Source organism: Lepidochelys kempii, chromosome 3 (genome assembly GCF_965140265.1).
Source record: "Lepidochelys kempii isolate rLepKem1 chromosome 3, rLepKem1.hap2, whole genome shotgun sequence".
NCBI lineage: Eukaryota > Metazoa > Chordata > Testudines > Cheloniidae > Lepidochelys > Lepidochelys kempii.
The window spans coordinates 190,830,214-191,118,571 of NC_133258.1; the positions used below are offsets into that span (position 1 = coordinate 190,830,214).

Here is a 288,358-nt window from a genome sequence, read left to right on the forward strand (position 1 = left end):
GCCATCACCCAAATGCAAAAAACCACTTTTGAGAACCCAGGAAGGTGAACTTGGGAATTCCTTCTTGTGGGGTACCCTCAAGCCATTCCCTCCCCCCTTCCCCCTCCCCGGGGAAGAGCTGAGAAAGAGAAAACAAAGGAAATCAGCTGTTGTCACCAGCTAATCAAATAACATATGCACAATCCTCATAGAGACACAAAATCCAATCCTGTTCTTTAAAAAAAGATAAATTTTATTAAAACAAAAAGAAACAAATACATCTGGAACTTAGGCTTTTTTCTAGGTTTAAAAAAACAATTACAAGGATTAAGCATCAAGATAGCTTCTTGAGGTCCAGCTTAAAGGTTACAAACAAAACAAAAGCACCTGGGGTTAGCACTGAGGAGCCCACAAGCCATAAAGAAATAAAAGAGAGAAACCTAATCACGTCTCCCTAGACATTTCCTGATACATATCTGGGATTTCTAATGAGTAGTTTCTAGGTATTATCTGATGATTTTCATACCTGGCCCAAGCTTTTACAGCATCGCTGCTCTATCCCCCCTCTCCGGAGAACCACAACAGAAAGACAAAGGGAAGGTTTTTTTCTCTCCCCAATTTTAAAAAGTTCTAGCCTTCCCATTGGTTCTTTTGGCCAGGTACCCACTACCTTCCTTTTACCTATGGCCTTTTTAACCCTTTACAGGTAAAGCAAGTAGAGAACAGCAACTAACAGGGATTTTGTAGCTAACTGGCTGGCTGGGTGTCCATAAAAGGGAGCTAACCCCCCTTCATTTCTTACATAAGTCCTCCTCGAAGCCTGATCTGTTTGGATATGAATCTGTTATAGTCTCAGTTAAAGGACTTCAGCTCACGCTCAGGCTTTTTATTGCTGAAGGTCCCTGGTTCAATCCCTGATGTTGGCCATCCGTCTAATGGCGGTTCAAGGAGTCAACAGAGGTCAGGGACGTTTAGAAGCAGGTATGCAACAGTGAGATATAATGGATAACCTATCATAAAGGGGAAAACTCATAGAATAATTGGAAGAGAAGATCTGGGGGCTATATTGTAACTTCACACCTTTTTCTGAAAAACCCAGAGCACAAAAAACAGTTCAGGGCCAAATTATTGCATTTAACCACTGGCTTGCATAGGGAATCATACAAAGCCACCTGCTCCATGGGAAGCTTTATGAGCAACCAAGAGGTGGCTCAAGCTTTTGGAACAGGGAGAGGATGAATCTCCTCTTTCCCTTCCCTTTATGGGTGTAGGGACAGATGATTTCTAGGCATGAGATCTTACTCTCCAACTCTAGAAACCCGTGACAGAAACCAACTGTCCCACTGCTTCACCACCTCAATATAGTCTGCTGCATTGAGCAATGATGGATAAGCAAATTGCTGTAAAGGGATGTTTCTAACAAAATGAAGTAGCAGTGAAATAGTAAATAATGTTGACATTAAAATTATCATTCGGTTTCAGAGTTTGTTGGATCATATTAAAGAAGTTCTGTATTAAAATCACAAATGAGTTTGATTCCCCATAGTTTAAATTCCAGGATATTACTAATTAAGAGGTCTCTTGGTTTTTGGTACTGTTTCTCTCCCTCTCTGTGTGAAACTTGCAAGCTGCTATTGTGTTAGTACATTCTAAGACAGAGTCTGTTCTCAAAGCAATTCTTTGTAACAACAACTACTCACACAGAGGGAGACTCAAAGCAATACTCTGTAACAACAGAAACAACACCCAGAGACTCCCCACCCTTTTGTTGTATTCATCTCGCTTTGTTAATAATTGTGATTAAAATAGAGATAGAGGATGTATGTGGATGGATGCTTGGTGTGGATAATAACTGAATGATCAGGGAGGTGCCAGCCTAAGAATCCAGTGTCCATCGGCTGAAGAAGGTGTCAAGTGGAAATAACCAGAGGGCCCCCGGAGGGCAGACTGTAATCCACCCGACAGCCTCAAGAATGGGAGAACCAAAGAACAAGATAACATCTGGCAGCACGGAGCCGTCAGGAATGTGCCATCTGCTGACTGATTCAGCAACAGCATGATGAAGCAATTCCCATAGACTGGCATAGGAAGAAATTCCTATAAAAATGGACTCTAGAAAGGGAGAACTTTGGGGTCTGATTCTGCAAACCAACTTCCAGGAGCATCAGATGAGCATCTGACAAGGCCCTGCTCCCTCCTCATGTCCAGGCCACCTGGCCAGTGGCTTGGCATGAGCAACTCTAAGGCTGGTACCTATGATAACAACCTTACAGAATATATGTGTGTGAGTGAGTGTGTGTGAATAAATATGAAATTGAATGGAATGTTATAGCTATAACTAACTGCTTACTATGATTCTTTCTGTATTCACAATAAATGTGGCATTTTGCCTTTTACCCTTTAATAAGATCCTGCTGGTTTTTATTTTATTGGTATAACAAGTTAACATTCCATTGTGATGAATGGGGCAATTTATATTGCTTTCAGAACTCTTGCTTCAGCCCATCTGCAGACTCAAAACAACTCTGCATTGGTTTATAGTCATCTCGTCTTTGGGATGGATTCTTTGCAAACAAAGGTGCTAGAAACATAATTTTAAAAAAAAATAGAAAACTTAGCTTTCAGACCATGGTTCTCTGGCAAGGGGCTGTGGCTGCGGAACCATGGAATACATGAGTCCGTACTACATGCATAATAAATTCAGATAAATTATTAATACACTGCATAGTGTGACTGGGAACTGTGTATCTGTATAGTGGCAGGGGCATTTTTGGTCTCCTTTTGTAGGTGCTTGTGCCCAAATCCTGAGTTGTGTCTAGGAGGACTTGGTGTAGCTCAAGAGAGGGCCTCACCTTTGCTGCCCCCTCACCCTGGGGCCATCCTGGTGCCTGGCTTGTCCTGGGTATGAAGTAGAGTAGCCTGAAAGTGGCTCTGTATTATGCTGGAGGCCTGTAGCCCCAGGGACCATTTTGGCAACTAGAGATCACGAGGACTGAGGGATGAATTGGCCATGCCCCGTTTCACCTAGCCATTACCCCCATGTTGGTGGCCAAGGAAGGAAGAAAGGTTGTGTAGGCTTTACACTTACGCAAAGGAAATCCTCCAGTGGCTGGCTACATTAGATTTAGGACAGTTTTGCTCTGCCTGAATGGTGCAAGGATGTCCCATAACACCAAAGGATTGAGGCCCTAGGGTATGACCTTTAATGGGAGTCTTGCTTGAAGAAAGAGTTTAGGATCTGAACCACAAAACACTATTGACACAAGTGGAGTGTGTGTGCCATTCGTTTCCCCTAAGGAAGATCCAATATTCTACATTTCTGAAAGAGCTGGGTTTAGAAAGAAGTGATTCATTATACTTCTTGTTCCTGTTCTGATATGATGGAGGAGCTGTTTTGGAACTGTCAAATATCACACCAGTAATCTACCACATACTGTGTTCAAGACATTTTCAGGCAAGATAACTAACTTGAGCAGATACTCAAGTGAAATCAATTGAATTCCAAGTGAACCTGTTACTTATTTCTAAGAAATTGTACTGACCTACTGAGAGTCACAGAACCTTTGCAGTTCAGTAATGGACTTGTGGCAGGTTCACCATGTATGACATTTAAATTTAAAGATGAAACTGATGCTGACACTATAAAACATCCTACTTCGCTGAACGCTTCACTCAGGGCTTGTCTACATTACCCGCTGGATCGATTGGCAGCGATCGATCCAGCAGGGGTCGATTTATCGCATCTAGTCTACACGCGATAAATCGACCGCCGAGCGCTCTCCCGTCAACTCTGGTACTCCACCAAGGTGAGAGGCGCAGGCGGAGTCGACGGGGGAGCATCAGCTGTCAGCTTACCACAGTGAAGACACCATGGTAAGTAGGTCTAAGTACATCGACTTCGGCTACGTTATTCACGTAGCTGAAGTTGCGTAACTTAGATCGATTTCCTCCCCTACTGTCGACTAGGCCTCAGCTAAGAAACAAACAAAAAGTTGGATCATATTTCACTGTTCTTTAGACGGACCTTGGCCAGGCTCTTCAAGCATTTGGAGGCAAACCCTCTGACCCTTTTTTTTTTACCAGCATAAAGGGTGCTGAGTGCCTTCAACCTTTAAGCAGTACGGAGAAGGAATGTTACCTTTCAAGCTTTAAACAGACTCTGTGCATGTTGCCAGAGATGATCCTTACGACCTTCATCACTACTGTGTTTCAACGGACTTTCAGTTGCCAATATTAGCTCAGGCTGCTCTTCAAGTACTTGGATACCATCTCTGCACACCAGTTTGTTGAGTGTGAGTCTAGCAGAAGTAGGTAATGACATGTGGGGGGTTGTTTGTTTAGCTTCCCTTGGGATGGCAGAAGGTCATAGAATCATAGAATATCAGGGTTGGAAGGGACCCCAGAAGGCCATCCAGTCCAACCCCCTGCTCAAAGCAGGACCAATTCCCAGTTAAATCATCCCAGCCAGAGCTTTGTCAAGCCTGACCTTAAAAACCTCTAAGGAAGGAGATTCTACCACCTCCCTAGGTAACGCATTCCAGTGTTTCACCACCCTCTTAGTGAAAAAGTTTTTCCTAATATCCAACCTAAACCTCCTCCACTGCAACTTGGGACCATTACTCCTCGTTCTGTCATCTGCTACCATTGAGAACAGTCTAGAGCCATCCTCTTTGGAACCCCCTTTTAGGTAGTTGAAAGCAGCTATCAAAATAAAGTTGCTCATTGTGGTAAATTTCATGACACTACATTTGGGCACAATTCCTTACCCAAATCCATTCTCATCCAATAGGTGGCTCACAGATAACTTACAAAAAGCATAGCAATGGTCAGGAGGATCAGGTTTTGCTATTACATTTTGCAGTCCTTGACCCAGAGGTCAGGTTGGAAGGAACAAAAAGGATCCATGATTAATTCCCTCCTGGAGACTGCAAAAATGGCTCCAAAGTGCACCAATTCCATGCGGAGGCCTGGGTCTCAGTGCTTGCTGAATCTGGCATGGGGTACAGGACTGGGTCTATAGTCACTAACGTGCTATGTTCAGGTGGAAGATTTCCAATTTTCTTTAAGATTTCCCATATTCCTCCTGGGCAGGAGTGTCTCCAACTCCAGATTTTGAATCTGCTGGTAACATTGTATGTGATGCTCTCAGGTTAAATCCAGGATGAATCTCCTGGTTTTACACTTTTAAAAGTTGGCCAGTATATACATACTTGGTAGCACTTTGGATTACATGAAGAATTAAAATGTGTCCATTTTCATAAGGCACAGTGATATGGGGACACATGGCTAAGGATGAGAGTGTGGTAGTGGATTTAGGTTATTACTCCTGATTCTGATTCCAGCCACGAGTGATAAATAGATGCCCATTGTGAACAGTGATGCTAAGTCAGTGGCAAATCTCCCTACGGATGTCTTTAGGAATTTGTCATGCCTTTGTCCTGTTTGTTCAGTGTTTCAGTTTTGTCAGGTGGATCTGAATGTTGCCATTGTGTCTTCTTTGCATATGGTTTTAAAGTATTCTTACAGATCTGATATGATTAATTTAATAATATTCCTATGTCTACACTGGACACATGGATAATATGCTTGTCTGTTGACAAAATATTCAACAAAGAACTAACTGGAATAAAAATAGATTGTTGTCAATAAACTTTAGAGCTGGGTGACTGGACCGCTCATCCTTAAAACTCTTTATTCTGTAGGGAGTTGTTTTAAAAGATACACCGTTACCAGTGATAGGTGGAGCCAGCATGTCCATATACCAATGCAAATACTTCCAAAGTTGGGGGTTATGATTTTACACATAAAGAAAAGGAGTACTTGTGGCACCTTAGAGACTAACCAATTTATTTGAGCATAAGCTTTTGTATGCATCCGATGAAGTGAGCTGTAGCTCACGAAAGCTCATGCTCAAATAAATTGGTTAGTCTCTAAGGTGCCACAAGTCCTCCTTTTCTTTTTGCGAATACAGACTAACACGGCTGCTACTCTGAAACATGATTTTAAACATGAATGCAGAGGCCAGTTGATGAGATTGGATATGTATCAACTCCAAATCTGAAGTTCATCATAGTTGGGGGAGTTCAGATCCCAGATTTAGGCTCATTTTTAAGTCAGATATTCTTCCAATGTTTTATCATGTCGATGTGAGGCATGATTGGTTCCAGCTATGAAATTCAAAGTTGGTTCACAGGGTTTGTGGTCTCTCTAAAAAGCTTAAATATACATAACATAACTACTATAGTCCCTCCTTTGCCCTCAGTACATTTTATCACTCACTTTCCTATGATGCCACAATCTCAGCGATGAGCTGTTCTTAGGGCAGCAGAGGGGAAAGAAGGAGTTCATATACTACAGTGAAGAGTGCAGGATAGGAACCTATACAGAACAGAACAACATATAGAACAGAATAGAATAAAGGAGAGAGGAGAGAATGATAATACAAGAGGTGGAGCAATGGCTCTAAAACACCTAATCTGGAAGTAGTGGAATAAAGGAATATTTTGTAAACTTTTCTTGTTAAAAAAAAACAACTTGGAGCTCTGTATTCCAAGCTCTATATTCTAAATTCTGCTTCACACTTTGGGCATCCCCAAAAAGCTGCAGCCAGGAGGGAAATCGTGGGGTGCAATTGTTGCACCCTGATCCATGGTCCTCCACAACTGTGGAGCTGAAACTCTGCAGCTCTTCCATGTGTCCTCCATGCATTGAGCAACACATGAATATTCTGGGGCAGATTTTTAAAATGAGGGAGATTGAGGGAATCAACAGAAAACTCTTCTTGCTAAATGCCACTTGGCATATCTGTGGCTTTGCTAAAACAACTCATGCTCACAAGCATTTCTTGAAGAAAACAGATTGCTTTCCCAATAAGAAAGCTACGTGATCTCTTTGTTATGCCACCGTGTGCTCATTGGTCTGATTTGAAAAAACAAAGACAAGGTTGGTGAAGTAATATTTTTATTGGACTAACTTCAGTTGGTGAGAGAGACAAGCTTTCATGTTTAGTTTGGAAAAGTGGAGATTAAGGGGGAATATGATAGCGGTCTTCAGATACTTGAAAGGCTGCCACAAAAAAGATGGAGAAAAGTTTTTCTCTTTTGCCACAGATGGCAGGACAAGAGGCAATGTGTTCAAACTACAGCACAGCAGATTTAGTTTAAATCTCACGAAAAATTTCCTAACTGTAAGAAGAGTAGGACCATGAAACAGACAGCCTCAAGAGGCTGTGGAAGCTTCTTCACTGGAGGTTTTCAAAAGGAGGCTGGATAGCCATCTGTCTTGGATGGTTTAGCCACAATAAACCCTGCATCTTGGCAGGGGGTTAGACTAGATGACCCTTGCGGTCCCTTCTAACCCTATGATTCTAAGCTTGCATAGTCAGTCACTCTCTGAATAGCTATTACTCATGCGCTTTCATTTGGTGTACTGTAGAGCATGTTCAGATTGGTTCAGTGGGACAAATATTTTTCAATAAACAACCAGAAAGAGAAGAGTTTTATTATTAGCAAGTTTCCTATGTGAAAATACTTGTGACATGACAAACAGTGATCGAATACATCATCATAATATCTTGAGAATTTCTGTCTTCAGTAACAAGTTAAAATAGCTTTTTTGCAGATTGTTTCATAATGGATATAATAAGATAATTCTTCATATAATGATATAGATTAAAAATCTTAATCTGCAAATTTTTAGAGGGCCATAGAACTTGCCTGCAAAATGATATGTTATGAAAAGCGATACAGGGATACTGATGCAATCTGATAGCTCCCTTTGGAGTCCTCAGAAGTAAATTTAGTCTGTTAGAGCTTGTGCCAACAGATTTCTAGCACAGAGGATGTAACAGATCTCTTCACTTGGCAGTTGCTCTTCATCTACTGCAGCAGTTTTCAAACTATGATCCAGGGAGGACTGGTGACCAGAAGAGCACTTGATGGTCTGTGGAGATCCAGATGGTCACATGGTGCTGGCTCTCCTCTTTGTTACCAGCACCTCACTTGTATTAAAGTCAGCTAAAAATACATTAATACTTCCCTAATATTGCTTTTTCACTGGAGGAATTGCTGTAAGTTGCCACAGGGGTGTTATAAAATCATAATTCTCTATTCAGAATTGGACCAGGCCATGCACTGAATCGCCTGAGGCCAGCTTTCAGTACACTCCAGTTTCCTTCACACTGATCTACTTCTCTGCTGACTTTTGAGCTTTCATTAACTCCTGGAATTAATACAAATCCACATATTTGTAATACTAGAAAGCAGACCTAAACCTGGAGGATCCTTGGGTAGTGCGGGGTTCCTATACCACCCTCCTCTTGAATGCCAGGAATACCTAGGTTGAAAAGTAAGCTTGAAAGTTTGTCTCTCTCCCCAACAGAAGTTGGTCCTATAAAAGATAGTACCTCACCCACCTTGTCTAAGTTTTAAAGGGGCATTTCTGAGGCTTCCCAGCAATCTCCGGCTGCTGTAATTGTCCCTTAGAGCTGTTGGCCACTGGTACAAGTCAGAGTATATTTCAGGAATCCAAGAATCAGAATGCAGAATGCAGAATGCAGAATGTCTAGTCACTGAAGAAAATGTACTGTTTGTTATGACTTTCTGCTCACAACCTATAGCTCTATTTTCTGTTTCTTCTCTGGGGTCCCTCTTTCCAGTCTGCATTACTGCCAGATGCAGTTTGCATTTGGAGCTATGAAAAGCCAAATGCAAGAATATATCTTTGTGGTGTTCAGGTGAATATATGGACTGCTCCCCAGTCCAGTGAAAAACATTTCAGATCTTCTGGCCCACATCAGGCTTCCTCTGTGAAAATTTCTTCTGCTAAACAAAGAGATCCTGAGCTATATTTGCTCACTTTCCTAGTCTTATTTTCTCCTTGGACATTCTCAAGTCTCCAACTCTGCATTTTCCTGCATTGGATATTTATGTATTTATTTCTCAGTTCAATATTGACTCCTTTTGAATCTGTGCTGGTCTGGGAATTGCATCACCCACTGCATCACCTTTCAAGCTTAATTTTCCCCTTGCTACAGTTTAATATCTTCAGCTGACAGGCGGTGAGTTGCAAATTTTTTCCTGTGATTGTTTTCTCATATGTTTTTACAAGGAAAAGACGCTTCTTTGAGCAAATTTTCATTTTCTGCATAAGTTCACGAGACTTCCAAATTAATCCATCTATTTAATCAAAGTGAAGGATAAAACCATACAAGATTTTATTTAACATGGAGCAATTCATCTACAATCCCCAGAAAATTTGTGTTTCTAGGATTGACAAGATTCTTAACTCAGCAACCTGAACTAAATCCTGGGATAATTCTAAAAGGGGAATAAGGGCTAAATTAGACAGTGTAATTTGAAATCCTGCTTTCCATATTATAATCAGATTAGAGCTAAAGTACTTTTTTTTCTCATTTTACTGGAAACACAGGATACACTTATACAAGGTTCATGGTTAGCGGCATTTTGATTCGGATTATTGTGCAGTGTCAGTAAGTAAAATTGAATGTAACCTAATGTGGGTATCTGGAGAGCCAGTTGATTCCCTGTTTCAGCATTATTACTACTTTACTAACAAGGAGCCTCCCTTCAGAAGATTCAGAGGTTACATTTTGTTTGGATAAGCACCCAAAAGTTTCCAAACTTTATCAAAATGAACAGAACTCCAAAAGCTGGGCTGGAAACCTCATGGGAATATATTTTCTTGTAAGATTTCTGGTCCTTCCTATTTATGAACAGGTAAGAATCAGGAAGTACAGAACTATGCCAAGTACATATGATCTTGATTCAGATCTCCCAATCTGAACCACAGATCTGTATCTAAATTCATAGCTTGAACATATCCCCATAATGGATTTAGTTCAAACACCAAATCTAAATTATACCCCTTCTGTCCCTTAATTTAAAAAGATTTGGAATCAGATCCAGATTTCAAATCACCAAATTTAGATAATTTAGATCAAGAGTCTTGTTTTGTATTATAGAAATAAGACATTCCAATCTTGGTTCAGTCTTCTCTGTAATGCAAAATCAAAAAATATTTGGGGGAACATTACAGTATACAAACTTTTCTGAACCTTAGAAAAGATTCAGTGGAGTGTAACTCATATTTTAGATGAAGGTTTGAATCCGTTCTGATTTTATCCAATGGTTCCCTAACTGGTACTAGCTGTTTACTTAATCTATTTTTCATCATCTTTTAATAACTTTGCCTCTAATGTAGTCTATAGTGAAGAAGCCCTAGTGGAACTATTCAGAGTGAAGAATCTGATTCATCATAACTGAAAACTGTGAGCAATTATCTGCTTTGCCAAGAAAATTAGTCATAACAGAGCTGGCCTCTCGTGCACTTGGAAGACAGTATCAGAATGAGAGGATGAGAATCCATCTACTTAGCTGGTTGGCTTTGACAGTGCATCACCCCATTATATGTGGAAGATCCTGGGGGGAATAGATTCACAAGATGTGGGTAGGTTGCTTATCTATGATTGCTTGCCAAAGCCAGCAATATAGGCACCTCTACTCTTTATCTGTTTGTCTTATAGATTGTTAATTCTTCAGGGATCATGTCTCCTTTTATGTTTGGAAAGTGTCTAGCAAGTTGTGTGAGCTACTGAAAATTCACAAATAGCCATTGTTATTATTTAACAGGATGGAATATTTTTTCAAATTGTGTTTGGGAATGTCAGAGTGCTGGTCAACTGAAATATGCTCAGGTTTGATCTCTGAACCAGGAACCATCACTTTGAATTAAGCACCTTACCAATTATCACCAGGTTTGAACCATCCCTTTAGGGAAAGGTAATTGAGAACTGGGTGGCTGAGTAACTTTGATAGAACCTGCATAATGTAGGATTTTCAACATCTTCCCATTAGATATCCCACCCCAAATGCTATGGTGATGTAATGAATTGTATAATGGACAATTTTTTTTGTTGAATGATGGATGTGATGCAGCTGCTTTCCATGCTGATAATATTAGATCTAACAACTATTTTCAGTTATGGATGGGCAATTGGGTGGAGTTTCAGATTTTGAGAACCTCTTGACCTGTCTAACTCACAGAGTTCAAAAAAATAAAAAAAGACGCTTTCTGTAGCAAGTGGGGAGAAGTGGAGGGCCACTGCGGGATAGCTTGCACAGTGTGTGAACCATCTATGATCTACGAGCATGTACACTGCAAGAACTATAGCTGTAGTGAAGCTCTTAGAGCATGCAAGATGTGTGGCCATACTTTTACCTCTTATAGCACGCATCCTTCTCCTCCACCTCCATTGCTTTTTGGTGGAGTGGACCCCTGGCGGCACCTCACTTCTACTCCCTGAGACACAAACTTAATAGCATCCAATTTCACCACCTCGTTTCAAAAGCCCAATGTCAGTGAGTTTGAAGCTAGGCAAAACTAGTCCACATTCCTACTTTTTATACTGAGGTGAGCTACTCTGGTGTGTAGGTTGGTGATGATCACTTTTGAGTAGTTCCATTCATTTGTTATGGGATGGGTATATCCGAGTCTCATAAGCCATCTGGGTCCTCCTGTTTGGTTTTGTTCAGTATGTACGTGGAACCTCACAAAGAGCTGATAAGGCAGGGGAGTTATCACTACTATCATGATCTGTGATATTACCATGATCTGTGATGCTGATGTTACCTAGCATCAAATATCATCACCCTTTCTGATCATAGAGATTCCAATCTACTGTTGTCTTGTTGCCTGATTCAGATTGTATCATGGTGTGAGACTGCTGTTTGTGGCTCAGCCTGGATAAGATGGAGGACTTTCAACAATCACCAAATAGTGAGATTTGCTATTCTCTCAATACAAGTCCAAATTTATCCTCCCGCCACGTTCACCACCAGCAGGGAATGAGGACAATTCTACTCACTGTTACTACCCTGTCATCTATTCTACACTCTGTATCACAGGAGGGACAAGGAGGAGGTGTTTGGCTCCAGAAATTGAGCGCTGGCAGAGAAGGAGATGATAACTGTAGGAGGAGGATGTCGGCACTGGGGAAAGGGGGAAGGCCAGAGGGAAAGGGAGGGACGTTGCTGCAAATGAGAACACAGGTATCTAAAATGGCCTCTGCTTGTGGCAGCAGCCATATTACGCACTTGACATTTGTACAGCTGTTGGGGATTTTTTTTGCATTTGTATGAATATAAATAAAAATGAAATGCCATGATTCGTATCTGAAAAGCTAAGTCACTTCTCAAAACACATTTCTACTGCTAAGTCCTTGTTAACCCACAAACTTGCAGAGAAGTAACTAAATCAATTTTAATCCACACCTTTTGTTATTTGGGTGCAAGTTTGTGTAGACAAGGACTTAGCCCTAAAGCTTTCTGTGTTAGTCCTCCAAAACACTGGAGATGTAATAAGAAGACCGGAGGTAAAATAACAAACCAAAATAGAAAAACACTGACAGCATGAAGCCTTGACCTTCTAGCTAAGAGGTATTTATTATGTATGTATATGATTGTGATGTGTGTTTAGATTTATGTTTGGACGGCACTGTTACTTCTAATGTTAGATTGCAAACTTGATGGGACATTTCTTTTTGCCTTTATTAAAGTGCCAAGCACAAATTTGTACTCTTAATAAATAACATTTAATAACCTGAAATGAAGGTTCATCCCATGCATCTGTATTCACATTATTTTTGCACTTTTTCAGTTTATCTAATTATGAACAACCAATATTTGATTAATCACTTCTGAGCTGAAAAAGGTAGAGCACCTGGAATTTTCTTTGGGGTTTTTTGGTCTTCAGACAGACAAAGACAAGCCACAACAAAAAGAACATAAGAAGTAACTCCCAGTATTTTACACCCATGTGTATTAACTACATAGAATTACTTCCCTGGGCAAGTTAAAACAGAAAATGCCCTGTTTTTTCAACACATTTATTTTTACAATTGTCTTAAACTGACCTTTCAACATATCTTCCATGTTCATCTTTTGAGAATAACTCCTTCCTTCCCCTAAAACTAGGCCCAAAGTCCTGCTCCTGCAAACTTTTACTCGCACAAGTAATTCCATTGATGTCACTGAGACTAGGGAGTAAGAACTGTTTGCCTGAGTAAGGGTTTATAGGGTAAGGCCCCAAATAAGCGCCTGGCTCTACAAGGTAGTGAGCTCCTCCCTGTGGGACTGAGTATCTTCATTTTCCAATGATATCTACAACCTTGCAGCATTGTGCTCTAAAACAGCTCCATTCTAATGCATGCTTGGCTGATGCAGACACCTCCCCACCCTTAAACATAGGGGACATACCTGGTAAGGACATGGCTGAGTATGCTATGTTCTGCTGATTGCTGTCAGGCAGAATAGTGCCTAGGGAGCCATTACAAGTGTGTGAACCTTAGAGAACCTCTGAGGTTTCTCTAAGTTGAGCCAGGGACTGACCTGTCCAGATATTTCAAGGGATCAGAATGGGAAAGATGTTAAAAACCTCCTTTTTCCATCCCCCAACCCCCCAGATACACGGATCTGCCTGACTAACTTCCACTAAGATACTCCTGAATGACATCAGAGTAACTGAGAAGGGAGTCAGGTCTGATTTCTGTTACAGAAGTGCAGTTCATTATGCAGTCAGAGATGATTTTTGCTCATTGATATGATGGATTTTTCTCTGGTTAAATTATAGTTTATATATTGTGTTAATAAAAGAGGGCAAGATACAACACTGCCTCTTTCCCCATCATCAAATTGCTAACATACTGGTGAGCTGCCTGAAAGGAGCATGGCAGATTTGGTTGCAGTCTGTATAATAAAAGCTTTAATGTTTAAGAGGACATTGTTAAGATAAAGAACATATATCTACAACAATTTCCCATGAAACCTGTGACACGTTGGGTCACAAAAACCCCCTTGGGGCTGCCACCTGATGTGCTGGGACTACCTCTGAGGCCGTTTTTCCTGGCAGCTTGGGACTTCAGTACCTTGCCTGGTTGTACCAGACATGATAGCCTGCTACAAACACAGACCCACGTCTGAACCATGTCCCCCAAAAGCTGCAGGCTTAACTGAAAACAGCTTAAGAAGTGCTCCTGACTCCAACACCCAGATACCCAGTTCCCAATGGGATCCAAACCGCAAATAAATCTGTTTTACTCTGTATAAAGCTTATACAGGGTAAACTCATAAATTGTTCATCCTCTGTAACACTGATGAAGAGATATGCACAGTTGTTTGCTCCCCCAAGAATTAATACTTGCTCTGGGTTAATTAATAAGTAAAAAGTGATTTTATTAAATATAAAAAGTAGGATTTAAGTGGTTCCAAGTAAGGACAGACAGAACAAAGCAAATTACCAAACAAAATTAAACAAAAACACGCAAGTCTAAGCCTACTACAGTAAGAAACTAAATGCAGGTAAGTCTCATCCTCAGAGATGTTCTAATAAGCTTCTTTTACAGACTAGACTTCCTCCTAGTTTGGGTCCAGCAATCACTTACACCCCTGTAGTTACTGTCCTTTGTTCCAGTTTCTTTCAGGCATCTCTTTGGGGTGGAGAGGCTATCTCTTGAGCCATCTGAAGACAAAATGGAGGGGTTTCCAGGGGCTTATATAATCTTTCTCTTGTGGGTGAAAACCCCTCTCTCCCCCTGTGTAGAATTACAGCTACAAGATGGAGTTTTGGAGTCACATGGGCAAGTCACATGTCCATGCATGACTCAGTTCTCTACAGGCTGATGCCATTACCCACATGTTAGTTTGAACGTTTCCAGGAAAGCTCAGATGTGGATTGGCGACTTTCAATGTTCATTGGGAGTACTCCTAATTACTTGAATAACCCCTTCACACTATGTTGACAAAATCTGTTTTATGTGCTTCCTACAGCAAACACTTGAAATACAAGCATAGAGCCAACACTCATAACTTCAGATATAAAAATGATACATGCATACGAATAGGATGAAAACATTCAGTAGAACATAACTTTTTCAAAGATATGTTACATGGCATATGTAGCATAAAACATTCCAGTTATGTCATATTTACATTTATAAGCATATTTCTATAAAGCATTAAGGGGTGTAACATCACATAGCCCATTCAACTTCTAGAAGTTAGAATAAGTTTAAAATGTATCTAACTTTATTTTAATTTCATTTCACGTACCGATTATGGTTGTAGGTCTGGAAATCTGGAGATTTTATGTTTATGAGCTAGTGCCCAAATATACATATTTGAGGAATATGCATTACACCATTGTGTGACAGTCTATACCATTATGTTCACCACTTTTACAAGACTATGATAAATTTTGTACAAAGTATGCCTTGTGAGGTAGTATCTGAAAACTCATAATCTGGTGAACATGATTGTCGTGGTAAAATATGTGTGGCAACATTGTATGCAAAGTTACAAGATTCTGCTGTATAACATTTCTGTAACATGTTCCAAAGTTAGAAAGACAGGCCCAAACCAGTTTTTCAGAGACAAAGACATACTGGTGCCCCAGACAGGTACAACAACGTCAAGTGGACTATCACTTAGTTAAGCGACCATTGTCTGGCAGGGGGAAGGCAAGAACAATAAATTTGCATTTCATCACATGGATAGTTCAAATCTCATGTCCACAAGAGACTATTTGTCACCATGACTCAGCAAGAATGTTTCTAGCACAAGAAATTGAATTATAAAGAGGGAAGAAAAATGCTTAACCTCACTCTCCTCCTTCATCTCTGCTCATGACATCAACGACTGTTAAATAACTGAACTGGGGGGAGGAGGGATGGAGGGGAGTCCTAGCTGAAAGAAAACTCAGCCAGCAGACTGCAAAGCATTTGGTGAGAAAGATATTTGCTTTTAAGTTCACTTAGGGTTCACCTATGGTTCCAAGGTATGACCTCTGCCCACGAGGGACACAACATCGCATCCTATCCCATAAGACCAAAGCCTATCACCAAAATCCCAGGTCTTTTACCTCTGGGAACTGTTCATTTTATCCTTTTAACTGCACTGGAAACTAGTTGTGATGAATTAACACAACCAAGTTCCTGAGTTAAGTACTAAGCACATTCCTTCTTAACCTACTGTGGCTTGAAGGTGCTGCGAGGAAGGTGAATAGCTCCCTGGTCCTCTGCCTATTGGCTTATGGGAGAAAAAAATCCCTTCTGAACCCCAAATGGGCGATCAGCTAGACCCACAGTGTTCATCAGGCCAGGTTCCCATTACTAGTTCAGGGTGGGTAGGGTGGGGCTGCTGGAATGGAGCTGAAAGAGGCTCCCCATAGCTCCTATTCCAGGTTAAATCCTTGGCCAGCTTCCCTCCCCACAGCTAGCAAATGGATGCCAAAGATTCCAAGGGGGTGGAAGAGCTATCTGGTGTCCCTCAGCCGGTGTCTCCCACCCTTGCTTCTGGGATTGTCCCCTTTCACCACTAGCCTCATCAAGTTCCCCACCTGTTGAGGCAGGTGGGTGCCATTTTGTCATATAACTGGACAAGAGCTGTGTAGCTGCATAGCAGCTTGAATGAATTTGAGAGTTGCTCATTATATCAATAAAGTGTTTTCTTGCCAGCCTTATTGAAAGGAATGTAAGTGGTACTCAAATTACAAAAATAATACATTTCTGCCTCTTGATTCTATTGGCTGGGGGAAGAAAATTATGAATTACAGTTGAAGTTGAGAGCAAATCAAATCAGGCATGTGCACTTCAATTGTGTCTGTTAAAGAATGTTAAACACTGGTGTAAGGCAATTGAGGCACCATCTGTTTTTTTCTCACACAAGGCATTGTTTCATGGGGCACGAGTGCAGACTTGTAACAGGAAAAATATTGTTTTCTAAATAATACAAGGTACTTTTGAAATCCCACTACCCCTCATCTACATCTTTAGGCATCTAAATGCATTTAAAAATCTGGCTCCTAATGAGAGCTGGTGTTAACAGTGTTTCAATGGGAGCTGGTGTTTCAATGGTGTTTCAATGGTGTTTCAATGGTGAAATGGTGTTTCAATGGGAGCTGGTGTTAACTCTTTTGGGCTCCTTTTCAAATCCCAGCTGTAAAAGTGAGAAAATAAAAAATAATAATTAAAAAAAATCTAGGTTTTCATAATACATTAACTCTGCAATGTTACACAGTGCTGGGTATTTAACTGTGTAACCTTAGTGATATGTTACTGTATGTTTTAAAATTGGGGGGAATAAGATTTGAGGAGTTTATGAACTTTACATGAACATAAATGTTTCAACAGAGGATTGGTTTCTGACTTGAAATGTGTCTACAGTGGCTGTTTTCTTACATTTAAAACATCCTAGTTATATATCTACTATCACATAAACGTAGGCCTTCCTGGTGCATGTTGTTGCTTATGGGTGGACCCATGCAGCCACTCGGATCCCCATGTAATTGGTGTCTGTGCAGCAGTCCCCATTATGCAACAACTTACAGCATCCGGGCCATAAGCCTCAATTGTGCTTTTAAGGCACAGCTCATGTTTGGGGCAGCGCAAAGCTGCACCCTGCATAGGGATTCCGTTAGATCCATTACACAAATAAATCTGAGTGACTGCAAAAGTTTCAGATAACAGTAAGTCTAAAGTTGGCAGGTGCCATGCTGGACATACGTTCAAATGTAAAACCTCTATTATAATTAGGAGAGTTTTACTTCAGGATCGGATTGAGCCAGTAATAGTGAATACATAGTAAAAGAAATTCTCTTGTGGCTCACTTGAGACTTTCAAAAGCTCCTAAGTGACTTAGAAGCACAAATTCCATTGAAATGAAAATCACTTCAGTGCTTTTGAAAATACTACCCCATCAATGCTTGCATGATTTAAGCTTTTTTTTTTTTTTTTAAAAGAGTTGTTTACTTGTAAAGAAAACCCTACCAATATGAATCAATGCAGTGCTGCCTTCTAGTGTCTGCAGGCAGAAAAAACTGAAGCAACAGCTCTCTCACAGCTGTGAACAACCCCCAATCATCTCAGATGAGTGTTGACTCTGGAGCCTAATGACAACGTAAAGTTTTAAATGTTGTTAATTATTTCACTGTTAATCATTTTAACAAACATCCAGCTGTTCTAAGAGTTTGAGAACAAAAACAGCATCATTTTTTTCCTAACCTGACCCACTGGTCTTACTACATGGTCATTATCTTCTACTGTTATTTTGGGGCAGTAGTTCTGGCAATATTTGAAGTATATGTTTTATTTTTGCAGTATTAAAATTACCTTTGCAATATTCTGCTTTGTATTTTTATTTCATTTATATTTAAGTTAGAAAAAATGAATAAACAGTTTAGAAAAATAGGCCAATTTTCACTGAACAAAATATGGTATTACAGATTTGAAGGTGCCAACAAAACTAAAATCAATTTCCTTTGCTGCTAGCTGAAAATGTGTGACCTTGCAAAAAAGACTGGTTATGTTAACGATGGCTCAGCATATTTTACAAGCTAAAATTTAACTTTCACATTCTTGGCAAAAAACAGAAGTGTCAGTAATTTATGTCTGTTAAATCTGCATGAAACATCACATTCAGTATGACCATTTGGAAAAGTATCCATTCTCTAAAATGGAATAGATCACGTACTCGAGAGTGTCTTGGCAGAAGATGTTGTACTAGGACTATATGTCCTAGTTCAGTGAAAAGGTCTCAATTCAGCAAGTTGTCTACAGAGCTATACAAACAAACTCAATTATCCTCCACCATTTACACCTACAAATGTTATTTTTGATGTTCTCTTTCTCTGGTGACCTTAACAACAATGGCATTTTTTTTTTAGTGATCTACAAACACACCAGCCTCAGCTTCGCCACTGCATAGTTTACAACTACAGCTACCTGAAATTTGGCTTTGCAGGAGTCAGAACAGGCATTTTCTCTGCTCAGACACAACTGTGGGCTTGCACTCCTGAGTTTCCATTTGAATCTAACTAAATAAAACCCAGTTTCACATCCAGTCATTGGCAACCATGACTATTGTATAAATTAGATGTAAAATCATAAATTTGGCCATATTCACTTAAAATTGGGCCCACTAGTTACCAAAAATTGAGCTCAGGTTAACTGGTAAATTTCTTTATCCTTAATTAATCTTTTTGATTAACATGGACTTAGTTTTTTATTTGTAACAGACCCCCAAAACAAAATATTTGACTTGATTTAGCATTCTCTAAAACATCTCAGTAAGCATTCTTCTTAATAGGCTGATTTATTTATATTTTAAATTATTAAAAAACCTATGTGACACTCCAAGTAGCGCCTTGGAATCCCCATATTCACCACTGACATATGATTATGAAATGTTTTGTACAATGCATGCCTTCTGAGGTATCATTTTAAAAGTCTTGATCTGCTGAATCTTAATATTTTGTTGAACTGTATGTATTATCATTAGTGAAGTTATGAAGTATTTCCATATGTATTACTGAAATATGTTCTGAGGTTGGGAATGCCCACAGCTAGCCTTTCAGTAGCAACAAAGAAGCAACTATCACTGGCCAGACAAGCATTGATGGCCCATCAAGAAGAATTCACTATTCCAAAGACTCCTCAGAGAAGGCACATATGTAATGAGAGCTGCCTACCTCCATGTCACAACAAGGATCTTTCTAGCAACTGGAAGAAAGTATAAAAGAGGGACAGTGACATCATCACTTGACCCCTCTCCTCTCCATCTCAACACTAGAAGATCACCTGGAAGACAAAGATTTTGAACTGGAGAGATTGGTGTCAGGCTGGGAAGGGAATCCAGATGCTGTGTTGAGAACTGTGAGCTGCCTGTAACGTCTATTAGGATGAGAGACTGCTTGATTCAAATCTTGCTTAGTCTCTACAATTTAGATTGAGAATTTATTTTTGTTTCTTATGTAATCAATCTCTTATAATCACAAAAAATCCTGTCTTTCCATAGTAAATAAATCTGTTTTTATATGTTACCTAAAAACAGGGTGTTTTTGGTTGAAGTGCTTGGGGAATCTCAGCTCAGATTACAAAGGCTGGTGTATGTCCACTTTTCTTTCACAAAGTGGCAAACTAATTAATGAGCTTGCACTGTCCAAAGGAGTCTTGAGCAATGTAAGACGGTATATTTCTGGGGTGCAAGGCTGGTGGTTGGGGTGATTGGCTGGTGCTTTTCTCTGTGTGATTCATGAGTGGCTCAGGGAGTATTCATGCAACATAGCTGGGTATGGGAATCTACATGCTGATGGCTGAATGATCACAATGCCTGGAAAGGTTTTGCTGCTTGTCACTGGCATAGCATTGTGTGAGTCAGCCCAAGCTGGAAAGTTAAGGGAGCACAGCAGTTCCACAGTTCCAAGTTGTACCCTGAGGAATCCCATCACAATCTATCCAAGATGCCCTAACACATAATTAATTACAATGAAATCATCACAGCAGCATTAAACTAATCATTTCAGCAGGAACTCAGCCAGCCAGCCACCTACAGAAATTCCTCATCCCTTCATCATTATAGGAAGCATACCTCTGACAGTTATATCCTGCAGACATTAAAGGCTATTAATTCTGTTCTGAACACATTACATCGCACATGTTATTTGTGGGTTGGCAGATGGAAAAATATATAAACAAAAATGGAACTCTGTATGATTTTTTGCTGACCTGATGAAGGCCAGTAACAAAATCAACCATAAATATGGTTCACATGATCTAGGAAAAAGGGTGGCATAAATAAAAAGCACAAATCTTTCATCAATCTGTTAATGAAAAAAAGGACAGATGTATGGGAGTTTTGCCTGGGTAAGAAGTACAGGATTAGACCCCAAGTATTGCCAATATCAATGAATATACACCAAAAGTAAAACATTCAGGAGGCTCATAGCCTACACCAACTTCACTGCCTTTTGCAGTCACTATCAATCATAAATGGAGCAGTAACAGTGTTAGTTTAACACTAGCATGGTAAAATAGGTAATTGTTGCAGATTAAAATGCCATGTGAAATGAAAGTGCCATCAAGATGCTTTCTAGTTGCTTGGCATGTGTCCCATATAATGACTGTATTTCTTTGATTACAAAATGTAACCGTTTACCACAAACTAAACAAAAAAACCCACAAAAAGACAATAACAACAGCCTGTGTGAGTGATAGTATCATTAACTGTTATTCCCTGCTGGAACTGGCAGGTGAAACCTAGAAACATGATTGCTTGTTCAAGTAAGATTTATATTTCTTTTACCCTTTTCCTTATTTAATTGTACTTTATTTTTAGCTATCTTAAAACTATCAGCCTTGTCATTTAAAATAATGATTTTTCTTTATTTAAAATAATTTGTTGACAATCGCTGTTATTCAATCCACATCAGTTAAGTATTCTTAGAATACAAACCGTTCTATTCTCAAATAGTTTACATGGTGTGTGAGAGTGATTTTCATATAAACTAAAAGAAAAATTGATGGCATGTATCTTTTTCATTAAACTTACACAAAAGGCAGCAACATTTCTAGATGTTTCCATTTGAGGCCCCATCCTGCAATGGGATTCATATGGGCAGACTCCTGCACTTGAGTGGATCCTCCACCCATACGGTTCCACTTTAGAACTGACTTCTTCACAATCACTTTTTTGCCTAACACAGGAATTCTTAATTTAAAGCACCATGGATGAAGCAGTTATGACTTGTAATACTGTAATTTACATTTCAATAAATTAGAGTGGCATTTTACACACTAACTGGCTTTTCTCTAATCAACGCATGTTGTGCCTAATTCTGCATCCTTAAGCACCCATCTGAACTTAATAGGTGTTTCTAGTACATAAGAAATGTAGGATCAAATCTTCTGTAATTTGTGTAACAAACTTAAGTTTCCCCCACACATACCCCAGTTCTCAAATAATAACAGAGCTGTAATGAGGTTTCGGTACTACATTTTCATTCTCTTTACTTCCGTGTATTTCAGCACATTTACTTGTATACTGTGATAACTGAAACTAAACTACAATTGCCAAAATAAAATAATAACTGTAACAATAAGTTAATGCAACAATGAAGTTTATATTTCATCAAATACAAGAAAGAACATGCAAAATAATGTTTCTCACATGCACTGGAGCTCCTCCTTGCAAATATTTAGTATTTTGTAATATTTGTTTGTACATGATGCTAATTATGTAAGTTATTCCATCTGTGCATTATAGGTGAGTTATGGGGTACTGAAGGAGGGCAGGAATCATAACTGAATTTCCTGACTTTGTGTTTGCAAAATCTCAAGGCTAAGATTGTTATTAACATTGTTTTTTGCCTTTGATTTACTTTAAAGAAAAGCAGAGGTTGGTGTATTATTTGGACTGTCAATAAAAACACAGTCAAATAAATACACGTTTGAATCCACTTTTGTATGCTGTTTTACCCACTATGTACAGCACTGTGCCCTGAACAGAAGGGAGGAGAATCCCCCCAACTGGAGGAGTACCATTTTCAGTCAGGGGGTGGAGGGTTTTGCTGGGTGTGGCTCTGTGAGGGATACAGGGAAGTTCCCCGCAGAGCTCGCCACAGCCTGAGGCAGCAGCAACCCCTGTTCCCCACAGGAGGCTGGAGGGAGAGGCGCGCAGGAGGAACCCGCCAACTCCGCTCCGCTCCGCTCCGCTCCGGCGCACGCCGCAAACGCTGCGCCCTGGTGGGTCGGAGGGCGCGTGCAGAGCCGCTCCCTGCTCCGCGCGCCGGCTGCCGGGGGATCGGAGTCCCGTCCCCGGCTCTCGTGTGGTTAGCAGGGGCCGCGCCCCCAGCTCAGTAGCCGGCGGCGGAGGTTCAGCCCGCGCACAAGCTGGGAGTCTCCGACGGCCGCAGGAAAAAGCCCAGGACACGGTAGAGGAGGGAGGCACAGAGCCAGGTCAGCGTAGGCGCTTCAAGGGCGTGTTCGTGTGGACGCGCGCCGTGTGTTGAAGTCCGGGCGTGGATTGGGTGTCCGCATGGCGGGGTACGTGCGCAGGTGTGTGCGCGTGCATCTGTGTGGGTGTGTGAACGTACCTGTGCTGGCCACACGTGCATTCATGTGTCTGTGGTGTGAACGCGTGTGGAGTGTGTGTCTGTGTGGTCCTGTATAAATATGCGTGGTTATTTTAAAAATTAGTAACTTTATGAAAGGTAGCTGTAATCACTTGTGTTTAAATTATGTATCTAACCAACCTTTGTTTAAAAATATTTCTATTGGGTCGATTTACCTGCAGACTAACCCAGGCTTGATGTTATCAGAGAATGAACTGTGTTCTGATAATTTTTGAGCAAAAGAGAAATTAAAGTATAACCTGCATGAATTTTTTTAAAAAATTAAACACATTTCATCTGTATCTTTTCCAAACATATAAGATAAAAAAAATCTAAATAATGCAGTTGTGACTAGAATTCTTGGATGAGAAACACATGCAAAATATTCTTCTTATTATAATATTTTGGATGTTCACAGATCATTTTCAGATACATCTTTCTTTCTATACCAATTGAGAGATTTTTTCTCCTCCCGCCTTTTGTGTGTGTAGTTCTTTCTGTGGCTACCATCGTGCCAAAAAATTGTTTACCAAGCCCGCAACTGAGACAGTTGTGTTTATTCTAGGAGTTTGCATAGATCTCTGGTATCCTTACACTACTGTGGAGGGGAGATGGGACAATCAGCAGCTGAATAGTTTAGTGGTAAGCATAGAGACTTCTGGATGTGAGGGTGCTGTGAATAACCACTCCAGCTGTGCTGTACAATTAGTCTTAATGACAGAGAATACACTATGACCGCTCTTTGTAGCAGGAGTAGCAATGTTGGTGAGAAGAATCCACAGTGTTTTTTCAGATTCCCATATAACAGTGTGTTAAAGAATGAGAATGCTTTTATCTTCTTGATGGCGGCTTTCCTCTTGCCAATCCTGGCTTGATCTTTGTATGTGCCTTATCATGAAGGTGACACCCACTAGGAGGAATAGGGGACAGAACTGCCTTCAGAATTCCCCACAAGCGCTGCTCCTACTCATCACTTGATTATTGGCATATGTAGGGTGAGTAGTGCCATAAGTGATACTGTGTCCATTTTTCTCCCCAGCAGCAATATCTCTAGTCTTAAATAACTCCTATGTTCAGTACTACTAAAATCTGTAAAGTCACTGCAGTCATATTAGCTGCCAAAACCGAAAGCAAATATGAATGCTGCTTTCAAAGTATATGTGATACTTTAGGGAGACACTACCAGCACTTCATTATTTTAGTTTAACCACAAATCTAGGAGCAACATTTTGTATTCTAAAACACAGCCCCACTAGTGTGCCTTACCTGTGACCTGAAGGGAATAACTCTAGAAATGAGGGTGTATTACAGTCTCCATAACCAGTCAAATGCTGGTGTCTTGGATGAAACTGTCAACAAGGGCCAGAATCTGGGCTCAATCCTGCAAAAGAAACTCCTTCCTGAAAATGTCTAGAAGACTCCTAAGCAGATAAAAGGATACTGAAACTAAATGAGTAGGGTTAATACAAAGAAAAGCAATAAGCAGTAATCTATAGCAATAAGATATTCCAAGGATACTTACAAAAAAGGGGGGGAAAGGTGGGAAAAAAGTTTGAAAGAAATATTGTTAAAAATACTGGCTCTGTTGTCCGAATTAAAATGATATGATAATGTTTTAAGATGGCAAAGGGGAGAGGGTTTTAAAAAATCCATATTTGAGGACCTGACCTTGAGTTCAGTAACTGTTTTGTCTGAGTAATGAGGGCAGCACTGGACACTGAAAGGGAGAGTAAAGAACTAAAATAAAGCAATCAAATTCTTTAAAGAATCTTTTGTCTTCTTAAAAGGTTATTGTTGTCAGGGGTGATAAATCCAACATGTAACCGGTCCTAAAACCTCAAGAATTCACTTATTTAAGCCTTTATATACCCTTTTATTTTTTTAACAACAATAAATAATGATATTTTAGATCATTGAAACAGCTTAATTTTAAAACAAAACAAAATATTTCTCCACCCTGGCTGGAGTGAGCATGCTTAGTTGTTGCATGGAGAATAATCACCTTATGTTCGTCTGTGCTGAACCCTCCATCCAATGAAAGAGGGTGCTGATGGCCAGTTGCTGTGATACATGGCAGAGAGTCAGAAAAGCGAAGAGAGGTAATATTTGGTTTACACATCCAATTCCTTCAATCATGGGCAACCCAAACATGACAGGAACTGTGCACTGCCATTTGGTTCTGAGTGTTGGCATCCCTGTGTAAGTATAACTTGCTTTGCTGCCCTGGAAGTCCTGAGAGAGAGGCAGGAACTATCTTTGCTTCTTGGTGCAGTCTGATATTAGTCCATCATTCTTCTGGCTGAGCAGAATTAGTCAGGACCATCGCTGGATCCTGTCAGCCTATTCTCCCATTGAGTAAGACAAGACTCCTTCCCCTTCCTCGCTCATCACTTCGACTAGGGAGAAAAGAAGTGGCTTCTGAGACTGAAGCGATTTCTCCTGCTCAGTGCAGAGCATACTGCTGCTGGACCATTATTTTACAATTTTCTTCCATGTTTATTATGAGCTGAGAGAGAACTCAATTATATTTTTACGTGTTTGCGAACATCCTTGGGAACAAACTGGGACATTTTCCACAAGCAGATCAAAAGGTAAATGGGTTTTTTGAGTGGTCTTCAGTCAAAACTCACCTATCTTTGTTTTCTGATATATTTCCTGTGCACCTTATCTTTTGAATGTTCAGATAGCTTAACTGACCTGACTAGTTTTCAATGCAAAACCTGCTCCCCTGAGAGCTTTATTTTTAATTTGTTCATATCAGGATAGCTGTAATTTAATTAAAAGTCTCCCTGAAATAAACTCACGCTTTCATTACAGAAATGTTGCACTCAAATTATTTTAAAATAAAACTGAGACGATCAGGAACATCTTTTAATACCGGTGCTATGCCTGTCAGTTATGAGATTGTGCAGAACTAACCCTCCTTATCCTTGGGATGGCTAATGGGAAAAATAAATCTAAACAGAGGGATGTTTCTAAATCCTGTACTTTGTCACTTCCTTATTGCTTTTGAATGTCTCAATACCTGTCTCACTTATGCCTTCGGAGTCAGGGACAGCAGAATCACTGGAGGATATGTGTGGATCCTTAGGACTAACGTTGAATTTAGGATGTGTGCCACTAATACTGAGCTCACGAAGCACCATCTAAGCCAGAGGTGGGCAAACTACAGCCCACGGGCCACATCCGGCCTGCGGGACCATCCTGCCTGGACCCTGAGCTCCTGGCTGAGGAGGCTAGCCCCCGGCCCATCCCCTGCTGTCCCCCTCCCCTGCAGCCACGCTGCCACGTGTGCAGCACTCTGGGTGGCGGGGCTGCGCGCTCCTGTGGGGCAGTGCGGCGGCATGGCTGGCTCCGGCCGGGTGGGTGGCTGCCAAACATGCTGCTCTGAGTGGCATGGTAAGGGGGTTGGGGGGGTTGGATAAGGGGCAGTGGGTCCCGGGAGGCAGTCAGGGGACAGGGGGCGGTTGGATGGGGCGGAGGTTCGGGGGGGGGCAGTCGGGGACGGGGAACGGTGGGGGGTTGGATAGGGGGTGGGGTCCTGGGGGGAAGTTAGGGATGGGGGTGTGGATAGGGGTCGGGACAGGGAGCAGGTAGGTTGGATGGGGGTGGGGTCCCTGGGGGGGTGGTTAGGGGCAGGGGGTCTTGGGAGGAGGAGGTCAGGGGACAAGGAGCCAGGGGGGTTGGATGGGTCAGTGGTTTTGAGGGGGGCAGTCAGGGGGCGGGAAGTAGGAGGGGCAGATAGGAGACAAGGGGCCAGGCTGTTTGGGGAGGTACAGCCCTCCCCACCCAGCCCTCCATACAGTTTTGCAACCCCCATGTGGCCCTCGGGCCAAAAAGTTTGCCCACCCCTGATTTATGCACGTTTGAGAGTAGAATTTGGCTTTACATCATGTGACGACTGACAGCTTATGTTTTATAAACTTCTTCATAGATAGACTGAGTGCTAAAGTTACTGACAAAGGGATCCCTTGTCTTGTAATCTTAGCTCTGGTCTACACTAGGACTTTAGGTCGAATTTAGCAGCGTTAAATCGATGTAAACCTGCACCCGTCCATACTATGAAGCCCTTTATTTCGACTTAAAGGGCTCTTAAAATCGATTTCCTTACTCCACCCCCTGACAAGTGGATTAGTGCTTAAATCGGCCTTGCCGGCTCGAATTTGGGGTACTGTGGACACAATTCGACGGTATTGGCCTCCGGGAGCTATCCCAGAGTGCTCCATTATGACCACTCTGGACAGCACTCTCAACTCAGATGCACTGACCAGGTAGACAGGAAAAGAACCGCGAACTTTTGAATCTCATTTCCTGTTTGGCCAGCGTGGCAAGCTGCAGGTGACCATGCAGAGCTCATCAGCAGAGGTGACCATGATGGAGTCCCAGAATCGCAAAAGAGCTCCAGCATGGACTGAACGGGAGGTACGGGATCTGATCGCTGTATGGGGAGAGGAATCCGTGCTATCAGAACTCCGTTCCAGTTTTCGAAATGCCAAAACCTTTGTCAAAATCTCCCAGGGCATGAAGGACAGAGGCCATAACAGGGACTCGAAGCAGTGCCGCGTGAAACTTAAGGAGCTGAGGCAAGCCTACCAGAAAACCAGAGGGGCGAACGGCCGCTCCGGGTCAGAGCCCCAAACATGCCGCTTCTATGATGAGCTGCAAGCCATTTTAGGGGGTTCAGCCACCACTACCCCAGCCGTGTTGTTTGACTCCTTCAAAGGAGATGGAGGCAACACAGAAGCAGGTTTTGGGGACGAAGAAGAAGATGATGATGATGAGATTGTAGATAGCTCACAGCAAGCAAGCGGAGAAACCGGTTTTCCCGACAGCCAGGAACTGTTTCTCACCCTGGACCTGGAGCCAGTACCCACTGAACCCACCCAAGGCTGCCTCCTGGACCCGGTTGGCGGAGAAGGGACCTCCGGTGAGTGTACCTTTTAAAATACTATACATGGTTTAAAAGCAAGCATGTGAAAGGATTACTTTGCCCTGGCATTCACGGCTCTTCTGGATGTACTCCCAAAGCCTTTGCAAAAGGTTTCTGGGGAGGGCAGCCTTATTTCGTCCTTCATGGTAGGACACTTTACCACTCCAGGCCAGTAACACGTCCTCGGGAATCATTGTACAACAAAGCATTGCAGTGTATGTTTGCTGGCGTTCAAACAACATCCGTTCTTTATCTCTCTGTGTTATCCTCAGGAGAGTGAGATATCATTCATGGTCACCTGGTTGAAATAGAGTGTTTTTCTTCAGGGGACACTCAGAGGAGCCCGTTACTGCTGGGCTGTTTGTCTGTGACTAAACAAAAATGTTCCCCGCTGTTAGCCACGGGGAGGGGGGACGGTTGAGGGGGTAGCCACGCGGTGGGGGGAGGCAAAATGCGACCTTGTAACGAAAGCACATGTGCTATGTATGTAATGTTAACAGCAAGGTTTACCCTGAAAGAGTGTAGCCACTGTTTTATAAAATGTGTCTTTTTAAATACCGCTGTCCCTTTTTTTTTCTCCACCAGCTGCATGTGTTTCAATGATCACAGGATCTTCTCCTTCCCAGAGGCTAGTGAAGATTAGAAAGAAAAAAAAATGCACTCGAGATGACATGTTCTCCGAGTTCATGCTGTCCTCCCGCACTGACAGAGCACAGACGAATGCGTGGAGGCAAATAATGTCAGAGTGCAGGAAAGCACAAAATGACCAGGAGGAGAGGTGGCGGGCTGAAGAGAGTAAGTGGCGGACTGAAGACAGGGCTGAAGCTCAAATGTGGCGGCAGCGTGATGAGAGGAGGCAGGATTCAATGCTGAGGCTGCTGGAGGACCAAACCAGAATGCTCCAGTGTATGGTTGAGCTGCAGCAAAGGCAGCTGGAGCACAGACTGCCACTACAGCCCCTGTGTAACCAACCGCCCTCCTCCCCAAGTTCCATAGCCTCCACACCCAGACGCCCAAGAACGCGGTGGGGGGGCCACCGGCCAACCAGCCACACCGCCACAGAGGATTGCCCAAAAAAAAGAAGGCTGGCATTCAATAAATTTTAAAGTTGTAAACTTTTAAAGTGCTGTGTGGCATTTTCCTTCCCTCCTCCACCACCCCTCCTGGCTTACCTTGGTAGTCATCCCCCTATTTGTGTGATGAATGAATAAAGAATGCATGAATGTGAAGCAACAATAACTTTATTGCCTCTGCAAGCGGTGAGCGAAGGGAGGAGGGGAGGGTGGCTAGCTTACAGGGAAGTAGGGTGAACCAAGGGGTGGGGGGTTTCATCAAGGAGAAACAAACAGAACTTTCACACCGTAGCCTGGCCAGTCATGAAACTGGTTTTCAAAGCTTCTCTGATGCGTACCGCGCCCTCCTGTGCTCTTCTAACCGCCCTGATGTCTGGCTGCACGTAAGCAGCAGCCAGGCGATTTGCCTCAACCTCCCACCCCACCATAAACGTCTCCCCCTTACTCTCACAGATATTGTGGAGCACACAGCAAGCAGTAATACCAGTGGGAATATTGGTTTCGCTGAGGTCTAAGCGAGTCTGTAAACTGCGCCAACGCGTCTTTAAACGTCCAAATGCACATTCTACCACCATTCTGCACTTGCTCAGCCTGTAGGGAATAGCTCCTGACTACTGTCCAAGCTGCCTGTGTACGGCTTCATGAGCCATGGCATTAAGGGGTAGGCTGGGTCCCCAAGGATACATATAGGCATTTCAACATCCCCAACAGTTATTTTCTGGTCTGGGAATAAAGTCCCTTCCTGCAGCTTTTGAAACAGACCAGAGTTCCTGAAGATGCGAGCATCATGTATCTTTCACAGCCATCCCACGTTGATGTTGGTGAAACGTCCCTTGTGATCCACCAGAGCTTGCAGCACTATTGAAAAGTACCCTTTGCGGTTTATGTACTCGGCGGCTTGGTGCTCCGGTGCCAAGATAGGGATATGGGTTCCGTCTATGGCCCCGCCACAGTTAGGGAATCCCATTGCAGCAAAGCCATCCACTATGACCTGCACATTTCCCAGGGTCACTACCTTTGATATCAGCAGATCTTTGATTGCGTGGGCTACTTGCATCACAGCAGCCCCAACAGTAGATTTGCCCACTCCAAATTGATTCCCAACTGACCGGTAGCTGTCTGGCGTTGCAAGCTTCCACAGGGCTATTGCCACTCACTTCTCAACTGTGAGGGCTGCTCTCATCTTGGTATTCATGCGCTTCAGGGCAGGGGAAAGCAAGTAACAAAGTTCCATGAAAGTGCCCTTACGCATGCGAAAGTTTCACGGCCACTGGGAATCGTCCCAGACCTGCAACACTATGCGGTCCCACCAGTCTGTGCTTGTTTCCCGAGCCCAGAATCGGCGTTCCATAGCATGAACTTGCCCCATTAGCACCATGATGCATGCATTGGCAGGGCCCATGCTTTCAGAGAAATCTGTGTCCATGTCCTGATCACTCACATGACCGTGCTGACGTCGCCTCCTCGCCCAGTATCGCTTTGCCAGGTTCTGGTGCTGCATATACTGCTGGATAATGCATGTGGTGTTTAATGTGCTCCTAATTGCCAAAGTGAGCTGAGCGGCCTCCATGCTTGCCTTGGTATGGCGTCCGCACAGAAAAAAGGCGCGGAACGATTGTCTGCCGTTGCTCTGATGGAGGGAGGGGCGACTGACGACACGGCTTACAGGGTTGGCGTCAGGGAGCTAAAATCAACAAAGGGGGTGGCTTTACATCAAGGAGTATTTCAGGCAGGACTTCACAGAGGGTTCCAATAAGAAATGGTGCACCTAAGTTATTGTTCTTATTGGAACAAGGAGGTTAGTCTGGCCTGTGATTGATACATGGCTAGATTTACCTCGCTGTACCTTCTCTGTGAGTGACTGCAATGTGACCTAGAGGAATGGGTCCCCTAGACGGGGAAGGGGGGAAGCAAATGAGTACAAAACAAATCTGGTCTATTTCTTGTTTTGATCCACTCCATCTATCTTTTACATCTTTGGCTGGCAGCAGACGGTGCAGAAGGACTGCATGCCATCCACATCACATGGCTGCTCGGCAGAAGATGGTACAGTACGACTGCTAGCCATCCTCATCTCTTGCCTGCCCAGCAGAAGATGGTACAATACGACTGCTAGCCATCCTCATCTCTTGCCTTTCCGGCAGAAGATGGTACAGTACGACTGCTAGCAATCCGTATCGCCTGCCTGCTCACCATAAGACGGTTCAATAGAACTGACTGCAGGACTAAAGAGAATGATCTGGTCAAGTCACTCCAAATTTAGTCCCTGCGCCCATGTCTGCCCAGGTGCTCCCAGCCGACGTGGCCAGGAGTAACTCGGACACGACGATGACGGCTATCAGTTGTATTGCACCGTCTGCTGCCAGAAGGCAATGGGTTGCTGCTACTGTGTAGCAATGCCGTACTGCATCTGCCAGCACCCAGGAGACATATGGTGACGGTTACCTGAGCGGGCTCCATGCTTGCTGTGATATGGCATCTGCACAGGTAACTCAGGAAAAAAGGCGCAAAACGATTGTCTGCCCTTGCTTTCACGGAGGGAGGGAGGGAGGGAAGGGGGGCCTGATGATATGTACCCAGAACCACCCGCGACAATGTTTTAGCCCCATCAGGCATTGGGATCTCAACCCAGAATTCCAATGGGTAGCGGAGACTGCGGGAACTGTAGGGTAGCTACCCACAGTGCAACGCTCCGGAAGTCAACCCTAGCCTCGGTACTGTGGAAGCACTCCTCCGAGTTAATGCACTTAATGCACTTAGAGCATTTTCTGTGGGGACACACACACTCGAATATATAAAACCAATTTCTAAAAAACTTGACTTCTATAAATTCGACTTTATTCCGTAGTGTAGACATACCCTTAGTGTCATCCAACTCTACAATGAAGTCAGTGACATTTTTGTGCTCCATATATTGAGAGGAGTACATGGAGAAGACACCTAAGTGGCAGGAGAACATGGGATGTGCTGGGAACTGGCAGGGCCGGATTAACTCTCCTGTAGGCATGGGGCAATTAGATTTTGTGGGGCCCCTGTATACAAGTCTTTTTCCTGGGAAGGAGTTTGGTGCAGGAGGGGGCAGGGGATTGGGGTACAGGAGGGGGTGCGGGGTCTGGGAGGGAGTTTGGGTGCAGGAGGGGGATCCAGGCTTGGGCAGGGAATTGGGGTTCAGGAGAGGTTGCGAGGTGCAGGCTCTGGCTGGGAGGCGCTTACCACAGGTGGCTCCTAGCCGGCGGCGCAGCCGGGCTCAGGCAGGCTGTCTGCCTGCCCTGGCCCCACGCCGCTCCTGGAAGCAACTGGTTGCTGGACATCTCTGCGTGCCCCTGCAGGGAGGGGGACAGTGTGTCTCCGTGCACTGCTTGCACTCGCTAGCGCCGCCCCTGCAGCTGCGGGGACGGTGCTGGGGGTGGGGGCAGCGCACGGAGCTGCCTCCCCCCCACCGGGGACTGCAGAGACATCAGGGACATGCCAGCAGCCAGTCACTTCTGGGAGCAGCGCGGGGCCAGGCCAGGCAGTCTGAGTGCCCCAGAGATTGCTGCCCGTGATTTATTTTTGCAGGGTCCCCCTTGAGCTGGGGCTCTAGGCTGCAGCCCCAAAATCCTCTGCCTTAATCCGGCCCTGGGAACTGGCTGTATTTTTAAAGATTGTATCAGTTAATTTATTGAGTGACTGACAGCTAGAGAATTTGGGGAACCAGCTAAGGCAGGGGTGAGCAAACTACAGCCTGCGGGCCAAATCCAGTCTGCGAGCTGTTTTAAGCCAGCCCACGAGCTCCCACTAGGGAGCAGGGTCTGGGGCTTGCCCCGCTCCAGCTGGGGCACTGGGTCAGGGGCCACACTATGCAGCTCGGCCCCGCCCTGGTGCTCCAGCCAGGGCGCAGGGTTAGCGACTGCACCACGCAGCTCCTGGAAGCCGCGGCATGGCCCCGCTCCAGCGCTCTTGCCACGGTGCAGGGTCTGTGGCCGCTGCATGTGGCTCCCGGAAGCTGCGGCATGACCCTGCTCTGGCACCTGCAAGCTCAAATGGCCCCCTCTGGTTCTCCAATGGGAGCTGCTGGGGTGGTGCCTGTGGATGGGGTAGGGTGCAGAGCCACCTGGCTGCGCCTCCACCTAAGAGCCGAAGGCACATGCCACTGCTCCTGGGAGCTGCTTGAGGTAAGCATCGCTCAGAGCCTGCGCCCCTGAGCCTCTCCCCACACCCCAATCTGCTGCCTCAGCCCTGATCCCCCTCCTGCTTTCCAAACCCCTCGATCCCAGCCCGGAGCACCATTCTGCACCTCAAGCCTCTCATCTCCAGTGTCACCCCAGAGCCCGCACCCCCAGCCGAACTTGCACCCCTTTCTGCACCTCTGCCCCCATATTGTGAGCATTCATGGCCCGCCATAGTTTCTATTCCCAGATGTGGCCCTCAGCCAAAAAGTTTGCCCACCCCTGAGCTAAGGGGTAAATCCTGGGGGAATCTGGTCAAAAAGTATGAAGCTTTCTGACTTGACCACATGTGATGAAAAATTGCTTCCACAGCTGTCAGATATCAGTTATAGGCCAGATTTCCAAAAGAGCTCAGCTTCCTTTTAGGCACTCAAATAAAGACAGATTTTAAAAACAGCTCAGCACCCAACATGCTGGTTCTTTTGAAAATCTGGCCAGTTGTTTTGTTGCCTGAATGGGACTTGAGGTTTTCTGAAAATATGGTCCCTATTATGGGTGCTGAGCCATTTGAAAAATTCTGACCGTGGTAACTGCGTGGGTGAGAAACAATGGGTGCTGTGACTAGAGACCAAATCCTCACTACTGCGAGGAAGTCCTAATAGCTGAGCTTTGATTCTTACTCCTGGGGGAAATCTATGCCACTGCGCACATGCAGAATTTTGTCCCCGCAGATTTTTTTTTTCTCAGCAGAAAATACATTCTGCCAGAGAGGCGCTGCAATTATGCCTTTCGCCCATCCGGGGATGCTATGGCACCAGAACAGAGGGCAGCTGGCTCAACCAGCCCCAGAGAGGGATGGGGAGAGGCTGTGTTCCTCACAGTGCCCTGCCCACAGGGCCAGGTGAGGAGCCACAGGATATGGGTGGTGCGGGGGAACAGACAGCAGGGCACATGGGGCTGCTGGGGGTCACAGACAGGGATTCAGAAGGGCTAGTGAGGGGCAGGCTAGTGCAGGGGCTGAATGGGAGTGGGGGTGCAGGGACATATGAGGACAAGGGGTAGGGGTGGCTGAGTGGGAGTGCAGGGTCACATGGGGATGGGGGAGGGGTGACTGGGGATGCAAGGGCACATGGGGACAAGAGATAGGGTGCAGGGACAAATGGGGATGGGGGAGAGGGAGTGCAGGAACACATGGGGCAGGAGCAGATGTGCCTGACTGAATGCGTGAGGCTAGGGGTCAGCCAGGGTCAGCATGAGGGAGGCTCCCCAATTCCCTAACAATCCCTTCTCCTGCCAAAAAACCCCCTGCTCCATACTTCCCACCCACACCCAACAACCCTCCAGGTTCACTTCCAGGATCCTGCCCAGCAATTACTTACCTCTCCCTCAGCTCCACCCTTACCCTTGATTCCCCCAAGCCTTTGCACTGCTTCTGAGTGGCACAGGAAATATGTTTCTGTATTGTAGTTTAATTGAATTATTACTCAAAGTTCTGTATTAATATGCTAGTAAGGAATCTATTTGTCAAAAAACATTTCCTGAATGTTTTATGTTGTCTATTGTTAGACATACTTGCCGACAGGTATTTTGAAATAAATTACCAAAATAATTGAAACTGGCGTGATTATATTATGCAGAATTTTGCAAAATTTTAAAATATTGTGCACAGAATTTTTAATTTTTTTGCACTGAATTCCTCCCAGGAGCATCAGATATAAGTGCAAAGTCCATGTATTTGCTCTAGTTCTTGCCTAAAAAAGGTGATTGTGGAAAATCACAGAACAGTACAGTATGGGCAGTTATGGGGCAAGCTTCCCTAAAATGCCTCAGTATTGCCCCGGAAAGACTGTGCATTCTATGCTGAGATGGTTAACAAGATTGTCAAAAATAAATCCAAACAGAAGGATGTTTTGTGAGGCTTTTTGTTCTAGAGCAGGGGTTCTCACAACAATTTTTTTTTTGGGTAGCCACACTCTGAGACCACCAACTCTAACTGGTGGCTGCTTGGCAATTTTTCCTAAAATACTTAATTAACTTTAAGAAAAAACAAATAAATATGCACATGAATCTGTCCAAATCATAGTACCATATATACTCATTCATAAGCTGAATTTTTTTAGTAAAAAAGGGAAGCATCAGGGAAGGGGGCAGCTTATGAATGGGTATAGAATGGGAGAGGTGGGACACAGCCCTCACCCCAAACAGAGGGGGCAAGGAGTGGCAGCACAGCCAGAAGGGAAGAGGCGGGGCCAGAGTCTCTCCGCTTCTGGCCAGGCTGCTCTCCCACCAGCCTCTGAAGTAGCTGCAGCTCCAGGGCTGGCAGGCTGCAGCCGTGCCGCTTGGTCCTGCCCCCCAGAGCAAGCTGTGGCCATGCTGCCCAGCCAGCCAGAGCACGCTATGGCTGAGCCAGCCCACCCAGCCCACTGGAAGACACGGCCGCACCGCCCGGTCTGGCCCGCTGGAGCAGCTCATCCTCCCCTGGCCCATTCCAGCTAAGGTGGGAAGGGATGGGATGGGGACGGTGTGGGGGTCACGGGCTAGGGGTGGGGTCATGTGCGGGGTGGTCACAGGGGTTGCTCCCTGACCCCCAGCTTCTCTCCCCCCCACCCCCCAAAAAAATTTCCCCACCAGTTGCTGTCCTGGCCCGTCAGGGTAAGCAGCTGGTGCACTGGGACACTTTGTTTACTTAGGTTTACCTCCGTGCCTGCGGACGCTTGAGGTAAACAAACCATCTCGGCCCTCCAGCGGCTTATCCTGGTCGCCCAGGAGACAAAGTTTGCTGACTCCTGAATTATAGGGTCGGCTTAAGAGTGGGTCATAAAATTTTTCCATTTTTACTTCTCCATCTTGGGGAGGGATGGGGGGGTCGGCTTATAAACAAACTGGCTTGTGATCGAGTATATACTGTAATTTATTTATGTAGGGTTTTTTCAGACTCAATAATAAAAATAATGTACAGATGTCTATTCTTTACCGGAGCTAAACAGAATAGAAAGACAAATAAGATGCTTTGCATGTTTTTGTCTTTTTTTATGGTTTCTTTTGATTTTTTGGCTGCATTTTTAGACTTGCTAGCTAGTAAATCTGCTTCTGTGAAAAGTGGATATTTGTATGTTTGTTAATATCACTTTTCACAGCAGTGGACCTGTTAGTTAGCTGAGAGGTAGTGAAAAGTGATATTAACAAATATACAAATATTACTTTTCACAGCAGACTCACTCAGCCCTGGCAAGCCGGGGAACAAATAAAGACTTGGCTGGGGAGGTGGATAGGGAGGCAGCAGGGGCGATGAGTGGGATGGAGTCCTGTGGTCGCGGGATGGAGCCCACTGCTGAGTAGTGAAAGCCCAGAACCCAAAGCCCCATGGTCAGAGCCTGTGGCAGGAGCCCACTGCCATGCAGCTGGAGCCTGCCATCCGCCACACCAGGGCTGAAGCCAGCAGCCCCAGGAAGGTGGGGAACTCACACTGGCTGTCTGCTCCTCAGGTGTTTGTGGCTCCAAAGTGGGGTAAGGCCCAACCCCTCCTGGCAGCCCCAGAGGAGGGGCCGCTGCTTTGTCCTCCCCCAATCACTACCCAGGAGGCTGTGGCTGCAAGAAAAGCTTTTGGTGGCCACTGTGGCTGCATTTGAGAAACACTGAGCAGTGGTGCTCAAACTTTTCCTCTCGTGCCCCCCCCCCCCCTTACCAGTAATGGAATGTGTCCGTGCTCCCCCGGGCTGGGAGCGGAGTCGCGGCTGGGGCTGAGAGCGGGGCTGGGAGTGGGGGCAGGGGGCCAAGAGTGGGGTCTGGGGTCTGGCGGCCAAGAGTAGGGGCTGGGAGTGGGGACTGGCAGCTGGGATGGGGCTGCAGGTGGGGCAGGAGCAGACCTGGGAGCAGGGCAGGGCTGGGTGTCCCTCCCTCCCTGCCCCCCCCATGGGTGCTGGCCTGGGCTGCACCGTGGGCCCCAGGATGTTCCTCCACGTCCCCCTAGGGGGGGCGTTCCCCACAGTTTGTGGACCACAGTTCCAGAGGTTAGAGCAGGGGATGGAGATCTGGGTTCTATTCCTGTTGTTGGTGAGATCCATTTGTGGTGGCCCTCTTTGCCACTTAAGCCAAAGTATGCATAGAGACTGTGGGAGACTGAGGGTGGCCCAGCCCCACAAAGTTTGCCTGTCTAGGCTCAGCACCCGATGGAAGGGGTCTCTAGTGGCCCTTGATAAGCCAGCATGCAAAGCCACAAAGAGGGTGAGCTAGGGAAGGGGTTGCAGGATCCAGTGACTCAACACTAGGGTGGAGTGCATTTCACCCTTAGTAACCTTGGGCAAGTCACTTTATATCTCTGTGCATCAGTTTACCCATTTTAAGAACAGGAGTTATAATTGCCTACCACTATACTTTGTCCTTTGAGTTCTTCCAGTGAAAGGCACTATATACTTGAATGCAAAATATTATTTATTATTAGTATAAATGTTGAAGAGTGTGTTGTCATCTGTTCTTTTATTACTTCACAAACATTATTTGGCTGTTTCCATCAGTGGAATATGGAATAAGAAAAAAAAATAACAAAATAATGACTTATTTCTGCATATTTAGAATTTCATGCTATCCTTTTCTTATAGTTCTTTGAAAAGAATTACAAAATTTATAAAAGAAATGAATGGTGGGCTAAAAGTTGAATAAAATGAATTTGGTACTGGTGTAGCCAAGATAGGTATTTGCCTACCTCTTGAGTTTGTCCAATTATTGCCTCTGAAAATATTCTATATATTTGGCGTGATTCTCCTCTGCCCTTCACCTTTGTACACCTGTGCAAAGCAAGTGGAACATGTGACCAAATCAGAATTCTCCAGGAACTTACACTAGTGGTAGAATTTTACCCCAGCTTTACACAGGTGTATATGACTATTTAAGGGGCAAGATAGCAGAGAATCAAGCTATTTATCTTTTGCCTTAACTTTCTGCTTACACAAGTCATTCCATTTCAGATTGTTTCTTTAAGATGTTCATAACTTCCTCTAACGTTTTCCTTTTGTATTAAGGCCCCCAATAAGCATGTGTGTTAGTGATTTGCCAAGTTGGGGCCTAAAATTTCTTATGTTTAGTCTCAGGTCATATACAAATGTTTAAGTTGCACATTATATAAACTTCCCACCTGCCTCATAGCAACTGTGTATCCTCCTCCCTATGTACTGCAGTTACCCCCTTCCGGATGTCCATCCTTGGCTAGATTCTGCAGTTACCCCTTTCCGGATGTCCAGCCTTGGCTAGATTCCTCCCTCAGTGCAGTCGTGCAGCTTCTCCTCCCAGCTTCCAAACCCTCTGGGATTTCTCCAGCAAGAGCCAGCTGAATCGTAGATGCACTGAGGAGTGCTGGTCCCAATGCTTCAAGAAAGTGCAAACTTCCCTGAGACACTATGGTATGTCTTAATGTGTGATGCTTACTTATTCCAAGAGGTTTAATAGTAATGTTGAATTGTGGGGCTTGAAATACCCATCTATTTAGATTTATTTTTCTCCATGAGCATGACTAACTTCAATCCTTTTAAAAAAACGTGGTGGACTCTGCTAACTTTACCTAAAGCTGTTATAAAATTAAATTGCCTTTTTATATTATAACAACGATAGCGCAGATTTTCAAAGATTTAGACACTGACAGATACAAATAGGCACCTAGTGGGATTTTCAAATGTGCCTAAGCAGGTCTGTGTCTCACTCCCATTGAAAACAGGCACTTAACTTGTTTAGGTGCTTTTGAAAATCCCACTAGGCACCTATCTGCATCTTTAAAATCTGGCCCGAGGTGCTATGTGGTTTGATGTTTTTAACAATTCAGTAAAAGCATGCAAACTTTTTAATTCATGAAAAGGAAAAATGACATAAGGATGAGGCAAAACTATATAAAATAGAATAGCAGAAGATTGAGAAGATAACACAAAATTCATATCCCTGGTACACTGTAAAATGTGTTTTCTTGGTACAGGTAGATATCACAGCAGAGTGGAGCAATGGATACAATACAGGACTGGTAGTTCATTAGAGCTGGGTTTTACTCTTAGCTGTGCTACTTACTTGCTGTGTCTTTGGGCAAGGTGTTTCATGGCTCTGTGCCTCAGTTTCCTCATCCACAAGATGGAATAATAATACCTACTCTCCTCTGCAAAGTGCTTTGAGATGTATGCATGAAAATGTGCCCATATAACTGCAAAAATTAGCATATCACACATGAATTACAGTTGTTGCACTTGCTTAGGTTGACTGAATTTTGTTGTTATAAACAAAACAAAGTGGCATGTCTCAGTGCGTATGTTGTAGTTAGATGGGTTCCATCCACAGACAATGAATTCCTGGTGATGCACTTAATAGATTCACCCTCTAAAAGCAAAGGACAGTATTGCTCTGGACATTGGTCAGGCCTCTGTATGCTCTTCTCAGGAGACCCATAGTGCTGGTAGGACATCCCCATAACAATGAAACATGGTAACATTTACCTGGCATTTGATTCAAAGTCTGTTTCCAGGACTCTCTAGTCATCCTAATTCTTATAAGGCCTGATTCAAAGCCCGTTGAAGTAAATAGGACTATTGACTTCAGTGGTTTTAGGATCAGGTTCCTAGTGAGTCTAGGGGTATGAATCTGCTTTCCAAACTTTTCACTCTTTCTAAACAATGATGACAATTTAACGACACTCACTTTTGGTTTTGTTTGGAAATTTTCATTGTGCAACTATGATATTTTCTTAGTCTTAGGCTACTTGGCAAGCAATATAATTTGTCCTATTTTAATGTGGGGTATTGCATCTTTTATAGAACTCTGACTGTTGCCTTCTGGAGAGCACCAACATTTCATAAGAAAAAAGGCACGGAAGCACACAAGGTAATTTTATATGTTATTGAACATCCTGCTGGGTTGTAGCTAAATGCCATCTGCTGAAAGGTTGCAGTCACTATAGAGGGACACTATTCTCTGATTATAAAATGGTGCCTTATTAAAAGCATTTTTCATTATAGTGAGTCACACAAAACTACATTTCAGGTGAATTAAAATAGTTGAAATAATAATGGGTATGTTGCTCCTCTGCGTGCTAATAGTGTAGTAGATTTACTTTTTATTTTAGCTTTTTGGAGTGGAGGCAGAATAGTCTAGTGTTTAGAGCACCCAACTGGGAGTGGAGAATTCTGAAGTCTCTTTCTCGCTCTGCCACTGACACACATTTTCAGAAGTGTCCTGTAATTTTGATTGTCCAACCTTGGACGCTCAGAGTTTATGTTTTAGAGATGCTGAGTACCTGCAGTGCCAATGGCTTAAACTGGGGCTGTATATTTTTTAGCACCTATAAAAATCAGACCTTGGATGTTGAAAGCTAGGCACCCCAAAAATGAGAGAGGCAAAATTCAAAATTGCTTTTGAAAATGTTGGCATTAACATTTTGATGCCTTATTATTATCTCCTTGTGAGGCTTCATTGATTAATGTTTGTAAATGCCTTGAAAACCTTGGCTATAAAATGCTGTATAAGTGAAACATTTTGTTATTTTAGTACTACTATTAATAATAAATAAAGACTACTGTATGTTTAACTTTCACGGGTAATTTTAAACTTCTGCTATCGGCAATTATGAAAGAAAAGATCATTTAAACTGCATGTATAGTCAAGTTAAACAGTTTTAATAATATGCACATCATATTCATATTTCATATTTATTTTTTATTTTGGACTCTTATATTTTCACAGAGTAGTTAATTCAGTTCTGTTGATAGTTCTTGTGTTACAGTGTTAATTCTATAAGCTTGTTGTTATGGCCATCAGAATTATCAATAGATTTCAGAGCACAATAATGTTAACCATGTGCTTCTGTGGTACCAATGTTGTACTCTACTGTAAACAATCTTTGATCAGTGAAGTTTTCACAGTGAACCAGAATTTTAGATCTCATTATAAAACAATGTAATTATGTGCTGAATAAGAATAAAACCTCCGGAAAAGCATCTTGAAAAAGATGAAAGGCCTGAAGTGCTGATCTCATTGATCACTCTTTTTAACTGAAATAAAAAGAGATTACTTTGATTACAGTTAATTCTGTTTATATTATAAGGGAACAAAGGCATATAGTGCCAGATCCTCAACTTGTGTAAATTGCTGTAGCATAGTTGAAGTCATTGGGCGGTGACAACTTATGCCTTCTGAGGGTCTGTCCCATAAATTTTCCTACATAGGGATGTTCACTTTGTCCTTTAAATGACTTTAAAAAATCATAGTGCCCTATTGCTTGTTCTTAGAGCTTTTGCTTAAACAGTGGATATAGCTTTCCATCCTCTCACAACTGATATTGAACCAGACGTTTATTTCACATGCAGTAATATTTTTCACTGTTAATATTGAGAAACAGATAAGATTGTATGGTCTTTGGGGGCAGGGACTCTGTCTTCCTGTGAGGTGCCTTGCAGGCTTTTGAGCTATATTAATGAGTGATAATAATTTTATAATGGCTGCTTCGCTGCCCAGAAGTTTACTTTAGATTGAGGACAACAGCAGGGGATGGCAACAAAGAGAGATGACTGGGAAGGGCAGGACAAGGATACAAGGACAATACGATTGTGTGCTCACTTGGGATGCTAGTGCATACATGTGTCTTGATAATTAAGATGTATGATAATGAATTCTCTTTCTAGAAAGAATTAACATGAATTAAATGTAAGAGTGCAGAAAATAGACATAGGAACAGCCATACTGAATCACACTTCTCGTCCAACTAATCTAGTGTCCTCTCTGTGATTGTGGCCAGCACTGCAGATCTGGGTCAGATCTTGAGCCTTGTTAAGACTGCTTTGTGCCCCCTAGCATTGTGCTAAACATCAAACTGCAGGTCCTGAGGATCAGGGCCTTTGTGTTTTGTTCATGTAAATGCCTCAAACAGAAACTGTGAATCTGATGTTTTTATTGCAGAAACAGACTATAAATTACGTGTGGAGTTTGGAAATTGATGTGTCAGGTCTAAGTTAAGTGAAATGTGATTAGTGAGAAATGCTGGATACTGTATGCACACTTGTTGCTAACGCTTAAACAGGGCTTGATCTTGCAAGGTGAGGAAGTACTCTGTCTCCAGTCCAGCAACGCATTTAGATGTGCTCAGCACATTGTGGGTTTGAGTGCTTGGTGATCAGGAATGCATTACAGCTGGATATTTTTGAAGAAGAGCCAGTGTGGAATCCTGGCCCCGATGAAGTCCATGCAAGTTTTGCCATTGACCTCAGTGAGGCTAGGATTTCACTCCAGATATTCTAAGTTTATGTTAAAAACTTTCTGGGCTAAATCCTGCCCTCAATTACACCTGTCGAACCCTACCAGAGGGGAGAATTTGTCCATATGGCTTTAATTCAGTACTAGTGTCATATAGGTCTGTTTTCATTTTTTTTTAATGAATTCTGGATGATTCAATGGAATATCTACATGCCATGGAGAAGGAATTGGAAAATCACTGAAATAGCTTAATATAAAACTATATTACAGTAACAGGAGAATGTAGGTTTTAAAAATATTTATTGACTGTGTCTGTAGTTTGAGATCACCTATAATAAGCAATTCATTTCAGTTTGGCTTGACACCTTACAGGGAAAACCTCATAGCACTGAGTATGGTCCAAGGAAAATTAACTTGATTCCTGGACTAAAACTAGAAAGGGTTAAATAACTGGAAAACAGGGGAAACCAAACTGCATAATTAGATTATATTTAGAATTTGTTACAAATATACACAGTATCAATCAAATAAATTGTCTGATTTATTAGAAATTGCAACAAAGAGTCTTGTCTTATATGGTGAAATAAACAGATCTAAGGATGTGTTGTCTAGCCTTTCAGTATGGTGTGATAAATGTGAGATCCCTTTTTGAAAGGCTGTAACATGTAACAAGAAGAGTTTTCAGTTGTTAAAGAAAAAATCATAAGGGAAAAACATTAATGAAAGCTTTTATATCTGATTCTTGAATCTGTAATGACTTGTTTTTAGTGCATTGCCAATGTCCCACCAATGTTGGAAAACCTGGTATTATTTTCCTTCCAAACTGTCTTCTATAGCATAAGTAGAAAATACTGCACTGTTATCTGAAGACCTGATTCAAATTGTTCTTCTTTAAATCTAGAGAACTCCCATATTTCTGTAGGTGGCCATTTTATTTTCCTTATGTTTTTTCTTCTTTTTAACCAGGAGATCTATTCTCGGCTTATTTGTTTTCTTCAAGCTCTTTGTTGCCAATTTTTTTATTCTTTTCAGTACATTCAGTATGAATGGCTTTTATTTTATATTTAATATTACAAGAATGACAATAAAACCACAAAGGTAAGATCAAGAAGAGTGCACAAAGTACTCCTGCGTAAGGCCTTGTTTTTGGAACTAGTGGGAAAACACTGATGTAACTACAGTGCCATGTCTCCAGTCAAGCCATGCTATTTGAAGTTCAGGTCAAGTACAGTTCTGCCCCATGACCACCCTGGTGCTGCATTATACTTTTGCAGTTGCACTGGCATTTGGGTCCCTCTCCCTAATTTCCCAAAATAGCTTCCTGAAGCTGTGGTTTTTGGGAGAGCTTGGAAAGCTTCAGGGAGACCTGGGGAATTGTAGGAAATGAGGTCATATTCCTGCAAATCTCCTGGTGCCAGTGCTGTTGCCTAGTCCTTTTCTCAGGATGGTGGCCAGGATGACCAGTTAGCTCTTGCCCATTGCACAGCAAGAAAGGTTTCTGATGGAGCTTCTATAAAGCAGTGAGCAGACCGCCGAGGCAGTGGAGGATGTTCTGGTACTTGCTGAGAGCCAGAGACAAGTTTGCTGATGCAATCATGATGCAATGGTTGTGCTTTCATCACAATCCTAGGAGATGGCTCTCCACTGTGCTGGCAGATCAACTTCATAGGGTGACATGTCACTTTTGTGCCTGGACTATGATCCCAGACAGGTGGGACAAAACTATTCTCAAGCAGCATTGGCCACATAACTTTGAGATGAAAAAAGAGGCTCTTCTGTGCTTCTTTGCTTTGGCAGTGCAGTGAGTGCCATGCCATGAGGATGAGGGCTCCTCTCACCATGGAAAAGAGAATGCCGGTCTCCCTGTGGAAGGTGGCTTGCTACCTTAGTTACCAGTCAGATGGGCCAATTTGAGGCTTGGAAGTCTATTGGGGATGTTGCTATGGTGGAGGTTTGCAGGTCAATAGATAATGTGCTGCAGGAATGTGCGATCAAGGTGGCCAGTGTGCCAGAGATCATTGAGGGACTTAAACAGCTGGGAGTTCCTCATCTGTGCAGCAGCCATTGATGGAACTCATGTGCCAATTAGCAGTTGGCTCCTAAACACAAAATGGCTGCTGCCTCTGTAGTTGGGGGGAAGTGGACGTCACTCCATTTAAAGATGCAGTACACAGAAAAGAAATTATAACTGGCACATGCTACCTATACCACAAAAATAATTAACCTTCATAGAAGGAATAGCCTCATTCCCATTGTTTATTTTTATGTTCTTAAGTAGGAGAAATGTCTGCACTCTTCTCTACTTTTTTTTGTCCTACTTAACAGAAAATATCTAGTTGCATATGTATAACCCTCTATAAAACACAAATCCTCAGTCTGGCTTTTTTGGGATTTGAAATAGGTTCAACAGGATCAACCAACTACCACATTAATGTGCTGAGTCTGTTCTCTGGCAGCTACAAATGAATTTGATAACATGAAAAATTCCTGTATGGAAAAATGGAAAGCTGATCTCCAAATAAAATCCTCTCTGGGATAAGAAATCCCCTTGCACTATGGAATATTATTCAACATCAGACAAGGGCAAAGGACCAAATAAAACACTCAGTAATACATTTCTCAACCTTAAAACTTGTTTCATGAGATTAAATTTTAGCACAAACACAAGCTGACTCCTGCAGTCTTCACGCAGTCAAAACTCCCAATAGGAATTGCATACATATAAAGGGTGCATGATTGTCCTATTTGTGGTACTAAATCTGTATTTTTAGATAACATTTTCCATTACAAATTCAATTATGATAATTTTTTCCAGGTGTGGGAATTTGTTTATAATGGGCCAAATCCTGTTGTCTATATGTAAAAATGATCCAATTTTAATGAGAATTTTGCTTGAGTAAGGACTGCAGGTGAAATTGACACTCTAAGGCTCGAGTGGGACTTAAGTGGGGCATACAGCTTTTACTGGCCCTCTCCAGAGAGCTGAGTTTCGCACTGTATAATTTGGACCAGTATAATCAGTCTTTTGAATATCTGAGATGAACCCAATACATTTTCTAACATTCCTGGGATAAAAGAATTCCTGTTGTGATGTACTGAAAACACTGGACTAGATTCACAGGCTGCTTATGCTAATGTAAATGGTGGTAGAATTCCCTTGGGATGGAAACTCCACCAGGGGACTGAATTTCATTGGTTTTGCTGTAATGCAACTCTTGGGGCAAGGCATAGTTGCAGGGACTGATACAACACAAAAAGCGGATGGCATTGCCAGGAAAGGCATACACAGCATGCCAGGAGAGTCAGCGAATGGAGCAGCTTTCTAGAGAAGATGTAAGCAGTAAAGTGTCTGAGGCACCAGTGCACAATGAAATTGTTACCCCGGCAGAAACCTGACAGAGGTAGAAACATTAATTTCCCTCTAAAGAAGGTTGAATATCATTCAGGCATAATGGGTTCAGCTGGCACAGGCAAGTGTAATTACATCTTCCTTTGCCAGCTTAGCCAAATTTGTCTATATTGGGTATTTACTGTAGTTCCAAGATGCAATAGGAATAACCCACTAGGGAAGTTTTCTTAAGCCAAATGTAAGTAAAGTTTAAGTTTTCTCTTTGTCATACGATCAGAAACACTGTGTAAGAGGATACTTGCACCATCTGTATCTTCTATAATTATCCTGAACCCAACACTAGATTTTGTGCCCCTATTTTTAAAAGACATACTGCTAAATAGATTTTAAGAATGTTGCCTTTAGAACAATAAGTGAGCAGCACCATAGTACTAGTGAAACACCAGGAGCTTGGCAGGTCTCTGTCAGCTGAGAGAAATAGCAAAAGCAGTAGGATAAGATCAGACTAATTTATTCTACTCTTTTATGTGCAGCATACTGACTTGCAAATCCCATGGTGTTGGGAGAAAGTATGTTGTAAAGTCTGTTTCATGTGCTATAAATTACCTGAGGGAGAGTCTGAATTTTTAAAGGGAATTTAGATAATTTCTCTTTTTAAAAAAAATGCAGTATAGTAAAAACCATATTTTCAAATGTTCATGCTAACTTTATATATAAAAATAGACATTAAGCTGTAGATATTATAACTAGACTTCTGCATTCTGATTGCCAGCCTTTTGGTCAGTTTATAGAACTTGGCAGTCTGCAGTCAAAGAGGAGCCAAACGTTTTGTTATGGCTTTGGAAAGGGTGAGAAAGTAAAGAAGAGAAGAAAAAGATTTTTGAAGTCTTTGTTGAGATGTATGATGATTAGACTGATCTTACAAACCTCAGGGCTAGATCCTGGGATCTGGCAGAGCTATGCTCAGAACTAACATAGGACTGGAGAGGGAGGATATGAAAAGTTGGCTCTCAGACACCTCTCTGCTCTTCCAGTCCTGGGACTGGCTCTGAGACTGTTTCAGTCTATGCTGTAATTTAGCAAAGCCTCGGGGCAGCCAATAGTAACCCCTGACAGGTGGCCAGAGGGCCAGATGGCACTGTCTATGCCAATTTTATGCTTGCTGGAGATTCCCCTACACCTGAAGAGTCTCCAGTTGCCACATTACGGCTACTTTGCACTGTCTGAGCAGTAGAGCAAAAAACATCTGGAAGAGGGCCTGAGGACCTGACCCAACTTGTTTGCACAGAGAAGGGAGTTGAAATTCCTGAATTTTTTCTTGGTTTTGTTTTGAAAGCTCCATCTTTAGGATGAGTATGCTTCAGACTTGTCTAAGCACAAACTTGCAGTGATTTAATTTATCAGTTTAGTTACACTGGTGCAAAACTGTGTGGATGCACAAATCTGTTTAAAACTAGTTATAGCGGTTTAGCTTGCACTTGTAAATTGTAATTTAGATTTAAATCGCTTAAAGTATTGACACACACAACTGCAACAATTAAACTAAATTTGTTTAAAATCCCACCAGTCAACTGTGTGTTTAGACCAGCAAAGTAGGGACCCAGGCACCTTTATTAATAACTGGGGCGTTTTTACTTAGATAAGTAACAATATACAGTGTGTTAATTCTTCTTCTTCGAGTGCTTGCTCATGTCCATTCCGTGATAGGTGTGTGCATGCCGCATGCACGGTTGCTGGAGATTTTTCCCTCAGTGGTATCTGTAGGACTGGCTCTAGCGCCCTCTGGAGCCCTGTGCATATGTGCCCGTATCAGGGCGGTCAACCGCCCCCACACCTTCTCAGTTCCTTCTTACTGCCTGACCGTGATGGTTGTGGGAACGTTGGTTCTTGCTGTGGCAAGGTTTCTTTCTCAGTGGTTGGACTTTCTCTGTTCATAATCAGTATAGTTTCTAGAGTTAGTGTATATAGTAGTGGTAATGATTGTCCCTGTCATTAAGGGACTTTTTGCCCCATGGGTTGGGCATGCCCTGGGCTTCAAGCCTTATGCCTGTTGGTGGCAAGCTGATGCCAGTTAGTGACCCGCACCCTAGCTGTCTAAAGTGTCTAGGAAGAGTCTCGTGTCAAAGAGAAATGCTAGATCTGCAGGGACTTCAAACCCCACACCAGAAAGGACAGGAATATTCTGGTCAACTCTGGTCAACTCTGGTCCCGGTTCAGAGAATAGAGTTCATCGGGGCAGTGCTCTATTAGATCCACGCCAACGCCTCCCTACCGGAAGCCCATTTCCAAGCTATGTCAGACCTGATTTCCAGGGTCACAATTCACCCACTAATAACTGCTTGGATCTGCCTCAAACTGTTGGGTCACATGATGGCACGTATCTACGTGGTGTAGTATGCAAGGCTACGTCTCAGACCTCTACACATGTGGCTGGCATCAGTCTAATTCCTGAGCAGACAGAAACTGGACTTGATACTTATGATTCTGCCTCTGGTCCTCACTTTGCTGACTTGGTGGAGAGACCTGGGATCTGTAATGAAAGGGGTAACCTTTGCTGCCTCTCATCCATTGGTAACCTTAGTCTCAGATGCATCAGACCAGAGTGGGGAGCCAACTCAGCAGTCTCAGGACTCAGGGCCTCTGGTCCTCCCTGCATATAAACATCATGGAACTGCGGGCAGTACGCTTGGCTTTCCATTGTTCCTTCCCCAGATCTCAGGCAAAGTAGCACATGTCTTGATGGACAACACTGCGTAAATGTTTTACATCAACAAGCATGGAGCAGCTCAATCTTCAGCCCTGTGCCAGGAGGCCCTCCAGCTGTGGGACTTTTGCGTGAAACACGCCGTTTACCTTGAGGCGTCACATCTCCCGGGAGCCCGAAATGCACTGGGGGATCACCTCAGTAGATCCTGTCCCTCTCACCACGAGTGGTCTCTTCACCTGGAGGTCATCAGTGTCATCTTCCAGAAGTGGGGGCCTCCCCAGACGTACCTGTTTGCCACTAGACAGAACAGGAAAAGGCATCAGTTCTGTTTGCTGCACGGGCACAGCATAGGCTCCCTCTTCGATGCCTTCCTCTTCTCGTGGGCAGACCACCTACTATATACCTTCCCACTGATCCCCTGGGTTCACAAGGTCCTCCTAAAAATCAAATGGGACAAGGCAAAGGTTATCCTGGTAGCTCCAGTGTGGCCATGCCAGCATTGGTTTGGTGTGCTTCTGGACCTCTCAGCGGCAGCTCCACTCGCACTCCACCCTGCCCAAACTTGAGTTCTTAAGACCACGGCCAGTAGCTTCACCCGAACCTTCCCTCTCTGCACCTGACAACATGGTTGTTGTGTGGCTGATCCCTGAAAAGCAGGCCTGCTCAGAGCAGGTTTGACAAATCTTGATAGGTTGCAGAAAGCCTTCCACCAGGGCTACCTACCTGCCAAGTGGAAATGTTTTACTTGTTGGGCCTCCGAGTGGAATCTCTCTCTATCCCGGTCTTCTCTGCAGTCTCTCTTGGACTATCTGCTCTACCTGGACTACCTAAAACATCAAGGTCTGGCTCTCTCTCTGTTAAGGTCCCCTTGGCAGCCATTTCAGCCTTTCACCCTCCAGTGAATGGCAGATCAGTGTTCTCCCATGAGATGATAGGTTTCTCAAGGGGCTGGAAAGATTCTACCCTCAGGTTCATGATCTGATCCCCTCATGGGACTTAAACCTGGGTCCTGTCGAGGCTCACGAGCTGTTAGCGTCATGCCTCATACTGCTTCTCTCTTGGAAGGTCGCCTTTCTGGTGGCAATCACCTCTCCCAGAAAGGTCCCTGTGATCAAAGCCCTGATATCAGAACTCCCTTATATGCTGTTCTTCAAGGACAAGGTCCAGCTGCGCCCTCATTCGGCCTTCCTAGCAAAGCAGGTGTTGCCGTTCCACAGAAACCAGGGCATTTTTCTTCCTGTTCTTTCCAAAACTTCACAAGACTGCTGAGGAACATTGGCTTCATATGTAAGGCAGGCTCTCACTTTCTATATTGAGAGAACTAAACCCTTCTGCAAGTCCACACAACTCTGTGTAGCAGTAGTGGAAAGGATGAGAGGGCTATTGGTGTCATCCCAAAGAATCTTATCTTGGATAACCGCCTGTACCCGAGCTTACTACGAGCAGGTGAAGGTTCTGGCTCCAGCCATCATGACCACTCATTCCATGAGAGCCCAGGCTTCGTCAGTAGCATTCCTTGCACAGATACCAATCCAGGATATCTACACAGCTGCAACATGGTTGTTGAGTCATAGCTTCATATCCAACTATGCCATCACCCAACAGGCCCATGATGATGCCAGTTTTGGGAGAGCAGTGCTGCAATCAGCATGTCCCCTCCAGGGGTTCTGCTTGTGAGTCACTTAGCACGGAATGGACACAAGCCAGCGCTCGAAGAAGAAAAAACATTACTAACCTTTCGAAACAGTTGTTCTTCTAGATGTGTTGCTCATGTCCATTCTATGATGCACCCTCCTACCCCTCTGTCAGACTTACTGTCAAGAAGGAACTGAGAGGGTCTGGGGCCAGCAGTGCCCCTTACACCGGCGCATACATCCAGGGCTCCAGAGGGCATTAGAGCCAGCTATATGAATATCAGTGAGGGAAAAATCTCTGGCAACTGTGCACACACACCTAGCATGGAATGAACATGAGCAACATATCTTAAAGAACAACAGATACGAAAGGTTAGTAACCATTTTCTCAAATAGTAATACCCAGTTGTACATATTCTGTAGTAATGTAGATCTATGCTTATTTAATATTTAAATTCTATAATCTGGTTTGAAATATTTAGTCATTCTTATATTAAAGAAAAGGAAACACTGTACTCTTCCATGTACTGAAGCCCCTGTGGGCTTGCCAACATGAGTTATTCCAGAATATATTCTGGAATAACTCCAAGCATAGTCACTCCTATTTGAGAATAGCTGTTCTTCTTTAAATTTACACCATAATTTATTCTGCAATAACTTTCATGAGTGGAGAAGCCCTTAGACACTGAAACACCAGAATTGATGCAAATTCATGTATTATGATACTGTGTTTTATGTGAAATACATGACCCAGGGCTGCACAATACTTAATGTATGTTTATAGTAAAAAGGACAGATTTCCCCCCCCCCCCTTTTGTAATTCTTTTGTCTGCTAACAAAAAGATAAGTAACATATAAGCTACCTGTGGTAAATACTTACATTTAAAATACTTGAATAGATTATTTAAGTAAGGCTTAGATGCTTCTTTGTAGAGCTTTTTATGGTTTTCCATAGAGCCATCTTCCACATGCATGCAAAACTATTACAGTTCTATTATTTACATCTTACACCTTTAAATTCCTAGGAGTCTGTCGTCTGTAGAGGCAGCTGCCATTTTGTGAAGCTAGAATGTAGCAGAGGAGAAACCCACTTTGCTCTCTCTTGCAGATTTTATTTTTCTTATTTCCTGTTTTATTGGTTTAGAAGAACATAAGAATGGCCATACTAAGTCAAACCAATGGTCCACCTGGCCCAGTAACCTGTCTTCTGACAGTGGCCAGGGCCAGATACTTCATAAGGAATGAACGGAACAGGGCAATTCTGAGTGATCCATTCCCTGTTGTCCAGTCCCAGCTCCTGGCAGTTGGAGGTTTAGGGACACCTGGAGCACAGGGTTGCATCCCTGACCATTTTGGCTAATATCCATTGATGGACCTATCCTCCATGAACTTATCAGTCTTTCTTTTTTGAACCCAGTTGTACTTTTGGCCTTTACAACATCCCGTGGCAATGAGTTACACAGGTTGACTGTGCACTGTGTGGAGAAGTATTTCCTTTTGTTTTTTTAAAATCTTTCTGCCTATTAATTTCATCGAGTGACACTTAGTTCTTGTGTTCTGTGAAGAGGTAAATAATAGGGCTGTCAATCACAGTTAACCCATGCAATTAACTCAAAAAAAGTAATCGCAATTAAAAAATTTATTGTGATTAATCACAGTTTTAATTGCACTGTTAAACAATAGAATACTAATTGAAATTTATTAAATATTTTGGATGTTTTTCTACATTTTCATATATATTGTATTCTGTGTTGTAATTGAAATCAAAGTGCATATTATTTTTATTAACAATATGTGCACTGTAAAAACAATAAACAAAAGAAATAGTATTTTTCAGTTTGCCTTGTACAAGTACTGTAGTGCAATCTCTTTGTCATGAAAGTGCAAATTACAAATTCAGATTTTTTTTTTACATAACTGCACTCAAAAACAAAACTGTAAAACTTCAGAGCCTACAATCCATTCAGTCCTACTTCTTGTTCAGCCAATCGCTAAGACAAACAAGTTTGTTTACATTTACAGGAGATAATACTGCCCTCTTCTTATTTACAGTGTCACCAGAAAGTGAGAACAGGCATTTTCATGGCACTTTTGTAGCCGGCATTGCAAGGTATTTACATGCCAGATATGCTAAACATTCGTATGCCTTTTCATGCTTTGGCCATCATTCCAGAGGACATGCTTCCATGCTGATGACGCTTGTTAAAAAATTAATGCGTTAATTAAATTTGTGACTGAACTCCTTGAGGGAGAATTGTATGTCTCCTGCTCTGTTTTACCCGCATTTTGCCATATATATCATGTTATAGTAGTCTCAGATAATGACCCAGCACATGTTGTTCATTTTAAGAACACTTTCACTGCAGATTTCACAAAACACAAGGAAGGTACTGTGGTGGGGCAGTGCCTACCCCCATGCCAGAGTGGCTGCCGCCTTGCGCAGCCGATCAGGGAGGGCCTGTTAGAGAGCCAATCAGGGCCAGTATTACAGCCAGCCAATCAGGGCTAGGCCAGCCCCTATATAGGTGCCCAGGAAGGGAGCAGGTAGTCTCTCCCAGGCCTTCAGAGGGTGAAGGTCTGTCCCCTGTGTGAGGAGACTAGCACCAGGGACAGCGCAGTGCTGGGCAGGCGGGGAGGAGCAGAAGGGAACTCCCGCTCAGTACCTGCCAGGCTGGGGGCCCTGAGAAAAAGGGGCCGAAGGGGAAACAGCCCAGGGAGAGAGACGGACAAAGGGAGAGAAGGAGGACAGGCAGGAAGGCTGCTGCCAAAGGGTCCCTGGGTCGGGACCCAGAGTAGAGGGCTGGCCTGGGTCCCCCCTTTCCCCTTTGCACTTCCATGTCGCCTTTTGGAGTAGCCATCACAGACTGCACCAGACCCCTGTCAAAAGGGGTTAGACTTTGGGGTGTGGTTGGCCATTGTGGCTGGGGCAAAGAGAAAGACTGCTGATAACACCAAACCCCCGGAAGGGGGTGAGACCAGAGCAGTGGGCACGGCCAGAGGGAAGTGCCCTGAAGAGGACGCCGCAAGCTGGGAGCAACGCGGGTCGAGACGCCAATCCAGGGTGAGAGACGGACAGGACACCACCGGCAGAGGGCGCTCTGCATGAACTGAGCTAATTCCCAGAGTGAACAGCAGGAAGCGCTGCGGTGGTGAGTCCCAACCCCATCATAGTACCAATGTGAGATTTCTAAAGATAGCTACAGCACTCGATTCAAGGCTTAAGAATCTGAAGTGCCTTCCAAAATCTGAGAGGGATGAGGTGTGCAGTATGCTTTCAGAATTCTTAAAAGAGCAACACTTCGATGCGGAAACTACAAAACCCAAACCACCAAAAAAGGAAATCAATCTTCTGCTGGTGGCATCTGACTTAGATAATGAAAATGAACATGTGTCAGTCTGTACTGCTTTGGATTGTTATTGAGCAGAACCTGTCATCAGCATGGATGCATGTCCCCTGGAATGGTAGTTGAAGCATGAAGGGACATCTGAATCTTTAGTGCATCTGGCACGTAAATATTTTGCAACGCCAGTTACAACAGTACCATGAGAATGCCTGTTCTCACTTTCACGTGACATTGTAAACAAGAAGCAGGCAGCATTATCTCCTGCAAAGGTAAAGAAACTTGTTTGTCTGAGCGATTGGCTGAACAAGAATTAGGACTGAGTGGACTTGCAGGCTCTAAAATTTTACATTGTTTTATTTTTGAATGCAGGTTATTTTGTACATAATTCTATATGATGGTGTCACTTGAATAAATATGTGGACACACATATTTATTCAAGTGACACCATCATAGGACCTAATCACATTAGCCACGCCATCAGGGGCTCGTTCACCTGCACATCTAGGTATGCGATCATGTGCCACCAATGCCCCTCTGCCATGTACATTGGCCAAACCGGACAGTCTCTACACAAAAGAATAAATGGACACAAATCTGACATCAGGAATCATAACATTCAAAAACCGGTAGGAGAGCACTTCAACCTCTCTGGCCACTCAGTAAAAGATTTAAGGGTGGCAATTTTGCAACAGAAAAGCTTCAAAAACAGACTCCAACGAGAAACTGCTGAGCTTGAATTAATATGCAAACTAGATACCATTAACTTGGGTTTGAATATAGCCTGGGAGTGGCTGGGTCATTACACATATTGAATCTATTTCCCCATGTTAAGTATCCTCACACCTTCTTGTCAATTGTCTAAATGGGCCATCTTGATTGTCACTACAAAAGTTTTTTTTCTCCTGATGATAATAGTTCATCTTAATTAATTAGCCTCTCACAGTTTGTATGGCAACTTCCACCTTCTCTGTATATGTGCGTGTGTGTGTGTGTGTGTATATATATATACACTTACTATATTTTCCATTCTGTGCATCCGATGAAGTGGGCTGTAGTCCATGAAAGCTTATGTTCTAGTAAAACTGTTAGTCTCTAAGGTGCCACAAGTACTCTTGTTCTTTTTGTGGATACAGACTAACACGGCTGCTGCTCTGAAACCTGTCATTATTGACTGGATCAACCTTGTCCACATGCTTGTTGACACCCTCAAAGAATTCTAATAGATTGCTTTTGCTAAGGGAAATCATGCCTCACCAGTGTTGACTCTCCCCCAACATATCACGTTTATCTATGTGTCTGGTAATTCTGTTCTTTACTATAATTTCAACCAGTTTGCCTGGTACTGAAGTTAGGTTTACTGGCCTGTAATTGTCAGGATCACCTCTGGAACCTTTTATAAAAATTGGATTTATGTTAGCGATCCTCCTGTCATCCGGTATCTACGCTGATTTAAGTGATAGGTTACATTCCGCAGTTAGTTCTTCAATTTCATATTTGAGTTCTTTCAGAACTTTTGGGTGATACCATCTGGTCCTAGTGACTTATTACAGTTTAATTTATCAATTTGGACCTAAACCATCTCTGACACCTCAATCTGGGACAGTTCCTCAGATTTGTCACAGAAAAAGAATGGCTTGGGTGTGGGGATCTCCCTCACATCTTCTGCAGTGAAAACTGATGCAAAGAATTCATTTAGCTTGTCTTCAATGACCTTGAGTGTTCCTTTAGCATCTTTATTGTCCAGAGGCTTTATTGTCCTTGTCAGGCTTCCTACTTCTGATGTATTTAAAAAAATGTTTTGGTGTTCATTTCTGTATCTTTTCCTAGATGCTTTTCTAATTCTTTTTTCGCCTGCCTAATTATACTTGATTTGCCAGAATTTATGCTCCTTTCTGTATTTTACTCATTAGTAATTGACTTCCAGTTTTTAAAGGATCTCTTCTTGCCTCTTAACAGTTTAGCCCTGATGGCACTTTTTTGTCGTCTTATGGTTGTTGTTTTTTAATTTGGGGTATACATTTAATTTGAGCCTCTATTATTGTATTTTTAAGTAATCTCCATGCAGTTTGCAGACATTTCACCCTTCCTTTTAATTTTTGTATAACTAGCTTCCTCATTTTTGTGTAGTTCCCCTTTTTGAAGTTAAATGTTACTGTGGTGGGTCTCTTCCCCCCTCCCCCTCCAGGATGTTACATTTAATTACATTATGGTCGCTATTACCTGGTCGTTCAGCTATATTCACCTCTTGGACAGATCCTATGCTCCACTTAGGACTAAATCAAGAATTGTCTCTCTTCTTGTAGATTTCAGGAAAAACTGTTCCAAAAGCTGTCATTAATTGGTTGAGAAATTTTATCTCTGCATCCCTTCCTGAAATGACATATAGCCAATCAATATGAGGGTAGTTGAAATTTCTCTTTATTACTGGGTTTTCTGCCTTTGTAGCCTCTCTAATCTATCTGAGCATTTCACAGTCACTGTCACCAGGCTGGTCAGATGGTCAGTAGTATATTCCTACTGCTATACTGTTATTGTTCAAGCATGGACTTTCTGTCCATAGAGATCCTATGGTACAGTTTGATTCATTTAAGATTTTTACTTTATTTGACCCTATTCTTTCTTTCACACATAGTGCCACTCCCCACCATGTGACCTACTCTGTCATTCCTATGTATTTTGTACCCTTTTATTACTGTGTCCCATTGATTATCCTCATTCCACCAAGTTTCCATGATGCCTGTTATATCAGTATCCTCAATTAAAGCCAGACAGTCAAGTTCACCCATCTTAGTATTTAGACTTCTAGTGTCCCTTAATATAAAACAAGTAATTCATGCGTGTGTGGTTGGTCCAGTGTGTGAAAAATACATCACAAACAGGGCCAAATTCTTTCCCGACATACGCAATGCAATCCCATTTCATTTCAGGACAGGATTTGGCCCACGGAATTTAATAACTTCTTGTTATAGCGGTCATCACTGACTGGCAGTATTACAAGTCTTCCAAGTTTTTTTCCTTAACATGTAGGTGAATGTTTAGACTTGGAAGACATGATGTATTATTGTTCGATTTGGGTTATGCAGGGTTCTATGTATAGACAGTGGTCCTTGGAGAGGGAGCTGTGTGAGCAGCACGAGAGTTTGTTCTCTTCTTTGGTCTCTGATTAGTCTATTCTTGAGTCAAAGTTGCTTCCCGGGAACTGGGCACTGATGTTGGATTAAGATTCCTGAAGGAAGGGATTGCCCTGCATGCTGTTTTACCACCTCTGTTCCAGGACTGGTGTATGTGTGTAAATAAAACAAGTTAAATTTAGAATCTATTGAGAATCTATGTCTCCTCCACTGAGAAGCTGAGCTGCAAAGCCCCTAATATTTGTTGGTTCTCAACATAGGGATGACTCTGGTATCAGGACAGAGGTTTCAGAATGGCAACTGTAAATGAAATTGCTTCAAAGAGAAATAAGTAACCATGAAACGAAATTGAAAATTTATATATACATCTCTTATACTTTCTCACAAAATGTTTGCTAATTTGTTTCCAACATGTAAAAATAGCCATGAAAGAACATTACAGTTAAGAAAATTTAAGTGTGCAGAAATTTGGAACTTCTCAGTTAAGATTGTTTCTGGATGTGAATCCTCGTTAGAGTAAATGTTTTAATGTACTAATAAAATCCTTTTAAAAATTAATATGATATTAGCTTTTTCATCTTTGAGAACAAATAAAGAGAAAATGAAAAAAGGTGAATATTGCAACGGCAGACCTAGTTTTCAGAATTTTTATAGATCTTCTTTACAGTGGAAATATTTTAAATGTTCATATGCAAACTATATTAATGTTTTAGACTTTCTTTAAAAGTACATTAATGTACATTTACATTAACATAGATATTGCATTTTAATAATAACCATGTACAGTGCTTTGCTTTTACAGTGTACTCCATCTAAGGACTTCAAAGCATGTGTTTGTTGCAGAATGACTATAGAAAGGTGTTCATTGCAGTGTTATACATTGGTAACTACACAAGCAGAAGTAATAGAAAATGTGTTTGCAGTAGCTTGGTGTATGGGTGATTAGAGCAGAATCCTATAGCATGCCTATCAGTATATACATGATGAGCTGGCATATTATCTGGATGAACTAGCTTTAGCTGGAGGCCTTTGCTTATTGTATGATTTGTTTAGTTTAATGTGTGTTTCAGGAAGGATATGGAGGGGAAAGCAGCTGTGGACTAGATGGTGAAAAGCTTCTTCTGTACTTTTTGTTTTTCAAAGCAAGCCAAGACAGGGTGTGAAACTCTGATCCTACCAAAGAGGCAACGGACCCTGTCCAAATGGGAAAAGGTCAGCATTAAAGCTGTGTTCATATAAAAGGTGTTTGTACAAGGTGAAAAAAAAATAACCCAACAATATCGCTGTTTGGGAAAGAGGCTACACATTTCAGCGCTTCACAAGGTAACTCTGTACACAGACTATTCAGGCACAAACGGGAGTTGGAGCAGTCCTGAGGCCATGACCTGGAGTGTAAAAACCAGCTGTTTTGACTATAAATAGATCAGTGCCTCTTCTCATGTGAAGCATTTTTTGTGGACTGTAGCGGGGTGGTCACCCCGCTCCAGCCCTGAAGGAGTTAAAGCAGCCCTGGAGGGGGCTGTGACTGGGAAAAGTGATTAAGAACAGCTAGGGGAAGCTGACTGTGTAGCTGACCACAGGTTTGGCTGTCTTAATCAGGACCCAGCTGGCCCTTATAAGAGGGCTGTGGGGCAGAAGCTGGGAAAAGTCTCTTTCTAGCCCTGGAGGGAGAAGGGCTAGCTGCCTGAGAGAAAGGTACCTGAACTGGAGCAGTGCTGGGGAGGGGCAAAGGGAGCTGGGAAGCGCCAGCCTGGTAAACCCCCAGGCTGCAGGCCTTGTTGAAGGCCTATCAAAGGTACTGGGGCTGCAGAGATACAGCCTGGGAATAGGCAAAGGCAGCAGGTCCTAACCCCCCTTGCTGATGTTGAGTGGTTTACAGGTTGCAGTCTGCCCCAGTGACCGGGGGCTAGCTGGTGACTGGCAGTAGCCACTGAGGCAAGGTGGGGATAGAGGGTTGGGGGTTCCCTGGGGAGGGGAGACCCAGAATGTGGGGCACTGCCAGGGGGCAGCACCTCAAGGTAAAAGGGCACTGGGGTCCAGGAGGGACAGGGGGACCCTAAGGCAGGTGAGACACCGGCCTGCAGAGGGTGCTCTGGGCTGGAAGAGCTAATTCCCAAGATGACCAGCAGGAGGTGCCGTGCTAGTGAGTGGTCACCTTGCTACATGGACCTTTCCGTAAAAATGAAGTGGAAATTGTCAGTTTGGCTGTTGGTGTTTTAAGTTAGATGTACATGATAGTAACAGTATTCTCATTCTAATGCATGAAAGTCACACTATTATCAAGTTTCAGTCTTATCATATTAGTATCATATTCTAGTGATGCCATTCGTTTGGCAGTAGTAATGTCTGTCAACCTTTCTGTTATAATCCCCAGAGTGCAGGGGTTTATAACTAGGGTGGAAAACAAAATAACTTTTGATTTATCTGAAAACATGTCCGTACAGGTGTGATCATATTTTACTCAGGAGGATTTTGACTTGCAAGCTTATCCAAAGTATATTTGAGGTGTTTTTAGAGTGACTTTTAGTGTTGTGAATGGTGCCAGTTTGATCCACACAACAGGTAGAACAGAGTTGCTGCAGTGTAAGTTTCACCATACGGCCTTGCCTATGTACCTCAGTCCTGACCCAGAATGAGTAGTCCGTGAGTGGACAGTTCAGCCTCCATGTTCATTCAGTCCTTTGCTTCTGCAGGCTAATTAGTATCACTGCAGTTGTTGTGGTTGTATTTTTTTGTAATGCAGACATTAGCCCCCTAGAAAAACATTTCATATAATAGGCCACCCTGTCAGTAGTCAGACAAACCATAGTGTGGTGTGGTACCAGCCCCACAACTTCCTAAACCCTACCTAACAGGTAAAATCAAGTATTTCACTACCCAGTCAAAGACAAACAAGAGACTTCCTGCAGCCAGAGGGCTAAATCCTAGCCAGTGATTTCATGAGAGTAGGGAGGCACATCAGCCTGGCAAAATTGTGATGAGATTTATCAGTGAAGGCAGAAGTCACCCAGCAAGTGTGAAAAATCAGTATGGGGTAGAGGGGTAATACACCTATAGAAGAAAAATCCCCAAATATCGGGACTGTCCCTATAACATAGGGACATCTGGTCACCCTACACCCAGCCACCCGTACCATGATGGTAGTGAAAAACTAACATTTCACTCACTCAGTAAAACAAAAATTATTCCATCTGGACAGGATGGGTAAGTAGAATTTTGTGAGGATTTACTACCATATAACCCAGCTCTACATTAGCTTCACTAATCCTGAACTGTTTGGGAGAGGTGTAGAGCAGCTGGAATCCCTCAGAGAAGAGTGTTGGCTCCTCCCAATACCAGTGTGGCCTGTCACTCACTCCCTCTTTTCCATACAATGCCCTTGGGGTTACTACAGCAACTCTGTTAAGCTGCCATGGCAGAGAAAGATAAGCAGCAGTCAGATCCCCACATGAGTGGTCCTTTCCCTAGATAGTCTTGTTTCCTTTTATGGGCCGGGGCCATAGTTTGCGTTTATGTCATCCATTCTCGTGATTCCTTTTAAACCCTGATAATTTCTGTCCCTTTCCTGGGTGACAGCTGGAGTAATTGGAGATTAAGGAGCACATGACTCCTTTAAAGGAGGCTGTTACCCAGCTTTGGAGATTAGCCACCACTCCCCAAATTAGGAGCACTGTCCACATACAGCCTCTTGCTGAGAGGTGGGGCAGAGTTAGAGCATTGTTAACCCCACCCTTCAAGGATCATGATGACATTGGCCTAAAAATCATAAATTTTTTTTAAAAAAAAAAAATACAATTTAGATTTTTTTTATATTGGCCTGCTGGTTTTGAGACTTTAGAGTTCATAGGGGTCAAGTTTTCAAGCTTTTTCCATGACTTCCCCCGCCCCCATCAGAGCTGATATCGTCACCTAATTACGTGACTCTGGAAGCTGGGGCTTCAAGAAAAACACCAAATATCATGAGACTTGTCAAGAGTTAACAGCGGAGTTACCGACTCCGCACCCCTCCTGCTCCAAAAGGGACAGATTGTGACAGCCACAGAGCAATGCCAGGGTGAGTGAGGCCTCTTCAGGGACTGCTAGACGCATTATAGTCACAGAGCAGGTCTGGGCCCCACACCAAGCAGGCAACAGGGCCAGGTTTTGGCAGTTTTAAATTAGGAACCCAAAAGGATTTTATCAGTGTGGCTTCTAAGTTAAATTAGCCAAAGAAATAACTGAGTAGCCCACCAGAAAGCTGTCTACATTTTAGAAACTCTGTTTAAGCGGAAACATGTCTATTTGCTAGCCAAATATTTAGCATTTTCCCCACTCAACCACCAACCCCCCCCCAAACCCGTCTTAATTGTCTCTCTGTTATCAGCAAAAACAACAAGGAGTCCTTGCGGCACCTTAGACTAACAAATTTATTTGGGCATAAGATTTTGTTGGCTATAACCCACTTCATCAGATGTTATCAGTGGCATTAACAAATGTCCTCATAAATATAGCTTTCCTGTAGTGGTATATTTGGGGGGAGGTGTCAACTAGCATAACCTGCTTCCTACACCAAGAGAGCAGCACAGGCCAAACTCTAAGCACACTTATAATGTTCTGGGGAATTTCCTAATTAGCCACAGCTAGACTTCCTTCCAGGTCAGGTTCCCCTACAGTCCTTGTGCTTAGGGCATGTAGCTATGGTCCTTTCTCCTATTCAGAGACAGGATATTGAATGCTCTCCCTGCTGTTCCCTGTATAGAATAAATATACCACCAAACAGCGAGGCTTGGATCCCCAAAGCGATTTAGGTGATACAGCACTGAACTTGTAGGTGTCTAGGAAATCACTGTAATAACAATGGAATCCACAAATTAGGTTCCCTGTACAATGAATGGGGAGAGAGAGGGGGGTTAGACTGTGAGCCACAAAACCAGCATGTTAGGAGGGGAGCTGCCTCAGCTAGCCAATGGGAGATGTCAGTGAGAGGTGTGTTTGTGCTTGCTAAGCCCACCCGTCTCGTGGAATTAGGTGCTGAAGTCCAGGCTACAGGGAGGTGCTTATCTCCGCTTGCGATTCACAGCTGGAACCCCTCTCCTAGGGTCAGGTGGCATAGACGCCTAAGCTGTTTCTTGGGAGATGGAGTTAGGTGCTTGCTTAACTCCACACATAATAGCTGGGAAGGAGTCCTCTCTACTAGCCTGTAGCTCAATGGTTAGGGCACTCACCCAGAAAATAGGCCAGTCCCCCAGTTCAATTCCTCCCTCTGCCTGCTCTGAATAGGGGCTTTACGCTGGAGTGTTAAGATTTAATTATTCAGTTAAAGTGAAAAAGCTTCAACAAAAGAGATTGAGAGCATCTCCCCCCCACCCCCAATTCAGGCTGTTCAGTAGTTGGAGCACTCACTTGAGAAGTAGAAAGCCCTAGCTGAACTCCCTTCTCCCCTGCCAGAGGTAGTAAAAGAACTGGGGTCTCCCACATTTGGGGCTGGTACCCTAGCCACTGGGCTATGAAGGAGCCCTTTCCCCCCATGTCTGTTTTGTGTGAAGTTGGGGGTACTCAGAGACTGCACACTGGACTGGGGCCCTTGGGAAAGATACGTGGAGGAACACCTATCTTCCCCAGGTTTGTGGATTGTAGTAGGGCTTAGGTGTGAGAGAGGCGTCTGGATGTCTAAAGTGAAGCAGCAGAGGAAGAAATATAGGTGCCTGGGAAACTTTTACAGCAGAAATATAGGTATGTCTACACTGAAATTAAGCACCTGTAGCTGGCCTGTGTTAGCTGACCCAGGCTTGGTGGGCTCGGGCTACAGGGCTGCAAAATTGCAGTGTAGACATTCAGGCTTGGGCTGGCGCTTGAGCTCTGGGACCCGCAAGGTGGGAGGGTCTCAAAACCTGAGCTTTGGCCTGAGCCCTAATGTCTATACCACAGTTTTACAGCCTGAGCCCTGTGAGCCCAAGTCAGCTGACCTGGGCCACCTGCAGGTGTTTAATTGCAGTGCAGATACCTACAGGATTAGGAGGTGGGTGAGAGATTTTTTTTTTTTATGGAGCACAGTGGTGCCTAAAAATGGAACTTAAACTCCAGATGTAGGCACCTAAGTACCTTTGCAGATCTGGGCCCTAGTAACATAGGATGGTAACTTAGAAGTGAAATGGGTCCTTGGCATAACCATACAGCTAAGGGAAGCCTAGAATTCCTCCTTACCTGTAAGGGGTTAAGAAGCTCAAATAACCTGGTTGGCACCTGACCAATGGGGAAAGAAGATACTTTCAAATCTGTGGGGGGGGGGAGAGGAAGGCTTTGTTTGTGTGTTCTCTTGGAAAGCAGAGAAGTACCAGGTCAGAAAACTCCTTCTCTTATAAACCATCTTAAAGTGAGTCTCAGTATTGCAAAAAGAGTAGGTAAATAAGGCAGAGCGCGTTAGATTACTTCTTGTTTTCAACTTGTGAATTTTCCCTGTGCTAAGAGGGAGGTTTGTCCCTGTTTTTTTTTTTATTTTAAAGTTTTGCCTAGAGGGGAATCCTCTGTGTTTTGAATCTGATTACCCTGTAAAGTTACCTTCCATCCTGATTTTTACAGAGGTGCTTCTTTTACTTTTTTTCCCTTTATAATAAAGTTCTGTTTTTTAAGAATCTGGTTTACCTATTTGGTTGGTAGATTATTCTCAAGCTTCCCCAGGAAAGGGGGTGAACTGTCTTGAGGGGCTATTTTAGGGAAACAGGAACTCCAAGCAGTCCTTTTCCTGAATCTTTGTCTAACTCACTTGTAGTGGCAGCAGTACCCATACAAGGACAAGGAAGGATTTGTGCCTTGGGAAAATTTTTTAACCTAAACTGGTAGAAATAAGCTTTGGGGTTCTTTCATGTGGGTCCCCACATCTGTACCCTAGAGTTCAGAGTGGGGAGGGAACCGTGATAGTCCTGTTACAGAGGGCAATAGGCATCTGCCCGCAGTTATGGAAATTTGCCCCGCACTTTCTAGAATCTGTAAGGGGTTATCTAGAAATCAGTGTAGAGGAGGTTTCTAAACACAAAAAAACAACCAAACAAAAAATCATCAAAGGAATGCAGATTCAGTAAATACTTAAATGAGAGCAATCATTGTAGGATTTAGTGTAATTATAAGGCAAATTAGATAGAGAGAAATTGTTCTAACAGAGTCCCTTAAACTGGCAATAGTGGCCATATATTTTTCTTATCATTGTAAAAATATCCTATCTTTTCCTTTAAACTATACTGACCCAAGTGAATAGCTGCCACATTCTTGGGTTTTGAGTCTATAAATATATATGTGCTGAAATTGATATATTACTCTCAGTGAGAGCACTCTAATAATGTCAGTGTTTTTGATCTCATTCACCCCGCAACAGTCTGCACCATGTGTCATCTCAACAATTTATAACATACAGAAACATTGGCTAAGTTCATTGAAATAAATGAGACTGCACCCACTTACTCCAGCAGTGAATTTGGCTCATCATTTTTGATCAATGTTCTTTCTGGCAGATGGTCTGTTGTGTTTGTTTTCAGCAGGGCTAGATGTTGAAGCAATCTATCCTTGTAGCATTTTAAAATGATATTTTAGATTGTCCTGTAAGTGTGTGGGTTTTTTGTTTTGTTTTTTTTTAATATATTCTCCCAGCAGTGGCAATGGATTTTGGCATTGAAATCTTGTCTGTTTCAGTTTGTGATATTGTACAGGCCAGAAAGGTCAAACATTTAAACAAAACATTTTAATAATCCATTTTTAATAAAGTCTGTGGAAAAGATACTGATGCTTCCAAAGGCATATCAAGTCTTTTCACTTCATTCCTAGAGGCAGCAGGGTCTATTATTTAGCTTATATTATGGTAGTGCCTAGAGGCCTCTGCTGGCTTGGGGCTTCATTTGTGTTGTGGTCTTGCCGGCCTTACTTCTGCGCTGCCTTCAGAGCTGGGCAGCCGGAGAATGGTGGTTGTTGGCCGGGTGCCCAGCTCTGAAGGCTGCGTTCCGCCAGCAGCAGTGCAGAAGTAAGGGTGACAATACCATACCATGCCATGCCACCCTTCCTTCTGCGCCGCTGCCATCAGAGCTGAGTGGCCGGAGAGTGGCGCCTGCTGACTCGAGGGTGGCAATACCATACCATGCCATCCTTACTTCTGCGCTGCTGCTGGCAGCGGCTCTGCCTTCAGAGATGGGACCCCAGCCAGCAGTCACCGCTCTCTACCTGCCCAGCTCTAAAGGGCGTGTGGCTGCCAGCAACAGCACAGAAGTCAGGGTAGCAGTACCACAAGCCCCCACCCCGTGAGCCCCCCACAACTCCTTTTTGGGTCAGGACCCCTACAATTACAGCACTGTGAAGTTTTAGATTTAAATAGCTGAAACCATGAAGTTTATTTTTTAAATCCTACAACTGTGAAATTGACCAAAATGGACAGTGAATTTGGTAGGGCCCTACTCATGAATACTACTGCTGTTATTTTTAATGGGGATATTGCATGTAATTCCTTGTGCATCAGAATTATTGGTGGGATTTGAAAAGTTCATAAGTGACTGAAAATCCCACTGAAGTATCGTAAAATATGTTTACCAACAACATCGAAGCTCACACAGTTCTTTGTTTTCAGCTCTCCTGGCTATTGCTCTTCATCATTTCCTATGGGCATGGAGTTTTGCTAGTAGAGTGGAATGTATGAAAAGTCAAGCTATGAAAACCACCTCAATGCAAGATAGCGCTTACCAGGTATAATTTTTTTTTCTTGGCAGTGATTTGCAGCAGATCTTAAAAATCCATGTGCTCATGGTGAAGCTTTCTGATCAATTTCTGTGGAAAGTAAATTTTCATTTACAAAAAATGTGGGTCTTCCTTCCCCCCATCCCCCCCCCCACTAGTCTGACACTGACTACCAATGACCTTATTTCTGATTTAAAATAGCATAAACAAGAGTTGAATCAGGCCTCAAATTTCTAACCATTATAAACATGAGCAGCAGGTAAACTGATGCAGTGCTGTCTTCCTAAGTCTGCAAATGGACAGTCCAAATGCAGTGTTTCTGCTGTTGCTCAAAGCTTTCCCAAGATGCAGCACCGAAAAAACTAAATAGTCTTGTCAGTTGTGTCTGTTGCTATTCAGAATCCTGTAGGCAGTTGTGAAAGTGGCAAGAATTAAGGTCCACTTCACCCTAATGTTGCTTGGGAACTCTGAGCCAAAGCAGGCAATGGGGCTATTCACTGAGAGGGATTACTCAAAAACAAAGATATATTAGAGTAGTGGAGACCCCACCTAATCAAGGACTTTCAGAGAGTTTTACATTTATCTGTCATCTAGTAGCTAGAGACTGATATGAAAGAGGGGGCCAGGGACAGCATCTTGGTAGAAATTCCAGCATCCTCCTCTTTCCTGGCAGCAGTGGGGAGATTGGTCTCTTACCTCAGTATTACCCCTGGCCAATTCCTACCCATTCATCTTTTGTACAGGCCAGTAACTAGCAAGTCTGACTAGTAGGTGTCTGGTAATATTTCCAAGCCCTTTAGGTGAGAATATGGGTGGATGCATGGAGATGTTTGAGGGTTTGCAAGAGTGGGGGGATGAGATGGGCTATGATAAGAGAGGTAAGGTATTTCAAGCATGGGGGCTGACTTTTTTTTATTTTTCCTGGTGAGTATTCCACCCCAAGGCCTCTGCCCCTGCTCCACCTCTTTCCCCAAGCCACCCCCGCTCTGCCTCTTTCCGCCTCCGAGGCCCTGCCCTTGCTGTGCTGCCTCCCACCCCTCCCCCGAGGCCCTGCCCTTGCTCTGCCTCTTTCCGTCCCTGCTCCGCCCTCTCGAGGCCCCTCTGTCACTCCATCTCTTCCCACCTCCTCCCTGATGCCCCCCACCCGCTCGCTGCTCTCCTCCCTCCCCCAAGTGCCTTCTGCCAGCTGATTGGTGCTGAGAACCCCCTGTGTTTTCCCCATGGGTGCTTAAGCCCCGAAGCACCCGTGGAATCAGTGCCTATGATTTAGATGGTGTCTGGAGAAATGGGAGGGAAAAGGGAGAGAGAGGCAGAGAACACAGTGTAGAGACCGCAAGAGAGGAATAAGGAAAGAGAAGGAAAAAAAGAAGCAGACACTGAAAACAACTACTTTGGGGAAAAAGACATCAGAACCTAATAGGGAGGGGAAAGAAAAAGTGGAGGGAAGCCAGCTAAGGGTATGTCTACACTATGAAATTAGGTCGAATTTATAGAAGTCGGTTTTTTTGAAATCGGTTTTATATATTCGAGTGTGTGTGTCCCCACAGAAAATGCTCTAAGTGTATTAAGTGCATTAACTCGGCGGAGCGCTTCCACAGTACCGAGGCAAGCGTCGACTTCCGGAGCGTTGCACTGTGGGTAGCTATCCCACAGTTCCCGCAGTCTCCGCTGCCCATTGGAATTCTGGGTTGATATCCCAATGCCTGATGGGGCTAAAACATTGTCGCGGGTGGTTCTGGGTACATATCGTCAGGACCCCGTTCCCACCCTCCCTCCCCCCGTGAAAGCAAGGGCAGACAATCATTTCGCGCCTTTTTTCCTGAGTTACCTGTGCAGACGCCATACCACGGCAAGCATGGAGCCCGTTCAGGTAACCGTCACCCTATGTCTCCTGGGTGCTGGCAGACGTGGTACGGCTTTGCTGCACAGTAGCAGCAACCCATTGCCTTCTGGCAGCAGACGGTGCAATACGACTGGTAGTCGTCCTCGTCGTGTCCGAGGTGCTCCTGGCCACGTCGGCTGGGAGCGCCTGGGCAGACATGGGCGCAGGGACTAAATTTGGAGTGACTTGACCAGGTCATTCTCTTTAGTCCTGCAGTCCTATTGAACCGTCTTATGGTGAGCGGCAGGCGATACGGACTGCTAGCAGTCGTACTGTACCATCTTCTGCCAGGCAGGCAAGAGATGAAGATGGCTAGCAGTCGTACTGTACCATCTTCTGCCAAGCAGCCATGAGATGTGGATGGCATGCAGTCCTTCTGCACCGTCTGCTGCCAGCCAAAGATGTAAAGGATAGATGGAGTGGGTCAGAACAAGAAATAGACCAGATTTGTTTTGTACTCATTTTCCTCCTCCCCTGTCTAGATCACACTGCAGTCAGTCACAGAGAAGGCGCAGCGAGGTTAATCTAGCCATGTATCAATCAGAGGCCAGGCTAACCTCCTTGTTCCAATAACAACGATAACTTTGGTGCACCATTTCTTATTGGAACCCTCCATGCAGTCCTGCCTGAAATACTCCTTGATGTACAGGCACACCCTTTGTTGATTTTAGCTCCCTGAAGCCAACCCTGTAAGCCGTGTCGTCAGTCGCCCCTCCCTCCGTCAGAGCAACGGCAGACAATCGTTCCGCGCCTTTTTTCTGTGCGGACGCCATACCAAGGCAAGCATGGAGGCCGCTGAGCTCATTTTGGCAATTAGGAGCACATCAACCACCACACGCATTATCCAGCAGTATATGCAGCACCAGAACATGGCAACGCGATACCGGGCGAGGAGGCGACGTCAGCGCGGTCCCGTGAGTGATCAGGACATGGACACAGATTTCTCTGAAAGCATGGGCCCTGCCAATGCATGCATCATGGTGCTAATGGGGCAGGTTCATGCTGTGGAACGCCGATTCTGGGCTCGGGAAACAAGCACAGACTGGTGGGACCGCATAGTGTTGCAGGTCTGGGACGATTCCCAGTGGCTGCGAAACTTTCGCATGCGTAAGGGCACTTTCATGGAACTTTGTGACTTGCTTTCCCCTGCCCTGAAGCGCATGAATACCAGGATGAGAGCAGCCCTCACAGTTGAGAAGTGAGTGGCGATAGCCCTGTGGAAGCTTACAACGCCAGACAGCTACCGGTCAGTTGGGAATCAATTTGGAGTGGGCAAATCTACTGTGGGGGCTGCTGTGATGCAAGTAGCTCACGCAATCAAAGATCTGCTGATATCAAGGGTAGTGACCCTGGGAAATGTGCAGGTCATAGTGGATGGCTTTGCTGCAATGGGATTCCCTAACTGTGGCAGGGCCATAGACGGAACCCATATCCCTATCTTGGCACCGGAGCACCAAGCCGGCGAGTACATAAACCGCAAGGGGTACTTTTCGATAGTGCTGCAAGCTCTGGTGGATCACAAGGGACGTTTCACCAACATCAACGTGGGATGGCCGGGAAAGGTGCATGACGCTCGCATCTTCAGGAACTCTGGTCTGTTTCAAAAGCTGCAGGAAGGGACTTTATTCCCAGACCAGAAAATAACTGTTGGGGATGTTGAAATGCCTATATGTATCCTTGGGGACCCAGCCTACCCCTTAATGCCATGGCTCATGAAGCCGTACACAGGCAGCTTGGACAGTAGTCAGGAGCTATTCCCTACAGGCTGAGCAAGTGCAGAATGGTGGTAGAATGTGCATTTGGACGTTTAAAGGCACGCTGGCGCAGTTTACTGACTCGCTTAGACCTCAGCGAAACCAATATTCCCACTGGTATTACTGCTTGCTGTGTGCTCCACAATATCTGTGAGAGTAAGGGGGAGACGTTTATGGCGGGGTGGGAGGCTGAGGCAAATCGCCTAGCTGCTGGTTACGCGCAGCCAGACACCAGGGCGGTTAAAAGAGCACAGGAGGGCGCGGTACGCATCAGAGAAGCTTTGAAAACCAGTTTCATGACTGGCCAGGCTACAGTGTGAAAGTTCTGTTTGTTTCTCCTTGATGAAACCCCCCGCCCCTTGGTTCACTCTACTTCCCTGTAAGCTAACCACCCTCCCCTCCTCCCTTTAATCACCGCTTGCAGAGGCAATAAAGTCATTGCTGCTTCACAGTCATGCATTCGTTATTCATTCATCACACAGATAGGGAGATGACTACCAAGGTATCCCAGGAGGGGTGGTGGAGGAGGGAAGGAAAATGCCACACAGCACTTTAAAAGTTTACAACTTTAAAATTTATTGAATGACAGCCTTCTTTTTTTTGGGCAATCCTCTGTGGTGGAGTGGCTGGTTGGCCGGAGGCCCCCCCACCGCGTTCTTGGGCGTCTGGGTGTGGAGGCTATGGAACTTGGGGAGGAGGGCGGTTGGTTACAGAGGGGCAGCAGTGGCAGTCTGTGCTCCAGCTGCCTTTGCTGCAGCTCAACCATACACTGGAGCATTCTGGTTTGGTCCTGCAGCAGCCTCAGCATTGAATCCTGCCTCCTCTCATCACGCTGCCGCCACATTTGAGCTTCAGCCCTGTCTTCAGCCCGCCACTTACTCTCTTCAGCCGTCCACCTCTCCTCCCGGTCATTTTGTGCTTTCCTGCACTCTGACATTATTTGCCTCCACGCATTCGTCTGTGCTCTGTCAGTGTGGGAGGACAGCATGAGCTCGGAGAACATTTCATCGCGAGTGCGTTTTTTTTTTTTCTTTCTAAGCTTCACTAGCCTCTGGGAAGGAGAAGATCCTGTGATCATTGAAACACATGCAGCTGGTGGAGAAAAAAAAAGGGACAGCGGTATTTAAAAAGACACATTTTATAAAACAGTCGCTACACTCTTTCTGGGTAAACCTTGCTGTTAACATTACATACATAGCACATGTGCTTTCGTTACAAGGTCGCATTTTGCCTCCTCCCACCGCGTGACTACCCCCTCAACCTTCCCCCCTCCCTGTGGCTAACAGCGGCGAACATTTCTGTTCAGCCACAGGCAAACAGCCCAGCAGGAATGGGCTATACTGAGTGTCCCTGAAGAAAAGCACTCTATTTCAACCAGGTGACCATGAATGATATCTCACTCTCCTGAGGATAACACAGAGAGATAAAGAACGGATTTTGGTTGAATGCCAGCAAACATACACTGCAATGCTTTGTTCTACAGTGATTCCCGAGTACGTGTTACTGGCCTGGAGTGGTAAAGTGTCCTACCATGAAGGACGAAATAAGGCTGCCCTCCCCAGAAACCTTTTGGAAAGGCTTTAGGACTACATCTAGGAGAACCGCAAATGCCAGGGCAAAGTAATCCTTTCACATGCTTGCTTTTAAACCATGTATAGCATTTTAAAAGGTACACTCACCAGAGGTCCCTTCTCCGCCTGCTGGGTCCAGGAGGCAGCCTTGGGTGGGTTCGGGGGGTACTGGCTCCAGGTCTAGGGTGAGAAACAGTTCCTGGCTGTCGGGAAAACCGGTTTCTCCGCTTGCTTGCTGTGAGCTATCTACAACCACCTCCTCCTCATCATCTTCTTCGTCCCCAAAACCTGCTTCCGTATTGCCTCCATCTCCATTGAAGGAGTCAAACAACACGGCTGGGGTAGTGGTGGCTGAACCCCCTAAAATGGCATGCAGCTCATCATAGAAGCGGCATGTTTGGGGCTCTGACCCAGAGCGGCTGTTCGCCTCTCTGGTTTTCTGGTAGGCTTGCCTCGGCTCCTTCAGTTTCACATGGCACTGCTTCGGGTCCCTGTTATGGCCTCTGTCCTTCATGCCCTGGGAGATTTTCACAAAGGTTTTGGCATTTCGAAAACTGGAACGGAGTTCTGATAGCACGGATTCCTCTCCCCAAACAGCGATCAGATCCCGTACCTCCCGTTCGGTCCATGCTGGAGCTCTTTTGCGATTCTGGGACTCCATCATGGTCACCTGTGCTGATGAGCTCTGCATGGTCACCTGCAGCTTGCCACGCTGGCCAAACAGGAAATGAGATTCAAAAGTTTGCGGTTCTTTTCCTGTCTACCTGGCCAGTGCATCTGAGTTGAGAGTGCTGTCCAGAGCGGTCAGAATGGAGCACTCTGGGATAGCTCCCGGAGGCCAATACCATCGAATTGTGTCCACAGTACCCCAAATTCGAGCTGGGAACGTCGATTTAAGCGCTAATCCACTTGTCAGGGGTGGAGTAAGGAAATCGATTTTAAGAGCCCTTTAAGTCGAAATAAAGGGCTTCACTGTGTGGACGGGTGCAGGTTTAAATCGATTTAACGTTGCTAAATTCGACCTAAAGTCCTAGTGTAGACCAGGGCTAAATGTGACAAAAGCAAGAGCTGCTAGTGAACCAAGCTAATTGAACAGCCTTCACACATATTTCACTTCATCATTTTCACCACTATCCATCAACTAATTTATTCAACAAATAGCTTTTTCTGGTATGCAATCAGCCATACCCATAAGTCACATTTAATTTTTTTCATTGCATTATCTTGCTTGACAATATATTACAATTAAATATAATGCACACTAAACAGTGCACAAATACCCCTTTAAATTGCAGGAAGTGTGTTGTGGTTGAGGGAAGGATGGTATATCAGTGGTATATTTTTTTACCCAGGGTTAAAAGCTTAGACCTTGGGTGTCAATTAAATTTCTCAAACTCAGATTTATAATAATTGAAAACCATTGATGCAATGCAGTCCTATTGTATTAATTTAATTATGTTGATAAGAGTGACAGTAACAACATGTACAAAAATAAAAGCTGTACATGTAATTGATTTAGCTGAACCTCATTTCAAAACTGTGGTGAAGGGATATGTGTGAAGCTTTCTGAACCTACCTTCCTGGTGAATTAGAACACTTTTCAAATGTCAGTCAGTCTCTGCAATGTGGCCTGTATGAAAGGGTTACTCTTTACATAAAGTGGATCAGACTTTTGTATTTCAGTTCAGAACTCAAAGTGCTTTATGAAATGTCTTTTACCAATTTTACTCGTAGAGGATCTTATCTATGGAAAAAAACATATAAACTGGTACAATAAAACAGGTTTGTTTGTATTAGTCTGGTGAAAAGCTTTGTTGATCTTCTGCTATTTCTGTTTTAATTGAAGACACTCTGTGCACTTTCTGCTCAGAAGAATCCCAGGAAAAAAAGTGGATTATTTGAGACTACAAATGCAAGAAAGGTAAAAGCCAAAGCGTTTGTGTACTAGACAAGTTACAACTGCATTCAAGTTGAACATGTTTTCTGTACTCCCTGGTGCTTAAAACTTTGGGCCTGGTTTTTACCTGTTACTTGCACAGGATTTACTTGAGTGTAATGCTGTTGACTTCAGTGAAATTATTCCTGAATTATATTAGTGCAAATGATAGCAGAATCAGCCCTGTAAGGTTAAGACCAAGTTGAAGGTGGTGGAAAACTACACAGGTTAAGTAAGCGTGTGTAAAAATTCTTTTGACACTTCTATTTGTCTCTCTTATGTGGCTCTTCTTCTTTCATCTTGGAACACTAGTATTTCCGTAATTATCTGCACTTTAAAAAAATTAGTTTTTTTCCCCCATACTCCTTTTATTCCTTTGATCTATTAATCTGGAAAGGGCTACAAGGCTTACTGTTTCTGCCGTTTTTATGTTTTGGTGTGCTATTTTGGCTGAGGTTGGAATCTTTGTCAGCCAGTTATTTCACTCCCTTTTCCCAGTCCTATTTATACCTCTTAGAGGGACACTATCTGCTTGAAAAAAATCTCACTTCTGTCTGAAAACTTTTTACCTGCTATTATTTTAGTTAGCACCAAAGATTATTATAGCAAAATATGAGATCTTTCTTCCAGCTTGATTACTTTGTGCATTTGACAGCACTTGATGTACAGTCTTTCACTATTTCCTTGTATAGCTAGTCAGGTTCTGCTTTTTGTGGGTGGTTTTCATATAGCATCAGGGGAAAGAAAAAAGATGATAAAATGTGATTTTAAAAATCACAGAATTGTCAAGGGGATTCCGGGGCAGGTGTAGTCCAGTAACTGAAATGACTGTACATTGAATTAATTTGTTCTAAATGGACTAGATTTCAGGCAGACAGTGTTACTTTAAAATTACTAGGAAGGTCTGATTTCTCCAGAGCTCTGCACTGTGGATAGCCATTTACACCTGTGTAAAATGACTATAAAACAATATCAAATCAGAATGGTAGCATTTTACACCCACTTTGCACTCACAGAGGGAGTTCATCCCTGCCCTGTGGCCCCTTTTTTTCTGCCATGATGGCACAAAGGGGAAATAAAGCAGCTATAGGGACTTCCACAAGGAATATCCAGGAGCCTTTGGTGCCTGAAGCAAGTTGGGTGCAGATTGAGGTGAGGTGGTCATGACTCCAGCTGTTCTTGGGTGGCACAGCTCCTGTGTGGGCCACTGCAGTTGGGTTGCCCTAACTTGCAACGCATAAGGCTGCTGTAAACTGTGTTTGACTTGATCTAACCCTCAAGAACCCCAGAATAGGGAAGGTGCATTGGCTTCCCCCTGACTGAGCACTAGCACGGGGATGAATTGGCTCTAATGCTTTGAGATCTGTGGATGAAAAGCACTGTATAAGAGTTATGTGCCATTATTACGGCTATGGATGGGTGTGAATGATTACACAAGGTGCAAAGTAATTGAGAATGAGGCCATAATTTTTAAAACTTGGAATACAACTGTAAGTAGAGAGTCTGCAAATGAGAATTTTAACCTGGTAAGTAGATTATTTATATAGTACTGGCACTGAATTCCACAATACATTGAGAGATAATCTAGGGAAGAATTCTGTACCTGACAAATCCTGCATTTCTTAGTCATTCCTTACTACAGCTAAATTCCCGTTTAACTTCATGGTAGGCAGAGTGGTTCAGTGGTTGGTGTCCTACTTGGAGAACCAGGAGAGCTGGAGTGGTATTTTCAAAAGCGCTTAAATGATTTATGATTGCAAGTCACTTAGGAGTTTCTGAAATTTCTATAACTTGGTTTTATTCTTGATCCAGATACTAACTTGATATGTAAATTTGAGCAAGTCACTCAGCTTCCCTGTGTATCAGTATCCTTATTTGTAAAACGAGAATAATAATGCTTACTTTACTTAATAAAATACTTTGAGATTTATGAATGCTAAAGGCTTAACCCCATGGTAGTAACCTCCTTAGGAATATCTCCCTAATTCAATACTTAGAGATCTTATTTATTGTTCTGTGCTTACAAATGGAGATTGGAGAATGCAACAACAAAAATTACTACGAGTTAACTATGCTTTGATAAAAAATCATGCTGTTTTGTTTCTTAACTATTATTTTTTGAGAAAGTAATACAATTAAAAATGGGTCCCACAGCTGCAGACTTCCTTTCCTCCTATTCACTTCAGTCTCAGTACCCCCTCCAGATCTATGTACAAAAGCTGCAAGGATCATGTATCAAACCTAGATGTTTCCAGAGACATCCGGGGGCAGAAAATCAACCTGCCTCAGGTGGAGAAGCCATCGGAGAAGATTTCAGCACCCATCCAGTCTGTTACTGCTGTAGATAAAAGTAAAGTAACAACAGACCACAGTCGATACCTCAAGGCTCGCTCAAACACTTTAGTGGTGCCTTTTCATAGTACTAGAGAGATTAAACTGGAAAACAAATCCAGGTTAGATTTGCCATCTTCAAAGGTAGCATCAGAAGGACTATCAGCCGAGACACACCAAGTTCCAGAGTGTCCAAATTGCAAAAAGGAAAGGAGGATCCAGAATGAGTACGACAAGTTCATTTGGCAGTCAAAGAAGGACAAGGAGGCCTTGCAGAAGACAATTGTGGAGCTAGAAGCTGAGCTGAAAAGATATGAAGAGCATAATAAACCAGCTCAAGGGCAAGAGAGTGAAGTAACCTGCTCTGTGGTAAGTCAAAGATACCTGCCTTTTAATATGACTTCAGAGGAGTGTGCTCCTGTTATTCCCTATGCTGCATATCAGTGTGCGTATGTGGATCAGAGGGCATTGCAAAAAAGGAGGGAATTTTAAACAGAACCAACACTATTCAGTTCCAGATGGAATCATTCATCTTTTCTAATTCTGTTTGGTTGCTATCTACTTTTTTGCTGTAATGAGACATGAGGTGAGGTGGCTGAAACCTAAATAATGGAAAGGTGTGGATTTTTTGTTTTAAAAGAGAGAGAATATAACCACACACCCACCCACAATTTTCCAGTATTTTCACTTTTGGTGGCATTAGTGTTAGTGACATGTTAGAGGTAATGACATGACATGGTATGGCATGTTTATTATACAGCATTTTAAGTGCCCCAAAATAATAATGAATATTTTGCTGAGGCCTTTGGATACTCATTGGAGGGAGCCCTGTTGTAATGAAACAATGACTGAAGAATAAATGTTCATGTTTGGTCTTTAGACAGTAAAGAACTCTGCAAGCCAACCTGATCCTTGGTGTAATTCCATCATGTCTATATTGTACTGCAAAATCCACTTTAAAATAAAGCAGACTTGCCTCTAGAATAAGGTGCTATGCAGTATGGTGGTGAAATCTGGCTCTAAATGTTTGAAGTAGAAGAGAACTTCCGGTATGGTATATTGAAAATTATGGTGTCCCATAGCACAACTTTAGTCTTCTGTAATCCTGTTTTTTAAGAAGTTTTTTTTCACTTCCTCGTCCCTTTAGAACTTCAGCAATAAACAGAACTCTCCTTTTCTGAACACCTATGGATTTACCCTTACAGAAAGTTCCTGGAAATCTTAGAGAATAGAGCCTCAGTTCAGTGAGGTCCTAAACCTAAACCTAAGTATTTGAGTAGTCCCATTGAAGTCACATGATTAAAAGTTAGATATGTGCTTAAGTACTTTGAGGAACTGGGATCTAAACCGACAGGCCACTTTAGAAATGTCATAGGGTTATTTTAAGATCTATAGAATGAATAGAGAATTCTGTCCTTTCTTAGGTTTTTTTTGAACCACCCTATAGACTTCTGCAGCAGGGATAGAATTCTTTATTGAACTCTACAGTATATTTCAAAGTTTCCATAGGAAGGTTATCATTTTCTGTTTAAAAATCAATAGGATAAAGAACTGTTCCATAAGGGGGTTTTCTTATAGTGGGTTTTCCCCTAAAACTTTTTTTGGGGGCATATTTTTAATGCCTAGGTTCTTATCTTGCTAACAGCTATTCACATGCTTGACATTCAACAAGTTGTCCTGTTGAAGTCAGTGAAACTACTCCTATGTGTAAAGTCAAGCATGTAACTGTAAGATCAGGATCTAAGTGTCTCCTCCTAAATAAATGGCTGGTTAGCAACTCTTTGCCTTTATATTTTGTCTCTAAATTGCCTTGTTTGTCCTGGGTGTGACCAATTACTGCACAAGTTATGCTGGTGTGCAACAGCCAGAATCCATGAAAACAATAGCAACTTGGAATTATAAGTATTAACAAGAGCCTCTTTTTTTGTCATATGAAAACAAGAAACATAATGTGCACTGCCACTATAAAATGTGCAATGACTCTTGCACTGACTTAATTTTTCCTTTTATTAAATCAGGAAGAACAGCAGCACCTGAGAGGGGAAGCTTCCTTTCTTGATGGTTTGGTAGGAATGTGTAAAAATGAACAAGCATATATAAGAAGCAGATCAGACCTGAACAAACCAGAAGAGGAGAGCGAAGGGAAGCAGCAACAAATGGTAAAAGTCTTTCACTTTTTGTTTTTGTTGTTTTTCCTGCAAAGTACTACTGAGGTCTCAAGAATTGGAGTATCTTTATAAAGCACTTTTTAAAAAGATCACACTGAATAACAGAACTGCTTGAGAGATAAAAACACAAAGACATCCCAATGTGTCACGTTTTAAATATAAACTAGAAACTGATTCAGTAGAGAAAGAACTTAATGAAGCCTGCAGAATCCAGTTTCATCAAGCATATTACCTATACCAGGCTGTCTCCAAGAACAAGACTTGTTTTAGTCTAGGAAGGATAAACATTCTTATAAATCAGACTTTTTTTTCCATATGTGTCTTCTCCTTCCCCGCATTGAAGAAAGCTGGAAATATGGTTGAATCTATTGAATTAGAAAAAAGTTGCAAAGTTGTACTGACCTGCTGCCGTACACCTGAAATTTCATGAATTAACTTGTCTTGCTGGTTTGTCAACATACAGTGTGACAATTTTTCATCCATGATTGCAACTGCAGTCTGGAAATAGTCTGATTTACTATTAGTTTTAGTGCAGAAGAGATCCATTTAAATCTGACAGGAAACACAGCTAGACTTGTACAAATGAAGGACTTGACCTGAAATATCAGAAATATAACATGGAAAATGTTCCATTAGATAATGTTGCTTTTCCTTTGGATAGAAAATGATGGGTATTGAGAGTACTAATTTTATTTACTTTTAATTTATAAATGTTGTTTACAAATTTAAATATTCCCTGAAACATTACGCTTACTTAGCTTTTCACAAACACACAAAGTGTAAATACGGGATCCAACTTGAATTGATTTTGTTAGGAATATAAAGCACTGTGCACAGCTCAGCAGTGGCTGGCATGACACGGGAAAGGGGAATCAAAGGAGCTTTGCACACCTGTGCAAATAACCCCAACATCCTGATCCTGCAAAGACTCATACATGTGCATAATCTTACACTATACATTGTACTGTTAAAGCAATGGAACTACTTGCAGTGCATGAAGGTGTAAGTCTTTTCAGGATTGGGGCTCAAATTGGCACACCAAAAAAACAAACAAAAAAATCAATTAAATTTAACAATTGTAGAACCAGTCTTCTGTAAGCATTATATAACTTGTTCTTTTCGCAGAAATAAATAACTGCAGAGTAAAATAGAGTTGTTGTAACTCTCAGATTCTACTATAGTTACAAACACCAGAGTTATGAACTGACCAGTCAACCACAAACCTCATTTGGAACCTGAAGTACACAATCAGGCAGCAGCAGAGACAAAAAAAGCAAATGCAGTACAGTACTGTTTTAAATGTAAAGTACTAAAAAAAAAAAAAGGGGGGGGGGATTTAAAAAAAAGACTTGATAAAGTAAGGAAACTGTTTCTGTGCTTGTTTCATTTAAATTAAGATGGTTAAAAGCAGCATTTTTCTTCTGCATAGTAAAGTTTCAAAGCTGTATTAAGTCAATGCTCAATTATAAACTATTGAAAGAACAACCATAATGTTTTGTTCAGTTATGAACACCTCAGGAAAGGAGGTTGTTTGGAACTCTGAAATGTTCATAACTCTGAGGTTCTACTGTAACAGTCCTTTCATATCCTTCTGCTTTCAGACTGTCTTCTTTCTAATAGTAGGGGAATAGTTCTTAAAAGATCTAACACTTTCATTAGAAACCACGGTTAATCATGCAGGAAACAGTTTTTACTCTCTCATTCAGGAAGCTTTGTTTTGCATCCCTGAATATCTGCATCAAACAGTCAAGATCTGGGAAGATAAAATTCCTCATCTAGGATGAAGTTTTCCTTGAATGGGGTTGGTTCCAGAATTTGGTCCTGTTCTCATTTTCTTTTCTTATTTGCTTTGAATTGTTCAATATTAATGATTTACGTTACTCATTGGTCAAAGAATTCCTGGAGTACTCTGTTTAGTTGTATTTTTAAAATCTGTTAGGGAGCAAACGATAGGTACTCTCTTTCATGGAATGGGTGTGTAAATTGAAAGTATTTTCAAAATAAATGTTTTAATAGTTATATGGTTTATTCGTTACCTTATTATATAAGGCCTTCTTGCCATCCAGTGCCTTTTTCAAATTCACTCATTTAAAAAACTATTTTTTAAAAACACAAAATTAAAATATGTTATGACTGTCAGCTTCTTTCCTCTCAACACACTCATTGTTGGGCACATATTAGGAGTCAGGAGATTCTGTTTGCTGTTTTTCTATGTGGTGCTGTAAGTAGATTGCCATCTGCTGGATACAGTGAACAATATATACTGGCTCTATTGTGCTTGTTGTCTGTGATTTGTTTCTATTCCTTGATACACTTTCAAAATTTGAAGGTGAACTTACTGTTCCTGAAACATACCTGAGAGGTCTCTGGAGAGGGAAGTCCACATGTGGGTGACTAGTGGTCTTACACACGAAACAGATATAGCACAGACAGTGACAGGAGAGTCTGTCTTATGCTGCTCTGCCAGTCTGTTCCAGCCCTGCTCTAGAGGGCCCAGCTCTGGGGCTGACAGGGTAGTTTAAACTCCATGCCTATTCAGAACTTGTGTACTTTGCTTATACTGTCGGCAAGGTGTGATGTGGAACCTACCTGCTGGCTAACTTCATATAAGCCACCATTAGTGACAGAAATGTAAATGTTGGTTCATTCTTGTCCTGCGAGGAAGCTACAGTCCTGAGTTTTCTGGACAATTGAGGGAAATTACAATGTTTTTAGCTATTTGAACAATAATTCCAATAACAATGTTTTTGCATGTGTAGAACGCTTTCCATACAAGGATCTCAAAGTATATTAGAGAAGTGGGTAAATTTTGTTTCCATTTTAAAGAAGGAGAAACAAAGACAGAGGTGATCACTTACCTGAAGTCTCACAGTGGGTCAAGAAGAGAAGCCAGAGCTCCTAATTCCTAGTCAAATGTGCTAAGGACTGATCCAAAGCCCCTACAAGTCAGATCCACAAAGGGACTTGATGTTGCAATGCTCAGTGTTGCAGTTCCTAAATTTTAGGTGCCTTGAAAATCACAGGATCTGCAAAGCCTAAGTTAAATAATGAATGGAGAGAAATGGATGCCTAAGAGCAGGATCCACAAAAGCTAGCATCCTGAGGAGCTGCTTCAGCTAGCCAGGCAAGAAGGCTGTAACCATATTGGGGTTCATTAACTAACAAACCAGTGAATGAGAAAGGAATAAAACTTTAATAAAACAAACTGAAAAGCATCTCTGATGAACTGCTGTACGTAGTCATGCACTGTTCCCAACCCCTACTTCCAGGGCACATCTCCACACTGTAACACTCACAACACAGTCCCTTAGGAGGAAGCATCTCCAAATCACAGTAGTTCATAAACATATCTCTACTGGGGGTGTGCCTAAGCCCCATCCCTCTCACAACGTTAGGCAGGGAGGTGCTTATCACTGCTTGTGATCTGCAGCCAGGAACTCCTTTTCTGGAATTAGGTGGTGCAGGGTTTAGGTACCTAAATCTGGGGTTTAAGCATCTAAGTCCCTTTGGATCTGGGCCTGGTACTTGGCATTGACTTCAACGGGCTCTGGATTTTGAGACCCTAATGACTATTCAGTGCTAAACTGCTTTCAGGAATAAACTGACGTATCAGAGAAGGGGGGGGGGGAGAAACAAAAATTAATCTTTACTTAAAGGAGAGCAGTATGTCCTGTTCTGCAGTTTTTAGAACCAACACAAAGCCAGGGGTAAATTGTGCCAACTCACCAAGCCCAAGTACTTTTTTGTGATGGGTGACATCTAATGCTCCAGAATCTAAGCTTTCATTTGAAAATTAGTGGGTTAATTCTCCACTGTGTCCAAGCAGAGGACTTCCTGATGTTGAGCTGCAGAGGATCAGCTCTAACGTATGCCTGTGGAGAATCAAGAAAAGCAAAGCTCATGTTGCCATGCCTCCTTCTCGCCCCCTCTGTCGGGACCCTGAGAAGGGCATTCTGAGTCAAGGGTCAGGGCAGGGCCAGACCTGAGGCTGGGAGTAGCAGAGGAGTTCACATAGTCAGGTTCCAGACCAGGGTCAATACCAAGGGTCAGAGTCAGAGTTAGGATTCAGGTTCCAGGTCAGGAGGCAAAGTCCAGATCAAGCCATGGTCAAAACCAGGAATTCAAGAACCAGAATGGTTGTAGCAGCTACATGAGATCTACACTATTGCCTGGACTTCCCTTTGGGTTTTATGTATTGTGAGGAGCCAATTAGAAGCCATGAGGTTGCTGGCTCAGACCCCTTGAGGTGGGACTTTCCATGGTCTGTGTCCACAGAGTGTCATGGGTAATGAAGCAACAACTGGTTACAGCTTCTACTGGATGGTACCATGGAGCTGTCTACTACCTGGCAACTCTTCAGGTCTGGATTCTAGACTTGCTGCACTAAACTCTCATACCAGGAGTTGGGGGACAGAAGGTAGAAGAACTGCCTCTGCCAGTAGTAATTCCCTCATACACAGGGGAAACGCTCCACTGAGTATCTCCAGCTGCTTTAAGTGCACATTATACTGTTTATTCAGCATACAGTGGCCTTAGCAGACCAGAAAATCTAGCCCTCGTTGTTTCAGAGAACCTGTTGACACAGAGCCTCCAGGCAGCCTGATACAATAGTTCAGAGAAATGTGAATAACTGCTGTTCATCTCTGTGAGGTGTTGACTCTGAAGCCTAATTATAAATATAAACATTAATTATTTCCAGTGCTTAATTTATAATGAAAGAGGTGCTGGGGCTCAAGCAATTTTTTTATATTCATAACTGATGCAGCAAGCTCAGAGATGCCAGGTGGCAAGCCCAGACACAAATTAAGCACTGATTATTTCACAGCTGATCAAGCTGATGGACAATCATAGTATGTAGATCTGAACAATCTATTGTGAATGGCATCTCATTGCTGTACCGTGGGAGGATAGAGTTTAGTTTGTGGGTAGAGTTTGGAAGAGCACGTCTACTATTTTTGTCTTATTTGATTCCTACTCAAAACTGTACCTAACGAAAGAAAAAGATAAGGCATTTAAAATATTCAAGTAAACATTCAGGAACAATCCCACACCCCCACGCAACACAAACAGTGCATGTTACTGAGTGTTTTAAACCTCAGATAGGATTTCCATTTTTGCTCACCATTTTAGGAGAACCTCTTACTCTGTAAATAGCTTTTTCCAATGGTAAATAAGCATCCAGGGCATTAATCCGTTTGCCTACTGACTGAATTAAGGCTTTCCTCCAGAAATGAAAAATACAACTCCTGGTTCCTGATAAGGTGGCTTTATATGACCAGTACATCTGATTTTATATATGATTAAGCCAAGTCCCGAGACATCATTAAATATGTAAACCCGAGGATGAAGAAAACCCTGCCCATCCACAGTGCGATCAGTGTACAGCCATTGCAATCGAGAGCTCTGGAACAGCAGAGACAAAATGGCTAAATGCTTACAATAGAAAGAAAAAATTAAAGTGCAGCTGCACTCAAGTTTTTACTGACCCTCACATCTCATGAAAAGGATGGTCTGGGTGAGTGTGTGGCTAGTCTTGGTCTTTTGGAACATACATACATTTTTATGTTTACAAAGAAAAGGAGGTGGAAGATGGAAGCAGATTTGCAGGTGGAAGCCCCACTGCCTGCTCAGGTAGCCTCTTACCTCATTGCAGGGCATGAAGCTGCAGTGGCTGCCCATAGAGCAGTGGTCCACAGGCCACACGCAGCCCATTAGGGTATGAATGTTCCAAAAGACCAAGACCCTGTCATGAGATAATTGTCTTAAGACCCTGTCTTAAATTCAGGACTGGGAAAGATCACATTTCACATTTTTCATTCTCCAAGGAGACAGCTAACAAAAGCAAGGAACTTGAAACTTTATATTCCTGATTTTTCCAAGAAGAAAAAAAAAATGTACTCATTTTTCAGGCTGTTGGTGGTACACCATAAATAAACAAAATATAAATCAATAAAAATAAGAGTGTAAAACACCGTTTTCCCCTCCCCCCCATTAGAAGACATTTTTAAGAGCATTATTGTGTGTTATTTGATTTTGAAACAATTATCTCATGACACCGGTCATCCCTCAAGAAATCTTTATACCCTCACAAGATTAATGTTATATAGAGGCACTTCTCATAGCAACACATCAGCAATCACTGCTAGCACTAGAAACAGACTACTCATTGCACTTTAAAACGGGACAGTATCTTGTAGACCAGTGGTTTTCAAACTGCAGGTCGCAACCCAGTAGTTGGTTGCGGAATGTAAGGCACTGGGTCACGGCGGCTCTGGTCAGCACGGCCAACTGGGCTGTTAAAAGTCCCATCGGCAGTGCTGCCCGGCTAAGGCAGGCTAGTCGCTACCTGTTCTGACACTGCACTGCGCCCCAGAAGCGGCCAGCAGCAGGTCTGGCTCCTAGGAGGGCAGGCCATGGGGCTCCGCACGCTGCCCCCACCCCGAGCACCAGCTCCTGGGGTCAGTGACTAGGACTGTGGGTTGGAGGGCACGGATGGGGGTCAGTGCCTGGGGCCAGCAGCTGCTGGTGGGATTGGGGGTTGGGGCCACGCAGCGAGAGCCAGGGATCGGAGCCCACCACCTCATGGCCAGGGGTTGGAGTCTGAAGCCCCATGATGGCTAGAGGCCTAGTCTGCTCTGTGCAGATGCAGGCAGGTAATACTGCATTTGTTATGCTGATGTCACATTTTCAAGGTTTCCAGGTTTACTCTGCAACCATAAGGATTAGAGACTTGAGATGCAATCCCGGCCCCGTTGAAATCAGTGGCAAAACTCTCATTGGCTTCAATGAGACTAGGATTTCATCTTTACTTTTTAAAATAACTGCTCTGTTTCTAGAGAACAAGGTGGCAGCCTTTAAAAAAAAAAAAAAAGGCAAAGTCATCTAAAACAATGTGTCCCAGCCCAGTTTGACCCCCTGAATCTACAGAACTGTTAATGTCACCCCAAGCCTACTCCATGCATGGAACTCTTGAGTCTGTAACTAGAGCTGTGATACTCCTTTATGGTCGGGGCAGATCTACAGGCATGATCTTGTCCCAGGATGTATAAATGCATATTTATTACACAGAATCAGGGTGTGTTAAACATTTATTTAGAATGGATACAAAATAATAATAAGTGTGCTTTATGTTTTTTTTTTCTTTTTCCCCAGGATAGTTTGTTAGTTGAAATGGAGGAGTTAAAAGCCCAGCTGCAAAGAATTCAGAATAATGAGAAAACACAAGACCAGATGACCAAGATGAAGCAAAGCAAGTTGGTTCTTGAAATGGAAGAGTTAAAGTCCCAACTTGAAAAAACAAAGGAGCAGGAAAGGCAAAAAGTATCAGTTTTAGAAAATGAGAAGGTGCTTATGAAAGGATGTGTGTTTGCACTGAATTTGTAAAGGCCGCACTGCATGTTAACACACGAGTTTACTTAATGTCTTTGATAATAGTCAGAGAGTGGCAATATTGGATCTGTAAACAAAAAGTGGCTTGTTGCTTCTTTTTTAGTGGAATACATAAGCAAGGGGTAGGGTTGCCAGGCTTTTGGTTTTCAACTGGAACACTGGGTCGAGAAAGGACCCTGGTGGCTCCGTCCGCACCGCCGACCGGGCCATTAAAAGATCGGTCAGCGGTGCTGCAGGTCTCAGGCAGACTAGTCCCTACCTGTCCTGGCACCATGCTACGCCACAGAAGCGGCCAGCAGGTCTGGCTCCTAGGCAGGGCGGTCACAGGGCTCTGTGTGCTGCCCCTGCCCTGAGCACTGGCTCTGCACTCCCATTGGCCGGGAATCATGGCCAATGGGAGCAGGGTGGGTGGCTCCTGTGGGCGAGAGCAGCACACGGAGCCTCCGCCCCCCCCGCCCCGCCTAGGAGCCAGACCTGCTGCTGGCCACTTCCAGAGCACAGCGCGGTGCCAGAACAGGCAGGGACTCTGCCTTAACCCTGCTGCGCTGCTGACTGGGAGCCGCCCAAGGTAAACCTGTGCCCCAACCCAGAGCCCCCCCCCCCAACCTGGAGCCGCCTCCTGCACTCCAAACCCCCTCATCCCTGGCCCCAACCCACAGTCTGCACCCCCAGCCCAGGACCCATACCCCCTCCCCCACTTCAATCCCCTGCCTCAACCCACAGCCCCCTTCCACCTTCTGAATCCCTTGGACCCACCCCAGAGCCCACGCCACCAGCTGGAATCCTCACCCCCTTCCACAGCCCAACTCCCTGCCCCAGCCCGGAGCCCCCTCCCACACCCTGAACCCCTCATTTCTGGCCCCACCCCAGAGCCCACACTCCCTTCCACACCCTAACCCCTGCCTCAGCCCAGTAAAAGTGAGTGAGGGGGAGAGCGAGCCACCGAGGGAGGGGGAATGTAGTGTGCAGTGGGTGGGGCTTCGGGGAAGGGGCGGGTCCAGGGTGTTCAGTTTTGTGCAATTAGAAAGTTGGCAACCCTAGCAAGGGGCCAATCTTGTGTCACTGAAATCTGTTAGTTTTGCCACTGACTTCCGTGATTCAGGATAAGACCCAGACAGGGAGTTAGCTTGCAATATTGCACAGTAGCTTTCAGGAAGATGGCTATTTACTATTTTTTCAGCTAAGACCAGCTTTGAGGGTTCCTGTTATGGTGGAAGTACATAGTCCGGGTACAGTCTTTTGTATTTGCAACATAGTTAACATGATCATTGGGTTGTTTTCAGTAACTGAGGTTGCATTTGCTCTAAAACTCTGACATGATATACACAAATTAGTGCCTTGCTACTGTGCACCATCCAAAATACTTACAGATTGTACTCAAAGTGAAGTATAAACTCCCAGTGTAAACATTTGAAGAGGCAGTTAAGTTATTGATACATCTTAACACCTTTATTAATTATTATTATTAGCAGCAGCAGCAGCACAGTGCCTAGGAATCCTCGTCATGGACCAGGACCCCAGTGTGCTAGGAGCTGTACAAACACAGAATAAAAAGATGGTCTCTGTCCCCAAAAGCTTGTAATCTAAATATAAGACAAGATACAACAGATGGATACAGACAGCTGTGGGAGGGAAAGTAAACAATGAGACAGTACTGGTTGGCAATAATCTTAGCACACCAGCAGCCTAACCCCTGTAAAGTTTTTTGTTGGTATTATGGCAAAGAGAGTTTTTAGGAGGATTTTGAAAGAGTATAATGTATTAGTTCTGTGGATGTTTATGGGGAGTAAGCGTAAGGAGCAGCATGGGAGAAAGCACAAAGGAGTCTGAAAATTTTACAAGGGAGTGATGGAGGGTCAATCATGGGCCAATTGGAGGCAGGAGTCAACATTTCAGTACTGAATGGGAGTTGACAGGGTAAGGTAGGGATTGGCTCTGAAGGGCCTTGAAAGTGAAGACAGCTAGTTTGTTTGATTCTATACAGAAGAGAGAGCCAATGAAGGCATGCAAAGGGATGACATGGTAAAGCAATGCACTAGGAAGGTGATCTTTGCAGCAGCATTCTGAATGTACATGAGTGGGGCAAGACTATCAGAGAAAAGGATGTTGCAGTAATTAAGATACAATGTGATGAGAGGCTGGATGAGAGTTTCAGCTGTGTGGATGGACAGGAAAAGTCATATTTTAGAGATGTTATTCAGAAAGAGTCTGCAAGACTAAGACAGCCTGAATGTGAGGAGCTAGAGAGAGGTCTGAGACAAAGATGACACCCAGGTTGCAGGCTGGAGTGACAGACAGGATGATGGTATTGTCCACAGTAATCAAGAAAGGTGGTATCAGGGAGAGCTTTGGAAGGGGCGATGAGGAGCTCTGTTTTAGCCATGTTGAGCTTGAGCTGATATTTAGACATCCACAAGGAGACGTCAGATGGATAGGCAGAGATTTTAGTTCGGACACAAGGAGATGGGTCTGGAGTAGAGAGGTAGATCTGGGAGTAGTCGTGGTAGTTGAACTTGTGTTTACATATGAGATTACCCAGAGATAAGGTGTAGTGCAGTGCTACTAAGGCCTCAGTGGTTCAGGAGCCAAATTAGCTATCAACATTACCCAAAATAGCCACAGTTGTGTGAATTCCTTGTTTTATTTACTATAGTACTATATATTCAATAGCTCAGGCAAGGAAATATGTGATCATAGTAAAAGCATCCTGACTGGTTAATACTTTAATTGGTTAATAACATAGTAAAAGCATCCTGCTTGGTTAACAACTTAGATTGGTTAATAGTTAAATCACATTGTGTTTTAATATCATGTGCTGCAGAGAGCTGCAGGAGACACATTAAAGAGCCGTTTGCAGCTCGCAATCCTCAGTCTGAGGGCCATTGATGTTGACAGGGAAGAGAATGCAGCAAAGAACAGAGCCCTGTGGAACCACCACTGCAGGGCGGATGAGGATACTCTGAAGGAGCAGTTAGAGAGGTAAGGGGAGGCCCAGGAGAGGACAAAGTCATTAAAGCCAAGGGAGGACAAGATTTCAAGAGCATTTGAGGTCAAAGGCAGCTGACAGGTCAAGGCAGATGAGCATGGCGTTCTGGTTCTGAGATATAACTAAGAGGAGGTCATTACAGACTTTGGCAAGAGCGGTTTCAGTGGAACACAGGGGTGGAAGCCAGATAGGGGAGTGTCCAGGACAGAACTGGAAGAGAGGAACTTCAGACAGTTCTTGTAAATAGCATGTTCAGGTTGCTTAGAGGTGTAAGAGAGATGGGGCAGTAGTTCGAGAGGCAAGTGGGGTGTATTGGGGTTTTTTTTTAGCATGGGAGAGAGTAAAGTATGTTTGTTTTTTGAGGGGAAGGAGCCAGAGAAGAGCGAGAGTTTAAGGAGAAAGGCAAGGGAGGGGAGTGGGCACCGGGGAGATCAGGAGATGGGATAGGGTCACTGGGGCAAATGGAGTTGTGAGAGCAGAAGAGAAATTTCTGTGTATCTGACCTGACTCTCCCTGACTATTCCCCCTGACTCTGAGATCCCAGATCACAACACCACTCCTTGTGATCAAGGTGAGTTGATGCTTAATCCCACTGATCCTATCAAAACCATTTGTTATATTAGGCTCACATCCTGAGAATTGCTGAGCACTTGCAACTTCCCTGGAAGTCAACAGTAGGGCTTTAATTGAGCTCAGTGGGAGTATGCTCAAGGAGTACAATCAAGCTCTCAATAAGTTGCTGCACTCAAGGAGCTGACCATCCATCTGCAGCACACCCTGCTTTTGTCAACCTGGGAATGAAGAAAGACATATAGTAGGCCTGAACTATGTTGGGCCCATACATTTGTTAAGCATTTTAATATTTTTTCTACATTTAATTTGTAACATGAGAAACATTATAAAATGTTGTTGGAAGATTGAATGAAGTGACCTTCAATTGTGAGGACTCCATTTATTTGTACTAAATGTATTTAAATGCTAAGGATCTCAGAGAATTCTTCTGTAGTTAGGTGGCTCAGAATCTATATGTAGTGACCCAAACTGCAGTTATTCTTGTGAAATCAGTGGAGTTATGCCAGACTTACAAGGGAAAAAAAGCACAATTGGCCCTGGTATGTTTACATGAGATTTTCCTGACCTCTAATGCACATTGAAGTGTGGCCAAAGTGAACCATTGTTGCAGTAATGAAAAAATGTCTGGATAAAAATCACTTATTTCCTTTGGGAAGAAAAAAAGGAAGAGCTATTCTTAATTCTTACTGTATTTTCCTTATTTTACTCTTTCTATTCCATTCTGCTGGAGTTTAGCGTTTTCTGTATATTGCCAGTTTCATTTAGAATGTTCTCTGTGAGATCACAAAATAATGGGGACTTTCTACAACACAATACAAAGGATAAAATCCACATGAGTAATCTGAAAGGAAGTTCTAAAGAAAATGACTATGCCATTGTTCCAATCATGCAGAGTGATTGTTTCCTTGCATACAAATTCTGACTTGTAGACTGTACTGTTGAAAGGAATAAATGTAGACAATCACCTCTCTCGCTGAAAATTTTGTACCTGTTATAGTTACCAGAAACCCCTCTGATTATTATAGTTAAAATAAGTCAGTGAAAGTATATTTTTCTCTGTTTTGTCTTTTTATTACCTGTACCTGACACCACTTTGTGTATAGTCTGGTACCATGTATAGTCAGGTAGCCCCCTGTCAGACTCACATGGACAGACCCTTGCACCTGCAGAAAACCCTGTTGACGTCAACCTGCATGGATCTCATTGCAGGATCAGGTCCTTAGTCAATATTTTTTCCTTGCTAAAAAGATCTTTATAAAGATAACAGTGGAGCAGAACCACCCTCCTCTTCCTCTTTTTTAGAAGGTTGGTCTTTTAAAAATGTTGCCTTAAGACACTGCGGAAACTGGATATTTCCAATTTAAAAAAAAATCCTAGGGGACAGTGTTTCTTTAAATGTAGTATTCAAAGACAAAAACAAACAAATCCACTTTAGAGTGAATGATCCTGTAAAGGCCTACAGTTTCTTTCTTAGGTATTTCACAAGAACCTATGGCCAGGTCTATGCTAAAAAGTTAGGTCAACCTAGCTACATTGCTCAGGGGTCTGAGAAATACACACTTCTGAGCGATGCAGTTAAGCCAGCCTAACCCCCGCTGTAGACAGCACTAGGCTTACGGAAGAGTTCTTCTGTCCGCCTAGCTACTGCTGCTTGGGGATGTGGATTAACTCCCGCGATGGGAGAACCCCTCCCATTGTTGCAGTGAGTGTCTACACTGAAGCGCTGCAGCAGCATTGCTCTGGCTGTGCCGCTGTAGCGGTTTAAGTGTAGGCATCGCCTATTGCAGTATGTGAATTCCCTGTCCTGCAAAATGTAGACCTTCTGCCATGAGGTGCTAAGGACCCTCCATTCCCTTTGACGTCCATGTGACTTAAGGTTGGTCAGCTCCTTGCAGAGACCTCCCAGGCTAAGGCCTTAGGTCCCCTCTTCAAATCTAACCTACACAGGTGGTGACCAAGGGCGGTTAGTATCTGATGGCTGTTGATTGGCTCATATGAAATGAGTTTGGTGATCTCAGTCTAGTTCCCAGTGGACAAATGGCCCCTAAATGGCCCATTCCTTGGCTGTCTATGAGAAGTAGAGGATTGATGGGAAGGCAGGGAGTAGACTTGCTGAAAAATGGAAAATAAAATTTTGTGGAATTTTTTGTTGTTGAAATTTCAAAATGTTCTAGCAGGGAGGCTGAACTACTTTCTCACTCTTGCAGTTGGTCCCTCCTCATCAAGGTTGAGGTGTCTTGGCAGGCCAGTGTGGGGAAGCTTATTCTCCTGTTGTCTGTGCTGTACCTGTTTTGGGAATGGAGATTTCAGGGCTCCCAGGGATGTCAATACAACCTCTTTCATGGACTCTAAGGGTGGGATTTTCAAACTCACCTAAGAGAGTTAGGCACCAAACTTCCAATGAGAGTCCATGGGAACTGGGTACACAACTTCCTTAGGTGTGTTTGAAAAATCCCTCCCTAAATTTAATAAGAAAGCAATGTATGATTAATAGCAGACAGCTTTGTTTGTTTCATACAAACTATATCCCCCAAACATATAAGTATATATGAACAACAAACTCTTTACCACAAAGTTGTGATTATACTTTGAATTATTTTACAGGATGCCTGTCTGAGAGAAATAGCAGAAATGAAAACTTGCATTGAGAAGGTAAAGTATGAAAATGAATCTCTTCTAAATGAGAAGATTAGAAATATAACATTACTAGTGAAAATGTAAAGGAAATTCATTATTTTTTCTGTGCAACCCATGTATGCCTCTTAACATGTAAATATTCCTTTGATTATATATTAGGGTTTTTTAGAAATTTGGTGTAAAAGAGAAAAATAATAATCAAATCAGGAGAATTGAAAAATACTTGCTTCTTCCAAGGGAAGTTAAGAATTCAGGCTAAAACACTTACAAAATGAAGTCTACTTTTGGACTCAGTGCAGCACCTTTCAAAAGCCACTGGAAATCTTTCCATTGACTTCAAGAGGAGTTAGATTGGGCCCTTAGTGTGTTTTGGAAAACTGAGTCCTGTATCTTCATTGAATGAAATGGAAGGATTCTCCATTTGAGATTAATTACTGTGTAGTGTCACTTTGTTTATTTATGGTGATGCTCTTCATTTCTATAGCTCCTTTCATCTGAATTTCTGGAAGCACTTTGTAAACAGCTGAAACTTTTATCGGGCTTGCGGCCTGGCCCTGAGTTAGGCCCTGGTGTGGAGAGGCTGTGCCAGAGCAGGAGCCTGCCGCTGCTCCACTATCTTGAAGTGGGTACAGCATCCACCCAGCTTTGCTGAGTGCTGTCGTGTGGGAGGGATGAGGCCAAGGTCCACCCCCTCAATCCTGTTTGTTGAGGCTAATCCAAGCCTTAGCACTAGCATCTCACAGTCCTTGTGTTCTCTGAAAGCAAGAATGCCATAGTGCCCAGCCTATGGACTGGGGCAGCAAGTGGGAGGCCCCTTTCACTCTCTCCCCTTTGTTCCCCCTTTGTTCACTTTGTTCTCCCTTGCAGGGGCTGGCCACAATCTTTCTCTAATTAATCTAGTGTGACAACAGAGGGGTAAAGTATCACTTCATCCATCAGTGAAATGCAGCCACCTCTAAGGTGGAACATAGTAGCTGTCTAATAGGTCACAGCAACACTGCACGGCAGCTTGGAAGAGAACATGAATTCTTCTGTCCTGAGTTGAAACCGCAAGGGGGAGTTTCGGCAGGACATTGGCCTTTAACACTCCTGTTCTTAGAAAAAATGTTGTGGGATCTTGTATGACCACAGTGATTTAGTATCTCCAGCTGCAGAATAGACCCCTAAACCGTCTTTGGGCATTGATTCAGAGGGAACAGTAGCACCTACTGACTCACCAGCATCAGGGTTTTCTTTAGTATTGTCCCATCCAAGTATTGAATGGCTAGAGGGAAAGTATTGGAAGGTAGTTATATTTAGCATGGATTTAGTGCTTGACACTCTTTTTCAAGTACAAACGTTAACCTACCTCTCAGCCGTGTTGTGAGAATAAGTATTAACCTCCCTGCCTCCGTTTTGTCATCTGTATAGTTGCGCTAAGTGACTTTCTAAGGATACACAACAGGTCAGAGCTGAGATTAGAACTTTGGAGTTCCTGGCTTTCAGCTCAGAGTCTAAATGGGCCCACTCTGTCTTGCTGTAAAGTGGAAGTGTTGGCTAAAACTCAGCTGTCTTTTGGGGGAAGGGATTTTTGTGGTGTCCTTATCAGGTCCTGAAAGGTATCCCTGTTTTTCCTTTTATGGGGCAGTCCTGAGTGGGACAGAGCACCCTTTGTCTTGAGAAGGGCTGCAGTTCTACTGACATGAATGGGAATTGAGGGCTCTCAGCACCTTGCTGCGTTGGGCATTAAATGCACATTAGCTCAAGCTTACTGCACCATCTTAACCTCTCTAGGTGAGAAGGATTGGATGAGAATTCCTTTAAAGCTTATCACTTCTGTTCCTTAATTGGGCAGAGGAGTCACTGAATGATCCAACACACACCAGTCACTTTCTCAGCCACAAGGGCCTGAGCGCAAAGCCTTTATAAGCACCCAAGCTCAGAGGTGATTGGCTCAAACCAGCAATCAACCCCTACTCTTATAAATAGCAATGAAGAGTCCCGCACACAGATACCACACTGATGCATGCAGTATAAATACCTAGACAGAATGGACAGAACTGACCCAGGCTCATGGTCCTTCTCTCATTCTTTTTCAATTAGAAAGGTTGGTGAAATCATTGTTGGTTTCCACAGTAACCCAGCCTGAGAGCTAGGTATAGAGTGGCCACAGCATTATCTTCTTCAGACATCTGGTTCCAGCTTCCAAAAAAGTTTAGTGCATCTTTTGTTCTAGTAGACAAAGAGGAAAGGTCTTTGTATTTTATGCATATCTATTCTGAGAATGAGCTGGTATAACTTCATCATCAGTGCACAAAACCCTTGTTTGATATAAACAACTCTTTTCAAAAATCCTCAGCTGAAATGTGTGAATAAAGTAATTTTGCAGGATTATAATACAGTTCTCATTTCTCTCTGGGCAAGTAAGAACTAGATGACAATCTTGTATAGTGAAATGACTCTGTGTGATACACATAGTCTTGTCAGGTCCCCTGACGATGCTTTAATCTTGGACGTTGGATCTTCTCATGATTAAAGTTAACAGATGAGTTAATAGATTTTTGTAAAATGTTTCCATCCCTTTCCTTCTGGAAGTGCACTAGCTTTACCTTATTTCTCTGGGATTGGTGTGTTTTAAGAGCCAGCTATTGATTTATTGCAGTTTATATTAATCATCATATAAGTTTCCCCTCACATTTCTTAGCTTCTTTGACCCTTAAAATTTCCTTAGGGTTATTGTTTGCTTCTGATAAAGTATTCTCTCCTTCTGTTAGACTTGTTCCACATAGGGCTGTTGTATGGTATTGTCCAGAATATTAAGATGCCTGGTATGAATAAATTGCACTGAAAACTCTGTGTAGTTCATTAGGTTCTTGCTTAGTGTAATTTGGCCTGTGCTCATGTCAGTGACACTTCTGCTAACTCATCCACATTGTGTAGCTTGACGGCCACCTCTTCTTTCTTGGGTATAACAGCAGATGATCAACCACTAGTGCTCTCACCATTCAAGTCAGCATTGGAGAAGCATTGTAAGGACAACAATGCTTCTAAAATTGTTTAAAACAGGTTACCCATCCTCTCGTCTTTGGAATGATGAGAGGGGGAAGTCTTTCTGGATTGGAACTGGCAGAAGAGTTCATTTTCGAGTGCTTGCTTATGTATGTTCCACGTAAGCCACGTGCACTCTTGCCAGAGATTTTTCCCTCAGTGGGATCAGTTGGGCCCGCTGTAGCTCCCTCTGGTGCTGTGCGCTTATGCACCAGTACAAGGGCACCACCAGTCCCACACCCTCTTGGTTCCTTATCTGCTGTAACAGTTGCTGGAATGTCTCCTCTTGCTTTGGCAAGGCGATTATCAGTGGTTTCTGTTTCATAGTTTAGTCTATAGTTTAGTTTTAGTGTATATATTGTAAATACTTTTAGTGTAGATAGTTAGTACCCTCTCCCCTTATTGTCAAGGGGTTCCCTTCGCCCCTGGGCTCCAAGCCTTGTGCCTCCTGTGGCAAGCCTGTGCTCGTGAGTGACCCACAGCCCAGTTGTCTGAAGTGTCAGGGAGAATCTCACGTGAAAGACTGCTGCCAAATTTGTTGGGACTTTAAACCTCGCACAAAGAAGGATAGAGAGATCAGACTTAAGGCTCTCCTAATGGAAGCTGCTCTTCGATACCAAGCCTCTCGGATTCAGCACTGAGCACTTTGGCCTCGGTGCAAAGCACTCCTCCAGCATTGCACGCATCCCAGCACCTCTCTCCATCCCCGGTGCCGAGGAAGATGCACAAAAAGCAGCGCACTGACAGCGCGCGCTCGCTAATGCCAAAGAAAGGCAAGCCAGGGGAAGACAGTGGAGTGTGACCCATATTGGGCCATTCCTCCACCCCCGGTCCCATGGTGGCACCATCGACTCAGCTGAGATCATTGAGTCTGGTGTGGGACAATCCACCGATGCTGGGAAGTCATTGTGGTGCCAGCGGAATTGCAGTGCGTTCAACCCTAGAAGCCTTTGCAGCAGCCAGAGACTTTTTGTCGCTACTGGTCCTGCCAAACCCATTAGGTCAGCCGTCAGCTTTGTCATCCTGGAGCAGGAATGAGACCGGTGCTCTGAGCTCCTTCCCAGCACAGGGCCCACCAGCTCCTTCTAGAGACAAGCTGATTCTTCTGTCCTCTGTGAAGTCGTCCCCAGCCCACCACCAATCACCGGATGCTTGACACCGATCAAAGGTATTGAGAGGTACTGCTTCCCCGTGGAAGCCTAGGGAGGATTCTTCATCTGAGTCCAACACGGAGCCCTGCATTCACCCTAAGGGCCACCGTTACTTGTCCTACATACCGCCGGACCTTGGTGCGGGTCCCCCTGTGGGTACCTGGCCAGGAGAGTGGCCTATGCAGTGGCTATTCTGGAACCCTTGGGGTTTTCTCCCAATACCAGGTCTACCCTCCCACCGTTCATACTTGTTTGCTTCTGAGAGGTGGGCTCCCGCACTGCACCCTGACTCCAGTACTGACCCTGGTACTGATTTACAGGACATGGCCCCTATGGAGATTATTGAGGCTGAAGAAGAGGAAGAAGCCCCTCCTCAAGTACAGGCCTCTTCCTCCTCCTCCCCTGACATGGCCATCTCAAGGCCAAGCATCTTGCTTCCCCAAGATGACTTTAGAGCTCATCAAGAGCTTCTAAAGCAGAAAGGTGTTTTCAAACTGGGGGCTTGAGATTGAGGAGCTCAAGGAATCCTCTCACAGCCTCGCTGACATTCTGGCTGCAGCAGCTCCATGTAAAGTGTCCTTACCCATTAATGAGGTGGTAATAGGTCCGGTCAGAGCCCTGTAGCAGACCCCATCTTCTCTACCTCCCACTTTGAAGAGGACAGAGAAGAAATATTGTGTGCCAGCCAGTGGGTATGAGTATCTGTACTCTCACCCCTCTCCAGAGTCCCTCATTATATTGACGGCTAATGAAAGGGACAGACAGGGCCAGTCGAGCACTACCCCCAAACAGAAGGACGCAAAGAAACTTGATTTGTTTGGGAAGAAAGTTTATTTGACAGGTGGTCTGCAACTGTGTATCTCAAACCAGCAAGAATTACTGGGGAGATACAACTACAATTGGTGGGACTCCTTGTCTAAATTTAAGGACTCCGGGCCCCAAGACTTAAGGCAGGAATTCTCAGCCCTCTTAGAAGAGGGAAAGAATGTTGCCAGAGCCTCTCTCCAGGAGGCACTGGACGCAGCAGATGCAGCAGCCAGGACAATGGCCTCTGCTTCCACCATGAGATGATGCACTTGGCTGCAGTCCTTGGGACTCCCTCAGGAGGTCCAACAGTCTATTCAGGACCTCCCTTTCAAAGACTGTTCACTTTTTTCCAAGCAGATGGACATGAGACTACATGGCCTGAAGGACTCAAGGGCTACCCTCTGGTCCCTAGGCCTCTATGCTTCCATCTGCTTCTAGAAAGCATGTCAGGGCCCAACAGCTGCCATGCTTCTCAGCTCTGCCTCCGAGACAGGACCCCTCCTAGCCGGGGTCACATAGGTACTCTGGTGGGCTAAAGCAGGTCTTTTGAAGGTGAGCCTGAGAGCACTATACTAGTTCCCGCTTCAGATCCTGCCTCCCCTTTATTTTTGGACTGACTGTCCCACTTCAGCCCGGCATGGTCCTGCATAACATTGAACTGCTAGGTGCTAAATACTGTGGCAATCAGTTATACCTTGCTTTTTTCATCCACTCCTCCCTCCCACACCATCCCCATTCCTCTTCAGGGACCTTCTCATGAGCAACTCCTTGCCCAGGAGGTGCAGACCCTCCTACAGATGGGGGCCAAGGAGGAGGTGTGACGGGTTTGGTCACAGAGACTCCCTTCAAGACTGTCACTCAATGAGCTGGGATGCCACTGAGAACAACCCTCCTGCCAGAACAGGTGCCCCTCCACTCCTGTCCTGCTGAGTTAGACACTCCAGTCAGCTCCAGCACAGACCCAGAGGTTGGGCCATGCCTCTCTGAAGTTCACTGAAACTGAGATTCACTCAGCCCAGGGGCTTCTCAGTTAACAGGGACTTCCCAAGCACCCAGTGTTCAGCCTTTCTGGGAACCTGAACCCCAAATAAATCTGTTTTACTCTGTATAAAACTTATACGGGGTAAATTCATGAATTGTTTGCCCTCTGTATCACTGATAGAGAGATATGCACAGCTGTTTGCTCCCCCAGGTACTAATCACTTACTCTGGGTTTATTAATAAACAAAAGTGATTTTATTAAGTATAAAAAGTAGCATTTAAGTGGTTTCAAGTATAACAGCCTGAACAAAGTAAGTCACCAAGCAAAATAAAGCAAAAGCACACAAGTCTAAGTCTAATACATTAAGAAACTGAATACAGGTAAATCTCACCCTCAGAGATGTTCCAGTAAGCTTCTTTCACAGACTAGATGCCTTCCTAGTCTGGGCCCAATCCTTTCCCCTGGTACAGTTCTTGTTAGTTCCAGCAGACATCTCAGGTGGTAAGCAGGGGTTTTCTCATGACTGGCCGCCCCTTTTGTCGTGCTCCGCCCCTTTTGTCGTGCTCCACCCCTTTTATAGCTTTGGCACAAGGCGGAAATCTTTTCTGTGTGCTTGTCCTGGCTCTGCCTCATCAATGGAAAAGTACAAGGATTAAGATGGATACCAGCCTCATGTGACATGGTCACATGTCACTGTAACACCCCTAGTCTCCATTCTTCCTGGGTTGGCCCACAGGAAGGTTTGCAGGTAAATAAGCCATTTACAACCAATTGTCTGGGCCACACTTACATTTACAACCATTAATGGCCCACACTTGGCATAATTACAATAGGACCTCAGAGTTATACTTCATATTTCTAGCTTCAGATACAAGAATGATATGTGCATACAAATAGGAGGAATATATTCAGTAGGTTGTAACCTTTGTTATGATACCTTACAAGAGACCTTTTCCATAAAGCATATTCCAGTTACATCATATTCACACTCATACCATATTTCCATAAAACATATGGAATGCCATGTCACAGGAGGTACCTTGAAACTTCAGAGAGAAGGGGTTTTACTCCCATTATTTCCTAATCCCAAAGGCCAAAAGGGGCGTTCGTCCCATCCTGGACCCGTGTCGCTTTAACAGATATCTCAAGAAACCAAGGTTCCGCATGGTCTCCCTGGCCTTCATCATTCCCTCTCTGGATTCAAGGGACTGGTACGCCACCCTCGGCTTGAAAGACACTTACTTTCACATTCTGTTTTTCATGGCCACAGAAGATTTCTCAGGTTTATTGTAAACCAGACTCATTACCAATTCACCGCTCTTCCCTTCTGCCTGTTTGCAGTCCCCTGGGTTTTCATGAAGTGCATGGCGGTGGTAGCTGCCTTCCTCAAACATCTCTACTCATACCTCAAGGACTGGCTGATCATAGAATCATAGAATATTAGGGTTGGAAGAGACCTCAGTAGGTCATCTAGTCCAATCCCCTACTCAAAGCAGGACCAACACCAACTAAATCATCCCAGCCAGGGCTTTGTCAAGCCGGGCCTTATAAAACCTCTAAGGATAGAGATTCCACCACTTCCCTAGGTAACCCATTCCAGTGCTTCACCACCCTCCTAGTGAGATAGTGTTTCCTAATATCCAAACTAGACCTGATGAAGTGTTGTTCAGAAGCTCAAGTAAAGAACAGCATCAGCTTGGTCCAACCCACTTTCCGAGCACTGGGCCTGTTGATAAATGAGCAAAAGTCAACACTTATTACAGTTCAGAGAATAGGTTTATCAGGGCTGTGCTCGACTCGACCCACGCCAGAGCCTTCCTTCCAGAGGCCCAATTACAGACCACTGTTGGACCTGATATCCAAGGTCATGGTTCACCCAATCATGACAGCCTGGGTTTGCTTCAAGCTACTGGGGCACATTGCCACGTGCACGTAAATGGTCCGGTACTCAGGGCTGTGCCTTAGGCCCCTGCAGACATGGCTAGCATCTGTTTACACCCCGAACAGACACCGCTTGGACTTGGTGCTTATTGTTCCAACCCCAGTCCTCACCTCCCTAGACTGGTGAAAGGACCCATTGTCGGTGATGATGGAAGTCCCCTTTGTTGCGCCCCAGTTATTAGTGTCCCTAGTCTTGGACATGTCAGACCTAGGTTGGGGAGCCCACCTTGACAGCCTCAGGACTCAAGGCCTGTGGTCCCAGAAAAAACTCTGCCTGCACATAAACATCAGAGAGCTCAGAGCAGTCTGCTTAGCTTGCCAAGTGTTCCTTCCCCGGATCACAGGCAAGGTCTTGCAAGTTCTAACGGACAACACTGTGGCCATGTTCTATATCAACAAGCAGGGAGGAGCTCGTTCCTCCGCCCTGTGTCAGGAGGCCATCCATGTATGGGACTTCTGCGTGAAGCACTCCATCCACCTGATTCACACCTTCGGGGAGCCCAGAATGCACAAGCAGATCACCTCAGCAGATCCTTCTCCTCTCACCATGAGCGGTCCCTTCACCCAGATGTCACCAGGTTTATCTTCCAAAGGTGAGTGTCTCCCAGTGGACCTGTTCACAACTAAGCAGAACAGGAAATGCCAGCAGTTTTGCTTACTGAGCGGGCACAGCCCAGGCTCCCTCTCCAACGGCTTCCTGCTTCGTTGGACAGAACTCCTATTCTACGCATTTCCCCCAGACAGATCTGTCTGGTTCACAGGTCCTCCTGAATATCAAACGGGACAAGGCAAGAGTTATTCTTATAGGCTGGTGTTGCTATGCCAACACTGATTCGTCATGCTGCTAGATCTATCAGTAGCAACCTCACTTCTGCTTCTGCTCCACCTGAGTCTGATCTCTCAAGACCACTGTCGGTTACTCCAACCGAACCTCGGCTCCCTTCAGCTAACTACTGTTACATAACTGAACCCGGAGAAGCAGGCCTGTTTGGAACAAGTTTGACAGGTCTTGGTGGGTAGTAGGAAGCTGTCCACTAGGGTTATCTACCTTGCCAAATGGAAGTGTTTTTCGATATGGGCATCCCAAAGAGACCTCTCTCCGACTCAGTCTTCCCTTCAGTCGATCCTGGACTACTTGCTCCATCTTAAGCAACAAGGTCAGCTCTCGCATCTATGAAGGTGCATTTTTGGCCTTCCACCCACAGGTGAACAGCAGGTCAGTGTTCTCTCACAAAATGACAGTCCGCTTTCTTAAAGGCCTTGAGAGACTTTATCCTCAGGCCTGTGAGCTGATCCCCCCCTGTGGGACTTAAATCTGGTTCTGTTGAGGCTCACATGACCTCCCTGTGAGCTCCTGGTGTTGTGCCCTCTACTGCTTCTCTCTGCGAAGGTTGCCTTCCTGGTAGTAATCACCTCAGCAAGAAGAGTCTCTGAAATCAAGGTCCTTACGTCAGAACCACCATACATGGTGTTCTTCAAGGACAGGGTCCAACTGTGCCCGACCTGGCCTTCCTGCCAAAGGTAGTTTTGCAGTTCCATAGCAACCAGGCCATTTTCCTGCCAGTCCTCTTTCTGAAGTCTCACAAGAATTCAGACGAGCGGCAGCTTTGCTTATTGGATGTTAGGCATGCCCTCACCTTCTGCATCAAGAGGACTAAACCCTTTCACAGATCTATGCAACTCTTTGTAGCAGTAGTAGAAAGGATGAAAGGGCTACCAGCATCGGCCTAGAGGCTCTCATGCTGAATAGCTTCCTGTATGCTACAAGCAAGCAGATGTCCCACCTCCAGCCATAGTGACTGCTCACTCCACAAGAGCTCAGGCCTCTTCAGCAGCATTCCTCATGCAGGTTCCAATCCAGGACCTCTGCAGGATCACAACCTGGTTGTCGGTGCATACCTTCTCATCCTACTACGTCATCACCCAACAGGCTTGAGACATGCCAGGTTTATGAGAGCTGTGTTGTAGTCTGCATGTCCATGAGCTCTGAGCCCACCTCCTTGGATACTGCTTGTGAGTCACTGAACATGGAATGGACATGAGCAAGCACTTGAAGAAGAAAAATCTGTTACTAACCTTTCTGTAACTGTTGTTCTTTGAGGTGTGTTGCTCATGTCCATTCCATGACCCACCCTCCTACCTGTCTGTTGGAGTTGGCTGGCAAGAAGGCACCGAGAGGGTGCGGGGTCGGCACCTCCCCCTTATACTGGTGCATAAATCTCACCCTCAGAGATGTTCCAATAAGCTTCTTTCACAGACTAGACACCTTTCTAGTCTGGGCCGAATCCTTTTCAGACCAATGTTGTGGTTTATGGCCTGGGTCCAGCAATCACTCACCCACCCGTAGTTACAGTCCTTTGTCCCAGTTTCTTTCAGGCATCAATTTGGGGTGGAGAGGCCATCTCTTGAGCCAGCTGAGGACAAAAAGGAGAGGCTTCCAGGGCCTTTTATATTCTCTCTCTTGTGGGCGGAAACCCCTTTGTTTTCCTGTGCAAAATCACAGCAACAAGATGGAGTTTGTAGCTACCTGGACAAGTCACATGTCCATGAATGATTTAGCTTTTTGCAGGCCAACGTCATTGTTTACATGTTAGTTTGAACGTGCCCAGGAAAGCTCAGATGTGGATTGTCGTCTCCCAAAGTCCATTGTCAGTTAAGTGTTTCTTGATTGGGCACTTACGCAGAATAGTCCTTTCTCAAGAAGCTGACCAAATGCTTCACTGATGCTACTTATAATCAAACACATTGAGATACAAGTACATAGCCAATATTCATAACTTCAGATGCAAAAATGATACATACAGCCAACATAATCATAACTAGCAAATTACAACCTTTCTATAGACACTTTACTTGACTGCCTTTGTATAAGATTTGGTGTGACTATAGGATCTTGGTTGCAACAATGATCTATACGGTCACAGTTCATGTCAATAACATCACTCTTGAAACAAAGTCCTATTTATTTCAGTGGTGTTACTTCAGATTGAGACTAGTGTTAACATGAAAGCACAATTTGGCTACGTTGCTTTCATTTGTGTACAGAGTTCATGGGCATGACGCACAGTACATGTAACATCTTGTTTTGTTTTCATCTCTTCTCCCTTCCCTTTACCTTCTCTTCTCTGCCTGGATGTAAGATCAATTTCTTCTCCTTCCTGTATTTGTTGATGTAGCAGGATTGACTCATCTAGATTGTTTTTCTCTCAAACATTGGTTGCTAGGTATCTGAAACAATGGAAAAAAAAGGAAAAACAATGAAGTCAGCTCAGGCTGATCACATCACAGAACGAAGTGCTAGAATGAAGAGATGTCTGTCAGTCAAATATCAAGAAGAAAACAATAATTTAGTACCGCTATGGACAGTGTAATGGATGGCAAATAATATTTACTCAAGTAGCTTATTGCTCACTCATGTGCAAGGGCATGAGAAAAAAGTTCCAGGTTTTCACTGTACCTACATGCGTCTACAAGTGCTCAGAAGTGAATATGATCTCCGTAAACCACCCCAGAGTATCAGAACCAACTGGTACTCACCGGCTAACATAGGCCTGAAGGAATAGCCGTCATCATTCAAATACTGTTACTTGCATAGTGCTGTTGATGAATACTGTTCTTTACAGTAATAAAAAAGTATCCATAAAACAATATCACCACCCTGAAGCTCTTGCCACCTAGAGGCAAACAAGTACATTACAATGAACACAAGTAGTACAGAGTGGATTTCTGCTGAGGGGGAGATGTGGTCAGAGCCATGGGAAGGAAGATGAATTAATACGATTGTATATTATCCTGCCTGGCAGGACTACTTGCTGTCTCTTTAAAGTGTGTTTTGACTTTGAAAAGGGGGCTGTAAAAATGGCCCTGTGGGGCTCCAGGTTTATTGTCACTCAGTGTGCAGTATCATGTTTGCTAAGTTTACATGGGAAAAGATGTTTATTCTAACTGCCAGCCCTGCAAACTCAAACTGGGTCAGAAAGCCAAGCTGGGTTCTTTCTGGCCCATCCATCACCAATAAAGAATCTGCAGTCAGAATTTAGTTAACAGTTCTTCTGTTCATCATTAGCATTTATTACTTGTACCATGCCCTAAGATGCACTGGGAGCCTCAGAAAACAAACATTCCTTTACCAAAGAGAACACAACCTAGAATTTAGTTGTGATACAAGTGCATTTACACTTCTTGGGGAGCAGGTTTTTCGTTAATTTTATTTGTCTCAAGTCAGTTTTTAAGGTGAATTTGAATGAGATGACCAGAAGAGTCCAGCTCACACTGCTAGACCTGTGCTTACTCTACAGTGAGAACAGGCGTAAAAGGTAGTTGACATTTGTGTCAGTGAAGTCGTAGAATACACATGGGTAGCAGAGCTGATGAGAGAGCAGGCACAATTTTGACAGTCGCTTTTCATGGAGAACTGCACTATACACACTATTTATTGCCCCACCAATGCTAGCATGTGTTACTGTCTGTACACATTTTACAACTAGCCCTAGCTCTGTTGGTGGGTGCTGGTGTTTGCAGATAGTGTAACATTATATAATACAACATCTGATGGGGTTTTTGATGTTTCATTTTCACATTATTCTCCATGTTATTTGTGAAGCGTGGTAGACAGCACCCTGTTGTCTTCAGAGTTAACTGAGCTCATTACATTTTTGCTTTTGATGGGTTTTTCTGTCTTGCATTAATACATTAACACCTATATTTCTATAGATGAGCACAGAGAACAGTTCACTTATGGAGAAAATGAAAGCCTTGGAGAATAGGTCTTCCTGCTGCTGTTTGGCTTCAGTGGTTCATGGCAATGCAGAAATACTAACAATTTCTCACCAAAGCACATTTGGTATTGATGCAGGTATGTCAAATCTTTGAAAATATCCTGTTTTCAGAAAGAAGTACAGGTGTTGGGCTAAATCTGCTCTATTTGCTTGACTCTGAGAAATTTCTTTGGTAACACATGATTTGTGATGTGACATTAAATTGCCAGCTTCTCAAACAAGGGGCATGAACTTTTTGCTGAGTTAGAAGCTAACTGTTGTTAAAACTGTTGTTTTAACATTTGGTTAAAGTAAGATGAGTATAGTATAAATAAAGATTAGGGTTACAGACTACCTATGGTTATTGCTATTACTGAATTTAAAGGGAAACTAGAAGTAGCTTTGAGTCAGTAAGAGTTTGACCCAACTTCATTGAAGTTAATGGGAGTCTTTCCATTCAGCTGAGTGGGAGTTGGATCAGATCATGAGTGCTTATTTGGGTTAAGGGTGCGCACAAGGTAGGCACAAGGCTTAGCTATTAAGTAAGTCCTATTAGGAAAGTCCAAGTAATCTCAGAAATCATTCCGGTTCCATGAGTGAAAAAAGGTACAAGGCAGAAAATACTGGAGTTGAACCGTTGGCCACAGGACTGGTGTGAAGCTGAAGGGTTTCATTTTGTGGAACTGTGGGCTGCATTCCAGGGGGGAAAGGGGCTGTGCAAATGGGACAGCCGGCATATCACAGGTAGGGAGGGCTAATCATCTCAGTTGAAGCCTGGTGAAAGGGGAAGGTGCTAAGGAGGCAAACGCAGGAGAAAGGCAAATTTAGTATGTTGTGAACAAATTGAACCAAGGGGACACAGAATGTAGAGAGAAGAATTTCTTCAATTCTTTATATACCAGTGCTAAGAGTCTAGGTAATAAGTAAGAGGAAATGGAACTCCTCATATGATGAGGAGAAATTTGATATCACTAGCATTACTAAAACAAGACAATTTGCATGATTGCAGTGTTATAATCACTGGTTACAATCTGTTTGGAAAGAATAGCGTGGATAAAAGATGGGTGGGGAGTGGCACTCTTCATTAAAGATGCCAATACCTGTTTTAGAGTTAACAATAACTCAGAATCACAGGCTCTTGAGTGCACATAAATCAATATGCTAACTAACCAAGCCCAGAACAGGGTCTGCTAGAGGTCTGTTATAGACCATTAAAATAATCAAGAGAACAGGACGAGTTACTCCTTAAGCACCTGTCTGCAATGCATGTAAAGAAATTGTTTTCTTCTTCAAGTGATTGCACATGTGCATTCCACTCTAGGTATGTACATGCCCCAAGTACAGTTGCCGGAAATTTTTCCTTCTGTGGTACCCGTCAGGACAGTTTGAGCGCCCTCTGGTGCTGTGTGCTCATAGCCCTGGTATAAACTCCCCTAACCTTCTTACTGCCCGTGACAATCACTGGAACAGCTATCCTTGCTTTGGCGAGCTCTCTGTGATCTTCTCTTTTGTATATTTTGGACATAGTTAGATAGTTGTAAATAGTTTTAGTGTAAGTTTTTAACTTACTGAGTTAGCTGAGTTTTTGTCCATTCCCTGGTACCGAGGCATGCTTCAGTCACCGGGCTTCAGGCCCTGTGCCTTCTGCAACAAGGCTGTGCCCCTGAGTGACCTGCGTTCAAGCTGTCTGAAGTGCCTGGGAAAAGTTCACGTTGGAGACCGCTGCCAGATCTGCAGAGACTTTAAGCCTTGGATGAAGAAGGACCAGGAGGCCAGGCTGAAGTTTTTGTTAATGGAGGCGGCACTGAACCAGGTCAGTCTGACTCAGCGCAGAGTGCCTCGGCTTTGATAAGGCATGCTCCTCCTATCATACTGGAGTTCCGGCACCGTTCACCATCCCCAGTGCCTAGGAAAAGGCACAAGAAGCAGTCGGCCGAGAGGGGACGGTCCTCGGCACCAAAGATGGCCCGCTGTGGGTATCAGAGTAGAGTGCGACCTAGGTCAGGGCACTCCTCTGCCTCGGTACGGCAGAAGTCGGCACTGTTGACTCCGGCACCTATGCAACTACCATCAAGTCCAGTACCGGATGAGTCTACATCTGCATTATAATATTGGTACCAACGCTATCTCAGTGCCGACCAGGCTGGAGGCGTTTGCTGCAGCTAGAGACCTTCTTTCACTTTTGGTACCAGTATGACTGGCAGTACAAGGGTAAGTGGTATCGGTGCTGATGGTCAGGAGGGAGCCTGTTGTTTCTGGTCATGGTTCAATGCCAGGCCCTTTGGTACTGTCAAAAGGGAAACTGGCTATGCTGGCCTGGGTGTAGGTATCTTGTCTTCGGCACTGGTGGGAACTGCACCTCCATGGTCACTGGATAGACTTGTCTTCTGAGTCAGAGTTCAAATCTTACTCCTCTCGTTTGAGGAGTCGTCCCTGCTACTCCCCCAGATGCTCCTACCCATCCATGGCCCAGGCACAGGGGTGCCATCAAGTGCATGGTCAGGTCTTCACTGGGGACCTATGCTGGTCCAGTGGCCCTTTGGGAATCCATGAGGTTTCCCCCCAGTTTCTGGAACTAACTCTAGGTGCTCTTATTTGGTGGCCTTGAAACAAAGGTCACTGCTGTCTCATGGGGCTGCAACTGGTCCAGACTCTGGTACTAAACCTGGCACAGAACTACAGGAGCCAGCTCAACGGGATCCTGCCAAGGCATAAAGAGAGGAAGAGTGTCCATAAGCTGTGCTGGCCTCCTCCTCCTCCTCCCCTGGTGAGGCTGTTTCAGAAGCAGGCATGTCCTCTCCCCAGGATGATTTTAAGGCTCACACAGAGTTGTTGAAAAGGGTGGCTTTAAATCTAGGCATACAGGTGTAGGTAGTGAAAGAATCCTCCCACAGCCTAGTTGACATTTTAGCCACTGCAGGCCCTTCAGGAGTGGTTCTGCCTCTCAATGAGGCCATTATGGACCCTGTTAAAGCCATATGGCAGGCTGCTGCACCCCCACCCCCCCAATCAAAAAGGTCTTAACAAAAGTACTTTGTTCATGCACAGGTTTATGAGTTCTTGTACACCCCTCCCTCCCTGTCCTCAGCATCCTGGTGGTATCTGCTGCCAATGAAAGAGAAAGGCAGGGCCATCAGGATGCAACCCCAAAAGCAAAGGACTCCAATAAACTGGATTTGTTTGGTAGAAAATTTATCTTATGGGTGGCGGGGGAGGATTGCAGCTCAGGATTGCAAACCAGCAGGCGCTGCTGACCAGATATGATTTCAACATGTGGGACTCCAGACAGAAGTTCAAGGACTTGCTCGCACAAGAGGCCAGGCAAGAATTCTCCTCGCTGGTGGACGAGGGAAAATCAGTATCAAGGGCGTCATCGCAAGCTGCTTTGAATGTGGCTGACTCAGCAGCCAGGTCCATGGCTTTGGCAGTGGCCATGTGCAGGAGTTCATGGCTTCCGACCTCGGGTCTCCTGCAGAAAGTCCAGCAAACCCTTCAGGACCTGCCTTTCGAGGGAGCTTTGTTCTTTTCAGAACAAACTCATGCAACCTTAAGTCACTTGGTTTGTACACACCAGCAACTTCAATGAAGCACTACAGGCCCCAACAGCCTGATCAGTACTCTGCCCTGCCTGTCCATCAGGATCTGCAGAGTAAAAGAAGCAGGGGTTTTAGATGTAGGGCACCCCTCCTTTCTACTGTGATGTTGATACCTGCCCCACCCAGATATCCAGGGGTTCTAAGCAGGTGTTTTGATATGACACTTGAGGACGCCATACCAGTTTCCATGATGTCAGACCCTGTTTCTCCTTTGTTTACAAACCGCCTTTCCCACTTCCTAAGTCCATGGTCTGATATCACCACAGACCACTGGGTGTTGAGCATGGTGGAAGTGGATTACGTTTTACAGGTTATTTCCCCTTCTTCTCACCCTCCCTCTCCATACCTATTCAGGAACCCCTGTCACGAAAAACTTCTGGTCCAAAAGGTTCAATCTTTTCTTTGGGTTGGAGCCGTGGAAGAGCTTATGCAGAATTTAAGAGGGAAGGAGTTCTACTCCCGTTATTTCTTAATCCCAAAAGCCAAGGGAGGTCTCAGACCAATTCTACATCTGCGCCACCTCAACAGCTATCTCAAGAAAATAAATTTCCACATGGTCACCAGTTATGGAAGGCTGGTAACCATTTTTTATGGAGGACTTCAAGTTGGGAGACGTGCCGGAGATCCCATGTAGCCGGTAGTAAAACATCATTAGAGTGTCGAAAAATTATAGATTATAATTTTCTAATACCAAAGGTATTGCATCCAACTCAAGGGTAACTATTTTAGACTTAATTATGATTAATTCATATTTATCACTAGACTAGAAGTTAGTTGAACAGTAAAAAAATATAATAAGGTTATATCTGTGATAAAATTTTGATTTTTAATATTGTTATTAATTCATCAATGTTTAAATGGATTCCTGTTAAATTCATTCATTTAAACTTTGCAAGTAGTCATAACAACTTGGTTTTACTTTCTATAATTTCTCATCTTTACATTCCATATTAATAAAACAGATAAACATATATTATTTTTGAGCCTGCAATTTAGTTAAGCAACTAAATTCAGTTAATCCCTGAGAAATCTGCTGTGGGTACTTAATTAGTTAAAACTCCTTATGTAATGTGTGTATTATACTGTATCTATGCTAATGTCTAAAGCCTGTTAGATAGGTCCTCTGTGAGGGATGTGTGACGGGTTGGACCCCTTGGAAAGCCACCTGATGTGCTAAGATACTGCTGGGTCTATCTGTTCTGCCTGCATGGGGTCCCTTTAACCTGTCTTGCTGAGCCAGGCTCTTAAAACCTCCTCTAACACACACACAGGCAGGGCCACACCCAGCTTCAGGTCAGCTCTGGGAAGCCTCAGTTTAAGGGTCTTGCTCCAGCACTCAGATGTCCACCTCCCTTGGAGTACAGACCCAAAGATATATTATGAAATTCGGCCCCTCCCTCAATGTGGAGAGAGATGTGCACATTTCTTGCCCTCCCCCCAGTTAGAAATTACAGAAACTGGGTTTAATAATAAACAAAACACATTTTATTAACTATAAAAGGCAGATTTTAAGTGGTAAAATAGGTAACAAACAGAACAAAGCAGATTCCTAAGCAAATGAAATCAAACACGCAAACTAAGCTAGTTTCATTACAGAAATTGGTTATGAATAGTATTTCTCACCCTAGATATTGTTGCAGGCAGTTTGCAAAGTTTCTGTGGTTCAGAATTCCAGTTATATTCTTTTTCAGACTGGACCCCTATTTCAGTCTGGACTCCCCCTGGCCTTCCCTTTTGCAGTCTTTCTTAGGCAGACAGGCCAAGGAAAGGAGGAGTCCTGTTTGCCTTCCTCCCCACCCTTAAATAGGATTTACATAAGGCGGGAATCCTTTGTTTCCCAACTTTGACCCAGCCTCCCCCCTTCCTTTACAGTGGAAAGTTACAAGAAGTCCCAGGTAATGTTTTAGTATCAGGTGACAAGACCACCTGACCCTGTAGTATCACAGCGTCCATGAGTCAGTGCCAGTCTGGAGCGTCCACAGGAAGGCCAAGCTTTTCACAGTTCGTTGTCCTCGCTGATGGGCCATCCACCCTGTCTGGCTTTTCCATTGTTGTACCTGAAGTGTTAGCAGTGGCCGTCACCCAAAGTAGCACAGTTGAAATACAGATACAGAGTCAATATTCCTAACTTCAGATACAGAAATGACACAGGCATACAAATTGGATAATCGCGTTCCGTAAATTATAACCTTTCCAGTGATATCTCACATGAGCCATTTTGTGTAAAGTATATCTCAGTTATGTCATATTCGTATCATAAACATAGTTTCATAAAGAATATAGAATGACATGTCCCAGGATGTATTAACAATTCTGCAGTTAGGTATTTACACAGCCCATTAACTTCCATATCTAAGTGCCTCTCAAGTATTAGTTCTTAGAATGGCAAGATTAGTGATAAGTTCCAGGGTCCAGGGCTATCTTCCATATACTCAGACCTTCCTCAACTAGTTGACAATTTCTTTGTGTGTAATGGAGTGTAATTACTGTGAAGGGAGAGGCAATTTCTTTGATAGTTAGATCTAGTTTGGGCTGAAAAATCATGACACTGAATATTTAGAACATGTCACATTGTATTATTAGCATATACGCATCTTTAGTCCTGCACTATCCAAATTCCCAGAAAACAAATTAATCTCATACCATAATGTGACCCACCAAGTGTGAAAACAAATCGGTTATTCCTCTCACAGGTTAGAAGTGGCAAAAAATAATGCTTCTGTAAAAGTCTAGATTCAGTTTTAACTGTAAAATCATAACCATTACACCTGTAATAATGAGCTTATCAAGATTAAGATTTAAAGATCTGATGATAGAACATGACAGTTAACATGTTCTAACGTGTCTGAAAAGTTTAGCGTAGACTAGGCAGTATGTATTTTTTTAATACAGTCTAAGCCGATCGAGATAAAGCTTAGACTTCTCTCTGTACCTTAGCCAATTTAACGTGTATGAAAGGCCTTGTTTATATTATATGCTGTGTAGTTGTAGCTGTATTGGTTGTAGGATATTAGACCGACAAGGTGGGTGAGGTAAAATATCTTTTATTGGACCAATTTCTGTTGGTGACAGAGAGAAGCTTTCAAGGCACACACAGCTCTTCTTCAGGGTGACATATTTTAAGTATTCAGTGTCGTGATTTTTCAGCCCAAACTGGATATGGCAACCTAAGAAATTGCCTCTCTCTTCAGTGATTACACTCCAATAGACGCAAAGAAAGTGTCAACCAATAGAGGGAGGTCTGAGTGTACAGAAGATAGCTTTGTGTGGCTCGAAACCTTGTCTCTCTCTCCAACAGAATTTGGTCCAATAAAAGATATTATCTCACCCACCTTGTTTATGTTCTACTTTCAAACATGGTAGTTAGACCGTGTTAACTAAAATATTTGGATACCATACCTTTCACTCTAGTCTAGACAGGCCATGTGGCTGGCAGCTAGACCAATACTGTTGCTACTAAGCTCCAACAAGCTCTTAAAGGGCACCTAGTCATAAATAATCCTTTCGATGTTACTCTAGTAGAATGTAGCTAAACTGTAGCCTGCATAGTACAGTGTGGATGATTTCAGTATCAAACCTCACATTAAAACCCTGTGGTTAGGTGTCCCAGAATTAGACAGCAAATATCTATTTTTCAGATGCTTAGTGGAATTGTGCCTTTGTTCTGTGAGGCTAGAACTGAGTGTATGTTTGTGGATTTTTTGCAGTGGGGAAAAATATTTTCATAATCTGAAATAAATTCTGGAATTGTGTGTGAAAGTTTGAAGAATTATAGCCAGACTGCTTTGATGAAACACATTTCCCTCCCTCCCCCCCCGCCGATTGGAGCACATTAACAATGAAATGCTAGACCATGTGATACTTGGTAGTCGCTTACCACATCCACTAAGTTATCTCCACTTGCAGTGTAACAGAAAGATGTTTCCAAGATTTATTTTAGCCCTCCCCCCCCCAATCATGTTAAAGCAGGACATCAGGACCATTTTTAGCCTTGCTGTCTGTTACTTGATCATTGCAAAGAGGATATTTTCTTTAAGAATAAAGGGAAAAGAACACATTCATTCAATTAAAACTGACCCAGAATAACAACAAGGGAATGTCTGTCTGTCTCTTTCAGAAAGCCCTCATTGCTTCAATAGTTGTGGTGATGCAACTTGCAATTCTGGGACACAAAGGGGTAAATGTGTTGCTGGGACAAGCTCAGTGGAGGATGATGAAATCGGAATGAAAGAGATGTATAAACAGCTGTAAGAACTGATTTTTGTTATTTCTTACTACAAATGTAAAAGGGGGTTGGATACCATTTTCCCTTCTGGAAAGTTTATAATGAGTGTGAAACATATTATAAGGAATTCAAATAGCATGTAACTAGAACAGTGACAACTTGGCACAACCACCTGCACCTATACAAATAGGGGGAGATACATAAAAAACAGAGTAAATAATCTAAATGGAGTGTCAGGATGGTTTTGTAACAAACCTACAATCCTGGCATAGATTTCCCAACTTTGTTGTACTTCATGTACCTGCTTTGTCAGGAAATCCTGAATATGGGCAACAAGTTGTGGATCGTGCAAATACTTATGAACATGGTATTTCTCACATGTATAAAGTGAAGCATGTTCACGTTTGCAGGACTGGGCCCTACAATGGAAGGAATGCAGTTGTGGAAAAATTACAAAACTGGTAGAAAAAGTCTCTTTACAAAGAGGGCACATAATATTAAATACACAAATGTAGTCCCTGTTTCTGCAGCCACTTAAGCGTGTGTGTAATTTTTCTCAGGTGACCAATACTAATGGAACTATTCATATGAATAGAAGTGGCCCACATGCTTTGAGGTTTGCAGGAATGGGTCCTAAAGTTACTGAAAGTGTCTTCATGTGTGTTTGCACTGCACTTGGCACAATGGGGTCTTGATCCTCATGGGGGCCTCTTGGCGCTATTGTGATATAATTCAAAATCGAAGTCTACAAGTCAGCCAACTCTGAAGCACTGTTTCTATTTCAGTGACAGAACTTGTCTGACCCACCTTGTCCCTGCTTTCCCTGCTGAACACAGGCGAAATTATAGGGTATAAGGCATTTCTACTGTTGTGGCAAATCATAGGTCTGATCCCACATTCCTTGAGCATCTGATCTTCCCTGAAAACAACGACACTTTTGAGTTCTTGTGGAATTCAGAATAGGGCTGTCTGCAAGCACAAATTTTTGTGTGTGAATAAAATTGTAGGTACAAATTGAGAAACCATTTTTGATCATTTGACCTTTAAAAGATCTGAAGCCGTTAGACTCACATTGAGTATCAGTTTTCATTTCCTGCCATTCTGTAGTCTAAACATCAGCATGAGACACAAAAATTAAATTACTCCAATGTAGGCAGCCCTTTAATACATATTCTTTTAAAAATCAAGTTTTCTTTTAAAATTCTCTCTGTGTAAGTAGCAATTGTTAACCTGGTTTAATTCAGATATACAAAAAGATGGTGATGTAATCATCTTATTCTTAAAGGAAGAGAGAACGTAACCTTCTACTTGATGTCATGCTACTTATGTACACAAGACGATGGTTTCTGGAAGAAGCAATACCATATGTAAGAAGAACTCTTAAGAAATGCGGAGTAAATTCAGAAGACAGAAACTGAAACTCAGATCTATTATCCAGCCAAAACACAGGATTTAATGTAACAGCTCACAACAGGGTTTGCTCTTGCTTCAAAGGGTATGTCTACACTGCAAGTAGACAAGCGCGGCTAGTCCATGCCAGCTGACTCGGGCTCGTGGAGCTCGGGCTTTAATTGTGGTGTAGACATTAGGGCTCTGGCTACAGCCTGAGCTCTGGGATCCTCCCACCTCGCAGGGTCCTAGAGCCTGGGCCCCAGCCGAGTGTCTATGCCGGAATTAAACAACCTCTTAGACCAAGCCAGCTGTGCATGTCTAATTGCAGCGTAAACATACTCCTAGAGATCAGTGGGAGCATAATTAAATCCAATACTGTAGAAGCCTGATTTTTAAACTTATGTGCCTGAAATGGGTATTTAAGTGGGTGCTTCTATCTAGAACACCCACAGCTCACACTTACATCAACATCTCTGAAAAATCACACCCAAGGTGTCAAGTTAGTGTTTAAAAATTGAGGTACCCAAAGATCAGTGACCACGTTTGAAAATTTGGCTGGAGGGTATCAGGTGCCTAAGTGCAGATCTCATTGCTTCATTTTAGGCATCAGGTTACAAAGTTGGGCTCTTCAGTATGATCTGCCAGTGTTCTTCCCTTTTAGGACCATACCACCTCAATAGGTTCACAAAACTTCTACTGATGTCAGTGGGCATGGGCATACAAGGCACCAGCACAAGGGTTCTTAGCAAGTGAAATTATCTTCATTTATACTCACGTGGACCCTGCACCTCAGGGGTTTATGTTGTGCAACTTTTTTCCTGTGGAGTTTGCTGATGATGAAAAACACGTCCATTAAGATTACCCTGCACACCAATAAAAGATAGTTAGCTTGATAATTATCTAAATAAATTACCTGATCCTGACTTCAGTCAGAAATGAATGCTTCGGCAGAACATCTAATATGTTTCTTCCTTATTGTTATACAGTGCTGCATTGTACTGCTGCAGCCATCAAAATGACTGTGTATATGAGACAAATAGGTCATTAGCTATTTAAATACTTCCTATATTAATGAGCACATTAACATGGTGTTAACACACCTTGCCACCTTTCTATGGTAGCACTGTAGATCCCCTTCATTTGTTTTATGCATTTATTTTGGTGAAAATGCTGAACGGTTGAAACAACTTGTGGAGCTTATATTGTATAACAGCAGTAAAGGAAACTTGCATCACATCCTGTCTCAGCAGCTCATGTGTACTATGATTTTGGAGTTATGCTGGGGAAGGTCTATGACCTGTGTTACACAGGAAGTCAGACTAGATGATTACAATGGGTCCCTTCTGGCCTTAGAATCTGTTAATATTCTCCAGCTAGGTATTTACACAGACCATTAACTGCCATATCTAAGTGCCTTTCAAGTATTAGTTCTTAGAAGGGCAAGTTTAGTGATAAATTCCAGGGTCCAATGCTATCTTCCATACACTCAGACCTCCCTCTACTAGTTGACAATTTCTTTGCGTCTAATGGAGTGTAATTACTGCAAAGGGAGAGGCAATTCCCATACCTATTGCAGAAATTTGGGTTTCAAACCTTTGTTACCTGTCAGCTCTGTGTTCTTGGGGAACCAGGGTGCAATACCCAGCCTGTCTGACTCATGAAAGACCACCCCCCCACCCTCTGCTTGAACCAAAGCCAATCAGACAAAAGACTTACAAAAAGCAATGAAAAGGCAGTGGAAGACACACCTAACCCCCTCCGGACAAGGGTGACAGGATTAAGGAAACTCCCCTAGCCTCATTTGCATCAAAGATAGGACAGGGAGACATCCCTATTAGCACACAGAATGGACAACAGAAATTCCAAGGCAAGAACCGCATGGAACTCTGGGACCAGAAAAGCAGGAAAGCACTCTGGACCCTTGGCTACCACCACCACCTGGGAACCCTGATCAATTCAAGCTTCATGGAGTGGTGAGAACCCATCTCTCTCTCTCTCTAGGTATAGCCTTCTGACCCTGACTTGTGTGATCAGTTACAGTTTTCTAAACCTGACTTTTATAATCAAATTTAAGTTAGATTTAATATTATAACTGTTTTGTTTGTTTGGCTCCCCTATGGTTATTACCTGACAATAAATAACATTCATGGTTAAGCTGGTTGCTTCTCTCTCTCTCTCCCCCCCCGCCCCCGTGTTTGTTTTTTTGGCTTCCTCATTCACTCTGCAGCAACGCTCCTCGTACCTAAGCTAACAATCCCTGTAGCGCCCAAAAATCCTGTGAGGTTTGCTCATCAAGTGGGTTACTACCAGAACAATTGTAACGTGAAAATGGGGATAGGGACATGCTGAATCTGGGGCATATGAGGGCGGTAGATTGAAAGTGCTGCTCGACCCAGTTTGCGCAGGCGTGCTCTATTCCGGGGCGGTGCCCAGGGCATATTGAGGGTGACAGCTGGGAAATGCTGCTCGACCCAGCCTGCTGACTCCAGGGGCATATAAGGGGTCAGCTTGGGAGTGCTGATTAACCCGGTCCTCTCAGATGCGCTCTGTTAATGTGTCTGTGTATGTGTGTGCACTCATCTGATTCTGGACAGCTCTATTGGTAGGTGGAAAAGGCATAGAACTATAGGATTAGAAAGGACCACAAGGGTCATCTAGTCTAAACCACTGCCAAGATGCAGGATTTGTTGTATCTAAACCATCCAAGACAGATGGCTCTCCAGCTGCTTTTTGAAAACCTCCAGTGAAGAAACTTCCACAATCTCCCCTAGGCAGGCTGTTCCATTGTTCCACTGTTCTTACAGTTAGGAAGTTTTTCCTGAGATTTAATCTAAATCTGCTATGTTGTAGTTTGAACCCATTACTTCTTGTCCGCTGTAGCAAAAGACAGCAACTTTTCTTCATCTTTTTTGTGCAGCCTTTCAAGTATCTGAAGGCTGGAAGGAGGTTACTAGTGGAGTTCCTCAGGGATTGGTTTTGGGACCAATCTTATTTAATCTTTTTATTACTGACCTTGGCACAAAAAGTGGGAGTGTGCTAATAAAGTCTGCACAAAGCTGGGAGGTATTGCCAGTACAGAGAAGGACTGGGATATCGTACAGGAATGACCTTGTAAGCTGGAATAATAGTAATAGGATGAAATTTAATAGTGAAAAGTGCAAGGTTATGCATTTAGGGATTAATAACAAGAATTTTTGTTATAAGCTGGGTGCACATCACTTGGAAGTAACAGAGGAGGAGAAGGACCTTGGGGTACTGGTTGGTCACAGGATGACTATGAGCCGCCAACGTGATATGGCCGTGAAAAAAGCTAATGTGGTCTTGGGGTGCATCAGGCGAGGTATTTCCAGTAGAGCTAAGGAGGTGTTAGTACCGTTATACAAGGCACTGGTGAGACCTCACCTGGAATACTGTGTGCAGTTCTGGTCTCCCATGTTTAAGAAGGATGAATTCAAACTGGAACAGGTACAGAGAAGGGCTACTAGGATGATCCGAGGAATGGAAAACCTGTCTTATGACAGGAGACTCAAGGAGCTTGGCTTGTTTAGCCTAACTAAAAGAAGGTTGAGGGGAGATATGATTGCTCTCTCTAAATATAACAGAGGAATAAATACCAGGGATGGAGAGGAATTATTTAAACTCGGTACCAATGTGGACACAAGAACAAATGGATATAAACTGGCCATCAGGAAGTTTAGACTTGAAATTAGACAAAGGGTTCTAACCCTCAGATGAGTGAAGTTCTGGAACAGCCTTCCAAGGGAAGCAGTGGGGGCAAAAGACCTATCTGGCTTCAAGATTAAACTTGATAAGTTTATGGAGGAGATGGTATGATGGGATAACATGATTTTGGCAATTAATTGATCTTTGACTATTAGCACTAAATATGTCCAAGGGTCTGTGATGGGATGTTAGATCGGGTGGGATCTGAGTTACTAAAGAAAATTCTTTCCTGGGTGTCTGGCTGGTGAGTCTTGCCCACATGCTCAGGGTTCAGGTGATCACCATAGTTTGGGTTGGGAAGGAATTTTCCTGAAGGGTAGATTGGCAGAGGCCCTGGGGGGTTTTCGCTTGTGCAGAAGGGGGCACGGGTCACTTGCTGGAAGATTCTCTGCACCTTGAAGTCTTTAAACCATGGTCTGAGGACTTCAATAGCTCAGACATAGGTTAGGGGTTTGTTACAGGAGTGGGTGGGTGAGATACTGTGGTTTGCAGTCTGCAGGGCAGACTAGACAATCATAATAGTCCCTTCTGACCTTAAAGTCTATGATTCTATCACATATCCCCCCTTAATCTCCTTTTTTCTAAACTACACATACCCGTTCCTTCAGCCTTTGCTCATATGGCTTGCATTCCATCCCTTTGATTATCTTTATTGCTTGCCTCTGGCTCCTTTCCAGTTTCTCTATACATTGGTGAAATTGGACACGGTACTCCAGCTGAGGTCTAACCAGGGCCCAGTAATATCACTTCCTGTGACTTGCATGCTATGTCTCTGTTAATGCAACCTAAAATTGCGTTTGTTTTTGTTTTTTGCAACAGCATTGCATTGCTGACTCATGTTGAGGTTGTGATCCACCAAACGCCCAGATCCTTCTTAGCAGTGCTGCTGCCAAGCCCCTTTCCCCCATTCTGTATTTGTGCATTTGTTTTTTCTTCCCTAAAAAGTGTGGAACCTGACATTTGTCTGTGTTGAATTTAATTTTGTTGTCTAGAGCCCAGTTCTCCAGTGTTCAAGATCCCTCTGAATTTTAGCTCTGTCCTCCAAAGTATTGGCAACCTCCCGCTAGCTTTGTGGCCTCTGCAGACTTGACCAGCATGCTCTCTATTCCTACATCCTGGTCATTAATAAAGATGTTAAACAACAGTAGACCCACAGCAGCTCCCTGTGGAACCTCACTTGAGCCCTCTCTCCACTCGGACATCCTTCCATTAATAGTTATAGCGTCGTGGTAGCAAGAAGGTGAATGGCTTCCAAGCAGCAGGGAGAGGGGACAGGGTGGAGCAGTTGGTGTAACAGATCCTGCCCTGCCTATTCCAAGCAGCTGAAACCCTCCCTCGTATCGTATCCCTTAACAGCCTCCTGCAACTCTAGAAATTAATGAGTTCTCAGCAGTCATCCACCAGCTAGTTACTTATTTCTCTGTGAAGACTAAGCCTGTGTGTCTCCCATTACATGGCTATTAAAGATAGTAAGTTGCTAAAGAGAGTAATATAATCACAGAAAAAGATACAGAACTACAAAAATAAGAGGGCAGGTCTAGTTATTATTGGAATCTTTATTTGTACTTAAAGCATTTTCAAAAAATATTGTAGCAACTTTCATTTCAGCAGGGAAGGGGATAATGTGAAATTGTATTTTTTTTTTTTTTTACAGTTGAGGATTGGATTTAGATCTAACTAGTAAACTCTGTTCAATTTAAATGAATCTGATGACCAATTTTCCTCATCTTGTGTGGAAAATTTAGGACAGGGTGATAAAAAAACCTTAATTTTCAACTATGTCCAGCATTCAGCATAAAGACCTAGAAACAGATATAAAAGTGAGCTAAAAAATGTTAGTATTGATGGAATCCCAAACAACAGATTACATTTTAAATACATCTATTTAACATATGCTATGTAAGTGAAGTCATACCTGATTTACTAAGCCAAGGGTATTTTAATTGTAGTCCTTCAGTTCTCTCCTAAAACAGTGGTTGATGTCACTGAGAGTTCACTATTGTAGCCTAGCATATCAGAACTAAAGTGACAAGAAATACTACCTTTAAAAAAAGAAACTTAAGTGAGTGGAAACAGGCAAGTGAGACAGGAACTGACTGTCCATGAATCAAAAAAAAAAAAAACCACCCCAAAAACAGTGATACAGGTTTTTACTGCTATAATATTTCTGCTGTTCCAGTCTTTTCATCAAAAGTAGACACAGCTGGATAATGTTTTTGTGAAAACCAAGAGTCCATCACTGATAAAACAAACATTTCTGTGAACAAAGCTAGATTTGAATCAGTCTCCAACAGGGAAATGTCAGTATATTAACCCAACATACTTTTGATTCACCCAGTCCAGAAATCCACCATTTCAATAGACACAGTCCTAAGACTGAAACTATTAGTACAAATATTTCTCTAAAAATATTTTTTTGGATGTTAGAAGAACTGAAAAGGATGATAAAGGCTGAGAAGCCCAAATTTTGATGCTTAAAATTTGCTTTCAAAATAACTCCTTAAAATGTGGTTAGATAGTTTGAATGACATTAAAAATAGCATTGTGAGGGTAAACCCCATTACCCAGAACAACCCCATTGCCTTCACTAGAGTTAGTACAGATTAGAAACTTGTGGACAGTGGTGATGCACAAGAAAACTGAATGCAGCTCACTCTCCCAGAGCTATTTTGGCAAAGAGACATCAATCACTAGTCAGATGCGACTCTGAACACAGGAACTGCAGTTGCTGAGTAAGAAGAAATTACTAATCTTGCGTAACTTTTGTTCTTTGAGATGTGTTGCTCAGGTCCACTCCATGCTAGGTGTGTGCACACCGCATGCACAGTTGCCAGAGATTTTCCCCTCAATGGTATCCATTGGGCTGGCTCTAGCGCCCCCTAGAGTCATGTGCATAAGCACCGGTATAAGGGGCGCCACAGACCCACACCCTCTCAGTTCTTTTTTGCCAATACCTCTGACAGAGGGGTAGGAGGGTGGGTCATTGAAAAGACATGAACAACACATCTCGAAGAACAACAGTTACGAAAGGTTAGTAACCATTTTTTCTTCAAGTGCTTGCTCATGTCTATTCCATGCTAGGTGACTCACAAGCAGTACCCTTGGAGGTGGGCTCAAAGTTCATGGATGTGCTGTCTGCAACACTGCTCTCCTGAAACTGGCATTGTCATGGGCCTGTTGGGTGATGGCGTAGTGGGACATGAAGGTATGAACCGACAACCAGGTTGCGGCTCTGCAGATGTATTGTATAGTGGATGTATTGTTTCTTGACTTTAGCAAAGCTTTTGACACGGTCTCCCACAGTATTCTTGTCAGCAAGTTAAGGAGGTATGGGCTGGATGAATGCACTACAAGGTGGGTAGAAAGCTGGCTAGATTGTTGGGCTCAACAGGTAGTGATCAATGGCTCCATGTCTAGTTGGCAGCCGGTATCAAGTGGAGTACCCCAAGGGTCGGTCCTGGGGCCAGTTTTGTTCAATATCTTTATAAATGATCTGGAGGATGGTGTGGATTGCACTCTCAGCAAATTTGCGGATGATACTAAACTGGGAGGAGTGGTAGATACGCTGGAGGGGAGGGATAGGATACAGAAGGACCTAGACAAATTGGAGGATTGGGCCAAAAGAAATCTGATGAGGTTCAATAAGGATAAGTGCAGGGTCCTGCACTTAGGACGGAAGAACCCAATGCACAGCTACAGACTAGGGACCGAATGGCTAGGCAGCAGTTCTGCGGAAAAGGACCTAGGGGTGACAGTGGATGAGAAGCTGGATATGAGTCAGCAGTGTGCCCTTGTTGCCAAGAAGGCCAATGGCATTTTGGGATGTATAAGAAGGGGCATAGCGAGCAGATCGAGGGATGTGATCGTTCCCCTCTATTCGACATTGGTGAGGCCTCATCTGGAGTACTGTGTCCAGTTTTGGGCCCCACACTTCAAGAAGGATGTGGATAAATTGGAGAGAGTCCAGCGAAGGGCAACAAAAATGATTAGGGGACTGGAACACATGAGTTATGAGGAGAGGCTGAGGGAGCTGGGCTTGTTTAGCCTGCAGAAGAGAAGAATGAGGGGGGATTTGATAGCTGCTTTCAACTACCTGAAAGGGGGTTCCAAAGAGGATGGCTCTAGACTGTTCTCAATGGTAGCAGGTGACAGAACGAGGAGTAATGGTCTCAAGTTGCAGTGGGGGAGGTTTAGATTGGATATTAGGAAAAACTTTTTCACTAAGAGGGTGGTGAAACACTGGAATGCGTTACCTAGGGAGGTGGTAGAATCTCCTTCCTTAGAGGTTTTTAAGGTCAGGCTTGACAAAGCCCTGGCTGGGATGATTTAACTGGGAATTGGTCCTGCTTTGAGCAGGGGGTTGGACTAGATGACCTTCTGGGGTCCCTTCCAACCCTGATATTCTATGATTCTATGATTCTACGTCCTGGATTGGTACCTGTGCGAGGAATACTACTGACAAAGCATGGGCGCTTGTGGAATGAGCAGTCATGATGGCTGGAGGCAGAATGTTCACCTGCTCGTAGCAAGCTCAGATACAGACGATTATCCAGGATGAAATTTTTTTGGTTGACACGGGTAGCCTTCTCATCTTTTCTGCTACTGCTACAAAGAGTTGCATGGACTTGCAGAAAGGCTTAGTTCTCTCACTATAAAAAGGCAAGGACCCCCACCTAATATTCACCATATGAAGCTGACATTCCTGTGAAGTCTTGTGAGGTTTTGGGAAGAAGACAGGTAGAAAAATGACCTGGTTGCTGTGGAATTGCAACACCATCTTTGGTAGGAAGGCCGCTGTGGAATTGCAACACCATCTTTGGTAGGAAGGCCGGATGGGGGCACAGTAGGACCTTGTCCTTGAAGAACACTGTGTAGGGTGGTTCTGACATAAGGGCTTTGATCTTAGAGACCCTGCTGTCTGAGGTGATTGCCACCAGAAAGGCAACCTTCCAAGAGAGAAGCTGTAGGGAGCAAGATGCTAATGGCTCGAAGAGGGATGCATGAGCCTCAACAGGATCAGGTTTATGTCCCATGCGGGGCTTGGTTTGCGAACCTGAGGATACAGTCTTTCCTTGAGAAATCGGACTGTCATCTCATGGGAGAACGCTGTTCTGCCACTCACTGGAGAGTGAAAGGCTGATATGGGCACTAAATGAACTTTATAGATGTGTGTGCCAGACCTTGCTGCTTTAAGTGGAGCAGATAGTCCAAGATAGACTGAAGAGAAGATAGAGATGGAGAGAGATCCCATTCAGAGGCCCAACAAGTGAAATGTTTCCACTTGGCCAAGTAGGTAGCCCTCATGGAAGGCTTTTTACTACCTAGCAATACCTGTCAAGCCTGTTCCGAGCATGCCTGTTCTTCAGGGTTCAGCCACGTGGCATCCATTCAGTCAGGTGCAGGACAGCGAGGCTCAGGTGAAGCAGCTGGCCATGGTCTTGAGAAATCAGGTCTGGGTGGAGTGGAAGCAAAAGCAGAGGTGCCACAGCATTCCAGGAGAGTGCTGAACCAATGTTTGCATGGCCACACTGGGACTACCAGAGTAACTGTCACCTTATCCCACTTGATTTTTAGGAGGACCTTTTGAACCAAGGAATTGGGGGAAAGGCATAGAGGAGCTTTTCTGCCCATGGCAGCAGGAAAGCGGTTTGTGCAGACACAGTCCAGGCTCTCTCTCAATGAACAAAACTGGTGGCATTTCCTGTTCTGCTTGGTAGCGAACAGGTCCATCTGGGGAGAACCCCACCTCTGGAAGATGGATCCAGTAAGCTCCAGGTGAAGGGACCACTCGTGGTGAGAGGAAAAGATTGAGATGATCTGGCAGCATGTTACAGGCTTCTGGGAGATGTGTTGCCTCAAGGTGAAGGCGTGTTTCACACAGAAGTCCTACAGCCAGAGGGCCTCCTGGCCCCTCTCTACTTGTTGATGTAAAAAATGGATGCGGTGTTCTTTGTTAGGACATGTACCAATTTGCCTGAGATCTGGGGAAGGAACATTTGGCAAGCTAAGTGCACTGCCCTGAGTTCCCTGACATTTATATGTAGGGAAAGTTCTTCTTCCTGAAATTGTTGAGATGGGCTCCACACCGTAGGTCTCACGTGCCAAGACTAAGGCTACTGACGGTTGATGGGCAACAAAAGGTACCCCCTGCATTACCAATCCTAGGTCTTTCCACCAACCCCTGGGGAAACGAGGACCGAAGGCGGGACCATGCATGTTGAGTCTAAGTGGAGTCTGCTCAGGGAGTAGACTGATGCCAGCAACATCTGGAAAGGCCTGAGGCACAGCCTTGCAAACTGTATGCTGCCATGTGTCCCAATAGTTTGGGGCAGACCTGAGCAGTCTTTATTGGGTGGACTGTGACCTCAGATATTAGATCCGGCAGGCGTGCTCTGGCTTGTGTCGAGTCAAGCACTGCCCCGATGAACTCTATTCTTTGAACTGGGACCAGAGTTGACTTTTTCTTGTTTATCAGCAGGCCCAGCACCTGGAAGGTAGCCAAGATTGTACTGATACTGTGCTGTACATGAGCCTGTGACCAACCTTTGGTCAGCCAGTCATTGAGGTACGGGTAGCTTGCATGCCTCTGCGCCTGAGGAGGGTTGCTACCATCATATACTTTGTGAAGACCCATGTGGCTGCCAATAGGCTGAAGGGGAGAGTAGTGAATTGGCAGTGGCGTTGACCCACTACAAATCTGAGGAATCTCCTATGACCATGGAAATCAGCATTCTTTAAGTCGAGGGTGGCGTACCAGTCTCCTGGATCCAGGGAGGGAATGATGGAGGCCAAGGAGACAGTGCAAAACCTCAGTTTCTTGAGATATCTGTTGAGGTGATGCAGGTCCAGGATGGGCCATAGGCCCCCTTTGGCATTAGGAAATACCTGGAGTAAAACCCTTCCCTCTTAAGTCTCAGGGAACTTCCTCTTCGGCCCCCACATATAGGAGGGATTGCACCTTCTGGGCAACGAGTTGCTCATGAGATCGGTCCCTGAAGATGGATGGGGGTGGGAGAGTGATGGATGAAAACTGAAAGCTGTAATCGGACTATTACTATACTCAGGACCCAATGGTCCGACGTTATATATGACCACGCTGGGCTGAAAAACAAAGGAGGGAGCAAATCTGGACTGGAGCCTGGTGTAAAGCCCTCGGGTGCATCTTCAAAAGACCTGTTTGGCTCCACAGGAGTATTTGTGAGAGCCCGATTGGGAGGCTTAGGTGGAAGGGAGGGGTTTGCATCATTTGTAACCCTTCCCAATTCTTTTGTAGGGCTCCTGCCTGGAAGGCTCCACAAAAGGTTGCTGGGGCCTAAAGTGCTTCCTGGAAGCTGGTGACGTGTAAAGGAAGGAAGGGCAGCCCTTGAGTCATTGAAGTTTCAAGTCAGTCTGCTCTGAAAACAGGGAGTAGCCTTCAAAAGGGGAGGTCCTGGATGGACTGCTGAACTTCGTGAGATAGGCCAGAGGACTGGAGCCATGAACAAAACCTCATGGTGATTGCAGATGCCCTAGTCCTGGCTGCCGAGTCAGTCACATCAAGAACTGCCTGTAGAGAGGTTTTGGCCACACTCTTGCCCTCCTCCAGGATGGCTATGAATTTCTGCCTCAACTCCTGCAGGAGGAAGACCTTAAATTTGGACAATGAGTCCCATAGATTAAAATTGTACCTCCCCAACAAAGCCTGCTGGTTGGAGATATGTAACTGGAGATTGCCTGTCAAATAAATCTTTCATCTGAAAAGGTGTAGTCTCTTAGCATCTTTATTCTTGGGGGTAGCACTTGATTGCCCCTGTCCGTCCCGTTCATTATCTGCCAACACTATCAAGGACCCTGGGGGCGGAGGGGGCAAATAAAGGTATCTGAACCCACTTGCCAGTACATAGTATTTCTTCTCTGTCGTCTTTGAGGTGGGGGGGCAGAGAAGGAGGAGTCTGCCACAGCATTTTGATGGGTCCCATCACTGCTTTGTTGATGAAGGCCACTCTGGAGAAAGCAGCTGCAGCCAGAATATCGATCAAGTTGTATGCTGACTCCTTAAACTCCTCAACCTCCAGACCCAGCTTCACGGCAACTCTTTTCAGGAGGTCCCAGTGGGCCCTGAAATAGTCTTGAGGGAGCAGGCTACTAGGTCCTGCAACCCCTCATCTGGATCGATGAGGAGGAGGCTTACCCTGGAGGAGGGGCTCCCTCCTCTTCCTCTGCTTCTACCACATCCATTGGGGCCAGCTTCTGGACGTCAGCAGCGAGGTCAGTACCAGAGTCAGGGTCCAGTGCCGAGTCGGAAGGGCCGGTAGCCTGTCTTTCTGAAGCCACTGAGTATGAGTGGTGGGAAGGCAGACCCAGTACCAGGGGAAACTCCCAAGGGTTCCAGTACAGCCACTGCATCAGTATCAAAGTCTGGTGGAGTGTAGGTTTTAGGTCAACAGAAAGATTAGTCTTCGGACTGCGAAGAGTAGCAGTACCTGCTTCTGCTGCCAGGTGGTGTTGGGGATTTGGGGACCAGCAGCAGATTGATTATCACTGTGTCAGGATCATGGAGGGCTTACCCCTAGCAGGTGCCTAGGTGGCTGGTGCCAGGAAGGAGCTCTATGCTCCTTTCTCTCTCCTATCTTTTGACGCCTTGGTTGATGGGGGTCCTTGCAGAGTTGGCGGGACTGTAGGAGACGGTGTGTCCTTCGCTGCTTGGAAAGCCTCCGGGGTCAAAGGAACCAGAAAGTGTCTGGCCTCACGGCTGCTTGCAGGAGTTGGTGGTGGATAATGAACTGGATTAGGCACTCTAGGCAGAGTTGGTGGTGCCATCACTGGGTTGTGCAAGGATGAGTGGCCCAACACGACTCCAGGGAGTGCTAGAGCTGGCCCAGTGGATACTGCTGAGGGAAAAAAAATCTCAGGCACCAGTGCCCGTGACATGCACACACCTAGCATGGAATGGAAGCATTCGAAGAAGAAAGTGCCATTTTACAGTCACTTTCTGAGTAGCACCACATTGTAAAAGTCCATCAGCATTCCATACTAAGTATACAGCAACACAAATATCCCAGCTCGTGATGTGCAAACAACTCTGCATTAACAATGTGCATCAGCAAAATCTACCTTCACTACTGCCTCCAATATTAGCAAAGAAAGAACTGAAGCTGAAAAATCTTGTTCTGATCGTGGAAGGATGAACAAGTGAATTTAAAACCCAAACAAATCAGTTTGAGTTTGTAGTGTAACATTTTTCAGCCTAATTAGAGATTTTAAACCGTCTGCAACTTCATTGTCCGGTATTAACATACGCTTATTTTATATTACTATATTTACACTTCTACACTTCACCAAAGGAATATTTTATTTAAAAAAATCGAAGTATTAAAGTTAACCTTTTCAAAATTTTACACGTTTGTGCTAAAATTTCAGAGTTGTTAGAAACATGACAATTATATATACTTCATCTGAATTCAAATTTTAGTGAGTCTCCTGATGCAGATCTAACCAAATAAGAAATAATCTAACAGTATTGCAAAACCTGTCAGAAAAAAGGAAAATAAAACCCTACTACTTGATTACAAAAGTGTGTGAAACCACTGTACATTCAGTATTCAGACAAAAATGCAACTTACTAATATTTGCTGGTTACCCAAGATGTTTTGGGTGTAGATGCTGTGAAGATATTTTGCATCATCCTTTATTTAGCTTGCAAACTATTATTTGAAGCTCTTCAGCAGCTGCTTATTATGCAGATATATTTCTCTTTTCCGTCCCTACATTGGCAATGATTGAGAACAGTAGGAAAGCCAGGCACAGAATAGGAGAGGGAACCAGAAGGTGCTCTCCATATGAAGCATTTATGTCTTCACTTGGGTTCTTATTTCAGGAGTAGCCTAAGAGGAAAGCTGATGGGCTGAGTAGCAAATACAGGGAGAAGGACTACTTAAGTTTACTAAACCCCTTTTTTTCTACTGACTCAAAAAAAATTTTAAACACAGTTGCAAGTGTTGTATTTTTAACACATAATAATTTCTTGATTTACAGTATCTGTTAACTATGTCAATAAAGAAACTATCTTGCAGATTAAAATTAATGTTCATTATTACATTATAATGAATTATTTCATGTGATCTTGGAATGGTTCTTAAAACAAAAGCAATTAAAGATATTATACAGAGAACACAATTTTGGAGCTTTGATTAGACATTTGTTCTAATACATAATCCACAGTATAACAAAAATACAAATTCTGCTTCTGAAGTTCATGCTACAAATTCATTCCCCCTCCCCTCTTTTAGCATTACAAAGTCCTATAGACATATGTGTTTATTGTATATTAGTGATGGTTTTGTTATCCTGTTCAGTGTCCCAAGAGCCCTAGTATGTGGGGTGCTATTAATAAATTATATTAAAATGAGCATTCATTAAGCAGTCGCAAGGATAGTCCAGCTGCATAGTAAGTTGGTATTTTGATGTCCCTGGCTACCACTCCGCCAATGATGGCCAGAGGATTTACACAAGAAACTCCCATCATCATTCTTAATGGGAGTTACACCCAAATTTCCACTGCCATAATGGGAGAATATATTCAGGGCTAGTTAAAACTGAGCAGATCCTAGAAGTGCTGAAATGAGAGGTAATGCTGCTCTAAAATCTTTGCTTATGGAGTAACACCACTGTTTCTCCTTCCTGATGACTCATTCCCACCCTGTTTTGTCAGCATGAAGGCAAAGAGCTGGAAATGTAAAAGCCTACGTATTAGCCAAAAGGAATGAAAGAAGTGAGTTTTAAACCGTGGCTAGTATTTCTGAACACAGAAATGTGTTCATGCAATGAAAGTTTAGGATAAAGCATACATTAACAAGTGTAACTGCTAATGGAAATGAGTAATGATAATTTTTTCTTACTGGAAAAAAAGCAAATTCAGCATTAGAAGTTATATTATGCTAACAAATGGAAATTCACACAAGACCTACATGTATGCAGTTCAAAATGCCTGTAGCACCAAGAGTCAGGTTTTTCTTTAGCATATACCCATTGCCAGCAATGAAATGTGTGTTGAGCACCAAGGCAATAAGAGAAGTAAGTCTGTCTTCCTTCCTTTCAGTTAGCTTCAGCCTTACTAGGTTTTTCTTCTAAACCATCTTCATATTTATCCTCACATTCCACAACATCCTCATCATCATGATCAGACTGTGAGCTTGCCTCCTCCTTCTCTTCCTCACAGGATTGGTCAGACTGAGAGCTTGCCTTCTCCTCTTCCTCATGGGATTGGTCAGACTGAGAGCTTGCCTTCTCCTCTTCCGCCTCCCCACAAGATTGGTCAGATTGCGAATTTACCTTCTCCCCATCACAGGATTCTCCTTCTTGAACTTTATCTTCATTAAGACTAAAAAAATGAAGATTTGCATTTATTGATCTTGGGGATTTTTAAAAATTGGTTTTAGAGGAATAAAACTCTCGAGTACTCCGGCCCAAATCCTGCCAATAAGAGTCAATCTCTATGTGGGTGGGGGGCAGGTATTTACTATGGGTAGAGCCCCCTGTTTTTCACAAATGCAAGACACCATGGAATAAAAGCAAACTCACTCTGCAGCAGCAGCTCCTGTCCCATGAGGTTAAGCCCAGCTGCCTGCTCTGGAAGTTGCAACCTGTACCCGGGGTTGCAGCACCACTCTCACAAATTTGGCCACACCTCCTGACAAAGAGGCAGCCAGGCCAAACCTGAGCAGTGCTGCGACCTTGTGCACCAGGTTGTAATGCCTGGAGGGGGTGCTGGGCCCAGCTTCACAGGACAGGAGCCTGTGGGGGAGAATGTGGGTGGGCTCACATTCTGCTGTTCCCTTCCTGGAGGCAGAACCCAGCCCCCCGGGATTTCCACCCCTTCCCTCCCTGTCCCCCCGGTGTGGATAAAAAGAAACTACATGAAACTCTTGAAAAATAAAACAAAAAATTATAGAAAATAAGAATTTCAGGGGCTCTAACTATGGGGAAGAAGGCCTCCTCTCTCTACACTGCAGAGCAGCTGCAGTAGCCCCCCCATGCTGCCTGTGTCCCCATTCTGCAGGAAGCAACGGTCCCTGGATCTCGGTAGTGGCAATGTAGGACACACTATAGACCTGGCTGCCTTGCACAGGCCCCCAAATTCCAGCAACAGCTATGCAGGGTTGGCATACAAATATATTTTATCCAAGTATTTAATGAACAAACATTTTAAAAATATTTATTTTTATAAAAAACACCCCAACAACATTCTATACACACACACACAAAAAAATCTCTCCCTAGCAACCTGCCCGGATTTCTGGTAAAAGTTCAGAAATAAAACTTAGGGAGAAAAAGTAATGTATTTTTTTAAAAATGTGCATTAAGTTATATACCCCCTGTTAAAATATTTAAGAGGATATTGGATTACAAATTTACTGTGTGAGCATATAATTTTCATTGTCTTTTGTGAATTAAACTTTTTATAGAAACACTGACACTATTAAAATGAGAACTATATGCAGCCAAATAGTTACCTCCAAAATACAACTAATTTTGTCTTCTAAAACTAAAAAACAACTTAACTTGCTATCACTAGGTGTGTAACTGACACAACAAACCACTGGTAACTATTACCTTTCTCTGTCTTCAGTGCAGCTTCCAAAGCCTTTAGCATTGGAGTGGTCCAGCAATTTAGCAGTTTGACTTTTTTTTGAAAGGAAGTCCTCACAAATCCCCAGTTCTCTCAGTATATCAGAGTAATGCTTTTCTGCTGCTATTCTGGCATTTTTCTATTAAAAAAAAAATTACAGCATTCTAAACATTAATGTATTATTAAGGGCCAGATTCTAATACCCTAAATTAGGTTGCATAGTACCTTATGCCAGTGGCTCTCAACCTTTCCAGATTACTGTACGCCTTTCAGGAGTCTGATTTGTCTTGTGTACTCCAAGTTTCACCTCACTTAAAACTACACTTAAGAACTACTTGCTTTCAAAATCAGATGTAAAATACAAGTGTCACAGTACACTATTACTGTAATATTGTTTACTTTCTCATTTTTACCATATAATTACAAAATAAATTAATTTGAATATAAATATTGTACTTAATTTCAGTGTATACTAAGTATATAGAGCAGTATAAATAAGTCATTGTCTGTATGAAATTTTAGTTTGTACTGACTTCACTAGTGCTTTTTATGTAGCCTGTTGTAAAACTAGGCAAATATCTAGATGAGGTGATGTACCCCCTGGAAGATCTCTGAGTACCCCCAGTGGTTCGCATACCCCTGGTTGAGAACATTGCCCTATGCCATCGGAATCCCATCAAATTCAGCGTGATACTCAGTGTGAATATGAAATGGCAGAATTTCTTTTAGAATGCTATTGAAAAGTACACAGACCTGCAAGTAAAGCCTGTGTAAGAGGGCTTTGCCCAGGGGAAGGGCACAGAGGTTGGGTGGGATGCAAACCCACATTCATAGATAGTCCCAGGCAATGGCCCAGACAGGCCTGACTGAGAGATATCACCTGTTGCACTCTCTGTGGGTTTGTGACCCTGTTGAAGTGTGCTGTGCATGGACCCACACCCTCAACATGCTCACATACGACTTTCTCCTGTGTTATAACACAGAGCTCTGCTCCATAGCAGGGAGAAATAGTGCAGAATCCTCCCGGGAGAAGCCTCTTCTGCCTAACCCTGTTTGCAGCAGAAGCATGCTGTTTCTGCTGTATTTGGAGTTTTTCATACCATCATAAAGGGGGCAGAGATGTAAGGTTTGCTCCTCAGTGCCAAGGATACATAGAGAATATTCTGTAATGTACTCCAGGGTTATGGGCTAACATTACAAACAGGATTAAATTATCAGCACCATTATATTCTGACCTTGTTTGGCAGTATTACTCATACACTCCTCAAAGGACAGAGCAACCCCACTAGCCAATGACAATTCCATTTGGGACAACAGAGGCTTGAGTGTGGTACATATAAGTAAGTCAAATCTCATGCCATTTAGGCTGGACTATAATCTATTAGGATGGATTTTATTTGTATGGTGAGATAGGAGTGAGGAAGATAAGCTTTAGTTCATACAAGCAGAAAAAGCCCCCACAGTCGTTGCTTCTTCATGCCTCCAGAGATTATTTTAAGTCACAATCGATCATTTAATTGCTGCATATTTGTATTACTAGTTTTAACAGTAGTAGTTTCCCTTCAAACAAACCTTATGAAACATCTGATCAGTACTGTTGGCTAGCTCTTACTGTGATGCCTCCAGGGTAATACACTTATCTGTTCTAATGACGGTCAGGTCTGTTTCCTAAGTTGTTCATGGCACAGGAAAGCTACTAAGCAGTAAATAGACCTCATTTAGACATGAATTAGTTCTGGGAGAGGACCCTTAATCAACAACCCCTTAATCAACTTAGAGATAAAGTTGTTCATGTGCATTTCCTATAAACGTGATCATTAAAAATCCAGGAAGACAGTTAAGCTCAGATACACCTCCACATCAACCTCAACTTACTTGCCTCACAATGCATCACAATGTTCAAAGACACACAAAGAGCTTTCACTCCACAGACACACACCTCTCAACTCCAGTCCAGGGGTAAACACTTTTTCCTTTTAAACAAAGTATTGGTAGTGAGACATCTTCCCGAGACACAAACCCTTAAAAGAAGGAAATGCCTATTTACAAGGTACATCTTAACTGTGACCTAATGGCCACACAGCCCATTTTCACTGACAGTAACAAAGTCTGCACTGCCACAGAGAACATCCTTCTGCCTCCAAGATAAGGAAATTATATACATCACATTAATAATGCAAAACCTTAATTACAACCTCAGTCACATTACCAAATATTCAGCATTCATGTGCAGGGTAAGTGCACGGCATGTTGTGTGTTTATGGGGAAAATAATTAAGTCATAATTACGGTTTTATTACACAGTATCCCTTCTTCACCTCACACACAAGCCAGAACGGAGGAAAAAAATGCATGTTTGGAAGATGGCTCACACCCCTCTAAACAGGCAGGCAGCAGCGAGTGCTGGGCCGGAATACATGGTAATATAATTTTATTTGCATAGGGACAGGTACCAGGCAGAGTTTTATAGTCAGAGGGGAATTGACATGCTTGCCTACAAAAGTTTTCAGATACCCTCTAAAAACTATTCAACACTGACACTTGTATTGACTTAGGCAATATTCGGAGATGAGTTTAATTGAGGAGTGAGAGCAAGGTAGGAAGACAACCTGAGTGGCTCTTTCCAAAAGCAATGGCCTCTGGTTTACTCTTTCTTCCATTTCTTCCCGCTCCTGCAGATACTCTTGCATTCTCTGCTTCTCATGTTTCCTATTATAAATATAGCATGACACAGAAATTAAATTGATTGTCTTTAGTTATTATTTATAGAACTGGTAGCAGAAAGACCAGGCTATGCTACAAGATGCAACTTCCTAGAGTAACTGCAAATTACATTGCTTGTGACAAACAGAACATTGTGCAGTTGTTTTTAAAGTCAAAATTTATGTATTTTATATTGGTTATGCACTAGGTTAACTGCCTCAAGTTCTTTTACCACAGCAACAACGTACCTTTGACAGTGGGAAAATTAAAGAAAATTTTATGTTTTTTGATGTAATCCATTTGGAAAAAACAGGTAGATGTCCTTACAAATGAGTTTAAATGCATAACTTCAGGGCTCTAACTTGTGCACACTTTATACATTTTAGGATTTTCAATTTATATTGAACTTCCTTTAATTGCTGCATTCTCATCTTGATAGCCATTCCATATAATTGTTTTTCTACAAAAAGTTAAGAAACTGGAGGCTTTTGGAAGAGCTGGTGAAGTTAGAATATACCATGGAAGATTGGTACTTTAAGAAGTGTTAATATCTCTTCTCAAATGTTTCAACTAATGAGAGTTCCACATCTTTCTTTTTTGTTTTGGGCTTAACATTTTAATTTATCTTTCAAAAACAGAAAAAGTCCAGGTGCCTTCCATTTTTAGTTGCAGAGCAGACATCTTTAGAGTTCCTGTGTCATTTTTAAAGCATCCTGCATATCTACAGAACTGTATAAACAACCACCTGTTAATGCTGCTATCATCTCCTCCATGTAATAGTAATAATTAATAATAATAATAAATACTTAGGATAGATGACTAAATATGTGAAACAATCTCAAAGTACACTGCAAATATTAATGAATATTCATTCATTTACTCTGCAAGAAAAAACTGTTCAGCATTTTACAGAAGGGGAAACCAAAACCTAGAATTAAAAGTCACATGCCCAAGGTCACGAAGCAGCTTTGGACTAGAATCCACCTCCCCTGAGTCCCAGTCCTGTCCTAGTCTAACTGCTAAGTTATAGCACCTTTCATAAGGACCCTCCCCCACAGCAGTACTCTGATTCACAGTCCATTAGAAAAAGGTCTCTGGCCTTGTTGCTGCCCAGAGTCATGTAATAGCTCTGCCCCACTTCCTGCTCTCATTAGATTTGACTCCCAAATCAGAGTAAAAAAAAGATATTTGCTCAGCAATCAGGAAGCAGAAGACACCTAAAATAAAAACATAAATATGAAGTTTATTTTTTAAAATTTAAGAGAAAACATGGTTGTATTTTTCCTTGGCAATTTGAAAGTTGTAAGAGTGGAGTTAAAGCTGGAACTGTACTAGCTAGATGTTAATTTAATAGTGTTTATTAGTGTGAACTCCTATTTCCCTCTTCAGATTATATGCAGGTTTAAAAACAAGCCTGCCTTGTTATTTGTGGTATAATAATTTAAGGAACAGCATATAAACCTGAATTCATCAAAATGGACACCAGTTCTCAATTCCTGATTGATCAAAATATTGTATTTGTTCATACCCTTTTCTACCCAGAATTTTTGACAATGTCTAATTTATGACATACATGAATAGTTACATTAACATGGTTTATACTGTTACTGGATTGTATGTTAAACATACAACTTGCATCTAGAGGTTCAGGATTTTGGGGATGTAGCAGAATACCTGATTATTTTTAATTTGGATTTAGACATCTGAGCTAGGCTCTGATGTGGGTCATTGGCCTCAGCCCGGGTTGTTATAAGTGTTTGCAGTTTTTTCACTCTTTGTTTCTGCTTTGCTCTGATCCTTTTTTGCTCTTCTTCCAGCTTTCTCTTTTCCTCAAGTGATTTCCTGAGTGGAAAAATAAACTAAGACTGAATTAATTTTATTCTGGAGAGAACATAAGGAAGGATCTGTGAAAGGTAATTCAACAGAGAAGAGCAGGGAGGAAACAAGGGTGGGACAAGACAATGGAATATTTATGTTTCATTTGAGAAGTGGGGGCTTCAGGTATGTATTGGGAACCAATAGGCTGTTATAGTCCTTTTCCTCAAATGTCTGTGGGGGAAAAGAAAGTGTATTACAGCAGCTAGAAAACATCATCAAAAGACGAAAATAACCACTGTAGCAGTAATGAAAAAAATATGGAATTAAATATTTGGTGGCATAAACTAACAGTGGCATAAACTAACAGTCAAGGATTTATAAAGTAACTTGTACTATATGTAACATACTACTGAGCTATTCACCTTATAGCTTGTATTCGTCTTTTCGTAGACTCTGTGATTCTTGGAGATTTAGATTCCTCACGTCCCAAGGGAGATGAATTTGCACTTGAACACCTCATTCGAGGTTTGCATCTTGGAGAGGCGTATGGCCAGCGTGTTTCTTTTAATTTTTCTTCATCTGCTTGAATGTCCTGCAGAATCTTCCCTTTGTTGGATGGGATACGTGGAGTACGAAGATTGAAGGGTTCACAAACTGTGATGTGTTTCACATGTTTCTGTTTCAGAAGCCTATTTTGGAATTTTTGGTGTAGTGTTTCAAAGTCTGGAACCCTAGATTTGATCCTTGGTTTATGCTCCAGTTCTTTCTGTTGATTGCACTTTTGTTTCCTCTGTTTATATATAGTTCTACGAGCCAATCTGCTGTTGGGAAGAGATGAATTATGTAGCAACTCTTCAGCTCTCATTTGGATCCTAATTTCTCTATAGAGCTCTTCTTCTTTTAACTTATCATTAATGGCTGGACTGTAAACAGATTTAGGGACAGGTTTTGCTTGGAATAATTTTGTTTTCTTTTCAGGCAATGAAAGGTCTTTTAATTGCATTTTCCTAATTTCTTTCCTTTGCTCCTCCCTCTTGATAAACTGAAATGGTCTCTGAGTGGCCAAAAGAATATCTTTGCTTCTCTCTTTCACAAACTTCCTGCGTTCTTCATTTCTTTCCATTATTTCATGATAGAGTGGAAGGAAGACAGAAGCAGGCACGGGATTGGCTCTGAATTTCTTTTGACACTCTGCTTCTTCCTCTAGTTGTTTCTTCAGTAAATTATTTTCCATTTCTATCTGTGACTTTGATTTGACATTCTGTTGTTTTTTCTTAGCTTCTCGAATAGTCATCTGGAAAGGCTTAGGCACAGTGACCTTTGGTGACCACTCTTTCTGCTTCTTCCCCATCATTTTGAATGTTGGTGAATTTGGTAAACTATGTTTAGTGTGATAGACATAGTCCTCCACAGAAAACCCATCCCACATTTTCTCGATCTGCTCCTTAGCAAATGTCAGTGACCGAGTTGCACTACCATTTTCTTCTTCCAACTCTAATTCTGCATCAGACCCATCACATAAACTTGAATAAGACAGATTATTTAAGTCAGGCTCAGAAAAAGATTTATGCAAATTCAGAGGCTGAAATGAGCTCTTATCCCATATTGATCTAAAAAAGGAAAAAAGAAGTTTTGGGTGTAACAAGTTTAATCTTGAGACGAAAGCCAGCAATAAATCATTCCACTCTTTTTCCCCATCTGTAAATCGCAAGGCACTTTACCAAAGATGGTAAAGCAGCATTACTCCACTTTTTGCAAGAGTGTGGCGGTTGGGAAGCATGGGATAGGCAGAAACTCATATTTACTCTGTGTGTGTACAGCACCGAGCACAAGAGGTGCCCGACCTAGTTGAGGCATTAAGACACTACTACAATAAGCATTTAAAAAAAAAATTCCATTTTAAGATCAACAACCACCACCAGATGCATCATCTCTGGCTGGGACTGGTAGTTCAAATACAGTAAAAGCTTTGTTATCTGGCACGTTGGGGGAATGGGGGGTGCCGGTAAGTCAAAAATTCCAATTAACTAAGAGGGAGAGAGTTTGGATGCAGGAGGGGGCTCAGGGCTGGGGCACAGGAGGGGGTGCAGGGCGCAGGTTCTGGGAGAGAGTTTGGGTGCGGAAGGGGACTCATGGCCGGGGGTTGGGGTGTGGAGGGGCAGCACTCACCTTGAGCAGCTCCCCACGAGCGGTGACATTTCCCTGCGGCTCCTAGGCGGAGGCGCAGCTAGGCAGCTCTGTGTGCTGCCTCCACGGTTCCCAGCCAGTGGGAGCTGCAGAGCCAACGCTTGGGGCGGGGGCAGCACATGGAGTTCCCGTGGCCATTCCTCCCCCTAGGAGCAGCAGGAACATGTTGCCGCTTCCGGGAGCCACATGAAGCCAGGTAGCACGGGGCTGGCAGGCTTCCTAACCGGACTATAAACTGGACTTTCAATGAAGATCAGAAATGCTGGTTTACAGAGGTTTCTGGTTGGTAAAGTGCTGGATAACACAGCTTTTACTATATATTGAAAATAGCTTAGAACTAGGCCCATTAAGATATTTAGGAGTGATGTACAATAACCAGAAAATAATTTTATGACAAGGTTTAGGGTTCAACTACTCTACAAGAAGCCCAAATAAGGGGTATCCATTTTAGTCACTTTTTGCTGGGGCAAAAGACATGGTTCTAGAGAAGAGTGTTTTAACCAAGCACTAGAAGTCTATATTGAACTGTTTTAGCAATGTAGCAAGTTTCTTTTCCGTTGTTTATCGGGTCACAGACAATATTTCATTCCGAAATGTATTATAGAAGAGATGCTGTAAATAGCATTGTTAATAGCAAAGAACCTTACTGTAAAACAGAGGTCCCCAAACTGTGGGGCACGACCCCCTAAGGGGGGAAGGGGGAGAACGTTCAGGGGGGCCTGGTGGGCCCGGGCCAGCCCCCATGAAGGGTGGGGAGTGAGTGCCACCCAGCCCCGCCCCCAACTCTGCTCTGGGGCCATCCCCAGCCTTGGCCTCCGTCCCCACGCCTGGCCCCATCCCCAGCCTCGGCACCTAGCTGTGGGCCCTACAGCTGGCTCCCACTGCAGCCCAGCTGTGGTTCTATTTCCGGTCCCGGCCACAGGCCCACCCCCAGCCCTGTCCACGACCCTTCCCACCATCGCCCCAGGAGTCACAGTTCCGCTCCCAGCCGGGGAGTGGGATGTGGGGCTGGGCAGGGTTAGGAAGGTCATTACCCTGAAAAATTTGGGTACCACTGCTGTAAAACAAACAAGTCCTCCATCCAGAGTCTGCATGTGGTTTAAATATTCAAGATTAATATAATATATGGTTGTGCTTGCAAATAGAGAAGGGATATTGCTTGAAAGGCAAGAATAATATTTGATAGGATTTGGTTCTTGTTTCGTGAGAGAAACATGATGGCTAGACAGAGGAATGGGAGTCAGTATTCACTGTGTGCCCTTAGACAAGTCACTTTAACCTCAGTTCCTCATCTGTAGGATAGGGATAATGTCTACCCTTCCAAAGGAAGTTGTGAGGCTTACTTAATACTTGCAAAGTGTTTTAGATCTTTGGACAAATGATGATCTGCCATTCTTACTGTGTGGCCTTCAGAGAGTCGCTTATATCTTGATTTTCAGATGTAAATTCAATGGAAGCTAAGGGTATTCAGCACCTTTGAAAATTAGGTCATTAGATTTTCTGTGCCTCAGAATCCACGTGTGGAATGAGCATAGTAATACTTCCCTGCTTCAAAAGAGTGCAGTGTTCATTAATATTTGCAACGTGCATTGAGATCATCTGGGTGTGTGTCTCACTTCATCAGATCCCTGCCATTACAGGGACCTGGGGCACTGGTGCACCTTGGTCCCTCCTGTTCTTTGCCTGTCGCTCACAATACTTTAATCTCCTGAGGATTGTAATACTTTGGTCTAATTCTGGTTGTTGCTCGTAGTGTGAAGGTGTCTGGGTGGTATTAGTGGCCTGGCATATACAGGAGATCAGACTAAATGAGCTGGTAGTCCCTTCTGGCTGTGTACTCTATGACACAGATGAAAAGCAATACAGAAGCGGAGATAATTATTAAACTTACCTATAACACAAATTAGGAGCAGCATCCTTATTGTCCAGGGGCTGTACTCCTTTCAAATGCAGCTTATTCCGATACATGTTTTCCAGTTTTGCCATCGTCTCCAGGTGGGCATTCTTCAGCTCTTCCAGCTTCAAGTAGTATTCCTGGTTTGAGTGGCACATTTTGGGAAAGTCTATCCAGTCCTCACAATCCCCACTTACAGTGGGGCTTTGCTGTCTCTCAGCATAACAGTCCAAGTCAAAATCATCCTAAAAAATAAAGGAATTGTATTATTTTCCTTCTAACCATAAGAGTTAGTGACCAGTGTGATGGATTCAATCACTGAAACCCCCTTGGGACTGTCACCTGATGTGCTGAGACTACCTCTGAGCCCGTTTGCTCTGCCAGTTTGGGCCTTCAGAACCCTGCCTTATCGAGCCAGACACGCCAGTCTGCTCCACCACACACCCAGGGTCTGAACCACATGCCCCAAAGCTGCAGACTTAACTGAAAACAGCTTAAGAAGTGCTCCCCTGTCTCTAGCACCCAGACACCCAGTTCCCAGTGGGATCCAAACCCCAAATAAATCCATTTTACTCTGTATAAAGCTTATACAGGGTAAACTCTTAAATTGTCCGCCCTCTATAACACGGATAGAGAGATAGTCACAGCTGTTTGCTCCCCGTGTATTAATTACTTCCTCTGGATCAATTAATAAACAAAAGTGATTTAATTAAGTATAAGAAGTAGGATTTAAGTAGTTCCAAGTAACAACAGACAGAACAAAGTAAGTTACCAAGCAAAATAAAACAAAACACGCAAGTCTAAGCCTAATACATTAAGAAACTGATTACAGATAAAACCCTCAGAGATGTTCCAATAAACTTCTTTCACAGACTGGACTCCTTCCTAGTCTGGGCCCAATCCTTTCCCCTGGTACAGTTCTTATTAGCTTCAGCTCAAGTGGTAACTAGGGGATTTCTCATGACTGGAACCTCCTTTGTTCTGTTCCACCCCCTTATATAGCTTTGGCACAAGACAGGAATCTTTTGTGTCTCTGGGTCCCCATCCCTCCTTCTAAATGGAAAAGCATCAGGTTGAAGATGGATTCCAGTGCCAGGTGACATGGTCACATGTCCTGTGAGACCCCAAGCCTTCATTCTTCCTGGCCTGACTCACAGGAAGGCTTGCAAGTAAACAGAGCCATCTATAGTCAATTGTCCTAGTTGATGGGAGCCATCAAGATTCCAAACCACCATTAATGGCCCACACTTTGCATAATTACAATAGGACCTCAGAATTATATTTCCATATTTCTAGTTTCAGATACAAGAATGATACATTTATACAAATAGGATGACCACACTCGGTAGATTATAAGCTTTGTAATGATACCTTATAAGAGACCTTTTGCATGAAGAATGTGAATATAATGTAACTAGAATATACATTAGCATATTTTCATAAAATCATACGGAGCGCAACCTCACAACCTGCAAGCACTTTGCTTAGATAACAGGTGCTGCATTACTCAGACATACATTCCTTCCCCGAAAGTGAGGAACAGCTCCAAACTTTTGTGCCTAAATAGCCTCTTATCACTACATCTCCAGAATCATATGGTGAGCACTGTGAAGTGTTGTCCTGAGACAGTTATGCACTGTCAGTAGTTTTTGTATAGCTTCCTCATCATTCCTCCCCCTTGAAAATATTTTGAACCTTAATCTATATCACATTTTATTAAAACAGGATGTTACATGGTTAAATCTTGTCTGCACTAGCCAAGGAAACAATTCTGGCTCTTTTCTGGTCAGAAAATGTGATGGAACATAGTTCTGAGATAAAGATGCCAGCACCATTTCTCTAGTTAGCATACACAGGCGTGTTTCAGACAGATGGGCAAAAGCAGGCCTAACATAAAATGAAGAAGCCTGGAAGAACTGTAGTCACCATTAAAGTCTTTACAATCGCTGTTGGCAGATAGTACTGAAAATACTGTATTAATATTAGCTATCTGTTAAGTGGCATTGATCAGGGAAAAGGTAAAAATGTACATATTTTGATGCCACCCACCATATGGCATCATTGCCAAGGCTGCTGTACTTGTAATAGTCTACTTGCAGAATAATAAAGTATACTTTGTAAGGCAAATTCCAGGCCCAGTGAAGTCAACAGCAGTCAAACTCTATACTCTGTGTGTATATATTTCAGAAAAGTCAAAATTACACTTAATTTTCTCACCTATTGGATACTACTGTATAAACACAAAAGGGGTTTTTTTTTTTGTTTGTTTTAAACAAGAATTTCTCTGATATAAAAATAAATGCAAAAAGACTAAACAATGCATGAGGAGCCTTATTTTCAAAATGCTTGTGGTAATAGAAAGTAAGTAGCCATCTGACATGAAAAGATTTAAACCCCCATTTTAACAACTTATTATGGAGATCAAATTTTGGAATGGTGGGGCCTACACTAGACTATCAGTTTACATGTTCTTTTACCAACAACTACTTAGGTCCAGATAAGCACATTATTCATAACACTTTTAAGGTTGTAGGAAGTTGGAAAAAGATGTATAGTAAAAACAGCATAGTGTATATATTTTAAAAATGTTTTCTGCAATTATTTTCAATGATCCATTTTTAAGTTACAGGACTCATTTGTTTCTTCATCTATGAAATGGGAATCATATTTACTCTGCTTTGTAAAAGCACTTTAGAGTTCTATCCACAAGTTTGGGTGGGTTTTTTTTTTTTTAATAGAATCTTAAATTCTATCTGAAAATTCTTGTTTGACTATATTTTTAGTTAAGTTTTCATCCCAAGATCCTATTTCAAGTTTCATACAGTCCAGATGACTTGACATAGACTAATTATACAGTCACAAGGAAATAAAGCTGTAAAGTGTCCAGATAGAGATTGCCTATGAAAGACCAAGCATAAATACTGCATAATATTCTACTACTTGCTGGTATCTTTGTTTCTATTGACCTTGTGTATACAAATGATGGTGATCTCAGCTTTGGATCCATGGAAAGATACTAAATTCTTTTCCACTGAGTTGCACATCAACTCCTAAATCCTCTCTTCAGATACTTCTATGTTAAAAAAAAGCTCATTAAGAGATTTGTGTGGGCACAAGTGATGCAGTACTGCCATCTGGCAACTGTTATTCTAAGTTAGGAGATACCACATTGTGTGCTTACTATGCTGTCAATAACAGATTTTTAGAAACACTTGCTTCAAAGTCTGTATTTATTGTAAATATAAAGGACAAGTTAATCAGCCACTATGGCAATGCACACAACTTGGCTATTAAAATTAACTCTGCATGAATCTATCCTTTTGCAAGGGAACTCTGGGTGATTTTTGGTATTTGGCTTGCCTGATTTTAATCAATCAGTGATGAATGAACCATTGTATAACACTGCTGCCTCAATAAAGCATCTTTTGGAGCTTCGGGTACAAGGCTGCCACTTGATGGGCCTACCACTGAGGTGTTTTGTTTGTTCAAGACAGCTGGACACAGTAGACAAGGTTTGCTAAGCTGCCTGCTATGGAAACAGCTGAGGCATTTGGGGGAGGGGGGGGCGGGGAGGGCAGGAAGGAGGACTGTGAGTGGCACAAAATGTTTGTCCAAGGTTCCCTGCTGAACTAGGTCTTTTAATTTTTTTTATTTTCACTTCATTTTTCCCCTCTCAATAGTTCACATGGTTGCCTTTTTTTGTGATTCAGTGAACGTGTGCTGTTAGGGAGAGTCACAGGCACAATACACTGCTTGACCAGAAGAGTGAGCTATAATGATTTCTTAAGAAGAAACCACCAAATGCAAATTCTAAGATTTCATAATTTGCATCAATACAAAAAAGGACAAAATATTTTTCATTGAGTGAACAGAGAAATTGCTTTCACCCTGGAAACAGCTTAGCTGTGCTCTCTTAATGCCTCCCATAAATCAACAACAACAACTCGTCCGACTTCCTAGCAACTTGTCCTAGAAATCTCTGTCCGAATTCCCTGTTTCTGACCACTCCAATACCATATATTCAGACTCCTCCTTGTTTTATCTTTCATGCTTTCTCTGATCTTCAGGAAACTTGTCTGATTTCTCTGCTACTCTTGGCCCTCTACCGTCTTCCTCCTTCACACTCCCTGCAGTTCCATTATCTCCTCTATTCTTGATTCCTTTGATCTTCTTTCACCATAGTCGTCATCTCTCTCATTCTCAAACTTGGCTGTCTATCTGCATGTACTATTTCCACACTTGCTCTTGTAATGCCTAATGCCACTAGGAAAAAATTTGAGGGGTTGGACTACACCAACATCCTCCACTAAGTTGATTCTCTTCCTTCTTTCTAAAGCTTTTCTCCTCCCCCATGGTCAACTCTTGTCAATTCCTTTCTATCTTGTGTCCTTGAATTTATTTCCCATTTTCCGTCCTCTTCTGCATTCTTCTCTACTTAGGAACTTGCGTTCTTCCTCTTTTAATCTATCCAGAACGTTTCAGCTGAAGTCACTCAGTTCATCAGTCACAGAAGCATAGAAATGCAGGGCTGGAAGAGGTCCTCAAGAGGCCGTGTGGTCCAGTCCCCTGCGCTGAGGCAGAACCAAGTCAACCTAGACCATCCCTCACAAGAGTTTGTCCAACCTATTCATAAAACCTCCAATGACAAGGGCTCTACAATCTCCCGTGGAAGCATATTCCAGGGCCTAACTATCCTTGTAGTTAAAAGTTTTTCTTAATATCTAACCTTAATCTCCCTTGCTGCAGATTAAGCCCTTTAATTCTTGTCCCACTTACAGCATGGAAAACAATTGAACACAGTCCTCTTTATAACAGCCATTAACATATCTGAAGATTTATCAGGTCCCCTCTCAGTCTTCTTGCCTGGTGGTTTTTAATCTTTCCTGACAGGTCAGGTTTTCTAAACATTTTGTCATTTTTGTGGCTCTCCCCTAGACTCGCTCCAATTTATCCACATCTTTCCTAAGGGTGGCACCCAGAACTGGACACAATACTCCAGATGAGGCCTCACCAGTGCTAAGAAGAGCAGGACAATGATCTATTCTCCTGGGTCTTACATATGACATTCCTGTTAACACACCCGAGAATGATAGTAGCCTTCTTTGCAACTGTATCACATTGTTGACTCGTATTCAATTTGTGATCCACTATATCCCCAGATCCTTTTCAGCACTACTACTGCCTTGCCAGTTACGCCCCATTACGTATTTGTGCATTTGATTTTTCCTTCCTAAGTGTAGTACTTTGCACTTGTCTTCATTGAACTTTATGATGTTGCTTTCACACTACATCTCTAATTATCAAGATCATTTTGAATTCTAATCCTGTCCTCCAAAGTGCTTGCAAGCCCTCCCAGTTTGGTGTCATTCTCAGATTTTATAAACATACACTCCATTCCATTAGGCAAGTCATTAATGAAAATATTGAACAATACAGGACACACCCCTAGATACACTCTCCCAGTTTGACAGCGAACCACTGATAACTACTCTTTGAGCATGGTCTTTCAACCAGTTATACACTCACCCTTATAGTAATTTAAACATATTTCCCTAATCTGCCTGTAAGAATATCATGTTGGACAGTATCAAAACCCTTACTAAAATCAAGATGTCACATTTACAGCTTCCCCCCTTCCAGTAACCCTGTCAAAGGAAAAAATTAGGTTGGTTTGGCATGATTTGCTTGACAAATCCATGTTTATCCATGCTATTATTGATTACCCAGTTATCCTCTAGATGCTGACAAATTAATTGTTTAATAATTTGTACCAGTATCTTTCCAGGTATCAAAGTTAGGCTGACTATAATTCCTCCTTGTTCCCCTTTTAAAAAGATCTGGGACTCACCTGTCCTCCATGAGTTCTCAAAGATAATCATTAACGTTTTTCGAGTCTGCTTCAGCTAGTTCCTTAAGTACCCTAAGATGAATTTAATCAGGCCATGCTGACTTGAATACATTTAACTTATCCAAATATTCTTTAACCTGTTCTTTCCCTATTTTTGCTTGTGTTCCTTTCCCCTTGTTAATATTAATAAATTGTGTTATATACTTGGTTCATTAAGCCTTTTTAGTGAAGACTGAAGCAAAATAGGCATTAAACATCTCAGCCTTCTTGATATCATCCATTACGAGCTCTCTTTCCCCCCTAAGTTGCAAACCTATGCTTTCCATTGTCTTTCTCTTGGTCCTAACATATTTATAGAACCTCTTTTATGTCAATGGCTAGGTGTACCTCATTTTGTGCCTTAGCCTTTCTGATTTTGTGCCTACCTATTCGTACTATTCTTTTGTACTCATCCTTAGTAATTTTTCTCCTTTTTACTCCATGTCAAACCCCTTCCATTAGTGTCTAGTGTGTTAGTGCATCACATTCAAGATCTTTGTTCTGACTCTCATGATGCTACATAATCTTACTCTCATCTACTTCTATTTCTACCTCTCAATATGCTAAACTTCACATCCCCTCTTGCTTCCTTTAGCTTTCCCTCCGTTCTTGCCTTCACACCTTTCTACATCCTTTCCCTAAACTTAGAACCATATCTCACTTCCTGCCCATCTTTAAAATCCATTTCTTACAAGAGGAATCCTTCCTTTCTTCTTCTCATCAATAATCTCCTTATCATCTCTTACAGTTCTCATAGCATTTTGTTTTAAAAAAGTAGATTGGGAATGTAGCTGTCATTATATAGAAGAAATTATTTCTCATACCAGATAGGTTTAAAGCATTTTCCTAAGAGACAAAACTTACATTAATCTTGGTTTTAAAACCTCACTTGAAGACAGCATTAAAAATACACTATTAATCCAGAGGCTAATCTTCAGAAGATCATCTTGCCCTATTTTAAAAGTAAATCCTTTCCCCTCCAGTGTTTTGTTCCTTAGTATTATTAGTTACCATGAGAGAATGTTATAGCAACATATTGGGGGTCAAGTGATCAGATTGGCAAGGACCTTGGGGAATTTTCACCTTCCTCTGCAGTTTGGGATGCAAGTTTCCTGACAGGTTCATCTGTGTACAGCTCTCAATCAATTTCCTGCCATTCCAGAGGCCTCAGGCACTGATGCACCTTGGTTCCTCCTATTCTCTGCCTTGCCTGAAAGCTGAAATACCTTAGCCTAATTTTGGTTGTGGGGTTTAGCATACAGGGTGGCATTGGTGGCCTGTGATACACTGGTGATCAGATGATCTGGTGACCCTTTATGGCCTTAAATTCTATGACAAAGAGCAGCCATCTCTACACTAAATTCTGATCTTCCTAGCAGGCCTGCATGCCTCCACGGGAGTTGATGGAACACCATAAAGCACAGCATCAGAGCCATGAAAAGGTTAGTAACTGCTAGGTCTGAATGCCAGCACTTCCTCATTTTCTAATGCATCGCCTCCCTTACACAACAGATACACGAAGATACACGTTAGTAGTTAGTGTTAGTAGTGGCCAGATGCTCACAGACAGGCTGTGCAGCTTTGAACCCCTAGGTTAGCTACTGAGCCCTAGTGATGTGCTCGGCGCTGTACAGAACCCATCCTACAGCGGACCTCTGCCCTGGCGCGCCTCGCCCAGGGGCGCAGTCACTCGGGGCCCTTGTCATGCGAGAGCCCCCTGCGGCCGGGAGCCCGCCAGCCCAGGCAGACCCCGCACACGAGGCGAGCGGGATCTCCCAGCGCTGCCGAGCCGGCCCTCGGGCGGAGAGGGGCCCCGCGGGCTCCCAGCACACAGCCGAGCACCCCACTACCTGCTGCTCCGCGGCGGTCGGCGGGCGCCTCTCCCGCTCGTACAGAGCCAGCGGCGCCCTGGTGCGCGGGTTCACGGGGGTCCTGAGGCAGGAGGCGGCGAGGAGCGCAGCCCGGTGCGCCGCGTCCATGGCCTCACGGCAGGCGCAGGCGCAGGCGCGGTCTCCTTCCCCCGGCGCCGGCCTTAGTTACCAGCCACACCGGTTGCCGGGGACGCTACGGCGCCTCCATTGGGACAAACCTGCCCGGGCCGTGGCTCGGGAGGCTTAAACTGCAACTCCTCCCCCTCCCCAGAGCGCCTGCGGGGCACGGCGGGAAGCCCCCCCAGACCCCTAGAGCCGGCGGAGGGGGAGCCGCGGAGGCGCCTGACCTGCCCTGGTGTTGCCGGGGGCGGCTGTCGAGTCCTCTCCCCTCTGCGAGTTGGGCATGCCTAGTAACCGCTGCTCCCCCATGCCCAGGCTGCTCCCAGGAAGGCTGTCGGGTGGTCTCCCACCCACGTGCTAGCATTCAGGGCGGTAGGGCTATGGGCTGGCCCCACAGCCGAGGGGGCAAACGCTCTTTGCCGTAAGTGCGAAAACCTGCTTTAATGAAAGCTTAGATTCTGCGAAATCTGCACGTCATGCAGGCTGCAAACCCATCAGGCAGAGTGCACCTGGCCCATGGGCCACATGTTTGTCTTAAGAGGCCTAGTCGTACCTACTTGTGGAAACTTTCAAACCTTTCACTCCAAGGAGCACATCTTTCTGCTTAGAACCCGATTCCCAAGCTCAGGTGTGTCTACATGTAATATTTTTGGAACCATAGATAACTGACCATTAAATAAAAGGAGTGATGTCAACCTGTTACTGTCAAAATAGTCATCCTAACAAAATAATAGGTGACTCACACCCGTTATTTAAAGTTGTACAAGGCCATGGAGAAATACAGTGAATGGAAAAACCCTGCATTGTACAGGGAGTGGATTAGAGCAGGTTCTGATTCTCACAAGGTGGGGATGATAGAAGGGTCCAGGCGAGGCCATAGGAGGTTGTGCAAAATAAATAAAGTACACAAAAAATAGTACATTTTAAATTATTTTAACTCTTACATAAGAATGGCCATACTGGGTCAGACCAATGGTTCATCTAGCCCGGTATCCTGTCTTCCAACAGTGGCCACTGCCAGATGCTTCAAAGGCAATAAACAGAACAGGGCAGTCATCAAATGATCCATCTCCTGTCATCCAGTCCCAGCATCGGGCAGTCAGAGGCTCAGGGCTACTCAGAGCATGGTGTTGCATCTCTGACCATCTTGGCTAATAGCCATTGATGGACCTATCCTCCATGAACTTATCTAATTCTTTTTTTGAATCCAATTAGTTTTGGCTTTTTAAAAAAACTTATTCCAAACAAGCCATGGAATCATAGAGTATCAGGGTTGGAAGGGACCCCAGAAGGTCATCTAGTCCAACCCCCTGCTCAAAGCAGGACCAATTCCCAGTTAAATCATCCCAGCCAGGGCTTTGTCAAGCCTGACCTTAAAAACCTCTAAGGAAGGAGATTCTACCACCTCCCTAGGTAACGCATTCCAGTGTTTCACCACCCTCTTAGTGAAAAAGTTTTTCCTAATATCCAATCTAAACCTCCCCCACTGCAACTTGAGACCATTACTCCTCGTTCTGTCATCTGCTACCATTGAGAACAGTCTAGAGCCATCCTCTTTGGAACCCCTTTCAGGTAGTTGAAAGCAGCTATCAAATCCCCCCTCATTCTTCTCTTCTGCAGGCTAAACAATCCCAGCTCCCTCAGCCTCTCCTCATAAGTCATGTGTTCTAGACCCCTAATCATTTTTGTTGCCCTTCGCTGGAGTCTCTCCAATTTATCCACATCCTTCTTGTAGTGTGGGGCCCAAAACTGGACACAGTACTCCAGATGAGGCCTCACCAATGTCGAATAGAGGGGAACGATCACGTCCCTCGATCTGCTGGCAATGCCCCTACTTATACATCCCAAAATGCCATTGGCCTTCTTGGCAACAAGGGCACACTGCTGACTTATTGAACCTCATCAGATTTCTTTTGGCCCAATCCTCCAATTTGTCTAGGTCCTTCTGTATCCTATTCCTCCCCTCCTATTCCTACCACTCCTCCCAGTTTAGTATCATCCGCAAATTTGCTGAGAGTGCAATCCACACCATCCTCCAGATCATTTATGAAGATATTGAACAAAACCGGCCCCAGGACCGACCCTTGGGGCACTCCACTTGATACCGGCTGCCAACTAGACATGGAGCCACTGATCACTACCCATTGAGCCCGACAATCTAGCCAGCTTTCTACCCACCTTATAGTGCATTCATCCAGCCCATACTTCCTTAACTTGCTGACAAGATAGATAAAATATAAAATAGCTGCCTCCACCACTCTCTGGCTGCTCCCAGCCTGACTTGATCACACTCCCACATTCTGACTGGATGATGTGAAGAGTTGCTAATGACAAAAGAGTCAGGCAGTTGGTTCAGCATGAATTAGGAAGCTGTTGTGGCTCCAGCTTCTGCAATGCTAGGATCACAGAGTATACACTGCAACTTGTCACTGTGGTAAAAAACTTACACAGACGAGAAGAGAATCCACCTTGCATGAGGTGCAAGAGTCCAAGGATGGCATTAAAATATGAACTATATAAAAGCATACAGTGGGCCCTGCTGCATCAGAGTTGCCATTGGATCTTCAGCTGCTTTTGAACACCTAGACAGCACGGGGGGGCAAAAGTGCACACTCTCATCTAATGGTATGGCCTTTTAAGGCTACCAGTGTTGTAACCTGCAAAACCCATCTAGTGCTTTAGTGCTACCTGGTGTAGGATATCATAGAATCATAGAATCATAGAATATCAGGGTTGGAAGGGACCCCAGAAGGTCATCTAGTCCAACCCCCTGCTCAAAGCAGGACCAATTCCCAGTTAAATCATCCCAGCCAGGGCTTTGTCAAGCCTGACCTTAAAAACCTCTAAGGAAGGAGATTCTACCACCTCCCTAGGTAACGCATTCCAGTGTTTCACCACCCTCTTAGTGAAAAAGTTTTTCCTAATATCCAATCTAAACCTCCCCCACTGCAACTTGAGACCATTACTCCTCGTTCTGTCATCTGCTACCATTGAGAACAGTCTAGAGCCATCCTCTTTGGAACCCCCTTTCAGGTAGTTGAAAGCAGCTATCGAATCCCCCCTCATTCTTCTCTTCTGCAGGCTAAACAATCCCAGCTCCCTCAGCCTCTCCTCATAACTCATGTGTTCCAGTCCCCTAATCATTTTTGTTGCCCTTCGCTGGACTCTCTCCAATTTATCCACATCCTTCTTGAAGTGTGGGGCCCAAAACTGGACACAGTACTCCAGATGAGGCCTCACCAATGTCGAATAGAGGGGAACGATCACGTCCCTCGATCTGCTCGCTATGCCCCTACTTATACATCCCAAAATGCCATTGGCCTTCTTGGCAACAAGGGCACACTGCTGACTCATATCCAGCTTCTCGTCCACTGTCACCCCTAGGTCCTTTTCTGCAGAACTGCTGCCTAGCCATTCGGTCCCTAGTCTGTAGCTGTGCATTGGGTTCTTCCGTCCTAAGTGCAGGACCCTGCACTTATCCTTATTGAACCTCATCAGATTCCTTTTGGCCCAATCTTCCAATTGGTCTAGGTCCTTCTGTATCCTATCCCTCCCCTCCAGCGTATCTACCACTCCTCCCAGTTTAGTATCATCCGATATAAGGATGTGCAGCAGGCTGCTAATGCCTCTACTAAGAAAATTATTAAATATGTACCTGTATGTAGATGGATTTACCCTATAAAAAGTGTATAAGGCTCCTTCTGAAATTTTTATAGATGCCAATGAAGTGGAAGTATGCATGCACACAGACTGTAACAAAATGTTACTGAAGCACTAGATATCTTGAATGGTAATTATTAAGGACCAAGGCAAAAGCACTGCTGAGTCTTAAAGAATGGCATGGTGGTGCAGTCCCCACTACATATGCTTGCAATGTGATTGTGTCAATGCTGGCAATCAAGTTGGATCAGTTAAGGAATGGGCAGAGAGGGTGCTATCCTCTCCATTCCCATAGCTCCCTTGGTTAGAGAGCTAGTAAGAAAGTTTATTTCTGGCATCCTGCTGCCAGCTTTCATTTAATGGGAATGTCACTCCAGAGGAAGAGCTTGGCCCTGCCCAGCTGGGGACAGTTAATTGGCCAAAGGCCACCTGAGTAGCTCTTAAAACTTCTTCTTGCTATATGGGCTACTATAAGCACATTTGAGGAAGGGGAAATCTGTTTTAATGCTCATCCATAATAGTAACAGGGCAAGAATATGCTGTGGAGGGTTCCAGTTGCACCCTTACCAGCCCCTTACTGCTGAGTTGGAATACCTCATTCTATTCCAAAAGTAGCAGCATCTGGAGCAGTGATACTGTGAAGATTATTTAAAGTAAACTTTTGAAATCCTTTCATGCCTCAAGTATAAACTTATCTCTGGAAGTAGAAGTAGTATACTAAAACTCCCTGCTCCTTTAAGTCCCCAGTGAACACTCACAAGGAAAATCCTAATTAAGAATGCTCTAAAAAGAACAAAAGTAGTGAATGAATTTGAATATTGTTTAAAACTAATTGTTGGCGATACATACTCCTGTGAAAAAAGAAAAGGAGTACTTGTGGCACCTTAGAGACTAACAAATTTATTTGAGCATAAGCTTTCGTGAGCTACAGCTCACTTCATCGGATGCATTGGATACTCCTATGGGAATTCTGCACCACTGCACAATGCAGAATTTGTGCAGAATTCCATGTTTCACCTGCAGAATTGGGGCTGCAGAGCTTCTGGCCACCACTAGGGGCTGCTGGACTCTGCAGAGCCCAGCTCACATTGAGCAGAGTGCCCCGTGCACCAGGGACAGAGGCTGCACGCTCTGGCTACCAGACTTGATTTTCATTCTCCCGGAAATGGGAGAGGGCGCAGGTGACATCTCTAGCAAAGGGGGAGGATGGGCAGGGCCGCAGCACACCACATCCCCTGATCGACAGTAAAGCTGGGGGCTGAGGGGGAAGTAAAAGGCTCTGCGGATAAAGAGGGTTGTGGGTGTCTGGGCTCTGGGGGGCCCCACGCAGCCCCCTGCACCTGGAACTGGGTTGTCATAGGGGTTTCTTTAACTCTATGCCTAGGGGAATCTTTTTGTTGTTGTGTGTATTGTTGACAGGTATTTTGAAATAAATGATCAAAATAATTGAAACTGGAGTGATTATATTGTTATTTTGACAAATTAAATACACAGAATTTTAAAATAGCATGTGCAGAATTTTTAATTTTTTGGCACAGAATTCCCCCAGGAGTAAACACAGCACTAGCTGTACATGAAAAATTTTAGTCCATTTAGAGTGTGTCCAACAAGAGGACATTCTCTAAGGGTATATCTACACTATGAAATTAGGTTGATTTTATATGTCAATTTTTAAAAACTGATTTTATAGTCGATTGCATATCTCCACACTAAGCACATTAAGTCGGCGGAGTGCATCCTCACTACCATCGACTTAAAGAGCAGTGCACTGTGGGCAGCTATCCCACAGTTCCTGCAGTCCCCGCTGCCCACTGGAATTCTGAGTTAAGCTCCCAATGCCTGATGGGGCAAAAACATTGTCGTGGATGGTTTTGGGTACACGTCATCAGGGCCCCCTCCCTCTGTGAAAGCAACAACAGACAATCATTTTGCACCTTTTTTCCTAGATTACCCGTGCAGATGCCACACCACGGCAAGCATGGAGCCCACTCAGCTCACCAACACCGTACGTCTCCTGGGTACTGCTGGCAGACGCAGTACTGCATTGCTATACTGCAGCAGCTCCTTGCCTTCGTGGCAGATGGTGGAGTAGGACTGATAGCTGTCGTATGTCTCCTGGGTGCTCCTGGCAGACCTCGGTGAGATCGATCAGGGGCGCCTAGACAGACATGACTATTCTCCTCTTAGAGCACCGAATGGGAGCCAGAGACTCCAGGTCATTCTCTTCTTTAAGTTTTGTCTCATGGAGATTCAGTCCTGCTTGGAATATCATGCAAGCTGGAGGCTTCTGCCTCAGGCTGCTCTCCCACCCAGCAGCACTGCACGGTTGCACCTACCCCAGCCTACTGCTTACTCCCATGGCTCATGAAGCCTGGACAGTAGTAAGGAGCAGTTCAACTATAGGCTGAGCAAGTGCAGAATGGTGGTAGAATGTGCCTTTGGACATTTAAAAGCTCGCTGGCGCTGTTTGCTGACTAGGTCAGACCTCAGCGCAACCAACATTCCCATTGTTAGTGCTGTTTGCTATGTGCTCCATAATATCTGTAAGAATAAGGGGGAGACGTTTATGGCAGGGTGGGAGGTTGAGGCAAATTGCCTGGCATCTGATTTTGAGCAGCCAGACACCAGGGCGATTAGAAGAACACAGCAAGGCGTGCTGCGCATCAGAGAGGCTTTGAAAACCAGTTTCATGACTGCCCAAGCTTCAGTGTGACAGTTGTGTGCGTTTCTCCTTGATGCAAACCCACCCCCTTTGTTGATTTTAATTCCCTGTAAGCCAACCACCCTCCCCCCTTTGAAATAAAGTAACTATTGTTTTGAAACCATGCATTCTTTATTAATTTAAAAAAGAAAAGATGACAGACAAGGTAGCCAAGCTGGGGTGGGGAAAGAGGGAAGGACAAGGCCCGATAGCTTATTATACCCACACTAAAAATCAAACTGTTTGAATGACAGCCTTCTGTTGCTTGGGCCATCCTCTGGAGTGGAGTGGCTGGGTGCCCAGAGCCTCCCCCTCCACATTCTTGGGCGTCTGGGTGAGGAGGATATGGAACTTGGGGAGGAGGGCAGGCAGTTATACAGTGGATGCATCGTGGGTCTGTGCTCGTTAGCTTTCCTGCAGCTCCAACAGATGCTTCATGTCCCTTTGCTCCCCCATTAGCCTCAGCATCACATCCTGCCTCTGCTCTTCACACTCAATTATTTCCTGGCCTCTGTCGCTGAATACCAACATGCATTAGGCTGTGCCCTATCAGTGTGGGAGGACTGCATAAGCTCGGAAAACACGTCATTGCGAGTGCGTTTTTTTTGCTTTCTAATCTGCGATAACCTCAGGGACAGAAATAAGGGGAGCGTAGAAACATTCTATGCTCTACGATTCTGGGGGGACTGCATTGGCACCTGTGTTGCTGAGTTAGCCACGCTGACCGAACAGGAAATGAAATTCAGAAGTTCCTGGGACTTTTCCTGTGTACCTGGCTAGTGCATCGGAGTTCGAAGTGCTGTCCAGAGCGGTCACAATGGAGCACTCTGGGATAGCTCCTGGAGGCCAATACTGTCAATTTGCATCCACACTACCCCAAATTCGACCCAGCAAGGTAGATTTTAACGCTACTCCCCTCATCGGGGAGGAGTACAGAAGTTAATTTTAAGAGCCCTTTAGGCCAACGGAATGGGGTTGGTTGTGTGGACGCTGTCATTTTTAAATCGACCTACCACGGCTAAGCCCGTGGTGTAGACCAGGCCTAAGATGCTCATGCTTTTAATATCCTCCACAGTTAGGACCAGGGCTGTCCCTAGGGGGGATGCTGGGCCCAGGACACACATGCTGAGTTTCTAATCTGCCAGGGGGTCTTCCCCCTGGCTCTTCCTCCACTCCACCCCTTCCCCCAAGGCCCCGCTTCTTCCCACCCCTGCTCCGCCCCCTCCCCTGAGCATGCTGTGCCCTTGCTCCCCTCCCCTCCAGATGCTGCAAAACATCTGATCAATGGCATGCAGGAGGCGCTGATTGGCAGGGCCCGTGAGGACTGAAGTCCTGATACATTATCGTTTTCTTAGAAAAGATTGTACTCCAGTTAATACTCCACAGGAGTCAGAAGCATTTTCCTACATCATGCTGCACTATGATAATGTGGGTAATAGTCCATTTTTGTGTAACTAATTACTACTCCCGTCATTTAATAATTATCAAATATGGAAGCTGGCTTATTGATTTACATTATTTGCTGAATGGGGATATCAGAAGCCAAGAATTGATGCTTGGTATATTTATCAACTGTTGAGCATCTACACCAAAAGGTGTTTAATATTAAGAAGTCTTAGGTTGCGCAAAGTCCTGTATAGTCAGTGTGGGATTGGTTTTGGCAGCATATTACCATGAAGTCCAAACATGAAAAATTAGACAGAAAATACCTAAATTGGTATTTACAAGATTAGATCAGCTTTTCAATCCTGTATTAGGCTGTGTTTGGCAGGTTTATTACCAAGCTAGCATGGCAACTAGTGACCAAACACTAGAATGTGGCCCTGAAATTTATTGTTAAAGAATCTCAACTAGTAAATATTTCTATTTACAGTTAATGAAGGAAACTTCAGCTACCTAGAACAATGTCTTCTAGCTTTTAATTGCTGAAGTACAATGAAGTTTATTGAAGGGCTGTGGGCTGAGAGGAAACACACTTGCATATAGGCATGAATGGATGAAGAGACATTTGCAGAAAGAAATGTACATTTGAAATGATAGGGCACAGTACAATCCTATACTTGCCATGCACCCTAATGGCTGTAGCAACTCCCTGGGTAAGAGAGGATGGATGTTAGTCAGGTTTTCTAGATAGGAAATATTACTGTTTTGGACAACTTTTGAAGGGAAACAGATCTGAGGTAGTGCAGCTACTGCTAAGATTCCTTAGTAAGACAATTATTTTAAACTAGAGATTACAGAAGCTAACAACTTGCACTGAAGATTTCTTACTTATACAAAACAGGATTAGTGTGAAAGAATGTGCATGATTATTACAGAGCAAAACTGGTAAAATTTTAAATTTGTTTTAGTACTACTCTGGCCAGAGTTTTTAATGCAAAGTTTCAGTTATAGAATATTGCCCCTTCATTTACAAACAAACAAAGTTTGCCTCTTGAAACCAGAGATTTTATTAAATTAAGTTGATAAAAGTACATAAACTTAAGTGAGTTTTAGCAGAATGCTTGACATAGGGATTCTGTGAAGAAACCATACTCCAAAACTACGCCATGGTACTCTTGCCTGTACTGCCATTTCCTTTAGTCACCTTATCGAGTGTTCACCTGCAAAGATGAGTTAACATCATCAGGCATGTGGATGGGAAACAATTATCAACATCCCTCACTTTAAAGATACCACTCCACATATAATCCTTTTGTAATCTGTACATTAAACTGGCTGCTGTATTTACCAATACTTGGTTTTGGTTACTGTTTTCCCACAAGGATTGTTTCAGTTATCAGAAGACTTCTGAATTACATGTAAATGGCATACAACTCCTAGGAATATAAGGGTATGAAATACAATAATGGTAAAATATTTACTTTAAATACTAATCCTTAACATAAGGGATATATCTTATTTGCAGCACTGTCATATAATATAAAACAGAACATGAAAATAATAATCAAAAATATTACTTACCACATCATCAATCTTAAGGATACTGCGGACAGTTTCTGTAGCTAGTGTCAGCGCACTGAGAGACACCAACAGAGGCTGGACCACCAACTCCTCCAGGATATTGGAAATTCCACCCTACAGAACCAGAATTGTATCCTCATTTTGTATAAAGCAAATGCCACAAAGATGATTAAAACATACTTGTAAATTATCCCCAGTAGCCCCCCTGCCCACCACTGTTTAAAGAGAAAAGGTACTTTATTAGTAGATGGCCATATACAGTTCATTTGAACCCATTCAGTTCCCAACAGGAATGCTGTGGTACAAAATTTATGTTGCAATACTCAGGAAATCCACTCAACACCAGATACTTGTGAAGCTATGCCCACCCAATGCTACTGTCTGGTCCAATGCCCAGGCAAGAAGCTAGACACTCCAAGCTACAGAGGAAGCAAATGGGAGGGCGTCAAAAAATAGGCCAGCTCACAGCCACAGACTGAGCAGATATTTTCCCTGGTGGCTACATCCTGTGCTCACACATCTAAAAATGTTAATTTTCAAAAAAAGTGATACCGCTCGTTCTTATGGCTTAAAGAAAAAAAAACCAACGAACTACTGAGAGTAACATTTCACTGGATGCCATGGCAGAGTCTGTTAACTCATCCTCTCCCCCTCTCCCCCCACACTCACTACAGGATTTTTTGAGTGCACCTGAGATTTTTAGCAGAGAAATACATTACTAACTAGCAAAGATGGCTGGAAAATACAATTTCCAGCCCATGGAAAATTAATGCTTTTGGAACCAAACATTGTCCCATTTAAGACAAAGTAAAAACCTTGACATTTCTCGTTGGACAGAAATTCTGAAAAATTCCATTTCAGGAGAACCAACACAGAATTTTTTGGCATGTTGGCTGCTCATCTGGAAGATGACAAGAAGAGAGGCACCCAGGCTGCAGGGGAGCTGGAGAGCTGGGTTGCTCTGCCTCCCAGCAGATCCCAGGCAGCCTGCTTAGAAGTCATCATTTTAATTTTCCCCAACAAAACTGAAGTTCTCAGCTGGAATATTTAATTTTTTGCAAAAAGGGCATTTCCCGTCAAAAAAAATTTCTGATAAGATTCCTAACCAGTTCTTCTAATTAGTCAGTTTTTAAAAACACTGGTTATCTGGTATCTTAGACCATGAAAATGCTCAATTGTTATGTTGCAATGATCTGGGAGGTTGACGAAGGACAGTTTTGGGCTACAACACGGGCAACCTTTGTCTGTCTTTATTCTCAAGTATTTTTTCCTCAAAAAAACGACCGAACATTTTAATTTACCATCATGGATGTATAATCCTTTTGTATATTACCTTTCTGATGTTAATGCCTGCTGTTTTCTCTCCTTGTGCATGTCTGTTTCGCAGCTCTGTTACAGTAGAAATAGGATTAAGGCCTGCATTTTCAGCCAGTGTAGATGGGATGACTTCCATTGCATCTCCATATGCACGGACACAGTATGAGTCCATACCACTCAAAGTGCGAGCATACTCATTCAAGCGCAGTGCTAATTCTATCTCTGGTGCTCCACCTCCCGCAATTAGAGCTCTGGGGGAGGAAAAAAAGTAAAATTCTATTAAAAAAATACAAGCTGTGGCCTTCGACAAATGTTTAAGTGGTTACAGTTTACTGTATAACTGGTATATGAAGCCACTACGTAATAGAAAGCATTACCTTTTTTTTACTAAACAACGTATGACACACAGAGCATCGTGAATTGAACGCTCAGCTTCTTCCATAACTAGTTTGTTGGATCCACGTACCACAATTGTAACAGTTTTTCCAGGGCTTGTACAGCCTGTAATCTGTAACATAAAAACATAGTTGGACCAAAAAAACCTTAGGGAAATTTAAAATCTGGGACATTACCTATTAGCAGGGAATGGAAGTTATACTGGATTAAGGCCTGAGACTTGACATATTCAGTTACCTAATGGAGATTGAGCTCTGGTAAACCACACCAAGTTTTCGAAGTCAATACAATCAAGTAAGCCTATTGGGACAGGGACTGTCTTTGTTGTGCATTTGCGCAGCATCTAGCATAAAGAGGGGTCCATGACTAGGGGTCCTCGGTGCTACAGTACTACCAATGATAATAGAAGTAAATACTGTTGCATACTACAGAAAAATCTAAAAAGTTACAGCTCTCATTCATTTCTACAAAAGGCAAGTTGTGAGGTATCTCTCCTTAAAATTATATTATCTTATAATGAGCAAGGAAAGATGTTCATTTCTGTTCCTTACCTTTATTAGCTTCCCGGAACCATTTAGGTTGACCTCCTCTGCCAATTCAGCAGATCCCAATGTATCAGCAATGAACTGATCAATGTGAGCAACTGGCTTGGTTCCAATTGTCTACAGGAACAAGTTAAACCACAAATAAAACAAGCAAAACATACAGTTTAGCGTACTTTCTATACATTATAGTTGGCTCATAACTGCTTTAATTCAGGTTTCAGACTGGTAGCCGTGTTAGTCTGTATCAGCAAAAAGATGGGCTTTAGCCCACGAAAGCTTATGATCAAATAAATTTTAGTCTCTAAGGTGCCACAAGTACTCCTCAGTCTTTTGATGCCCTACTTTTCTCCCCCCACTAGAGTCTGACCATTTGCTATTTTTCTTGGAGATAAAAGGGAATAAGAGAATAGTTAAGTCTTTTGGAGATATTTATCCTTTTTATTCGTACTGTGTGTATATATACACACACACACACAGGGAGGGAGGGAGAGACGATGTGTGTGTGTGGGGGGGCATCACAAAGTCCACTCCAATAAAACAAGGTGTTATGTCCATTTAAGTTATATAGTAGTGATAGGGTATAGATATCCTTCAGCACAGCTATTTAAATAAAACACTTCCTTACCTTACAGATAAATTCAATGTCTTCTCTTTCAATATCTTTAATCACCATGATCTTCATTTTGTTCAAGAAATGTAGCGCTAGATCACTAAGAGCGTCCCTAAAATCAAGGACAATGCAAACAATGAAAACACAACACTATAAAACCAATATTGCTAGCATGTGATTATCAGTTATAATTAGGATTTGTGTCAGAGTTAGTAATAAAAACCCACTGAAGAATTTCAGTACTGGCTTATTAAAAAAACTACATAAAAATTGTGAAGTGGGAGGTATGTTAATTGTTCAGAGGGCGTGTGACAGAACCTCCATGCTCACTGAAAGTACAGGGGTTTCGTAAGCAACCAGTGTTTGAAATTGCCCCCCTTGATGTTAGTGTTACAATTCAGCTTATGAAGAGTACCGATGCTTTACTCCAATCTAATAGTTACTTAGTAAACAGAAGTGTTGTTTTTTCAGGTAGTTAGCATACCGTAGAATAGACTTCTGAATGAGCAGCACATTGCATCCAGCCTTTTTAATTTGTTTAACTAAGTTTAGAATGTAGGCTCTCTCTTCGCGCAATACTCTATCCATTTGAGCATAGTCAGAAACAACAATCTGGTTGTCCATCTATTAAAAGAGAAAAATATTTAACGTCTTCAAAAATTACTGAATTTAAGTTCAAATTTAAGTACATTTCTAGGTATACCATGCTGTTTCTATAGTTCAGTGCAGTTGCGATCCAAGGCAAACAAGACTGAATACACCATTGCATCCACGTACATTTTAATGTGCCAATGCAAGGACTTGTGGTTTTAAGTTACAACCTTTTACTACTACATGATAAGTTTAAAACTAATGGGCTTCTGATATAGTTTATGGAACAGGAAAGTTATGTATTACTGATAACAGACTTAGGCTTGGTCTACACTAGAGTTAGGTTGACATAAGGCAGCTTACATGGACCTAATCATCTCAATGTCTACACTAGAATGCTGCTTCCGCCGAACTAAGGGGCCTGCTAACTGACATCATATAACTCCACCTCCACAAGAGACATAGCACTTATGTTCCTGTAGTTAGGGCAAGGCAACTTTGGCTGTTGGCTGTCATTTTTGTCAGTTTCATGGCTGCTGGGCTCACCTGAAACTGACAAGCATGTTAATTTCACTGCTGGGAGGCTCACTGCTGGGCTAAGCTGGCCCTCCCGCAGCTGTCAGCTGGGTGCCAGGCTCACAGCTGGAGCCCCCACCCCAGGGTGACAGCCTGAGCTGTGAGCCCAGTGCAGGACTCAAATTCACAGCATTGAGCTCCAGTGGTGAGCCCTGACCTGCTGCTCTGAGCGAAAGACAGCCGTGAAACTGATGCCAGGCTCACAGCTCAGACTGTCACCCCACCGCTGGGTGGGGGGGCTCTTGCTGTGTGCCCCACATGGCTGTCCATGCCCCACTTCAGTCAGTGCAAGCGCTCCTAGTAAGGATGCGCACCATCAGCAGGAGGAGGGTAGTGTGGACACCAAGAGCCGACTGAATTACTGCGAAGGCTTCTGTAGTGTAGACAAGCCCTTAAGGGGTATATTTTTTCTTCACTGTATGATTACATGTAAATCCCCATGCACGAAGATAATATTACATTTGGCAGGCCAAGCTAACTCACATCAGTCTTTGGAGCAGACAGGCAAAACTGAATGAGACCAATCTTGGCTTTTTCCACTCTAGTTACACCAGTATTCGCCAGCTTCTGAGTGAGGACTAGTCCTTCAACCAGTTCACAATCATCAATTGTTCCACTGGAAACAAGAGTAGTAAAACATGAAATTAATGTTTTAGGGAAGCAATTTTTAAAAGTTGGACAAGTTACTTTAATTAACAGAATTGCTAGATACGGATTGCTACTTACCCAAGCTTTTTAACAATTTTGACATCTCTAAGATCTACACCGCTAGCTGTAGTTGGATCAATCACCTTCATCACTGCATCCACACTCATTGGAGAAAGGAGACTAGAGTACTGAGACACAACCTAAAGGGATTTAATTAAAATAAACAAACTTAGTGTGAGGAAGAACACTTACAAAATTTTACCCAACTGAAAAATAATGCAATTTAGTGGCATAATCAAAATTAAGATACCAATTTCAAAATTACACTCGCAAGGCATTCATAATCTCATTGTTTTTCTTTTTTGTGTTTATAACCTATATAGTTTGAAAATGAAATCTGATTTCTTAATTTTTTCCCTGCCAATAACTAATTTATTACTGTAGTTTTACTCGTACATGCTGGGTTACCAACAAAAGGTAGGACAATTGCTTCTGTGGTAAAAACTATGCTAAGGCCTAGCACAATCGTTCTCAATTGGGGGGGTGGGGGGGGAATAGGCACATCAAACTTTATGGAGGGTACAGCAAGCCTTCCCACTTACTCATGGGGTTGTACCACCACTTGAATTTGGCCTGGCCCCCCAGTCATGACAGGGTTGGCCGGACCAAATCTGAGTGAATTGTATTGCGACCTGGCATACAGGTAGAACACTGAAGGAAACCTAAGAGCTCTACCCCACATATTTCTGTTGGAAAGACCACTCTTTGTCTTCAGTCATCCCCAGGAGATGCCTTTAAAATGAATTCCCTAATGCACGGTGACTTGTAGAGAAATGAAAGTACAGCCTGGGTCTGTATTATTCTTTTTTGCATAGACTCCACAGGACCCATGGGGGAAGTGACCCATTTATACATCTCCTCTGCTGCCCAATGTGGACCTTCCCAAACCCCTTCCCCCTGTACAGATTCTGGCTTTGGAAAGCTCTCAGCAGGGTCCCAGGAAGGAGACAGATTGTGCCACAAAGGCAACCAACATCATTTCCACAATAGAAGGGTGAGATCTCTGCATGCAGGCCCCTCCTCTGTGCTGATCAGGGGGTCGCATGATCTCTGGCCCCTCCTCCCCCATTAAAAAAAGCAAATAAGAAAACATTTAACTTGACATAAAAGAATGGCATGGATTTTGCAAACAGGGTCAGAAAACATATGGTTGTAATCAACTGCAATATTATTCAAATATGGAGGAAACATTTTTAAAGTAAACACTTGATTCAAAAATGTAATAGAACTACATGAAAATGGTCTTCCTAGTCTTTGCATTTAAAGGCATAGTAAACTTGAAATCTCATCTTTTTAGGGAATAGAAGTAAGTTGCTTCTGGGAGCTTTCCCTGACAATTTGGGGAGTTCAGCTTAAAATTACTGTTTTAAAAAAGTTTCTCCCTTAGTGCAGTGTGAAAAACCCACACGAACAGAGAAAATAGTGTCATGGACTACGCACAAGACAACGGTAAATGCTTGAAGTAAGCCAACTGAAAGAGAGGACAATTTTTTTCACTGTTCTTTCAGCTTTAGTGATCTTAGGTGTTACCTAAATATAGTAGATAAAAATTTAAAACTGAAACGTGACTAGGATTAAATTCAGTTCAACTTTTAGGTTGCAAGTTAATGTCAATCAATTGCAGCATCATGAAAAGTCAGCTCGCTCTAGTAGACCAGGAACAGTTATGAAATTATCTATTCTCCCAATTAATCTGGCACATATGAAACAATATAAACCACACACAAAAAAGTCAGTACAAAGAAAACAGTCTATTTCAAAGAAGATCTGAATTCAGCTAATAAATGGATGAATTACTGGACTTAAAGATCAGTATTTATTATTTGTATTATGGTAGCATCTAGAGAATTCATTTTGCTAAATACTATAGAAATATAGAACAAAGGGACAAATGACATGCAGAGTGAGAAAATGTATAAAATACCCACGAACACATACATTTAATTTACACAGAAGTTAGGCTGAATAACCCCCCATCCACCCCGACTAACTGGATAATTACTACCTTTGAATTCAGTGAAGTAGTCGCACTATTTAGCAAGGTTTCTCTGTCGCTTAGTTCAACTGGCTGTCCCATGTCGGTCAAGACTTCAATACTCTTATCCAAAGCTTTCTGGAATGACTCCGAAATGATGGTGGGATGAATTCCTATTAGAAGTTTAAATTCAAGTTTTCAGACTAATTGTTCACTTAACTTAATCATCTGATTTTCTTAAAATTTTAGAAGCTGGTTCATTCCACTTACAATACCCTTTGATTTTTGGACCGATAGTGACAAATTATCTAAAACTAACATTTCAACAGAAACAGTTTTATTATTTGTAGTTTTCTCTACTTGAATAATGAAAGTGAACTTGCCTCAATTTTACTTATTAGTCCTCATGAACCAGTACAACACATTATCTCCCTGAAGTGTTTGAAGCCCAAATACTTATATCGCACAAAACTGTATTCATTAGCTTTAAGAGGGTCATAAAAACAAAGATATTCATTCTAGGTTTGTAAAACCTTTATTGTACAAAACAGAGTTTAGACCTAAGTAACCTTAACAGTAGTTCCTTTATGGTGTACCATCACCCCCAAAGGGGTTTTTCCAGACAACTTTAGGATGCACCCAATATCCCTTTGCCTTGTCACAAGGAGCTGCTTGGCCGCCAATACCAGCTGCACATCCCCTACTTCTGCTCTTGGTGGTACACACACGCTTTCTGTAAACCATACTTCTTGTTTCTATAGCAAGAGACGAGCTTGCAGACAGTATTGCTGGCTAACACCAGCAGCTGGAGAAGGTTTAGAGAGAATGGCCAGCTGGCAGCAGTAAAGGGGGAAGAAAAGAGAGCAGAACCTTTGGGAGGTGGGACAAGAAACGAGGCAGGACGAACAAAAATGAGAATGGCAAAATATGAAGAAAAGAAGGGAAAAAAAAGGACAGAAACTGGCAAGATGAGGCAATAACCACAGGGGATGGTGTAAGGGTACATAGGTAATAAGTCAAGATGTCAAGCACCTGGGAGTGGGGGGGGGGGGGGGGGGGGGAGTGAGTGAAGGTGCCTAGTAAGACAAGGTTGGAAATCACGGCTATAATTGCCCACTAACATGCAAACTCAATAATATTGAGCTTGAAAACAGACTTTAATTGGGATCTTTTTTTACTGTTATGGTAATTTCTCCTGAGTTTCAAAGGTTTCAAGGTGATAACTGAATAACTATTTGAAACATGATATTGCCATATATTTATTCTGAATTTCTCAAACAGCAAGTGAGGACAAAGGGATATTCAGCACATTACTGCAAGCTTACCTTTCAAAAAGGCCATGTATGTGCTGAATAACCCAGTTCCTAGCTATCTGGATACTACCCACAAATTTATGTCAGCATTTTACAAAGAGAGAGAGCCAAGTGTTACCTAGAGATACTACATTAATAAGGACCATTCTAGGCTAGGTTATATTTAATAAATTTATACACACAGTCATGTACTTTTGGTATATTTGATCTATTCAGATATTTATATGGCCTTCTCATCAACACAGTATCCCTGTGCTTCACAGTCATTAATGAATTTACCACTGAGATAAGGAAGTACCATAATTCCCCAATTTATACATGTAGAACTGAGGCACAAAGAGATTCTAGTGATTTGCCCATGGTCACACAAAGTCATGACAAAAATTGGGAACCGAATCCAGATCTCTCCAGTCCCAGTCCACTGTTTTAACTACATCCTTCCTCTCAGATGGTAATGCAGTTCACTTCAGGTCCGACATGTTAGTTCTGCCTTAATATAGGAGACTACTTACAAGCGTCCCCCTTTGATAATTCCAATGTGCTTATTTAATGAAGTGACAAGCCTTGCAGACCATTCCACTGTTCAGCATCAGTATCATTGGACTACTGCTTATATGCTTACTGTACTTTTGTGATAGTAGGGTTAAAAGCTGACAGGGCTCACCTGCCACCCTATGAGTTGACCTGCATGAGCACTGTTGGGGCAGAGAAGCATTGCATGACTGCTTTGTAAAACAGAGGAAAAGATCAATTCCTATTTGAGGCAAGCTTTTTTCGATTTAAGGTTTTTTGTTTGAAAAGCAATCCTTTAAAAAAAAAATAGAGAAATTTAAAATAAAAACCATTTGTTGAAGCAAGGAATATAAACTGTTCTGTTCAGCCCCTACTGGATTCTTCACACAGCATCTGGTTGCTGCTGGCATGCTGTTCGCCTCACTGAATTGGTACAACAGAACTGCTAGTGCTCACAAGAATTTATACTGCTTTACACATTCAAAGTCTTTTACAAACATCAATCCTCTCAACAATCCTGTGAAATAAATATCTCTATTTTACAAACACCAGGTGATTTGCTCAAAGCCCAGCAAGAGTTCCTAGCTCCCAATTTTGGGTTAATTTCTTCATACCAGACTATTTCACCCATCATGAACTACTATCTATTAAAAATTTCATAAGGTATCTCAGCATTTTAATAGTTATACTTGATCCGTAACACTGGAAGCAGATTCAACCTCAAAAAATATGAAGCTAAATGATTTGAGACTGCCACCAGAAATAAGACATTAACAAGTACAGAAACAAAACTCTTTTGAGTTACTTTTCAAATAAGTGTTTTACCACTAAAAAGTTATAGTTAATGGACTTTCATTAACCAAAAACAAATCTTATTAAAATTCAGTTATATATAATTAACTCTTCCAGGCATCTTGCCTTTTCGATTTATTAAAGCCAACCAGTAAAACATACCCTTCTGAAGAAGTCTGGAACATGCATCCAAGAGAGCACCAGCAATGATAACAACAGATGTGGTGCCATCACCAGCTTCAATATCTTGTGCCTTGGACAGCTCTACCAACTAAATGAAGACAGTTTGAGAACTTGTGACATGATTTATTGGAACCAATTAATTAAGTACCAGTGGTGCATAAAAGTAATAAGAAAAAATATTTAATATTCCATTGGGGATTGCTTAAAGAGTGGTTTTACTTATTAACTTTAAATATACAGACTGGTTCCTCCTTAATTTTGTGCGTGTATATATTTTTCCAAGGTTACAAAAGTTACACATACATATTTTATCCCACTTATACCTGTGTATAAGCAAAATAGAACATAACATGTTCTATGAGGTCCTTGCTTCTTGACTGACCAGCAACACTGCTCATTTATACAGGCATTGTCCCAAAGTATAACTTTAACCCATGACATTATGACAGGGATTAGAGTAAGGATTCCTAGTTTACTGTCAGTTAATCAGAATCTAAGAATCCTCCCATAAACCATGTTGCACAGAATACATAAAGCTTAATTATTGCATTACACTCAAACCATCATTTGAAGTTTGGATTTTTAGGCTGTCCCCACCCCCAAGATCCATGTAAAGAGCATCAAGGTGAGAACTTCAGTGCATTACAGACTTGCTGTGCTGCAACACCAGTGTACTTGAGTGCCCTGCAGCTTTCTAGAACCACACTTATCCTCTCCTCAGCTCCATGAACTCCCTGAATTAATCTGGTGCCTCCTTAGATTTTTCTGCCAACCAGGTTGGGATATACTGGTTTACAGGTTGAAATTAAAAGTTATTTACCATTTTGGCTGCAGGATGTAGAACCTGCATTTGTTTCAGAATAGTTGCACCATCATTTGTAATCATCACATCTCCTTTACCATCTTGAATCTGGAAAAAGAAAACCCACAACATACTTATCACTAAGGCTGAGAGTTTATCAAGGTCGTCACGCATTCCGTGACGTCTGCAGTGGCCGGTGTGCCTGGATAAGGGACCGACTAGCAGCTCAAGCAGCCCCTGGGCCAGTTGCACCGGCCGCTGCTGGGGCAGTATCCGGCCACCCCGCCCCCACCAGAAGCAGTTTAGGTGTGGAAGGGGGCAGGGGGCTGGGGCACGGGATGGGGTGAGGCAGGCTCTAGGTAGCGCTTACCTCGGGGGGCTCCCCGGAAGCTGCAACATTCCCCTCCCTCAGCTCCTAGGTGGAAAGCATGGCCAGACAGCTCTGTGCACTGCCTCCACCTGCTGGTACCGCCCCCCCACTGGCTGCGGTTCCTGGCCAATGGGAACTGCGGAGCCGTCGCTCAGGGCATAGTACAGAGCTGCCTGGCCACACCTCCGCCTAGGAGCTGACTGAGGGGGCTGTTGTTGCTTCTGGGGAGGCGTGAAGCTGGGTAGGTAGCCTGCCCCAGCCTTCTTGGGCCACCCCCCTCCCCCAAGATTTAGTCAGGGAATATAGTACAAGTCATGGACAGGTCACGGGCCGTGAATTTTTGTTTACTGCCTGTGACCTGTCCATGAGTTTTACTAAAAATACCTGTGACTACTTATGACCTTAGATGCAGAAGACATTTTTTAATATTAAGATCTATAAAACATTTGATGTTCCCTTTAAACCAAAGGGCTTCTTACTACGATTAAAGTTTCAATATAGTACCTTTTCCAACAATAATCATCAATATATGTTTATGTAACTAGAAGTTATCTTGATGATTAACAAATATATAAAAAAGGGAAACTATTCTTGTAAAAAACTCTTGACATTTCCTTAAATATTTATAATTGGTTTTAAAAATAATTAGACATGTGAATCAAAGCTTACCATTTTATCCATTCCTTTTGGTCCAAGGCTTGTTCTAATAGCATCAGCAACCGCTGAAGAGGGAGTGAAAATGAGATGCTTTTACGCAACAGTCACTGACATTCAGCTTTAAATTAAAACTGGTAAATGCTAAGGAAATTTACAAAAACTATAACAGTCTGAACATAAATCAGTTCTTCTGAACAGAAATGGACAGAAAACTCTGATAAACTCTCACATGGAGCCATTTAGTTCCACTTTATTAAAAGTCTTACTGGTTTATTAAAAGTCTGAAAAACTTACTGATATGGCATAAATACACTTAGGAAAAAATAAAGTGTATGGCTTTCATGGTTGATTCCAACACCTGGGCCTTGTCTACACTACAAAGTTTTGTCACCAAAAGCTGCCTTTTGCCTATAAAACAGGGGTGTACACATTACAAAGCTACCTTTGGCGGCAAAACTCTGCTCTCTTGCCGCCAAATTAAAACCACCTCCATGAGAGGCAAAGCTTTTTGCCGCAAAGTTAAAACGACAAAGCAAAGCATCAGTGTAGACGCTGCTGTTTGTTTTGACCACATAACTGGCTTCCACCAGTATCACACAATGCCTGCACTGCTCACTGTTTTGATCTCTGCTGCCCTGCAGGCATGTGCCCCTCCCCTTTCAAAGCACTGGGAAGTATCTGACAGCTGAGCACGCTGCTGCATTTGGGAAACGAAGAGCAAATCATTAGCATGGAATGCTCCTGTTCTGCCCTGCACTAGGAACACAGGGGTAGGCAGACTGCTGCTGCAGGGAGCAAGGGGGGGAAAGAGAGGGAAGACTGCTGTGCTGCTTTGACATTCCTCAGCACAGAGAGCCAGAAGCTGAGGAGGCTGTGAGAGAGCCAGAGGGAATCTCAGAGCCACAGGCAGGCAGAACGAGCTGTCTGGGACAGGTGTGCAGAGCAGAAGTGGGGCTGACGTGAGGGGTTGCCCTCCCCAGCGTAGGTCGGCCAGGCTGCGGTCTCCCCTGTCCCAGACATACTCTCCTCTCCCACATACTTAAATTGAAAAAGCAGCTGACAATCTACTAGGATGCCCCTGGAACGATGGGATTGAGAATCGGGGATCACGTGAAGCTGTACCTGCCCCAAGAGGCACTGCAAACCCTTCCCAAAGCACCCTGCGGCCAGTTGCACAGTGGGATAGCTACTACAGTGCAGCTTTCTGTGTTGATGCCACAGCTGTTAGTGTGGTGCTCTGCTGACACAAGCAGCGACTGTGGACATGCAACAGTGCTTTTAATTAAAGTGGCATAACTTTTACCGACAAAACTTTGTGGTGTAGACAAGGCCCTGGAACATGGTAAAAACAAACAGCAGCTGATTATTTAAGGTGGATAGAAAGCTGGCTGGATTGTCAAGCTCAACAGGTAGTGATCAACGGCTCGATGTCTGGCTGTCAACCGGTATCAAGCGCTGGCCCCAGTGGTTGGTTCTGGGGCTAGTTTTGTTCAACATCTTTATTAATGATCTGGATGATGGGATGGACCCTCAGCAAGTTCATAGTTGATACGAAGCTGGGGGGAGAGGTAGATACGCTGGAGGGTAGAGATAGGGTCTAGAGTGACCTAGACATATTGGAGGATCGGGCCAAAAGAAATCTGCTGGGGTTCAACAAGGACAAGTGCAGAGTCCTGCACTTAGTACGGAAGAATCCCATGCACCGCTACAGGCTGGGGACTGACTGGCTAAGGAGCAGTTCTGCAGAAAAGGACCTGGGGATTAGAGTGGATGAGAAGCTGGATATGAGTCAGCAGTGTGCCCTTGTTGCCAAGAAGGCCAACGGCATATTGGGCTGCATTAGTAGGAGCATTGCCAGCAGATCGAGGGACGTCATTATTCCCCTCTATTCAGCACTGGTGAGGCAACATCTGGGGTACCACGTCCAGTTTTGGGACCCCCAATACAGAAAGGATGTGAACAAATTGGAGAGAGTGTCCAGCAGAGGGCAACGAAAATGATCCGGGCTGGGGCACATGACTTACAAGGACATGCTGAGGAAACTGGGCTTGTTTAGTCTGCAGAAAAGAAGAGTGATGGGAGATTTGATAGCAACTACCTGAAAGGGGGGGGGGGGGGTCCCAAAGAGGATGGAACTTGGCTGTTCTCAGTGGTGGCATATGACAGAACAAGGAGCAATGGTGTCAAGTTGCAGTGGGGGAGGACTAGGTTGGATATTAGGAAATACTATTTCACTAGGAGGGTGGTGAAGCACTAGAATGGGTTACCTAGGGTGGTGGTGGAATTTCCATCCTTAGAGGGTTTTTTAGCCCAGCTTGACAAAGCCCTGGCTAGGATGATTTAGTCAGGGTTTGTCCTGCTTTGAGCAGGGGGTTGGACTAGATGACCTCCGGAGGTTTCTTCCAACCCTAATCCTCTATGCTTAAATGAAGTATTTTAAAATCTAATGGGGGTCCCAACAATATTATGTGCCACACAGGCTTAAAAACGCTGAATAGTTTCACTGGTCTGATAGTGGGTTACAATGCATGTATTTTGACCAAGGCTTGCGTCAATTACCAACTATAGCATTATTTTCCACCAGCTTCTGGTCCTGGCACCATAACAATTACTACATTTAAAAAAAGAAAGAAAAACCCACTAGCATACCGGGGAGGGCGGGGTGGCGAGAAGACTCTCTTCCCAACAGAAAAGGCCCATGCTGTGTTCACTTAAGGGAAGAAACGGCCCAGAGGCTGTGCCTGAAGCGGTCAGGCCCACATGAACAGGAAAACCGTACACAATGATAGAGCAGAACCAGAGCAGCCTGGAGGGCGCTGAGCCAGCCTGACAGCGGAGGGCCCCGACTGCTCCAAAACCCGCTCAAGATGAAGGCATCTGGCCCCGCCGGCGGGGGAGGGGCACAGTCCGTGTGATGGAGTCTCTTCCCCTCCCCATGACGATGGGGCTGAGGGGGGTCAGCGACTATAGGAAGAAGCCGCCGCCGCCTCCTATTCCGCGCACAGAAGCGGGAAGAATGGGACAGCGAGCGAGTCTGAGTCCCCCCGCCCCCCTCCCGCTGGGAGCTGGGGGAGAAAGATTTCCTCAGTCCCCTTCCTTCGCCAGGCCAGGCCAGGCCGCTCCCTCCCCAGGCCGAGCCGCGCCCCCGCCCCGCTCCAGCCTCTCCCGGGCCAGGCCGCTCTTCCCCCGCTCCAGCCTCCGCCGGGCGGGCCGCACCTTTGCCTGCGGAGATGTTGCTGAAGCGGATCTGCGCGGGCTTGTCCCGGTCCTGGTAGGCGCCTCTTTTGCGGCCCCCGTTGCCGCCCGGGAAAGCTCTGGACCCCGCGTTCTCCGGCATGGCGACTCCTCCGCGCCCCGCTGCTTCTGAGCTCCGGATGGAGACGGATCACCCAGGCCCACCCGCACTAACGATCCCCGCCGCGAAGCTTCCAGAACGCGCCGCCTCAGCCTCGCCGCTCTTCAGAGCCGGCAGGAGAGAGGGGGGGAGGGGCCAGGTTGGCGCTGCGCGTGACGTCATCGGGGACGCGCCTCGCCCGCGCGTGCTCGCCGGCCGGGGCCGCAGGCATTGTCTGCGCGAGGCGAGGGGTGGGGCCGGCGCCGCCATCTTGCGAGGCAGGGTTTCCAAGCCCGCGATGTTACAGCGAGCGGAGCACTGGTCTCAGAAGGAGCGGCTCGTGCGGGGTGGGCGGGGCTAGAGGGGGATCTCTTAGGAGCGGCCCGAGACTGGGCGGTCGAGGGGCAGATCGGAGCCGTCTGTTCCTAGGCCATCCTGGGGGGCGGGGCTTGGACCCCCGGGCTTGGAGCAGCAGCTGGGGGTCCTCCTGCCCGCTCGGGCCGCTGAGGGGAATGGTGCGCTCGCGCTTGCAATCTTGAGCCCCCCCACCCTTCCCTGGCAGTGGCAGCCGCGCTCGGCCTGCAGAGCTGGCGGTGACCCTCAGTGCTGGAGACCCTCCGCAGACCCCTCCCTCGAGGTTACAGTCTTAGGCCCCAGTGCTGCGAACTCTTACCCACCGCTAAAAGAAAAGGAGGACTTGTGGCACCTTAGAGACTAACCAATTTATTTGAGCATAGTGAGCTTGCTACGAATTACACCTGGTAGGACACGCACACAAGTGCTACGAATTACACCTGATAGGACACGCACACCAGTGCTGCGAATTATACCTGATAGGTCACGCACAGTTCGAATCTAGGCTGAGGCACAGAAACAAAGTCCACAACTGCAGAGTTCCCAAAAGACACTAAGTTTATTACACTCGAGCGTGGTGCCCCCCTGCTAGCCAGGAGGGGACCCTGAATGCAGATTATACAAAGGTTATATACTTTTTAGCAAAGCATGTTGCCCTCGTGCATTGGAAATCTTAGCCAATAAACAAACCCTTGTCTTATCTACCACCTATCCCTGCTTGGTGCATTCCTTGTGCTATACCAGTATGTTAATTACACAGCATGGTCCTAAAGCCATGCATCAGTAACTTTTATTATCAGGATGGGAGGCCTCACATCAAGGCCAAGAGACAGGGAGTTAGAGACTGACAAAAACCAGATACTGGGAGTCAAGGCAGGCTGGAGACAAGGAGGAGGATTTTCACAGGGATTCAATATCTAAGGATTACTCCTCCTGGTGTATGATGTGCTGGCATTTAAACAATGGTGGGCCCCAAACCAAAATGGAGTCACATGTGCTAACTTTTCCTTAACAAGCTGTAGCTCACGAAAGCTTATGCTCAAATAAATTGGTTAGTCTCTAAGGTGCCACAAGTCCTCCTTTTCTTTTAGCGAATACAGACTAACACGGCTGCTACTCTGAAACCTGTCACTATCCACCGCAGTGAGTTTTCACAAAGCCCACTGAATTCCCATTTGCAGTAGGTGGAGTGCAGCAAGTGAGATTTATTTTTGTAGCACATCTACAGCAAGAGACTACGTCATGGATTCTCAGACTCTTGGTACCCTAGATGCCCTGTTTAAAATATACATTTAAAAATGAATCCTCGATTATTTACACAGCACAATATCTCACTGTACACTGGGAAGCCAATCCACCAGCCAGGGAGGTGGAATCCCCCTCCATACAACAACACAGCTCCACTCAGGACTTCCATTAATGAAGATGCAAAGCAACCCATAACGGTAAACAGTATCACTATCCCATGGAGGCTTCATATCTCTTCCCAGCTGAGGTTTCCCCCACAACCAGCTCCTGGTCCCTGCAGATATCTTTCTCAGATTTTTCCACAGCCCCGTCACTACCAATTAAGGGTGCCCAACGCAGCCTGAGCACCTGCTTCCCCCCACCCCCTGTGGAGGGTCTGGGCTGCGCTCAAGGCCTGTGGGGCCACAGAGGCAGCAGCTTTGGGGGGCCCCACAGGCCCAGAGCGACCTGGGGGATTAGCGGAGGGCCTGGTGCCGGCATCAGGAAGCAGAACGACCCAGCCTGCTCTGCTCCCCCTGCCCCAGCTGTGTGACTCAGGGGAGGGGGCTTGGGGGAAGGGGTCCTCCACCCTGCGCACTCACCGGCGCCGGGAGCCAGCGGAATGCGGTGGGCTGGGTTGCTCCGCTTCCCGCCACCGCCGGTGAGTGCCGGGGTAGGCCTGACCCCTACTACCAGCGCCAGGCAGGGGTGGAGGGAGTTGTCCCAGGCCCTGCACCCCCCTAGGAACATCCCTGCCCCTTGCAGTGGGCGCACCCCACAGAGGGGCCAGCTGGGGGATGGGGCTGGCTGCCGCATGCGAAGCACACAGCTGCGTAGGGCCCCAAATTTTGTGGTGCCCAAGGCAGCTGCATATTCTGTGTATGCCTAAGGACAGCCCTGCTTTTCCACCTGACAAGTGCAGAAAGCCAAATCCTTTCTTGATCCTGGTGCTGCCGTCTGTTGCCATGAAGCCATATGTGCAATTTGTGGTAGGACACATGACTAGGAGCAGGTATGTGACCTAAAACTAAAGATCTGAATTTTAAAGGGCTGAGCGGGGACACTAGGCACACTGGGCCTATTTGAAACTCCATTAAGCTGTTGGAGCACCTAAAGGGGCTCCACAAGAAGCAAGGACTAAACATGTCCACAAAAAGAAAAGGAGTACTTGTGGCTCCTTAGAGACTAACAAATTTATTTGAGCATAAGCTTTCGTGAGCTACAGTTCACTTCATTGGATACATGCAGTGGAAAATACAGTGGGGAGATTTTATATACACAGAGAACATGAAACAATGGTTGTTACCATATACACTGTAAGGAGAGTGATCAGGTAAGGTGAGCTATTACCAGCAGGAGAGAAAAAAACCCTATTGTAGTGATAATCAATGTGGGCCATTTCCAGCAGTTGACAAGAACGAGTGAGGAACAGTGCGGGAGGGGACGGGGACAGGAGGGGGGAAAATAAACATGGGGAAATAGTTTTACTTTGTGTAATGACCCATCCACTCCCAGTCTCTATTCAAGCCTAATGTAATGGTGTCCAGTTTGCAAATTAATTCCAATTCAGCAGTCTCTTGTTGGAGTCTGTTTTTGAAGTTTTTTTGTTGAAGAATTGCAACCTTTAGGTTTGTAAGCAAGTGACCAGAGAGATTGAAGTGGTCTCCAACTGGTTTTTGAATGTAATAATTCCTGTCGTCTGATTTGTGTCCATTTATTCTTTTACGTAGAGACTGTCCGGTTGGCCAATGTACATGGGAGAGGGGCATTGCTGGCACATGAAGGCATGTATCACATTGGTAGATGTGCAGGTGAATGAGCCTTTGATAGTGTGGCTGATGTGATTAGGCCCTATTATGGTGTCCCCTGAATAGATATGTGGACACAGTTGGCAACGGGCTTTGTTGCAAGGATAGGTTCCTGGGTTACATTACATACATTACATTACATTACATCCATTACAATCTACATACCACACAGACTATGCTGACAGCTTGTGCTCCACGTTCTCAGAGAAACTGCGGAACCACCTGATCAACATCCTCTACAGCAAACAGGGAAAGATAAAGAATGAGCTCTCAAAAATGGATACTCTCATAAAAAAGCAACCTTCCACACAAACTTCCTCGTGGCTGGACTTTACTAAAACTAGACAAGCCATTTATAACACACACTTTGCTTCTCTACAAAAGAAAACACACTTTGCTTCTCTACAAAAGAAAAAGGACACTAAACTTTCTAAACTACTACATGCCACAAGGGGCCACAGCAGTGATTCCCTCAACCCACCCAGCAATATTGTTGACCTATCCAACTATACTCTTAGCCCAGCAGAAGCAGCTGTCCTATCTCAGGGCCTCTCCTTCTGCCCCTCCACCCCCACGAACATGATACAGTTCTGTGGTGATCTAGAATCCTATTTTCGGCGTCTCCGTCTCAAGGAATATTTCCAACACTACCTCTGAACAACATACTAATCCACAGAGACCTCCCTACCAACACTACAAAAAGAAGGATTCTAGGTGGACTCCTCCTGAAGGTCGAGACAGCAGACTGGACTTCTACATAGAGTGCTTCCGCCGACGTGCACGGGCTGAAATTGTGGAAAAGCAGCATCACTTGCCCCACAACCTCAGTCGTGCAGAACACAATGCCATCCACAGCCTCAGAAACAACTCTGACATCATAATCAAAAAGGCTGACAAAGGAGGTGCTGTCATCATCATGAATAGGTCAGAATATGAACAAGAGACTGCTCAGCAGCTCTCCAAGACCACTTTCTACAAGCCATTACCCTCTGATCGCACTGAGAGTTACCAAAAGAAACTACAGCATTTGCTCAAGAAACTCCCTGAAAAAGCACGAGATCAAATCCGCACAGACACACCCCTGGAACCCCGACCTGGGATATTCTATCTACTACCCAAGATCCATAAACCTGGAAATCCTGGGCGCCCCATCATCTCAGGCATTGGCACCCTGACAGCAAGATTGTCTGGCTCTGTAGACTCCCTCCTCAGGCCCTACGCTAAAGCACTCCCAGCTACCTTTGAGACACCACTGACTTCCTGAGGAAACTACAATCCATCGGTGATCTTCCTGATAACACCATCCTGGCCACTATGGATGTAGAAGCCCTCTACACCAACATTGCACACAAAGATGGACTACAAGCCATCAAGAACACTATCCCCGGCTAACCTGGGGATAGTGTCACGGCTAACCTGGTGGCTGAACTTTGTGACTTTGTCCTTACCCATAACTATTTTACATTTGGGGACAATGTATACCTTCAAATCAGTGGCACTGCTATGGGTACCCATATGGCCCCACAGTATGCCAACATTTTTATGGCTGACTTAGAACAACGCTTTCTCAGCTCTCGTCCCCTAACGCCCCTACTCTACTTGCGCTATATTGATGACATCTTCATCATCTGGACCCATGGAAAAGAAGCCCTTGAGGAATTCCACCATGATTTCAACAATTTCCATCCCACCATCAACCTCAGCCTGGTCCAGTCCACACAAGAGATCCACTTCCTGGACACTACAGTGCTAATAAACGATGGTCACATAAACACCACCCTATACCGGAAACCTACTGACCGCTATTCCTACTTACATGCCTCCAGCTTTCACCCTGACCACACCACACGATCCATTGTCTACTGCCAAGCTCTGTGATACAACCACATTTGCTCCAACCCCTCAGACAGAGACAAACACCTACAAGAGCTCTATCAAGCATTCTTACAACTACAATACCCACCTGCGGAAGTGAAGAAACAGATTGATAGAGCCAGAAGAGTTCCCAGAAGTCACCTACTACAGGACAGGCCAAACAAAGAAAATAACAGAATGCCACTAGCCGTCACCTTCAGCCCCCAACTAAAACCTCTCCAGCGCACCATCAAGGATCTACAACCTATCCTGAAGGACGACCCAATACTCTCACAAATCTTGGGAAACAGGCCAGTCCTTGCCTACAGACAGCCGCCCAACCTGAAGCGAATACTCACCAGCAATCACATACCACACAACAGAACCACTAACCCAGGAACCTATCCTTGCAACAAAGCCCGTTGCCAACTGTGCCCACATATCTATTCAGGGGACACCATCACAGGGCCTAATAACATCAGCCACACTCTCAGAGGCTCGTTCACCTGCACATCTACCAATGTGATATATGCCATCATGTGCCAGCAATGCCCCTCTGCCATGTACATTGGTCAAACTGGACAGTCTCTATGTAAAAGAATAAATGGACACAAATCAGATGTCAAGAATTATAACATTCATAAACCAGTTGGAGAACACTTCAATCTCTCTGGTCACTTGATTTCTGATCTCAAAGTGACTATCCTTGAACAAAAAAACTTCGAAAACAGACTCCAACAAGAGACTGCTGAATTGGAATTAATTTGCAAATTGGATACAATTAACTTAGGCTTGAACAGAGACTGCGAATGGTTGATTCATTATAAAAAGTAACCTATTTCCCCTTGGGCGGGAGAAAACCTGGATTTGTGTTGGAAATGGCCCACCTTGATTATCATACACATTGTAAGGAGAGTGATCACTTTAGATAAGCTATTACCAGCAGGAGAGTGGGGTGGGGGGAGAGAAAACCTTTTGTAGTGATAAACACCCATTTTTTCATGGTCTGTGTGTATAAAAACATCATCTGCATTTTCCACAGTATGCATCCGATGAAGTGAGCTGTAGCTCACAAAAGCTTATGCTCAAATAAATTGGTTAGTCTCTAAGGTGCTACAAGTACTCCATTTCTTTGTTTCTGGGTTAGTGTTTTTGTTGTAAGAAGTGTTTTTGTTGTGTGGTGTGTGGTTGCTGGTGAGTATTTGCTTCAGGTTGGGGGGCTGTCTGTAAGCAAGGACTGGCCTGCCTCCCAAGATCTGTAAGAGTGATGGGTCTTCCTTCAGGCTAGGTTGTAGATCCTTGATGGTGCGCTGGAGAGGTTTTAGTTGGGGACTGAAGGTGATGGCTAGTGGCGTTCAGTTATTTTCTTTGTTGGGCCTATCCTGTAGTAGGTAACTTCTGGGTACTCTTCTGGTCCTGTCAATCTGTTTCTTCACTTCAGCAGGTGGGTATTGTTGTTGTAAGAAAGCTTGATAGAGATCTTGTAGATGTTTGTCTCTGTCTGAGGGGTTGGAGCAAACATGTCCAGTTTTTTAACCTTTTCTCATAGGTCAGGTAGGTTTTCTAAACCTTTTATCATTTTTGTTGCTCTCCTCTGGACTCTCCAATTCATTCACATCTGTCCTATGAAGTGAGCTGTAGCTCACGAAAGCTTATGCTCAAATAAATTGGTTAGTCTCTAAGGTGCCACAAGTACTCCTTTTCTTTTTGCGAATATAGACTAACACGGCTGTTACTCTGAAACCTGTCCTACAGTGTGGCACCCAGAATCAGACACAGTACTGCAGCTGGGGCCGCCCTAGTGCCCATAGAGCAGGACAATGATCTCCCATGTCCTACATTCAACACTCCTGCTAAATCACCTCAGAATGATATCAGACTTTTCACAGCAGCATCACGTGGCTGGCTCCTGTTCACCCTGGCCTGTTCCAGCAGCGCTACCGCAGCCTGTTCTTCCACACCTGGCGGCTGTGCATGTCCAAATCGGCTTCTCTAGGGAACTGCCCCACCAACCTGCGTGACAGCCCTGGCAGTGAGGCTGTTCCCCGCTGGGGCTGAAGGGCAGGGGATGGGCATAAGAACATAAGAATGGCCATACTGGGTCAGACCAAAGGTCCATCCAGCCCAGTATCCTGTCTACCACCAGTGGCCAATGCCAGGTGCCCCAGTGGAAGTGAACATAACAGGTAATGATCAAGTGATCTCTCTCCTGCCATCCATCTCCACCCTCTGACAAAGAGAGGCTAGGGACACCTGGCTAATAGCCATTAATAGACTTAACCTCCATGAATTTATTCAGTTCTCTTTTAAACCCTGTTATAGTCCTAGCCTTCACAACCTCCTTAGGCAAGGAATTCCACAGGTTGACTGTGCGCTGAGTGAAGAACTTCCTTTTATTTGTTTTAAACCTGCTACCCATTAATTTCATTTGGTGGCTCCTAGTTCTTATATTATGGGAACAAGTAAATAACTTTTCCTTATTCACTTTCTCCAGACCACTCATGATTTTATATACCTCTATCATATCCCCTCCAGTTTCCTCTTTTCCAAGCCTAAAAGTCCTAGTCTCTTTAATCTCCCCTCATATGAGACCCGTTCCAAACCCCTAATCATTTTAGTTGCCCTTTTCTGAACCTTTTCTAATGCCAGTATATCTTTTTTGAGATGAGGGGACCACATCTGTATGCAGTATTCAAGATGTGGGCATACCATGGATTTATAAAAGGGCAATAAAATATTCTCCGTTTTATTCTCTATCCCTTTTTAAATGATTCCTAACATCCTGTTCTTTATTTTGATTGCCGCTGTACGCTGCATGGATGTCTTCAGAGAACTATCCACGATGACTCCAAGATCTTTCTCCTGATTAGTTGTAGCTAAAGTAGCAACTATCATATTGTATGTAGAGTTGGGGTTATTTTTTCCAACATGCATTTATCCACATTAAATTTCATTTGCCATTTTGTGGCCTAATCACTTAGTTTTGTGAGATCTTTTTGAAGTTCTTCACCGTCTGCTTTGGTCTTAACTATCTTGAGCAGTTTATTATCATCTGCAAACTTTGCCACCTCACTGTTTACCCCTTTCTCCAGATGATTTAGGAATAAGTTGAATAGGATTGGTCCTAGGACTGACCCTTGGGGAACACCACTAGTTACCCCTCTCCATCTGAAAATTTACCATTTATTCCTACCCTTTGTTCCCTGTCTTTTAACCAGTTCTCAATCCATGAAAGGATCTTCCGTCTTATCCCATGACAACCTAATTTACGTAAGAGCCTTTGGTGAGGGACCTTGTCGAAGGCTTTCTGGAAATCTAAGTACACTATGTCCACTGGATCCCCCTTGTCCACATGTTTGTTCTCCCCTTCAAAGAACTCTAATAGATTAGTAAGACAGGATCTCTCTTTACAGAAACTATGTTGACTTTTGCATAACACTTTATGTTCAAGACACAACAGGGTCTGGGCACGGACCAAAGCCACCCGTAGGACACACCCGGAGGCAGAGCCTGGGCTGGCAGCACACCCCCTATTGGCCTTGACGGGGTTCGGGGCCTTGCTGCACCCAAGCCTTGCTTGCATGAACCCCACTTGCTACGCGGTGAGTGATCCCTACGGGCACTTGTAGGGAGGCGGGAACCGCCCCCGAGCTCAGGCCTCCGCTTCCCGCCCCGCCCCTGTTCGGGCTCGCGCGCGCGACAGGGGGAGGAAGGAAGGGGGAGACGAGCGCATCGATGATTGGGTGCGCGATATATCGATTGTGCGCGACATCGACTCTTCTGCCTGTTTACGTGAGGTCACGCGCCAGGGTGAGGTGTGCTGGGAACGGCGGGGCGGGGCCGGGCGGCGAGTGGAGCCGGGTGAGGGAAGGGTTTGTTCCCCGTTTGCTCCGCTACTGGGAGCTGCGGCGCGGGGCCCCCGGTGCCTGTGCCCGGGGAGGTATCCGGCACCGGAGCGCTGAGCCCGCCTGGGCGGGCGGGATCACCCAGCCCCGGTTGGGATTGGCGCGAAATGGCCACGAGCTCTGAATTCCCCCAGAACGGGCCGTGGGGCAGTTGGGGCGAAGGCGGCGGGGCGCGTGCGGGAGGGGAGAGGCTGGGGGATGGGGCGGGCAGGGCTGGACGTGTGGGCGGGCTGGGTGCGTGAAGGAGGCCGCGTTTGCGGGGCGGGGCTGGCTGCGTGGGGGGGGGCTGCGGTTGGAGGGGCTGGCTGTGTGGTGCAGTGGGGGGTGCGTGCGTGGTGTGGGGGGGCACCGGTGTGTATATAGGAAGGCGATAGGTATCCTATAAACACTTCAGCGGGTTATCGATGAAAAGGGCAGTGAAAGAGCTGTGTGGGGATGATCGTGGTATGACTCCTCCTCGCACGCCGCTTGGTGCTTTCTCAGTGACTTGGGCCCCTATAGTTGGCTGTATTTTTCCCTACCTTCAGAGGTGATGAATCTTTGTTAGAACGTCAAAAATATATAGTTTTATAACCTTTTCACTGTTGAGTGAGGCAGTTCTGATCCTGTTTTATATAGCCTGATGCTGGCAGCACCTGTTTGACCTAAACAAACAAAAACTCAATTATTATTATGAATTCATCTTCATAAATGTAAGTATTTTTAACACATTGTACTTGTTTTTCTTTTTCTAGGCTGTTGTATAAGCAAGTTAGAAGATGGATATCCGACCAAACCATACTATTTATATCAATAATATAAATGACAGCATTAAAAAAGATGGTATGAATAATTTAAAGTTAATTTTTTTCATCAGTGTGTTGGGAAAACTATCTCAGTAAAAATATGCTATTCTATTTTCTGGAAATATAATCTTGACATAAAATGTTACTAGCAGTCTTCTAATGTCAACACGTTTGTGCTATGCCTAGCCCAATGGAATCCCAATCTGTTTTGATCTCTAGGCACTACTGTAATACAAATAAATAATTACAATGAAAGCAGTCAGGAAATCTAAATTAAGATCTCTATGCTTAACTACTGCCAGTGGGGAAGGAGTTAAAATTGGTAACTTCATTCTGAAATTACCAAGTCTTAATGCACATTTGAGTGGTTTAGTTTGGTTTTTGAAACTTTCTGGCTTTCTTCTTTTTATCATCTTAGGGTCCAATTCTACAAACTCTTGTGAATGTGAGTAATTTAGTTGTGTGGGTAGTCCCACTGAATCTTACGTTTATCTTCAGATTGAGATTCAAGGCTCCAGTCTTGCAAACCCATATTCACATGAATAGTCCTTTATAATGCAAGTAATTTTACTGACTTTATTGATACTACTTGTTGTGAGTAGTGGGTTATCGGATCAGGCTCTAGTGGTGTTCTGGATGTGATTTTCCCAAAGTGGTGGTAATTTTTTCACATGGACACTGTCCCACATCCCAGCAGGGAATGTGGCATTATTGTGTAGCCAAACCTGGTGAAATAACAATGGTAATTGGATACTATCTGGGTTTCTATCTAATGGAACCTGGCAGCCAGGTGATGTGTTTTGGGATCCTCCATATGGAGATGTTTATTGGTATAAAAATGTAAATGAAACTAAAAGTATTTTAGAGTTGATAGCAACCATTGTAACTGGTTACCAGTATACATTCAAATTTAATACCGCTGTAAAGTGGTGCTGTAAATGTCTGTGAAAATTGAGTCCCAAAGGTTGCCCCATAGTAATGCAAGGATCAGAGAGTAAATTTAAAAAAAAGCGCTCAGAAACAAACATAGTCCACTAGGTAGTAAGGTACATTGGTTCCAAGTCTCCATGATTCTTAAATCTCCCAATGGGATGTTGCACATATTGATGTATGTCAGGAAAGCCAAGTGGGGAAAACTAGAGGAAACAGGACAATGGGGACACACAATGTGTTGCCAAAAGCCGTTAGAGAAATACCTTCCTTAATATCAAGTAAAGGGTAAAAGTGGTCTGGTCAAGAATGCAGGATCAGCAGAGATCTTAGAAATCTGCTTGCCATGGAAAACCACATAATTTGTGTTTTTTACAGAGAATTTTTACATTTTTACAAAAATAAACATATTCAGTGGAACTCTGATTATCCGATCTTGTCCCAGTACCAATTAGATCAGACAATAGGTAGGGCTCTGGCTATCAGCTTAAAAATTGCAAATATATCAATAACACATTGTGTTCAGCTGATCTCTCTATAGGTAATATATTATGGCTAGCAAAACTAAAGTCTAGTGTTTCATTTTAATTGTGGAAAAACAGATGATTATATATATTAAATCAGAGAATTGTTTTTATCACTGGAAAACCAGGATCCCTGATCATCAGTGTTTGAGAAGTAGTAATTAACCAATTAGAAAAGAGAAATGACAAGAAAGTAGCAAGGACAGCAGAAGTTATGCCAGTTTACACATGCATATTGTATGAGTTGCATAAGATATATGTGATAGTCATATAACACTTTGATGGTTGGAAGAGAACTAATTAACTAATTAACAAATCGGACATCAAGAACTGTAACATTCAAAAACCCGTAGGAGAGCACTTCAGGCTCCCTGGACACTCAATAACAGACTTAAAAGTGGCCATTCTTCAACCAAAAAAACCTTCAAAAACAGACTTCAATGAGAAACTGCAGAACTGGAATTAATTTGCAAACTTGACACCATCAAATTAGGCCTGAATAAAGACTGGGAGTGGCTGGGTCACTACAAAAGATAATTTTCCCTCTAATACTTGCACCTTCTTGTCAACTGCTGGGAATGGGTCACATCCACCCTAATTGAATTGGCCTCGTTGGCACTGACCCCCCACTTGGTAAGGCAACTCCTGTCTTTTCATGTGCTGTATATTTATTCCTGCTTACTGTATTTTCCACTCCATGCATCTGATGAAGTGGGTTACATCCCACGAAAGCTTATGCCCAAATAAACTTGTTAGTCTCTAAGGTGCCACAAGGACTCCTTGTTGTTTTTACTGATCCAGACTAACACGGCTACCGCTCTGAAACTTATAAAAGCACGCTGATGTTTCTAACCTATATGCGGTAATGGCTTTTCTATATTCTGAACAGAACTGAAGAGATCCTTGTATGCACTATTCTCACAGTTTGGTCATGTAGTAGATATTGTGGCTTTAAAGACAATGAAAATGAGAGGACAGGCCTTTGTCATATTTAAAGAACTTGGATCATCCACCAATGCTTTGAGACAGTTACAAGGTTTTCCATTTTACGGCAAACCAATGGTAAGTCTTTTATTTATTTACGTTCTTTTTAGTGGACTAGGACAGTACGCTATTTTGCAACTGGGAATCAGATTTTTGTTTTTCTATCTAGGGTGTGTCTGCTATTTATTTTTCATTGATGTCCTCTTTTTCTCCATGTGAACATATACCTGCATATTTGAGAGGCAGTGTGCTTAGCTTTCAGATAAAACTGCTTTACTCCAACATCATACTGCCTTACTTTTTTAAATTAGAAGTCTAAATTTTGTATGTCTTCTAAATGAAGGCTTTCAATCAACTTTTCTGTGGTGGAGTAAAATTGCATGCCTCCAGTTTGCTTTTTTTTTTTTTTTTGGTCTTGTATAAGTCCAAGTTTGTGTAGTGATGCCATAACTTTGCCTGCATTCACTTATGTTGAAGTTAAGCATTCTTAATTGTTCAGTGTTATGTCATATTTCTACTTTATAATAATTATTGCTGTTACTGAAAGTGTTGATTCAAAAACAAATCCTCCTCACTGAGTCATTTAACCGTCCTCCATCAACCTCTTCTATCTTTTTGCATGTTTTAAACAAAAGGCGCTTTTGTAGTAAGTGCTCAGAATTAATTGGTGAATTCAGCATATTCTGTGGGTAGTGTGTAATTAAAGTTTTTAATGTAAGAAATTCTTGTTGGAATTCCAGTGTTCTGCTAGATATTTGGGGCCTTAATGAGGCTAGTGCAAGCTGTTCAGCATAGTGAAGCATAAAATGTTCTGCTTTGTTGTTTAAACAGCGTATTCAGTATGCAAAAACAGATTCTGATATGATTTCCAAAATGCGCGGTACATTTGCTGATAAGGAAAAGAGGAAAGAAAAGAAAAAGGCTAAATCACTGGAGCAGTCAGCTAATGCAGCAAATAAAAAGCTTGGTCAGGTAAGTGGACTGTGTAAACCAAAACAAGATTCCAGACTTCTAGAACAAGTCTGAAGGGTTGTTTCTGCATGGAACAAATTCCTTTAATATAATATTTACCTATAATTTTAACAAGGAGGATTTGTATTTTGGAGGAATGTATGTAAGAGACTAATATGCTTCCTGTAAACTGTGCCAAACTTGTTTCAAGGTAAAAGTTTAATGGACTCATCTTTATCATTAGACAAAGTTGCATCTGAATTGCAAGGAATCTTGAGTGCAAAGGCCCCCAGATTGTCTGTCTGTTAAGAATCAGGTTCAGTTTAGTTACTAAAATGACAAACTTTTGAAGTCTGTTCATTCTGCCCATCCACATAGTGGATGAAGTCTCAATTATCATTGTCTGTCATTCTTTCTTCAGCAAAGAATATTAGCTGTTGTTGTGTGTTTTGTTCTTTCCATCCTAACAAAATGTTAAGGTATTCAAACTGAAAACTTTAATCAACTTCTATTTTTGGAAAATATCAACTCCCTCTGTTTTGGTGAATATCCATTGGTTATGCACTATAAACCCTGGAGAGAATCTTAAATTGCAAATATTTTTACAAAAATATTAAAACTAGAAAACTGATCAGTCTCACTTTTAAACAATTTAAGGGTAACCATTCATAATTTTCATGGTCTTGTTTTTGGTGAGCAGCCTAGACATTTTGTGCCAACGCAAATTCTAGAGAGTCCTCTCTAACACAGGGTTCTTCTTTGAGTGCTTGCTTATGTCCATTCCATGTTAGGTGTGCATCCAGTCACTACAGATTTTCCCCTCGATGGTATCCGTCAGGCCAGCTCTAGCACCCTCTGGGGCCGCACACTCATGTGTTGGTATAAGGGGCCTAGCCATCCCCACATCCTCTCAGTTCCTTTATACCACCCGTGACGGTTGCTTGAACATCTCCTCTTGCCTCGGCAAAGCGTTCGTCTAGTGGTGCTGTTATACCCTCCTTTCTTCGCAAGTTTAGTTACCTTCAGTTTATTTCTTTTAGTAGTGGTATATAAAGTTAGGCCCCACAGCTGTTTACAGGGGCATCTTCTTTCCCCTGGGACTGGGCATGCCCATCTCTCTGGGCTTTAAACCCTGTGCCTCCTGTGGCAAGCACATGCCGGTGACTGACCTGCACTTCAGATGTCTGAAGTGTCTGTGGGAGGCTCATGTGCGAGAGCATTGCCATGTCTGCTGCCAGGTCAAGTCTCATACAAAAAGGGACAGGGAGGCCAGGCTAAGGTCTGTCCTGATGGAAGTCACACTTAGACCAGGGTAGGAGTGGAGCCAGTTGGACTGGGCACCGAGTACCTCTGCATCGGTGTGGAATGCTCTTCTGACAGCCTGTTTCTCAGCACCATTCCCCTTCACTGGTGTTGAGGAAGCACAAGAAACAGCAGTCCATGAGGGGATGCTCCTTGGAGCTGAGGAAGCACAAAGGTGGAGTGTGACCTACATTGGACCACTCTTCTGTCCCTGCTGTGCAAGTGGCACCATCGACTCCACCCTACTAGCAGGTTCTGTTGAGTCCAATGCAGTGCAATCCACCAACACCCGGGAAGTGGGGGGGAACGTCGTGGCACCAGCATGATTGTGGTGGTGTCCAACCTGAAGGTCTTTCCAGCGGCTAGGGACCCGATGACTCCCATGGCACCGCCAACCCCAGCGGGGCAAGTTCCGACACTGGCAAGATCATCTTGCAGAAAGGAGCATGTTGCCCTAAGCTCTTACCTGGCAGCTGGTCCTCCGGCACTGACTAGAGGGAAACCATCCCCTCTCTGGCACTGATTCCCCCGGACCTTTGGCCCTGGCTGGTGGAAGCAAGGGGTACCACCCCCATATGGTCTCCCTAAGCTGACTCGTAGTCATGCACCCAACCAAGGAACCATTACTAGTATTTGACCTACATCCTGTTGGATCTCAGTGTGCGTGCCCCCTGTAGCCACCTGGCTCAGAAGTCAGTGGTGTATGTGGGTCCAATAGAATCCATGGGTTTCCCCCAGGTACTGGGATTGCCTTTCAGCTGTTTGTACTCGGTGGTGTCTGAGAGAAGGGTCCCTTTGCTGCACACTCTGGTGCTTAGCCTAATACCAATGCTCGGGACTTAAGCCTGCATAGGCGGTGCAGAAGAAGAGGAAGGCCAAGGGACTCAAAGAAGCTGGACCCACTTGGTAGAAAGATGTATTCTAGTGGTGGGTTACAGCTCCACATCTCCAACCAGCAGGCCTTGCTTGGCAGGTATAACTAGAACATCTAGGATTGTAAGTCAGAATTCAAGGAAGGCACGAGTTCCCCACTCTGGTGGAGGAAGGGAAGACTAAAGCCAGGGCCTCCCTCCAGGCTGCCCTAGATGCAGCTGACATGGCAGCCAAAACAATGGCATCAGTGGTGGTCATGAGAAGATGCTCTTGGCTCCAATCTTTGGGAGCTACCACCGGAGGTTCAGCGTTCCATTCAGGACCTTCTATTTGAGGGAACTTCCCTCTTCTCCAAAGAGATGCAAAATTCCATGGCCTAAAAGATTCCAGGGCTACCCTCAGATTCCTGGGCCTCTACTCACCACACCTTCAGTGACACATTTCAGACCTCAGCAACTGGTCTGCTTCTTGGCTCTGCTGCCTCACCAAGACCCATTTAAGAAACAGAAGGGGTTATAAGCGTAGGCAAGTGCTCCCTTTCACCTCTGCTTCATTGCACAGATATCTGAGGCCCCAAGCAGAACTTTTGAAGGGGTTCCCAAGTGCATTATAGCTGTTTCCATAGTGGATCCTGTTCCCCTCTCCCCCCCCCACCTTTGTTTTCAGACAGACTCTCCTATTTCAGTCCAGCCTGGTCCCTCATCTTGGACTGTTTGGTGCCGAGTAGAATGGAGGAAGTTTTCTTCCACCGTACTCATCTCTCTTCAGGGACATTTCTCACAAGCAACTTCTAGTCCAGGAGGTGCAAGCCCTCCTGTGGGTAGGGGCTGTAGAGGAGTGCCTCAGAATTTGAGAGGGAAAGGGTTTTACTCCTGCTATTTCCTAATTCCTTCACCTCAACAGTTATCGCAAGAAGCTGAGGTTCCGCATGGTTTCCCTGGCCTCTGTTATTCCCTCTCTGGATCCAGGGCACTGGTATGTTGCCCTCGATTTGAAAAACACTTATTTCCACATGTTCATTTTCCAGGGCCACAGAAGGTTCCTCAGATTCATTGTAAACCAGACCCACTACCAATTCACTGTCCTTCCCTTTGGCCTGTTGGCAGCCCCTTGGGCTTTTAGAAAATGCATGGTGGTGATGGCAGCCTTCCTCAGAAGTCAAGGTGTTCAAGTCTACCCTTACCTCGACGACTGGCTGATCAAAGGCTGGTCTGAAACCCAGATCAAAGCCAGCATCAATTTGGTTCAACCAACTTTCCAAGCTCTGGGCCTTTTGATAAATAAGCAAAAGTCAACTCCTCATCCCTGTCCAGAGGATAGAGTTTTTTGGTGCAGTGCTCGATTCTACCTGGGCCAGAGGCTAGCTTCCGGACAATGTTGGCTCTGATATGGAAGGTCAAGGCCAACCCTGTCATGACAGCCCGTTTTTGCCTCAAACTTTTAGGTCACATGCCATGTTCATTTACGTGGTACAGCACACAAGACTTCATGTCAGACCTCTCCAAGTTTGGTTGACCTCAGTGTACTTGGCTGGACTCTGTGCTTACAGTTCCTGCCCCAGTCCTTGCCTCCTTCGACTGGTGGAGGGATCCCTGATCAGGCGGTGTGGGCATTCCCTTTGTCACTCTCCAATCAGCAGTATCCCTAATCTTGGACATGTCCAATCTAGGTTAGGGGGCTTATTCAAGCACCTCAGGACTTAGGGCCTGTGATCCCAGGAGGAGCTCTCCTTGCATATAAATGTCAGAGTGGCTCGCCTAGCATGCCTGGTGGTTTTTTTACCCTAGATCACAGGCAGAGTTATGAGTGCTCATAGACAACATGGCAACCACGTTTTACATCAGCAGAGAGGAGTGCATTGGGCCACCCTGTGTCAAGAGGCCATTTGTCTATGGGACTTCTGCATGAAACACTCCTACCACCTTGAAGCTTCCTACCTTCCAGGAGCCTGGAACACTCTGGGAGATCATCGCAGCAGCTCTTTCTCTTCTTACCATGAGTGGTCTCTTACCCTGACGTAACCAGATCCATCTTCCAGCTGGGGGGGTTTCCCCAGGTAGACCTGTTTGCAACCAAGCAAAACAGGAAATGTCAGCAGTTTTGCTCTCTGCATGGTCACAGCTCAGATGCCTTCCTACTCCTGTGGACAAAGCTTCTGTTCTATGCATTTTCTCCCCCCCCCCCCCCCAAATTCCTCTGGTACACAAGGTCCTTCTAAAAGTCAAGCAAGATAAAGCAAGGGTTATTGTTATTAGGCTCTGCATGGCCACACCAACACTGGTTTGGCACACGACTGGATCTGTCAGTAGCAACCATATTGCTGCTCCTGCCCCTCCCAGACCTGATCTTGCAAGATTTCAGCTGTTGGCTCCACTTGAACCTCAAGGCCTTCCACCTGACTGCATAGATGATCAATGGTTGAATCCGACAGCGTTGGCCTGTTCAGAACAAGTCCGCCAAGTCTTGCTAGGTAGTTGAAAACAGTATACTACAGTGACTTATCTAGCCAAGTGGAATCGTTTCTCGTTGTTGGCTTCCCAATGAGGCTTCTCACTAACTTGGTCACTCCTCCCAGTCAGTGCTAGAATACCTGCTTCATCTGAAACAGACCTAGCTATTTCATCGGTCAAGGTGCATCTAGTAGCAATCTCAGCCTTCCGTCCTCTTGTGGACGGTAGTTTGGTCTTCTCACAGGAGATGCCCATTCACTTCTTCCAGGGATTAGGGAGACTTTACCCTCAAATTCACGAATGTATCCCACCCTAAACCTGGTCCTGTCAAGACTCCTGGGCCCTCCCTTTGAGCAGCTGGCATCATGCCCTCTGTCATATTTTTCCTGGAAGGTCACCTTCCTGGCAGCAGTTACTTCAGCCAGGAGGATCTCCGAAATCAGGACCCTTATGTCAGAACCCCTGTATACAGTGTTCTTTAAAGACAAGGTTCAACTGTGCCCCCACCCAGCGTTCCTCCCAAAGGTGGTCTTGCAGTTTCATCGTAAGCAGGCTATTTTCCTGGCTGTTTTCATCCAAAAGCTGCACAAGAATATGGAGGAACAGCCTTCTACATTGAGAGAACCAAACTGTTCCATAAATCTACATTGGCTAAACAACAACTTTTGTTGGCAGTAGCAGATAGGATGAAAGGCCTAATGGTTTCAGTCCAGACAGTTTCATCCTGCAACACTTCTGCATTCATATGTGCTATGAGCAGGCAGGTGTCCTACCTCCTGCCATCTTGACAGCCCATTCACGAGAACTCGGGCTTCGTGAGTGGTGTTTTTGGCTCAGGTCCCAATCCCAGACTTCTGCACAACAATGACCTGGTCGTCGGTACATACTTTCTCCTCCCACTATACCATCCCCGAGCAGGCTAGGGATGACGCCAAGTTTAGTAGAGCAATGTTGCAATCCACATGTCCATGAATGCTGAGCCCACCTCTGTAGGTAACGCTTGGGAGTCACCTAATGTGGAATGGAAATGAGCAAACACTTGAGAGGAGGAAAAAAAAGTTACTAACCTTTCTGTAACTTTTTTTCTTTAAGATGTGTTGCTCAGTCCATTCCATGACCCACCCTTTTGCCTCTCTGTTGGAGTTAGCCGGCAAGAAGGAACTGAGAAGGTGCAGGGCAAGCCGGACCCCTCATACGAGTGCATAGTCAGATCAACTATTCAGCAATCAAAATTCTTTTCTCAGTCTGATACAGAAAGCAAATAACAAGTAATTTCTCCCCAACTATTCCAAAATTGGATCCAACTCAGATTACATGAACATGTCTAGATGATCATGATGGTCCCTTCTGGTCGTAGAGTCTGAGTTTATAAGGAGCAGTAGTAGCTAGGTAGCTAGTACTAGCAGTACTCAAAACATAGTCTGTGGACTGCTAGTGATCCCTAGACCACTTCCTAGTGGTCTGTGGAGAAGTGGCTGGTCACATGGTGGTGTCTTACTTTCTAGCTGAGAGAAACAGAAGATGTGTGAGAGAAGACAAAATTGAAAAAAAAGTAGAAAGTGTGATTAACTTTTTTCAGAGATTACTTGTTGATCTTTAATGTTGGGTAAAAATACACAAATACTTTCACAATATTACTGTGCATTGTGTAATTGCTGTAGTTACACCTAAGCATTATGCAATAGCAAATGAGAGGGGAACTGGTCCATGCAATCGCAAATGGGAATGGAGTTGGCCCATAAGACAGTATCTCCATTAAGAGATGGTCTGCACTGGAGAAGTTTACTAATGCCTGTATAATAGAAAACACCAAAATTAAGAATAAACGTTAAATCCTGTATATAGGAGTTTTGGTAGGTTTTGTAGAGCTGTTGTTGCATTAACTTCGCCACCATTTTGAAATCCATTTAAAGAACTCAAATATTGATTTTGAATTTGTGCAGGAGGAGTCTGTGGATTTATCTGTACCTCAGTCAGAAAGCATGCAGTGCTGCCTTCAACAGAGAGAGCCATGTTTAGAAACACCTCTAAAAATGCCTTTCCCTGTCTGTGGAATCCACCTTTTCAAGAGGCAGATGGAATACAATAATTGGCCATATCTACTGATTCACCTTTAGAATTCATTCCGACCTAATGGCTATGTCTTCTCCAGCAGTCTGGTGTTGGGGGTTTAAAACCCAATGGCTTCATGTTTCCCACCAGCAACTGTTTTGCAAACCATGAACGGTCCATGGACCACAGTTTAGGAAACAGTGCCTTAAGATTGAAGGGTTGGTTAGGATTAAGATGCTCTCTGAGGTTCCTTGAAAACCAAACTGGTGTGAATATATGCTTTCAAATTGAAAATTATACAAAACTTTTCATTGCTGATTTTTGGTAAAATCATGTTTTTTCTATGTTGAACCTCACAGGGAACAACACAGAATTCTTTGAATGTCCAAGGGACTTCATCACAGAATCAACAGGTAATTCTTATTAGTTTATTTATTCCTGCCATTACTTTCTCTGTTTGAGAATTAGCAGGGAGAGAAAGTACTAAACAAACACCATTTAATATTTGTGTTATACAATACAACTCCAGTATTTAAAAAAGCACATTTGACTAGTTTCAAGTTGTTTTAAATTTGACTTTGGGGATTTTCTGTAGTACATAGAATGAGATTTTTGTACATGCTCTGAATTTTTTGTTATATCAGTTTCCTCCAGCAACTTACAGGACCCCCCCGAACTGGCATATATGGAGAGACAGCTGCTACTACAAACTTCGGGCCTGATTTTTTTTTTTTTTTTTTTCCTCCAGCTCCTTTATTTCACAATTCCAGTGGCATAAAGGGGGCAGAAACAGCCTTTGGAGAATACCCCCATTATATGGGGTTTTATTGGACGCCATAGAACTGGCAAACACCTATGTGTTGCCCTCTGAATAGTCCCCTAACATAGAGGGTCTATTAGAGAATAGAGGAGGTGTGGCCAGAGCACTCCTAGATGAGAGCAGCCTTGAGACAGCTCAAACACATACAGCTGCCTGAGGTCATTTAGATTGGGAGTTGAGTAGGCCCTTTAACATGGCCAAAAATTCAAAGAGGCCAAAAAATTGTGGAAAGCTATTTTTGTACTCTCGTGCCAGTTGCAAGGATTGAGAATTGGACCCAGTGTCTTTGTGGGAACAAACACAGACTGAGTTCATCTAAGGGTGATCTGACAGCTGAGAATAGTGGGAGCACAGCATGCTCTGGATCCAGTGTCTTTGTTGTCACCTCTCTGGTATTGAGGAATTTAATGTCACTTTTCTGGCCATGCTTCTTATGAAGATACAATGCTGAATGTCTAGGTCTCTGTACAGCCTTCTCCCTTCAAAGTTGATGACTTTGTAACTAGTTACTAGTTGTAACACCTGGCTTATTCTTCTCAACTGAAGAGAATTACCTAATAATACTAAAGCCAAATAAAGTAGAGAATAACTATGCTGATCCCTGCCATTGAGACATCTCCCTGTTCGCTTGAGAAGGTACTGAACTGCTATATGCAAAGTGTCAGCAAATCTGTCTGTAGCACTGTATATTCAGTGGGCCACTGTGAAGCAACATTAGCAAGTGTACATATCTGTTACAGATCTTCAAATAGAATGGTTACTCCCTCAACTTTACTACAGCACGCCGTTCAAAGCTGGTAATTCTATGGACATGACAACTGACATGGTCAATTATCTTTTTAGATATTTGTGCCTTTTTAAAATTAGCAGTTCTACATGCTTACAGTGAATGACTTTGAAATACCTAAGTCCCCCAACTTACCATCTCTCGATATTATACTAATAACATACAAACACTGATAGCAGAAAAAATGGATCAATTGGAAAAATACAGTTTAGTCAATAAGTGGCTGAAGTCTAAACCAGTCTTACGAAGAACATTAACAGTATGTTAACTTAGTTTTAGTAGTTTCAGTGGAAGTATAAAGAAAGTAGATGAGCACTACTTATATTTTGCATGACTTACTGAATTATGTTCTTCTGTTATTGTAGGTGCCTGATAATCCACCAAACTATATACTCTTCCTTAATAACTTGCCAGAAGAGACAAATGAGATGATGCTGTCTATGCTATTTAATCAGTAAGTCGGATGTTTATAACAACATTTTTCTCCTTTCACTCCCCATTATATGCACGTGCACACAAATTTTCTTCAGCCCTGACCTTTAAGGGATACTTAAAAGTATCCGTTCAGTCTCAGGCCCATTTAATCCTTGGCCTTACTGCTGAAAATACAGCCATGTAAATTGTGGTGGCTCTTCAATATGGACACCTGCCCATTAGGAACTAGAGACACAAGGTGGGTGAGGTAATATCTTTTATTGGACCAGCTTCTATTGGTGAGAGAGACAAGTTTCAGGTCAGACCTGAAGAGCTCTGTGTAAACTCGAAAGCTTGTCTCTCACCAGTATTATTGGTCCAATAATAGATATTACCTCACCTACCTTGTCTCTCTCATATCCTGGGACCCCCACAGCTACAACAACACTGCATACAACATTTGGAATTAGCTCAATTCATATAGACCTTTGAATTTCAGTGGAGCCATTCTTGGTCTCATCCAATGCAGCATAGGGATTGAAGAGAATGGAAGTACCACCTTCCCTCAGGTGAAGCAGGAAAGGGTGGAGAGTGGGAAGGAGATGGAAAACATCCCTCCTAGGATCCCTGTGTCCTGGGGAGAAGGACATCAAATGGCGCTATCAAATAGCGTGACATCCTGACTTTGCTTGCTTGATGTTTTTGCCCTAATGCCCCACATGTAATGGAGCAATGACCATGTAACCTCATGCTGCTGCAGATATGACAACTGCAGTGTGGAGAATGCCTTGCTGTGTTTGAGGCTCTCTGCAACTTCATTCACTAGTCAAGTAGCTTCTCATTTCCTTATAGATGAGAACTACTGCACTACTTTTAAATGTGTTGTTAGTAGTGACTGAATGTTATAGTACTGGGTGCTTATGATAAGGCTTAACGGTTGCTTGAGAGATTTACCATCAGATATAATCCATGTAATCTTATCTGACTTCTTTGTTTTAAAGGTTCCCTGGCTTCAAAGAAGTACGTTTAGTGCCTGGGAGACATGACATTGCTTTTGTGGAGTTTGAAAATGAGGGACAGGCAGGAGCTGCTCGTGATGCTCTCCAAGGGTTCAAGATTACTCCGTCCCATGCAATGAAAATCACTTATGCTAAGAAATAACCATGGATATGATCTTAAAAGGACTGTTTTTTGTATAACATGATACCACCTTTCTGGCCAACTAAAATTGTTTTTATTCTTTTGAAGAAGAGTAAGGAGACATTTGTGTAAAACTGTAAGGGTTACTCAAGTAGGACAGCTGTAGGATTTCCACATCTGGCAGATAGTAACTTGCTGTGCTGAAATCCTAACATTGTAAAAATAAATGCTATTTTTATTTTGTTCAAGCTATGATTTTGCATCATCTGTTTTACTGGGCTAACTACTTTCTACTGATGTTTTACTGTCTCAGAAGAGACTTTTTTTTAAAACAATAGCATAACTTTGGAACAAGAATGATGGAGACACTAGACCTGCTGAATCGATCACAGTAGCGTTGATCTCCCTGATAGTGAAGACAAAGCCCCTATACAGCATCACAGTAAGGTCCTAAATGAATTGCATGTTAAAGTGCCAGTCTGGGACTTGGGAGACCCAGGTTCATTAAGTTGATTTGTCACGGACGTTGAGACCCTGGGGCAAGTCACTTAGCCTCTTTATGCCTCAGTTCCGCATCTGTAAATTGGGGATAATAGCACTTCTGTACCTCACTGGAATGTTGTGAGGGTAAATACATGAGACTGTGAGGTGTTTAGATAGTATAATTGGGAATCATACAGGGGTAAAGCATTCATTTTGTACAAGAAAAGCTAAAGCATTTTTCTAGATCAAGTGAATAAAGAAATACAATTAAAATACACATTTTTATATTCTTGATGAAACCTGCACTGGAACTGTTGGGAATTTGTACTGCAGACTTTCCTGGACATTCAGACCCTAGTCAATGTAGATCTGGACAAACAGGTGTCAGATTTGCCTTCAGCTCTCCCCAGACCTTTAAGTTCTGAACTTGTTAGGCCACTAAAACCCTTTGGATAAGGGTGAGGTGTGGTTGAGTGAGTCTGGTGTGGATTTTTTTGGGGGGATAGGGTGAAGAGGAAGGGGCAGCCCAGGTCTGTGCTATTGTTTCTGATCCAGGCACGAGCTACTCTGAGGACTACGCTCGTAACAACCAAAATTAACATGGTACCTTTAGTGAATAGACTGAACCTATCTACTCTCAAAGCAAATCTGCACCATAATTCCCCCCCCGGAATTGATTCGGTACTGACTCTCACAAGAGTGCCACATAATCACTTGCCAAACTGCCATCAGGTGTACCTTGGTCAGTGATCTCCCCTGCAAGTCCTGAGCTGGCCTAGCCTTCCATTACTTGTGAGAACGGCAGGGATCATAAAAGTAGACTGAAGGCCACTGTTCTCTTTATTATCACCTTTTTCTTGCGTTGTAACATATGCTGACCTTTAAAATGCTGTCTTGAAGGAGTAGAGATGGGTACAAATCCGCCTGTTACAGCATACGCAGTTTAGTGCTTTGCATGCACAACTTCTCCAGTGAGAATCCAGGTACGCAACAGTGGCTGTGAGACTTTCAGAAAGGAATGTGATTCTACACTCCCATGCAAGACGTGACTTCACACATACGGTGGGTGCAAGGCCATGCTGTGGTGAGGATACTGCAGTTATGTAAACTATGATGGAATGGAGGGTGGTTCTGGCATAAGCTGTTAAATGTTTGCTTTTTAACTGGAGCACTCAATGAAGTTAAAGCTTTGTCCACACTACGAATGTGCAGTGCCTAAATTTCAAGTGTAATTTGCTGATGCACAGAGCCTTTCACTGAGATTCAACTACCTGTGCCACCGACTAGGTTTATTTATATTTGCAGTAGTGCCTAAGGGCCCTATAGAAACATGTCACAGAGACAGTCTGCTCCAGAAAGCTCTGACTTTATTGTCTTCGTACATTTCATGAGAATCAAGGATTTATGGACTTTAAGGGATGTTATTTCATTTGCTGCTTAACCGGGACTGATTTATTTTTTTCATCTTCAGACAAATTTTGCCTGAGGTGATAAGAACATTATACTTAATGAAAGCTGACAGGAAAATACAGAATGTCTCTGTAATACAGCAGTTTATTGAAGCAGTGGTACAAAAAGGCTTTGGAAAGGGATTTTATTTGGTAAATAAAACCTGAGGGTCCCCTGGGGCCCTGTGGTTCCTCTTAAAGTAGTGGAATGTTAACTTAATCTCTTCCCATTGGTCAGGGATGTTTGTCCAGATGTCTAGCTTTTCTATAAAAGATAAGTATTACCAGACTTGGCATGCATTTGAGAGCGAAGTTCTAGCAAAGAACACCACCGATCAAAAAATGACACTATCTATCGATTTGGTTATATTATTTTTATGCATTGGAGTTACATACCCTGGCGTGACTGGAATTTTTATGGACAAACTTGCCAGCAAAAAGCTCTGTGCTGATGAGGAGTGTGTTTGTAAGTATTTTTTGTTTAAACTTAAGTGGAGCATATGATCAAAACTAAATGTGTGTGTTTGTACAAAGCAGTGTCTGGTTTTGAAATGTAAGAACGAGCTGCTTGTTAGCCTTGCTGTATTAAATCGGTCTGTTTGTACATTTAAAAATACTTTTAATGTGGCAAAACCACATGTGAAATTAATTTATATTCCACAGGCTGCTTTTTAAAGGATTTTGTTTCAAAATCCGTTATCAAAGGTAGGTGTAGTTAAAAACATTTTTTCTGAGAACACTATTGCAGCTAATGTTTTGATAAAGTGACAGTCTCTGGTTTTATTTTACTTTGCTTAGTACAGACTGAAAATTGTGTAAGATGAAATCTGGCAGGCTCTTCTCTGATTACTTTCTTCATTGCCTGATTGCATCTGCAGAGAGAGTCTAACATATACTCTTTATCCACCTCCTTTTTTTTCTTTGCAGACACCATTTCCCTTGCCAGAGCAGAAGATGATTACAATGCACCAGACTGCAGGTTCATTAATATTAAAAAAGGGCAATTGATTTATGTTTATTCAAAACTAGTGAAAGAGAGAGAAGCTGGAGAGTTCTGGGCTGGAAGTGTAAGATGACATTCTTCTTTATAGAAGCATTAATCTATCTCTAGTTGGCTAGTAGTGTTTCTTTGTCAACATCCACTTTTTAAAACAGATTTTAGCAGCGAAAATATATCCTGTGGCTTTTTTAAAGATTACATCTGAGATTTTTAAAAAGTGAAAACATACAAAACTCTCAAATCCAAACTTCACAAGCATTGATAAGAATCTCTCTCATATTGAGAGAGTACATAACCTATTAAAATATAAATAATATAATGGAACTAAATGCACTGAAGCAATCATAATAAAATCCAATGCTTTTCTTTTGCTGCCATTTATTCAAAGAATCGGGTGCAAACATTTTACAGCAACCTAAATCTGAGAAGAGACACTTTGGTGACAATGGATCATGAAATCTTAACTCCAACCTTTCATTTAAAGGAAAATAAAACTGCCACTCCACTTTTATCTGGATCTTATAAATAATGTATCCTAAATATAACTTATTGGAGTCATATGGATCTGTGTTCTGGCTTATATTCATGCCTCCTTTTGAAAAAAATCTTGTTCTAGTTAAGTAGTATGAAAACCAAAAGTCCACAAGACCAGTGAGCGAGTATGATTGCTGCTTTTGACAGAAACTTGAACTAGTTTAAACTGGATGTGGGCTGCTTTATTGCATCTAATTATAGCTTTTCTTGCTTTAAGGTGTATGGTGAGGAGTATGAAGACCAGATGGGAACTGTTGGCTACTTCCCCAGCAGTTTAGTCTCAGAGCAGCATGTTTATCAAGAAGCTAATAAGACAATCCCTACAACGGTAAGGAATCTGCAAAAGGCCAGGGGGTTACATTAATATACTCAACTGTGTAATGCTAATTTGCTATAAAAACAAATCATCGCTATGCACTACACCATCCCACTGTTGACTGTAATAGTGCTGAGCCCCACACAATGCCTGGGGCCCGATCCTGTCTTCCCATACTTTGTCGAGGAACCACACTGAACTCATAATTTAGGCTCTGTTCTTGCTACCATTTAAGCACTGTTGAGAGCTTCATGTAAGGTTTGATCCTGCTCCCATTTGAGTGCATTGAAAATCTCCTATTGACTTGAATGGTGTAGATTTAAGCCCATCATGCACTGCACTCAAGATTCCATCTGCAGTGTACAGTAAGTTTTATGGGTCCTACAGAGCCGAAGAATCATGCTGCATATTCGTGAGCACCCTATACTGTCACAGTCTCCGTTAATTATTTACACAAATAGAGATGTCTCTTTTATAGAGAATTCGTATAATGAGCACATGCTTCACTTTCCTTATGTGACAGGAGCCTGAGTTCTGCTGTCTGCTCCAGTGGGACCAGGAAGAGGCTACAACTACATGTGAAAATTCACTCATTCACAATTCAGTTCAATATGAGACAAAGCATTCCAGGCTATTTTTAAACATCAAAAGGTCTTTTTTTCTAAAACCACCCAGTATTTTTTTGTTTTAAAATATAAGTGCTCCTCAATTTACTAAAAACTAGACCAAAGCAACGAAAAGGAAAGTTTTAGCAAATTTTAAAGGCACTTCGTATAATCCATGTGCCTCCACCCTGTGTGTGTGAAAAGCTTGCTTACGCATCTAAGCAGAAAGCGTTAATACACTAAATTAAAGTGATTAGAAACATATTCAAATGTTTATTTTGAAACAACCAGGCTGCTTTATTTCTGTTGCACTGTATCAGACTACTGTAGTTTCTCAAGCTTTCCACTGCCCCATGGAATTCTTAACTTTACTGAAGACTTGTAATACATTCAATTTAAAAAAACCCCTCAGTTACACTGTGAAGCAGATGTTTGGTTTCTCAGAAGCTAGTGTGTTGGCACAGAGACTCAGATTGCTTGGTAGCTTGTCTCTTTAAAACCACTTTCATGAAAACCTTAAAACATCTTTCATTGAACAAGTTTCCGGTAATTACCTTCATTAATATTGAATATTAAGCTATGTTCTGTTCAAATGTATAACTCCATTCAAATAGGAAAGCATTTGAAAAATCCTCTTCAAGCTATATATGTGTTTCATCATTGTTTTTATGTTCAGAAGTATTTTCTTACCAGGTGTGGTTCAGGGGAAATTCACAGAACATATTTCTATGGATAAATTCATTGAACAGTTACTTGGTAGGACTTGTACTTTATCAAGCAAGTTTTATTTACAGGAATTTAAAGGACCAGATTTAGTTCTACTATGAAGTGGCCACATCTCCACTGAAGTCCATGGCAGACCACAATGTGACACCAGGACTGCATGTGGCTCAGTGTGTAGCAATCATTGATTAGCCATAATAAATGAAAGAACAAAAGAGAAACAAAACTAGAAAGGCTTAGTATAAAGCATTAACTAGTCAATATGGAACTCTTCTCTAGTATTCTGAGACGAGTTCCATGATTTATGAAGTAGAATTTTAAAGTGGTAATTTATTTAACATTTGCTTCTCCTTGCTTACCTTTTCAAAATGGATTTTGCACCTTGATTCAATTTGTACCCAGTTCTTATTTGGTATAACAATGCCTAAGAGCCTCTGCTCATTTTTCTAATGACTGTCTTTCAGGCCATTGACTTCTTCTGTGAATAGTACTGGTATATGGCTGGGTCATCACCAGGTGGATACCAGGAGAATCTGATGGATATAAACCTGAACATCCATGGCTGACTACTCTGAATTCTTCCTTTATTTCTTGTTTGTAAAATAATACGTTTATTTCTAAATAAGAATTTGTTGAAAGGGAGTGATTGCTGGGGAAAAAAGTTGAAAACCTTAGATATAAACCACATGGCATATGCTTTGAAAGTCTTTCTACCTGAAATCACTTTGTTATAATCATTGGTAAGTTAGCACCTTTTAAACTACTGCATTGTCGTATTCAAAATTATCTAATATTTGAAGTAAGACTTCCAATGTCTTGTGTTGCATTTATTTTCTCACTATACAAGCATGTTTTATGCTATTAAATAAAATTACATTAAAAGTGCACAAGGCTGTGTTTGAGACCCAAAAGCAAGGAAATTTATGGTGTATGGGGAAACCATGTGTACGCCAGTACTAAGTGTTAAAGAGCATCACCTTAACTGCTTGCTGAGGGCTGCTAGTATGTCTAGCTTTACACAGGGGGTAAAGAGATGGGTACATAGACCCTTACACACACTTCTGCACAAGGGCTCCCTGAATTTCTGTGCTTGTGCTCCTGGGGCCTGATTCAGCACTGCACAACCTGAGTTTTATGATGGTATAAACTGAGATTAGCTTTGGCATTTATATTCCCAAACTTCAGGGATGAAGGCAGTACCTTCCTGTCCTCTATTCCAGTCCCTATTCACCACTTTGCCTGTGCATGGGGCTATAGAGGAACAACAACCATCTGGGGGAGAATTCTTGCTGTGCAGCAGCTAGATAGGGCCAGTGGATATGGCCTTACGTTGTCTCTCTTTGCCGCCTCCACTGGGGGCAGGACAGTGAGTGTTCATACAGCGGGGAGCTGAAAAGTAACCCACCAAAAATGTAGGGAGTCTAGAGGAATCTGGGCAACCTGGCTCCCCCATCCCAGAGGTATGCCATCAATGGTGTGCCTTTCAGCACAGAATCTAGCCAGGAGCCTCAGAGACTGACTCTGTTACTAGAAAATCTAATTCCGAAGAAAAATAAAGTTGGGAATTCTCCCTGTAGTTATATTTGGTATTTCCATAGAACATCTGGTTGCGTGGAACAATGACTACATTAGGCAGTGGAGAAGCAGTATTTGTCTGCTGGAGCTGAATTCAGTGTCTGTTCACCAGCTGTGCCATTTGTTGAATGGCTCTCGCCCAACCCATCTTTAGAAAAGTAACTAAAAAATTCCAGATGTCTGTTAGATGCTGGCACTGCAAGCACTCTTGATCTCACTGTCACTAGTGACCTATGTAGGATCTGAATTAAGGTGAGACAGGCTGGGTGCATTTATAGCTGCTTCCTTTCCCTAATCTATATAATCTTTTAAGTGGTCCATAGGGGAACTGTAACTGCATTATCTACTATATATTCAGCTGAATGTTAACTAAGAGACAGAGCAAGCGGAGGCAAAAGATGCAATTGATGCAGTGATTCTTGATCTTGATGGCCAGGCTTTCTTGAAAGCATGCCTTTACTGCTCAAATACAGTGCTGTAAAAACTTAATGGGGCAGATCAACTTTGCCTTGGATAGGGAGGGACAGTTTCTGTATCACTGAAGGCCTGGGCACTGAAGTGGGGGCTCACACCAGAGGAAATGCATGCAGTATTTCTGTCACCATCATGGTGGGGCAGGTGGTTAACTGAATCAGTTGAACACTCAGCCCTAATTCACTGTTGCCAACTCTCACAATTGAATCATGAATCTTGTGATAATTGGTCTTTTTCTTCATGTTCCAGCTGCTGGAGTCAGGTTAGTCCTAGAGAATCTCCTCTTTCATTAAAAAAGAGAGTTTCTAGCCCTCCTGGTTGCAGAGAAAAGCAAATCCTAAATGTGCCATCACAAAAGACAAATAAAAAGAACCTAGTTTTCAAATCTCATGATATTCTGATTCATCGTTCTTGAACACTTGAGGTTGGCAGTACTGCTAATTTAATAGTCAGTTGAAAGTATAGCAATAGTTTTGACATTAAACATAGCCCAACCAAATGTGTAGAAACTGTCTCATTCATGTTCTGGGTGCAACTGATTTCATAACCACACAGCCTGGCCTTCAGACTCCTGAGCCTGTAGGGGCAACACATAGAGAACTGGTTGAATAAAACAAGAAAGGACCCACAACACAGCGAGAGAAGAATTGACAACATCCCACTGGTAGACTATAGCCCCTCCTCACATTCACCACAGACAGTCCTACAGCCAGACTGGTGGAAAAGCTATGTGCAAATCCAAGTCTCCCACTGTACACAGATGTTTTCAGTCACCCTGCTTACGTTGATGCATCCGTTGATACGGAGTTATATCTGTCAGTGCCTTTCTTACTATAATGAAAAGGAGGACTTGTGGCACCTTAGAGACTAACCAATTTATTTGAGCATAAGCTTTTGTGAGCTATAGCTCATTTCATCGGATGCACACTGTGGAAAGTGTAGAAGATCTTTTTATATACATACAAAGCATGAAAAAATACCTCCTCCCACCCCACTCTCCTGCTGGTAATAGCTTATCTAAAGTGACCACTCTCCTTACAATGTGTATGATAATCAAGGGGGGCCATTTCCAGCACTAGTCCAGGTTTTCTCACCCACCCCCCACACAAACCAACTCTCCTGCTGGTTATCTAAAGTGACCACTCTCCTTACAATGTGTATGATAATCAAGGTGGGCCATTTCTAGCACAAATCCAGGGTTTAACAAGAACGTCTGAGGGGGGGGGAGGAAAAAACAAGGGGAAATAGGTTACCTTGCATAATGACTTAGCCACTCCCAGTCTCTATTCAAGCCTAAGTTAATTGTATCAAATTTGCAAATGAATTCCAATTCAACAGTTTCTCGGTGGATGTGCAGGTGAAGGAGCCTCTGATAGTGTGGCTGATGTTATTAGGCCCTGTGATGGTGTCCCCTGAATAGATATGTGGGCACAGTTGGCAACGGGCTTTGTTGCAAGGATAGGTTCCTGGGTTAGTGGTTCTGTTGTGTGGTATGTGGTTGCTGGTGAGTATTTGCTTCAGATTGCGGGGCTGTCTGTAGGCAAGGACTGGCCTGTCTCCCAAGATTTGTGAGAGTATTGGGTCATCCTTCAGGATAGGTTGTAGATCCTTAATAATGCGTTGGAGGTTCCATCCGATGAAGTGAGCTATAGCCCACAAAAGCTTATGCTCAAATAAATTGGTTAGTCGCTAAGGTGCCACAAGTACTCCTTTTCTTTTTGCGAATACAGACCAACACGGCTGTTACTCTGAAATCTTACTATAATATACAGTCAGTACAGTTTTGCACGTATGGCATTATGGACATGCAGTGTATGCCTGTTTAATTCACAGGGTATATCTGCAGCTGGGAGGTGTAATTTCTAGCAGGCTAAAATAGCAGCATGACTGTGGCAGCTTGGGCTAGCCGCCTGTGTATGTAACTAGGATCTCGAATGGGGTTGTGCTCAGATGGCGAGTCCAAGCTGCGGTCCTTGCTACCCCAGCCATGTTGCTATTTTTAGCACTCTAGCTTGCACAGAGCTACCACCTCTATGTTTACCTGAGCTGGTTTCAGAACTAAGACTCTAGGGGGAAGGCATAGCCAGAATCCCAGGCAGAACAATTTGCATTTAAGCTTTGTTATAAAAAAAAATTTCTCTGTCCACCAAGACCATATGGCTCTCTCTACTAGGTCCTCCAACTAGATTCTGATTTTGAAACGATGGCACCTCTCTGAACTAACTGAGCACTCTTCATTACCTCTCTCCCTGTCCCCAAAAACTCGTGATGAAGGGAAGCCTTCATTACTTCCTACTGGGTGTCTGTCTTTGCTGATCATACACTGTTGTGCAGTGGGGTTGTGGTGCCCTCCAGTGGTTGTTTCATGCTCCAGGTTTGAAATGATAATTGATTACACAGAAGTGTTCCAGTTCCTGAGCATAGTTGTTAACACTATGGATGATTGGTTTTATAAAAGCTTGACAACTGCTTACCTAATTTTACCCCATACTCCCAAGCAAATACTTTATGAAAGAAGCATTTCTTATTAGCAGTGCATGATGCTGCATGTGGTTTTTTTATTCTATGTGAGATAAACAATTAGGGTGACCAGATGTCCTGATAAAATCGGGACTGTCTCAATATTGAGCAGTTTGTCCTGTGTCCCGACTGAAGTACTAAAGATGGCTTGGGCTTCACTGTTAGGCTTCTGCTTTTAGTGCATTTACAAATGCAGTCTTGTCTAGTTTGTAAATTGCTTGCCTTAGTTTCTCCAAAGGATTAAGACCATATATCTGCTGTAGTGAAGGGCCGTGACCTCCCTTAAAGATTGATGGGGAGAAACCCCCACCCATCCCCTGGTGGGCGGAACCAAGACACCCGTGCCCGCCCTGCCAGAAGCAGAGGGGTGGGACAGAAAGTATAAAAGGGGGCCCTGCAGCTCAATTGGGCTGGAGCTGCCAGAGGAGTCAGACGCTTAGATTAAAAACTCTGAGTGCTCCAGGAAACGGTGTTGGCAATTCAATATGTGAACTTTTGATGCAGAATCAAGTTCTTAACTGTTTGTGATCATTAAAGATCCCATGGTGCTTCTAATCCCAGTCTGGATGGTGGTACCAAGCGTGTTAACCCAATTAATATAGTAAATCTGCCTACCTAGAATTTCTCCTGCAGTTTGAACTGCAGCCAGTTCTGTTCTCCCTTTCTTTCTGGCCTAAACTCCTGTGCAGTGTTGCTGTGCTCTGTTAGCTAGCAGCGTGATGGGGTGTTTGTGCCCCTTCCTAGGCTGAATGGAGGAAGTTGACTTTTATAAGCTGCTTGAGTTGTCAGCTGTGGTTTGTGTGGTTGCTGTGGGGAGGAATTGGCAGCTGAGCCATATGGGTGGAGGAGCTAGCAGAAGAATAATGATCTGCTTTCTTCTACTCTCTTCCTAGCCTAGGGAGCTCCTGGTATAGAGTCAGGCTTGGAAAAGAGTAACTGGGGGAAGCTTACTGCCTGCACTAAGGGGGATTATGCTTCTTCCAGAGATAGCCAGAAGTCTCACTGTGAATGCCGATTTTTTATTATTAGTTCTAAAGAACCTGCCTGCCTTATTTTGTTTCCTTGGGACCTGTGGCCAAGCAGAGTTGTTGTGTTGCCTTCCAGTGGCTGAAATTGAAATGTTCAGGGGGCTTTAAGGGGTCTCCCCCTCTTGTTTCCATTTTGTTTTTTTCTATTTAGTTTTTTGCTGTGACCCCCAAATCCCATGGCTGATTGGTGGACCGGTTTGTAAGCTGCTTCAGAAATGGCTGCATTTCTGTGGTGGGTAAAATGACTTCTTGAAGTGCTTTGGGATGAGCAGCGCTCTGTAAATGCAGGTTATTGTGAGCTAGTGTGATGCTTGTTGCTCCTCTGCTCAGATGGAGGTTGTGTTGCTATTCTGTTAAAATGGGGGAACTAAAACTTACGGCATTGAGTAACATTACATGGGCCTCTCTTTTAAAGAGGTGCCAAATCCAAGTAATACAGAAATCCCCACCACAGCTATAACGAGAATGTTTTGTTCCTCCCCTGCCTCTGGGAATCTCCAATTTGTCATAACTCTGGAACTGGAAAAATATAGGCTCCGATCCTCGAGGTTGCCTGAGCAGTGATCTCCACAAGAGCGGGGGGAACTAAACAGGGATTCAGTACAATGTGTCCAGTTCCCAGCTCTCTCACAGTAAATCTGTGGGGATGTTTTCACTGTAGAGTTAATTCAGGCTGTTACTTGGATGTTATCCTCTTATCCCTCCTCCCACACAACCCTCCCTTCAGAATTTAATCCTTCAAATCCTGGGGCCATGGGTTAGAGCAGTGGTGGGCAAATGTTTTGGCCCAAGGGCCACATCTGGGTATGGAAATTGTATGGCGGGCCATGGATGCTCACAAAATTGTGGTTTGGGGTGCGGGAGGGGGTGAGGGCTCTGGCTGGGGGTGCGGGCTCTGGGCTGGGTATAAGGGGTTGGGGGTACAAGAGGGTGCTCCAGGCTGGTACCAAGGGGTTTGGCGGGCAGGAGCGGGATCAGGGATGGGGCAGGGGGCCAGGGCGCAGGAGGGGGTCAGCAGTGCAGACTCTGGGCAGTGTTTACCTCAAGCAGCTCCCAGAGCCAGCAGCATGTCCCCTCTCCGGCTCTTACATGGAGGCCCTGCCAGGCAATGCGTGCTGCCCCTTCGCTTGGGGTGGGGGCAGTGTGTGGAGCCCCCTGGCTGTCCCTACGCATAGGAGCCGGAGAAGGGACATGCCATTGCTTCCAGGAGTTGCGTGGAGCAGGGCAAGCCCCACTCCCTGATGAGAGCTCGAGGACTGGATTAAAATGTCTGGAGGGGCGGATGCAGCCCCTGGGCCATAGTTTGCCCACCCCTGGGTTAGTCTGGTTCTGCTTTCGGTGACTCGGGCTGGTAACCCACCCATTTTTCAGTGAGGACACACGCTTAAACTACTGAAGGGCTGGTAGTCCACTGGTGCCTTCCCACAATTCCCCCTGTGTGCCCAGAAGAACAGAGAGGTTATCCTACCAGGAAAGAATCGGAGAGAAACTTAATGTGCGGCAGCCCAAAGAACCATGGGATGTGCACCAGCAGTTTTAGGCTACGTCTATGATACAAACCAATATGGGTGGCAGGAAGTGTACATGTAGCATACCTCCTTTTCACTGCGGGCTGCGTCCACGCTGCAGTGTGTAGCTACACGTGTCCGTGAAAGGCTCTGGCAGAGGGGAGGCAGTGGGGAAAAGGCTCTGGCTCAGCCTTACCCTGCTGCTGGTGTCTGTCATCATGGCCCGGAGGTGCTCCAGCAACGGGGAGCTGGAAAGCGTCTTTTCTCACTGCTTCTCCTGCTAGCCAGGGCCTTTCCCTGCAGTGGGGAAAGGGTCCACAAGGGGAAGCTGCCCAAAGCTTTCCCTGCTGCCTCCCCGCTGCCAGAGCCTGTCCGTGCTGGGGGAGTCTTTTCCTGTGGTGGGGAAAGGCTCCAGCAGCAGGGAGGCAGCTTGACACTAACTGCTAAAAATAGCAGTGTAGACAGGGAGGCAAGGCTTGGGCAAGCATAGAACATGTAGTGTACTCGCCTACATATCCACACCCATCAGGCCTGGCTTTACTCTCCTTGCCTAAGCTGTGCCGCACCAGCCACACGCTGTGGGAGGGACTATGTGGGTATGTATTCTGCACACTGCTGAAAGAAGCATGCAGCGTAGACATACACTTAGAGAGACACATGGGTAAGTGCAGCACCAGTGAGGCACAGTAACTTGGGTATGGCTTTGTAATATGGCTGCTCATATCGGTATCACCCACCTGGGTGTCAATCCACCTGAGTTAACCCCAGCATAAGTGGTGGGGCTGGAGGGAACTGTCTGTCTGTCAGGTCTCCCTTTTCCACGGTAGTCATATATAGCCTTCTCTGTGTGTAGAGTTATGCCTGTCTAATGAAAGTGACAAGGTGGGTGAGGTAATATCTTTTATTGGACCGACTTCTGTTGGTGGAAGAGACAAGCTTTCGAGCTCCACAGAGGAGTTCTTTATGTCTGGGAATAACTTGTGACTTTTAAAACTGATTTAATTAAATTGGTGCAATTCTGTCTGTGTAAACCTGTACATTTACAGAGGATAGCTAAACCAATATAGATTACGTGTGTTCAAACTTTGATGCAGTCAAATTGGTGCAAGTTCTTTTACTCTCTGTCTGCAGGTAGGGACTGAGTTAAAAGGGGATAATACCATCCTATGGCAGGGAGGGTGGAGAAGATAAATTATATATTTGTGAGGTGCTCAGATTCTATGGTGATAATTAATATCTTATTGAATACCTGCTAAATTCTCCAAATCTGCACTGAGCATGCTGCACTCCAGGTCTGCAGCTGAACCACTTTTGCTGAAACGTTCAACTTAGGGCAGACACCTAAGTAGCTGGGCAGTAGAAGCTATTGAATTTTAAAAACTTTGAAGTATAACTTTCACAAAAAACATGAAGTGTTTTTTGGGGGGAATATTGTCACAATTTTGGATGCACTCCGGTAAGCAGCATTTTCATAGATCAATGATCTGAGGCAGCAGAAACACAGAGCGGAAAACACAGGTTCCCCAAGCATGACAGAATGGCAAATAGGGGGTTTTTTGTAGGGAGGAGTCTGCCATTAGAACTTTTAAAAGGGAAAAATCCTGCTATAGCCAGCATAGTTGAGTGGGAACAGGTGAGAAGTAAGCAGTATAAGGAAGAGGCCTAGTATAGTTTATTTTCCTCTTTGAGCTAAGGGATACTCATGGTCCCATACTCGGGCAGGATTCCAAAGTGGGATTGGACCTCAGAGTGCTAGTCTAATGAGTGATAGAGAGGTTCTCCGACTCACCCCTACATGTGGGAAAGGGAGAAGAGTATAAACTTTTTGTTTATTGCGTTAGCTCTAACAGACAAAGGTTACATAAAGCCATTACAGATGAACGGTCTCTCAGAATAACAGCTCTGCATATTCAGATAGTGCTTTTTATGGATTTGGATCTCTCCATCACCAGCCACGAAAATTATTACAAGGCATGTTTCTCCTCCAGTTACTTTAAAACATTTTTACCTTCCAGATACTAAATATTTCTCCCTAAAAACGTAAACTTTGTTGGAAGAGTGTGCAGGTTGACCGTGAAAGGAAGACTTATTCTTTCAGTTCCAGCAATAACTTGTGGATAATGCATGGTAAGTTCCACATTTTCAAATATTTGTGCCTAATTATTCCAGACCTAAATAATTGGTCTAATTTTCAGAGTTTAACACCCACGATACCCATTTGTTTCAAAATTTTGTTATACCAATAACATAAAAACCAGCAGGATCTTATTAAAGGGGAAAAGGCAAAATGCCACATTTATTGTGAATACAGAAAGAATCATAGTAAGCAGTTAGTTATAGCTATAACATTCCATTCAATTTCATATTTATTCACTCATTCATCCACACACACACACACAAACGTTCTGCAAGGTTGTTATCATAGTTACCAGCCTTAGAGTTGCTCATGCCAAACCACTGGCCAGGTGGCCTGGACATGAGGAGGGAGCAGGGCCTTGTCAGATGCTCATCTGATGCTCCTGGAAGTTGGTTTGCAGAATCAGATCCCAAAGTTCTCCCTTTCTAGAGTCCATTTTTATAGGAATTCCTTCCTATGCCAGTCTATGGGAATTGCTTCATCATGCTGTTGCTGAATCAATCAGCAGATGGCACATTCCTGATGGCTCCGTGCTGCCAGATGTTATCTTGTTCTTTGGTTCTCCCATTCTTGAGGCTGTTGGGTGGATTCTAGTCTGCCCTCTAGGGGTCCTCTGGTTATTTCCACTTGACGCCTTCTTCAGCCGATGGACACTGGATTCTTAGGCTGGCACCTCCCTGATCATTCAGTTACTATCCACACCAAGCATCCATCCACATACATCCTCTATCTCTATTTTAATCACAATTGTTAACAAAGCGAGGTGAATACAACAAAAGGGCGGGGAGTCTCTGGGTGCTGTTTCTGTTGTTACAGAATATTGCTTTGAGTCTCTCTCTGTGTGAGTAGTTGTTACAAAGAATTGCTTTGAGAATAGACTCTGTCTTAGAATGTACTAACACAATAGCAGCTTGCAAGTTTCACACAGAGAGGGAGAGAAAACAGTACCAAAACCCAAGAGACCTCTTAATTAGTAATACCCTGGAATTTAAACTATGGGGAATCAAACTCATTTGTGATTTAAATACAGAACTTCTTTAATATGATCCAACAATTTGGCATACCAGTTGAAAATGTTCCTGTGTGTTCCTTCTTTCAGTTAATCTCTTTTCATCTTTCTTGCCTGAGATGTGTGCAAAAGGAATCTCCCTGTAAGTATATATTGTGGAATTAGCTTTAAACAGTCATTTAACAGCCTCTAATTTGCACAAGCACATCATGTGTTTGTGCACAGAGAGCCTGATTTTCCCCATGCTCGAGTGACAAGATTATTATCAATAAAACTAGAAAATAAGCAGACTGGGCAGGAGGCACTTTTAAGACAAATACATATTGTCCTAATTTTTTAATCCTGATTCCAAAAGTTTTTACCATGCCAGTCTATGGATTTCAGCCTCTAGTTGCTGTTGTGGCAGATGGCTGCAAACTCTGCTCCAGTTTAAAAAAAAAATCACTCGTTTTTAGGTTTATATGGAAGTCTCAGGGAGTGAATTGTTTAAGCAGCAAGGATGACAAATTTGGGACTCTTGCCAGCCTTTGCCGAACAGTAAAAATAAGAGATAAACATGGGAATGTCCTGGGATTTTCAGTGACTTATTTAATGTCTTGAGATGACAATTACAGTGATGATAGCACGTTCTAGGGAGAGGCCCATGGCAAACTGCCTGCAAGTTACTCCCTGCAATGTGCACTTATGCAGAATGATGGTATCCATTTTGGATATGAAAACTCACCAGGATCAGATTTATGTAGTACTTTCATACACCTCTAGATGTCCTCCTTGTTTAAGCTAGGAGGCTACCCAAATAAACACTGCAGTTCTCATTGATACTAGAGGGGGATGAACCTCAGAGGAGAGTTCCTGGGGTCTGTTTGGATAAAAACTCAGTAATTCGGTTGTGTTGGGAATCTTCCAACATTTTCCAATCTTATCTTGGTAGATCCAAGAGGAGGCTTTTGGTACTCTCCTATTTTGAACTGGGTTAGAAATAGCATGAGATCAGGCTCTCTTACCAGGATTGGGCTTTTTTTAGGGTATTGCTTTTAACTGCCTCTTTGGTCACAGGTTTACAGCAGTGTTGCAAAATATACAGGATAAGCCAGACCCGTATTAGACAGAAGGAAAAGGAGAGGGATAGGAAAGAGACGAAAGAGGGGAAAGAGAAAGGACACATTAGGTTAGGGGACAACAGTATCCCATCCCAGTTGGGATTTAGCCAGCGCCCGTGGAGGTGATGATGCCATCTGGTCCCTCTCTTGCCTGCTCTGGTCAGGACATCTCTCCGGAGTATGATGAAATAGGTGCAATGTTCTCATGCTGGACCCCAGGCTCCAAGGGGATGGTTGGGGGTGGCAGCCATAATGGTGAAGCTTGCTCCTTCCTGTTTTTCTGTCTTTCAGTTAGCCAGTGTCCACTAACTGCCCCCCCCGCAAAGTCTCTCTTTGAGGACCCCAGGTGATGGGTGAAATAGCCCATTTCTAATTGTTGAACAAAACAATGAGGACTTTCTTGCACACCAAATTTTGTCCACTGATTTCCAGCCCCACACGTCTTTTATGTCCCAGGTATGATCTTGTGACGCTCTCCAGAGGTGCCCAGAGTTGTGAGGCACCTCATCACCATTTGTCCTTACAATGGGACAGCTTGTTTGTACCAGCTGTGGATCTGCTCTCTGACACCATCAGCCCCTGGCAGCACAAACCACTACTTTTCAGGGCCTCACAGGCCTTGCTCTCTCTGTACAGGTAGCAATAGACACAAACCAACACGTGAATACACAGAGCATTCCTGGCAGAGTCCAGCACCTTATCCACTGAACGGAATTACCAGGAACAGTGGTATGGAATTACCAGGAACAGTGCACATCAGCTACTCAGAACCATCACTTTGATTAACACCACATCACTTAAATATATTTATAGTGAAAACAAGAATAAGTTTATTTTCAAAGAACAGAGATTTAGGTGATAGTGGGTAAGAATATTGACAGGAGTTTGGACAAAGGCACTAGCTTTGTGGCAAGTGGTAAGAAGAGAGAAAAGTCAGCTGGCCCTGATACCCAGTTCTTTAAGTTCCCCCTGGCTGGAAACAAATGCTTACATGTAAAACTAAATCATAACATGTTTTATGGAGACTAAACGTAACTAACTGGTTAACCTGCTGTCTAAAGAAGCTTAGCTCACCTAAAGTTCTCTCCAGCTTTTTCAACCAAGCCTGGTTGAGACCCCTTTTTCATAAAGCAAAAGCACTGTCTGTTTACTTCATAAGTGAGGGGTGCCCAGGGGTCTTCTCTGCCTCCCAAATATATTCAAGCCAACTTTTGAAGTGCACCTCAAGATAAGGTTCTCTTCCCCTGCTGTTTTTCTCATCTTGTTAGTTTCTTTCTGAAGTTCTTACAAGCTGCCTTTTGGAGTTAGTCCAGACTGGTGGTAAGGCCTATTGTGGGAGACAATACTCAAATATACAAAAACAACTAAATGGCTAAACGAAAAGGAGTACTTGTGGCACCTTAGAGACTAACCAATTTATTAGAGCATAAGCTTTCGTGAGCTACAGCTCACTTCATCGGATGCATGAAGTGGAAAGTACAGTGAGGAGATTTATATACACACAGAACATGAAAAAATACACATTGTAAGGAGAGTGATCACTTAAGATGAGCTATTACCAGCAGGAGAGTGGGGTGGGGGGAGAGAAAACCTTTTGAAGTGATAATCAAGGTGGGCCATTTCCAGCACATTTCCAGGAGTTAACAAGAACGTCTGAACGTTGTTCTTCAGACATTCTTGTTAACTCCTGGAAATGTGCTGGAAATGGCCCACCTTGATTATCACTTCAAAAGGTTTTCTCTCCCCCCACCCCACTCTCCTGCTGGTAATAGCTCATCTTAAGTGATCACTCTCCTTACAATGTGTATTTTTTCATGTTCTGTGTGTATATAAATCTCCTCACTGTACTTTCCACTTCATGCATCCGATGAAGTGAGCTGTAGCTCACGAAAGCTTATGCGCTAATAAATTGGTTAGTCTCTAAGGTGCCACAAGTACTCCTTTTCTTTTTGCGAATACAGACTAACACGGCTGTTACTCTGAAACCGTAAATGGCTAAACCTCTCTTGTCTGATAGAAAACCTGTTTTTCACCTTTGCTGGTGACCACCTTCCCCCACCTCCTGACACAGACCTTAAGAACATGTTTTCAGTATATACATACATCACTCCTTATATGATGTCTGCACATACATTTCAAAATGATGTTGATGACCAGTGTGACACCAAGTTTTATTTGAGACCACACAACATTTTTTGGTGAACTAGAATGCACACACCAGACTCAGTAGATTTCTGTAAGCTATCTGTAACCCCTTTGTCATTAAGAGGTTCTTGGGTCACAGATCTTAAGAGTCCTTGAATTGTGTTGGTAGGCCTTTTGGTTGGATTAATTCAGTCTGTCTCCCTTTTGTACATTTTCCTCCTAATATTTGTTATAGTTTATTGTAACATTTTATGAACTTTCCAGTTGTGCTTCCAATTATGGGAAATTTGTAGGATCAATTTGTAGGCTCAATTATTTCAACAGTTAATCCAAAGCATTCATCTGCCTGTGCAGGGTTGTCCCCTTTGGTATATTTCCCACAATGTTCTGTCCAGTGCAGTTTTAGATTCCTTGGCAATGGGGCATCCCTCACTTCCCTTGAGAGAGTATTCCACAATCTGACAGTCCTTATGTTTCTTTATATTTAGCCTGCATTGTCATCTTGTTCATCTCATTCATCCTACCTGCAGCCCATGGATACCTTGAAGGGCATTAATTAAATCAGGTTGTTAAGAAACTGTTTCATCCATAAGAAGCTTATCTGCTCATAACACTCATAATGCTATAGAGACCTATCAGATATTTGATAAAGAGGGAAAAAAAAACTCCTAAAGAGCATGATAAGGATAAATTTGGGCAAACCTGCCTGTATCAGAATGATCTGAACCTTTAAAATAGATTACAGGCTCAGTATAGCCCTGTTTCTGGTTCAGCTCTGAAGAAGGGAATCTTGTGAATTGTAGTTCCCAGTGCCAATTGAAGTTATGCTGGGAAGGAACATCAGAGCAGATAAACAGCCCTTTCCCTCTGAACAAAGAGAGTGGGGAAAGAGCAAGAGTTCTGGGCTATTCTGATAAGTGCCCTGGAAGGAGCCTGGATTTTGGTGGAACAAATGAAGCAGCTTTGTGGCAAGAGACGCAGAGGGGAGAGAGTTGCTTGGACCTGACAGTCAGATCTTTGTTCACTTCCCCATGGCTGGAATGCATGGAGAAGGGAGAGTGGGAGCTCCCCATTGATGATCAGGAAATGTTGCTATTGTATCCTGGAAAGAGAGAAGATTGCCAGACCCTTGAAGGAAAGCAGTGACCCAGGGAAAGGCACTGGGTGAAGAAGGTTTGGACTTCTGATTTTGTGAGGATTTTTGTTACCCCGGCAGGTGTGGAATTTTGCACTTCTCTCTCACTACTAAAATTGGCTGAAAAATGCAAAACTGACATCACAAAACTATGCTGCTGTTTGTTTATGTTCAAAGCAATCCTGTTTTTTAATAAAAATTATTGCAATTTTTTAAAATTAAAAAAAATCTATGGCTGACATGAAAAGGCCAAAAGAAATGGAACAGGGCAATCTGCAAAATATATTCAATGTCTGTATACAAATGCAAGGAGTATGTGGAACAAGCAGGATGAACTGGAAGTTATGGTATGTGAAGAAAATTATGACTTAATTGGCATCACAGAGACTTGGTGGGACAACTCCCATCATTGGAGTACCAGCATTAAGGGATATAGCTTGTTCCGAAAGGATAGCTATGAGGAAAAAAGAGGAGATGTTGTGCTGTATGTCAAGAATGTATACAATTGCTCTGAGTCCAAGAGGACATGAGATACACTGTGAGTCTCGAGTGAGGATAACAAGGGAAAAGAACAGCAGTGATATTATGGTGGGGGTCTGTTATGGATCACCAAATCAGGAAGAGGAAGTGGATAAGTCATTCTATAAGCAGGTAACAAGATTAGCTAACACACACAAGCTAGTATTAATGGGGGATTTTAACTTCCCTGATATCTGTTGGAAGACTATTGCAGCAAAACATAATACATCCTACAAATTCTTAGCATGTGTAAGGGACAACTTTCTCATTCAGAAAGTTGAGGAAATAGCTAGGGGGTCGTCCATTTTGGATCTGGTTTTGACCAACAGACATGAATTAGTTGCAAATGTAGGGGTGGTCGGGAACTTGTGAGGAAGTGATCATGATCTAAGAATTCAAGATCCAATGGAAAGGAGGACATGAAAACAGCAAAACAAGGACACTGGACTTCAGAATGATGCATTTCGGCTGATTCAGAGAAACAGTAGGCAAGGTCCCATGGAAAGACCAATTAGGAAAAAAAATGAAAAGGGGACTGGTAGTTCTTAAAAGATGTAATACTAGAGGCTCAACACCAAGCTATTCTGATGCAGAGGAAAGATAAGAAGAGCCGCAGGAAGCCAGTGTGGCTACACAAGGAGCTTTTTAGCTATCTAAAAACCAAAAGGAATACATACAGGAAATGGAAGGAATGGCACGTCACCAAGGAAGTATTCCTGGGAATAGCATGAACGTGTAGGGACAAAAATCAGGACAGCCAAGGCACAGAATGAGTTACAGATGGCAAGAAATGTGAGAGATAACAAGAAGGGGTTCTTTAAATATGTCAGACAAAAAAAAGAAAGAAAGAAAAGAGATCAAGGATGGGGTGGGTCCACTGTTAAATAGAGAAGGTGAGTTGGTAATGGAAGATGTTAGGGATGCAGAGCTGCCCAATGCCTACTTTGCTTCAGTCTTCTCACAAAAAACCAACATGTGACTAGCAAAGTTACCATAGACGACAAAGGGGGAAGGGATGAAGATTGGGATAAGTGAAGAACATGTCAGAGATCTTCTGACCAATTTGAATGAATTCAAATCAGTGGGGCCTAATGCTATTCACCTGAGTGTACTAGAGGAATTAGCTGAATAAATCTCAGAGCCACTAGCAATAATATTTACAAACTCATGGATGACAGGAGTTGTCCCGGAAGATTGGAGAAGGGCAAATGTAGTGCCCATCTTTAAGGAGGAGGAGACAGGGAACTATAGACCAGCCAGCCCGCCTTCAATACATGGAAAGCTACTAGAGCAAGGTATAAAACATTCAATTTGCAAACACCTGGAGAATAAAGGGGTAATCACAAGCAGCCAGCATGGATTTACTGAGAGCAAAACATGCCAAACCAGCTTGATTTTCTTCCTTGATAGGGTAACTGATGTGTTGGATAGGGAATGTGGTGGACATATACCTGGACTTCAGCAAGGCTTTTGACAGTCCCACAGGACATTCTGATAAGTAAGCTGGAGAAACTCAGGCTCTACAGAACTACCATTAAGTAGATACATAATTGGTTAAACAATCGCAAACAAAGAGTAACTATTAATGGACCAATGTCAGATTGGAGGGAGGTCTCGAGTGGGGTTCCACAGGGATCTGTACTGGCTCTGGTGTTGTTTAACATCTTTATTAATGACGGGATGTAGGTATAGAGAGCATGCTGATCAAATTTGCAGATGACACAAAGCTGGGTGGCGGGTTGCCAATACTTTGGGGGATAGAGCTAAAATTCAGAGGGATCTTGATAAATTGGAGAACTGGGCTATAGACGACAAAATGAAATTCAACAAAGACAAATGTAAAGTGCTACACTTAGGGAAGGAAACCCAAATGCACAAATACAGAATGGGGAGTAATTGGCTTGGCAGCAGCATGGCTGAAAAGAATCTGGGAGTTGTGGTGAATCAGAGCCTCAACATGAGTAGGCAATGTGATGCTGTTGCAAAAAAAGCAAATGCCATTTTTGGTTGCTTAACAGAGGCATAGCATGCAAGTCATGGGAGGTGATAGTGCTGCTCTACTCGGCATTGGTTAGGCCTCAGCTGAAGTACTGTGTCCAATTGTGGTCATCAATGTATAGAAAGGATGTAGAGCAACTGGAAAGGATCCAGAGGTGAGCAACAAAGATGATCAAACAATGGAATGGAAGTCATATGTGCAAAGGCTGAAGGAACTGGGTATGTTTAGTGTTAGAGGGCTTTCCTTTCACCCTCCCACTTCCCTGGCTCTTGTCATGCAGACAGCAAGCCACAAAAAACCAGAAGTCTGAAGTGCAGACAATGCAAGGTTTATTGGGGTTAGTTTCCAAGCAAGCATATTCCAAAGCCCTTCACACCAGTTGAGCTTATCTCTATACGCTGAAAGTCTGTTTCCCAATGTTCCGTTCCCAGCTTTGACCCTGCAGAGCATTTCCCCCGTGTCCCCTTCCCAGCTCTGATTCCACAGAGCCTTGCCTGTGTCCCTGTTCCCTATTCTCTGTACCCGTTCTCCCCACACTTAGCAAGCATGATTCCAGTTTCCCTTCCCTGCCACTTTCTATTTGACCCAGTTTATATAGTAATATTCTCAGCTATACCTTAACCAATTATTTTACTGAAATTTAAATAACCAATCCTAATGTATTGTAACATAATTCTCTAACCAATTATATCCCACTACCCTAATTAACTTACACCTAGCAAAATTAATTGTACAGCAGACAGAAACAATTAGAGAACCAGACAGATTAACAATAGAAAAGTGGGGGCCATAAAAATAAAACAATATAGAAATTAGGGTTTCACAACCATAACCATTGATAAGTGATTTCTTGCCACACAGGATGCTATCAAACTAAGTTTTCTTTAACCAGCTTAAGATCTGTTTCTTTATCTGGTGGTGATGGGCACTGGGTCATCTTCCTAACAGCCAAATACCACCTTATTTCTGTGTGACTGGTTTGGAATGTGAGGATGTGACCGTAAGCTTCCTAGCTTATGGCTGCCCCTGCTGCCAAAGGCCTTAGCCTGAGAACAAGGTCTCAGACTACCCTAGTGAGAGAAGGCCCATACACAGTCCGCCTGTGATTTTGATTCTTTGTTTTATACCTCTATAACTAGCTAAGTGATAAAAATACACCTTTGTTCTTAAAGTATACACCTTTACAGTCAGGCTTGAATATCTATATTCTAACATCTAGTTTGGAAAAGAGGAAATTAAAGGAGGACATGATAGTGGTCTTCAGATACTTGAAAGGCTGCCACAAAAAAGATGGAGAAAAGCTGTTTTCTCTTGCCACAGAGGGCAGGACAAGAGGCAATGGGTTCAAATTACATCACAGCAGATTTGGATTAAATCTTGGGAAAAACTTGCTAACTGTAAGAACAGCAGGACAAACCAAATGCTTCGGGCGGTTGTGGAAGCATCTGCACTGGAGACTTTCAAAAGGAAGCTGGATAGCCATCTGTCTTGCAGGATTTGTTATTTCTAAACCATCCATCTTGTCACGGGGTTAGACTAGTTGACCCTTGCAGTCCCTTGTAACTCTATGATTCTATGGTTTTTTGTTTACCAAAATTCCAAGTTTTGGTAATGGAAAAACTCAATACCCATTTTGAGAATTTAAAAAAACCCCAACGTTTAGAAACACTTTTAAAGGGCACAATTTTTGAAAAAGAACATTTTTAAAAAATTAAAACTTGCTTAAATTTTTTTGACCAACTCTACACTCAACTAGGCTGATGTAAACTGAGGTAGCAGCAGCTGCCTGGTAGAAACTGAGGACATTGCTATGTTCATATTCACCCTCTTTGATCATTCTCATCTGATTAATCACAATTTGCAGGTATATGAAATAGAAGCATTTGGGGAGCTTACTGTGCTCCACATGCATAGAAGCCAAACCATCTTCTAAGAGCAGCTTGAATTCTCATAGGAAAATGAATGCCAAAGCAGTTCAATCATATTAAACTGGCACTGTTTAACACTCCCATGAGCTGTACCAATCTCTATCTGCTACCCAGTGGCATTCAAAAACATTAGCTGCATTAATCATCTTGTCTTGTGGTCATTTCCAATCTGATCAGTATGATGAGTGAGCAACAAAGACATCATCAGCAATGGCAGTGTGGCCCAGATTCATCCCTAGTGTAACACCAAAAGAAGTCACAGGAGCTACATCAGGGATAAATCTGCTCCCTGCTTTTGGAAAGGAAGTATCGAACAACATAGCTGAATGACCACAACAAAGAGTGAGCAGTAAGACTGAAACCATAATATCTTGTTTTGCACAGCGCAATGCTTTATCTTTGTACAGATTTCTATTGGACATTGTTAATCAGATTCCATGAGCCTCTTATTTTCCGTTCTCCATTTGCTGTAGATATTAGTATTCTGCAAACATACACAACTTGATTTTTTTTATGTAACATGAAGCTGAAAATTACTTTTCCAAATGGATTGATTGTGGATTCTCACAGAGACAAAGTGGATGAGAAAAAGTTGCTGAAGTCATATGTTACAAATTGCTTACTTCCTGTTTATAGAAGCCTCTAATTTAAAGCTCAGCAAAGAAGAATTATTTATATTTACACATGATCATATACACTCAATCCTAGATGTGTATTCTCTGTTTGGAGAGAAAATTAAAATTTAATGCAATATCACTTACCAACTACAGTGATTGATTGACTGGAGTCTTTTTAGTTACTAGTCTTCCTGCTCCAAATATATTGGAGTGATAATGGATAAAATGCATTTGGTGTCATAGTATCTTCAATGAATACTCAATTGGATAATGCTGGCAAGAAGGAAATAAAGAAGGAGGAAAAGTGATGCTGAGGTGAGGGGGGAAGAGGAGATGGAGAGAATAAAGTGAATTCCCAGTGCCAGAGACATGTGAGGAAAAAAGCACAGAAAATAATGACAGGAAGGGAAGAGAACTACGGAAAGCGTTTTTTGAAAAGAGGGCATGATGTTGGGGTCAGTAAAATTTATCTTTTATTCATTAAAGGTTGTTTATTTTTTTTAAAAGGGTGAAGCTGTGAACATTTTGTGTAAGGTCTTCTGGTGATCATCAGAAAGTCTTACAAGTTCTCTCTATGAAAATGTGTAGGCAGTTAGATCTTGGAGAAACAACATGTTCTTGATTTCATGCAGCAAGTCTCTTTGGAAGCTGTTGCACACAGCAGTTAAGTTTATTCTCTGACTACTATAGAAATAATTCTGAGGCACAGAGCTTGTAGTTATTGCCACCAGTGAAGTCATTTCCTTTTCTTTGGACTCTGGGTGGGAGGCTGCTGACAGCTTTTTCTGCTCTCTTTGCGTAATGGATTGGTTCTGTGGTGGTTTTTTTTTGTCAGAATGAGGCTGTCGCTATCCAACATAGTGTCTTGTAAAAGCCTTCTGTCTAAATACAGGAAATACATGAGAGGAGGGGAATGCAAATTATCCGTTTCTGGATCCATCCGTCTAGAACTGTGCCTTGAGGAGAAACCAATTGTCTGGCTGATTATCTATTCAAGGTCTCTTCAAAGACCCAAACTGGATAAAAGGAGCGACTCGGATTTAGGAGGGTGCTTGTTCTGAGCTAACAGCAGTTATGGACTTGTGACCACAGAAAATCCCCTTGGTGGGGTTTGAAGGACTGTTCACTGGCCATTGCCCTTGTTGGAGTCAGAGAGTGATCTCTGTAAGTTTATTAGCATGTGTGTAGCTTTTTATTTTTTTAAATATGTAAATGCTCTGTAATGCTTTTATCCTAAGAGTAAATGTGCTTGCTTAGGAAGAGCTGTGTGGTAAATGGTAGATGCCTGGGTTTTTAAAGTTTGAAGGGCTAGGGTTCTACTTCCAACTCTCCTCCCAGTCTCCATGTATGTGATTCATACGGTGTTTGTGTCTGTTATCTTCAGCTCAGATCCATTACAACAACAACTGTACTGTGGGGGTTTTTTACAGGCAAAAAACTTGCAATTTGTAGTAGCGTGTTAGTGAAACTTTTTTTTTCTTTGCTTAATACACAAGCTTATTTTGTTGTTGTGAAGTGGTGACGAATCCAAGAAAGTTTTGGAGTTATTTTTGCTTAGAAGGGATCGATGCATTGTAATGAGCTGGTTAGTGTGTTGAATTTGAAGGAACGGTGAACCGCAGCCACGCCAGCAGACAGTCAATGTAAGCAATCGGTCTTGTGGCCCGCAAGCGGTTTACACTGATGGGCCACGTGTGGGCCGCAGGTTGCCCACCACTGCCTTAGCAGCCGAGTGCAAATAGCCTAAGTTAGGAACCTACACAGAGTCCATGCTTCCCACAGCTTTGTTACAACTCTTTAAGTACTGCAGACTAATTATACACAACAACATGTTTGTCTAGTAGTGTGATTTTCTGTATGATCAGTGACTTGTATTCCAGACAGAAGGTAAAATGCATAGGTTATTTTGAAACATTTAAAATAAAAATAGCAAATATTCATGCATGTGAAGAACTGGAGACTCTTAACTGGAGCTAGAGCGCTCGAAATATTCAGTCCAAGTCCTAGCAACATGCAGCATGTTAAGTCTAAGGAGCATCCTCCCTTGGGTGTGGATGTGGATGGAAGTTATAAGAAGAAATAGACACTTTAGCAGGATAGTAAGGAAGTTCCAGGCTTCACTTTGGTTTTTTTTTTATGGCATTGGCAGTTGTTTTTCTGCAAGAGATACGGAGTGAACATGGTTGCTAATGTCTGTTGTTGTGTTTCACACGTTTGTCTTTGGTCCTTGTCAATATGCTCTCACTTATTGTTGTAGCTGTCAAGACAAAGTTGGGTCTTATAACAGACCAATTAATCTGATCTATCTTTGCCATTTTGTGTTTGTTTGCTGCCTTGCAACTTTCTGAAAAGTACAGAAAGGTCATCTCATCCTCTGTGGCCCAACCTCCTGCATGATGCTGTTCTCCTTCCAAAAAATGGTTTCCCTTATTTTAGTTTGCACTTACCACTGAGCTAACTAGTTGCCAGTGTTGGGTGAACTAAGACAGAGCCTATGCAGAGTGCATAGACCCAGTAAACCTAGAAGACTGAATTTGGATCTGATGTAAGCAGGTTCCACTTCCTTGACTTAAATGAAATTGCATCCATTTACACGAATCTGAACGTGACCCAATGAATTCAAATGCTTCCGGAGGTCAGAATTTAATGTTCAGTAAGAGGCAAAAATGAAATAAATGATCAGAAGTCCTATATATTGATGGATATAGAACATACATAATATGGAAGTAGACAATATTGAGTTGTGTTTTCAAATAATAAATAGGGAATATGGAGTGGGGGGACAGACACACTTTCCACATAACTGGCCAAATTCATCCCTGGCATAACTCCATAGAGGACATCTGTTAGACTAGGGATTAATGTTTATTCAATTTAATTTTGTACCTCCTTTCCCATCAACTTTGCCAAAACCTAGGGTTACATTTTTTGTGGCTGTGGAGGATTTAATAATTGTGTTGGCACAGCTTTCTTATAACATGTGCTCCCTGCAGTGTTTTTTTTTTTTTTTTAAATACATATTGCACTTTGATCTCTTTTGACTCAATTTTTAAAGTTGATGGCTCCTTTAAGAACTTAACTGGATGGTCTAAGAACTCTGTTCGCTGAACTGGTTCAAAACACATTAGTGTTCCTGGAAGCTTATTTCAAAGGAGGAAAAGATTTTGGTTGTAATTCTTGGGCAGAATCTTGCTGTTTGGTTGAATTTAATCCCTACTGACTCTACTCCCACTCCACTGCGTGACCTGCCTCAGAGTCAAAAATTCAAGGCCCAGATCTGCAGCTGGTATAAACAGGCACAGCTCTGTTGAAGTCAGTGGAGTTATACTGATTACATCAGCTGCTTATCTGGCCCTTGCAGACAAACAGGTGAAACTGGGATACTAAGAGCTGAAGCTTGCTGTTTCCAGAAATTGGTTTGCTAATTCCTAGTTCAGAGCAATGTGCTTGAGCTGCATCTTGCCTCTGGGGGAAAAGTAAAGGGCTTCTACCGCCAGCGCTGTCAAGATTTGTTGGAGGAGCTAATGCCAGATATACCAGCAATGAAAATGTGAGTGGGTGGCTAGATGCTTTCCATCCAGCAGTGATGGGCTATGACAGCTTGTGCAGTCTTATGTAAGCAGACCTGACAATTAAAATATGCTTATTTGATATAGTCAGAGGAGATGTGCTGCACTGCACTGGCTTTCTGAAGTCTGAAATAACTATTTCTCTCAGCAAATATTTTCTCAGAGATGGATCTTTTTAAAATTTGGGAGGATTAAATAGTTTTTATAGGGCAGGGAATTTTTCTCTTGTTTGTCTGAATTTTATTACAGGGGAGAGTTCACCTGCTTTTGTTTTTACACTTCAGAATTGATTTTTCTCACCTATGTTTCTCCTCCCATTTCCCAAAATAGATGGGATAAAAAGTTCTGACCAAGCAATTCTGAAAACCTGCCTTGTTTGTTTTCTTCAGTCTTGTGAAAGGGATTAGTTGGGCTTAATTTTGGGCAAAAAGTGGTGAGTAAAACTCTCAGGTGGCAATGAGGAGAGACTGCTGGGTGAAGAAAATGGACAGCATGTGACTAAGGGAACCAGGCAGAGGAAAAGATGGGCTAATGAAGGAGAAGTGGAGCTCAAGAATAGGTTTGCAGAGTTGGAAAATAAAGAAGGGGCTCAGCAGGTGGTCACTGAAGGTGGAAGGGCAAGGAAGAAGAGAAGAGCGGCTAGTCCTATAGGAAAAGGGGGGAAGAGTCAATGGAGACTACACCAAATATGAGCCCCAGGAAGATATAGGATGGGTTGAAGAGGATTACAAGGGAGAATAGGAATGGAAAGAACTTGCAACCAGAGGGAACAGGGGATAGACCGGAGAATCGCACCGTCACCAGGAAAAGGCAGGTCTACTCCTTACTGAGAAGAATGGACAGGACTGTAACCAGAGTTGATCCAGAGAATAGAAGGGTGTGCTGTCTTCGAGGTGCTAAGATACGGGATGTGGACCTGAGGTTGAAGAGGATCCTAAAGGGAGTGGGAAAGAATCCACTGATCGTCCTTCATGTGGGAACAAATGATACCGGTAGATTCTCACTGGAACATATCACCGGAGACTATGTTAGGCTGGGACCTCATAGAAGAAATGGTGTAGGGGACAACCTTGGTTCGAGTGATCATGAGCTAATTCAGTTCAAACTGAATGGAAGGATAAGCAAAAATAAATCTGACTAGAGTTTTTGATTTCAAAAGGGCTGACTTTCAAAAATTAAGGAAATTAGTTAGGGAAATAGATTGGACTGAAGAATTTATGGATCTAAAGGCAGAGGAGGCCTGGGATTACTTCAAGTCAAAGCTGCAGAAGCTATCGGAAGCCTGCATCCCAAGAAAGGGGAAAAAAATTCATAGGCAGGAGTTGTAGACCAAGCTGGATGAGCAAGCATCTCAGAGAGGTGATTAAGAAAAAGCAGAAAGCCTACAAGGAGTGGAAGATGGGAGGGATCAGCAAGGAAAGCCAGCTTATTGAGGTCAGACCATGTAGGGATAAAGTAAGAAAGGCTAAAAGTCAAATAGAGTTGGACCTTGCAAAGGGAATTAAAACCCATAGTAAAAGGTTCTATAGCCATATAAATAAGAAGAAAACAAAGAAAGAAGTGGGAACGCTAAACACTGAGGATGGAGTGGAGGTTAAGGATAATCTAGGCATGGCCCAATTTCTAAACGAATACTTTGCCTCAGTCTTTAATGAGGCTAATGAGGCGCTTAGGGATAATGGTAGCATGACAAATGGGAATGAGGATATGGAGGTAGATATTACCATATCTGAGGTAGAAGTGAAACTCGGACAGTTTAATGGGACTAAATTAGGGGGCCCAGATAATCTTCATCCAAGAATATTAAAGGAATTGGCTCATGAAATTGCAAGCCCATTAGCAAGAATTTTTAATGAATCTGTAAACTCGGGTTGTACCCTATGACTGGAGAATTGCTAACATAGTTCCTATTTTTAAGAAAGGGAAAAAAGTGATCTGGGTAACGATAGGCCTGTTAGTTTGACATCTGTAGTATGCAAGGTCTTGGAAAAAATTTTGAAGGAGAAAGTAGTTAAGGACATTGAGGCCAGTGGTAAATGGGACAAAATACAACATGGTTTTACAAAAGGTAAATCGTGCCAAACCAACCTGATCTCCTCCTTTGAGAAAGTAACAGATTTTTTAGACAAAGGAAATGCAGTGGGGATCTAATTTACCTCGATTTCAGTCAGGCGTTTGATACCGTGCCACATAGGGAATTATTAGTTAAATTGGAAAAAATGGGGATCAATATGAAAATTGAAAGGTGGATAAGGAGTTGGTTAAAGGGGAGACTACAGTGGGTCATACTGAAAGGTGAACTGTCAGGCTGGAGGGAGGTTACCAGTGGAGTTCCTCAGGGATCAGTTTTGGGACCAATCTTATTTAATCTTTTTATTACTGACCTCGGCACAAAAAGTGGGAGTGTGCTAATAAAAAGTTTGCGGATGATACAAAGCTGGGAGGTATTGCCGATACAGAGCAGGACCGGGATATCATACAGGAGGATCTGGATGACCTTGTAAACTGGAGTAATAGTAATAGGATGAAATTTTATAGTGAGAAGTGTAAGGTCATGCATTTAGGGATTAACAACAAGAATTTTAGTTAAAAGCTGGGGATGCATCAATTAGAAGTAACGGAGGAGGAGAAGGACATTGGAGCAGTGGTTGACCACGGGATGACTATGAGCCTCCAATGTGATATGGCCATGAAAAAAGCTAATGCGGTCTTGGGATGCATCGGGCAAGGTATTTCCAGTAGAGATAAGGAGGTGTTAGTACTGTTATACCAGGCACTGATGAGACCTCACCTGGAATACTGTGTGTAGTTCTGGTCTCCCATGTTTAAGAAGGATGAAGTCAAACTGGAACAGGTACAGAAAAGGGCTACTAGGATGAGCCGAGGAATGGAAAACCTGTCTTATGAAAGGAGACTCAAGGAGCTTGGTTTGTTTAGCCTAACCAAAAGAAGGCTGAGGGGAGATATGATTGCTCTCTATAAATATATCAGAGGGATAAATACCAGAGAGGGAGAGGAATTATTTAAGCTCAGTACCAATGTGGACACAAGAACAAATGAATATAAACTGGCCATCAGGAAGTTTAAACTTGAAATTAGATGAAGTTTAACCATCAGAGGAGTGAAGTTCTGGAACAGCCTTCCAAGGGAAACAGTGGGGGCAAAAGACTTATCTGGCTTCAAGATTAAACTTGATAAGTTTATGGAGGAGATGGTATGATGGGATAACATGATTTTGGCAATTAATTGATCTTTGACTATTAGCAGTAAATAAGCCCAATGGCCTGTGATGGCATGTTAGATGGGGTGGGATCTGAGTTACTACAGAGAATTCTTTCCTGGGTGTTCAGCTGGTGAATCTTGCCAACATGCTCAGGATTCAGCTGATCACCATATTTGGGGTTGGGAATGAATTTTCCTCCAGGGCAGATTGGCAGAGGGCCTGGGGGGTTTTCGCCTTCCTCTGCAGTGTGGGGCACGGGTCACTTGCTGGAGGATTCTCTGCACCTTGAAGTCTTTAAACCATGATTTGAGGACTTCAATAGCTCAGACATAGGGGAGAGATTTATTGCAGGAGTGGGTGGGTGAGATTTGATGGCCGGCGTTGTGCAGGAGGTCAGACTAGATGATCATAATGGTCCCTTCTGACCTTAAGATCTATGAATGGACACCATTGTATCGCAGAAGTGCCTAGAGATTCCTATTCAGATTGTACATTAGGGTCCCCTTGTTGTAGTAGGCAAACATACTGAGATACAGCTCTTGCCCCTAACAGTTTACAATCTTAGACAAGACAAAGGGCAGGAAGGGAATCCGGGACACAACAAGGTGAAGTGGCTTGTCCCAGGTCAGCTAGTAGTTTTGGGACAGAGCTGGGAATAGACCCCGGCCCACCCAATCCAGTGCCTTATCCACAGGCTTCCTGACTGAATGAGCTAGGTGTGGTTATGGACCGAGATGTAGGTGGTCTGACGTAGCAGTCAGGGCAGAAGTCAGGTCTAGTGGGTGAAGCAGACATCCAGGGTGGGGATCAAAGTCAAGGATCAGCACCAAAGGCAACAGCCGGTTACCAGAGCCAGAGGTGGAGCCAGAGTCAGAACCAGGAATCAAAGCTGAGGGTCAAAGCCAAGGTCAGATACTAGATACCAAAGTTAAGTGTCAAGCCGGAGTCAAGGTCAGAAGTTAGAGGCTGGAGATAGAGCCAGGACCGGTCACTGAGGATTAGAGGCAAGTGCAAGAGGAAAGACAAGGATCAAGTATGGAGCAGGAGCACGGTGGGAAGAAGAGCGAAGGCAGGGGTGAGGCAGGAGTTGGGGTTGGTCCTGTTTTTAGCAGGGGATTGGACTTGATGACCTCCTGAGTTCTCTTCCAACCCTAATATTCTATGATTCTACGATCCTAGGAGGCAGGAGAGGATCAGGACTCAGGAATAAGCTTGGGTGCAGGAGCCAGGCACAACAGGAAATCATCTTGTTGCTCAAACAAACTTCCTGTTCCTCCTCCTGGCTTGAAGGGCATAGTTGGGTCAATCAGTGGAGCCAGGCAACCCTCCCACCAGAGTTACTGTGGGTGGTGTCTTAGCAGGAGCTACAGCCCTACCAGGTTCCCAATCCACCTATTTTCAGTAGGTCTTGGGTGTAGCGGCTGCCTGGGGGACTCTCGGGCCTCGGTTTAAGACCTGGAACAACACAGGTGCATAGAAAGCAATAAATAGAGTTTAAGGGAGCATGCTATGACCATAAAATAATTAAACTTTCTACCAGTGCTGTAAACCTAATCCCTTGCTGGCTTTTTGTGGCAACAGGAACAACAGATGAGGTATAAACAGACCAGCGGATGATACAATGGAAAGGGCTAGTGAACATGCTAACAGTGGTGTAGGGTTTCGAAGGCAGAAGGGGACAGGAAGCCAGTGAAAGGACTGGACTCTATTAGAAGCAAGTGATGTCAGTGACTCTTGCACCACTATTTTGGACAAGATAAAGAGGTGAGAGGAGGAAGCTGAAGTAGCTGCGATGAGAAATAATTGGGGCCTGGATGAGGGCTTTGACAGTCGGGTTAGAAGGGACTGGGCAGATTCTGGAAATCATCTGTAGGAAAAAACAGCAGGTTTTGGTGACCATCTTGATTTGACTGGAGAGTTGAAAATTAAACCAGATTGTGAGTCAAGGAGAATGGTGGGATTGTCAGCTGTGACCGAGAGGAGGAAAGGAGCTTATGGAAGCAAGATGAAGAATTCAGTTTTCAGTGTCGAGGTAGAGGTGGTGGCAGGGAGTCCAGGAAGAAAAGCTGGAGAGGTAGTCGGGATGGCAGGGAATGGGAGGGCTGGTGAGAGAGATTTGAGTCCTCAGTCTAGAGATGGTCTACTAAAGTGGTGGGCAACCTGCAGCCTGTCAGGGCAAGCTGCTGGCAGGCCACCAGACTGTTTGTTTACATTTGCACAGCTGCCCACAGCTCCCAGTGGCTGCGGGTCACCATTTCCGGCCAATGGGAGCTGTGGAAAGCAGTGCGAGCCTGGCCGCCACTTCCTACAGCTCCCATTGGCCGGGAACAGCGAACTGCAGCCACTGGGAGCTGCGGGCGGCTGTGCAAATGTAAACAAATGGTCTGGCAGCCAACCATTACCCTGATAGGCTGCGTGTGGCCCACAGGCTGCATGTTGCCCACCACTGGTCTACTATATAGTCTCATTAGGAAGAACATGTAACTCATTGCCCAGGATAAAGAAATTTAACAGACTAAGCTTAAATAAACTTAAACAGCCTAAACTAATGTCTCAGTTCAACATCCGATATTCTCCTTGAAATGTTGGGTCAGACCATGGTCCCTGCAGTAGTCCCTTTGTGCTGTGGTTCTCAACCAGGGATATGCAGATGTCTTCCAGGGGGTACATCAACTCATGTAGATTAGGTGAGTCAATTAACAGTTAATCACAGTTAACTTGCACGATTAACTCAAAAAATTAATCACAATTTAAAAAATTGCTATTAATCGCTGTCTTAATCGCACTGTTAAACAATAGAATACCAATTGAAATTTATTAAATATTTTGGATGTTTTTCTACATTTTCATATATATGGTATTCTGTGTTGTAATTGAAATCAAAGTGTATATTATTTTTGATTACAAATATTTGCACTGTAAAAATGATAAACCAAAGAAATAGTATTTTTCAATTCACTTCATACAGGTACCATAGTGCAATCTTTGTCATGAAAGTGCAACTTACAAATGTAGATTTTTTTGTTATATAACTGCACTCAAAAACAAAACAATGTAAAACTTCAGAGTCTACAAGTCCACTCAGTCCTACTTCTTGTTCAGCCAATCACTAAGACAAACAACTTTGTTTACATTTACAAGAGAAAATGCTGCCCGCTTCTTATTTACAATGTCACCAGAAAGTGAGAACAGATGTTCACGTGGCACTTTTGTTGCTGTCATGGAAAGGTATTTACCTGCCAAATATGCTAAACATTCGTATGCCCCTTCATGCTTCGGCCACCATTCCAGAGGACATACTTCCATGCTGATGACGCTCGTTAAAAAAAGAATGCATTAATTTTTGACTGAACTCCTTGGGGAGAATTATATGTCCTCTGCTCTGTTTTACTTGCTTTCTGCCATATTTTTCATGTTACAGCAGTCTCGGATGATGACTCAGCACATTGTTCGTTTTAAGAACAATTTCACTGCAGATTTCACAAAACACAAAGAAGGTACCAATGTGAGATTTCTAAAGATAGCTACAGCACTCCACCCAAGGTTTAAGAATTTGAAGTGCCTTCCAAAATCTGATAGGGATGAGATGTGGAGTATGCTTTCAGAAGTCTTAAAAAAGCAACACTCTGATGCGGAAACTACAAAACCCGAACCACCATAAAAGAATATCAACCTTCTGTTGGTGGCATCTGACTCTTATAATGAAAATGAGCATGCTTCAGTCTGCTTTGCTTTGGATTGTTATCAAGCAGAACCCGTTATCAGCATGAACACATGACCCTGAAATGGTGGTTGAAGCGTGAAGGGACATATGAATCATTAGCGCATCTGGCATGTAAATATCTTGTGATGCCGGCTACAACAGTGCCATGAGAACACATGTTCTCACTTTCAGGTAACATTGTAAATGAGAAACAGGCAGCATTATCTCCTGTAAATGTAAACAAACTTGTTTGTCTGAACTATTGAGTAAACAAGAAGTAGGACTGAGTGGACTAGCAAGCTCTAAAATTTTACCTGGTTTTATTTTTGAATGCCGTTTTTTTGGTACATAAGTTTACATTTGTAAGTTCAACTTTCATGATAAAGAGATTGCACTACAGTACTTGCATTAGGTGAACTGAAAAATACTATCTTGTATTTTTACAGTGCAAATACTTGCAATCAAAAATAAATATAAAGTGAGCACTGTACACTTTGTATTCTGTGTTGTAATTGAAATCAATATATTTGAAAATGTAGAAAACATCCAAAAATATTTAAATAAATGGTATTCTATTATTGTTTAACAGTGTGATTAATCGCAATTAATTTTTTTTAATTGCTTGACAGCCCTAATCTAGATATTTGCCTAGTTTTACAACAGGCTACATAAAAAGCACTAGTGAAGTCCGTACAAACAAAATTTCATACAGACAATGACTTGTTTATTCTGATCTCTATACTATACACTGAAATGCAAGTACAATATTTATATTCTTATTGATTTATTTTATAATTATATGGTAAAAATGAGGAAGTCAGCAATTTTTCAATAATAGTGTGCTGTGACACTTTTGTATTTTTATGTCGGATTGCATAAGCAAGGAGTTTAAGTGAGATAAAACTTGGGGTTTTATCAGACTCCTGAAAGGTGTACAGTAGTCTGGGAAGGTTGAGATCCACTGCCTTTGTGCTCTGGCAGCATAAATGTGCCACAAAGCTGCCATCATTAGCTAATTGAATTTCCATAGCATATTAGGGGTATGACCAGGGAAACGTAGGCGTGACCAAAGTGTTGCTGCTCTCTGGTGATCCCTGAGAAATATTTCCATCTCAGTTCAGTAAGCGTAGAAAACTTCAGCTAGACAATACCAGTCACACATACTTTGTACGTTTAAATCCACTTGAATGAACATTTAAGTTTGATTCGTCACTGCCTAACCCCCTTGTGTTTCCATTTACCTCCGTGCAAAGTGGGTATAGGTGAGTAGAGAATTCCGATTTAGTCATCACTGTGTTACAGCAACTTTGTAGAGTGGAGAGCGCTGAAGCTTGATCCAAATGATTTGAAGTACCTTTTCCTAGAAATCTCACAAAACCAGGCTCTCTTATAAGGTTTTTAATACTTCCTGTTTGGGTCCAAAATACTTTCTTGTGACTTGTCATTTCTTTGGGGAGAAGTGATAACATTTATTTATAGCCAATGATTTTAGTTTATTATTTATATAGTGATATTATGATTAATTAACATGTTATTGTCTGTTAAAGTAGAGTTAATTTGTAGGATTATACAAGTATGAGATGGATCAGTATTTAGTGGGAATTATGTATTAGATATAAGTAAGAAACTGAAACACAAGAACCTGTAGGCTGAGGCCTGCAAGATTTTAGCTTAGCTATTTTAGGCCTTGAAAGCAAGAAACGCTGTCAGAAGTAAATGACTGAGGAATAGCCCAATGCTTTAAGATTATGAGAAAAGAGGTAGCAAGGGTGCAATTTTTCTCCTCAGGTCCGTGTTGCAAGTGGGGCTGTATTCGCACAAGCCCTTTGGCTCTGCATAGAGATCCTGGCAGAGGGAACAAACATCTTACACTGAAAATCAGTTCTTTCTTATTATATTGACAATTACTTATTACAGACCATGGCATCTTAAATTGTGATTGGTACTATTGTGAAAATTTAGACAGAAGATTAAATTTTAAATAATAAAATGCTGTAAAAGCAAATATTGTTTTCAGCATATGTTTTAACCACAGGATACAGGTGATACATTAATGAAAACCTATACAGCCTATAAAATTCGGGATCCCATATGTTTTTAGGGGACACAGACCAATAAGGAAAAGAGGGTTGACACTTTCATGTACATGTACAGAATGTAGGTATAGATGAAATCATATTATTAAAAAAGGGTGCCCAGAGTGCAAAAATTTAGCTTCTTTTGGAAAGTCTCCAGCAGGAACCATCCCTCTACTGATAACCAATCCATGAGAGAGCAACAGGCTCTCTCTTTAACACCATCTAGGAGGATGTAAGCATGTCTGTAGTTATAACTAGTATGTGGATATATTTAGGAATTGTACGTTTACAACTTTGTTGACAACTTTAATAAAACTACTAAAATTAGTGAACTTTGTTCTTGTGATTGTACGTGTTACTTGCTGTCTAGGGGGCCGGCAGGGGTTAGGCACCCAGCACACAGTCTAGGGGGTGGCAGGGGGTTGAGGATCCTGCAGGCAGTCTAGGGGGCTCACTGCGTCAGCAGGAAATCCCACCGCAACTCGCTGACCGCAGTTCGGATGTCCCTGCGGCCAGACTACAGTTGGCTATCCCTGGGCTCCTTCCTCCCCTCCACTCCGGGTGTCCCTGAATCCCAGGGCTGGCCTCAGTCTCCTCGGGTAGACTGCCAGTGGCAATCCCAGCAGCTCCTCAGCATCGGGCGTGCCTGGCAATCCTGGTTCCTGGGTTCAGGAACAGCAGAAGTCTTCCACGGTTCCAGCTCCAGGCTGGAAGCATCTGCCTCCCTTGGCAGCTCCTGCTCAACTGAGGTGCAGGGCTCACCTCTTATGCTTCTGGTTCCTGTCCCACCCTTCCACTTTCAACATTGTAGTCTGGGCCTTCCAGATTCCTCCCACTAGGGTGCGTTTGGCTCTTCCTTGATGTCAATCTGTGAGGGAGGCCATGCCCCTTTGCTACACTAACCTATGGTTTCATGTATTCCTATGAGCTCTAAAGCTACAACGAACAGAGATACCTCTGTTGAACTTGAAATTGTAGCCACCAGAGCTGAACCCACTGTAATTAACATTAAATAAAATAAAAGGCTACAGAATTGGCACCCAAGATGAAGCCAGAGATAACACACAAAATCAATGGAAAGAAAGGTCCAAGGAAAAATAGGTCAAAAATCTAAATAGACTAAAAGGGAGAATTCCTGCTTTTGCTTATCCTGGCTTGCATTTTATGTCATTTTGTTTGTCTATGTGATGTTGTTAGAATTGAGCTGAAGGGAAAGTTGCATATGGTACCAAAATAGGGAATTAGCAGTTGTGTGTGAGGGTCCCAGCACTCATGTACAGGTAGAAACCCTATCAGGCATGGCAGAGTGAGTCAGATACTTTGCTGTCATCCATCATTATTAAACACCCCAAACTTTGGACTCCTCTGGACTGCACCGCCAATGAAGGATCAAGGAAAACTTTGTGGGGTCACTGCTCCACCTCTTGGTGGACTCCAGCTGCAAACAGCTGAAGGAGAAGCAAGTACCACAAGAGCTTCTCAATAGAAAAAATCCCTATAAAATAGTTATTAGGACCCAGGAAGGGGTACCTTCTACTATTTTTCTAAGCCCTGGTCTACACTAGGACTTCAGGTCGAATTTAGCAGCGTTAAATCGATGTAAACCTGCACCCATCCACACGATGAAGCCCTTTTTTTCGACTTAAAGGGCTCTTAAAATCAATTTCCTTACTCCACCCCTGACAAGTGGATTAGCGCTTAAATCGGCCTTGCCGGGTCGAATTTGGGGTACTGTGGACACAATTCGACGGTTTTGGCCTCCGGGAGCTATCCCAGAGTGCTCTATTGTGTCTGCTCTGGACAGCACTCTCAACTCAGGTGCACTATTGTTTGCCATTGCTCTGACGCAGGGAGGGGCGACTGACGACACAGCTTACAGGGTTGGCTTACAGGGCGTTAAAATCAACAAAGGGGGTGGCTTTACATCAAGGAGTATTTCAGGCAGGACTTCATGGAGGGTTCCAATAAGAAATGGTGCACCTAAGTTTATTGTTCTTATTGGAACAAGGAGGTTAGTCTGGCCTCTGATTGATACATGGCTAGATTTACCTCGCTGCACCTTCTCTGTGAGTGATTGCAGTGTGACCTAGAGGAATGAGTCCCCTAGATGGGGGGCGGGTTTGCAAATGAGTACAAAACAAATCTGGTCTATTTCTTGTTTTGATCCACTCCATCTATCTTTTACATCTTTGGCTGGCAGCAGAGGGTGCAGAAGGACTGCATGCCATCCACATCTCATGGCTGCTCGGCAGAAGATGGTACAATAGGACTGCTAGCCATCCTCATCTCTTGCCTGCCTGGCAGAAGAGGATGTAATAGGACTGCTAGCAATCCGTATCACCTGCCTGCTCACCATAAGATGGTTAAATAGGACTGACTGCAGGACTAAAGAGAATGACCTGATCAAGTCACTCCAAATTTAGTCCCTGCACCCATGTCTGCCCAGGCACTCCTGATTGACCTCACACAGGCGACCAGGAGCACCTCGGACGTGACAATAACGGCTACCAGTCCTATTGCACCGTCTGCTGCCAGAAGGCAATGGGTTGCTGCTGCTGTGTAGCAATGCAGTACCACGTCTGCCAGCACCCAGGAGACATACGGTGACGGTTACCTGAGCGGGCTCCATGCTTGCCGTGGTATGGCGTCTGCACAGGTAACTCAGGAAAAAAGGCGCAAAACGATTGTCTGCCCTTGCTTTCACGGAGGGAGGGAGGGAGGGAACGGGGGCCCGACAATATGTACCCAGAACCACCTGCGACAATGTTTTAGCCCCATCAGGCATTGGGATCTCAACCCAGAATTCCAATGGGCAGCGGAGACTGCAGGAACTGTGGGATAGCTACCCACAGTGCAACGCTCCGGAAGTCGACTCTAGCCTTGGTACTGTGGAAGCACTCTGCCGAGTTAATGCACTTAATGCACTTAGAGCATTTTCTGTGGGGACTCACGCACTCGAATATATAAAACCGATTTCTAAAAAAACTACTTCCATAAATTCGACCTAATTTCATAGTGTAGACATACCCTAAGGGAATTATGAAACAAAATAAAGTATCTGTTCAGGCATTTGTTTAAACAGACCCATAAATGCCCTTGAAGACCTTTGTGCGAGATTACATTAAAACCCATGGGGGAGGGTTAGTAAAAAAAAAACAAGTAATGGAGTTCTTTGGGCACACAAAAATCCATGACATTTAATATGTTCCCTCTTTGAAAAGGAAAAATTAAAGATAAAAGCTTAAGAGGTGAAAGGAATAGCCATGGATTGTGTCTATATGGCATGTAATATCCTGGAAAGAAAATTTAAGAGAAAAGTTGAGCAACTGGAAAAGGCAAAACAAGCCTTATCCAAAGAACAGAAGACCAGTAGCACTTTAAAAGAACAGCTTAGTCGTACAAGGGAAGTAAATTCCATACTCCTTTGTCAAAGGAATAGTCTTGCAAAAGACCTGACTTACAGTAAACAACAGTTACAAAAGGCTGGGTATAAAATTATGATGTGAAAAGAAAGAGCACTAGGTCAGACATTCATTTGGCCAAGAAGTGAGAGTAGCAGAGCTAGCTCACAGAACACAGGCATTAGAACAAACCTGTGACATTCTAAAGAATAGGTACCATCAGGTAATAAATATTAAAGGTGAAAATGGGCAGACACCTCAAAAAGATCAGAAGAATGACTATATGGAAATGGAGTTGCCACCTGTATATGTTGTGAATATGTGGCCCAAAGTCCTCAGTTTTGCACACACAGGAACTATTGTTATTAGTAGAGATAATCACACCCATATGCATACAGTAGGAACTGAGATTGCACCTTCTTTGAAGGTCAGAAGAATCTAGTTCATTTTGTGAACCAATTTGCATGCTCCTATGTACACTGAATTTACCCACTAATTGCTTATGTGAATACATGATCTGCATGTATACGCTTGTGATTTAGCGATGATTCTAACTGGTTGTGTGTGTACACAAGTGCCTTAGTAATGGTCACAAATGGCTTATTTATACAATTACGAGCATATAAATGAATGCTTGTAAATTAAATATTGATCTTGAAAATATGGACCTTAAAAATCTACATTAAAAATAATCAAGGAATACTTGGTATGGTTTTCTGTGGGCTGGCTGTCTATAAATTGGAAATCCCAGTTTCTAATTTAAAAGCAACTTTTATATATAGCTTCATAATTCCCCAATATGAAATACACCCTTTTCTAATCTGGGAATTCATGCATATGTATTACTCTGTAGCATATTAAGTCATCTGCTAGCTTTTATTCTCTGCCTCATTCTTTGCAAATTGCAGTAGATCCTGTCTGTTGTGATTCCAAGAGTCAGGATACCTTGTGCTCAACAAAATTTCCAACACATTTCTTTTTAAAAAAAAAAATCTTTGCCACTCATTTACGATTTAGGCAGATCATTTTCACCCACAAGCAATTTTCAGTGTTGCAATGTTTCTATATGGCAGCTTGCAACACATGAATTTAGAGAGAAACTCTTTTTTGTGGGGGGGAGAGAATTAGGAAGTTTATAGGAGCAATGTCATGCCTGTGTGAGTGCAACTATTTCATTAGCAAAAGAAAAGTTTTAAAATATTTGAAAGGAACACTCGTGGTGACTCTGATATCACAGCAGAATGGGTTTTATTGTAAAAGTGATACTTAAAATTGATTTAGGATTTTCAAGGGGATTATTCCAAAATTACAAACTGAGATGGTTTTTTGGATGACAAATTATTCCTTTCCATATATGTTCTTATGCCATGCTAATCACCATAGTATTTGAGCACCTTCTAATAGTGCATTAAGTGACATGACTAACATCTGTCACATTTGTTCTCTTTCTAGGGAAAGAAATGTATGCAGTAGAATGTCTGGTATTTGTATCTTTATTATTTTTTTTAAATGTTGCTATGTATTTGTATTTGGCCTTGCACTTGAATGGAAGGTGGTGAGGTTTGTGATGGTCCTTAGTTCCTGGGGGAGTCCATTGAACAATCTTGGACTGGCCCCTGAGAAAGTTCTAGCACAGAGGAATACTGTGTAATGAGCCAGCAGACAGCCTAGGCAACATTTAAGCCCTCAAGAAGATGTAAATGGGACATAAACCTTGTGCTGGTCCTCTGCACAGGGGTAAATTTCACTTATTGGCCTGATTCTTACTTCTAAAGAGCTCTTTGCCCCACTCTGCCAGTGTAAAGAGGCTGTGATGGGGTGTCTGCCTCACACAGGGAAAAGCAGGTTCAGTGAGGTCACCTGGGGAAGAGCTAGGGCTTGAAAGGCTGATTGAAGATGGAGCCCAGCTGAAAAGGAATAGGTGGGGTTGTTATAAAGCCAGAAAGTTGGCAACAGAAAGGGGCTGCAAGGGAAGAAGTCTGCAGTTGCTCCATGGGAGAAGGGAAGTGTGTTTGGGGCTACAGATTTAGTTAATGTGCAGTCACTCCATGGGAGGAGGGAATTTGGGCTGATAACCCAGAGAAGAGTGAGGCCAGAAGATAAGAGCAGAAAAGTAGGAAGGAGTGTAGGGGAAACAGAATCTTGGTGCAACTAGACCATAGTTGCTGGACATAGGGTCCCTGGGCTGGAACTTGGAGTAGTGGTTTGGCTTGGGTCTCCCTACTAGCCACTGAGGAAGTGGGATAGACGGCAATGGAGCTGAAGACTGCTTGGGACAGTTGGGCAATAGGACTTAGATACCCTGGAACTGGAGGACTATAGTAACCAGGGTGGAGAGCTGAGTCATGAACAAGGAGTACCCCAAGTCCCAGAGATAGAGGAGCCATGGTGCAAGGAAAGGGTTGTTGAACATGGAAGGAGCTAATCTCCTATGCAGCCAGGAGGAGGTATCCTAGCAGTGAGTGAACCCCATTACAGGAGTCTTAAAGTGTAATAAGTACAATTTACACCCACATAAAGACTGCTCTCTATTGCCAGAGTGGTGGAAAGGCAACTTTGTGTAAATTAGAATCAGGTGAATTGTAAATAGAAATAGGGTGGAATTGAAATACATGCTACTCACTGGTGATGCCATGTGTTCCTATACCCATTAAAGAAGCAAGTGATCGCCCAGTAATACAGGTTACCAGCTTCAGCACATACATACCAATTGCAGCCACTGGAAGATCCTGCTTGCATCAGAAGAATATTAATTGGCACGCTTCTATCACCTCCAACAGTTATCTTAGAGTCTCTTCTGATGTAAATGGTGCATGAGGGGTTCCCACAAACACACTGCACAGCTTTACAGGGGTGTTAACATATAGCATGACAGGAGGTACAGTACATGCCCTATTTTTTTGCCATTAGAGCATGATATGACTCCCTACTCTAGGGTTAGGGTTCCTGGGGGTAGGGCTCCCCAACCTAGAGTAGGTCCTGTGAGTAGGGTGCTAGGGTTAGGGTTCCCACGGGTAGGTCTTCCTGCCTTATGGTTAGTGGTCCTGTGGGTAGCATACTTGTAGCTAGAGTTAGGGTTCCTATGCATTGGGTTTCTGGCCCCAGAGATAGGGTTCCTATGCATATGGCTCCCTGCCATAGGGTTAGGGTGATACCAGAGAAACCCTCCAGCTTCCATTTTGTGTGGTAAATAAGCAGGAGTCACACCACCCTAAGATGGAAGCTGCAGATCCTGAGCAATGCTCGGTGCAAAAGTAGGGGGAAAATCAGTTATGAAACAACATAAAATTGGCAGAAAGCCTAGGAGTGCTAAGATGGCACTTGGCAAAAAGCCAAGTGAGGTGAAAGGGTGTTGGCAAAAGCCAGATAGGGTAAGGTCAAATGAGGTAATCATAACTCTGAAGTAAAAACTATGCCAGTGAGCATGTGCAGAATATTTGCCTACGTCCAGGAATGACAGCATAAAAGGCAGTATAAAAAGCTGATAGGAGTGAAACAGAAGAGCAAGAGAGTGGAAGCAGGAGAAGACAGAGACAGAATGGAGGAGAGGAGCGAGGCTGAGCAGAGCAAAGATTAAAATACAGATGAAGTGCAGCAGCGAACGCAGAGGGCACAGCTGAAGACAACAGAACAGAGTAAGCCTGCCAATTACATTTATAATATCACTATGGTACAGTGAAGGGTAGTATATAGTATTAGTTTGTGTGATAATAAAAATGATAAAATTCTGTAAAGTGCAACTTACTTATGTAAAATTTAGAGTACGTTTTAAAAACTGCTGTCTGTGATATATATATATATATATATACAGTCTGTGATATATAGCAGACTGGCCATCCATTACAGAGCACAGCACTTAGAATTCTTTAAGTTATTAGTGCAGTTTAAGTGCTCTCATAACTTGCAGTAAGAGATCTGTGTTCAAGATTTGTGTCTTATTTTGGATTTTAGATTATACTGCATTAGGGATTATTAGTTACATAAATAAAAAGATACTTTGTTCTGGAAAGAACATTACCTATGTAAATCACTTTATCAGAGGGTTTCATCCATCTCCTACAAATGTTTCCTTGACTACTCTGAAGAGCCATACCCCAGGAAGAGCAGATAAAGGGGGTGATAGTCAGGTTGTTCTAGGGGTGCCTCAAAGCCTAAATTTTGGTGTAACAAGGGTTCCTATGGGTAGGTTACTTGGAGTTAGGATTAGAGTTCCTATGGGTAGGGTTCACCCCCACAGGTAGGTGTTGCTCTGGGAAGGGCTCCCTGCCCTACGGATAGGGTCCTATGGGTAGGGTACTTGGAACGAGAGTTAGAATTCCTGTGGGAAGGGATCACTGTCCTAGTGTTAGGGTTCCCAGGTGTAAGGTTCTTGGAGCTAGGGCTAGGGTTCCTATGGGTAAGGCAGTCATTCTTAATCTGTTTGCGATCAATAATCTCTGGGAACTGATCCACCCTAAATGGTGAGCAGTCACTCCTCTCTTGTTTCCAGTCAACAGATTCCACAAACAGAACAGCTCTGAAAGGAAAACAGTCAGTGCCTCTTATTTGCAGTGAACTGATGGGCACGGAATGGTCAGTATTCACTCCTCACTTGTTTGCAAAGAAGATTCTCTGGGAACTGATCAGTCCTGAATGGTCAGCAGTAAATTCTAATCTTTTTGAACCTTAGGGCGTGGAGCTATATCCTTGAGAACCCACACCCTATGGCAGCGATCCCTGCCCATTGGAACCCTAACCTAATGCTAAGTACCCTACCAATAGGAATACTAACTCTATGGTGGAGAGCCCTACGCATAGGAACATTAATCATAGGATGGGGAGCCTTTCCCATAGGAACCCTAACCCTAGCTCCAAGTACTGTAGGCATAGGAACTCTAACTCTAGGGTGGATAGCCCTAACCCTAGGAACCCTAACCCTAGCTCCAAGTACCATTGCATAGGAACCCTAACCCTAGAGCAGGGAGCCCTACCCATAGCAACTGTAACTTTAGGATGTGGAGCCCTACCTGCTGCTTCAGGTACCCTATTGACAGGAATACGAACTGTAGGGAGGGGAGCCCTAGCCATAGGAACCCTAACCCTAGATCCAAGTACCCTACCCCCAGGAAACCTAACTCAGGGTTGGGGTTACCATGGGTAAGGCTTCCCATCCTTGGGATAGGGTTCCTATGGGTAGAGTACTTGGAGCTAGGATTATGGATCCTAGGGTTACCTGCCCTAGAGTTAGAGTTGCTAGGTGTAGGGTACTTGGAGCTATTGTTAAGCTTCTGTGGGAAAGGGTCTCTGCCCTAGGGTTATTTTTTCTATTTGTAGGGCTCCCTGCCATAGGGGCAGGGCTCCTATAGGTGGGCTCCCCACCCTAGGATTAATTTTCCTATGTGTAGGGTACTTGGAGCCAGGATTAGGGTTTCTATGAGTAGGACACTTTGAGCTAGGGTTAGGGTTCCTATGGGTAGGGCCCCTTGCCATTGGTACCATTGTTACCTATGGTAGGGTACTTGGAGTGAGGGTTGGGGTTCACATTGGTAGGGGTCCCAACCCTATGGTAAGGGTTCCTATGGGTAGGACTCCTCACCCTAGGGTAAATTTTCCTCTGGGTAGGGCTTCCTGTCCTGGGGTTTGGGGCCTATGGATAGGGTACTTGAAGCTATTGTTAGGGTTCCTATGGGTAGGTTAGTTCGAGATAGGGTTAGGGATACTATGGGTAGGCTCCCCTTGAAAGTAATGGTTTCTATGGGTAGGATAGTTGAATGTAGGAGTGGAGTTCCTTTGGGTGGAGATCCCTCTCCTAGGGTTAGGATTCCTAGGGGTAGGGTCATTGGAGTGCATAGATCACTGTGGCCTAAGGTTAGGGGTCCTATGGCTAGGACTCTCTGCCATAGGATTTGGGCTCCTATGGGTAGGGCTCCCTACCCTTTGGTTAGGTTTACAATGGGTAGGGGTACTTGTAGCTAGGGTTGTGATTCTTATGTGTAGGTCACCCGGTGCTAGGGCTATGTATGATTCATGTGGATAGGGCTCCCCACCCTACATTTAGGGTTTTTGTGGGTAGAGTACTTGGAGCTAGGGTTAAGGTTGCAATTGGTAGGTGTCACATGCCCCAGGGTACAATCTGGATTGTTGAACAGTGGTGTCCTCAGAACTCTCTAGCCTGGGGTGCACTGCTTAAATAGCCACTCCTGGTCTGCTCAAGCACCCTTCAGCATGTCAATTCACTGCCTGCTAAATACATGAACTCTTTCCCAGCCACTCATGAACTACGTAGAGGGAGACACCTACAAATTCTTAGTCCCAGCCTTGTTCCTCAGAAATGTGCATTTTGTGTTGGATCATATTAAAGAAGTTCTGTATTTAAATCACAAATGAGTTTGATTCTCCATACTTTAAATTCCAGGGTATTACTAATTAAGAGGTCTCTTGGGTTTTGGTACTGTTTCTCTCCCTCTCTGTGTGAAACTTGCAAGCTGCTATTGTGTTAGTACATTCTAAGACAGAGTCTGTTCTCAAAGCAATTCTTTGTAACAACTACTACTCACGCAGAGAGAGACTCAAAGCAATACTCTGTAACAACAGAAACAGCACCCAGAGACTCCCCACCCTTTTGTTGTATTCACCTCGCTTTGTTAACAATTGTGATTAAAATAGAGATAGAGGATGTATGTGGATGGATGCTTGGTGTGGATAATAACTGAATGATCAGGGAGGTGCCAGCCTAAGAATCCAGTGTCCATCGGCTGAAGAAGGCGTCAAGTGGAAATAACCACAGGATCCCCGGAGGGCAAACTGGAATCCACCCGACAGCCTCAAGAATGGGAGAACCAAAGAACAAGACAACATCTGGCAGCACGGAGCTGTCAGGAATGTGCCATCTGCTGATTGATTCAGCAACAGCATGATGAAGCAATTCCCATAGACTGGCATAGGAAGAAATTCCTATAAAAATGGACTCTAGAAAGGGAGAACTTTGGGATCTGATTCTGCAAACCAACTTCCAGGAGCATCAGCATCTGACAAGGCCCTGCTCCCTTCTCATGTCCAGGCCACCTGGCCAGTGGTTTGGCATGAGCAACTCTAAGGCTGGTAACTATGATAACAACCTTGCAGAACCTGTGTGTGTGTGTGTGTATAAATGAATGTGTGAATAAATATGAAATTGAATGGAATGTTTATAGCTATAACTAACTGCTTACTATGATTCTTTCTGTATTCACAATAAATGTGGCATTTTGCCTTTTCCCCCTGTAATAAGATCCTGCTGGTTTTTATTTTATTGGTATAACACTTGCACTGCTCAGCAGTCTCCTAGACAGTGTAAGCTCACAAAGAGTCTGTCATTCCAACACTGGCTAATGATTTTGCACCAATCTTGTTATCCCAAATGGAGTTTACCACACATTTCAGTCCAAACACACACTAGTTAATATAAAACAATACAATAAGTTTATTAATGACAGACAGATTTTAAGTTATTACAAGTTCTGGTGCTGCATATACTGCTAGATAATGCGTGTGGTGTTTAATGTGCTCCTAATTGCCAAAGTGATCTGAGCGGGCTCCATGCTTGCTGTGGTATGGCGTCTGCACAGAAAAAAGGCGCGGAACGATTGTCTGCCGTTGCTCTGATGGAGGGAGGGGCGACTGATGACATGGCTTACTGGGTTGGCTTACAGGGAATTAAAATCAACAAAGGGGGTGGCTTTACATCAAGGAATATTTCAGGCAGGACTTCACGGAGGGTTCCAATAAGAAATGGTGCACCTAAGTAATTGTTCTTATTGGAACAAGGAGGTTGGTCTGGCCTCTGATTGATACATGGCTAGATTTACCTCTCGGCATCTTCTCTGTGAGCAACTGCAGTGTGACCTAGAGGAATGAGTCCCGTAGACGGGGGCAGGGAGAGAAGCAAATGGGTACAAAACAAATCTGGTCTATTTCTTGTTTTGATCCACTCCATCTATCTTTTACATCTTTGGCTGGCAGCAGACGGTGCAGAAGGACTGCTAGCCATCCTCATCTCTTGCTTGCCCGGCAGAAGATGGTACAGTAGGACTGCTAGCAATCCATATCACCTGCCTGCTCACCATAAGATGGTTCAATAGGACTGACTGCAGGACTAAAGAGAATGACCTGGTCAAGTCACTCCAAATTTAGTCCCTGCACCCATGTCTGCCCAGGCGCTCCTGATCGACCTCACAGAGGCGACCAGGAGCACCTCGGACATGACTATGACGGCTACCAGTCCTACTGTACCGTCTGCTGCCACAAGGCAATGGGTTGCTGCTGCTGTGTAGCAATGCAGTACCATGTCTGCCAGCACCCAAGAGACATACGGTGACGGTTATCTGAGCGGGCTCCATGCTTGCCATGGTATGGCGTCTGCACAGATAACTCAGGAAAAAAGGCGCAAAACGATTGTCTGCCCTTGCTTTCACGGAGGGAGGGAGGGAACGGGGGCCTGACGATATGTACCCAGAACCACCCACGACAATGTTTTAGCCCCATCAGGCATTGGGATCTCAACCCAGAATTCCAATGGGCAGCAGAGACTGCGGGAACTGTGGGATAGCTACCCACAGTGCAACACTCCGGAAGTCGACGCTTGCCTTGGTACTGTGGAAGCACTCCGCCGAGTTAATGCACTTAATGCACTTAGAGCATTTTCTGTGGGGACACATGCACTCGAATATATAAAAACGATTTCTAAAAAACTGACGTCTATAAATTCGACCTAATTTTGTAGTGTAGACATACCCTAAGGCTTCCTGGGCTAGGGTTAGGGCTCTAAAGTAAGATGACCATATTTTGTAAACCAAATCTGGGGACACACAGGGGTGGGAGCACAGTGAAGTACCCAAGACTGAAAATGTAAGTTTCAGGGTGTAGTGAGGCACATTTTTTTAGCACCTTCTATTTTAACAGTTGCACATATACACTACAAATACAAAACAAATGTGCATATCATCACTGCAGCTGTGATGTCACTGTACAGAAGTGCAGTCAGACACCGGTCTTCTTAGAATCATAAAACCATAACATTAGAAGGGACTGCAAGGGTCATCTAGTGACCCCCTGCCAAGATGCAGGAATTTTTGTGGCTAACGAATCCAAGACTGATGACTATCCAACCTCCTTCTGAAAACCTCCAGTGAAGGAGCTCCCACAACCTCCCAAAGCAGTCTGTTCCATTGTCCTACTCTTTTTAGTTAGTTTTTTCCTGAGATTTAATCTAAATCTGCTGTGCTGTAGTTTGAACCCATTGCCTCTTCTCCTGCCATCTGTGGCAAGAGAGAACAACTTTTCTCCATCTTTTTTAAGGCAGCAGCCATTCATGTGTTTGAAGACTGCTATCATGTCCCCTCTTAATCTCCTCTTTTCCAAACTAAACATACCCAGTTCTTTCAGCCTTTGCTCATATGACTTGCATTCCATCCCTCTGATTATCTTTGTTGCTTGCCTCTGGATCCTTTCCAGTTTCTCTACATTCTTGCTATACATTGGTGACCAAAACTGGACACAATATTCCATCTGAGGCCTAACCAGTGTGGAGTCGAGGAGTGCTATCACCTCCCATGACTTGTATGCTATCCCTCTGTTCATACAACCTAAAATTGCATTTACTTTTTTTGAAACAGCATCTCTTTGCTGAATCACATTGAGGTGGTGATCCACCACAACTCCCAGATCCTTTTCAGCAGTGCTGCTGCTAAGCCATTTAACCCCCATTCTGTATTTGTGCATTTGGGTTTTCTTCCCTCAGTGTGGCACCTTAAATTTGTCTTTGTTGAATTTCATTTTGTTGTCTAGAGCCCAGTTCTCCAATGTATCAAGATCCTGCTGAATTTTAGCTCTATCATCCAAAGTGGTGTCTCCCCCCCACCTCTGTGTCATCTGCAAATTTTGATCAGTGTGCTCTCTATTCCTACACCCTGGTCATTAATAAAGATGTTGAACGACAGCAGACCCAGAACAGATCCCCGTGGAACCCCACTTGAGACCTCCCTCCAATCTGACATCATCTATTCATAGTTACTCTTTGTTTGTGGCTGTTTAACAGATTATGTAGCCATTTCTGCCAAGCCTGCATTTCTCCAGTTTACTTATCAGAATGTCAGCAGGACTGTGTCAAAAGCTGTCATAAATATAAAGGGAAGGGTAACCACCTTTCTGTATACAGTGCTATAAAATCCCTCCTGGCCAGAGGCAAAATCCTTTCACCTGTAAAGGATTAAGAAGCTAAGGTAACCTCACTGGCATCTGACCCAAAATGGCCAATGAGGGAACAAGATTTTTTCAAATCTGGAGGGGGGAAAAAGACTTTTGTCTGTCTGTCTGTGTGATACCTTTGCCGGGAACAGATCAAGGATGCAAGCCTTCCAACTCCTGTAAAGTTAGTAAGTAATCTAGCTAGAAAATGTGTTTGATTTTCTTTTGTTTTTTTTTTTGTCTTGTGAAATTCGCTGTGTTGGAGGGAATGTGTATCCCTGTTTTTGTGTCTTTTTGTAACTTAAGGTTTTGCCTAGAGGGATTCTCTATGTTTTGAATCTGATTACCCTGTAAAGTATTTACCATCCTGCTTTTACAGAGGTGATTCTTTTACCTTTTCTTTAATTAAAATTCTTCTTTTAAGAACCTGATTGATTTTTCATTGTTCTTAAGATCCAAGGGTTTGGGTCTGTGTTCACCTGTACCAATTGGTGAGGATATTATTATCAAGCCTTCCCCAGGAAAGGGGTGTAGGACTTGGGGGGATATTTTGGGGGAAGACGTCTCCAAGTGGGCTCTTTCCCTGTTCTTTGTTTAAATCACTTGGTGGTGGCAGCGTATCAGGTTTTTAACCTAAGCTGGTTCCCAAGGCAAGAAAGAAATCTGTGCCTTGGGGAAGTTTTCCCCTAAGCTTATTCTTACCAGCTTAGGTTGTCTTTCATGCACGTTCCCCACATCTGTACCCTAGAATTCAGAGTGGGGTAGGAACCTTGACAAAAGCCTTGCTGAAGTCCAGGTATCTTATTTTCACTGCATTCCCCCTTCCACAAAACCAATTACCCTGTCAAAGAAGGAATTCATATTATGTTGGTTTGGCATAATATGTTCTTAGTAAATCCATGCTGGCTCCTAGTCATACCCTGTCATCCTGCAGGTATTCAGAAATTGAATGTTTTATATCTTGCTCTAGTAGCTTCTCGGGTATCAAAGTCAGGCTGACTGGTCTATAGTTCCCTGGCTCCTCCTTTTCCCTTTTTAAGGATAGGTGCTGTATTAGCCCTTCTCCAATCTTCCGGTACCACTCCTGTGATCCCTGAGTTTTCAAATATTATTTCCAGTGGCTCTGCAATTTCTTCAGCTAATCCTTCAGTACCCTGAGGTGAATAGCATCAGGCCCCGCCGATTTGAAGTCATTCAAATTGTTCAGAAGATCTCTGATGTGTTCTTTACTTATCTCGATCTGCATCCCTTCCCCTTTATTGTCCATGGTAACTTTGCTAGTCATCTGGTCACATGTTATTTTTTGTGAGAAGACTGAAGCAAAGTAGACATTGAGTAGCTCGGCCTTCCTGTCATCTTCCATTACCAGCTCACTTTTCCCATTGAGCAGCGGAGCCACACCGTCCTTGAGCTTTCTTTTTTGTGTGACATAGCCTTGGCTTTCCTGACTTTGTTCTTACCCACTCTCACTATTCCCATGTATACTTCCCTGTGATTTGCCCCTCCTTCCATTTCCTGCATGTACCCCTTTTGGTTTTTAGATAGCTAAAAAGCTCCTTGTGAAGCCACATGGGTCTTCTGCGGCTCTTATCTTTCCTCTGCGTCAGAATAGCTTGTGGTTGAGCTGCTAGTATTACATCTTTTAATAACTACTGGCCCCCTTGGATTCCTTTTCTTCTTAATTGGTCTTTCCATGGGACCTTGCCTACTATTTCTCTGAGTTAGTTGAAATCCACCGTTCTGAAGTCCAGTGTCCTTGTTTTGCTGTTTTCAGGTCTTCCTTCCCATTGGATCTTGAATTCTTAGATCATGATCACTTCCTCACAAGTTCCCAGTCACCTCCACGTTTGCAACTACTTCATGTCTGTTGGTCAAAACCAGATTCAGAATGGACGACCCCCTACCTGTTTCCTCAACTTTCTGAATGAGAAAGTTGTCCCTTACACATGCTAAGAATTTGCAGGACATATTATGTTTTGTTATAATAGTCTTCCAAGAGATATCAGGGAAAATCCCGCATTAATACTAGCGCATGTGTGTAAACTAATCTTGTTACCTGCTTGTAGAATGACTCATCCACTTCCTCTTCCTGATTTGATGATCTATAAAAGACCCTCACCATAACATCACTACTGTTCTCTTTACCTTTTTATCCTCACCCAGAGACTTTCATATATCTGTTGCTCATGTCCTCTTGGACCTCTGAGCAAGTGTATATATTTTTGACATACAACTCAACATCTCTTTCTGTTTTCCCATAGCTATCCTTTTGGAACAAGGTATATTCCTCAATGCTGGTATTCCATTCATGGGAGTTGTTCCACCAACTTTCTGTAATGCCAGTTAAGTCATAATTTTCTTGTTATACTATGACTTCCAATGCATCCCATTTGCTCCTCATATTCCTTGTATTCGTGTACAGACATTGAAGCTATTTTGCAGACTGCGCTGTTGCTTTTCTTCTTGCCTTTTAATACAGTTTTGATTTCTAGTCCATAGTCCAGAGTTTAGCCCCTTTCCCTTTTCTTCACTACTTGAGCCTAGATGCGCATTGGCCAGACTTTTGCCATCATCCCCTATAGGACCTAGTTTAAAGCTCTCCTTATCAGGCTAGCCAGATGATTTTCAGAGATGCTCTTCCCAGTATTTGATAGATGGAGCATATCCCAGTACAGTAATCCTCTTTCCTGGAACATCAGCTCATGGTTGAAGAAGACAAAGCGCTCTCGCTGACGCCACTTGTGTAGCCATGCATTTATTTCTTTTTTCAGAGTAGCAGCTGTGTTAGTCTGTATCCGCAAAAAGAAAAGGAGGACTTGTGGCACCTTAGAGACTAACAAATTTATTTGAGCATAAGCTTTGCATTGCATCCGATGAAGTGAGCTGTAGCTCACGAAAGCTTATGCTCAAATAAATTTGTTAGTCTCTAAGGTGTCACAAGTCCTCCTTTTCTTTTTGCATTTATTTCTGCAATTCGCTGGTTCCTGCCTATGGCCTTTTCCTTCTTGTGTCCTTGTCACAAACTAGGCTCTTTCTGTTGCTACAGCAAGGTCCTCCTTTGTACAGGTCTCCCCAAAGGGTTGGCAAATGAGCAGGTGCTCTTGGTCTGCATTTCACCACACTTGCATGTATTCATGTCATTCGAATAGCTGCATTTGATCATGTTAGTCTTTGATGTTCCAGTTTGCATTCGCAGGTAGTTAGGCATCGCCATGTTGACCAGTCTGTATTGGCCCCTCTGGGAAAGTCTGCCTGGGGTTCCAGATCTATTTCTGTGCACCCGGCTCTGCGTAGTCTTTCATTCCATAACCTCAGTCATGCCTTGCCAGCTCTCATATCCAAAGGCACAATACTTGTAATAAAACTCTTTCAGGATTTGAAGTGTTTGGTTACTCCTGTGTGATGATATAGTGGATGCCTTGGGTCTTCCATCTGCAGTGATTTTTCCTTTTGACTTGCTATCTTCCTCCTTATAGGAGGTGGTGCAATGCCAGCCAGTAAGTACAGGCTAACCCAGGGGTCGGCAACCTTTCAGAAGTGTGCGCCGAGTCTTCATTTATTCACTTTAATTTAAGGTTGCGCGTGCCAGTCATACATTTTAACGTTTTTTAGAAGGTCTCTCTCTATAAGTCTATAATATATAACTAAACTATTGTCGTATGTAAAGTAAACAAGGTTTTCAAAATGTTTAAGAAGCTTAATTTAAAATGAAATAAAAATGCTGATCTTATGCCACCGGCCCACACAGCCCACTGCCAGCTGGGGGTTCTGTTCACCTAGGCCGGCAGCGGGCTGAGCAGGGCCTGTGGCCAGGACTCTGGCTGGCAAGGGGCCGGCAGCCAGAACCCCAGACTGGCAGCGGGCTGAGCAGGGCTGGCGGCCGGGACCCCAGACTGGCAGTGGGCTGAGTGGCTCAACCTGCTGCCACTCAGCTCGCTGCCGGTCTGGGATCCTGACCCTGCCCACACAGAGAAAAGGAGGACTTGTGGCACCTTAGAGACTAACCAATTTATTTGAGCATGAGCTTTCGTGAGCTACAGCTCACTTCATCGGATGCATGCTGTGGAAAGTACAGAAGATCTTTTTATACACACAAACCATGAAAAAATGGGTGTTTACCACTGCAAAAGGTTTTCTCTCCCCCCACCCCACTCTGCCACATAGAGTGGGTATCTACCTTCTCCCTGGTTCTAGCCCATTCTCTTCCTCTCTCCCTGCACTGAGCTGAGGGTGGGAGTGAGCTGAGCACAGGGCTGGGGGTGAAGGATCAGGCTGGGGGTTGGGGTGTAGGGTCTGGCCAGCAGCTAGAATGAGGGAGGGGGCTCAGGGTTGGGGCAGGAGGTTTGGGTGTGGAGTGCTTACCAGGGCAGCTCCCATTTGGTGTGAGGCGTGCAGGTGGGAATGGGGGGGAGTGCAGGTGCTCCTGTTTGGTGCTCAGGGCGGGGGTGGGAATGTGGGGGGTGCAAGAGTTAGGGCATGAGGTGTGGGGTGCCTGGGTATGTGTGGGGGGTGCAGGAGTCAGGGCAGGGGGCTGTGGGTGTGTGAGGAGGGTGCAGGAGTCAGGGCATGGGGTGTGGGGGGGCTGGGTATGTGTGCGGGGGTGCTGGAGTCAGTGCTGGGGGTGCAGGGGTCAGGACAGGATGCTGGGGTGTGTGAGGGGTGCACGGCTCAGGGCAGAGGCTGGGGTGTGGGGGGGGTGCAGAGATCAGGGCAGAGGGCTGGATGTGTATGAGGGGGGTGCAGGGGTCAGGGCAGGGGGCTGGGAGTGTGTGTGGGGGGTGCAGGGGTCAGGGCAGAGGGCTGGGGGGGTGGGCTAGGGTTGTGGGGGTGCTCCCAGCCCCCTGCCCAGAGCGGCTCATGGCAGAGGGCTGGAGGGGATATGCCCTGATTCCACCCCCCTTCCCCAAGGCCCCGTCCCCACCTCTTCTCCGCCTCCTCCCCAGAGCAGCGAGTGAGCTGCGGCTCCGCTTCTCCCTCTCCCCCGCAAGGGCCATCAGCTGATGGGCAGCAGGGAGGGAGAGGAGGAGGGGCAGGAACCCCGCATGCTGGGGGAAGAGGCGTGGGAGCGGGGAGCTCGCCTGCCCTGCAGCAGCAGCCGGCAGGACCAAGCTTCTTCACCCTGCCCCCGCAGGAGGGGCAGAGAAGAGTGGGCCAGGGCGGGCAGGATTTTTAATGGCACGCTGCTGCCCGCCGGGGTCCCGGCCTGGGTTTGGCAGCTGGCTGAGTGGATCTGGCGGCTGGGACCCAGCAGGCAGCAGCGTGCCATTAAAAATCGGCTTGCGTGCCATCTTTGGCACGCGTGCCATAGGTTGCCGACCTCTGGGCTAACCTTTGGTGTTGGCTTTAGACATCCTGTTATTCCACGACAGCTGTCATTTAGAACAGGGTCTAGTTTCTTAGCATGGACAGATCAATCCAACACTGGACATGCACACTTAGCTATGGAGTAGCAAAAGGCAATAGTGACACATATTCAGCATCTTTCCAGTCGTCAATTAGTTCATCATTTGCCCCACATCTGCAACTATTGCTTCAAAATTTGTCTGCACATATGAGAATTTTGGGTTGTTGAATTTTTTATTTAAATTGGAAATACAGTCCATTGACCTGAAACTGTGATTATGTCTAATGGTATGACATGCATATATTCCTTCTTGCAAAGCAAGGTCATACTCACTCTGTTTTAACTAATAGTAATAATAGAAATATTCGGGATACTTCTCTTTAATGCATTTATTCACTAGGTATATTAACCAACACGAGAAATTAAAAGTAAGGGCATTCAGGGACAAATTCCATGTACCAAGAACTCTTCTGGGGGCATTGTTTGCCAGGGGATACAGTACTTCATCCGGGGACTGTCCCTGGAAAGTGGGGACGTATGGTCATCTTATTCTAAAGAGTAGGGATCTCAGGGGTAGGGTTGGGCTTCCCAGGCTCAGGTAAATGATCCAAAGTGTAGGGCTAACCAGGCTAGGCTTAGCATTCCATAGGATGGTGCTCCCCAGGCTAGGGTTGCAGTTCCAAATTGTAGGTCTACCTGAGCTAGAGTTCAGGTTCCAATAGCTAGGGCTCCTCAGGCTAGAGATAGACTTAGAGTTGGTAGGGCTATTAGGGCTAGAAATAGGGTCCCATAGATTAGGGCTCCCCGGCATATGGTTAGGCACCCAGTGAAGCCAATGAGACTATTTCCATTGATTTTAATGGGAGCAGGATCAGCCCAAGTTTGCAGTAATTACACTTGCTACAAGATTTGCACTATTCTGCATCCTCATTTTAGGGAATATGGCAGTGTGACAGGGTGTAAACTCTGCAACAGCACCAAAAAGGGTAAAGGACCCCGAGAGTGTTAGTAACCTCACTTATTGCCCCTGTGGCAGATGTGGTCTGGTGAAGGTGATGGATGCAAAAAAGGAGAGAGAAGGATAGCTGGTGAGAAGAGAAATGGGGGAGAGGATGTAATGAGTTCTCTCTCCGTGTGTGTGTGTGTGTGTATATATATATATATAGAGAGAGAGAGAGAGAGAGAGAGAGACAGAGACAGACAGGCCTGAGAGAAGGCCACAGGGGCAGACAGTGTGTACTTGAGGCATGATGGTCTGCCTGAAATGCTGGGAAGATAGATAACTGTGCCAGCCCCAGACTGTGGGGTTGAGTGAAGCACAGGAGTTTGTAGATGGATGTGAAGATGCCACATTTTAGTTGAGGCTCATGTAGCTGAGCCCAGTTAGGGCTGAGGATTGGACAGAGGTGAGCACATTGTGTGGTAGCTGAGGTCTGCCTGGGAGGGAGGGCGGTGGCCAACTAAGCCCAACTGGAGCTGAAGATTCAGCTCTTTTCCTGTTTGTGCTGGACTTGTTAAAGGATACTGTGGCCCCAGAAGGGATCAGACTCTTGAAGGTGTCTTGGCTGGAGGGCCAGTTCATTTCTATAGCTTTAATAGGCTCAGGAAGATACTAGGGAAACTGAGGCACGGCAGTCACAAAACTACATCCAGCAACCAGGGACATGGTATCATTGCAACTCTGTGATGGGCAGTACAAATAAATAATGTGGTGCAGTGAATCTCCAGGGCCAGATTCACTAGGAGGCTGTGGTTTCTTTGTCCTGCTCTAGAACATGTTTTTTTAATAAACAAACAACCTCAACCACTTCTATACGTAGGAAATGCAACCAACCAAATCCTTGTAAAAACATTAAGTCAAGGTGTACTATATAGGGGGGTGTCATAAATATAAAGGGAAGGGTAACCACCTTTCTGTATACAGTGCTATAAAATCCCTCCTGGCCAGAGGCAAAACCCTTTCACCTGTAAAGGGTTAACAAGCTAAGGTAACTTCACTGGCACCTGACCCAAAATGACCAATGAGAGGACAAGATACTTTCAAATCTGGAGTGGGGGGAACAAAGGGTCTGTCTATCTGTGTGATGCTTTTGCCAGGAACAGATCAGGAATGCAGCCTCAGAACCCCTGTTAGTTAGTAAGTAATCTAGCTAGAAGTGTGTTAGATTTCCTTTTGTTTAATGGCTGGTAAAATAAGCTGTGCTGAATGGAATGTATATTCCTGCTTTTGTGTCTTTTTGTAACGTAAGATTTTGCCTAGAGGGATTCTCTGTGTTTTGAATCTGATTACCCTGTAAGGTCTTTACCATCCTGCTTTTACAGAGGTGATTCTTTTACCTTTTCTTTAATTAAAATTCTTCTTTTAAGAACCTGATTGATTTTTCATTGTTCTTAAGTTCCAAGGGTTTGGGTCTGTGTTCACCTGTACAATTTGGTGAGGATTCTTATCAAGCCTTCCCCAGGAAAGGGGGTGTAGGACTTGGGGGGATATTTTGGGGGAAGACGTCTCCATGTGGGCTCTTTCCCTGGTCTTTGTGTAAGACGCTTGGTGGTGGCAGCATACTGTTCAAGGCCAAGGCAAAGTTTGTACCTTGGGGAAGTTTTTAACCTAAGCTGGTAAGTATAAGCTTAGGGGGTCTTTCATGCAGGTCCCCACATCTGTACCCTAGAATTCAGAGTGGGGAAGGAACCTTGTCAGGGGGTTACCAGTTAAACTGACTATCACCGCATTCAACACTATTTCCATGTGTTAACATGAGAGAGAAGGTAATAGAAGAACTGTAATTAATACTAGGCAATGTAACTTTAACACCATGGGATGAAGGTATTGCCTGCTCTGTTTCTACAGAGCAATAAACTGAGGTGCATCCGATGAAGTGAGCTGTAGCCCACGAAAGCTTATGCTCAAATAAAGTTGTTAGTCTCTAAGGTGCCACAAGTCCTCCTTTTCTTTTTGAGGTGCTGAAGTGGCTTCCCAGAGATCACATAGTGACTCACTGGCAGAACTTGGAACAGAAAGCAGGAATCCTCACTCTGCGTGCCAAGTACTCCACTCTGATGAATTTTTCCACCTCTGATACAAATAACAGCACATTCTGGAGCTAGCTCTAGTGCGGCGTGTATATGTACAGGTTTGCAAATGGTATCGGTTGCACAGGATTTTACTCCCACATTTTTTAGCTAGGTAGAAGCAGGCAGATTTTTAGGGGGAGTACGCTGACATTTGTTACACTGAGAAAAAAAAAAGCCTCAATTAGTCATCTCTTCTGCCTGCTTATTGAACCCCCTCCCCTGAAGTTCAGGATTAAGGAGCCAACAAACATTGTAAGAAGCTTTCAGCGGGTCACTTTTAAGCAAGTGAGTCATTCTAACCAGTTTACAGAAAGCAACTGTATGGACTAGATTTAGGGGTCTGACTAGGCTAGGCAGAGCACAAGTTACGGAAATGCACACCAAGGTGGCTGAAAGCTTACCTTCACACTGTTCCAATTCTGTGGCTGCTCTGTGCAGGCCAGTTCTGCAGCCTATTAGAGCAGCCTTAGGGGTGCTCTAACTTATAGTAGATGCAACAACCTGAAAATGTGCAGACCACAATCAGTGGAGTGCAAAGGCGGCTGAGAACTGCACCCTTTCCTTCAGCTGTGATCCCTTTCCTCTGTTAGACCAGCAAGCATGCATCACAACCCAGCAGTTCTCAAACTATGGGTTTTGGACCCCAAAGTAGGTTGTGGCCCCATTTTAATGGGGTCACCAGGCTGATGTTAGACTTGCTGGGCCCGGGGCCAAAGCCGAAGCCCAAGCCCCTCCACCCGGGCCCAGGATTGAAGCTTGAGCTCCTCGGGCCAGGGTCGAAGCTCAAGGGCTTCAGCCCTGGGTGGTGGAGCTCAGACTTCAGCTTTGGGGCCCCCCCAGCCCGGGATTTTGGGGGTCAGGTAGGCTTAGGCTTCTGTCCCCCTCCTGGGGTCATGTAATAAGTTTTGTTGTTAGAAGGGAGTGACAGTGCAATGAAGTTTGCATCATTTGTACTGACAGTTTCTACACCTCCACAGAAAACTCCCTTGCATTTCTAACATCTAAATAAATACAATACACATGCTAAATTTCTAATGTATACAGTAATGCAGCCATCTCTGGACTCCTGCACCTACTGCTGACCTGAATGATCTTCTTGTAATAGTTTGACAATTCGGGATCAAGGCAGGATCAAAGTCAATGTTGTTCATTCAAGTTCGGGTAAGCTTTTTTTGGAACCGGCCAAATTCTCTTTGGTATCTATTTTAGAGGGTACCTTTTGCCCCATGTCCGAAGAATGTCTTAAAATAGAATTGATTACTAATGGATCTTGTAAGGGTTGTATTAATTTAGATAGAATATAGGGGCCCAAATAGTCAACAGTGTTAACATGACCCTTTAACTGTTCAATATTAACAAGGTTTGGTGTATGGAGATTTTAGCTTGCTTAGCAGCATGGCAAATACACTGTTTTTTTAAACCTTTCATTAAAGATGTAACCCCCCCAGTTAAAACATTTAAAATGTAAAGTATTAAGTAAGCCTTTTATTTCAAGTATAACTCTTGTCCCTTTCCCCCGTAGCTGGAGAGTTTTTAGAAAGAACCCCCCCCCCGCCCCGGTTTGCCAGTGGTATTAAAGATAATGATAACTGTTCTTTTGGGGAAAAGAGACGACTTTAGCCGAGATGGGGTTGAGGAGCTACTGCTGTTGTTAAAGTCTGATTCCAGTTCCTAAAAAATGAAATAAGACAAACACACACATGAGCTGAAAGAAAAGAACAGAAAAAATAGAACATGCAGTGTCTGTCTTTGGTTACCCTTTCACTTGCAACACACTGCTAGAAAAACACAGGATCAGACAAACCATGGTCTTATCAGAGACTTGGCAAACTTGTACTAGAGTAGGGATGTTTAGGGGATTCCATTTATCTGCCTTTTGGTCTTAAAATAATATTGCAAAATAAACAGTCTTGGCTGGGTAAGCCAGATTTGTAATAGATAGAAGGGAAAAGGAGAGAGTTAGGAAAGAGAAGAAATAAGGTAGGGAAGGAAAAGGACAATGGGGTGGGCAGGGAGAGACAAAGTCCCATATCTTGAGTGGTGGTTGTGAGTTAGCCAGAGCCAGTAGAGGTGGGGGTGTCATCTTAGTCCCTCTCCCTTCCCTACTCTGCTCAGGACTCCTCTCAGGATTAGGATGAAGAAGGTCCCAGGAGACAGTGAAGGTGGCAGCCATGATGACGAAGCTAACTCTTTCCCCTTCTCTTGTATTTTACTCAGCCAGTGTCACAATGGCCAGCCTTCCCTCACCCACTCAAAGTCTCTGTTTGAGGGCCTCTAAAGGGAGTGATGGGCAGAATAGTCCATCCTTTCATTATTTTGTCTACCATTTAGGCTTAACACCCCAGTCTTGGTTCATTGATTTACAGTCCCATACTTCTCTTGTTTACCAGGTCTGATTTGAACAGTCCTCCAATTACATCAGTAAGCTATTTTGTTTGGACTAATTCAGTCTTTCTGTCCCTCTTTTTCACCTTAACCCATAACAATAAATATTGATTGGGAAATCACAATATTTTTATAAACTTTTCCAGAGTTTCTTACAGTTAAATTCACAAGCAGGGTAAATTTGTAGGCCCAGTTATCACAGCAGGGTTACAGTGAGCTAGAAATATAAATACACACCAAACACTGGACACCAAGAATGAAATATGGGCTCAAGAAATCTAGACAGTGAAGACAAAGAGTCTCAGGGGACACACTGGAAACAATCCTTAGCTGTTCACACTGTGACGCACCCTTACACCTCTTCTGATTCTCAGCTGCCTACAGACCAAGCAACACTAAAGGGCTTCTCTAGCATGTTCCAGATAACATTGCCCCTAGGGACCATCCACTGGCTAGGGATTATTGCAGCATGTTGTGCTCTGGCCCTATTCTCACTGGCCCTAGCTTGCCCTGGTGCAGTCCCAGCTTGCTTCCCGTTGATGCTGACATGACCCCCACTCCAAGAGTACTATAGAGTGGGCTCACATTCTGTCTCTTTATGACCTGGGGATATTCTTCTCAGTCCCTCGAGGACTGATTTAAGGTCCTATTGTGCCAGTCCCCCAGCACAAAGAACCTTAGGAGGGGCTGCTAAATTGGGCTCTGTGCTTTGGAAACAGGGGCTCTAAGCAACTGAGAAGAAGAAATTTTTAGTAAATAAACCTCTTTATGTTGTTAATTATCCTGAATATGAAATGTTGTGTTTTGTTAAAGAAACATTCCCTAGTGTTGTGTGTGCCTCTCACAATAAAAAAGTGGTTCCCATTAGCTGGGCATTTCTGACAAAACCTAATGAGTCTGATCTTGTGGGGCAAGCTGGAAGTGGAGAGTCTCTGTGAACTCTGGAATATAAGAACGCACTCTAAATTTACAATGCCGCCAGCCAATCCCCCGAGCATTGTTGCAAGTCAAGTCTACCCTACAGTGCTACATCGGCACAGCTGTACGCGGCAGCTGCGCAGCATCCGGTGAAGACGTGCTATGCCGATGGGAGAGCACTGTTCCGTTGGCAGAATTACTCCACCTCGGCGAGAAGCGTAAGTCACCGCTTTTTCACCCCCTCTGAGCGATGTAAGGTAGATCGACTTAAGCAGTAATGTAGACCTGCCCATTGTGTGTGGAGAGCTGCTGATATTCGCTGCTTTCCTGCAGCAGGTGCCCTGAATGCGTCCTTTCTTAACCTGCCAAATGTCTAAGCTTCATGCCCATAGGTGCAGTTTTATTGTGGGAAGAGGAGGAGTTGGACAGAGATTCTAACAACCCAGCTGAATTCTGGAGTGGTTGCAGGGAAAATGAGCAGCAATAATGGCTCCAGCCCAGGTTACACTTCTGCAAATAGAGCATTAAGTATAAAATGACAAGAGATGGGAGGAATGGGAGATACCCTGTATTCTCCAGGTATTATAACAAGCCTGATGGGAATATCTATGTCTCTTATTCCATTCCCAGAGGCTCTGCTTCTAAAAAATGGTGCTTCCAGGACTGCCACTGAAGGAACTGGAGGTGGGTGAGTGTGATGTTGATGTAGTGTCAATGGGGGGTTGTCAGTGGCCATGTCTTTACTAGTGGAAAGAAAATACATGTGTATTTTTAACACATGATCGCTGACACATGCAAAATTGCTAGGGTAAAAATCCTGGCACCATTACACTCAATGGCAAAATTGACAAACTTGGCCAGGATTTCACCCGTAGTGTAGCCAAGGGAGTTGTCATCGTACTACATGTTAGCTTGGGGGATTGAGGTAAACCCCAGCATCTCCAGTAAGGTTTATTGTGACCAGCTGATGTGTTAAAATTGCCTTGTCTACAGTAGGATTTTCACACGTTAATTCTGTTAACATCACTAGGGGAGAAATGGTGTAAGATAAGGTGAGTGAAAATGCACATGAGATGTGGTTTGTATGGAGAGGTATTCCAGGGAGGGTTGGTGAATGGCAGTGATTGTAATGGGCCCTATTTCTTAGGGTAATAAGTGTTTTCTACATTGGCAGGTGAGTCGATAACAGTGGGGCCAAAGATTTAGTAGCGCTGGTGATGGATGGGGAAAACAAGAGTAACTATTCAATCCCAAGACTGGTTCCCAAAAAATGATGTTGGAGGGACAGTAGCTTCTCTCTGGGTAAGGTTTAGCTGGAGTTCCAGTCACAAGTCGCCTTCTGAGACTGGCCCCTGTATACTAATGGCTCAAACTAAAATCTTGATTTGAAACATCCCCAAGCTTTGAGGCACTGAAAAATAGGATCCACATCTGAATTTTGCAGCTTGGTCCCTGTAGTGATGCTGAGACTCACTGCCACAGTGTCTCCTGCTAGTCATCTTGGGAATTAGCTCTCCAGCATACAGAGTGTCTCCTACTGGCCAGTGTCTTGCCTGTCGCTGGCCCCGTGTCCCTCCCAGACCCCAGTGCTCTCTACCTTGGGGTACTGCCTGAGCTGTACCCCACCATGCTTTGGGTCTCCCTTCCCAGGGGAACCACCCAACCCTCTCACCCACCTTGCCTCCGTGGCTACTGCCAGTTGTCATCTAGCCCCTGCTCACTGGGGCAGACTGCAGTCTGTCATGGCCATTCATCATTGGCAAGGAGGTTGGACCAGCTGGGCTTCACCTCTGCAACCCCAGTATCTGTTTTGGCCTTTAGCAAGGCCCCCAGCTTACGGATTTGCCAGGCTGGAGCTCTCCAGCTCCTCTTGCCTTTCCCCAACCCTGCTCTACTCCTGGTACCCTGAGCTCCCAGGCACCCAGGTCTTTCTCTCTCCCCAGCTAGAGGGAGACTGACCCAGCTCCTCCCTGAGCCCTTATAACAGGGCCAGGTGTGGCCTGATTGGGACATGGCCAGTGGTGAGCTGGAGCCGGTTTGCACCGGTTCGCTAGAACCGGTTGTTAAATTTAGAAGCCCTTTTAGAACCGGTTGTCCAACTGGCCAAAAGTGGTGCCTTAGGCGCTGACTCCATGGGTGCTCTGGGGCTGGAGCACCCACGGGGAAAATTTGATGGGTGCAGAGCACCCACTGGCAGCTCCCCGCCCCGCCCCCAGCCCCAGCTCACCTCCGTTCCACCTCTGCCTCCTCCCCTGAACATGCCGCCCTGCTCTGCTTCTCTGCCCCCCCTCCCCAGCTTCCCACGAATCAGCTGTTCGTGCAGGAAGCCGGGGGGCTGAGAAACAAGTGGTGGCTTCGCGCTCAGGCCCAGGGAGGCGGAGGCAGAGCGGAGGTGAGCTGGGGCGGGGGGGGGGGCATGAGGAAGGCTGCCCGCGCCGCAGCAGGTAACCTGGGGTTGGGGGTGTGCAGGGGAACTGCTCCCCACCCCAGCTGACCTCCGCCTCCCTGGGCCTGAGCAGGAAGCCACCGCTTGCTTCTCAGCCCTCTCAGGCTTCCCACGTGAAGGGCGAGGGGGCGGAGAAGCATAGCGGGGCGGCGTGTTCAGGGGAGAAGGCAGAGCAGAGGTGAGCTGGGGCTGGAAGTATGGCGGGGAGCTGCCGGAAATTTTCCCCGTGGGTGCTCCAGTCCCAGAGCACCCACGGAGTCAGTGCCTAAGGCGCCACTTTTGATGTGATCAGTGGGGGGAGCGGCCGCTCCCCCTGCTCCCCCCCAGCTACATTCCCCCACCCCTAGGAGCCAGAGGGACCTGCCGGATGCTTCCTGGGAGCTGCCCTAGGTAAGCACTGCTGGGACTCCCCACCTTGCCCCCCGGCAGGTCCCTCCGGCTCTTAGGGGCGGGGTGGGCACCCACTACGGTGGCCCACAAGATCCTCCTGCCCAGTTCTGAAGGCAGTCAGGGGACAGGGGAGGGGGGTGGATGGGGCAGGGGTCGGGGGGGGTCATCAAGGAACGCGGGGGGGTTGGATGGGGCAGGAGTCCCCGCGGGGCGGGGATAGGCCACGACCCCCTCGTGGGGTGAGGAGGGAACCTGTTGTTAATATTTTGGCAGCTCATCACTGGACATGGCCCCAGCTGTGGCTTCTTCCCCAATCAGTCTAGCCTTTTCTCTCGGAGCAGGGTAACCGCACCGCTACAGTCCCGTATCCAATTCATAGTTTTGTTCCTGCCCTAGCACAGGTCTGGGTCGAGACTTACGGCTGCACTCTCTTTCCTGCTTAAGCACGGACTGCAATGCCCAAACCACCAAAACCCCAGTACATGAATGATAGATCTTTGAAATAAATGGAAGCACTGCCCACCACTGCAGACAGACTGCCTACAAAGAAATCAGCCTACAGCAGTACATAAACCACAATCTGAATGTGATAGCTCAGGGGGGCTCACATACTACACCCACCTTTTAGAGTCAGATGGGAAAAGCTTAATGCAATCCTAAAAAGCAGAGTTTTCCTACTTTGGGGAGGAAGAGGGGAGAAGCTTCTTTTATTTGTTTAAACGGGTGCATACTAAGGATGTAACATTTTCATGTTTACCGAGCTACAGACTCCTCATTTCTGTCCTGGAGCAGGGCTGCTGCAAAGTACTAGACTGTGTTTACTTTGCCTAACTCAATCTGATGAGGAACCAGGACCTAGACACTTGTGCAGTACTGCCAAGGGACTCCTGGGTGACAGAGAGGAATACATCCTGTTGTAGCGTACTAAGCTGTGCTTGAAACAATCCTCCCAGCAATAACTACTGAACAGCAAAACATGCCTCAGATGAGATACAACGAGTGCCCCTGAGCTCTTACCTAGCAACTTTTAATGGATTTCACAATAATTGGGGGGTGGCGGGAGATTGTGGGTCAAGTTCATCCCTGATGTAACCATACTGACTACAGTGCAGTGACAAGGAGGCCCAATGTGTAGATAGCACAGGTTGGGGAAGAGGACATTTCTGTCTCTAAACGTGGTGTATTGACTTTAAAGGCTTTTAAAAAACTACTGCCTGCTTCCTCCCCTTTTTGCTCTTTGGCCCTTATCAATGTACCTTTCAGATAGTTCTTCACCGCTTGCCTATTTTCCTTCTTTTACGTTTTTTTAAACCCATGACTATTTGGTTATTTTCCTTTCTTTAGTCTCATGTATGCTAAATAAAGGTGATCCCTGTTATTTTCTTTTAAATACATAAAGTATTCCGCTCATGCTACAGTCTGAATCTACATCATATAAAGGTGTTCCCCCACCCCCATACTCCTCTGAGTCACTCATTCCTCCCACACTTTGCTCTACATGTGACAGTTACTTTGTGCACTTCAGAAACACAACTTAGAAAAACAGCCAATCAGAACAGTTGTTTGTCACTAACTATCTTAAAGTGTCCTCTTCTAGCTCAGGCCTCAGCAGCTAACTGCAGCAGGCCCCTCTCTTCCCCAACAGAGGAGAGACATGGTCCCTTTTTCCCTGGGGCCAGGGAAGGGGACCTCATGTATGGTGTAATGATCAGGGCAGACAGCACCTCCCTACCTAGTTATCTGTGTACATTGCAGAGAGTGATCGATAGGGGGGGTCTTCCCCTTCACCACCCTGGCCAAGAGATGGCTTAAGTGAAGCAGAATTGTGCTGGGCTGAATCTGGCACAGGCAATGCAGAAAGAGGGCTATATACACTGACTAGCCATGGGAGTTTCCTGTGTGAAAAGTCAGTTTATAAATGGTTTAACAGGGGAATGTCATAACTGGTGAAGGAAGAAAACTTACCGGCTAAAACAATGGACGAATTTATATGCTGAGTTACAAATGTGGAAGCAGAAACGGGGGTCTCTTTGAGAGTTAATTCCCAGCCCCATGTTACATCTTTGTACCAGCTGCAGCATTTCAAGAGATGATTGCTAGCGAATTTGCTAAAATATTGGAGGAGGCCTAGCTGCAAGCTGTTTTCAGGCTCCCCAAGGGTCAGATGAGACTATTTCCCAAGTGGGTCCCAGGCCAGATAACATTTCTAGGTGATGTGGAGCAAAGGTCATTGAGACAGAATTGTCCAAGCAGAGGGAAGCCACCCCCAGGGAAACTAGAAGCTACTGATGCAATAGGCCTACCATCAGCAGCTATTAGCATATACCAGGTTTAAAGCTACCCAGATACCTGTTACTATGTGTCTGGAGATATAGATGGTTGGAAAAACCACGCTGCTGTTTGATTTAGGATCTGAAATAAGTTTGATTTAGGATCTGTATAATTAATTTTGCTGGGTGTAATCTAATTATTTTGGTGGGATATAATTGGTTAGCTAATCATGTTACAATATGTTAGGATTGGTTAGTTAAATTTCAGTAGAATGATTGGTTAAGGTATAGCTAAGAATATTACTATATAAATTAGGGGCAAACAGGAAGTAAGTTGGGATTCGAAAATAAGGAAAAAGGAACTTGTATTTAAGCTTGCTGGAAGTTCACCCCAATAAACATCGAATTGTTTGCACCCTCGGACTTCGGGTATTGTTGCTCTCTGTTCATGCAAGAAGGACCAGGGAAGTGGGAGAGTGAAGGAATAAGCTCTCTAACAATAACCAATATTTGTGATAACCAATATTTCTAGTGCTGTTATACTGGGAGTGGATTTCATCTGAGGGCATCACAAGAACTTCTGGGGAGTTATTAGAAGACATTTGTCCCTGAATATTATTCAGATACTCCTGCTGGATGTGGGTAGGAGGAAGTGCAGATCCTGGGTCGAAGCTCTTAACATATTAGAGATGCCTCTAACCATGCCTACAGAGTGACAGAAGAACTGCTCTCCGGGTGGGTTGGAATAAAGTTGTGGTAAAGCCAAGTAATCACGCAATAATACCCATTAGGATAAAAGATTACTGCAGTGAACCTGTAGGAGAGTTTGAAATTACCAGATCCAGTCATGATTACTGGTTAGCAGCACTTGATTTCAAGATGGACCAAAGTGGGAGTTCTGGGTAAGTGCAACTAATGTGACTGGCCAGGAAATGGAGCTAGTGAAAAATCAGACCAGGGTAAAGTGTCAGTGTAGTTGGTGTCACAAAGCCTCTCACTGAGGCAGAGATCAAGAGCTGTAAAGAAGCCCAGTCAGTAAAAGAGCTAGGGGTTGACTTGACAGAAGACAGCTGTAGAAGGAAATGAAATGAAGTGATTAGAACAGCTACTCTTATGATGTGCCAGTATGTTCTCCAAGTATAATAAAGAGCTTTGGAGATATGATCAGGAGCAATATTGGATTGTGCTTATGCCAGGGAGTGAGGCAGCCCCCAAGTTGGATTCCCCTAGCATATCAGATTGCAGTGAAAGAGAAGCTAAATTGAATGCTGGGGAATGGCTTGATTGAGCAATCTACACCACCTTGGACATCCCCAAATGTAATGATGGAAATGTCCAATGAAGACTTAAGGATATGTGTTGACTACAGGAGATTTAACTCACAGATAGTTCAAGACAGCTACCCACTTCCCCATGTAGCAGATACCCTACATAAAAAAATGTCAGGAGGAAAATATTTCAGTAGTTTCGATTTGGTATCTGGATACCATCAGATTAAAATGGCACTTGAGGATCAAGGAAAAAACAGCTTTTTTGACACCCTATGGACGTTTTCAATTCTGCAGAATGCTTTTCAGACTCATGAATGCCCCAGGGATGTTTCAGAGAGTAGCAAATGATGTAATCCAAGTTTTGAGAACTGAAGGCATCCTCACGTACTTAGATGACTTAATTTGTTTCTGTAAAACATGGGGGGAATATTGGTAGGAGTGGAAAAGATTCTAAAGCATTTTAGGGAATCAGGGTTTAAACTTGGGAGAAACAAATGTCAGCATGCAGGGAGTTGCATCACCTTCGTAGGATGTATAATTAATGAGGGTGGATTGGAGTCCCAACCTCAGAAATTGAATGTTATAAAGGACTAGAAGGTTCCAGCCATTTGTAGGCTCTGTGGATTATACACAGGATTTGTAAAAGAATTTGCACAGCAGGCAGTGCCAGTATACCAGCTCACTAACAGCAACAGTGTCTGGACATAGCAACACCAAAAAGAATTTGAGTTACTGAGGGAAGGACTTCTAAACCATGCTGTACTTTTATTCCCAGATCCATCCTGTCCATTTATGGTAACCTGTGATGCCTTCAAAGTTGCTGTTGGACTTGCACTTGAACAAATCCATGAGCTTAGTAGGTGTAGACCAGTGGCTTTTGGAGGCCATATATTTAAATGAGGGAAACCAAGTATTCCGCTACGTGACTGGAGTGTCTGGCTACTGTGGAAGTCTTCAAGGCCTATTGCTCCTGTTTACTAGGTACAGAATTCTCAGTGTACACAGATTGCAGTGTCTCCTTACAAAACACAACCAAAAGGCTTCTTGTGGAGACGGATTCACAAACTGTCTGAATACACGTTCATAGTTCACTGTAAACCTGGAAGGCAAAACGTAGTTGCAGATGCCCTCAGCCAGGTGAGGACCGTGAGAGTAGATTCAGCCTGGTCTTGTGAGGGCATCTGGCAAGAACAGTCTAAGGACCCTGAGTCATGTTCAGTGGGCCAACGGATCTACCAAAGGAGCTCCAGACTGGGGAGGTTCAATGCAGTTCAGAATTGATTATCCATTGATCCAACTACCAACTAGTGGGTGTATGATGTAAACAGCATTGTCTTGTCAGCTAGCTCACAGAGAACGGTTCTGAATGTTCTCACGGTAAAGCAGCAGGCCACTTGGAGTATGAAAAGACACCAAACTGGTTTTTTTGATCTGTGTAAATGTTAAGGACTGGGTACTTTCCTGTCAAGAAAGAAAAGTTACCAGCAAGGTGAGGCAGAATTCCTTTAGGGGAAATGCCTCATTAGCCCTGAGAGTTCATACAGGTTGACTTTGAAGGCCCACTACCATAAACACCATCTGGAAACTGGTATTTGCTGGTAGTATATGACACCATCTCAAAGTACGGGGTGGCATGACTACTGATGGATAAAAATATTGAGACAGTTCCAGGTACATTGATGAAACAATGTAGTGTTGCAGTTTGGCCCACCAAGCTTCATCTGCATTGATCAGAGGAAAGAATTTGAATCACAGTTGTTACACGAGATGTGATGGCAACTCTACTCGACAACTCTAGATAACTAAGGTGAGGATCAGTGTTGCCTACCTTGACCTTAATGGGGGAGTGGAGAGCGTTAACAGCCATTTGGTTCCATGCTGAGAATCTTAGTCATCAAAGACCAACAAGCCAGGGATACAAAACACCTTTTTTTTATCTTTGCCTACAATACCAGCTGGCACTCAACTATCCATTACTCTCCTGAGATTTTTTTTGTGTGGACTTCCTTGTAACTTGATGTTCAAGCAGCAAGAACCAGAAAGGCCCTCTGTACCTATACAGGTGGATGATATTGTGGAGTCTTATATCAGTGACCTGAGGACAGCATTCCAGAAGGTAGAACACCAGATGGGCCAGAAGTGAGCATGCTAGGCACAAGATGCCAGGAAAAAGGAGAATTATATGTCCATCCAGGGAGGAGAGACTATGGAACTGGAAAAAGCAGCCTGGAAAAAGTCCCAAATATGTATTCTTTGGAGTGGACCTTGTGCAGTAATTAAGAAACTAAACAACTTATGCTTGCTGATACACAAAACAAGAGCTTGCCTTGGCTGTCAGAATAGCCTCTTGAGGGTATGGAAGTTAGGCAGAACTTAGAGCAGCCTGAAGCCCCCTGCCACATAGCCTCTAGTCCTGTGCTGAACATAAATCAGCTGGCTGGATGTTCTGGATGTGTGCCCCCAAGCCAAGTTGAAACTACATCCTAACCTTAAAATGAACACCTTTAGAAGATCAGTAAAGATTTAACTTCCCAGCATACTAGAATTTAGCATGAGATCAGCAGAAAGCTTGTTATGATGGCAAGAATGCAGCCAAGTCATTTCCTCCCTAGTATCAATAAAAAAATCCAGCTCACTCCATTCAGGGATTCCACTAATTGGCTAAAACTATTGTAAGCATGTGATTGCTGGCTCATGACAGGTTCACGGTGGCTGGTTTGAGGCCATTCAGGATCTGGAAGGTCTTAATATCTTTTTGTTCTTATAACCCATGGCTACCAGGATAACAAATAAGGAAATCACATATCCAGCATGTAACACAGAGTACTCTAGCTACCGAAAGGGATGGTCTTGACAATGGGATTCTTGTTTGTTTTGTTTTTTTAAAAGATTTCCTGTGTAGACTTTATTTTTGAAGCAAGTCAGGGATTCAGGGTGTGTAAATTAATCTGTACTTGCATGTTTTCTCTACTAGTGTTAGAGGCCAGGACACACAAATGATCTTGTTGTTGAAAAACATAATTTATGGATGAGACTGTTCTCTATTTCGTAAGGAGTATAGAAACCATTCATTTAGGGCCTGAATGCTTTGCCATGTGATTCCTTTCATGTCTAGAGTAAAGCTTATTAGCTGTTTGCTAACTCGTCTCTTCATGTAGCAAATTAAAATTAGCCAACAAAAGCCAGCTTGTAGACTTTCCATTGGAGTTGCATTGAAGTACAAACAGACATGGCAAACATTAAAGCACTTTTTCTTACTTGTTCAAACATTACAAATGACATTGATCATTCTGGAGAATGAAATTTGGAAAGTAAAGGGAACAGAATAACAGAGACAGCCTGGCAGAGTATGCATGAAAAAGTATTTGAGCAAATGTTAACCCTGTTACTCTGGTTCCCACTTCCAGTGGCTCAAGCAAACAAGATACTTTGCTGCAGCAAAGAGGAAGAATATTTGTATAGCCAGAGAAATGAACTACCAGCACAGCAGACTCTAAGAGACATTTCTTGGAAGCATTTTTATTTCCACCATGGCCTGTCACTAAGTTAGCTATGATTTCAGCCCTGCTACTGCTTTGTGTTGGGATTCTTTCAGCTCTCCCAAGGTAAATATGGCAGCATTGGTTTACATTGGGATAGAATACATCCAAGGAATATGTAGACACTGCAGAAAGCAAAGGAAATAGTGAATTATCAATTACTATAGAGGTATTCAGTAGGCGGCAGGCTAGAAAAAATGTACCAATCACCTGGCCATGAGTAGGCGTCAAAATTTGTCTATCAGGAAAACCCACTTGTCCCAGATTTTGTGCTGTGGTTGCCTTCTCAGGGTTTAAATGAAGATGAAATACAATTGTCTAAAAGCATTTATCTGCATTCTGCTTGATATGTTTTGGACTGTTGTGCCATTTTTTTATTCTCTTGTTTTTAGTGTGTCTAGGTCTCAGTTGGCCTTATGGGCTTGATCCTCAAGTGTGCCGAGATGAACTGGGCAGGAAACAGTTTTTCTGTCCCAGGAAAATGTGTGAGATTTCAAAAATTTTTCTCCTTCTGCTTTGGGATGAAACTGAGACTTTTCAAAGTTTTCTGAGAAAAATGACAGAGTAAGAGAGAGCAGGATAGTCAATAGCTGAGGATACTGAGGTTCGAGTCCCTGCTCTGAATCAGGTAGAGCAGGCACGTGAAAATGGGTCTCTCACATCCTAGGGGGATGCCCTAACCACTAGGCTCTTGGCTATTCTACAATAGGTCGCTTTTGTTTTGATCAGAAGTGCCATCCTGGACCTGGAAACCCTTCCGGACAGAAGTGTTATTGACCTGTTCCCATGATAACTTTTGATTTCAACAAATTGGCATTTGCCCATGACAACCCATTTTGTCTGAAAATTCCTGACCAGCTCTTTTGCAGAGCTCTAGTTCAGTGCAACTGAGGTGGTTGAAGGCGAAAGTGACTTAGTCACCTTCCTCAATCCTGTGGGCTGGCCAGGAGTTAAAATGACCCTTGGCTTAAATTGGAACAGCTACAGGGCTGCTTGAATATTCTTGGAACAGTCTCCCCGCCTAGGCACTGTTCTGTCAGTTCAGGTTTGTCCAAGTGCAGTGTGAAAACTTATTAGGCCTCCACCATACCCTGTCTCTGCCTTGCTGCAGAGTGAGGGTGGGAGCAGGTGGAATAAAGCTGGCTGCAACAGCCTTACACATTGGGGGATTCATCTACATCGGGGAACCCAGTGGTGCCTATAGGAAAGCTTTAAATTGCCTTCACGCTGCTGGGGTGGCACAAAGGGTCCAAGGATGTAGATTTTCATATGCATTTCTCAGATGCTTCCCTAAGAGACTCTGCAACTGTGAAATCTTTGCCTCTGCAATATTCTCAGCAGATTGGCTAATGTAAGACTTGCACAAATAACCGTCATCAGCTAGGATAAATTACAAAGGGACTCCTCCAGTTTAGCACTGACTGGGATTAGGAAGTAAATTTCCCTCAAGAGGGTATGAATTAGGTGCCTGTATGGGGCTTATAACTTCCTCCAAAGCATCTGACATTGACCACTCTGAGCAACTGAGATGGGCCAGTTCCAGTGTGGCAATTCCTGTGGGTTTCTTTTGTATTTCCACAAGGACACAAAAGTAGTTTTCTATGTGTATAGTGTGAGGATTATTTTAGCAGGCATCCCAGAACACACAGATGCCATCACTGAACAATCTAGCGATGAAATGTAAAAACTAGAGATGGGCCAAAACCAAGCTCTCAGATCCATAAACTAGATCTGGACCAGGTACATATGAAGCACTAACTATTGACTGAACTTTGAAGCTGATGTTTATCTGTCTATTGGGCTGAGCCAAAATAGAACAGGAACATTGGCTGCCTCTCAGTAAATAAAACATGGACTCCCCCTTTACCATACTTAAGGTTCAGCTTGCCTTTGCAGCTTAGTCTGTTACAAATATCACAGGAATGGCTACCATGCACAAGTCCTGTATAACCCATTTCCTATTCCACATTTTTCCTTTTCTGCTGGTATTAAAGGTAGCCAAGAACCATAAGTCATTCTGGTGAATAGGAGTTCTTATTATATTTGTACTTGATGTTAAATGAGTCATACAAGAAGCCAGTGGGTAAGAAAGTGTTTGAGAGATGGAGACAAAATGTTTTGTGCACTGTATTTCCTACTTTCATTAAATGAGTCATGCCACAAAAATGTATGAAACTGATGCTCCAGAATCAGCAACAAGTTTAGTTCAATATGGATAAAAGATTTTTTTAAAAAAAAAGTTAAATAACTAGTGATGGACCTGAACTACGAAGTTCAGATCCGAATATCAATTTCAGCCTGCACTTCCTCCAGTTGTCTTCTCTTGAACTGCACCTAGAAATATAACCTGTAATTGAATGAAGTTTTTTGTTTTCAAATGGAGAGATGGCAGCTCTGAAGTTGGGAATATGCTTGGATCCAGAGAGGGAGACATTCTGGATTTCAAGGGACATCATGTATTTGGTTTCTATTATCCCATCCCCAATAAGGAGCTACTGAGAAGGATTTAACCAGATAAAAATTAAGGGCTAAATCCTCAGCTGATGTAAATCACCCTAGTTCCATTGAAATCAATGGAATTCTGCTGACTTACACCAGCTGAGGATTTGGCGCTATGTTTTCAACCAATAATTATGTAAAAGATGACATAGGTTTACAATGTGAGATTTTATACAGCATGAGGTTCTGTCCCTTAGAATAAGCTTTGTCCTGTGGTCTTCCCTCACCCCAAACAGTTGTTCTTTATTGCCTTAAAATGTAGGCAGTTACCCTAGATGCAGGATTTTAATTTGGGTCCATCTCTGCAAATAACACAACAGTCATTCAGATTTGGGTCAATTGTACTGCTGAGGATTTCAATAGGACACAACAGCCATCTATAACTTCCTTGGTCCCTGACAGCCATAAAAAATAAATAGATAATAATTAGCACTCACTTTTTACAGTTTGTTTCATCGAAAGCCCCATGTGATCCCAGTGAGTGCTATATAGACCACCAGTGCCCAGTGTATGCGGGGCAAGCAAGACAAGCATTTTGCAGATTTTAAGGAATGCAGCTCCCATGTTGCCACAGATCTTGAAAGGAACAGACATGGTCTATGTTCCACAATGTTCAATTAATAGTGCTAGGTATGAAGCATGAGCTCTTGATGGAGGACCAAATCTGGTAGCTATTACTCATATGAATAGTTCCAATGACATTTAAAAATCCGGTGGTAAAATCAAGTTCTTGGTTATGTAAGAAGAGTTGCTTCAATATACCAGACCTTCCTAAAATCATCAGTATAGTATGTAACTTCCTCTCTTAGCATGATTAACAATAGGGCAAAGCCTAGATGATATGAATGAGCTGTCTTTGATTATTCCTTTAGCCCTAGTTTTGTAAAATATTTAAATGAAGTGAAATGAAAAGATTTTTAGATTAAACTAAAATCTCTGCAAGAATCTGACAGTTAGTCTCCAATGATTGAGCATTCTAGTCTACGGAAAGTAACTGTAGTCTTGGAAAAATGCATGAGTATTGTGTAATGTCAGAAATAATGAAAGTTTCTGCACCTTGACTGGTAAGGAAAGTGGCTATAATTCACACTGATGTTCTGAATTCCATTGGAAATAATCACAACTGAGATAATGGGGTGGACGTTATGAAAGATAAAAGTGTGTGAGGGCGGGAGGTTAGTTTTTACTTGTTTACATGATGAATGCCTTTCTTGCTCGGGTTAGCGAGGGCATTTGATATCTGCTGAGGAAGCTGATATGCTAATTTCCAGACTTTCTCTGCCATCACCTACACATCTTAAATAGGTGCACTGGAGCCTACACCGAGGCACAATAACTCTGCCTCAGGTTGATACACTCTGAAATTGAACTTTCACAGTGAACCAGAATAAACAGATGCAATTACACACAGCCAGGAGACATTATATAAGGATAGATCCTGACTGTGGAGCTCTGTACATGCAGATCCTAGCCAGAGCTCCATGACCTGGCTAAGCTCCATGCCCATGAAGCACTATTTGAACACTGAGCTAAAGGCCCCACTTTTCAGTGACTGGCATTCCACTGCAGTTACCTGTACTCAACTCCTTCCCATGGCAGCAGAGTCTGTGACCTTATTAACTCGATCACCTTGATGGATCGGTCCTTCAGCCCGTCTATAGATCACAACACGTCTTCCATTCTTCTCATATTCTGGCCTTCCTTCTCCATGTGCAGCCATGTCTTTTCACAATAAAATCTTCCCATATCTTTGGAAGTCGGCTGACTAGTTGTTTCAGTTCCCATGGGTACCACTTGGCGACAGCCGCAGGCCATCGATTGTCATTGAGCCTCGCTATATGCCCGGCCCATCACATTTTACTAAGCCTGCTCTCAACAACGACATCCTGCACTCCACTCTGCTGTCTGATCACTTCATCTGGGACTTGGTTGCGGATTGAAATTCCCAGAATTCTTCTTTCCATCGCCCTCTCCGTGACAGACAGTTGCTGCTCCTCTGTCTTCGTCAGCGCCCATGTTTCACTGCTGTACAACATTGCTGGCAGCACTGTTGAGTTGAAGAGGCTGGCGTATGTTGCCTTGTTGATTTTTCCTTGGAGGACATCCGAGATAGAATTGAATGCGCACCAACCTGCTTTCTTTCTTCATGAGAGTTTACTTTCCTGATTGTGGCGCATGTTGATTTCTTGGCCCAAATAGACATATTGCTCATATAGACAGTCTGCCTTGAAATGGTAACGAGGCAGATGAATTGGAAGGGTGGAATCAACATCAACGGAGAGCCGTTAAACCATCTCATATTTGCAGACAATATTGTGTTGATCACCGAAAATACTATCAAACTACAGAAAATGCTGTGAAAACACAACACAAAAAGCAGCCAAGTCGGACTGAAAATTAACCGCTCCAAAATGAAATGTATGCCAAAAGCCCAAATAACAATCAAGAGAGAACAAATAGAAGAAGTTACCTTATTACAATTGGGAAATGATGGGGAGAGTGAAAGGCAGTTGGTGCTCCCCCGTTGGCCCTACATTGGGAGGGAAGCTCTTCCCAACTTTCAGACAGGCAGGAGATAAAGAGGGAGCTAAGTAGTCCCCAACCTGAAGAGCCAGCTGACGGTGCTGAAACGGAGTTGTCATTTTGGAAGAACAAGGTCCAATCCACACCAAGATCACTTCCCTTACCCAGAATCCTTATTCTTGGGCTTTCAGAGTTTCTTTATTATTAATGAGGTTAGCAATTGAATGGTTGTATAGGGCAGGCCAAGTTTTGTGCATCTCACATAACACTCATGCATTTGGCCACTCTATCTGATACTTAGGCATGATGTCATGCATATGATGGGGCTGTAGGAATGGCCAATAATTGCTGTGGGCCACCAGAGGCATCCTGGCTGAGTAGGTATTTGGAAGAGAAGGGGCCACCTCCTCTTCCACTCCTTCCTCTGCTGGATCTAAACAGGGATGGAGGAGGTGGCAGGAATACATGAAGGTAGTAGTGGCAAGGGGCCAGTACTACCTGTCAAATTATGCATGCCTCACCCAAGTTTTATGCAACCCCTCCTTGGGGAAAAAGGTGTATTAATCCATTTCTTATATATTTCTTATTAATCATAAACTGAAATTCCTTGTCATGCAAACTTTTTTACATTTATGCAGATCAGCTAATTAAATATTTTGCATCAAGTCTTACACGTGGCAACTGTATTTATATACATGCTTTTGACCTGTTTATGAAACCATGCTGTGCTGTTTTGCTCTGTTTCTTGGAAACTAAATGTTACATAGACCAAGTTATAACTTTTTAAAGAAAAAAACTAACACCATTGAACATGACTTTGACAAATATATTTTAGAGCATATAGTTTTGACCATTGTTCCACGGTCAAATATGTCCTGATTTCCACCCCTTTTACTGTGCTGATTTCAAAGGCATTTCATGAGATGTAAATTGGGGAAGAATGTTGCCCATGAATTGGGGTACCAAGAAATTACCAGGTTTCAGAGTAACAGCCGTGTTAGTCTGTATTCGCAAAAAGAAAAGGAGTACTTGTGGCACCTTAGAGACTAACCAATTTATGTGAGCATAAGCTTTCGTGAGCTACAGCTCATGAAATTGGTTAGTCTCTAAGGTGCCACAAGTACTCCTTTTCTTTTTAAGAAATTACCAATATCTTAAGATGACTATTAACTGAACGAGTCTCCTCCTCTCCCAGTTTTGTTCTCCAGTTAAAGATTTCCAGACCACAATCCCTTTTCATTTTTGTTCTTTACCTTTAAGGTGGGATTGGGAAATAATTCACAAAGAATTTAGTTTTTTGACTGGCATATTTTCTCCTAACAAATGGGATCCATGCTACAGCTGGGCAAAAAACTTATTTTTTTCAGTTCACTGGCAACGCCGAAAAATAGAAAAAAAATTAGTTTGAATCAAACAGGAACTGATTTTTTTCCCTCTGGTGAATCAAATGAAGTTGGCAAAACTTCATTTTGGGTCAAACAAAACATTCCGTTGGACACAAAATGAGGCATTTTTTTAAATAAAAGGAAAGGAAATAAAGAGTTATAATCACAAAACTGCGTGGTGGTGCCAGTGGCTATTTATAACCAATAGCACAGTGGTTATGGTGCTCACCTGGGATGTAGGAGATCCAAGTTTGAATCCCCATTCCACGAGAAGGGAATTGAACTCAGGTCTCCCACATGACATAAGAACAGGCATTCTGGGTCAGACCAAAGGTTCATCTAGCCCAGTATCCTGTCTTCCAACAGTGGCCAATGCCAGAGGGAATGAACAGAACAGGTAATCATCAAGTGATCCATCCCCTGTCGCCCATTCCCAGCTTCTGGCAATGAGAGGCTAGGGACACTATCCACACCCATCCTGGCTAATAGCCATTGATGCACCTATCTTCCATGAATTTATCTAGTTCTTTTTTGAACCTTGTTATAGTCTTGGCCTTCACAACATCCTCTGGCAAGGAGTTCCATAAGCTGACTGTGCGTTGTGTGAAAAAATACTTCATTTGTTTGTTTTAAACCTGCTGCCTATTAATTTCATTTGGTGTACTCTAGTTCTTTTGTGATGAGAAGGAGTAAATTCCTTAGTTACTTTCTCCACACCAGTCATGATTTTATAGACCTCTATCATATCCCCCCTTAGTCGTCTCTTTTCCAAGATAAAAAGTCCCAGTCTTATTAATCTCTCCTCATACGGCAGCCGTTTCATACCCCTAATAATTTTGGTGCCCTTTTCTGAACCTTTTCCAAGTCCAATATATCTTTTTTGAGATTGGCCGACCACATTTGCATGCAGTATTCAAGATGTGGGCGTACTAGGGATTTATATAGAAGCAATATGATATTTTCTGTCTTATTATCTATCCCTTTCTTAATGATTCCCAACATTCTGTTTGCTTTTTGACTGCTCCTGCACATTGAGTGGATGTTTTCAGAGAACTATCCACATTGACTCCAAGAAATCTGATGAGGTTCAATAAGGATAAGTGCAGAGTCCTGCACTTAGGACGGAAGAATCCCATGCACCGCTACAGACTAGGGACCTAATGGCTAGGCAGCAGTTCTGCGGAAAAGGACCTAGGGGTGACAGTGGACGAGAAGCTGGATATGAGTCAGCAGTGTGCCCTTGTTGCCAAGAAGGCCAATGGCATTTTGGGATGTATAAGTAGGGGCATAGCGAGCAGATCGAGGGACGTGATCGTTCCCCTCTATTCGACATTGGTGAGGCCTCATCTGGAGTACTGTGTCCAGTTTTGGGCCCCACACTACAAGTAGGATGTGGATAAATTGGAGAGAGTCCAGCGAAGGGCAACAAAAATGATTAGGGGTCTAGAACACATGACTTATGAGGAGAGGCTGAGGGAGCTGGGATTGTTTAGCCTGCAGAAGAGGAGAATGAGGGGGGATTTGATAGCTGCTTTCAGCTACCTGAAAGGGGGTTCCAAAGAGGATGGCTCTAGACTGTTCTCAATGGTAGCAGATGACAGAATGAGGAGTAATGGTCTCAAGTTGCAGTGGGGGAGGTTTAGATTGGATATTAGGAAAAACTTTTTCACTAAGAGGGTGGTGAAACACTGGAATGCGTTACCTAGGGAGGTGGTAGAATCTCCTTCCTTAGAGGTTTTTAAGGTCAGGCTTGACAAAGCCCTGGCTGGGATGATTTAACTGGGAATTGGTCCTGCTTCGAGCAGGGGGTTGGACTAGATGACCTTCTGGGGTCCCTTCCAACCCTGATATTCTATGATTCTATGATTCTAAGATCTCTTTATTGAGTGGTAACAGCTAATTTAGACCCCATCATTTTATATGTATAGTTGGGTTTCTGTTTTCCAGTGTGCATTACTTTGCATTTATCAACATTGAATTTCATCTGTCATTTTGTTGCCCAGTCATCCAGTTCTGAGAGATCCTTTTGTAGCTCTTCTCAGTCTGCCTGGGACTTAACTATCTATGATGAATACCCTAACCTATTAGGTATGGCATATTCTGGAGTAGAAGTCTCTCCCCACCCCACCCCCTCTCTCTCCCTCTCCCCGCTCTCTCCCTCTCTCTTTCTCCTCCCTCCCCCTCCCTCTCTCTCTCCCCCACCTCTCCCTCTCCTTTTCCACCCTCCCCCTCTCTCTCACTCTCCCTCTTTCTCTCCCCCCCTGCCCTCTCTCTCTCTCTCCCCCCTCCCTCTCCCCCCACCTCTGCTATTAAAGCTGTTCCACTTTGTATAAACCATTTAATATCTGTTGGGACAGAAACTTGATTGTCCCTCCTCCCAGCTGAGTGCTCAAACCACTAGATTACAGAATCACTCTTTGTCTGGCCCAATGAATATTTAATTCATGATACAACAGGAGAGATTCAAAGAACCTCCCTAACAAATACCCTACTGCCCAAGGGCTAGGGTGGGGGGGTTCCACCTGTCGCCAGTATCCGACGTGGATGCCTGAACTACTGGGCTATTAGGTATAAGGGGGCACCAGGACAACCATGTGCCAACATTTTTTTTTACCAAAACTCTTTGTCAAATTTGTGGATTGTTATGGTCAATCTGAAGCTGCATGTTTTCAGTGAATAAACGATTTGTTTGAAAAAGAAATGCATGCAGTTCTAGCACCGATGGCATATGTATGGGGCGGAAATGAGTGTGCACCTACTCTTGTACAGCAGAGGATAACGTAAGTCAGGCTTGGTCGGGGCTATGACTATGACCAAGTCGGGGAAAGGGGAGAGGTGCTGGGTAAAAACAGCTGAGCCAGGACTCTGGTCACTGCAGCTCCAATTAAACACTGCAGAATGGACCTTGTGAAGAAGAGCTGTGCCTAATTTGTGGGTGGAGGAGAGCTGGAAGGTTGATTAAGCCATTAGACAGAGGATACAAAAAGACACAGGAAGGAAGTAGGGAATGCAGGCAGTGAGGGGGGAAGAAAGAGATTGTTCTTCCTTCCGTGTCTTAAGAGCTGAGGGTTCCCTAAGACTCATAGGCTATCAGGGTTGAAAGGGACCTCTGGAGATCATCTAGTCCAACCCCATGCTCCAAGCAGGACCAATCCCCAATTTTTGCCCCAGATCCATAATTGGCCCCCTCAAGGATTGAACTCACAACCTTGGGTTTAGCAGGCCAATGCTCAAACCACTGAGCTATCCCTGCCCCCCGCGTACAATTAAAGACTGTAGGAGTACGGCTGTATATTGTACAAGGGGGGTGCGAACCAATGTAAATCTACTGCACCTGGTGTTTTAGCAGAATAAAGGTCTCTGAGTCATTTGTGGACTTGAGCAGAGGCAAAAGTGCATGGGCCCTGCCACAGCAAGGTTTAGATGAAGTTATCCATCTAGAAACATATAGAATGTGTCCAGAATGATAGAATCTGGATGGACAAGAGATTAGATGAAATTTTTGTTAATGATGTAGCTTGAGTTCTTAGGATCCTGGGGAGGTATTTTACTGCAGCAACCAGTAAAATTGTGACATTTACATTCATTTGCAAGATGGATGTGCCATGCATAGGGATTTAGCCTTGTTTCAATTGCCTTGAGTTATTAATGCATAAAACTGTGGTCCAGTAGAAATTAAGTTCAGTTTGCTATGTGATCCCTGAACAGACGACATAATCACTTTCAAAATTGGCTGCTGTTTGATGTTTTTAATCTCTCTCTTTCTTTCTCCCTCACAACTCAGATGTGACAAATCAGCACAATGTGAAATACCCTCCGGGTGTCATCAAATTATTGTACAGTGCAGGCAGTCTAGCAGTGTCCCAGCTTTGCATTATACATTGTACAGGTGTTGCCTCACACTCTGTTCAGAGCTCTTAGGAGTGTTAAAATTCAGAGGCTTATTTCAGGGCACTTTGATCTGACTACTTATTAAATCTTGTGGCAATGTGTGATATTTTAAAAGAGCTAATAGGCCTGTCTTGGCTACTTCAAGAGAGAAACGTCTCCATTAGTCAGAGCTAACAGTCGGTTTTCCAGGTACATTTCAGACATTCATTGAATCCCCACTATCACATTCGCCCATCCCCACTGTCACCTCTGTAAACAGGGCTGGCCAGGATGGTAGATTATGTGCTGTTGAGATGCTGTGCATTCGGTGCACACCTGAAAACCAATAAAAGAGCAATGCCCAATTTATTTATCACCTCAGGGATAATTTAGAAAAAGGTATAATGACATTCAGGACTCTGAATAGTGAGGATCAACTTAAACTTCACTGCCAACAGCACTTTGTTGAGGAACATGGGCAGAATGTTCTGATAAAATGAAAACGTCATAAGTGGCAAAGCTTTGTGCTTCCGAGAAAAAGGCTGTGTTTTAAGGTTACTTGGATTTCAGGATTGGAGGATAAAATGGGCAAAATTTAGGTTCAGGTTTCACTTGGCCAAACTTCAAACATAACAGAAATATTGCTGGAGTTGGCTCAGTCTCTGGCATATCACAGGTTGGTTGGAGAGAAAGCACAGAACCTTTATTAACGTCACAAGCACTGGCTGCAGATGGAACCAGGTGAGGCTTTTGGGCATGCTCATGGACTGCACATGTGCATCAGCATAGTCCCTCCTTGTGACAGGTGTATGTGACTCCAGAATCTCAAAGGGGCTTGATGGGGGTCAACAATGAGCCCTGGAACTCTGAGTAGGCTGTCAAGGATTAATAGACAGGGCTGGGAAACTGCTGAAACGGATTGACCTGCCTGCACTGTGCTTCAGAAAGATGACCTCTGTTACTGGGGAGGCAGCTGTGAGAGACTTAGGATCCTGACTATTTTACTGCAGCAACCAAGATGACTGAAAGTTTGTTTTCAGTAGCTATGTCTGAATTTTCATGCTCTTGTAGAGAAGAAACTATGTAGGAATTGTATGTTTGTTTCCAACAAACATTGAAATGGCTGGTAAGACAACCCTGAGGGAAGAAAGGGTTTTGGACTTTGTTGTTTTTGGGCCGTTTAAAGGACTCTAATACTTTGGTCTAATCCTGGTTGTTGGGTTTAGTGTGTTGGTGTCTGGGTGGTGTTTAGTGCTGTACAGGTCAGATTGGGTGATCTGCTGGTTCCTTCTGGCCTTAAATTCTATGACACTTACTGTGTTTTTCACAGAAGAAATCAAGAGATGGTAGCTTGTATCTTGACTTGGGTTGAGTCTTAAAGGGACAGGTCCAGATGCTTTCCAGGAGAGGCAGTGGCCTTGGGAAGGCAATAGAGGACTTGGGAGTCGCACTTGGCCTACTGCCTTCATTCAGGGCCCAAGCCCAGAATATTTTATGGGTGGTAGGATCTGCCCTTGGCACTGTCACACCACTAGGGGTCTTCTAAATCACAATCCCATACTAGCATTGCATTATCTCATTAGTATAGCCACACCCATACTAGTAACATGATATACCTGTCCTAAGCCTGCTAAAACTTATAGGGCTCCCAACAAGTCCAAATGGATGCTGAGAAGAAAGAAAGAAGGGTAGCCCATCAGCGATGGTAAGAATCTATTCAGGAGAACTCAACTGGAAATAGAGAGATTCCTCAATATAATTCATTGTTTTATGGATTAATTCATGTCTGGGCATTGCAGACAAATAGAGGAGTTTTGGAGGGAGTAGCTGCGGATCCTGTGCTTAGAGGTAAAGGGACTCACTGAGTTGTGTGTTTGGTCTGTCCGTTCATTTGTTCTCTGGGAAGGTCATGTGGCTGGGCTTTTGGGCTCTGAACAGGCCAAGTGAGAAGTCTGTGGGGATAGTATGGCTCGGTCTGTGATCAGAGCAGTGTTTAAACTCTCCGAGTCATTAATTCCTCCCTGTCAGAGAAGGGGTGAAGCTAAACAGTGTGGGTTAGTGTATAAATTAGTGTCAGGAAAATCCTTGAGCAGCTGAACAAGAGGGGCAAATGGAAGTTTTGAAGGGAGTGTGGTTCTTTCTGGTTTTAGGTATGGCCGTACACCAGCTAGTGTATATAGGCAACAAGGGAACAACTGCTGTGACCTGTATTGCAGATATTATGTTTTCCTTTCTGGCTGAAGACAGAAAAGATTTCTAGTATATGAAATGCAAGCTGGTTGCCATACTGGAGGAGAAGATATCTACTTTGAAAGCACAGGTATCAGTATTGTGTAGTATCTGAGAAAACAAAGAGTTCTTGGACAACCAGATTCAGAAATCTTTGCCATAGATGCCAAAAAGGTAAGGATCAATTATAAGGCAACTGGAGACAGTGGAAACTGGAGAAGATGACTGGCCATTTGTGACCAGGAAGCATTCACCCAGGCTAGAAGTATTGAATCAGTTACTCAGCTACCATGGAACCTGCCTCTGGAGAAATGGAACAGAAAGCTACAGAGGACATAACTGATGGAGGTTCTTGTGGTATGAAGCAAGAAACTACCAAAAAAGGTTCTTCAACTATCCTAAGAAGGATCGTGATCAGCAACTCCATATTATGAATAGTGGACAGAGAATTCAGCAAATGACACAGAGACAGCAGAATGGTGTGCTATGTCCTCTGGAGCTATAAGATATAAGATGTGACTGCAAGACTGGACAGGATTATGAGGTCATCTGGTGCTGATACATACTGGAACTATTAATATGGCATCACATTGAATTACAGAGATTATTGAAGACTTCAAGGATCTTGGAAGGGAGTGGAGGAAAGTCCAAGTGATCTTCCTGGAGATCCTTCCTGTACCTGAAGCTAGAATAGGCAGAAAGTATTGGAGGTAAACAGTTAGCTGTTCAATTGGCATGAAAATGAAAGTTTTGGTTTCGAGGCACATTGGGCCACATCGTGGGGGCTGTTCAAATGGGATGGCCTGCATCTTGCAGATAGAGTGGGTAATCTCAATTGGAGACTAGCTGGTGCAGCCATGAAGGCATTAAACAAATAATACAAGGAGAATGTACTATGAAGGCAAATGTGGTACAAACTTTAGTGCACTGTGCAAAATTTGAACTAAGATGGCAAAGAGTGTAAAGAGAAGAAAAATTTAAATTGCTTATATAACCAAAGTCTGGGTAATAAGCAAGAGGATCTGGAGGTTCTCATTGATGAGAAGAAATTTGATATAATTGGCATTACTGAAACCAGGTGGATTTGAATGTTAAATTCACTGGTTACAATCCCTTTAGGATCGATAGAGTGGGTGAAAGAGATGGGTATAGCACTGTACATTAAAGACACTATTATCTGTTTTAGAGTTATTGATCATTTAGTACCACAGGATCTTGAGTGCATATGGATCAATGTGCTAAATAACAAAGCCCTAGAAGGAGTATTGGTGGGGGTCTGTTACATGCCACTGAATCAAACCAGAGAACAGGTTGCTTCTTTAAGCATCTGTTTGTCATGAGTGGGAAGAAAAATTGTAGTGTTATGGGGGACTTCAAGGCGAGAGACATATGCTGGAGGTCTCATGCAGTTAGTAGTAAAACAACATTAGAGTTTCTAAAAATGATAGATGATTTTCTAACACAAAAGATATTGTATCCATCAAGAAGTAACTCTATTTGAACCTCATTATGACCGATAGAAATAAATTAATTGCTGGACTGGAAGTTGGTGGTTGCCTTGGGAGCAATGTTCATGACCTGATTACATTCAATATGGGCAAACAGAGGACAGTCCCAACCAGAGATATAATTGTACTTGTGCTTCAAAAGATCTAATTGCCCAAAGCTGAGGAAAATTATGCATTACATTGGTTGGGAGTAAAAATTCAAACAGAAAAAAAGAAAAGAAAACTAGGAATTCTTTAAAAAGAGTGTATTAGATGATCCAAAAGCCACAATTCCACTATCAAAAAAGAGGGCTTTTATCCAAAGTTGTCCATTCTGGTTCTGTGGAGAAGTGAAGGCAGCAATTAGAAATTATAATACAGATAAAAATAAAACAAATGGAGGGGAAAAGGGGAAGTAGACAGCAATCACTGCATATTCAAAATTATGAAGTATAGAACACGGATAAAGAAAACTAAAGACAACGGAAATATTCACATCTAGCAGGACTATGAACAATAAAGAGTTTTATGATGGCGAAAAAGCAGAAGTGTTAAATAAATATTTCTGTTCTGTATTTGGAAAGAAGAAGAATTATGTACTTGTATCACGTGAGGATGATGAAGTACTTTCCTGTCTATTAGTAACTAAAGAGAATATTAAACATCTGCTAGTTATAAGCATTTTAAAAATCAACAGCCCAGGATAACTTGCACTCAAGAGACCTAAAAGAGTTGTCTGAGGAGATCTCTGGCCTGCTGACATCAATTTTTAAAAGAACTCTTGGAATATCAGTAAGATTCCTGAAGACTGAAAGAGTGCTAATGTTGTGCCAATATTTTAAAAGGGAAAGTGCAATGACTAGTTAATTCTAGGTTGGTTACCCTGGCATCACTCCTGAGCAGAAAAATGGAAAAGCTGATATAGGATTCAACTGATAAAGAATTAAAGGATGGGAATGTAATTAAAGCCATTCAACATGGTTTTATGGAAAAATAGGTCTTGTCAAACAAGCCTGATTTCATTCTTTGAAGAGATTATAAATTTGCATGATAATTGTATCTATATAGATGTAATATACTTCAACTTTTGTAAGATGTTAGACTTAGTATTGCATAATTTTCTCACAACAAATTAAGACTGTACATTATTAATAAAGGACACGTTAAATGGATTCAGAATTGGCTAACTGACAAATCACAAAAAGCAGTTGTCAAGTGGGGAAATCATCATTGAATAGTGGTGTTGCTTGCTGCCGAGGAGGCCTAGGCCTAGGGCAGCAAATTTGCAGGGGCAGCAAATTTATAAAAGCAGACGCTGCTTCCCCAGGTGCCAGTTCGCACCCCCCACCCCTGCCCCAACTCCACCTCTTCCCCGCCCCCATTCCCCGCTCCCTCCCTGCCCCTATTGGTCCAAATCCCCGCCCCAGCCCTGCCTCCTCTCCTGAGTGCGCCGCATTCCCCCCCTCCCCCCTCCTTCACGAAGCTGTTTCGCGCACACGCACTGGGAGAAGCAGGACCCCACGGTCTGCTCAGGGGAGGAGGCGGAGCGGAAGTGAGCTGGGAGCGGTGGGGCAGCAATTATTTCTGGACCTAGGGGCGGCAAAAGCATTAATCCGCCACTGGTTACTTGTGGGGTTCTGCAGAGATCTGTTCTAAGCCCAATGCGTATTAACATTTTTATCAATGATTTCTGGAAGCAAATATAAAATCATTACTGCTAAAAGCTGTGGATGACACAGAGACTGGTAAAATGGCAAATAGTGACCAAGACATGGCAGCCCTACAGAGTGATTTGAGTCGCTTGGTAAGGTAGGCCCAGTCAAACAAAATGTGTTTTAATACAGCCAAAAGCAAGGTAAGAAATGAAGGTAAAAAGAATGCAGCCAAACCTACAGACTTTGTCCCAGAAAGCCATGACTGCACCGTGCAACAGCTTCAGCAGGAGAGGCTGAGGGAGCTCCATATCAGAATATTCTATGCCCCAACGGTTAGGGCAGAGGTGAGCAAACTACAGCCCGCGGGTGACATCCTGCCCACGGGACCCTTCTGCCCGGCCCCATAGCTCCTGGCCCAGGAGGCTCGCCCCCGGCCCCTCCCCCACAGCCTCCACTCACAGTGCCACCGGTGCAGTGCTCTGGGCGGGGGGGCGGCGAGCTCCTGGGGCAGCGCAGTGCAGAGCCTGGCCTGACCCGGTGCTCTGTGCTGCGCGGCGGCCCGGCTGTAGGGCCGCCAGCCACCGGTGCTCCAGGCAGCGCGGTCAGGGGGTGGGGGGGTTGAATAGAGGGCAGGGGAGTTTAGGATGGTGGTCAGGGGGCACGGGTGTGGATAAGGGGCGGGGCGGTTAGAGGGCGGGGAACAGGGAGATGAAGGGGTCCTGGGGGGCAGTAAGGAAGGAGGGGGGGTTGGATGGGGCAGTGGGGGGCAGTCAGGGGCAGGAGTTCCGGGGGCAGTCAGGGAGAAGAGGTGGTTGGAGGGTCCCGGGGGGCAGTCAGGAATGAGAGGAGGGGTTGGATGGGGTGGTGGGGGGCAGTGGGGACGGGGGGGTCCGGGGGCAGTCAGGGGACAGGGAGCAGTGGATGGGGCAGGAGTCCCGGGGGGCCGCCAGGGGACAGGGAACGGGGGGGGGGTTGGATGGGGTAGGAGTCCCAGGGGGGCCGTCAGGGGGCAAGAAGCGGGGGGGGGGTCGGATAGGGGTCGGGGGCTGGACCACCCCTGGCTGTCTGTGGAGGCACAGCCTCCCCTAACCAGCCCTCCATACAATTTTGGAAACCCGATGTGGCCCTCAGGCCAAAAACTTTGCCCACCCCTGGGTTAGGGCACTCACATGAGGGGTGACAAATCCCTTCTCCTAACCAGATGGAGGGGGGACTTGAACTGACTGTCTCCCACATCCCACATGAGTACCCTAACCACTGAGCTAAAAGTTAGAAAGGAAGTGGTCCTTCTCCCTGCCCTGCCCTCCAATCCAGGCTTCTTACAGAAAACGCTGTAGGTGCTTAACTCCAAAGGGGGTTCCCAGCTATAAATTGCAAGCAGAGATAAATGCGTCCCTTCAGCCCAGACTTAGGCACCTATCTCCATGGGAGGGGCAGGGCTTAACATCCTGTCAGCATCTCCTGTTGGCTAGTTTTGGCAGCTCTCCATTTAGCAAGCCGGCTTTTATGTATCACAGTCTGTGCCTATCTTTCCCCATTCATTGTACAGGGAGCCTAGGTGCCTCACTCAGGCTATTTGAATTTCCGTTTGTTCTTGTGATTTTCTAGGTGCTTAAGTACCTTTGTGAATCTAGGCCTCTGTGCCTCAGATGTCCATCCATACAATGAGGATTATAGCACCTCTTTATCTCACGGGGTTGTTGTAAGATAATTATATTAAAGATTCAGAAGTGCTTGGATACTACAGGAATAGGTCTATATTGACTTTATAGAAAGATGTTTTACTGTCTGTCTTCTCCAAGTTGATCAGAATTTTTGACAATTGTACTGGCTCATCGAGGGAGCCACAATAATATTCGTGATCTTGACTGTCACTTGGAACGAGACGTGCATAGTGTAGAATGCTGATAAGTAAGAAAAGGACACTGATGTCATTGCTAATGATTATCTTGATGGAATCTTATTTAATCCTCTCTAATTTTTAGTGATTGAAATCACTTCTTGAAGCACATAAATATAAATTGCTCCAATAGATTTGCAAAGCTGGAGGAATATGCCAACAATTTGCATTCATTTTAGGCATTTATAAAAGCAACCCCTCTTGTGGCAAAGGGCTGTGCAATGGGTTTCAAAGTCTCACTCCTAACTTTTTTTGAAATCTTCATCAAAGTCTCAAATTGACAGCCCTAAATCTGTGCTTGTACATTGTGCACAAACTCTGAATTTGTTACAGACTTACACCCCTGGTTTAGCTAAAGTTTAACAGCACTTTATTTTGCACACAGTCTCATTTGATAATTGTGGTGCTCTGTGGAATAAGCTACTGGTGTGCAGAGATAGACTGATTGCAGTCTCTGTGCTTATTTTATATTTCTGTAAATAGACATCACCCATCTGCATGGCTTTCCCAATAGTGGACTGTACTCAAGATTTAATTTAGTAAACACTGATAAGTAAGGGGGAACTGCTTGAAGCTCCGTGGGCAAGAAAATGGATGGCTGAACTAGCTTAGTGACTATTTTTAATAAAGACACTGCAGTTGTGGGAGTGGAAGAGAACTAGGGGAAAAATACCAGAATGTTAATGTACCAATCTCTAGCTTTGGTTTTGCCACACTAGAGCAAGAAGATCTTAATTATCCAAAGATCTTGGGGTCTCATGGTGCCATCCGTTAATTTATGGTAACAAAGAGAGATATCCTAGTGATTGAACTCTGAGATTCTGATGCTGACTTTAAAAGTCATCTGTGAAAGCTGATTATAGAGAAATGTCTGGTTTACTCAAGGTCAGGCAGCTCAGTAGGAGCCCCATGAAACTAGAGCTCTTATGTAGCATCAGGACTGGCCCTAGACCAATTGGTGCCCCAGGCAAGGAGCATCTTCACGCCCCCCTCCATTGTTAAACTTTTGAATACCTTATTTTTATTGTATTTGTAGTCCATTTCATTACTTGATCTACAATTTGCATGGAGTGATGGAGAATCATCCAGTTTTCCTGGTGGACTAAAGGAGAGAGATGATAAAGAAGAATGTGTCTCACATGAAAAGGAAAATAATGACAAAGAAAAATCTGGTTTACATGAAAAGGAGAGAAATGATAAAGAAGAATCAGCTTTGCATGATGACAGAAACAGCAGTGAGAAAAATTGCACACCACAAATTGATACATCAGATTCTGATTTGTGGCTAGCGATCTATACTCTGCCAATATTGATTGTACAATTTTGAATGGGCTGGGCAAAATCAAGGCTATGACATTTCCAGTAAAAGAGCAGAAGCGACACTTTTCAAAGTCACACTACAAAAAAGTGCCCAAGAATGGTGAGAAACTGAATCGGCGTTGGCTAGTTTACTCGAAATCAACTAACAAAGTGTTCTATTTTTGTTGCAAAATATTTGACAAGAATGCCAAATGGTTGCTTTCACTTTCTGGGTATAATTAGCTAATTCTCTGAAGCAACAAGAAAAGTCACCCAGCCCTGTTGTGGCCTTCTCCAAATGGATGTAGGTAGAGTCCAGGCTCCAGCTGAATAAATGCATAGACGTAGAAAAAAAGCATATAATTAATGTCGAAACCCAGCACTGGAGGAACGTGCTCAAGTTTCTCATCTCAATTATCCTCTTCCTTGCAAAGAATAATTTGGCTTTCTGGGACTTGTTAGATAAGTTGTTCACTGAACATAATGGTAATTTCCTTGGTTTGGTAAAGTTCCTTGGGAAATACGAGGTCATGCATGAACACCTACTCAGAGTGGTTCATAAAGAAGTTATGGACCATTACTGCAGCAAAAAAATTCAAAACAAATTGATTGACCGCATGGTAAGGAATGTGCTTGATAACATATTGATGCGTCTCAGCAAATTGAGGTACTACACCGTAAAAATGGACTGCATTCCCAGCATTAGTCACAGTGAAAAGATGTCATTTATAGTAAGATTTATTGACAACGAGGATGGCTGTATCCAAGTAAAGGAACACTTTTCTGTTTCTGGTCTGTGGATGACTCTATTGGAAAAGGCTCAACAGAACCGTTTATGAACACTTTGAATGAGAATAAAATAAAGCTTCAGGGCTGCTGCGGCCAAGGCTACGACAAGGGCAAGAACATGAAGGGAAGAATCAGTGGCATCCAGGCAAGGATCCTTGTGCTGAATCCAAGAGCTTTCTTCATGCCTTATGGATGCCATCCCCTCAACCTGGTTGTGCCAGATGCAGTGTCATCTTCTTCAGATTCAATATCTATCTTTGGAGTACAGCAAAGGATATACATCCTGTTTTCAGCATCAACTACCAGGTGGAAGATTCTCACAGGAAGTGTTACAAATCTGACCATGAAGCAGCTAAGTGACACTTGCTAGGAGAGCTGCACTGACAACATAAGGCCAGTGAGGTACCAAGTGATTGAGGTTTACAACGCCCTGATGGAACTAGTGCAGTCAAGTAAAGCCGAGGGTGGAATCCGACATGTGGCACAAAGCCTGGCAAACCAGATCACTGACTTCAAATTTCTGGTCTCAGTTGTGGTTTGTCACAATATCCTGTTCCAAGTAAACGTTGTAAGCAAGGCATTACAAACTCAGTTGATGGATATCACGACCACTACTACTGTGATGAGAAGCTGCCTTGATTTCATTGTGGCCTAGAGAGAGAACGGATTTGAAGATGCCATCACTGCTGCCAAAGAAATGGTGGAAGTCTTAGGAGTTGAGCCTATATTCAAGGAAACTCGTATTCATTGGAAGAGAACTGGGCTCTCACTTCATTCTTATATCTTACTGACTGACTGGCAATGCCTCGCTCCTTATATACCCACAAGGGCATGTCTGACAACATTCTAGGAGGTTCAAGGAAAATATAATTCTCAGAAAGTCTGGAAGGTTCCACGAGATTCTACAAAGGTCCAGAACATTCTAGGAGGGTAGAGAAAAATGAATCCACATTCAGAATATTTGAAACATTTTACTTCAAACATTCTATTTCCCCTTTTGTCACTAACAACAAAAACATCTCCCCAAGCCCAGGGTTCCCCAAGCTTGGCACCCCAGGCAGTCGCCTGGGTCGTCTGCCTCTGAATCTGGCCCTGTGTAACGTAGTTCTGCAGACTGAAGCTAGTCAAGCTTCTGGGTATACATCTGATGTTCCCATAAACAAGAGGCTTATTTATCTGGAGTTCAGATACTGAGAGTTTGACAGGTTGCAGGTGCATCTCTGATCCTGTTTTTTTTTTTGCTCTCCAGAAAAAATGTGATTGAAAGGATCTAGAAAATGAAAGTGAAAGTGACGACGCTTAAAAACAACAACAACCTCACAACCACCTCAAACCCACGTTGGGTTCCCTAGTAATTCCCTAGGATTATGGGACTTTTATTTCTAGCATTTGATTGTTTCTAGGGAATTCCTTCAGCCATTCTGTTGCTATCACAGCAGAGATTATAGTTAGATCTGGGTTAATAATAGATGTTACAGTTCAGTGGAAATTAAAACAAATCACTTTGGGGCAAATTGAAAATACATTTTTCAAAATTTTTTGGTGAATTGAAAAGTTGAAAAAAACTTCCTGGCTGCCCATGTGTCTAGGTGCTGCAGGGACCTGGAGGCTGCTTCTAGGAGCCGTGTGGAGTCAGGGCAGGCAGGGAGCCTGCCTTAGCCTCAGACCCCTGCTGCGTCACTGACTAGACTTTTAACAGCACAGTCAGCGGTGCTGACCAGAGCCACCAGGGTCCTTTTTCAACCGGGCGTTCCAGTCAAAAAATAGACGCCTGGCAACCCTATTTAGCCCAGTGGTTAGGACAGTCATTTGGTATGTGGGAGACCTGGCTTAAGTTCCCCCCTCTGCCTTATGTGGAAAAGGGGTTTGAGCTTGGGCACTTTCCTGCAATGGGGGAGATTCTAACCACTGGCTAAAGCTCATATGGGAGGTATTATTGCCTCCAGACATTTTGTGTATTCTTTGCTTGTCTTTGACAAAATGCCTGAAAGTCTCAATGAATTTTTGCATGTCGAAATGAAACATTGGGTTTCAACATCACCAAAACTTTTTGACTTTTTCAGTTTGGTCAAAACTATTAAAAAAAGTGACACTAATTCATTGATAGTTTTGGTCATCCCAAAACTGAATTTTTTGTCGAACAAACTATTAGGTTGAAAAACTTTGACCCGCTCTAATTGTGGCCTGCCACTGGGGCCAGCTTAGAAAAGAGCCAGCCAGGCCAGGGTTGGAAGTGTGCTTCCTCTTGTCTGCCTGTGACCCTTGTCAGGAAAGTTATGTTCCTCCCCTCCCCCAACCTCCTTACCTGTTTACAAGTCTCTGGGACCTCTAGTATGTACCTCTACCTGGCCCAGGAAGCAAAACCAAAGATCAGTTTTCCATCTGGAGTAATTTATTCTATGGGCTGCTGGTTTTGAGTATGACCATGAATGAGGAACCAGGGAAGGTGTTCTGGATGGGCAGCTTATGTGGTGCATCACCCAAAGAATACAGTCCAGGGTAGCTCTGTAGCTTGAAGGTCAGATTACCATATATTCAAAACCAAAAACTGAGACATTTTTGTGGCAACATTTTTAGGGTACAGGAAAAATCCTACATAAGAATGCTAGTACATAGGAACTGCCATACTGGATCAGACCCAAGATTCAGCTAGTGCAGTATACTGTCTCTGACAGTACCAGATGCTTTGGAGAAGGTGTAAGAACCACACAGTAGGTAGATATGGGTTAATTTGTACCCCACACTAGATCTCCTCCTGATTTCTAATAATTGGAGAATGGCTTTAATAGCCGCTTCAAATGTTTTGTTTTCATTATTATGACAATTCTCTAGATTTGCTTGACATCCATATCAATGTTCAATACCTTTTGAATCTTGCTAAATTCTTACATTCAATGGGTTCCTGGGGCAATGAGTTCCACAGTCTAATTACACATTGTGTGACAATTTTTTCCTTTTTTTGGTCTTGATACTGCAAGCTTTTGACTCAGCAGCAACAGAAATATATTTTTTGGATTGGTGTTCTGAATGAGTTTACCATGGAACAAGTGTTGCTAGGACTTTCTTTAAAACATAGAAAAGCTTTGGTTGTGTCTACATTCATTTGATTTTTCTGTTCATTCCAAACACTGTTCATCACATTTGGACTGTTTGTTCCTGGGAAATGGAGAGCAAGTTGTACTCTGGGCAGTGATACTATGTAAATATTTTGGAGCTATAAAACAATCCAAACTCTGTGATGAAATGAAAAACTGACTGTCCACAAGGAAGTTCCTGGGACATCATATGAAAAAATACGGCTGTCCCCAATAAAACTGAGCCATATGCTCACTTAGCCTAATAACTAGTGCAGGATAAAAGCAGGTAGATATAAGAATGGCCATACTGGGTCAGACCAAATGTCCATCTAACCCAGTATCCTATCTTCCAACAGTGGCCAATGACAGGTGCCCCAGAGGGAACAAACAGAACAGGTAAGTGTCAAGTGATCCATCTCCCATCGTCCATTTCCAGCTTCTGGCAAACAGAGGCTAGGGACACCATCCTTGCCCATCCTGGCTAATAGCTATTGATGGACCTATCCTCCATGAATTTATCTAGTTCTTTTTTAAACTCTGTTATCGTCTTGGCCTTAACAACATGGAATGTTTATTCCAAATATGGAATAAAGGTGAATTTTGGTTCAAAGTGAGGAATATTATTTGTCATGAGGAGCAGTGAGAGTTATGATGCAAACTGCTCATTGTGCAGAAATTGTTTTCTATGGCTTGAACATTTTCAAAATTGACTAGTAGAGCTCACTGGAAACTGGAATTTCTGTTCTGTGGAAAATTTTAATACTTCATATTTGTTTTCATTCTGAATT

General features: G+C 43.6%; 6 protein-coding genes across 36 annotated transcripts; 4 read left to right on the forward strand and 2 right to left on the reverse strand.

The window, feature by feature from the left end:
• Nucleotides 1–22,424: 22,424 nt before the first annotated feature.
• Nucleotides 22,425–150,771, forward strand: LOC140909632 (uncharacterized). 24 transcript variants are annotated; one of them, XR_012158303.1, is made up of 14 exons: nt 22,425–22,870; nt 38,264–38,485; nt 39,875–39,941; nt 57,614–57,682; nt 65,055–65,170; nt 72,215–72,289; nt 74,459–75,004; nt 76,654–76,794; nt 83,956–84,147; nt 90,356–90,403; nt 103,010–103,151; nt 110,767–110,896; nt 112,160–114,239; nt 150,682–150,701. XR_012158303.1 is itself a non-coding variant. In XM_073339402.1 (14 exons), the coding sequence occupies exons 4-13, from the start codon at nt 57,673–57,675 to the stop codon at nt 122,517–122,519; spliced, it is 1,455 nt and encodes a 484-aa protein (XP_073195503.1). In that variant the 5' UTR covers nt 22,425–22,870; nt 38,264–38,485; nt 39,875–39,941; nt 57,614–57,672; the 3' UTR covers nt 122,520–122,554; nt 123,263–123,347. The 24 variants fall into 24 exon arrangements, 19 of the variants coding, with proteins under 19 accessions (XP_073195503.1, XP_073195504.1, XP_073195499.1 ...); XR_012158304.1 differs by lacking the exon at nt 150,682–150,701 and adding an exon at nt 127,187–127,270; XR_012158300.1 differs by lacking the exon at nt 150,682–150,701 and adding an exon at nt 122,468–123,714.
• LOC140908848 (uncharacterized) lies at nt 27,313–28,991 on the forward strand. Its single transcript, XM_073336743.1, has 2 exons — nt 27,313–27,865; nt 28,454–28,991. Exons 1-2 carry the CDS (start codon nt 27,313–27,315, stop codon nt 28,972–28,974), a joined length of 1,074 nt encoding a protein of 357 aa, XP_073192844.1. The 3' UTR covers nt 28,975–28,991.
• On the reverse strand, nt 120,305–145,080 carry FAM161A (FAM161 centrosomal protein A). 3 transcript variants are annotated; one of them, XM_073339392.1, is made up of 7 exons: nt 144,935–145,080; nt 137,195–137,442; nt 133,539–134,726; nt 132,973–133,140; nt 131,205–131,304; nt 128,581–128,735; nt 120,305–127,348 (listed from the first exon to the last, which is right to left on the reverse strand). In XM_073339392.1, exons 1-7 carry the CDS (start codon nt 145,061–145,063, stop codon nt 127,063–127,065), a joined length of 2,274 nt encoding a protein of 757 aa, XP_073195493.1. In that variant the 5' UTR covers nt 145,064–145,080; the 3' UTR covers nt 120,305–127,062. The 3 variants fall into 3 exon arrangements, with proteins under 3 accessions (XP_073195493.1, XP_073195494.1, XP_073195495.1); XM_073339393.1 differs by lacking the exon at nt 132,973–133,140; XM_073339394.1 differs by lacking the exons at nt 128,581–128,735; nt 131,205–131,304; nt 132,973–133,140.
• Nucleotides 150,772–153,862: 3,091 nt separating the features above from the next.
• Nucleotides 153,863–169,241, reverse strand: CCT4 (chaperonin containing TCP1 subunit 4). The gene is made up of 14 exons (XM_073339417.1): nt 168,965–169,241; nt 165,761–165,813; nt 164,740–164,829; nt 163,899–164,007; nt 161,149–161,291; nt 159,162–159,283; nt 158,919–159,051; nt 157,753–157,892; nt 157,284–157,380; nt 156,665–156,775; nt 156,095–156,225; nt 155,734–155,968; nt 154,401–154,514; nt 153,863–154,039 (listed from the first exon to the last, which is right to left on the reverse strand). The coding sequence occupies exons 1-14, from the start codon at nt 169,083–169,085 to the stop codon at nt 154,025–154,027; spliced, it is 1,614 nt and encodes a 537-aa protein (XP_073195518.1). The 5' UTR covers nt 169,086–169,241; the 3' UTR covers nt 153,863–154,024.
• Nucleotides 169,242–178,038: 8,797 nt separating this feature from the next.
• On the forward strand, nt 178,039–192,490 carry SNRPB2 (small nuclear ribonucleoprotein polypeptide B2). Of its 5 annotated transcripts, none has more exons than XM_073339420.1 (7): nt 178,039–178,135; nt 178,965–179,052; nt 181,359–181,531; nt 182,285–182,425; nt 189,441–189,494; nt 191,054–191,142; nt 192,104–192,490. In XM_073339420.1, the coding sequence occupies exons 2-7, from the start codon at nt 178,989–178,991 to the stop codon at nt 192,261–192,263; spliced, it is 681 nt and encodes a 226-aa protein (XP_073195521.1). In that variant the 5' UTR covers nt 178,039–178,135; nt 178,965–178,988; the 3' UTR covers nt 192,264–192,490. The 5 variants fall into 5 exon arrangements, with proteins under 5 accessions (XP_073195521.1, XP_073195520.1, XP_073195519.1 ...); XM_073339419.1 differs by having other exon boundaries at nt 178,134–178,186; XM_073339418.1 differs by lacking the exon at nt 178,039–178,135 and adding an exon at nt 178,193–178,320.
• A 93-nt stretch (nt 192,491–192,583) lies between these two features.
• Nucleotides 192,584–198,235, forward strand: OTOR (otoraplin). Of its 2 annotated transcripts, XM_073339424.1 has the most exons (4): nt 192,584–194,639; nt 195,101–195,240; nt 195,925–196,035; nt 197,816–198,235. In XM_073339424.1, exons 1-4 carry the CDS (start codon nt 194,414–194,416, stop codon nt 197,837–197,839), a joined length of 501 nt encoding a protein of 166 aa, XP_073195525.1. In that variant the 5' UTR covers nt 192,584–194,413; the 3' UTR covers nt 197,840–198,235. The 2 variants fall into 2 exon arrangements, with proteins under 2 accessions (XP_073195525.1, XP_073195524.1); XM_073339423.1 differs by lacking the exon at nt 197,816–198,235 and having other exon boundaries at nt 195,925–197,809.
• Nucleotides 198,236–288,358: the final 90,123 nt, after the last annotated feature.

What these genes read in the sequence shown, in the direction of transcription:
- LOC140908848 (XM_073336743.1), top strand. Translation starts at nt 27,313, where the DNA reads ATGGAGTCCCAGAATCGCAAAAGAGCTCCAGCATGGACTGAACGGGAG. An exon ending in TGGCGGAGAAGGGACCTCCG is followed by an intron (nt 27,866 to 28,453) that starts GTGAGTGTACCT and finishes TTTCTCCACCAG; the next exon opens with CTGCATGTGTTTCAATGATC.
- LOC140909632 (XM_073339399.1), top strand. An exon ending in CACATTTGGTATTGATGCAG is followed by an intron (nt 103,152 to 110,766) that starts GTATGTCAAATC and finishes TGTCTCTTTCAG; the next exon opens with AAAGCCCTCATTGCTTCAAT. An exon ending in AAAGAGATGTATAAACAGCT is followed by an intron (nt 110,897 to 112,159) that starts GTAAGAACTGAT and finishes TTATTCTTAAAG; the next exon opens with GAAGAGAGAACGTAACCTTC.
- FAM161A (XM_073339392.1), bottom strand. Translation starts at nt 145,063, where the DNA reads ATGGACGCGGCGCACCGGGCTGCGCTCCTCGCCGCCTCCTGCCTCAGG. An exon ending in CGACCGCCGCGGAGCAGCAG is followed by an intron (nt 137,443 to 144,934) that starts GTAGTGGGGTGC and finishes TTTATTTTTTAG; the next exon opens with GATGATTTTGACTTGGACTG. An exon ending in AGACGAATACAAGCTATAAG is followed by an intron (nt 133,141 to 133,538) that starts GTGAATAGCTCA and finishes TTTTCCACTCAG; the next exon opens with GAAATCACTTGAGGAAAAGA.
- CCT4 (XM_073339417.1), bottom strand. Translation starts at nt 169,085, where the DNA reads ATGCCGGAGAACGCGGGGTCCAGAGCTTTCCCGGGCGGCAACGGGGGC. An exon ending in AAAATTGTTAAAAAGCTTGG is followed by an intron (nt 159,052 to 159,161) that starts GTAAGTAGCAAT and finishes TCTTGTTTCCAG; the next exon opens with TGGAACAATTGATGATTGTG. An exon ending in ATTCAGAAGTCTATTCTACG is followed by an intron (nt 157,381 to 157,752) that starts GTATGCTAACTA and finishes CCTTGATTTTAG; the next exon opens with GGACGCTCTTAGTGATCTAG.
- SNRPB2 (XM_073339420.1), top strand. Translation starts at nt 178,989, where the DNA reads ATGGATATCCGACCAAACCATACTATTTATATCAATAATATAAATGAC. An exon ending in CAAATAAAAAGCTTGGTCAG is followed by an intron (nt 182,426 to 189,440) that starts GTAAGTGGACTG and finishes TGAACCTCACAG; the next exon opens with GGAACAACACAGAATTCTTT. An exon ending in CTGTCTATGCTATTTAATCA is followed by an intron (nt 191,143 to 192,103) that starts GTAAGTCGGATG and finishes TTTGTTTTAAAG; the next exon opens with GTTCCCTGGCTTCAAAGAAG.
- OTOR (XM_073339423.1), top strand. Translation starts at nt 194,414, where the DNA reads ATGTTTGTCCAGATGTCTAGCTTTTCTATAAAAGATAAGTATTACCAG. An exon ending in TGCTGATGAGGAGTGTGTTT is followed by an intron (nt 194,640 to 195,100) that starts GTAAGTATTTTT and finishes TTTTCTTTGCAG; the next exon opens with ACACCATTTCCCTTGCCAGA. An exon ending in GAGAGTTCTGGGCTGGAAGT is followed by an intron (nt 195,241 to 195,924) that starts GTAAGATGACAT and finishes TCTTGCTTTAAG; the next exon opens with GTGTATGGTGAGGAGTATGA.